The sequence below is a fragment of the Cavia porcellus genome, unplaced genomic scaffold (genome assembly GCF_034190915.1).
Source record: "Cavia porcellus strain 051 isolate PalLab524CR breed Dunkin Hartley unplaced genomic scaffold, mCavPor4.1 scaffold_25, whole genome shotgun sequence".
Taxonomy (NCBI): Eukaryota; Metazoa; Chordata; class Mammalia; order Rodentia; family Caviidae; genus Cavia; species Cavia porcellus.
Window position 1 is genome coordinate 17830615 of NW_026947508.1, and position 273519 is coordinate 18104133.

Sequence of the window (273519 nt, forward strand, 5' to 3'; positions counted from 1 at the left end):
CACCCCTCTGCACCCCCAAGTCTGATGGAGCCATTTGCACAGCAGGTCTTGGCCGCCAACCAGCAGCATGTGGCCAGGGTGGTGTGGTGCCAAAGGTTTTAGATATGAGTGATCTGTATTCAAATCCCAGTTGCACCCCTCACGGCAGTGTGACTTGCATGAATCACATCGGTTCTCTGAGCATCAGTTTCCTCATCTGAAGAATGGGAGCATATCAGCCATCCTGGGGTTGCACAGAGTTGACTGGGCTTGGTGGGTGGGCCCTTGTGCTGAGGCTCCCCTCCTACCCCACCCCATGTCCCTCATCCCGCTCACCACCTGAGCTCAACACCTGTGGCCTTCTTACCACTTCTACTGTGTCCTTGTCATCCTGACCCCCAGCAGACCGCCTTCAGCTGGAAGCAAGTCCTGGACACGGGGCTGCTGGTCCCTTCCATACCTTACATCTGTGGCCCTGATCATTGTCCTGGTCCCCAGCGACCCTGTCCTCCACAAGTACTATGGGGGTCACACAAGCAGGAACTCACCTCGCCAGCTGCCAGGATTGAATGGCTGAATCAGAGAATACAGATTTTAAAGCTACAGATTCATGGCTCCAAAATGGCCTGCAGAGTTTGTATGAAGTGCCTGTTAATAAAGTATGAGGCTGCCCATTTTCCCACATCTTCATCAGCAGTGGGTTTTATAGGTTTTCTATTCAGGAAGATTAGAAGGTAGAAAAGGACAGTATGTTATTTTAATTTGCATTTCTTCGATTCCTAGAAATGTTGGGTGGCCTCTGTTGTGTTGGCTATGTGTGTATTTGTAGGGCATCTTCTTAAAGATTTGAAAGAGACCTTTGGATACCATGATGAGAAACTGCAAAGCAAATATTTGATTCCAGAACCAATTATATGACACCTTCCCTCCTCCCTGCAGCTAGGAGGAGGATTTAAAATAAAAAACAAAAAAATAAGGTCTTGCTAACTTTCCAGGCTGGCCTCAAAACTTGCAATCTTCCTGCGTCAGCATTCCAAGTAGCTGGGATTACAGGTGTGTACACTGCAGAGAGATTTTTTTTTTTTTTGGTACCAGGAAAATCAAACTCATGACCTCATCCTTGCTAGGCAGACACTTACACTGCTGAGCTAAATCCCCAGCCCCAGAAACTCTTTTAATAGCAAAAATATTGGAAAGATGGAAACAGAGGAATAGTTAAGAGACCCCAAGTGCTTTTTAGTTTGAGGATTCACCTTCAGGCCAGGGCACGATCTTTCTTTCTGGCTTGCTGTACACTCTGCACCAAAAGGGTCCCCACCCATGAAATCTCCCATCACAAGCTGCGCTGATGGCAGCAAAGCCCATCTTTGTCACCACGCCAAGCACTGACGCACACTGTCTGTGCCACTCACTAGGTCTGTGTCCTTCAATCTCCCTGTGCCTTGGTTCCTTGTCTCTGAGATGGGGGACAGGAGAACAGGTGACGTGGCACCTGACACCCCGCAGGTGCTCAGGAAACACCTGTCCAGTTCACAAGTGAGCCCTTTCTGTAAGTTGGCTCTTTGCGCATGGGGTGTTTCTGTCCTTTTGAACTTTACTTTTTAAAAAAACATGAAAACACACTCAACTTCTTTTTTTTTTTTTTTTTTGTTTTGTTTTGTTTTGTTTTTATCGGTACCAGGGATCGAACTCACGACCGCACATTTGCAAGGAAGGTGCTTATGCCGCTGAGCTAAATCCCCAGCCCCACACTCAACTTCTTACTAAGGTGAACTTAAAATAGTCCATTAAAAAGCATTTAAAAGAACATTTCTGCTTCTACCCCAAGATCAGTTAACTGGGATCAGGTTTCCCTCCCAAGAGAAATAACGAAGAAGGCTGGAACGCGTGTGCTGGCCTTGGACTCGGGCTGCAGGCCTGTGGTCCCAAGGCAGGACACAAACACAGACAGCCCTGCGACTGCCCAATCCGGCTGCAGCAGGCCAGGAGGCTCAGGCGGAGCTGCAGGTCCTGGAGTGGAGGCCGTGGCTGGAGCTATGGGCTGGGGCATTCTTCCCCTGTGCTGGGAGCAGACCAGACCAGTGTCCAGCAGTGGGAGGGGTTACAGGTGTGCACCGCCATGCCTCGACCTTTCTTAGTTATGAATTATCACCCAGACGGAAAATTTACAAAGCCGGACTGCACAATATCCCAATTCCCGTGAGACTAAGGAAACCAAAGTCAAGAAAAACTTTCTATTAAAAGCGTGGAAAGTCACCTATGCAAACATGTAATTGTCCTCTCTGACTCCACTTATTCAGACTTTCTTCCCAGTGGGTGGGCAGCTTGGAAAGTCGAGGTGGCCCTCAGATTTCCCCCTCCTGCTCCTGGCCCGAATGCACAAAGGTCCCTTCAGACAGGTGCAGGGCTGGGCGGGCCGAAGGCAAAGGAGGACCTCAGCATCTCCAGAGGTCCCCTCCCATCCTTATTGCAGTCCTGGAAATTTACGTTTGTTTTTGTTTTTGTTTAGTACCAGGGATTGAACCCGAAACCTCATGCTTGCCAGGCAGACACTTACTCCGTTGAGCTAAATCCCCAACACCTTTATTTGTAACCCCATCAACAAGTTATTGGAATTCTAGTGAGTTAATTCCAATCTACCACTTTCGGTGCAACCCATGGCGAGAAGAAAGACACCGAGGCCCATTCATCAGGGGGCGGAGGGGCGAGGGGTCCTGAATGGAGATCCCTTACACCTGGGAGGCTGCACCCTTCAGCACAGCTTGTGCTGGCAGAGGGACAACAACCCAGCCACAAGGTGGGGCGGACTGAGCCAGAACCAATGAGGGAGACTTTCCCACTCAAACTTGGAGCTTCTCTTGGAGGAATCTACAGTGTGAATATGAGCTGGCCACTGAACAGCCTCCGTCTCCTGGCCATATGTGATTTGGCCCCATTTGACAGAAGAACAGAGATCACTCAGGACTATACAGTCAGTCAGCAGGGTGCACCACTGACCAATATGGTAGCCACCAGCCACCTGTGGCTATCTAAAGTTTTTTTTTGTGTGTTTTTGAGGTGGGGTCTAGCTATGCAGTCCAGGCTGGCCTCAAGCTCACTTTGTAGCCCAGGCTGGTCTCGAACTCACAACGATCCTCCCACCTCAGCCTCCCGAGTGCTGGGATTACAAGCGTGAGCCACCATGCCCGGCTACGCTCTTTAAACTTTTTAAACAAAATGAAGGCCAGGGGTGGTGGGTACATGTCTGTAATTCCAGCACTCAGGAGGCAGAGGCAGGAGGATCTCTCTGAGTTTGGGGACAGTCTGGGCTATATAGCCAATCCCTGTTTCAAAAAAATGGGGATACAGCTCAGTAGCATAGTGCTTGGCTGGCAAGCGTGAGGCCTAAAGTTCAATTTCTGGTACCTAAATCAATCAATCAAATCAAATGTAAATTAGCTAGCTTTTTAGCTGTGTTAGATACATTTCCAGGGCCCACCAACCATCTATGGTTACCCTACTGGGTAAAATATTCACATCACTGCGAAAAGTTCTAGTGGGCAGCAAGGGAAGGGTCTAGAATTCCAGCCCGTGCTTACGGCATCTAAGGTCCCCCTGCTGGGCTCGGTGGTGTAATACAATGTGTCCAAGACACAGTCACTGCGCCCAGGGACCCCACAGTTTGTGCAGTTTCCAAAATGCATAGCTCCATAGCAGAGGCATCTAATTCTGACATCAGCCCTGGGCTTGAGCCCCAGCTCCACACTTTGGCTGCAGTAAAGGGGTGACAGAGGCATGAACACTGCACCTCAGGCTTCAGCTTAAAGGTTGTGAGCATTACATGAGAGATTTCACCCTGTTATGCACTGAGAACTGGTGGTCAGCTTAATGCCAGCTGGATTACATCAGCATGGCATTGGGCGAAGATGCTCCACCTGAGGAAAGATGCCAGGGTAAATAGGCGGAGAAGAAGGGAGGTATTGAGGGTTGAGGCGTTAAGGAGGCATTGTGGGTTCTCCTACGAGTTGCTGTCTGAGCTGTGGGTTCTCCTGGAGAAGCTCTGGTCCTCACATCGAGCATTGCTTCCTGGCTCCGGAAAGGAAGACTTGTGCTGCTTGGTCTCCAGGATGAACTCGTCACGCTGCTTCCTGGCATGTACCCGACTGTGCTTGTCGTTGGAGGAGCTCGGGGCCTCCATGTCGCTGAGGATGGCTGTGGTGCCTTTCAGGACAGCCCCGCTCTTTGTTGTGAGTGTGACTTCTCGGCTCCAGTGTAGAACCTTCATCCCACTAGCACAGCTCCTTCATCCTGCTGGCATAGACTTTCTGGCTTCCACCGCTGAGCCTTGGGTCTTCCCGGCACGAATCCGTAAAAGAGACTGGCGTGAGTCCTTCTTGCGGGCTCTGGACCTCCAGTTGGACTCGTGGGAGGCATTGTTCTGAGCTCTGGGTTTTTATCTGGACTCCTGTGTGACATTGCTGTGGGGTTTAGACTCTTGACTAAATAATCTATGTCGTTGGTGTTGCAGATAGATTTCCTGCATTTTCCTGTGTTAACTTTCGGTGACCATTATAAAAATATTATAAACTCCATGTCTAATCCTAATTGTTCTTTGTGTACAACCCCTGACTACAACACACCCTGTCATGCACACAGCTGACGATCAGATTCTAACTCTCTCTTATTATTTGACCTAAAGACCATCTTCCTAGAACCGACTGAGCATGCTTAGACCTTTCCTCCACATGTACATACCTGTTTTTTTCTGATCATAAAATTAATGTCTCACATCTCTATAGAGAGTATTGTATGCAGGTATGAAGCATAGTTGAAACCCCAGAACTTATTTTTCTTTTGAGACAGGGTCTCATTGTGTAGTTCAGGGTGGCTTGAACTCACTACATAGCCCAGGATGGTCTTAAACTTGTGGCAATTCTCCTGCCTCAGCCTCCCAAGTGCTGGGACTGCAGGCATAAGCCACCATGCCCAGCCTCTGGGATTTATTGTAACCTAGTTTTTATGAAGTGCTATCTAGGTAATCACAGTTGGACTTGAATTGTACATAATGGAGTTTTGGGGAGGGATTTGGTACTGGGAATCAAACTCATGACCTTGCACTTGCCAGGCACGTGCTTCTGCTGCTGAACTAAATCCCCAGCCCTGTACATAATGGTTTATCACATACCAAAGAGCACTTTCCCTGCCATTTACTGTGTTGAATAGTTGGTGGTTTGTATTGCCGCTCAGACAGCTACAATATTTTGTTTGCCCATATCCATTAGTCAGTGGAAGTGGTGATTAATGATCTGAGGAATTTGATGAGCCAAGCATAAGTGGGAGCCCGTGAAGAAGGGTGTTCTCACACGGGCAGGAAACTGGGGTACTGTACAATTAAGCAATACCCTGAGCTCACAGCTTCTAAGTGTATTGTTTCTAATTTAATTAAGCATCTTGGAAAATAAGTCTTTGTATACTTGATGTCAGAATTAGATCATTTAGTTACATTGCTAATAAAACAAAGGGTGGGTTTTTTTTTTCCCAAAGCCTTGCTGAGAAGCCACAAGGGAATTTCAGGGGACATTTTTTAAGTATTATTATTATTATTTTGAGACAGGATCTTGCTATGTAGTGTAGGCTGGCCTTTATAAACTCTCTTATGTAGCCCATGCTGGCCTTGAACTCATGGCGACTCTCCTGCCTCAGCCTCCTGAGCGCTGGGGTTACACGTGTGCACCACCACACCTGCCATGATTTGGGGTCTTCACCTACCACACACTGCCCAGTTGCCCTGGAGAGAGTTAGCGACAGCCACCAGCAGTGTGTTCCTTGGTCGTGGCAGTGACTGAGACAGGCACCGGGGCACTGTCCTTGGTGCTGAGGGTTACAAGTGAATTGGCCCAGGGAATTTGCCGTCTTATGAGGAGGGATGCTATGACAGATGGTGACAAACACTGACAAGAAAATGATAAAGACGTGTCAAAAGGCAAAGTTACAGCAAGTTTAAAGGTCACAGCTGGCTTTTATCTGCAGTGGTAGCACACGGGGCAATACCTCGTTCTAGGAAATTAGGTGAGCATTTTGACGGGCTGGGCAGAGAAGGGTGACTTTCTAGACAGAATGGGATTGAAGAAAACAGAAACGGGACAGAGAGGATTGTTCATTTAAGTTGTTTATATGACCTTCCAAGCAATTAAGAGAGGGATGGGGAGAGAGAAATGGAAAGAGAGAGAGAGAGAGAGAGAGAGAGAGAGAGAGAGAGAGAGAAAGAGAGAGAGAGAATAGACAAATTCCAAAACAGCTTTGTTTTAGCTGCCACAGTAAAGAAATCCCTTCTGTTTTAATCATACACAAAAAGTAACATTGTGATAAAGAATCCACTTTGAAGTCATGGGATTTCAGTTTGTGCTTCACGCCTGCACGAAATGTTCATTGGTCTGTTTGGCCTGATACAGGAGCTCAGCCCAAGCCAATGGCTCTCGTAAATTTTATTTAACAAGAGGGTGAAGAAAGCCAGGTGTAGTGGTGCCCACCTGTAATCCCAAAACTGAAGAGGCTGAGACAGAAGGACCACAAGTTCAAGCCCAGCCTGGGCAACAGAGTGACTTAGAGAGACTCTGTCTCTCTAATAAAATAAACATTTTTTTTCTTTTTTAAAAAATCAGTACCAGGGATTGAACTCAGGAACATGCACTTGCAAGGCAGGCGCTTATGCCACTGAGCTAAATCCCCAGCTAAAAATTTTTTAATAAAATAAAATTTTACTAAAATTAAAATATTAATAGGGGCAGGAGATGTAGCTCAGTCCAAGGGTCCTGGCTTCAACCCCTGGTCCTGGCCAAAAAAAGAAAAAAATGGGGCAGGGATTGAAGAGACACAGTATAGGAGTGTCACTTGTAGCAGGTGCCCAAGGGAGGCTCATCTAACCTGACAGAGCACAAAACTGAAGCTCAGATGCCTATGAACCTTCACCTAAGCATTGGCATGAAAAATGGTTATGTGTCCAATCCTTATGAGCAGTTATTAGGCACCTACTATGTTCAATAAGCTGAAGAACACAGCCTGTTATGCCTGTAATCCAGCACTCAGGAGGCTGAGGCAGGAGGATCTCTGTGAGTTACATAGCGAGACCATGTCTTAAAACAAAAACAGCATATTAGGCTGCATCCAGCGGACTAGATATTAAACTGAGGGTTTAGCCTTGACTCTCAGAATATACTCTGTGCTGAAGACCTCAGTTTTCTCCATATGAAGATGGAGATGCTGCTGTTCTTGCAGGTTGATGTGGGTCTTTGAGGTTAGTGTCCATACTGGGGAGTTGCCAAGTTCACCAAGCCAATCCTCCCTCAGCCACATGGGGCACAGTGGAAAGAGTTCTCTGTCTCTCTCTCTATTTCTCTCCCTCCTTCCCTCTCCCTCCCTCCCTCTCTCTCTCTGTCTCTAAGTCACTAAGCCTGGCCTTGAACTCACTATGTAGCCCAAACTGGCCTCAAACTGGCAGTGATCCTCCTGCCTCAGCTTCCCAAGTCCTGGGATTACAGGCGTGCACCACCACACCCAGATGGCAAATCTGAATTATTTACACAAAACTTTACTAAATTTTTCAAAGCTTCCTACCACTGCTCCTCCCAACCTCCTGCCTCAGCAAGAGTTGAGTATTGTTAGAAACAGTAGCTGTCTTTTTTTTTTTTATCTGTACCAGGGATCGAACTCATGACTGCCTGCTTGCAACGCAGGCGCTTATGCCGCTGAGCTAAATCCCCAGCCCCAGTAGCTGTCTTTCTTGGACCACCAAGGTTTGAGTCCACGAAGCAAGATGTGCCTATAGCGTCTGCATTGCAAGGCTCTGGTCTCCTCCCCGGCAGGAGGTTTCCCATGCCTGAATCCTTGTCTCACACACTGGAGCCATCCCTCAACCCCTTCCCAACTCCTTCGCCCACAGCAATGACTGCATCTCCCCACGTCTGAGCACCCCACAGAGGCCTGAGGCTGGCGCTGGTGGGAGACTGAGCTTTTGAACCCTAAAATTTGCTCAAACATCTGTGACTGGAAAGAAGACAGTTTCTAAACCCATGTGCTAACCAACTATGATGCTGTGGTAGTTACTTTTTTTTTGTTGCTGAGACAAAATATCCAACACCCAAAGCTAAGCTCACAGTGTATTGAGATTTCAGTCCATAATCAGCTGGCTCCAAGGCAGGGTGGCATGCCAGAGGAGAAACAGTTCATGGCAGGCAGCAGGCAGCAAAGCAAGCAGGTGACAAACTACAACTGGCAGCAAGCCTCCTTCTATCCTCAGATTATACCCATGGTGTGCCCACTCACACCCTTAACCCTAGCCCTGCACCATGAATCAGCCACCCACTCCAGACCCAGCTACCTCTGAAAGAGCCCCTCCTAGGACCACTTGAGACTTTTGGGGGACATCTAGACTCGAGCCATAACAGATGATTTGGCTGCCCACTTAATTCTTACATTCAACCACGTCGGCTCTTCCTGTATCTGTCCTGTCCAGCTGACTGATGTGCCTGTGAGAACAAGAATGAGCTGTGGCCAGGGGAAACACACTTGCTTACAAGGCTCACAGATAACACAGGAGCCTACTGAACGCTGTCCACTGGGGGCCTCGCTGCTGTGGTGGATGAACGCATGGTCACCCTGTCCCACCCAGCTAAACTGAGTCAGCGTGGCGCTGGCTGTGGAGGGTCCACCTGAGGATTGGCGCCCACAGCATAGAAAGCAGAACTGGAGGGGAAGATGGTGTGGTGTTGATTCTCCTGGAGAAGCTTCTCAGGCTGGCTTTCCTGATCTGAACTCAGCTGCTCTCATCATTGGAGGAGCTCGGGTCCTCCCTGTCGCTGAGGATGGCTGCGGTTCTTTGGAGGGAGCTCTGAGCCTTACCTTGAGCATCAAAGCAAGGAAATGCACCAAAGGTGCTGGAGTCTGAGGCCACCTGGTGACAAAGTGGGCTTCAGTAGGAGGATCTTGGAAGAACCTGCAGGGAGACAGTGCGGCAGGGAACAGCAAGGGACACCTGCAGCAGAGGCGGCCAGTGCGTCTTCCAGGGGAGACCTTCTGACATCTACAGGCCTCCACCCCCGCCTGAGAGGCTGAGGCAGGACGACCGCGAGTTCAAACCTAGCCTGGACGATTTAGTAACTTCACAACACCTCATCTCTCGTAGCTAATGTGATGTCCGTGGGTTCAATCCCTGGTCCTGGGCTGGGGTGCTGGGATGGGAGCAACAGCCCGGGGTTACAGGATGAGGAGGCGTCCCAGGTATGTGTTCCTCACTAGTTATTTTTACTTGACAATTTCAAAATTATAAGAGAAGTTGCATAAAATCCCACATAGTCTTCACCCAGCTCTCAAATTTATATTTGTTTTATCCCTTACTTTTAACGAGCATTTAAATATTAATTTTTTTGTCTTTTTGGGACAGGCTCTCACTATGCAGTTCAGGCTGACTTTGAACTCACTTTGTAGCCCGAGTTGGCCTCCAATTTTGCAGTGATCTTCCTGCTTCAGCCTCTCAAGTGCTAGGATTACAGGTGTGTGCCACTAAACCCAGCTGGACAAGTTTGAGGTGAACCCAGACTACATAGGGATACCCTGTCTCAAAAAAAAGAAGAAAAGAAAAAGAAAAAACAGACAAATGCAACACTTTTTGAGCTATATTAAATATCTCCTTTTTTTTCTTCCTATTTTGGGGTTCTAATATACTTTATACAATTATCTCATTGAACTTTCTCTTTCCTCTTTTGGTTTTAGACAGGGTCTCACTGAGTTACATACCACTATGTAGTAGCTCAGGCTGGCCTTGAACTCACTTATGTAGCCCAGGTTGGCCTCAAACATGTACCAATCTTCCTGCCTCAGCCTCTAAGTTCTGGGATAACAGAATGTACCTCCATGTTTGGCTACCTCACTGAATTTTCACAACTTTTTTTTTTTTTTTTTGTCTTTTTGAGACAGGGTCTCTATGCAGTTCAGGCTGGCCTTGAGCTCACTTTGTAGCCCAGGCTGGTCTCAAACTTGCAATGATCCTCCTGCCTCATCTCCTGAGTGTTAGGATTATAAGTGTGCACCACCATACCTGGCTCCACAACAACTTTGTAAGATAAATGTGCACACTTTTCACATAAGGAAAACTGAGGCTGAGTTTTAAATAGTAACTTGTCTAGCCAGGTCCAGGAGTCTGAAGCAGGAGGATCAAGGCAAACTTGAACTACATAGTGAAGCCCTTTAAAAAAAAATTGAAAATAGTACCTTCTCCAACGTCTCAGGGTCACTAGCTGAGCGACACATAGAGCTGTCTTCACAGACTAGGACTCTGTTCTATGATTCTTTTACACAGAACATATTCGCTTCAACATTTGCACAATTGACTGAATGTAGTTTTGGCACTGTCGTCATGCAAGAAGCAACAGGTCCTGAGACTGTGGAAAGAGAAGACGCCTTGGGGTCCGTGAACTCAAGGACCTGCAGGTTCAGCGAGTTTTCCAAACTGTTCCTAGAAAATTAAAGTCCTGAAAAATTAAGAGGCGTATGCAGTTGCCAGAGCTTTCCACTAGGGGGAGCCAATACCGCGCCGCAACAGACGCGCCTCTCTTGCTGGCTCCAACTCTCTTCTTAGCCTGGGAAAAGGGCCCGCCTCCTGACCCATAAGGCCCTGGACCGGAAGTTCCCCTCTCTCTTCCTGTTCCCCACCATGGCGGTAAGTAGCTTGACACCTGGGTTTGTTTCCTTTCATCCATCTCCATCCTCTGCCGGTCGGGCCCACAGGGACTGTGTCCACCGCTGCCCGAGGAGCACCGTCCCCCTCAGTGCCGGCCGAGCAGAAAGAGGCTGGGCCCTGTCGGTGGAGGGCGCGGGGCGGGCCCTTGTCACTCCTGTGTTAGGACCCGGCTTCACGCAGCCGCCCGGGGGGCCCGGAGGCACGTTTTGTAGCTGCAGTGAGGGCAGGCGGAGCGAACGGAGGGTGGTTGGACTTGGGGTTCGGTTTCTTTCCTGACACTTGAGACTTACTTGGTGGGAGGCAACTTCACCGGTTCTTCCGCCTAGGGAAGGCGCCAGCCTGGAGCCCCAGCCCACAGGCAGCTTCGTAGTGGGGTGGGGGACGCCGCACAGCCACACGTTGGTTTCCTTAGCAGGTTATTTGTTTGTTTGTTTTTGTGGTCCTGAGGATTAAACCCAGGGCCTTGATCTTAATTGGCCGCCTCATTGCATCATTCTTCAGGGGCTGTGCTTGTCTGGGAGTCGCTTGACAGTGTTCTTGTGTGGTGGAAGAGGCGAAATAGTAGATGTCTTTTGGCAATCACACTGATAACCTAAGTTTTTGGAGCCTTCCTTAGGGCTTGGGATGAACAGAAATGAATTATTTTGCACAAGTGGGAACCAGTGAAAACACTGGGCTCTCGTGTGTGACGCGGTCGTGTTGACTGCTTTTTGTCATCGCGTTACAGCAGGATCAAGGTGAAAAGGAGAACCCTATGCGGGAACTGCGAATCCGCAAGCTCTGCCTTAACATTTGTGTCGGGGAGAGTGGAGACAGACTGACCAGGGCAGCCAAGGTACTGGAGCAGCTCACAGGCCAGACGCCAGTGTTTTCTAAAGGTGAGTAGCTGTGGGCATGGGGAGGGCTGGGCCTTTGGTTCACCTGGCACTTGTTTCTTCGTCTGCTGTTGGGCCTGTTTAAGTTACAGGTAGCATCTCCTAAAAGTGGTAAATAGGTGACCCATCCCAAGAAGTGTTTTCCTCTACGAGATTAGTCCTGGCACTGGTAATCACGTTTTCTACAGGTAGACTTTAACACTGGTCCAAGTATTGATATTTCAAGGAAATAGAATATAAGGTAGAATAGGAATGTAGTAGAGGACATTTGGCCTGGTTAACAGGTGGGCTGTATAGGCTACTTTAAGAGAGGGGCCATTTACCTGTACACTTTATCACTTGATGGTCTTGGGACTATGGGCTGTTTGGACCTCAGTTTCCTTGTATGCATAAAAGAGATTATATTGCTTTTTCTTGGTGGAGAATAAAATCAGTTGGTGTATTTGGGGGGAGTTTTTTGGTGCTGGGACTCGAACTCAGGACCTAGTGCTTGCCAAGCAGGCGCTTTGCTGCTGAGCTAAATCCCCAGCTCGAGTTGGTGTATTTTAACAACAGTGTTTTGTTTTCTCCAGAACACAGTTGTTGTCTTTCTTACTGTTTTATTTTCTCTTTGGACTGTTTCTGGACTGTGAACTTGTCCATCAGAGACTTTAACATTAGGATTTCAAGCTCTGCATTGCTGAAGTGTGGCTAGATGGCTTGGAAATTGGGAACTCTGGTTTTTTTGTGTTACAGTAAATAGGAACACCACCATTTAGATGGTGGGTCAGTCCTTAATGCCACTCTTAGAGCTAGGGAAATGGTGTCCTGGGGAAGAGGCAGGTGTGACGAGAGTGTGACAGCACGTGGTTCCTTGTTCTTTGCTTGCAGCTAGGTACACTGTCCGATCCTTCGGCATCAGAAGAAATGAAAAGATTGCTGTCCACTGCACAGTCCGTGGGGCCAAGGCCGAAGAAATCCTGGAGAAAGGCCTAAAGGTAAGGCTGGTCTGTCTGGTCAGGGTGGCATTGATACCCCATTTAAAGTACAGGTAATGTAGTGGCAGTGGTTAGATTTAATATAGTGTTCTTTGGTGGCCTAATAGTTACTTGTGTGCTTAAGGCTCGGAGTTAAATTGTTTTGTTATTGCCTGACAGTCATTCTGATACCTTGCTTTCTCTGCCCATTACAAGTTGAGAAAGTTCTATGAAATCCATAGCTGGGGTGTGACTTAGTGTAGCACGGAAATAGCTTGTGTTCCCCGCCAGGTCACGCTGCTGTGTTTGCTCTGGGGTGTTGAGTGTAGGCAGTCTGCTAGTTACCTGAGGGCGTGGAGCTGAAGGTGACGGTAACGTGACTGCTGTGTTTTCTCCTCAGGTGCGAGAGTATGAGTTAAGGAAAAACAACTTCTCCGATACTGGCAACTTTGGTTTTGGCATCCAGGAACACATCGATCTGGGCATCAAATATGACCCCAGCATTGGCATCTATGGCCTGGACTTCTATGTGGTATGAATATTTACCCTTTCCTATTCCTGGTTTGTAGGAGAGGGAAATCGGTTTCATTCGTGCTGTCTCGGAGTGATTCCTGAGAGGAGGGAGTCCTGGTGCAGCATGTGGCCCAAGGCTGCTTGCTGTTTTCCCTTAGACTCCAGGGATATGCGGTGTCCTCAGAGAACATAGAACCAATTTTGGGTGATGCAGTTGTATCCTCAGGAAGGGGATTTTGTTGTAGAAATGATTTTTACTATTTTGTTAACTGCATGGCTTTTGGTTCATCCGTAAAAGTAAATACCCAGAAGCTGGGATATAGTTCAGCTGCATACGTGCCTGCCTGGCAAGCTCAAGATCCTGAGTTTGATTCCCGGCACAAAAACAAAAGTGCCCAAAGAGGCAGAAGTCTTGGCTGATGTGGAACTCAAATGATGATGGTACCCTCATTAGATTCACATATCCAAAAGTAGCAGGACTTGATCCTGGAAGTTTGGAAGCAGTAGACCTTTGGAAAGCACTTTTTTTTGTCTTTTTCCTTTTTATTGGTACCAGGGATTGAACTCACGACTGCCTGCTTACAAGGCAGGCGTTTATGCTGCTGAGCTAAATCCCCAGCCCTGGAAAGCGCTTTTAAGCCAAAGGAGTAAGAAAAACTTTTTGTGCCTGTTAGAATTTACAATTTTCTACACTGCACGTGGCTTAATAACATGTTTTGCAATGAAATTCTTGATGCTATTTTTAAAAGGAAGTGCCGTGGAGATGGTGGTGGGAAATTCACAGAACCACTAGAAATTATTACATAGGGAAGGGGCTGGAATTTTTAGCCTTGGAAACCTGTGTGTGGTGATGTGCTGTCGGGCCCTGAACCCCGGGCCTCACTCCAGTGCTCTGAGTTGTAGGTGACTCTTGAAAACGAGTCTCCAGTGTGAGTCCTGTCTGTGCTCTTGAGCCTGAGCCGGTGGGTGACTTGGTTATTCCTGGGACAGGTGCTGGGTAGACCGGGTTTCAGCATCGCAGACAAGAAGCGCAGGACAGGCTGCATTGGGGCCAAGCACAGAATCAGCAAGGAGGAGGCCATGCGCTGGTTCCAGCAGAAGGTAAGGCTGCTCTCTCTCCAGCAAGGTGGTGCTGTGTGGTGGTGGTGGATGGAGTTGGGGGTTTGGGGTGCAAATGCACTCCTTGGCAGGTAGTGTCTCTTAGAGTAGTTGGGCAGCATGGCAAATGGTCCTTCAGAGTTGGTGGTTTAACTGATTGTGGGTAGCTGAAAGGGGAGGAAGGAGATTAAAAGGAGCCCCCCCTTTCTCAGGTGATACTGCAGTTAGGCACAGCATAGCAACTGCTAATGAAACTGGGCAGCTTTCATTCAGTCTGGAAACAAAGTGGGGCTCAGAGCTGATGTTCGTGTACCAGAGTTGAATTCTGGGAAGTTTGCCTTTGCTTCAGTGATTGTTGTTGCCTCTAATTCTGAAAAAATAAAATCTCTTCTTTTTCAGTATGATGGGATCATCCTTCCTGGCAAATAAATTCCTGTTTCTGTGCAAGAGGCCAATAAAATGTTTTCAGTAAAATGTGCATTGCTGTGTGTGTTTTGTGAAAGGAGCCTGTCCACATTCACGTCCTGGGACCTCCAGCCACTTAAAGCTTCCCTGGGAACAGCTGGTAACAACCCGTGGTCCTCTGGATATCAGTGCTTCCCTGCAGGTCCAGACTCGAGCACTGCCTGTGCAGCCCCAAACCCTTGCTAAAGTGCGATGGTACAGTTTTCTGTGTGAGCCGATTGTGTAGGGGGGGTATGGTCCAGGTGATTCAGTCTCTGTTAAAGGAAAAGGATACAGTATTTCTATGTTCCAGGAGCTCCATGACTCAGTCATCTGGTGCATAAGTGAAGGGTGCTTGAGACTGAATTTTAGATTAACTGTTCAGACTCCTTTGAGACTGTACCAGGTGTGGAGAGGCAGAATGATGAGACACAAGGACCATTTGAGGCAAATTGTCTGGACTTGATTCTCAATTCAACTGTAGCTTGCATTGGCTGTAATACCTTGAGCAAAGCTAGGAATCTACCTTGATTTCATTACCAACATCCTGGAGGCAATAATAATGCTCCTTAGAGGGTTAAATGGCTCAGGGAAGTATCAGGCACATAGTAACTAAAAGGATGCTTTTATGTGTTCTGGGATGTGATGAATTTTACTCTCAAAAATTGTTTTCCCTTTGGCATGAAAGTTGATTTTTATTTATAGTAGTTTCCCAGTGACCAGAAGCCACCATTTCTCTGATCATTAGACTATACTAAGCTATTCATTTATTTTCAATTTTGGGCTTAAATTTTGAACACTTGTTAATTCTATTCATTAAACTTACTCTTTTGTGACAGTTCAGTTTTACCCTTGGCCTATTTTCTCATTGAAGTATTTTGCTTTTTTTTTTTTTTTTTAAATCGGTACCGGGGATCGAATTCAAGACTGCCTGCTTGCAAGGCAGGTGCTTATGCCACTGAGCTAAATCCCCAGCCCCTTTGCTTGGTTTTTTTGAGACAAGGTCTCATGTAGTTCAGGCTAACCTCAAACTCAAAGTGATTCTTCTGCCTTAGTCTCCTAGGTGCTGGGATTACAGGTTTTATTTCACTTGAAATACGTTCACTTTTCACTGTGTCTTGTGTGTACCTGTGAGGATTGAACCCATAGTTTGTGAATGCTTGGCAGGTGCTTTACCACTGAACCATGTCTTCCTATAACCACACCTGAAATCGGCATCTTGGAGAGCAAACTCACTTTTTGCAGAGATGGAGTGCATATGCTAATTTCATCTGAATTAAGCACCCCAGAAATAAAACATAATTATAATTAACTATCACCTTCATGCACTGTCCTGTCGGCCCTGGCTCTATCTCTGGCTTATTTATGTTTGCATTGAAATTTTTATACCTGCCCAACCCTCATTTGATCCTGCTATGTTGTGTATTCTGTTGAGCTCCCATTTTAAGACAACTACCTGGGCTCCTGGCTCAGTAGAAAGAACACTGATGGAAATTCAGAGGTGAAACTGGATTTTAGTTTTAAAATTTTTTTGGTGTTTTAAAAACCAGGTTTGTATGCTGTATAGCTCAGACTGGCTTCAAAGTCACAGTGGTCCTGCTGCCTCCACCTCCCAAGTGTTAGGGTTATAGGTGGTTATGCCTGATGTGTAACTGAGTTTTAGGCCTAGCTCACTAGCAGTGTGGTTTCTGTCATAAACTGGGGAGGGTGGAGCTCAGCTGGCAGCAGCCCACATTCGGACCTGTTCTGTTAGAGGCTGGCTCCACACATCCCACTAGACTCCGAGGATGATGTTTGGGGTGGAACTGTAGCAGGTGCAAAGATTGGGTCACCTGGGAGTTTCCTGACCCTTGGGCTTCAGCTCAGAACCGCTGCATCTGCCTTTCACAAGGCCTGTGGATAATGTGTGTGCAGATGCTGATCAAGAAACGAGAGGGCAGGATGGCCAAGGAGATTTCATTTAATTAATGAAGTTCTTCCTGCATGGTTACTTTTTAGGCTGTTAACCATGTTGGCTGTGGATCAGTGGTAGGTGACTGTGTGCAATGTCAAATTGTCAGTTGTCTTTGGAATAAGGTAGTAGGTGTCTCCCAGTAGCAGGTCCAGAAGTGCTGTGCTGCTTTGCTGAGTGAGTATTCTAGTCTCACTGTAACCCTCTGCAGTGTTATTGAGCTGAGGCAGCATGGCCCAACTCATCCAGAGGTAATTTGAACATTTGTAGGGTTGTGGGTTTTGTTTATTGAATTACATCAACTCACTGCGTGCTTCAAGGGCAGGAATATGATACATTATGCTATTAAGGATAATCTCAAACTGTCCAGTGAGTAAAGTGCTGTGAGACTGAATAATTACATAGCAAAGCCATGAGAAGAGCCTTTCATGCTCACTAGTAGGTTCTAGTCTTAAGTGGAGAGCCAGGTGGACCTGGGGGTGGGCATCCACCCCTCTGGAGGGGCCAGGTCCCAGTGAGTGCAGGGGCCTACCTTAGGGAGCTCTGGCTGTTCCAGGAGCTAGGAAATGCGTTAGGCTATTGTATTTTGTGCCCTTGTATTTTCATCTGCAGGATGACCAGAGGACCAAAGGGAAGATGACGCTGATTTCAGTTGTGGTTACGGGAAGATGCGGTTCAGTGGTAGAGCGCTTGCCTAGCATCACAAGCTCTGGGTTCAGCCCCCAGCAACACCTTACACGTGTGCACCACACAAGAGAAAAGGGAAGAGTGGAAAGTGAGTGTGTACATCAAGTGAAGTGGAGTGTGCGTAGGATTGCATGTTAAGTGTTTTGAACTGTTAGAAATTACAAGGAGTGTTTTGTGCTAAATACTGTTTACTCACTGGAAATCAAATAGCATGTGGCTATGTTGTCTCCTAGGCTGTTTATTTTTTTAAGTACAATTAACACGTTCCTGACAAGGCTGAACAGACGGGACTCCATCAGGCAGCATGTGCCACTGGTGGTAGGTACATGCCTCGCTGTCCCGTGCTGCCCAGGAGCATGTTAAGTGGAAATGATAGTTACAGTTGTATGTTTTCATGTCATTACAGTGGCTACAGGATAGTCTTTCAGAAATGTGTAGGACAGTCTGTCCCTCAGGACCTAGTCCTGTTCCCCATTGTTTTTCTCCAATACATTTCCCTACTCTTAAAAAAGAAATATTTGGGACACAAGCCAGCCCTGGTGGCGCACACCTGTAATCCCAGAACTTGGAAGGCTGAGGCAGGTGGAACACCTCAAATTCAAGGCCAGCCTGGAGTACATAACAAGGCCGTATATTAAAAAGTTGGAAAAGTACAGGACAGATTCCCTTATCCATGCAGCCGGCACTGGATGCCTGAGTATCAGCTTCATAGAGCTGTCTCAGTGGAGGTTTGTTCTGTCATCTAGTAAGGACCTGTAAGGTCTTTGCCAGTACCTCTGCGCAGTTCCATTGTGTATTGTAGAAAAAACACCAAGTAGGGAAATGGTGGACACGTTCTGATTCTCACTCTTGCTTTTTGTGAGCAGGATGAACATGGGCAAGTTGTGTGGGAAGCTGCAGCCTCTCTGCCCCTCTAAAGTGAAGCCTGTGGCTTTCACCTTTTCCTGCACCTAATCCTACTTCCCACTGGCTGGCTACCCACTGGCTGGCTAGTCCTGGTCTGTAGAATTACCCAGCTTGCTTAAGTGTACCGGGCGTTTCCGTATCGTCGGATGCTGTCAGCAGGGCCTGAGCACTAAAGGATTAAGGCCAGGCCTTCTGGGGTCCCAGTGAGGTCAGGAGAAACCACCCACAGATAGTTCCAGCTGCAGCCACTGGGGACCAAGCTGAGGCCTGGGGGCACCGAGCCACTGGGAGAGAGCTTGTTATGGAAACCACCGCGCGGTTGTCAGAGGGGAGTCCAGTCAGGGCACCGAACAGGACTGCCAGGTGCAGGTGGCTTGTGTTTTTACAGATCAGCGAGCAAAAGTGAGCTGCAGTTGTACCAGTCCAGGACCTTCATGTAACTTTGTCTCAGGCTGTTACACATTTATCATTGCTGATGGAATTCCTGTGACAAGTATGACAGCAGATGCTGGGACCCAAAAGGAACTTGAAAGCCAAAGATACGCAGCTTCTGTGCAAATGGAGTTCTCCATCCCCTCAGTCATCCTGAAAGTGAACACCGTGGTGACGTCCTGAACATTGTGCTATTTTTTTGCTTTAAATCTTGGTGCTGCCCAAATCCTACATGCTGTGTCATAAAAATATAGAATTTGGGATTAAAGCAACTCAGATCCCTTACACAAATGTGAAAGAAATTACCCAGAATGGTCCCTGACAGATAGTAGAGGCTTGTTTTCTGAGCAGGACCTGGTAGCTGTCCTCGGCACCCCCTTCCAGCCTTGACTTTAAGAAATAGGGGCTGGGAATTTAGCTCAGCAGCATAAAGTGCCTGCCTCGAAAGCAGGCAATTGTGAGTTCGATCCCCAGTACCAATAAAAAGGAAAAAGACAAAAAATAAAAATAAAAAAAATAGAAATAACTGCAGTCAGTAGTGGTCAAGCTAAGTTTCCATCTGGGCAGACTCTAGAGGGGTACACTTCGGTGCTGGCTGGGGTTCTTGACATGCACATGTCACTCATAACTCTGGGGTAGATGTTAAATAATGAAGAGACTGATGTATAGAGAGGAAATGGGTTGCCCAGAATCTTACGTGGTATGCTGGAACCAGCTTTCAAATCCAGCCAGACTCCAGACCTGCTGATTTTATTTTATTTATTTACTTGTTTTTGTACCAGGGGTAGAACTCATGACCTCGCACTTGCCAGGTGGGCACTTACACCACCGAACTAAATTCCCTGCCCAGACCTGCTGAATTTTTTTGCAGGTTTATAGCCAAGCATCAGACTAAACCACATAGCTATCCTTGGAAATACACTTAGTAGCTTTTCCTAAAATTGAACCTAATCCCCAGAATACTGTTTATCTAAGCCTGTGTTTCCCAAGTCTCCAAGGAAGGCAGGAAATCAGAAATGGAGTCAGCCTTGTCAACAGTTGAGTCTAGAGGGACAAATAGGTAGTTCCTGAGTTACAATTAAAGGGAAAAAATTTCCTGAAAATAGGAAGTAAGCACACTTCCTACCAGAAATTCTATAACCTCAGGGCCAGGTTTTACCATATGTTCTTGGTGTCTGACCCTGGAGACCAGCCTGTTCAGATTGGGCCCTGCACTGCCCCAAGGCCTCTCTGGGCTCTGGGTCCAGCCTAAGAGACTCGGCATCTACTGTCAGGGTTGTTTTTAAGAATTAAAGGTGGAACAGATGCTCCTTAGTGTAACTGGGTTTTTTTGGCACTGTTTAAAATAGAGTCAATAGTGCGTATTAAATGGGTACTTTCTTTGTGTCCTGAGGTAGGCTTAAATGTGAGAGGTTTGGGGCTGGGGGTTTAGCTCAGCGGCATAAGCACCTGCCTTGCAAGCAGGTGGTCATGAGTTCTATCCCTGGTATCGATAAAAATGAAAAAGACAAAAAAAAAAAAAAATGTGAGCAGTTCCAGGGTGTGGCCTGTGTGCTGTTCTTCTCTGAGGGATAAAGGATGAATGTAGCGACTGTTTAAATGTGTAGAATAAACACAGATTTGGGAAGTGATTTGTTGCGCTGCTTTCCAGGAAGCCCTAAAGTTCATAAAGAGCTGGGCTTCTGGGTGACGCAGTGTGGAGCGGCACCAGGAGCAGCGAGCTCTACACCAGACGCCCTGCTGCTGAGTGGGCAAGGTACAGGTTCCTCCTCCACCTGCTCATCCGATGGGGCAAACAATCCGGTGTTCTGTGACGTCATTCCAGACGACAGGGCATTTACTCAGAGTAACAATACAGTGATGCCGGGCCAGTGGTTCAGCTTGGCGGCATAAGCACCTGCCTGGCGAGCCTGAGGTTGCAATTCCTGGTATAAAAGCTTGAACTAGCAATATAGTGATAGTGGTTGTACTTTTCCAGATCATCTTTCATCACTACCAAAAAGTGGTTCAGTCCCTAAGGCTGCTTCCCCCCTTATTCAGGAGCACACTGAGGGTACCGGGTCCTGGGGGAAGCTTGCATTCATATAGAGAGAGAGCACAGTGGTCTTCAGTGTGTTCTGAGGACCATGTCCCCTGTCACCTGTTACCACCGGTTAGCAAAATGGGTTCCCAAGCTCCTCTCAGAGCCGTGTGTGTGTGTGTGTGTGTGTGTGTGTGTGTGTGTGTGTATCTGTCTGTCTGTCTGGCTGTCTGCGTGTAGTACTAGAGGTTGAACCCAACAATCTATGTCCCTGAGCTACATCCCCCACTCTTTCCTTGGTTGTTTTGAGATTGGGCCTCGCTGTCTCTCTTAAGTTCACCTGGCTGGGCTTGAATTTGTGAGCTTCCTGCCTCACCCTCCCAGTGCTGAAATTTTATCATGCCTACCTACAGGCACATTCCTATGACACTGAAAACTGAGAATCACTACCAAGTGTGGTGGTGCACACATGTATTCTCAGCATTCGAGAGGCTGAGACGGGAAAAATTTCACAAAACTACAATGCATCATCTTTGTCTATTTTTTCTGATGCTTATTCTGACCCATTAAATGAAGATTTGTTTTATTTTGTTTTGTTGAGACAGGGTCTCACTGTGTAGTTCAGGTTGGGTTTGAGTTCACTATGTAGCCCAGACTGGCCTCAAACTCACAGTGAACCTCCTGTCTCAGCCTCCCAAGTACTAGGATAACAGGCATGTGCCACCAGCCGGGCTTGTTTTATTTTTGGAGACAGGGTCTATATAGTGTAGGCTGGTCGTGAACTTGGTTGCAGTTTGTAGCTGCAAACTCAAGGCCGGGCATTAAGTGGATTTTAATCCATAGGTTGTTTTGTTTTGTTTTGTTTTTTGTCTTTTTTTGAGACGGGGTCTCGCTATGCAGTTCAGGCTGGCCTTGAGCTCACTTTGTAGCCCAGGCTGGTCTCGAAGTTGCAACGATCCTCCCACCTCAGCCTCCCGAGTGCTGGGATTACAGGCGTGAGCCACCACGTCCAGTTTTTTAATCCATAGTTTTAAAAAACCCTGCTCTGTGGTGCAGTAGATAGGTTTCAGCGACAGACACAGACCTTGGACTAGAAGAACCCTCAGAGGTCCTTAGGTCCAGCATTCCCTGCATACCAATGCTTGCATAGAACTGGGCTGCTCACAGGGGAGTGGGTGAAGACCTTTGTTTAAAGCACTTATAGATTCCAGGCCACAACTCCAGAGAGTTCAGAGAGGAGCACAGGGATCTTGTTCCCCTTCCTAGGCGCACAGTGTACACAGCCAAGTGCAGAAAGTCTAGGATGCAGCCCAAAGCATCTAGTGACAAGGGCTTGTCAGCTCTGCCTGTTGCGTAGACAGCAGGGTTTCTCAATCAACCACTCTTAGATTACTTATGAAATACTATTTTTTTTTTTTTGATACCAGGGATTGAACTCATGATCCTGCACTTGCCAGGCAGGTGCTTGTGCTGCTGAGCTAAATTCCCTGAAATACTATTGTTTACCTATTTTTTTCTTTTGTTATAGTGGATTGAATCCAGGGCCTTCACACTGAGTTACATTCTTAGTCCTTTTCATATAGCTTTATTTTGAGACAGAGTCTCACTAAATTGCCCAAAGTGGGTTTGAGCTGGGATTACAGGCAGGTACCACTATGCCTGGCTTACCTGTTTTTTTTTAATCTAAAAGAACCTGTCGCCAGGGATTTAGCTCAGCGGTGTAAGCACCTGCATGGTGTGTGTGAGATCATGAGTTCAATCCCCGGTACCTAAAAAATAAAAGAACCTGTCCTACTGAATTTATAGGTTTGACATGTTTGTTATACAACTTGTAGCATACTTAATAAAGCCAGACCATGTGTGCTGGTGTATCCCACCACTCAGAATGCTGAGGTAGGAGGGTCCCAATGAGCTCAAGACCAGCCATGGCTACATAAGCAAGTTCAAGGCCAACCTGTATTACATAGCAAGACCCTGTCTCAAAAAAAAAAAAAATCAAAATAAAAACAAGCTAGGTGTGGTGGCACATACCTGTAGTCTTAGCTACTTGGGAGGCTGAGGCAGAAGGATTGCTAAAACTCAGGAGGTAGAAGCCAGATTGGGCAGCATAACAAGACCTCTCTCAGTGAAATGAGATGACATTAGATGAAATACTGTAACTGGCTGGTCCGATGGCAGTGGGTTATCAGAATTTATTAACATTAGTGTCACTAAAGTTGGTATACCACCCCCACCCCCACCCCCCCACCCCCCGCTGCTAAATTTGACTGGCTTAAAAAAAAAATACTGTAACTGCCTAAAACGAAGAAACGAAGCATCACAGACATCTAAAAAATAGCTCCTGCTAAAATCCAACAGCTTTTTAGCATCTGTTATAAATTAGGCACTGTATAGGGGCTGAGGGTACATCCGTGAACAAAGGCTAATGTGCTTTCACAAGCTTATACTCTGTTGGAAGGAGGTGGCTAGTAAGCAACATGGTACTGGGGATGGAATGCAGGACCACACACTTGCAAGGCAGGCGCTTATGCCGCTGAGCTAAATCCCCAGCCCTATTTTAGAAAGTCTTACAGTGTGTGTCATGGAGAAAAAAGAAGGCGGTGCAGGCCTCACTGAAATCTGCAGGAGAGAGCTGACCACGTGTATCTGTAAGGAAGAACTTTACAGCCCCAGGAACAGCAGAGACAGAGGCCTGCGGGCAGAGGAGCCCAGGGCCCCGTGCCACCAGGCAGGGTGAGCGGGACGAACAGAGGGGAGCCTTTACTGCCGGTGGAAGGAATCAGCTTGCAGAGTCTGAGCAGAGGTGCTGTGATCTGACTCCCACTTTAAAAGGGTAACTGACACTGGTGGTAAGGAGTAGGACATAAGGGGCAAGGGCCCATGGGAACAGGAGGACGTGCCACGAAGTGTTGGAGTAATCCGGGCTGCTTTGATGTCCGCCAGCTGTGGAGGTGGTGAGAGATGGTCAGACAGCAGATACATTTGAAAGATAAACCAGCAGGTTTTCCTTGGACAACTGGATGAGGGATTAAGAGGGAAAGAATGGTGAAGCATGCCCCAGCGGCTGAGGCAAAAAGAGGAGGAAAATTAATTTTAAAAAGGGCACGGTATCTAAGGCAGGGGGGTAGGGGATGGCACACGGTTGTAATCCCAGCTCTCAGGAAGCCGAGGCAGGAGGATGAACAACTTCAACACCAGGCTGGGCTACACAGTGAGTTAAAGGCCAGCCTGAGCTACATAGTGAGACCCAGTTTCAAAAATAAAGGAGGGTGGGGATGGGTGATACAGCTCGGCACAGGCCCTGGGTTCACCCATCAGTACACACACACACACACACACACACACACACACACACACACACACGGAGGGCGGGTTACAGAGAAATCGACAGAGACTCATCTGGCCTGAGCATGAAGTGTGGAGTTGCTGTTCATTTGGACCAGAAAGGCCTGTGGAGTGGTTTGGTAGGAAACTAGGAATTCTGTTTGGTATGTATCCATTTTTTTTCCAGTCCTCTTCTGGAGATTTAACTTAGGGCCTTTATACTGAGTTACATCCATAGCCCTTTTGAAATTTTACTTTTTATTTTGAGATACAGTTTTCCTAAAGCATTGATTGTATAGGCTGGCCTTGAACTGGTGATCCTTCTGCCTCAGCCTCCCAGAGCACTGGGATTACAGTTGCATAGCACCACGCCCATCTGCATGTGCTAGGTTTAAAGTACATGTTAGTTATCTGAGGGAAGATGTTAACTAGGTAGTGTGTAATCCAAGGATATGTGCCAGGAGAGCTTTCACGTAGAGATGTAGAGATGATCCTTTTTGTTGTTTTGTTTTGTTTTTTGGTACCAAGGATCAAACTCAAGATCGTGTACTTGCAAGGCAGGCGATTATGCTGCTGAGCTAAATCCCTGGCCCCATTTTTTTGTTGTTGTTTTTTGGTTTGTTTTTTGAGACAGTGTCTCACTGTGCAGTTCAGGCTGGCCTTGAACTCACTTTTAGCCCAGGTTGACCTCAAATTCATTGTGATTTTCCTGCCTCCGCCTCCCAAGTGCTGAGATTACAGGTGTGTACCGCCGTGCCCAGTGTCTTTTTTTTCCTTTTTAAGACAAGTCCTTCTTCACTGTGCAACTAACCAACATTAGTCTGGCTTTGAACACACTCTGTAGCCCTGGACTGACCTTGAACTCAAGATCCTATTACCTCAGCTTCCCGAATGCTGGAATGGTAGGTATATCCACTGTTTCCAGCTTGCAATTTGAGTATCTTACAAATTACCAAATAGTGCTAAGGTTACATCCAAAAATCATGCTGTAAGAAAGACTGAACTATGCTATGTATGGTGGTGCATATCTACAACCTAGCTACTTAGGAGGCAGATGCTAGCGAATCACAAGTTAACATCTGGATAACTTAGTAAAACCCTTTCTAAAAGTATGATTTTAAAAAGGACTGGATGGGGGTGGGGATTTAGGTCAGCAATGCAGCACCTGCCTGACAACTGGGCAAGCATGAAGTCCTGAGTTCAATTCCCAGTACCAAAAAAAAAGGACTGGGGCCCTGTGCGGTGACACATACCTGTTACATCTGTACTCAGGAGGCTGAGCCAGGAGGATCACCGTGAATTCAAGGCCAGCCTGAGGTACAAGGCAAGCCTGAGCTACATTGCAAGACCCTGTCTCAAAAATAAATAAATAAATGGACTGGGGGTGTAATTCAGTGGTGGAGCACTTGTCTAGCATGCAAAAGGAGCTGAGTTCAGGACTGGAAAAAAAAAAACAAAAAATGCACTGAACCAGACCGTATCGCGGATTCAGAGTCATTAATTCAGAAAGTGTCTATTCCCTATGATTGCTTGCAGTTGTCTCCCACTGTGTTTGAAGAACGTTTAGCAGAGTCATTCAGTAGACTTCCAGTTGTGTGTTTGGTGCTGTGGTGGGGTCTGAAGAAGCCGAGATGGAAGGCGTCCGTACCCTCGGGAAACGCAGTTTAGTGGGGGGTGGATGACTGAATCACCCCCACTTTACTTCCTCTGTGCTTCCCCCACTTTACTCACTCTGTGTCACTCTCATTATTTTTATTACCATATCCATGTACCTGTGTTACTTACGTGATGCTTACATGAGCTCATTCAGCTTATCTCTACATTCTCTGCATGGAGCATCAGCCTCCTTAGCTCGCTGTATTTCCTTACGTGCTGAAAGCTCTGGCCTGACACTTGCTCTGCTCAAGGGTAATTACTGGTGGTGAGAGAGCTGTCTGTTCCTGAGCACTTACCGTGTGCGAGGTGGTGGACTACACAGCCCCATTCATGCTGTTAACACTGCAGTGCAGGGACTGTGGATTTAGCTCAGCGGCATAAGCACCTTCCTCGAAAGTGCAAGGTCGTGAGTTCAATCCACGTACCACAAAAAACAAAACAACAACAACAAAAACAATGCAGTGCAGTGGGAGAAGCAGGTACAGGGAAGGTCGTCAGCCTTTAAGTGGCAGATCAGGGAGTAAACCCCGCAGTCTGGCTCCAGGGGCTGTGTTCTTAACCACACTTTAATAAACCAGTGCTACGCTGAACCTTTGCCCTCACAGACACAGAGATCAAAAAAAGAATTAAATCACTTGCTCATTTCATGAATCAGCTGAAACTGCCGAGTGCAGTGACCCAGGCCTGTCATCTCATCTCCTAGGGAGGCTGAGGCAGGAGAATCACAAGTTCAAGATCAGCCTGGGCAACTTAATAAGATTCACTCAAAATAAAATTTAAAAGGGCTGGGGTTACAGCTCAGCGCTAAAATACTTGTCTAGCATGGGCAAGGCCCTGGATTCATTCCCCAGCACCAGAAAAAATTTTCGATAATGTATTCACGTGCCTATCTAAAATAGTACGTGTCATCAGCAATGCCCACGCCGTGCTTTAGGATACAGCAGGTGAACAGGCGGTGTGGTATATGGCGTGCGGCCAGGGGTTTGCTTAGGTGGGTCTGTGATTATGTGGTGGGAGGGGTAGCCTCAAAAAACTCTCATTTGAAAACTCAAGTGTGTTGGGCCGGGCGTGGTGGCACACACCTTTTATCCCAGCACTCAGGAGGTTGACGCAGAAGGAGCACCGTGAGTGTTAGGCCAGCCCCTACACACACACACACACACACACACACACACACACACACACACACAAAGCAAGCAAACACTCACTGTGTTGAATGATCAGACAAGGAAGAAAATTTGAGGAAAATCATTTCAGGCAAGGTGATCATGATCACTGTTGGAAGCAATAGGACACAGAGGGGTTTGTTTTGTTTTGTTTTGTTTGTTTTGTTTTGTTTTGTTTTGTACCAGGGATACAACTCAGGCACTTGCCAGGCAGGGGCTGTGCCACTGAGCTACATCCCCAGGCCCTTATGTAGAAGCTCTGTAGAAGAGTCTTGCTATGCATTTCAAGATGAGCTTGCACTCACTTTGTAGCCCATGCTGGCCTTAAACTCACAGCGATCCTCCTACATCAGCTTCCCAGGTGCTGGGATTACAGGCGTGTACCATTATACCCAGGAGTTATTTTGCTAGTGCTCCTCTTTCTTTTTTTAAAAATTTTTTCTAATTTTTATTTTAAAGGGGGTAAAATTAAACACAACAAAACAGAACAAAACAGGACATAAGAAAGCAATGTAAGAGATATAAATTTCAAAGCTAAATGACTTGAGATCTTCACTGTCTATCATGTTGTCTCTGAATGAGGGTAGCATTTTAGGTCTTTAAAACTAGATAATAGGGAAGTCACTAATGGCTGTCATAGAGTCTCTTGTTCACTTCAAAATAGCTGTCCATACTTTCATGTAAATTGAAGTTCAACAAAACAAAACAAGCAGTGGGGGAGAGGTTGCTTGGTTTCCTGGCACTCCAGGTCCCAGCATGGCACAAGTCCCCCAAAACGCCGATGGCTCCTGTCCTGGGCCACCGGAGCCTGCCACCCTCACAGCTGCTCACCAGGAGGGAAGGGGTTCCTTCAAGTTGTTTCTTTCTGATAAATTGACCATTTCACTGCCCAAGTTCTGAAATGGCCGACAGACCATAGAAAGACATCTCTTTAGGCTCCTGCTTGAAACCAACAGAGTCAGGAAGCTGCCGGCCTTGATTCAGGGCCAATAGTGCTCCCTTTTGGTTCCAGGATCCCAAACAAAATCCCACATTGCATTTTGTTGGTATTTTTCCTTACTCTCATTCATTCTGTGACACATTCTCAATCTTCTCCTTTGTGGCACTGACATTTGAAGTTTACAGGTGAGGTATTTTGTAGAGTCCCCTCATGGGTTTGCTTGACATGTTCTCATGATCAGCTTGAGGTCATGCATTCTGCAGCAGCATTCCACAGGTGATGGGCCTTTGGTGGGTCATTACCCAGGGTCACTACACTAAGGAGGTGAAGAAAGGCTCTGATAACCTCTGGAAAGTAGTGTTTGATTGGATACTGTAAGTCAAAAGACAAAAAGAACAGGGGCTGGGGATTTAGCTCAGCGGCATAAGTGCCTGCCTTGTAAGCAGGCAGTTGTGAGTTCAATCCCTGGTATCGATAAAAACGAAAAAGACAAAAACAAAACAAAACAAAAAGACAAAAAGAACTGTACACAAACACACTCTAGTTGCTAAGTTTGTTTATCATAGTGGGAAAAGGTGGAGAAGTCTGAGGTTACAATTCTGAAACTGTATCTATTCTAGGATTCAACGATGAATGTGCTATAGAGGAGAACCAGGTTTCTCAGTTGGAAAAGAAATGACAGAGTTACAAGTATGTAAAGAGGAACTGGTGGAATGAATTAAGTGGCATAGAATTGGAGTTGGAAAGGTTGATTGGAACTCTAAAGAGATAAATGTGTGTGTGTGCTTGGGTTAATATAAATGCTTATGTTTCCTGGCTTTCTGAGCTACCTGAGGAGGCCTGGAAACACCCCAGTAACGTCACGGTATCAAGAAATCAGAATTAACTTCTTTCTTTCCTTCCTTGTGTGTGGTGCCAGGGATTTGAACTCAAAGTTTTGTTCAGGCTAGACAAGTGCTGGTGAGCTACATCACCAGCTTTAGCCATCTAGATGTCAGATAAACAGGTGGATAAATGAGGAATGCTGTAGGTATAAATGGGCACAAGCTGAGTCCTTTTTGGTTTTGTTTGTTTGTTTGAAGCAAGGTCTCACTATGTAGTTCAGGCTGGCCTTGAACTCGCTATGTAGCCCAGGCTGGCCTTGGACACTCAGGAATCCTCCTGCCTCAGCCTCCAAGTGCTGGGATTACAGGCTAGAAAAGATTTGTTTAGGGATTTCAGTTGAATGCTAGCTGGCTGAAGGCATAAGCATCATGGCAGAAGGATGAGACACAGAAAGCTGCTCATAGCAGCCAGGAGGCAGAACGAGGAGGGCAAGAGCCGGAGAAAGGCAGGAGCTAGACATCAGGTGAAGTCCACAGCTCAGGCCACCATGACCCATACTCCTTCCAACTAGAGCCCATTTTCCCTTTATATCACCTCCCAATAACGCCATCAAATTATGATCTTACCCTTGAATGACTCCCTGTGATCCAGCCACTCCCCCCACATCCCTTCAACAACACACCTTCAACACGGTGAGGCTTTGGGGTTAGGAGAGGGAGAGAAAGGAATTCCTCTTGTCCAGAATATGTCCCTTTAGCCCTGTTTTAGAAATTGCCCTCAGGGTGATCAAATAACAGATTATCATGCCTCTCAGCTAAGCACACAGGAGACTGGGGGGAGCAGGAAAGATCAGAGGAGGAAATAAGGGAGACCTGGTACTTATTGACATCCCTCCCGTGTCCCAGGCTCCTTACTTAACTTACTAGAGTTAACCTTTATGGTTGCCCTGTGCATTGCACAGTATTCCTAGTCTACAGATGAGCAAAGAAGCTCTGAATCACTCGCAGGAATCTTAGAGGCTCATTGCTAGACCCAGCGTGTGACAGACTTGGTTCCCACCCTCATGGTGCTAAAGACTGCAGTAGGAGAAGGAGAGAGAGCAGAAACAAAGCAATAGAGAGAGGACCTGCTGGGTGTGATAGCACACGCCCTGTAATGCCAGCACTCAGGAGGCTGAGGTAGGAGGGTTACTGTGAGTATGCGGCCAGCCTGGGCTATATAGTGAGTTCAAGGTCAGCCTGAACAAACAAAATTACTGTCATGGTTTATGCTATTTTGTCTCAGCAATGAGTAGAAAGTAACTAAGACAAAATTTGGTACCAGGAGTAGGATTGTTGCTGTGACTATACCTGACCATGTTTTTCGGCTTTGAAAATGGCTTGTGGGGCTGGGAATTTAGCTCAATGGCATAGGCACCTGCCTTGCAAGCTTACAGTCGTGAGTTCAATCCCTGGTACAGAAAAAAGGCTTGTGGACAGAGTTTAAGAAGGTTCAGACATGTTGCCTAAATGCATAGAGCTAGAGCAGTTTAGGCTGTTCTATAGAGAAGATTCTGGTCAGAGCTTAGGAGACCAAAAGGCTAATAAAAAGCCTGATTTTTTTTTTTTTTATTGGTACCACATGCTTGCAAGGCAGGCACTTATGCCACTAAGCTAAACTCCCAACTCCTAAAAAGCCTGATGTTAAAGATCAGGCTTGGGAGGTTTCTGCTGGGAAAAAAGGATTGCATTGGTTGTTAGACTCCCCACAATGTGTGTAAAGGCTTAGGAAAAAGTTTGCCTGCATTTTGCTCATGCCCAGAGACTATGCCTGACACTGAGATTAAGGGCAATGGACTGATTAATCTGGCAAAGGAAATTTCAAGGCAGTCAAATGTTGAGGCTGTGGCATGGCTATTGTTGGGGGATTTTAGCCAGCTTTATGTTGCAAATCAAGAGCAAAGAGCCCAGCAAGATAACTTAAAATGCTGTGAGTTTGACCAAAAAAGAAACTCCAGTAAAGCTGTGGATTACAAAGATAAAACTGAGGCTCTCATTGCTAAAAAAATCCCAGAGATAAAAAAGATGGCCATGGGGCATCCCAAAAAGCAGCGGGCCTCCACCCTTTGCAGCCTCAAAACTGCAAAAATAAAAAAATTTACTCAGAAGAAAAAGCCGCAGAATACCATGTTCCAGAATGGCAACAGGCCATATGAGGTTCCAAAATGACAGCAACATAAAAAAAGTTTTTCTTCACAATCAGGTTCACAGAGCCCAGTGATCCAGGCAATTGACCCCTACAACGGAAAAAAAAAATAAGTAAATAAAAAATAAAAGCAGCCTGGCTATTGCTCCAGCTAACGGCCAAACTTTGGTGGCATTTTTAGGTGCAAAAAAAATACACAAATTCTGAGGGTAAAACAGCTTCTACCTCAACTGCCAAGGGCCTGGGAGGCCAAGCAGTGTACCCTTGAGAGGACAATTTATAAAGATGTAAGGATAAAGCCAAAGGTGCAGTGAAGACCCCAGAAGTTTAAAAAAGCCAAAAACATAGATCATCCAAAGAAAGCTGCAAAAAGTAAACAGAGAGGGTTTTTTAAAAAGCTTCAAGGTGCTGGGGATTTAGCTCAGCGGCATAAGCGTCTGCCTTGCAAGCAGGCAGTCATGAGTTCGATCCCTGGTACTGATAAAGAAAAAGACCTCCCCCCCCAAAAAAAAGCTTCAAGAGCTAAAAGTGCCATGGGGGTGAAACACCCAAGCCTTTTAAAGCTTACAGTTTGCTTCAAATGCTGAGCATAAAACTCTTTTAAGACTTAGTCTGCATTCATTAGTTGGAGTGGTTTTATCCTAGATTGTTTGATTTTATTGTCTGTGATAGTATAAACAGCCACTTTAAAGAAGACATTAGAATAGCCAGAGCTGATTTAGTATCATCTTACTCTGAAGTCCTACTATGCCTTTGTTTTTCTGTTGCCTTTGGTTCTATCCTGTTATATCTTATTGGATATTATTATGTGTGACAGTATAAACAAATTTTCTGTGGAAAATGAGATAATATAGTAGCCATTGTTCGTCCTCTGCTTTTTGATTCTGAAAGCCCTGTAATGCTTTCATTCTCTTGAATGGTTTTATACTGTTTTGTTATGCTTGATACTATGTTATATGAAGCTATGCTCAACTATTTCAAAGAAAGAGACATTATGGTAGTTACTGTTAATTACGGGTTGTCTTGTGGTAAAATGCTATGTTACTTGCATTGTTCTGATATGATCTGCTTTGTTACGTGCTCTTTTGTCTTAATCTCTTTAAAATAAAAAAAAAATTTTAAAACTCTTTTAAGACTTAATGTTCGCCCTACTAGATGTTAGACTTGCTTTGTTTCCAAGGCCGTATATTCCCCTGTTTATAACTTTTTAAATGGTAATGTTTATTTTGTACCTTTGCATTTCAAAGATGTTTAACCTTGTTTCATTTGTACAGGGGTTACAGTTAAGAGTTTGCCATAGATCTTAAAAAAGACTTGAGACTTAGACTTTTCAACAATGCTAAAACTGTTAAGACTTTGACAACTCTTGGAGATGAACTAAATGTCTTTTATATAAAAGATGTACATGAGGGGGCTGGGGATTTAGCTCAGCGGCATAAACGCCTGCCTGGCAAGCAGGCAGTTGTGAGTTTGATCCCCGGTACCGATAAAAAGGAAAAAGACAAAAAAAAAAAAAAAAAAAAAGATGTACATGAGTCCTGGGGGCCAGGGGTGGACGGTGGCCCCCAGGCCTCATGCGTTTGCATTATGCATTTGTGATTGGTTCACTGTCTAGCGCTTGGATTGATGGTGTCAGTGCTCCACCCACATAGGGGTGGAGCCAACATACAAGGTAATGTATGTGATGTAATGGCAGGAAGAAGGCGTGTGTCTCTCTCTTGCTGGTTTCCACCTTGCTGTTTGCAGCCGCCATAAACTGTGGCCCTGCCATGCCACCCTGCCTTGGAACCGACTAAATATAGACGAAAACCTCCAAAAACTGTAAGAAATAAACCTTTCCTTTCCCAGTTTTTGGGTATCAAGTATTTTGTCTCAGCGATGAGTAAAAAATAAGTAAGACAATTACCGTTTGATCCAACAATTAATTCTGCTTCTGCGTATATGCACGAAAGAATTGGAAGCAGAGCAGATACTGACACCAGCGCTCAGAGCAGCGTTATTCACAACAGCCAGGGTGGAAACAACCGACGTGTCCATTGAAATGTGAATGTGTAAACAAAATTTGGAATATGCCCAAGGTGGAATAGTACCCTTCTTTATTTTTATTTTTTTATTTTTTGGGTACCGGGTATCAAACCTACGATCATGCGCTTGCAAAGCGGGCACTTATGCCACTAAGCTAAATCCCCAGCCCCATTAGTACCCTTCTTTAAAAGAGGCAGAATTGTTGCTGGGGATTTAGCTCAGTGGCATAAGTGCCTGCCTTGCAAGTGTGTGGTCGTGAGTTCGATCCCCGGTACCGATAAAAAAGAAAAGGACAAAAAAAAAAAAAAAAAAAAAAAAAAGAGGCAGAATTAAAGGATATACACCTCCTCACGGATGCCCCTTCCTGTGACACTAAGTGAAAGAGCCAGTGACAACAGGAGGAGTATGTGTGATTTCACTTGCGTGAAGTCCCAATAGTAGTCAGAGCCGTAGGACAGGAAATAGGGCTGGTGCTGGCAGGGTGCAGGGAAGGAAGGAGCGGGCAGTCACTGTGCAGAGGGGGAGCACAGGCTGGTGCAGTGCTGGAGATGGGCAGTGGTGAGGGTCACACAATAGTGGGAATATCAACATCGACAAACCGTACACCTAAACATGGAAAATGATGTATGAAGGTATGTAAAATGATGTTACATACATTGTATCACAGTGTAGGCAAGGGAAGCGGGTGTGGTGCTGACACCTGTAATCCAGAAATGGGGAGGCTGAGGCAGGAAGATCATCATGAGTTTGAGGCCAGAATGAACTACATAGTGAGACCTTATCTCAAAAAAAAAAAAAAAATTACAAGATTGAGTTGCTAAAGGACAAGGAGCTGGCATCTTTAAGTCTGTGTCACTGTTGAGGTAGGGGTTGTACACAGAACAATTACAATCAGGACATGGAGTTTATAATATTGTTTTTGATGGTCACCCAGAGTTAACACAAGAAACTGCAGGAAATCTATTCACAACACCAAAGACATAGAATATTTAGTCAAGAGCCTAAATCCCATAGCAATGTCCCACATGAGTCCAGATGAAGATGCAGAGCTCGTGACAATGCCTCCCACGAGTCCAACTGGAGGTCGAGAGCCCACAAGAAGGACTCACGCCAGTCTCTTTTATGGATCCGTGCTGGGAAGGCCCAAAGGTCAGTGGTGGAAGCCAGAAAGTCCATGCCAGCGGGCTGAAGGAGCTGTGCTGGTGGGATGAGGGTTCTATGTTGGAGCTGAGAAGTCACACTCAAAACAGAGACCAGGGCTGTCCTGAAAGGCACCGCAGCCACCCTCAGTGACACAGAATCCCTGAGTTCCTCTGACAACCAGCACAGTCGGGTACATGCCAGGAAGCAGCGTGACGAGTTCATCCTGGAGACCAAGCAGCACACGTCTTCCCCTCCGGAGCCAGGAAGCAATGCTCGATGTGAGGACCAGAGCTTCTCCAGGAGAACCAATGGCTCAAACAGCCACACATAGGAGAACCCACAGTGCCTCAATGCCTCGCTTCTCCTTCTCCTCGTCTCTATTTATGATGACAACTTTCCTCAGGTGGAGCACCTATGCTCAGCACCATGCTAATGTAATCCAGCTGGCATTAAGTTGACCACCAGTTCTTAATCCCTAACAGTCACTAAAGGTAGTATTTGGCACACAACAGCTCAACAACAATCCAGTGGTCAATTTTAGATGAGGCTCAGGGAGGTGAGGCCAGTGGATCCCAGTGAGCAGGTGAGGAGGCCAGGAGCTGTGCCCACCCTGACCCTGTGCCTGCTTCTGGACTATGTACCAAGCTCTCAGATTTCCCTACTCTTTCCAGAGCCTCTTTTGTGGGTCCCACCTTATAACCCAAAACGATCCCCAGCCCCCACCTTGAGTTTCAAAAATAGGGCAAAACTTGTTTTTAAAAAAGCAGCGCTGATTTATTTTATCCTGGGCCCAGCAACACTGTGCAGTTGCAGTTTTTGCAAAAGCCCTGTGTGACACCCCGCCCCCCATATTTGCAGCCTTTATATACATATCACTGTTTATAGAGTAAAGGGTTTAGGCCTGGATCAGGAGATAGGCTAATGGGGAAGACCCTGTTTTTCTCAGCAGAAAACAGAGGAGTCTAGCAGCCATTAACAATCTTTGCTACCTTATTTTAGCACCACGTCTGTTATTTGTACTTGGATTAAAGTGAGTCCACCACAATAATCCAGTCAATCTCTCCTTCTCGAGGTCAGATGATTAGCAATTTTATTCCCCCTGTATTCCCAGGTTCTCAGGGTGAGGTGTGGGCACAGGAGGGACGGGACGTTGTTCTGGGCGGATCAGGGGCCAGTTTTGGTGCCGCCACTTTCCGGAACTCAGAATTGAAAACTAGCCACCAGGCCATTGGTAAAGTATATTTACTGAAAATAATAGGGCAGGATAGAATACAAATCGTGTTTAATGGTTTGTTAGTTTAATTTTATCTTTTTAAGTATTTGCACGTAGGGTACATGGGCCTCCATCTGTAGTCTTGCCACTGACCCTGCAAACACTAGGGGTGGGCCTGCCCTAAAGACACACGCGTGGATGTTAGACACAGAGCACAGGTCTCCCATGGAGGAGCTGACCTCCTAAGCCTTCCGATGCTGCTGTCCTCCTGTATCCCATCCATTGCCCTGTGCGGATGGATGCCTTGAGATTATTCAAGTTTGTTCATTCATGGCTTCACCCAAGAGTTGTTTAGCGCCTCCAGTGGAGCAGGGAGATGGTTTAGTCACCATCCCTGTCTTCCAGAAGCGTCCCAGGCAGTGAGGCGCATGTACAGAAACAGTTGCACTGGAGACTGGGGCTCTGTGAGGAGTGCAGCGGTTGTTGGGTGTGCGGATATTGGGCTGGGGTGGGTGGAGATTTCCTCAGGAAGTGATTTTTTTTTTTTTTTGTCTTTTTCGTCCCCCCCCCCCCCCCCCCGTACCAGGGATTGAACTCACGACTGCCTGCTTGCAAGGCAGGCGCTTATGCCGCTGAGCTAAATCCCCAGCCCCTAGGAAGTGATTCTTTTTTTTTTTTTTTTTTTTTTTTTTTTGGTCTTTTTCCTTTTTATCGGTACCAGGGATTGAACTCACAACTGCCTGCTTTCAAGGCAGGCGCTTATGCCGCTGAGCTAAACCCCCAGCCCCTAGGAAGTGATTCTTAAGCTGATCCTCACTAGGCTAGGAGGCTGAGGTTGGCGTTTCGGGTTGAGAGATGGACTCCAAGGCTACAGCGGGGCAAGTTTGGGGAATCCCAAGTCTGTCGTGGTGTCTGGGACACAGTAGGAGGCAGGAGGAGGCGGAAGTGAGGCTTCAGACACTAAGGACCCCATTGACCCTGGGGGCCACAGGCTTTCAGAAGAGCCACCCTGGGATTCTTGGCTGGGGCCTTGGTGCCAGTGACAAGTCTGGTACCTGGCAGGTGTGTATTAAGTGCTGAACGGGTGAGCAACGTGCAGTCCCTGGCCACCCTGTATCTGGGAGGCCCTGGCTGTGCCTTGGAATCACCTGAGTAGCTTTACAAACTAAGAGTCATGAACTGGAGTTACAGAGTATAGGGACCTAGTGTTGGGACAGATCTAAAAACTCCCCAGGTACTTTTTTTTTTTTTTAAAGTGCTTTAAATTTAATTCTGTGTACAAAGTTAGCATGGTCTCTTTCCTTGGGTGGTGGTCTTGGATAATCCAACTTTACAAAGCCTGTATCTTTCCAGTATTGACGGAAACACCACCAGCCCAGGTTGAGGCTGTATTTGGGACCCGGGCTTTGTGGGTTTGGGCAGATGCGGCAGGAGCAGGAACCCAGCTAAACATTCTCAGGCAGCTCCCACAGGGCTGCTGGCAACCCATCTGCCCTCCAAGGGTGCAGTGAGACTAAGGGCTCCCCAGGTGGCAGGACTGAGAACCAGGGCTGCAGGCCCCAGGGGCCTCTTGCAGGGGCTCACTCTGGTGGGCCAGCCGGAATCATCCGAATTGACAGCTCTGTGGGAGGTGCTTGGGGCAGGGACAGAGGTGGCCACGCCCAGATAGGTGGTTACAGCAATTTATTCAAGAAAATAGGACTCCTACTGGAAACGTGGGGGGAACGGTGGCCTTTAAGCAGAGTTGAGGAAGATACAATCAAGCTCTGGTGACAGGAAGCGTGTGAGATACCAGTCCAGCTCGGCCTGACCGCCCACTGGAGCAGCCTGGTGAACAATGGTGCCCTTTCCGGAATGGGAAGGGAAGGCCGCAGGTTTAGGGAGGGTTCCTCATGCAGAAACCTCTGACGGCTCTGTAAGCAGCTGTCTGATCTCTACCAGGTTTAGGCACTTCTGGTTCCTAAGCCCCAGGGGTTCCTAATCCTTTCCTTGCCGCAGGCCCTGAGTAACCCTTCTGCTTTCTTCCAACACCTGCACCATCTATTCTACCTCCTCCTGTGTGCTGGGGGCTGTGCCAACAGGGACGGTCTCTTCCGCCCCTCCCTCCACACCACACCGTCCCAGACTGAGGCCTCAGACGCCCTCCTCCTGCCTCCTCTTCCTCCTGCCTCCTCCCACCTCCTCTTTCCCCCCTCCTCTCTTCTCTTTTCTTTCAAGATGAAATCATAGCTAGATGAGTTGGCACACATCTGTAATCCCTGCACTTGGGAGGCTGGGGCAGAAGGATTGTTGCGAGTTCGAGACCAGCCTGGGCTACATAGGACAAAAAGACAAAAAAAAAAGAACATGTGAAAAATACTGAAAATTTTTAATCACTCCCATATAAACTGACTCACTGCCATTATCTTGGTGGGTTTCCTAGGCATGGATGGTTCTGTTTTGTTCCTCTTATAGTTATAATCATACTGATGAAACTGAACTGATTATAAAAATAACAGGGCATCTGAACAGTGGTTCCGAGGAATCAACTGGAAAATATACCTAGTGTGGAAAATATGCCACGGGTGTGGAAACCCAGCACTATCGTGTGGTGGTGGAAGAGGTCACAGGTGGAGGTCTCTGGACAATGTCTGCTGAAGTGTTCTAGATGTGCCGGGGACATGGCTTAGCGGCACAAGTGCCTGCCTGGCAAGTGCAAGGTCGTGAGTTCAATACACACACACACACACACACACACACACACACACACACACACGAGACATTGTCTATGGCCTCATTTCAGAGCTGGTGATACCAGTGCTTGGGTTTTACCCCCAGAGTGGGTCCCATTAGACCCCTGGTCCAGGGGGGTACACGATTCTCCGTGCTGCCAGGGCGAGATATCAAGGCAAAGGATTGGTGGGGTGTGGTGAGAGGCGAACCCCAGTTTCTGCTCAGCTGCATGTGCCACCCCACAGAGACTGGGCTGGGAGGTGCCAGAGGAGACCATTTTACCATAGAAGTTGGGAACTCGCCTAATTTAGAACTCTTGGTGTTTAGTTCAATTTTGTCCACACGAAAGGGCAAACAAAAATGTCAGCAGATCACAGCTGGCCCATAAGCTGCCGGCTCACTATCGCTACTCTAACCTTTCTGTGTTGGAGTTAGCAAAATATTTACTAAAGCACCTTCTGTCCGGTAGTCCCCTCGGTCGGTACCTGGTCATGTTTACTGTTCTGCAACCCCAGGCCTGCTGGGTCCATTCAGTGAGTTTGAAATGATGTTTTTTTTTTTTTTTGTTTTTTGTTTTTTTTTTTTTTTTTTTGTCTTTTTCATTTTTATCGGTACCGGGGATCGAACTCACGATGCCTGCTTGCAAGGCAGGTGCTTATGCCGCTGAGCTATATCCTCAGCCCCTGGAATGATGTTTCATTGTGGTTTTAATTTGCACTGCCCCGATGAATACTGAGATGGAACATCTTTTTATATACCTACAGAAGTTTCATTTTCTTTTCTTTTCTTTCTTTCTTTCTTTTTTTTTTTTTTTTTTTTTTTTTTTGGTCTTTTTCATTTTTATTGGTACCAGGGATCGAACTCACGACCGCCTGCTTGCAAGGCAGGCGCTTATGCCGCTGAGCTAAATCCCCAGCCCCAGAAGTTTCATTTTCTTCAATAGGAATTTTGTTTCAAGTATTCAGATTCTTCTCTGGGCACTGATAAATGTAAGGACTTCCATAGCAAAATATTCTCTTTTCAAAGCCTTCACATCCAGTAGCCTGGACTCCTCGTTTAGTTTTGGGGTTGTCAGTACATCTCAGAAGGCCCAGTATCAAACCTAGTAAACTTCCACCAAGTAGGATCTCCATGAACATTTGAGAGGGGCTGGGAGTGTAGCTCAGTGGTGGAGTACTTACCTAATACGCATGGGGCCCTGGGTTCAATGCCCTGCACCGGAAACAAATGTTTTAATGAGTCAAGTCCTGTTTCAAGATCATGATATTTCTTCTTTATTCTGCGGGTCTTGGCACAAGCATTATTGATTTAACTATCAACTTATTCAACAATCACAACTCCCCCACTGTGATGAAAAACAAACTGGGAGAGGTTTTTCTATGTCCTGCACCAGGAAACCAGGAAACAGAGAGGGAAACCCTGTAGCCTTAAGGGAACAATGACTCTTTGAGGTGATCAGGAAGTGTCTCCTGAAGGGACCAGTGGAGCTTGAGAGAGGGCCACAGTGGAACGCTGTGGCACTTTTTTTTATTGGGTTCTGGGAATTGAACTCAGGACCTTGCACCTACCAGACAGGTGCTGTACTACTGAGCTATATCCCCAGCCCCAACCCTGGGACTCCATTAACCAGCTCCCTAGAAATTATCCCAACAGGAGGCTGAGATGCGCATGCCCCCAGGGCACAGGGGCTCCCTCTTCCATGTCACTGTAAACCTTATTTGTGGTGAGGTGGGAAGATGCTCTGTTCATAGGCGGAGGCCTGGACTCCAGTTCCAGTGCTTCCAATTACCTGACCAAGCCTCGCTTTCTTTTTCTGTAAAAGAGCCAGTGAGACCCACTCCATAACCCGGAGTCCCCATAGCTGGCCTCCCGTTAGGTCATTAGGTCGTCGCGGGTTGTTAGCCTCTGGGCTCTCGTGTGGTGGGGAGGGATCTTGTCCCTGTGTCAGGTCCTGTCTCGGGCCAGGTCTGTCTGTAGTGGAAGCCTCTGCTTCTTGGCTCTGGGGGACATTGCTAGAGTGAGTTCCTCAGGGGCTACAGGAGGTCACACTGGGTTGAACATAATTGTTCTGTACGGCTGGTTTTGCATCTGTTTTCAGATGACCTGCTTTTTGTCTTTAAGGTAGAACTTTCCAGCCTCCAACTCCTTTAATCAGTACCTGTGGGGAGGTCATCGGTGGTGGGACACTGTGGCCATGGCTGAGGTGCACAAGGCGAGCGAGCACTGCTTTCCCCTTTGTGCCCACCACCGAGAGGGATGTGACGCCTCCAGCCTGCTGACCCTTCTGAGTCAGACCTTCCCAGCTGCTGTTGCCTCCCTGGATTCCCTGGCTCTCCCTTCTCACCTAGCAAATGCCCCTCTCTCCCTCAAGATCTAGGTCAAATGGTTCATCTCTGATCATTTTATTTTACTTAATTAATTTTTTGAGATGGGTTCTCACTATGAGTTCGGGGCAGCCTGGGATTCACCATGTAGCCCAGTCTGGCCTTGCATTCCCAGCGATCCTCCTGCCTCCATTAAACTCCTGAGCACGCAGCACCACAGCCTGGGCCAAACACTTCCTCTGGGAAACCTCCCGTTGCGCTGCAGGCAGGGTTAGGCCTTCCTCAACTGCAGCCTCAGCCACTCACTCACCTCTTCCCGGTGCTGGGGACAGGCAAGCACTGGACCACTGAGCTACACCCCCGGTCCTCAACAGCGCCAGATCACCAGGAGAGAGGATTAAGAAGATGACAAATTCCATCTTGAGTCTGCTGGATCATTGGGACATGACGACCTCCGTCCACATACATTTTTTTTTTTTTTTTTCCGGTACTGGGGATTGAACTCACGACCGCCTGCTTGCAGGGCAGGTGCTTATGCCGCTGAGCTAAATCCCCAGCCCCACATTTTTTAACTCTCCAGGGCAGTGATGGCGAACCTTCTACAGCCTGAGTGCCCAAACTGCAACCCAAAAGCAACCTCTTTATCTCAGATTGCCAACACTGCAGTTAAACCCAAATACTGAGTTTTTAGTTTTAAAAAAAACAACTGTCAGCTAATGCTTGGCTGCTGGGGTGACTCAGCTCGCGTGCCCACTGCATACACGTGTGCCATAGGTTCACACCAGTGGTGCAGGCAGTCTAGAAACTCACGATGAGACCTGTGGATGTGGGTTTCACCAGTCTACACGTGGTGGCAGAAACCTGGAGAGGAGGGCTGGGGATTTAGCTCAGCAGCATAAGCGCCTGTCTTGCAAGCAGGCAGTCGTGAGTTCGATCCCCGGTACCGATAAAAAGGAAAAAGCCAAAAAAAAAAAAAAAAAAAAGAAAGAAAGAAAGAAAGAAATCTGGCGAGGAGAGTGCCCAAAGAATGCCTAGTTACCCTAAAGGGGAAGCTTTGAATAAGTGGAGCCAGGAATCCTGGGGGCCCACAGAGGGACTTTCAGGGGACATAGCAGAGCTCTGCCATGGAGCGAACACCTTCGGCATTGTCACTGGGATTTCACTGGTAATCAAACTGAAATGTTTTCAGCAGAGTGGTGAGAATAGCAATTGCAGTTGAGGTTGGATTGAAGGATGGCCAGGTGTGAATTTGGACAGCAAGTGTGGTGCTCCTTGGGGAGGTGTAACCTGCCTTTGCTACCCTTCATCCAGTACGTGGTCATCGTCCTCATCGATGGCTGCCATGTGCCCGGCAGTGGTCTAAGTGGTGATAAAAACAGCACTGAACAGGGAGCTGCTGCTTTCATAGGGCTTACAGTCTAGGCGTGAGGAGCAAGGAGGAGGGAGAGGAGGAGGGAGAGAGGTCACCTAGAACATGATGGGTAGTGGGAAGTGCTTTCAGGAAAAGTAGCATCAGTGATGTGTGTGCTGCTTTATAGCCCATGAGTAGGTCTTTGTGGTCAGGTGACTATAGGAAGGGATTATTGAGATTATTTATGGTTTTTTTTGGTTGAGATTGTTATAAAGTACAGTATCAGAGTAATTATAGTTTTGTGCATGAGGGTGGGTATTTTTAAAAAATTTTTTGTCTTTTTTGAGACAGTTTCACAATGCAGTTCAGGGTCCCCATAAACTCACTTTGTAGACCAGGATGGCCTCGAACTTGCAGCAGTCCTCCTGCCTCAGCCTCCTGAGTGCTGGAATTACAGATGTGTGCCGCCACACCTGGCCTCATTTTTTTTTGAAACAGGGTCTTGCTCTGTTGCCCACACTGGCCTTGAATTCCTGTGCCCAAATGATCCTAGTGCTTCAGTCTGCCAAAGTGCTAGGACAACAGATGTGCATGGCCACAACGGGCCCTTTGTTTTTTGAGACAAAGTCTCCCTGTGTAGCCCAGACTGGCCTTGAACTCACAACCATCCTCTTGCGTTGGCCTCCCGAGAGCTGGGATTACAGGTGTGCTCCACCATGCCTGGCTCACATGTGACTCCTTGATTCCTGATGATCTGTCTGTAGTATTAAAATGACTAATGTGTAGGTTCCATAAAACTAGAACCCATAAAACTTCACAAGAAATTGCAAGTTCTGGAGCCAGGGATTGCTCAGTGGATCAAGTGGCTGCCTCATAAGCACAAGTTCATGAGGTTGGTCCCTGGTATAAAAAAAAAAAGTATAGATCGCAAGTTCTTTCCCATGGTTTCCAAACCCCTGCATAACCTGCCCCTGCCTTTCTCACCCGATCCATCCTGCGCTGCGCTCCAGCCACATGCAGCAGAGCTGGAGGCGATGATTGAGGGAAAGGCTGGATGGCCTCTTTGGAGGTGGTTGTCAGGCAACAGAGAGCGAGGCAGCTTAAGGTCAAGCGCTGGCGTCTGGGTGCCAGATGACTGACTTCGAGTCCTGGCTGAGCTGCCTATGACTTTGAATCAGTCACAGATCCTCTGTGAGCCTCAGTTTCCTCATCTGTGGAGTGTTTTTCTTTCCCACCCCGACCTCACGATGAAATGGCGATTATATATCTATATTGCAGGATTGTTTTAATGGTAAAGTTGAGAATTAAGCCAGGCATGGTGGCGCACTGAAGTCAGAGTGTGGAAACCCCGCCCCGCACATCCAGGAGGTGCCACCCTTCAGGAAATAAGCAACTGAACATATTTGAGGGATTTGAAGCCAGGGTGGATGTGACCAGTTCAGTAACCCGAGCCCCTCAGGAGAACAGTGACACAGCTGTGCTGAACAAAACCGCCTGGCCCGGGGACTCTTTAATCCTGCTTCATAGCTGAACATCACACGGTAATGCGTTTTCCTAACCATTGCTGCTTTTTCAAAAATAAAACTCTGTGGCAGCCACTCAGCATATTGGTGGTCCCACAAGAAGTCTAGAAAGTAGGAGGAAATCATTTTGGGGAGCTCAGGTAACTTGGTCAGGAGCCATGGTTAGCACGGTAGAGTTGAGGATTGGAACTCAGGTTGTCACCAAGCCCACCACTAGGGCAACCTTAGAGGCCGCCTGTGTGCTGCGTGGGGCAGAGGCGTGGCAGGACATCTAAGGGGGAGCCCTTCACACCAGCACCCCCACTTAGCATGTCTGTCCTGCCCAGGGAATATCACTGGGACACTCCAGAAGGCCTTCTTTCTGCTGTTGAGGAGGGGAAGGTTGGCTTATATCGTTATTATTTAACTTGCCTTCCAGTGTTTTAAATTGCTGTCAGACTAGCCAGCGTAGGATGGGTCCTTTGCAAAATTAGGATACCTGTAAGTCATTTTCATTATGAAAATGGACCATACGTGTTACAAACCCTCAGGTAGGAAACGAGGCCTCCTGCACATCTTTGTCTCCAAGCATAGCCCTCTGAATGCGTTCAAAACAGAGTCAGATGGTGTTATGGATTAAAAACTGGTAGTCAATTTAACACCAGCTGAATTAACTCAGCATGGTGCTGAGTGTAGATGGCCCACCTGAGGAAAGTTGCCAGCATCAAAGGAGATTTGTGGAGAAGAAGAGCACGGCATTGTTGTGGGTTCTCCTAAATGTTGTTGCTTGGCATGCTGGCTTCCCTGATATGAATTCAGTCATTATCATCAGAGGAGCTTGGAACCTTGTTGCTGAGAGTGGCTGTAGTTCACTTTGGGGGAGATCTGCTCCTTACATTAAGTATTGCGTCCTGGCTCCAGAGGGACGCAATCTCCAGGACAAGTTGTCATGCTGACTTCCTGTTATGTACTCGACTGTTATTATCGTTGGAGGAGCTGGGGACCTCATTGTTGCTGAGGACGGCTGTGATACTTTTCAGGGGAGCCCTGGTCCTTATTTTGAGCTTCATTTCTTGGCTCCAGTGTAGACTTTCTAGCTTCTACCACTCACCTTTGGGCCTTCCCAGCAGATCCATAAGACAGACTTGCATGAGTCCTTGTTTGTGGGCTCTTAGACCTCCAGCTGGACTTGTGGGAGGCACTGTCATGGGCTCTAGGTCTTCAGCTGGATTCATGTGGGACATTATGGTGGGACTCAGGCCTTCGGCTGTATTTTCTAGGTCTTTAGGGGTGGGTAGATTTCCTGTACTTAACTCTGGGTGACCATTATAAAATAGCATTATAAATTCTGTGTCCTGTATGTAATTTTTCTCCTTGTAACCCCTGACTACAGCAGATGGTCTTTTAATTATTCTTACCAAGGGCTCTCGCATGTGTTACTAAAATGGCTAGCAAGCCTTTCTCAGGTTTCTGAATGAAAATCTGGGTTAACCTTTTTAGTTTTGTTTTTGTTTTTTGTACTGGGGATTGAACTCAGGACCACAAGCTTACCAGGCAGGCACTTAAGCCACTGAGCTAAATCCCCAGCTGGGTTAACCTTAAATTAAGTAATTACTTGAGTTTTCAACAAGCTTTCATTGAATATCATCTGTGTGCTGAGGCTGCTCATCCAGGATGGGCAGAGCTGCTTCTGGCCCTGGGAACGCACTCCTGTACTGCACACTCCTCTGGGAGCCAGTGGTGCAGTGGTGATCCCCACCATGAACAATACGGGGTGGGGGGTGGGGAGATCAGCACCGTTAGCACTGTTTAAAAACTATTCAAGTGGGCATGGTGGTGTAAGCCGGTCATCCCAGCACTCAGGAGGCCAAGGCAGGATTGCCACAAGTTCAAGGCCAGCCTGAACTGTGTGGCAGGACTGTCTTGAAAACACCAAAAAACAAAAACAGACAAAAAAAATCCCTTTTAAAATGTCACACAGATGGCACATATATAATTACTCATCAAAGAAGTCATGTATTGTAAAGTAAGAGCACTTCACAGGAGACTGGACTCAGGCTGACAGAGTTGGGAGCAGCACAGCCCCTCCAGCAGCTGCCTGCAGAGCACACTGTTTGTTTCATTTTGATGCTAAGAGCTCCCTGGGTGGTATTTGCAAAAAAGTTCCGTGTGGCTAGGGTATGTGCCAGGTCAGTTAGTCAGCAATTCTGCTGCTTCAAAAATTGGCTTGTATTCTATTACACCAGTACATTTTCAAAATGGAAGGAATTTACAGTGTAAAAGCATTTGCTATACAGAGGAGACTCTAGGGTGGGACTAGAACACAGGCCTCCTCACACCACCTGTGCTTTTGTCCATTGCACCCCTGAATTGCGTTTCAGGACACCAAGTGCATAGTCATTAATCTTGTATGAACTCTTCCCACACCCACCTTCATTTCTTTATATTTTCATCTTTTGAGACAAGGCCTCACTATGCTGTTCAGGCTGGCCTTTAGCTTACTTTGTAGCCCAGGCTGTTCTTGAGTTTGCAATGATCTTCCTGCCTCAGCCTCCCCAGTGCTGGGATTACAGGAGTGTGCCACCACGCCCAGTCAAACCAAGATTTTATTCATGCTAAGTAAACACTCCATCACTGAGCCACAGCACCGCCTTTGAAAGAGTCTTTCATCCAGGATTGATTTATTATTATTTGTCCTTTTGAGACAGGGTCTACCTATGTAGTTCAGGCTGGCCTCAAGCTTACTGTGTAGTCCAAATTGGCCTTGAACTTGTGATCCTCCTGCCTCAGCCTCTCAAGTGTTGGGATTATGGGCATGCACCACTCTTTTAGTAATAATAGTAAGATTATCGTTAGAATTACAATTCAGGGGCCTGGGATATAGCTCAGCAGCTCAGTGCCTGACTGGCAAGAACCAGGTTCTGAATTGGATTCCCATCCCCACCCAAAATCTCCTATAATTAGGATTCAGTGGGCCTAGGATGAGGGTAAGTGGTTTTGAGGTCGGTGTGGACAATTTTTATTCAAGCCCTCCTGCTAATGCGCAGGTCACCAGATGAAAAAGCCATTTATTCAAATATTTGCTGCCTTTGCACTAGGCACTGTTGTGTGAAGGCCATGTTTGCCTCAGAGAGGCATTTGACTTCTGACAAACGCCTCTCTCTCTGAGCCTCAGTTCCTCGACCTATTCAGAAGTGTTCACCTACAAGCCAACCTAGACTTCTTATATTCAAATTCCGTTTTCAGTTCTCTTTTAAGCCGGACCACTTGCAAGTTTATTTACTCTCCGCAACCTCAGTTTGCTCGTCTGCAAAATAGAGACAATCGGACGCGTTTCCCTGCGTTCCTTGCACTGAGGCCGAAATTCAGGCAATCGGAACACCGGCCGGTAGGGCAGGCAACCTCTGCGGGGACTGCCGGTCCCACGGCTGCCCGCTGACCCCGAGAGCCAGGCACAAGCCGGGCCGGCGCCAGCTGTGGACGGGCGCGGACCCGGGGGCGGGGGCGGCGGGCTTTATAAGGCGGGTCGAGCTCCGGGCACCGAGGGGCGGGGCGGCGCCGCCGTGCGGCCGCCTGCAGGCCGGGCTCGGGCGCGCGCCGGGGTGGGGACCCGGCGCCTGGGGGCGGAGCCTGCGCCCGCCCGCCCCGCACTCCGCGCCCCGCGCCCGCCGAGCCCGGAAGGCGGCACTCGCGCTTCCGTCTCCGCCGGGCCGCACGGAGGGCGGAGCTGCGGCCCGAGGACGCGACGCGAGCCCAGTTCCGGCGAGGAGGCCGCGCCAGTGACAGCGATGGCGGCGGAGTCGGCGCTCCAGGTGGTGGAGAAGCTGCAGGCGCGCCTGGCCGCCAACCCGGACCCCAAGAAGGTGAGCGGCCGGCGGGCGGCGGGCGTTGGGCGCGGCGGGCCCTAACGGCCGCGGGCGGGGACCCGGGCGGGCCCGGCGGAGCGCGGCGGCCGCCAAGTGCGGCCCGGGCCGGCTCGCACGGGCGCCCGCGGCCCCGCCAGCTGCCTTCGGGGGCGGCGCCGGCAGGCCGGGCGGGCGCGGGGCCTGGAGCCCGAGGGCGGCTCCGCGCTCCCGCCGGGCGCTCCCGGGACCCTCTCCGCGCAGCTGCGCTCGGGTGGCGGCCGGAGCTGCGTCCGGGGACCTTCCGGCCCGGCCCGGCCCGGCCGCGGCGCCCCCTCCGGGAGCCCTGCAAACTCCGGGGCGCCCCTTCCTCCCCGCCCCCCGGCAGTCTCGGGAGTCCGGCGGGGGTTAGAACTGTTCCACCGCCGTGCGGGGAGGAACCGTCCCTCCGGGGCGCGCACTCCGCAGAGGCGAGTTGAGCTCGGGTCCTGCAAGACGAGGCAGCCGCGGGGCCCGAAGCTGGAGGGAAAGTGATGAAATTTGGGTTCCGATCCAGTTACCAGCTGTGGACACTGGGCGGGGCAGGGGGGGGATCTCTGCTGACCCTGGCGGCTCTTCCGCTTCTTCCTGGGACTGACTTAAAAGACTGAAGTTCCAGCGGGACAGCAGTGCTCTGCAAGCTTAACAGTTTTTCCAGAATTTTTCTTGGAGGGCCCCCTTTGCTTTACTTGTTTCTAGCCTGACAGAGGGCGGTTTCGCTGTTTCCAAAAGTTGCACGCAGCCTCTCACTGTCAGGCTGCTTCTTAACTCTACTCATTCATATCTGGCTCTGAGATCCACTTCTTCAGGAAGCCACGTTATCAATCTGTGAACATTTACACGTTTCCGAGTTGTGACCTCTTCTTTCTGCTTGTCTGCCTGCCTGCCTATTTTCTGTCTAGGCTCTGGTACCTAGTGGTCAGACATATTTGCAAGTTTCTTTTTACAATAACTCTTTGTAGACAACTGATAAATGGTCATTATTTCTGAGTACTAGTTTGTTTTCCTGAACACTGTAGGATTTGTAATTGACTTTTAAAACCTTAAAAGGAGTTTTATGTAGTCACCCTCATTTGGTCTTTATTCCTACTAGATTTTTTAAATGCTCTGTATCTATGGTTATTTGTTCACAAGGATTTAAATGCTGAAGTAGCTTTTCTAGTAGTTGTTATGTGTGAAATACCAAGTCAGGAAAAGGTTTAAGTAGACTTGCCTGAATTATTAGTGATTTTTTAAAAAGCATCGTTGCTTTCTCTTTCCAGGTAGGAAATTATCCTAGGGCTGGGAAGTATAGTTCAATGGAGCAGTGCTGTCCTACCGTGCTTGAAACCCTAGGTTCGGTCCCTAGCACCATGAAAAAGAAAATTACCATGAATTTCTGGCTTTGTGTTGTGAAATGACCATTATGAAGAGGAGAAAATGTTGGTAGATCATTTTTTGCAAAGGGCGTGCTAGTTGACATTCAGAGTGAGCTAACTGCAGAGAGAAAATTGCAAGCTGGCACACTGGCCGCCTCCCTTTCAACCTTCTGTTAACCCAACAAGCTCTCACAGGTTGTTTCTGAAATTGCAAGATGATTACAGAGCAGTATTGAATTTGCAGTGAAATCTTGTTTTCAAACCATTATTACCCCGAAGTTGGCTTCCACACCTGTGTTCATGAACCTTCTGCTATGAAGCATTAGAGTTGACACTTCTCACTTTAAGTTCATCAGTCTTGGGGGAGGACGGTATCAGGCAGACCAGGGCCACTTGGTTTCTTCATGAACTGGAAATGATTCTCAGACAGAGTTAGCTGCTTTGTTTTTGTTTTTGTTTTGTCTTTGTTTTTTTTTTGTTTTTTGTTTTTTTGTCTTTTCGAGACAGGGTCTCACTATGCAGTTCAGGCTGGCCTTCAGTTCACTTTGTAGCCCTGCCTGGTCTCAAACCTGCAACAGTACTCCTGCCTCAGACTCCCCAGTGCTGAGATTACTGGCATGAGCCACCACCGACCTTTCTGTGTTGCATTTTGAATGGGAAAACTACCAAGAACACAGATTGACAGATAGAAAACTAGAGATCAGCATTGAGAACTTCTTTTTGGATTCAAATAGTGTGCAGGAGACTACCAAGGTTTCTAAGCATGTACGATATTACTTAGTGGTCTGTCCATTCCACTACCTAGGTTTGCCTTGTTACTGCTTCAGACTTTCTTAGAATTTACTGAAAATAGTGCTGGAGTACAGTCTTTCTCTTCTGTTAGGCTAAGTCAGGTTGAAAGTCTTGAAGGTAAGCCATTTGTGAACCTGAAGCGGAGAGGCAGCATTTACTTTTCCCGTTATGCTAGGCTTTAATATAAACACACCCCGGGTGACTTCTGGCCCCAGCCTTCCGTGTTGGCCGTGTAGAGGTCCTGGGACTTTTTGTCCCCTTGGTCATCTCCTTTACCATATGAACTTTAAACTGACAACAAAGTCAGAGGAAGAGAAGCTCCTCTGCCTCGTCCCAAGGATGCTGTGAAGTGGGTATTTGAGTTGTTGCTTTATTTTCTTTCCCTAAGTTAGGAGAGTGTTAGTTATGCTGGCTGCATCTCAGCTTGCTAGATGAGCTATGCAGCCTCACTGGGGGTCAGTTTTAGTATCTAAAACAGGGAGAGTAAGACCCACTTTAGATTAAGGGTCAAATGAGGTAACACATGGAAGGACTCTGCGTAGTGACCGGCACGCAGGAGGGTATGTGAATGTCCCCCACCAGTACCCTCCAGGAACTCACATTAGGGGGAAACCACCTATTTTATATCTTTTCAGTAATTCTGAGTTTTCCTTTAAGGAAGGGAATTGGCATGAATCTTTACAGCCCCTAGCATAGGTGACAAATGCATGTAAACCTTTTGTCTGAGTTGGATGATGGTGGGGATGACATTTGAAGTGGAAGATGGTTTTCAGTCAACATGAAGTTTCACCCTCTCTGGATATAGCGATTGGCCTCTTGTTCCCAAGCAAGATTTTTATCTGTGATCCAATTGCTCTGCCTGGCAACCATGTTGAGTAATTATGGAAGTAAAATGCGCAGAAACCCATCTTGTTACTCCACTTATTAGCAGTGTGGCGTGTCAATGAGAGCATAGGTTATAGTTGGAGACATAAAGGTCTTGTCTAATATTTAAATGGAGAGATAGCACAATTATCTTTTTTTGTGTGTGTGTGTGTCTTTTTTGGGTCTCGCTATGCAGTTCAGGCCGGCCTTGAGCTCACTTTGTAGCCCAGGCTGGTCTCAAACTCGCAATGATCCTCCCACCTCAGCTGCCCCGAGTGCTGGGATTACAGGCGGGAGCCACCAGGCCTGGCTACAGTTATCTTTTTTGAACTGCTTATACATTGTAGCACTCTTTGTAGGGTTTGTATTATATGCATAGGAACATTTCCTAGACAAAGACTTAGCCAGTCAGGGCGTAGGGTAGAAATAGAGTTAAGAGGGAAATGACTGGACAATACTGGGTTGAGAATCAAGGGTAGAACGTTTAAAGAGGTGTCAGCTGGTGAGTAAAAGGGTTAACAGTAAGCGTGTGTTGCAGACACTGTGCTGCACCTGGTTGTCTCAGTGAATCCTCAGGCTGGGGAAGCAGAGACAGGATCCAGGTCCCTGTTTTGCAGACGAAGTGATTAAGGGTCACAGAGGTTACTGACGTCATGACACTGGATGACCCGGCAAGCAGGTAGCGGCCTCGCTGAAGCCTGTCTCTGACTCCGGAACTCTTATCTTAAAGCTGCTGTACCAATTTTGACCTAGTTTTAGGGACTATAGAAAGGAAATGTGGGCAAACCCAGATCTCTTTTCTAATCTGCCCAGGCCTATTGTGCTCACTAAGAGTCAAGTGCTGGTTCTGGCAGTCATGTTATTCTCACTTGTGTTTAAAAGCACTGTGTTAAACATTGTATCCCTTCTGGAAGCATGGTACTGTCTCCAGCACAGGGCTCTTCCTTCTATTTTCCTGTGTCATTTCGGTGGGTTATTTCCCTAAAGTTAGCAGCTTTTCTCATGAATACTCCGTCAAAACTGGGACTGAGCTGGGGATGGTGGCACACGCCTGTAATCCCAGCATTTCGGAGGCTGAGACAGCAGGACTGCCATGAGGTCAAGGCCAGCCTGAACTGCATAGCAAGGCTCTGTCTCAAAAGAGAGCAAAACACCAGAAAACTAAAACAAAACAAAACAACCCCCCCAAAAAAACTGGGGGCTGCTAGCTGTTGATGACTTATCAACATTAGTAGGCTTTGATTTGCTTCTCTGTGGCTTGCTTCCCTTTGTTATAGAACAGCAGTCAAAAGCATGGATCTAAACCACAGACTCAAATGAGGCCGGCCCTGCCTTATTCCTGGGGCAGGTAGCATGACTTTTCTGAGCCTGTTCTCACACTTGTGAAATAGATAATAATCGGATTCGTTACTGTGAAATGTGAAGCGCTGAGTAAGCATTTAACCATCAGATACCCCGCCTGTTCCAGAGACTGTGACTTCACAGAAATTAATGTCCATTTTATTCTTTCTGCAGCTTTTGAAATATTTGAAGAAACTCTCCACCTTACCTATTACAGTAGACATTCTTGCGGTAAGAGTTTTCTTTTTTTCTTTTTGTGGTTTCTTGAAACAGGGTCTCGCTATATAGTTCAGGCTGGCCTTGACTCATTTTGTAGCCCAGGCTGGTCTTGAACTTTTAGTGATCCTGCGGCCTTACCCTCCCAAGTGCTGGGATTACAAGCCTGTGCCACCACGCCTGGCTAAGAATTGTATATTTTTATCATTTCTCTTTCTCACTGGAATGTATATAAGAAGCTTTAGAAGATGGGCTTTGGAAAGGAAAGAAATGAGATCCAAACACTACATGTCATACGACTTTTTTATATGAAATCTCCAGAACAAGCAAATCTAGAAACAGAGAGTAGATGAGTGGTTGCCAGGGACTGGGGGAATCGGGAGAAACAGGGCGAGTTTAGGATGGTGGAGATAATCTGGAATTAGATTATGGTCATGGTTGTGCAATATTAGTGTTGTGGAAACCACAGAATTACATACTTTAAATGGCTAAAATGGCAAATTTAACTGGGTGTGGTGATGCATGCCTCTAATTCCTGCATTGGGAGGCTGAGGCAGGAAGATCACAGTGAGTTCCAGACCAGCTTGGGCTACAGCATTCAAGGCTGTCCTGAACTACAATAGTGAGTCTCTGTCTCAAAAAACGAACAAACATAAGTATGGCAAATTCAATGTTACAAGATTTTTTTTTTCTTTTTGGGAGGCGGGTTTGCTAGGGAATAAAACCACAGCATTGCACATGCAAGGTGAGTGGTCTCCTTCTGAGCTGTATCCTAACTCCTATTATATGATTTTCAAAATGAAGATGAATGTTGGCTTCAGTGTCTGCTCACCCGGAGTTCAAATCTAAGTTGTGGTTTTCTTCTGTGTCTCTCTAAACTGAGGCTGATTCCTGCCTCAAGGGTGTAAAGACTGGAATACTGTATGCAAAGCCTTTAGCTCAATGCCTGTGGTCCTCCAGAATCACTCTTGTGTACTATTATGAAAGTTCTGACAGTGTCTGGATACAGTGTTCTCTAACCTTTTCTCGGGTGTTATTGTGTGTCAGGTAGTCATTTAGGAACAGGCTACAAAGTAACATAGTAATGAGTATTGTGTGTATGTTTTAGCAAGTGTTCCTGTTTTGAATTTCTTAAATCCAGGGGCTTGTTTCCCAAACCTGAGCCTTGTTCAGTAATCCCCTATTGCTTGCTCTGTCACATTCGTAGGAGACCGGGGTCGGGAAAACGGTGAACAGCTTCCGAAAGCACGAGCAAGTTGGGAGCTTCGCCAGGGACCTTGTGGCCCAGTGGAAGAAGCTGGTGCCTGTGGAACGGTAAGAATGTTTAAGTATTTTTGGCTTCTTCACCTTCTTATCTAAAATACCTATTTTACATCATTATAAAATAACTTGTTGTCACTATAGAATATTATAAACTATTTAAAAATAGAGAAAATAAAAATTTCTATCATTTAAGGATAAGCACTATTAATAGGCATATGTCTTTTTTTTTTTTTTTTGTGGGTTTTTGAGACAGGGTCTTGCTATGTAGTTCAGGCTTACCTTGAACTCACTATGTCACCGAGGCTGGCCTCAAACTTGTGGCAGTTCTCCAGCCTCAGCCTCCTGAGTATTGGGATTACGGGTGTGCACGACCACACCTAGCAGTTTGGGATGTTTCTAACTGCTTTTTGTTTTGGTTCTGGTTTTGGAGATCAAACATAGGGTCTCATTAATAAGTATATGCTTTATCACTGATCTATATCCTTAGTCTTTCAAGCTTCTTAAAAGGCATTTTTTTAGACCCCTTTTAGAGTACAAAAGTACACATCCCTGTGTTGAAAAAAGAATCTGTGAACATTTTCATGTTTCATGTCCACAAGATTTGTGTGTGTGTGTGTGTGTGTGTGTGTGTGTGTGTGTGTGTGTGAGTGATAACTAGGGAATGAACCCAGGACCGTTATGCTTTAATGTTGGTGCAGAGTCTTACTAAGTGACCCAGGTTGTACTTGAACTTGCTGTTTTTCTATGCTTCCCAAATGCTGAGATTACAGGTGGACATTACCGTGCCTGGCTGAACTCCCCAGTTCTTTTTTCTTTTTATTAGTACATGGTTGTGGTATGTAATGATTGCAGTCATCCTGAGGAGGCAGCACATGGCATTTCCCCAAGGTTTAAACTTAATTGGAAAAAAAAATTAACTTAGCCGAGTACTTTAAGCATAACCTGCTGACTTTCTTACTGTGCTGTTGTTGTTTGTGACCCTGGATCTTCATCTTTCTTTGTGAGTTCAAGAAATCACAAAGTCACATCCTTGTGACTCTGAGCAAGGATTACGCTGTTACGCTGAGATTTATACCTGCTTTTTCAGAAACAATGAGGCTGAGGAACAGGACTTTGAGAGGAGCAATTCAAGAAAGCGTCCCCGGGAAGCTCTTCAGAGGGAGGAGGAGGTGGAAGGGGACTACCAGGAACACTGGAAGGCTTCCGGCAGCCGATCCTATAGCCCCGAGCACAGACAGAAAAAACACAAAAAGCTCTCAGAGCTGGAAAGACCTCACAAAGTGTCTCACAGTCATGAGAGGAGAGAAGAGAGAAAGAGGTGTCTCAGAGCATCACCAGCATACTCTTCGGACCCCGAGTCTTCTGACTATGGCCATGTCCAGTCCCCTCCCCCCTCCAGCAGTCCTCATCAGATGTACACAGACCATTACAGGTCCCCAGAGGAGGACCCCGAGCCCACCATCCCTCACCACAAGCCTGGGAAAGGCCACAGTAATGCCTTTCAGGACAGACTGGGGGTCAGCCAAGAGCGGCACCTGGGTGAAGCCCAGGGGAAGGGGACTGTGAACCCCAACAAGGAGCACAAATCTTCCCACAAGGAGAAACGCTCCGGGGAAGCCAGGAGTGAGGAGAAGTCCTCTTCGGGCAGAGAAAAACCGCACAAGTCCCTTTCCAGAGAGGAAAGCAGAAGGCCGCCGTCCGGGGACAGCGCCAAGGAGAAAGTGCCCTCGGCTGCCACCAAGAAAGAGAAGGACAGAGAAGGCAGCAGCCTCAAGAAGAAGTGTTTACCCTCCGTGGAGGCTGCCTCGGACAACCACCGTAAAAAGTCAAAGCACAAGGACTCTGAGAAAAGCCAGCCAGACAGAAGCAAACCAAGTGTGGATGGCTCAGCCGCGGGCAAAGGGGCGGGAGACGCGGCCAGAGCCAGGGAGAAGGTTCCTAACCACCTCAGGGCTCAAGAAGGGAGAGTAAAAACCGGCCACCCAGAGCGGAAGTCCCTGGGCTCGCTCCCGAAAGTGGAGGAGACGGACCTGGATGACGAATTTGAGCAGCCCACCATGTCGTTCGAATCGTACCTCAGCTATGACCAGCCCCGCAAGAAAAAGAAGAAGGTTGTGAAAACTTCCACCCCAGCACCTGGGGAAAAAGGACTTAAAAAAAGCGACTCCAAAAGCACTAGTAAAAACTTGGACTCAGTTCAGAAACTGCCCAAGGTGAATGAAAACAAACCCGAGAAGCCGCAGCCAACCGGAGCCGATTCAGCCAGGCTGAGAAAGGTAACCCTTTAGGCTCTGCCGGCTCCCCACTCCGCGCCAGGGCCCGCCTGCCGCCCCGCTCGGCTCGTTTGTTTGTGGCTGTTGAATTTCAGCTTGTAGTAATTTCCTCCTGGTCTGACAGAACTTTTCCGAGGAGTCCCATTGTGTCGGGCCCAGCTGTAGGTATTTCCTGACTCTGGTGGTGTCTTTGGTGACCCTGATCTGCCTGGCAAGTGTGCCGTGTTGGTGCCCGAGGAACTGACTGTCGGGAGCGCTGTGCCGCAGCTGGGCCCTCCGTCACTGTCTCTCCTCTGCAGGTCCCCGCGGAAGCATTGCCAGTGTTGCCAGACCTCCCGCTATCCACAATCCAGGCCAATTACCGCCCTCTTCCTTCCCTGGAATTCATGTCCTCTTCCCAGCCGAAGCGAAAAGGTACCGTTCGGTGTTTTTTTTTTTCTTAACAGGAAAAAGATTTTAAAATGTCACTCAGGATCCGTTACCATGACACCATTACTGGGTGCAGCTCCTAAGAGTGTGGGCTCTGGAGTTTGATGGCCCTGCATAATTTTTTTTTCTTTTTGTGCTGGGATTGAATGCAGGGCTTTGCAGATGCCAGCAAGTGCTCTACCACTGAGCTACATCCCCAGCCCCAACTTTGGATGGTATTTTAATCTTTGTAGTATTGTTCCACGTTCTGTAAATGGGAGTAATGATGCTGTTTACTTCATAGGGTTGTGAAGCAGTTTCAAAAGTGATAATGCCAAAAAAAAAAAAAAGTGATAATGCCAGGAATGCTTTTAGCACCAGGTTTTTTCACGTGGTAAGTGTTCAGTAAATTTTAGCTGCTGCTGTTATTAGTAACTTTTTATTGTGAATTCTGTATGTGATTTTTATCTTTTAAGAAAAGTCTAGAGCTGGGGATTTGGCTAGCAGCACAAGTGCCTACCTGGCAAGCACAAGGTCATGTGTTTGATCCCCAGAACCAAAAAAAAGGAGGAAAGAAAAGTCTAGTTTCGTGTTTTTGTGGTGAGGTAGAGTCTCACTGTATGCAAGTTCAGGATTGCCTTGAACTCAACGATGCTTAGGCTTCAGCCTCTTGAGAAGTGGGATTAGGTGTGCACCACCGCAATTGGCAAAAATGTCTCAAAACTAGGGAGACTAACAGGTAAAGTGTGGCTTATCCACACAGTAGTGTCTTCTACCACTGTGAACATACGCACAGTACTCAAGAACAGGCGTGGCACATTTTCTGAAATGTGCAGAATGGCCAGGGATGGCGGTGCACACCTGTAATCCCAGCACTCTGTGCAACTGAGGCAGAAGGTCCCAGGTTTGAGCCCAGCGAGTCTCTGTGTCAAAAAACAGTGGGGATGTAATTCAGTGTGAAGTCTTTGGATTCAACGCTCAATACTGACCTCCCTGCCAGAAAAATGAATGAACAAATGATGCATGTGGTATGTCATAACTGGTTACAAATGGAGTAAGATACACATTGGCTTATGCTGCAGTCCCCAAAAGCAGCCAGGGGACACGGGCAGCATTGTCTGTCTTGGAGAAGGAGAGCGGTGGAGGCTGAGGACAGGGGTGGAAGGAGATTTTCACTCTCTGGCCTCGGGCCTTTTGTGATATCCTTTTGGGTCTTTCTTGCCCTGTAGCATTCTCTTCGCTCCAGGAAGAAGAAGAAGCTGGATTCACCGGGCGCAGAATGAACTCCAAGATGCAGGTGTACTCTGGTTCCAAGTGTGCCTATCTCCCCAAAATGATGACTCTGCATCAGCAGTGCATCCGTGTGCTCAAAAACAACATCGATTGTAAGTCGCCATGTCACGCTGGGCCCTTACTGCTCCGGGGTTTGGCTGCTATCAGTGCTCTCACCTTTGATTTCTCTGCAGCCATCTTTGAAGTGGGAGGAGTCCCTTATTCTCTTCTTGAACCCGTTCTGGAGAGGTGTACACCAGAGCAGCTGTATCGCATAGAGGAATACAATCATGTGAGTGTCCTGTGTAGATTTGGCTTGTGTCTGAAGAAGGAGCCTTGTCTCTGTGGCTCTGCTGTGACTGAAGGGTAGATCCGTGGTCAGGTCACTGTTCGGTGCATGTTGGGTCTGCTTCTGCCTCTGGGCCTTTAAACAAGCATGTTTTTAGCGCCTGCTTCTGGTATCTGGGTGGGATTCAAATAAAGTGGAAACTACTTCAGCACCTCCTTTGAGCTTGTCTGGTCATGAAGAGAGGATTCTGGCAATGGACACCTGGGACCCAGGGGGAGTTGTGCTCGGTGTTGGTACTGGGGCATGTGGTGAACATAGAAGACCACAGATTGGCCATGTGTGTGGATGAATGCCTATAATCCTAACACGCTGGGAGGCTGAGGCAGGACAATTTGAGCCCAGCTTGGGCAACTTAGCAACTTAGTGAGACCCTGTCTCAGAATAAAGCAGGAGAGAGCCTGGGGGTGTAGCCTAGTGCAGAGGCCCGGGTTCCATCCCCAGAATGAGCAGTGGCAGTAGAGGCTGTCTCCTAGAGTCATCTGCGCCTTCCAGGATTCAGCCTCTCTGTGATGCAGTTACACTCATCTGGTTGCATTAGCTGTCTCTCTTGGGTTTTGAGACTTTTGCAACATACAATCCTTCCGTGGCCCCCTTGCCATGACTGTTCATTGGAGTGGCAGGGAAACACTTGATTTGAAGTCTCAGCTCTGCCCTGTGCTGATTTCCTATAGGAAGACCTAGTTTTTGTGTTATCCTCAGCGCCACCCAAAAACTACTAGCAGAGTGTTTCACATGTAAGATTATTTTAAAATTTATTGACTTTTTTTTCCTTAGAACTGAGATTTTAATATAATACTACTGCATGGACCAAAAAAAAAAAAAAAAAAAAGTTAAGAAAGTGGTAACTCCTAGATGCAAAAGAGATATAAGAGTGTTTATATGTAAGCAATGCCCTGGTCCTGGTTTCAGGTTTTAATTGAAGACACCGATCAGTTATGGAAAGTTCATTGTCACCGAGACTTTAAGGAAGAAAGACCAGAAGAGTACGAGTCATGGCGGGAAATGTACCTGCGGCTCCAGGATGCCAGAGAGCAGCGGCTGCGAGTCCTAACAAAGAACATCCGATCTGCACATGCCAATAAGCCCAAAGGTAATGGGCAGGGGCAGCCGGGGACGGCAGTGGGTACTGTGGTTGGCAGTAGGATCTTGGTAGGCCAGGCTGATGTGGGGCCACTAGGCCCCTAAATGTTTCTCACCTTCATGGGCAGGTCTTTCTTCTGCCATGGCCGGTGCTGCCTACAGTGGGATGGTCAGCGTTGGTAATTTTCTAGTATGGGGGTTCTTAAGGAACCTATAGAGTGTTTTGGTTTTGACTTCATTGTTGTTTTGGTGCCAGAGATCAAACACAGCCTTGTGCACACCATGTAGGTTCTTGTACAGCTGAGCTAAATCCCTGGTTTTTGTTTTCGTTTTTTGCTTTTGGTACTAGGGATCAAACTCATGACCTCGCACTTGCCAGGCAGGCGCTTATGTCACTGAGCTAAGTCCCTGGCGTAGTCTCACTATGTAGTGCAGGCTGGTCTTGAACTCGCTTAGCCCAAGATGGCCTGAACCATGGTGATCTTCCTGCCTCAGCTCCGAGGGCTGGGATTATAGGGATGGACCACCATGCCCAGCCCACAGATAGGTTATTAAGCATCTTGGCTCAAGAAGGCAGACTTCCAGAATTGTCATTTTCACTCATACTTGTTTGTAGCACATGGTTACATTTGCCACAGGAAGCTGAAACATACACGTATCACACCAATTCCTTGCACAGCTCCTTCTGCTCACTCCCTGTCCTGTTATCTCCTGGTAAGAAGACAGATACTGATCTCCATATCTGTCCACAGGCCGACAAGCAAAGATGGCCTTTGTCAACTCGGTGGCCAAGCCACCTCGTGATGTTCGGCGGAGACAGGAGAAGTTTGGGACAGGAGGAATAGCTGTCCATGACAAAGTCAAGTAAGACGCCTGCTCCTGCCTGACGTGTGCCTGCTCAGGGAGAGAGCTCCAGAAGCTGGGAGGGAGCCGGAGGGGCAGGAAGTGACCCTTTGGGAGGGTGACCACAGGCAGTGGGGAGCATGAGTTCTGGAGCCCACCCTTGCCCAGTGCAGCTCACACCACCTTGAGCCTTCGCTCAGGACTGCCGTTTGCAGTGCACCTGTGGGCACAGTGGCCAGTGAGTGATATGAGTGATGGTCCCTGCCTCTGCGGTTGGTATCAGAGCCAGTTCCATAGCGAACAGGTCTGGCTTGTGGAAATGTTTCCTTATGCCTTCCCTTCTCCCATTTAAACAAAAACCATTTCTCTGGGATGACTAGATTCTTCTAAACCACCTGAGTTTTCAGGTTTTTGTTTTTGTGGTTGAACCCAGGGCTTAGTGTGTGCTAGGTAGGCACCCTACCACTGAGCCCCACCCACAGCCCTCTCTACCTGAATGCTTTCGAAGTACAGACCTACCACTGTATCGTAAAGGTGAGCTCAGACCAGCATGCACCCAAAAAGGCGACATGGTTGAGCCACCACTAGCACCCAGGGGCTAAGTCCACTGCGGACAGAGCCACAGTGTGCCATCCTGCAGTGGGCAGCAAGCAGCTTTAGGCTGTTGGTGAAGAGGGCAGACTCCTCCCACTCACAGCTAAGCAGCTTTGCTCTGTTGTAGGATTAAGCCAGCCCCGTACACCACAGGGAGCAGCCACGGTCCTGCCAGCAGCAACAGCTTTAACTCCAGCCTGGAGGAGCCAGCCTACGATGGCCCCAGTACCAGCAGTGCCCACTTGACCCCAGTGGTCAGCAGTACTGTTTGCTATGATCCTAGGAAACCGGCTGTGAAGAGTGAGTAACCTAGCTTCCCGCTCGGATATTTGGAGCAAGTTTTTGAACTCCCTTTGCATGTCATTACCACTGTATTGCATTTTGTGTATTGGCAGTGGCGTCTGTAGGATGCCTGGCACCAGCTCCTCTACAGACCAGCCTCTCCCAGTGTGTCCATGCCACACGTGGGCATCTGTGAAGTGATGATCATAGTGAACCTTCATTTTGGCACTTTGTTTTTTCACTTAAATGTTTCTCTGGGCAGTAAGAGAAGCCTTATAGCTAAACGATACAGTCAGTCTTCCTGAGGCCTTGTGAGCTCATCATCTTAGCTTCTAGATAGTTTTGCTCTCTGTTTGGTATTTCGTATTTTATTAACTTTATTTGCATAGACTTGCCTCGGTGTCCTAAGGGGCGTCTAGCTTGAGAAACATCATTGCTGTACATCCCATGCAGTGGGGGTACCTAGATTGTCAGCTGCACTCCTGGGATCTGGGTGAGAGGCAGGCTGGCCCTCCTCTGCAGGGTTACAGAGCTCATCGCGGACCTGTGCTGCCCTTGGCAGAGGGGGGAGGCTGCCAGGTCTGGTGTGGTATTTGTGAGGCAGAGTTAAGCTGTGGCGACCTTAGCCTTCAGAGTCAGCTCCAGGCCTGCCGTTCGCAGTGCACCTGTGGGCACGGTGGCCAGTCTGCCTGAGCTGTGGCACAGGTGGCTGGAACTGGGCATCGTGATGGTTGGCGTCTGACTGGACCCCTCCCCAAGTATCCACTGAGTGCTGTTGCTGTTCTGCAGCGTGTCCATTGGCCTCACGTACAGCCAAGTGCAGATTCTGGCTGTTACCCACTGTGGGTGTGTCTGAGCATCTCCCACCTGACATGACTGCTGTGTTTCTCTCTACAGAAATTGCCCCGATGATGGCCAAGACGATTAAAGCCTTCAAGAATAGATTCTCCAGGCGATAAACGGAGGCCTTGCCTGGAGATGGAATTTGGGAGACAGGAAAACAGGGACAGTGGGGGCTGGGGAGTGAGCCCTCCAAAGGAGACCGGAGTCTTTGCTTTGTGCAGCCCTTTGGCTCTGAGTCCTGCACATGTGCAGGCGTTGGCCCCGTGTGCCACAGCCCCGCGCCCTGACCGGAGCACACTTCAGAATTCTGAAGACGATGTGAAGCCTCAGTCTCACTGAGGATTTTAAGGTCAATGATACTTTTGTTGCTAATTAGAATCTTTGTAAACTATAAGACATAGTTTTAATTAATAAATATTGCCCCCAGATTGTATTTATATCCCCCCCAGGGTTTTGCAGGGGGGTTTGTTGTTGCGTCCTTTACCACACGTTTAGCCTTTTCTTTTCGAGATCCTTTATCGAAGTTAGATGAAAGCCATTGCCCACCCCAGGTTGCTCTCTGGAGTGGATTCGGTCCAGAGGGAGGACTGGGCAGCCCTGCGCCCCACGTGGTACTCGCCACACACAGGGCCAGGAGGGAGTGCCAGCCCGTCTTCGAGGGGAGCCTGGCACGGAGACAGCAGTGTTTGGGGGCTCCTAGTCCTGAGCCCCTACTCAAGTGTCGCTCCAAGTTCTATAGAGGTGCCTCTTTCTACCCACTCAGTTGTATTTATAAGGGAGGTTCTCTGTAAAGTCTACAGCCCTTCCTCCTCTTCTTTGTAAGTCTCTGTTTTCTTTATTTTAAATAAGGCTCACTAGAGGACACAGCCTGGAGAGATTAATTTGCACAGAATCAGCAATTTTATAATTTCCAGTTTCCGATTCAAATTTTAGATGAGCTTCCCCCAACTCCCTGTGCCTCAGCACAGGAAAACAAAACAAAAACTCCACAGACATGGCAGGGTTTTCCTGAAGCCTGGAACGTGGCTTTGGAGTTAAAAACCCAGCACTTTAATCTTGTTCCCTGTGAACTGCCATCAGAAGTGAATGGCTTTCAAGGTTGCAGTGCTCTGTTGGAAATTGCTTTTGTTTTTGCCTGTTGTTTGAAAAGTCGGGTCACGTGACTAGAAGAGCATAGCAGTGGTCTGTGTCTGGCAGAGACCTGTGCAGCTCTAGCCAGCACTGGGGAAGGAGCCGCCTAGGAAACTGTCTGAGCTTGGCAGGGGGCACCGCAGGTGTACCCGTCCATCAAGTCTGGGAGAGGAGGCTCTTGATTTCCGCTTGACACAGAAGTCGCAGGGCAATGTCCACTCCTTCCTGGCTGTCGAAAAACATGGACCTAATAGGAACCGCTTGGTGGTGGCCAAGTTGCTAGCAAGGTGGATGTAGTTGTTAAGACTTTGAAGTGTGCAGCCGTAGAAGCCTGTAGCACGCAGACTGAGGCTATAGATGGCTAGTGTGACAGCGGCCTGCTGAACCTGGCCAGGCGTCCCCTCCATGAGCTCTCCTGAGGCCTAGGATCTGGAGCCCACCGTATTCACAGTCATGGAGTGCTGGGCCTGGCTACCCGTGAAGATTCCATGGCCCCGCAGGCTGTGCTTCCTCAGAGACCGTTGCTGTGCAGGTGCCTGTTGCAGTGGGACAGAGGATTGCTGTGTTTGAATTTGTCGTATCTATGAATTGGGTAAAGCATCCTTTCTCTTGATGAGGCTTGTTTTACCCCATCCCGTAGCCCAGCCCCCGACATCTAACATTAGAAAGCCTCTTACCTGAAACTAAATGAACTTTTGGGTCAGGCCCCAGGCACCTGCTGCCTGGAATGGCTTCCTCTAGGTGTCTGTCACCTTGATTTGTCTCCGATGCTTTGCCATTGAACCAGTTTTTCCTACTTCAGGTTCAGTTGTGTACGATTTAAATCCCCTTACTAGGAGTCTTTTAAGTGGAAAAGGAAGAAAGGACACAAATTTTTGTCCGTCCCAAGGTCAGTATCCACTTCTGGCACACACAGATTTCCGAAGAACCCTGCTGGCCTAGAGCCGGCTCTCCCGTCTCCTGTGTCCGCGCCGCGGCTGGCTTGGTGAGAAGAGCGGGGCTGAGCACTGAGCACTGAGCACTGAGCCCTGGGGCTGGCGGCGCCACCAGCGCAGCGCAGGCCACGCGGACGGAGCCTTGGTCTCGGTCGTGAAGCCTCGTGTAACCTTTTTTCTGTGCTACACTACACCTGGATCACCAAATGACAGATCAGCCCTTGTGACCCTCGGTGTGGCGGGCGGGCTCTTTGGGGCTTTCTCCCTTCCTCAGGGCGGGAGGGGAAGGGGCAAGGTGTTTTCCTGCTCTTCATTTGTATTTTGGTCCCAAAATGTAAATACAATTTTCTATGTTACTTTTTTGTGGTAACTACCGAGATGAATATTTTAATTAGATAAGTTATACAAAAACAAAAATTCCATGTCTAAATAAAAAACCAAAAAAACCTCCATCTGTATTTTGCTTTTTGTGTCAGGGAACAGAGTTGGTCACAAGATACCTGTTTCCTGGGCTGAGGCAGGGACCCTAGTCCGGGGCTGGGCCTTGACGGGTATTTGGTTTCTGTTGGTAGCGCAGCAGGACTTGGAAGGGGTGTTTCAGGGGTAGGGAACACCAGAGCAGGACTAAGCTGTAAGAGCACTTGTTGCAGACAGGCTGTGTCCCTTGGGACATTCTGAAGCCTGCGGTGAGCTGGCGCCCGCACAGAACAGGAACCGCGGCTCCAGGTGGAACCACACGGCCAGAGCCACGCACCCGCTCCATGGCTGGTGTTGTCAGAGTTTCTGCCTCCCTGATTCCAGTCTTGCCAGGGTGCAGGGCCCCGTACGGCTGTAAAGAATGTAAAGTGTGCGGCTGGGGATTTAGCTCAGCGGCATAAGCAGGCAGTTGTGAGTTCGATCCCCGGTACCGATAAAAAGGAAAAAGACAAAAAAAAAAAAAAAAAAAAGAATGTAAAGTGTGTCAAGCTGGGGATTTAGCTCAGTGGCCCAAGTGCCTGCCTGGCAAGTGTGAGGCGGTGAGTTTGATCCCCGGTGCCAAAAAAGTAATCAGATGATTACCAGCCGAGGACTGGACTTGAGACCCTGCATACATGAAGTGGGTTGGCTCTTAGTTGGGTCTCACAACCACAGACAGCTACCTGATGGACGTCTCCCTCATCTCCTAAAGGATATCTTTATACATGGTGTGGACTTAGTTTCCTCTGTGTGTGTGTGTGTGGTACTGACAATTGACTTGAGGGCCCTTATACTGACCTGTGTCCTTCCAAACTCCCCCCACCTTTTTTTAAAAGACAGGGTCTCAGTAAATTGCCCAAGCTGGCTGCAAAAATGGGATCCTCCTGTTTTAGTTGGCAGAGCTGCTGGGATTATGGGCATGTTCCACCATGCTGGCAGTTTTCACAATTCCTTACTAAAGAATTTAGTTCTCACTTAGAAAAATGGCTACGCATCAAAGTTAACTGTAGAACACTGGCTGATGGATAACTGTACCTGGGTTTTGTTTTTTTGTTTGTAGACAAGGTCTCTCTCTGTAGTTTAGGCTGGCCTTGAACTTGGCTATGTAGCCTAGCCTAGGCTGACTTCAAACTCACGGCCATCCTCCTGCCTCAGCCTCCAAGGGCTAGGATTAGACATACGTGTCAGCATGCCTGGTGGTGTATCTGGAGTTGTTAAATTAGTTCTTGGTTCTTTATTCATTAATTCAACATCTGCTGAGCCAGAACCTGTATTGGACCCTGGGAAACTCAGGCCCTGGCACTGGAATCTGGGAGGGGTAACTAGCAGGGGCTAGTTACCCACCTAGTAGTTGCCAGTCAGCATCCTGCCTTGGTCACACCGTCTTAGTTACAACAAAGATCCTGTGAGGCAGGCGGTGAGAGCCCCATTGAAAACGTGAGGAAACTGAGGCAGAGGAGATGAGGGGATTGAGATTCAGCGAGCTGGAGTGCTGTGTGTTGGCCCGACTCCAAAGCAATGCCCTCAGCCATTTACCATCTTAAACACACAGAAGGTGGTACCGCAGCGCTTGGCAGTTGGTCCCAGGAGATGTGACCAGTACCAAAAAGGACAAACCCCACACAAATCTGTAGGGTGCAAAGGGCTGCAAAGCCAGGTGTGGCAGTGCATGCCTGTAATCCCAGCATTCAGGAGGCTGAGGCAGGGGAATCACTGGCTTCAGGGTAGCTTGAGCTACGGAGTGAGACCCTGTCTCAAAAAAACAAAACAAAACAGTGATTCCCAAGGCAGTCAACAAGCTCTGGCTTGCTCTCTGAGGACCAGATGATGAGTCCTGGGAGTACCAAGTCTGATGAGTTTCAAAGCAGTTAGTACCAGGGGGCGACTATACCAGTTAGGCTTCAGAAGCAGAGCCAACCTCCAGTGCAAAGGTGCCTTGGCCAAGGCCACCTTCACCGATGAAAACAGTTTCCTCTGTCCGCCAGGTGTAACTGATGCTTGGCAGAAGCGTGACCCCGATGAGGGATTTGTCACTGACAGGTGCCCTCATCACAGCGTTCCTCATCACCTGGAGTCTCCCTGGTTATTTGACTGAATGGAGACAAACACACTGTCACAGTCTGTTTTCAGAGGCCCTGGATCTGTGTGTGTGCACACACGCATATGTGTGTATCTGTGTGCACTACTAGAGACAAGCCAGGGCTTCACCCTGGGCTATATCACCTGTCCACTCCCCCCTTTTAGTAAGACCTTGTTTCAAAAAACTGTTTTTGTTTGTTTTGTTTGACACAGGTCTTTTTGTAGTACAGGCTGGCCTGGAACTCATCTATATAGCCAGGGTGGCAGGGAACTGGTGGCAATCCTCCTACCTCAGCCTCCCAAATGTCAAAAGTTTTTTTAAAAGGGCTACAGATGTAGCTCACTGCAAATACTCTGGGTTCAATGGCTGGTACTGCTAAAATTTTTTTAAATCTTAAAGGAGAAAAATTTCAAAAAAGAGGGTAACTGGTTAATATATTGCATATTGTTATATTTAAATTAGTTACTCAGAGAACATGATAACAGCATTTAATTGTCCAGAAAATATTAACACAAACCTTTTTTTACAAACCAAGAGAAATTAGTAGTGTGACTCTTAATACACACACACACACACAATTTCTTTCAACTTCTCATCCTAGGGAGATAATACAATGTTTACACATGTGAGTCTGATTCATTTCACTTACCGAGTTCCATCCATCTACCTACAGAAGCCTCAAGTTTGTTTGGTTTTTTTTTTTGGGTACGGGGATTGAACTCATGACCCCGTGCTTGCAAGGCAGGTACTTATGCTGCTGAGCTAAATCCCCAGCCCCAGAGTTTAGGGCTGAGTAGTACTCCCATGTATTAAAATATCACATCTTTCCAAAAAAATTTGAATAGTTAATCTGTATTTCTCAAGCATGCTTTTTGGGCCTGGGGTGCCGGAAAATACATTAAATAAAACCGAAGGATTATGGACTGAATGTTTTACCCATTCCACATTTCTTTTCAGGACTGGGGATTGAACTCATGTGTTTCAACTAAGCCAATCTTTTCATTTTATTTTGAGACAAGGTCTTGCTAAATTGCCCAGGCTGGGCTCACACTTGTGATCTTCCATGCCTGGCTCTCTTTCCCTCAATGCTTATGCTGCAATTCGGGGGCCAGTGTGAGGGTCTTAGGAGGGAATTCCGTCCTGGTAGGAAGGCAAGCTCCAGGTTGCCCACAGCGCAAGGGAGTGATGAGCCGACGGCCACCCCCAGAGGCAGAAGTGCCCTGGACTTGCAGCTCTGGAACCCTAGGAAACAAGTGTTTGTTGCTTGAGTCACTGCTCTGTGCTAATCTGTTGTAGCCATCTGAATGAAGACACCAAGTGATTCTCATGACAATGGCTGGGGGCAACAGTATGCTCCTGTACTTCCGGCTACTCGGGAAACTGAGGCAGGAGGATCACTGGAGCCCTAGCATTCAAGGGCAGCCTGGACAACACGGTAAAACTCTCAAAAACAAAACATTGTTCTTAGAAGTCCAAGGCATAAAAAAAAATGAATACTGGCTCTCGCCAGCTGGACCATGGGTCAGCGCTATGAAGCCTGCATGTGTTTTCGCACGCTTCTGTGTTCCGCATTCTGTGTCACTGGCTACGACAGACATGAGCTCTACCTTCATGCAGCTATCATCTAAAGAACTGCATAAATAATTGTTTAAAATAATTTTCAAATTGGGCAAGGTGGCTCACATCTGTAATTCCAGCACTCAGGAGACCGAGGCCAGAAGATCACTGTGAGTTGAGGCCAGCCTGGGCTGCATAGTGAGTTCCTGTCTCAAAAATCCAACAAACAAAAACAAAAAAGCTAAATCAACAAAACCCAAAGGAAGCTCACAAGCTAAGAACTGCTCTGAGGTCAGTGAGTCCTTCCTAATAACTGGGACCTCAGCCCAAACAGTTAGTGCAGCATTGCTGGTTTTGGAGCAGATCTCACTGTTTTTGGCCTCCACCGTAGGCCCCAACAACCACCAAAATGCAGACTTTATCTAGTTTCTTCTTACCTCAGGGCTTTGGCAGGACTCAGGGTCAATGCTGGGAACAGAAGGAAAACGACAGACATAGCCTGATTGCCCCTGGGTACAGGGCAGGGCCCAGTACTGCCACATTTTCCCATATTTTACAGAAAAGGCAGGCGTCTAGCCTTCTGCCAGTTTTCCCAGTTTTTAAAATCCTGTGCCACAACTATATGAAAAATATCAGAAAACCTATGTGCAGCTGACAATTGTCTAGCAAATGCAACCTCCCAGAAGTGATCCCTGCAGGACTGGCAAATGTAAAGGGCCTAAGTAGAGTCTCACACTAAGAAAACTCTGGGTCCGAGGAGGGCTTGGGGTGGGGGGGATTTCTTTCAACTTTCACAGATCAGGCAATCCCAACGCCACCTACCATCCCAAAGCGTAGAAAGGAAGACACTGTGAAAGCCCCTGTGATGGTGACACTGAATCAGCATAAACTATAGACCAATCTGACTTAGAAATATTGATGTGATTATTTTCCATATTAGAACCTCTCAGCATATTAAAACAAACCAAAAAATTTGAGTGGGTGGGGTTGGGGATTTAGCTCAGCGGCATAAGTGTCTGCCTTGCAAGTAGGCAGTTGTGAGTTCGATTCCTGGTACTGATAAAAATGGAAAAAAAAAATTTGAGTGGATGGTGGTACACATCTATAATCTCAGCCCTCTGGGAGACTGAGGCAGGAGGATTATAAATTTGAGTCCAGGTTGGGAAATTTAGTGAGAGCCTTGTTTCAAAGTTTAGAGGGGCAGGGATTTAGCTCAGCAGCAGCCCTGGTACCAAAAACAAAACCAAAAATAAAACCAAAAGGAAAGAAGTCTTAGCTGGGTGTGGTGTCACACTCCTGTAATCCCAGCACTCAGGGAGGCTGAGGCAGGTGGATTGTTGGCCAGGGCCAGCCTGAACCTCATAGCAAGACTCTGTCTCAAAAAGACAAAAAAAAAAAGTTTAAAAACAGAAAACATTAAACAAACAAACAAACAAGAAACACATTATGGCCATGTGGTGGGTTGTAACCCCCAGCTGAACTGCATCAGCGTGGTGCTGGGTATGGAAGGCCCACCTGAGGATTGTCGCCAGCAACATGAAAAAGAAAACTGGAGAGGAAAAGTAGCATTGTTGGGTCTCCCATTGCTGTTGGTTCTCCTCGAGGAGCTTGTCAAGTTTCTTTCCTGATTTGAGTTTGGCTGTTATCGTCAGAGGAGCTCAGGACCTCATGGTCGCTGAGAATGGCTGTGGTATTTTTCAGGGAAGCCCTGGTCCTTGTTTTGAGTTTGCTTCTTGGCTCCAGTGCAGATCCCTCAGCCTGCTGGCACAGATCCTTCATCCTGCTGGCGCTGAGTTTCTGGCTCCCACCACTGACCTTCGGGCCTTCCCAGCACAGATCTGTGAAACAGACTTGCATGAGTCACTGCTGTGGGCTCCAGGCCTCCAGTTGGATTTGTGGGGAGCATTGTCATGGGCTCTAGGTCTTTAACTGGACTCATGCAGGACATTGCCAAGGGATCCAGGTCCCCAGTTAGATTCTTTGGGTCTCTAGTGTGTGGACAGATTTCCTACACTTTTTTTGTATTTGACTCTTTGGGTGACTGTCATAAAATAATATTATAAATTATGTGTCCTGTATTAAATTGTTCCCCTTGTAAGCCCTGACAACAACAGGCCAGCACCTCTGGTGTCCACAGTGTGGAGATGCTGTTATGTGAAACATACCTCCCACTAACCTTGTTAAGATAATGGCACATTTACCCTACCAGACGTGAACTGAGGGGAAAAAATAGATCTTAACCAAATGGGGTTTATTTAGAACTGGCAGGAGGACAATCCGACTGCTAGCACAGGTGAGAGCAGGTGTGCTCAATAAGACATGACTGTGTCCCCAACTGGGCACCGGGAAAGGTCTGCAGGCATTTTTGATTGTTACTGGCATGGGGTGCTGGAGTATTTAGTGGGCAGAGGCCAGGACTGTTCACAAACATTCACAGACAATCCACCAAACAGAATTACTGGGCCTGGAGTGTGAACAGTCATGGGTTGAGAACCCCTGGCTTGGCCACACTATAGTACCAAGGCCCAAGAACCGAGGGGCGTGGAACGACGGTTTCCTACCTGTGCACTGTTGGCCTACATACATCTCATCTGTGTCATCCTCCAGCAGAGGTACAGACTAAAGGAAGCATCATCTCTATGCTGTAGCTCTCCAGGCAGAGTTAGGGTGCAGCTCAGTAGTGTAACACTCACCTCGCACGTGCAAAGCCCTGGGTTGCATCCCCAGCACCTCAAAATACAAAATCCAGGCAAGCTGAGAAGACTGCCCCCGCCCAGAAGGGCCTCCTAGCCCACTGTAGGCCACACCTAAATTCAAGGGGCAAGGGAAGATGATCCAACCACGTGCCTGGACACAGAAAACTGGAAATATACACGCGTGGCACCAAACTCCAAAGGCAAAACCGCAACCTGGGTCTAGGTAGCTCACAAAGCCAGCAAAGGGCACAGACTCTACAGAGTCAGATTCTCTCTCATTTTTAAATTTTGTAGTGATGGAAATTAAACCCAAGGCCTCGCACATGCCAGGCAAGTACTCTACCACTGAGCTACAGCCTCAGCCCAGCCAACCTCACTCTGTTTCTTCCTCTAAAAGTGAGACATCTCCAACCTTGCATCATGACCCCATGGCAGTTTGATGTGTTAAAATACACAGAGTGCTTACAGCAGTACCTAGCATGTAAAAAGAGCTGCAGGCATTCTCAGGGACACCTGTAATCTCAGCACTCGGGAGGCTGAGGCAAGAAGATCACTGTGAGTTTTAGGCCAGCTTGGGATACATAGTGTGTTCAAAGCCAGCCTGCACTAAATAGTGAGACCCTGTTTCAAAAAACAAACAAACAAACAAACAAACAAATCTGAGACTCTGAGGACAACAGCACGCCCAAGGTAATACAGCTGTTAAGTGCACCACGACGGTTCAGGTATCAGCCTGGCACAGAGTAAGTAATAAATGGTACTGAAGGAGCTGGGGATTTAGCTCAGCGGTATAAGCACCTGCCTTGCCAGCAGGCGGTCGTGAGTTTGATCCCTGGTACCGATTAAGAAAAAAAAATGGTACTGATATTTGCAAGAGGTTCAGGATGGTTAAAAACATGGCCTGGGGGAGCTGAACGGTCAGGATTTAAGTCAGGTTTCCTGCTAACTGCTTGTGTGCTTCTGGGCAGGTTCCTCGGCTTCTCTGCACCCCAGTTTTATGATCTATAAAATGGGGATAATGCCTTCTGTGTTTATCTGTTTTTATTACTTATACCCTTATTTTGCATTCAAGGAAGCATAAAACTGGTTCCAGTTCCTCTCTCCCAGGAAAGCTGAGACAGAAGAGAGGGAAAGAAGAAGACAAATTAAGCAGTATGGGAGCCATGACATTGTTCAGAGAAGGAAGCAGGAATGGCCAAAAGAAAACAACTTAGAAAGTTTCCCTACCTGCCCCCAGATCGTATAGTGCTAATTTCGGTGAGAATTCCCATCTGTCCTCTTGCAAGACAGGAGCCCAATACCAAGAACAGTAGAGTGGCTCCGGGACACAGCTGAGCCACCCGCACCCCTGCCAGTTCTTCCCAAACTGAGCCCCGTTAGCAACTGCAGTTTCCTATTCAACCAGACAGGGGCGCTGCTCTGACAGTCCTGCCCGGGCAATAGTGAAAGTAGCAGCCTTTACCTAAGCTCCAGGTTGTGGCAAACACATTTCAAGGCTTGTCTCATTCTTCCATCACAATAAAGCTGTAAGTTAAGCACTTTTATTATTCCCATTTTAAAGATGACGAATCTGAGGCCTAGAGGAGGTAAGCAACTGGCCTAGTAGCCACAGGTACTATCGGGGCAGGCTAGGGCTCAGGTAGAAGCAGACTTCACAAAGTAAAGTGAATCAATGGTTAAAAAATACAGTCTGTTTTTTGTGACTGTGATAAATAACCCTTCACAAGGACCTGGAAGAGGGCATTTCCATTTCTGGGCCTCAGAGCTCTGCATGAGGTGGTAGAGAGGGCAGGTAGGACCCCCAGTCCCTTTCTCTTCAGATCGCTAAATCTGGGTGCCTCATTGGGGGTCTCGTACACATGTTTGTTCCCTCCCTGTGCGCTCACATTCTGTGCTAGGGGCTCCACACTGAAAGGGTCCAGCAGGCATCCCACCCAATAATTGACAAAGAAGCCACATTTCACATTCTCATGCTTCAGAATGCCAGGCACCGAGAGAGCTTGGTATGGTGCTGGGACTCCTATAATCGGGAATCATCTGGGCATGGGGGTGCACACCTGAAACTCCAGCACTGGGCAGGCTGAGGCAGAAGGATTGCTGAGTTTGAGGCCAGCCTGGGCTACATAATGAGCTCCAGGCCAGCCTAAACTACACAGTGACACTCTGTCTCAAAAGACAACAGGCCAGTTGTGGTGGCATACACCTATAATCCCAGCACTTTGGAGGCTGACGCAGGAGGATCACTGGGAGTTTTAGGCCAGCCTGGGAAACCTAGTGAGTTTAAGATCAGCCTGGACTACAGTGTGAGACCCTGTCTCAAAAAACCAAAATTGAAGCAAAAAGAACTTTTTTTCAGTGGTAGAGATGGAACCCAGGGCCTCATGCATGCTAGGCAAGTACTCTACCACTAAGCCCTATACTTATGGACTTATATTTCTCCCCTCCCCCCTTTTTTTGTGGTACTAGGGATTAAATCCAAGGCTTTCAAACTGACCTATATCTTCAGCCCCTCTTTTTTTGTTGTTGTTGGGTTTTTTTTTTTTTTGTCTTTTTCTTTTTTTATCCATACCAGGGATCGAACTCACGACTGCCTGCTTGTAAAGCAGGCGCTTATGCCGTTGAGCTAAATCCCCAGCCCGGTTGTTGGTTTTTTGAGACAAGGTCTCATTATGTAGCCCAGGCTGGCCTTGAACTCATGGTGTGATCCTCCTGCCTCAGCCTTCTGAGTGCTGGGATTACAGGTGTGTGCCACCATGCCCAGTTTCTCAAAGAATTTTATAGTAAAGATCACAGGGCAAGGAAGCAAGGCCTCCTGTCAACAACCTGCATAAACTTATCCCCTTGTGAGTGTGCTCTTTGGAGGCTACTCAAGCCTTTAGATGACTTCAGGCTCTTGAGTGACCCCTAGCTAGAACCACCCAGCTAAGCTACTTCCAAATTAATGACTTGCAGAAATTGAGATAATAACCGTTCATTGTTGTTTTATGCCATTAAATTGAGAAATAATTTGTTATGCAACAAAAGAAAACTAACATAGGTGTATGTAAGCAGGAAGGGGGAAGAAGCCATGGTATTTTGTAATTTCTCTAATCATGAGTGAAGTCTGTCTCTCCATCTTTCAATTTAGATTCAGCCATGAAATTTGTTCTGGCTCATGCAACATTACAGAACAATCATAAGATGAGATTTGCCTTAGCACCCTGGAGATCTCAGTGGAGTCAAAGGGAAAGCAAAGTAAGTTTGCAGGCTTGCTGACCCCATTGTGGAAAAAGAATTTTCAGGATTTTCCTCACTGGAGGCAAGAGAAGGGTTTACTAGAATAGAGATTTAGGATGCACCCAGCAGTGGGGTGCAGGTGCTCGGAGACATAAGGCACATTACAGGTTGGAACTGAAACCAATTGTGCCTTTCTTCTTGACAAAATGTCGTGCCCCCCATCATTAGCCCACACTACAGATAAACCTTAGGAATGATGTGTTCCCCCTCAGTTCTTCAAGCTGCCACATGGGACGTTTAGGGGGAGCCAGGATTAACCCAGTCTGAAGTGGTCCTGCTCCCGGAGCAACAATACTTGAGTGAAAAAGGACAGGGAGGTTCCTGGATGTATATCATCTTTTCTTGGGACAGCTCTGACTAAAGACTCAGATTTCTAAATAAAAATCTAAGGCAGAATCAGAAGGCACTAAAGACAGAGCATCTCAGTTATTGCACGTTCCTGAAGCAGAGGAACATGACAAAGGTCCAGGAGTCACTGACACTGAAGAATGTGGCTGTGAGATCCACCTGGGGGGAGTGGCAGCTCCTTGATCCTTCTCAGAAGGGCCTGTGCCAGGATGTGATGCTGGGAAACCACAGCAGCCTGGCGTCAGAGGTGTTCCAAACCAGCAGGCCAGATGCCCTCTGCACGTTGGAATGAGGAAAGCCACTGTGGACATTAAAAGATGAAATCCACAGTCAAATCCATCTGGAAATTGAGAAAGCTGACAACTGTCTGCAGCAGCAACTGCAAAACCAAAAAAGGCCAAAGAGGATGGAACAATGCTATAAACAGAATGCACTTCAGAGGTGCAAATGTCATTTTCCTTTAAGGCCAAATCATGATATGCTTGATCTATAAGGAAAGATTTTGAAACCATATTTAGATTTGTCCAACCAGAGCAGAAAACATACCATAAAAGAGCTTACTGAGTTAAATGTAGATAGGAGATCCTTTCTCTAAGATACTCATGAGCAAGCTCATACTAAAATTAAACCCCATAAAAGTAGAAAACCTACCAGCACTGAGTCACAATTCCTTAAAGACCAGCAAATATACAAAACAGAGAAAGCCCATAAATGTGCTAAGTGTGGGAAAGCTTTCCTCAAGAAGTCTCAGCTTACTAAACACAAGAAAATTCAGTTAAGAAAGAAACCTCATGAATGTAGTATCTGTGGAAAAAACTTCTACAAGAAGTTCAACTTCACTAAACATCTGAGTGTTCACAAGAGAGAGAAACCTCGGAAACATAGTAAATGTGGGAAAAACCGTCCTCAGGAAATCTCAGCTTACTCAGAAAACACATACAGGAAATAATCCCTGTCTTGGCTACTTTTCTCTCATTGCTGGGACAAAACACCAGACACCCAAAGTTAAGGAAGGGAAGGTTTAATTTAGTTCACAGTTTGTGGAGGTTTCAGTCAGTAACCAGCCAGTTCCAAGTCAGAGTGGCACGGCACAGGAGCAATAGTCCATGGTGGGGGGAAATAGCAAAAGAAAAAAAAAAAGGAGGGGGAGGAGTGAGAGAGAAAACTCTTTCTGTCCCTTGTATTATAAGCATGTTACCCACCCTAAGGCAGGTGTAGCACTCACATCCATAATCCCACCATTGGGGGGGGGTACTGGGGATTGAGCTCAGATCCCAGCATTTGATCATGAGTCAATCACAAACTCTAGAAGCCTGCCCCCATAACTGCATGAGGCTTTGGGGGGACATCTAGACACACACCATAACATTCTGTCCCTGGCCCCACAAAGACACGCACTTCTGTTATGCAAAAGGAATTTAGTCCATCAACAAGAGTTGCCAAAATCCTAACAGTGTCAGGACTGCTAAAAAAGTCCAAGTCCCAAGTCTCCTCCGAGATATAAGGCAAACTCTTAGCTGCAAGCCCCTGTAGAAGTGAAAGAAAAGTTAAACACTTCCAAAATTCAATGGCACAAGATAAACATTACCATTACAAAAGGAACAAACAGGGGAATACAAAGGAATGGACCAAAGTAAGTCCAAAATCCACCATTAAATCCTGTAGTTCCATGTGGAATATCCAAAGCAATCTGTGGCAAGTTGTGAGCTCCAAAGAGTTCACACTGCTCTGCCACTAAGGCAGTGCTGGTAGCTGTAGCTCCCACAGCTTCTCTCTTGCGCCTGCTTTGTTCCCTCCCTGCAGATTCCCTCAGATCATCCGTATTCCTGGCTTCTCCAAACTTCTGGGATCTCCACTGCACCGTTGGTTTCACACTCACACCCTCTCAGCAGCTTACTACTTGGGCTGCTAGGCCTTCTTCTGAAATCTGGATGGAAGCCTTCTTAACCTTAGAACTCTCACACACTGCATGTACCTAAAACCAGCGCCACATGAATGATGCCAAGGTCTGCTGCCAACTGGAGCAGTAGCCAGGCTTTCCTCTCTCTTGGCTGTAAGAGTCCAGTGCCTGAATCACTAGGCACTCTGAACCTGATTCTGAGGAACAAATTCTCTATGCTACTGCCATTTGGGAACATGGTGCTCTGCAGTTTTTTCTTCATATCAAAGTCTTTTGTTTTTGCAGTTTTGAGGCTGCAAAGGGTGGAGACACGCAGCATCTTGTGGTGCTCTCCAGCCATCTTTCTATTCTCCCATTTCTCCTCAGCAGTTGAGATCTCCTGAGCTTTATCTTTGTAGTGCACAGCTCTACTGGAGCTTCCTTTCTCCCCAAACTCACAACATTTTAAATCATCCTGCTGGGCTCTTTGCTCTTGATTCTCCACATACATCTGGCTAAAAGTCCCCAATAATAGCCATGTCACAGCCTCAACATTCAATTGCCTTAAAATTTCTCCTGCCAGATTAATTAGTTTGCTGCCCTTAAATTCAGTCTCAGGCAAAATCTCTGGACAAGAGCAAAATGCAGATGAACTTTCTACCAATCCATAACATATGTCATCTAGAGCCCAACACCCAATGCAGTCCTTCTTCCCAGCAGAAATCTCCTGAGCCTGATCTTTACTGGCAGGATTTCTATCACCTTTCTGAGTTCTAACCAGAATCTCCCATACCGAACAGCCCAAGACATTCCAGCTCTATTCTTTAAGGCAGCATCTCAGAATTTTTCCAAACTCTTCCCATAAGTCATTCTTTCCCAAAGGTTCTTGAACTGCACAGACAGGTATAGTCACAGCAATGACCCCACTTATTTTTGGTATCAGGTTTGTTATAGTCAGGGTTTGTAAGAGAAACAATTTAATACAGGACACATAACTTATAGGATTATTATAATATAATCCTATAATAGTCACTCAAAGTAGTCACATACAAAAGAGTGCAGGAAGTCTGTCCACATACTAGAGACCTAAAGAACCTAGCTGAGGGCTTGGGTCACATGCGAAAGTCCTTCACAAGTCCAGCTGGAGGCCAGGAGTCCATGACAATATCTCATACAAGTCCATATCAATGATCTCCACTGGGAAGACCCAAAAGCTAGCAGTAGAAGCTAAAAAGTCTACGCCAGCAGGAGGAAGGATCTGTGCCAACAATCTGAGGGATCGGCACTGGAGCCATGAAGCGATGCTCAAAGGAAGGGCCAGAGCTCCCCCAAAAGTACCATGGCTATCCTAATGACAATGAGGTCCCAAGCTCTTCAGATGACTGAACAACCGTGTTCATATCAGGAAGCCAGCATGACCAGTTCCTCCAGGAGAATCAACTGTGCCACCTCTTCCTCTTCAGTTTTCCCTTTTATGTTGTCAGCAATAGTGCTCAGGGGTGCCTTCCACAGCCAGCACCTCACTGATTTAGTTAATCTGGGTGTTACAGTTGTCAATTCACCGGAAGACGCATGTGTGCCCTGAATGTGGGAAACATTTTGCCAGGAAATCACTGCTCACTGTGCATATGTGAATTCATACATGTAATGAAGCAGAAAAGGGTTCATTCAGAATAGTCTTGTGATGCATCAAGGAACTCACACAGGAGAGAAACCCAATGAATGTACCGACTATGCCAAAGCCTTCATCCAGGTCTGTCTCAGAGCTCATGAGAGATACTCTCAGCAAAGATGCCTTTTCCATGTACTGTGTGTGGACAATCCTATTCACAGGTCAGAGAGATGACTCTGAAGAAAACCCTATAAATGGGGCTGGGGATTTAGCTCAGTGGCATAAGCACCTGCCTTGCAAGCAGGCAGTCGTGAGTTTGATCCCCGGTACCGATAAAAATGAAAAAGACAAAAAAAAAAAAAAAAAAAAAAGAAAACCCTATAAATGCAGTGACTGTAGGAAAGCCTTCATTACAAAGCCAAAGCTCATTACCCACCATAGAACTCATACAGAAGAGCTCCTTCTCCGTGTTTTGCCTTGTGAAACGTAAGAGAACACAGTAGGGGGACATGCAGAGATGCACGAAGGTAGAAAATTCTACAGTCACACTTTATTAGGCAGTAATAAACTTGCAAGGAAGAAACCCGCCAATATAGCTGTGTAAATACCTTCTGTGATCCTGAAGACGTCAAGTATCAGTGGGCTGCTAGCAAATAGGAATGTGGTCCCTGTGGGACAGCCAGGGACCAGATGTCCACCCTCAGGAGCAGATAGAAACCTCAGGAATGTAGTGAACGTGGGTATGCCTCCAGTCATTAATTACGTCATAGGTCACAAACACGTGTGTGTGGGGGGGCTTTTTATTCAATGTGGAAAGGCCTGAATATGTGCTTAAATGTTACCTTTGCAATCCTATAAATACAGAAACTAGCAAAGCCTTTCTGGAAGATGGTCCTTATTGTGACTAGTGACTATGTATTATCACGGAGCATGTCCTTGAGAAGGAAGTTAGTGACTGGCAAGACCTACGGTGGCATCTTCTGCCTTTCCCATGAGCAGATGAAAACATTAGAACAAACACTGAACACATTATCCATGGGATACCTTTAACAAAAATATTGAAGTGATTTTAAAGCAAACAAGCCCTATGAAAAGGAGAAATGTCTAAGCTTTCTGTGCCTCTTCCAACCTCATTACAGTGGCCAGGACAACTTGAAACATATTCCTATTTACGATGGTAGTGATTCCACAGTCTAAAAGCGAGAGCCTCAGGAATGGTGCACGGCTCTGACATAGCACTTGTCTTTGCCCACCACGTCCGAGGCTCTGTATTTGAGTCCCAGAACTGCAAAAAAGATAACTAAGAAAGCTTCTGCTTCACATAAAAAAGAAAGAAAGAAAAATTATAGAATCAGAGGATGAGAAAGTGTTTATGCAATTGGGTCTTGTCCTCTCTTGCTCCTGGGAACTCAGGGACTTTCATCTTGGAATTAAGCTTTGCTAGTCTGCTGGAGATGCGTGGCCCCAACACCCTGCATGATGACCAATATCACAGAGACATGCGAGGGTACTCCAAACTTCCAACTTATGCCAAACTGGTCCACAAGAGAACTGCTAATTTATAGAATCATGAAAAATAGTAAATAAGGGCTGAAGGTTTAGCTTAGTGGTACAAGCACCTGCCTGGCAAGCATGGGTTGTGAGTTCAATCTCCAGTATCAAAAAAAAAAAAGTAAATAAATATTGTTGTTTAAATCAATTGTTTTACAATGGTTATTATGTGGCATTAGCTAATTGCTACAATATAATTACTTTGAAATGTTCCCATTTTCTCCTGAAAACTGAGAAGATATGTTTCAGGAATACTACGAGTTGAGTTCAAAGCCAGGTTATTTCTAGCTTTAGCCTTTGCAGGTTAATTCACCTTTTCTAAGCCTCACTTTTCATCGTCTTTTAACTGGAGATAACACTGTTACAGTACCTATCTCAAGTCAAGGGACAAGTAACTTAGATGAACTACATAACCTACTTAGCACAATGCTGGGTGCTATGTATGGCACACAGAGCTCCACACATCATTAAAGATGACAGTGAGCAGCTGGGCGTGGTGGCTCACGCCTGTAATCCCAGCACTCGGGAGGCTGAGGCAGGAGGATTGTTGTGAGTTCGAGACCAGCTTGGGCTACAAAGTGAGCTCAATGCCAGCCTGAACTGCATAGCGAGACCCTGTCTCAAAAAGACAGAAAAAAAAATGACAGTGAGCAAGGTGTGGTGTTGCATTCACATAATCCCAGCACTTGGGAAGCAGAGGCAGGAGGACTGCTGCAAATTAGAGGCCAGCCTGAACTATAGTGAGATCCTGTCTCAAGAAAAAAAAAAAAGAAAGAAAGAAAGAAAGAAAGAAAGAAAGAAAGAAAAACAATGACAGTGAGGGAGGTAACAGGAAACATGTCATAGTGAGTAGATGTCCTGGCTAAGGCCTGTATTGGCCCTTCAGTAGGACTTACTATTTCCAAGGAAAGCTACTGAGAGTAAGATTCAGTTACACAAACATTTACTGTGTATTCCATGCCAAGCCCTGTGCCTGAGTCTGCAATGTGAAAGGAGGACTAATTGATGACACTGAACTGTTTTGAACTAAAACTTGCTTATTTCACAGATAATTGAAGTAGGACATCAAAATATTTATGAATGAACTTGAACAGATAATAGTTTGATTTGTATTTCACCAGTCTTGCCTGGGCCCTCTGTGAAGTCCTGGGGACCTTTCCTCCCTATCAAAGGGGTAAATAAATATCCCACTCTGAAAACAAAATTATTTCAGCTCTAAAGACTGGCTTTCAATTCTTTTGACCTTAACCCACAAAATGAAACATTTTTTGTTGAGTCTGAGTACACAAACCCCAAAAGGAAACAAAATTACTTTCCTTGCAACTTTATGTGTGATACATTTTGATTTTTTATTGCACTCTATTTTATTCTTTTAAATGTGGCCACAATCTACTAAAATGGATTTTAAAATGGATTTTAAGACCTTCTACTGGGTCACAACTAGCCATTTAAAAGAACTGTTCCAAAATATCCATACAGGAGAAGCAGTTTAAAGATCACCTAGTTCAAATCCTTCACTTTACAGGGGGTAAATTAAACTTCAAGGAGGTTAAATCACTTGCTCAACACCGGTAGAGCTGACACTGCTTGGATTTGACAATAATAATTCGACAGCCATTGAACGCCTACCTCTTGTCGACCTTTGTGTTTGTTTGTTGTCTTTCTGGAGCAGGTTTTTGCTGTGCAGTTCTGACTAGTGTAAACTCACTTTGTAGCCCAGGCTAGCCTTGAACTCCTGCCTCCCCCCCCCCTCCCCCGTTCTGGGATTATAGGCATGCGCCACCACGTTGGGTTCCTGAATCACATTCATTTAACACAGTACTCACTGCGATCCTATGCAACTGAAAATATTCTTCCCAGTTACAGGCGAGGAGAACCAGGGAAATGACTTATTCACAGCCTCAAACCGTCAGCAGCTGACCCTGCATCTGTTTCCAGATCTAGCGGCTCATCGGACCGGACCGGTCAAGAAAGTTGCTAGCAAAGTGAGTCATGCTGTGATAACACGATGTTTTTTAGTCTGCAGGGCCTTATCACTCCGCAGCTTCAAAGAACCGTGGTGGCTAAAGAAGGGAGCGCAGACTTTAGCTTAGGACAGAAGGAGTCTAACCCCGGCCCTACCATCTGCTCTGAACATCCGCTGCATCATTCTATCCTTCAATTTCTCCGTCCGTGAAGATAAGCGAGTGAGCGCATTCACTTCCAGCACCGAAAGAGTCAACCCCGGAAGGCGTCTGTCAAACGTCGATCCAGGGCCCCGCCCCCTTCTCCCTTGGCGCATGCGTCACGCGCGGGCGCCTTTTACGACGCGGCGGACGCGGCGCTTGGCGGCCGGAGCGGGTGGACGCGTCGCGGCTGTCCTGTGCCAGAGCCACATACTCGTGTGGCGGCGTCGCCATGTCGCACGGGCACAGCCACGGCGGGGGCGGTTGTCGCTGTGCAGCCGAACGAGAGGAGCCGCCAGAGCAGCGCGGCCTGGCTTATGGCCTGTACCTGCGCATCGACCTGGAGCGGCTGCAGTGCCTCAACGAGAGCCGCGAGGGCAGCGGCCGCGGCGTCTTCAAACCGTGGGAGGAGCGGACCGACCGCTCCAAGGTGGGCCGCCGGGGTCAGCCGCGCTCCTGAGGTGGAAAAGGACTATAGCACGGTCGCCAGGCGCTTTCTTGTAGTCTCCTGTCAGCCTTTGAGGAGCCAGCAGGGTCCAGTCTCCTCATTTTGCACCTAGGGAAACGGACCCGAAGAGGAAAAGTGGGCGCTTTGGCTTCACACAGCTTAAGGCTCCGTCACAGAGTGTGTGGGCTGTGAGAGAGCTTGGTTTTAAGGGTGTTTTCCCTGACTTTTCATTGTGGGTCTCGGTGCCTGCCTGATCAAATCACCTGGTAAAGCTCTCCCTAGGAAGATGATGGGTGTTTCCCGTTTAGAGCACAGTGCCCTCTTGAGAGCCATCTGAAAGCTTGGGGCCCTCTCCCCAGAAAAATACACATCATCTCCCCCCCATAGGAACTCACAGGATGCACTATGGATATTAGAATAAGATCAATTAGCTTCACTTGAACCTAGCCGAAAGGCCGAGAAGTTATGAGCAGTTAGCTTCAAGTTACTAAATCCTGCAAAACTCGAGGAAGGTTACCTCATTTGTGTTGCACCCCTGCTTATAGAACAGGGTGGGGGATGCCTGAAATTGTAGGCTCTCAGCAAATATTTGTTGCTTTCTCCTCCCTCCTCCCCATCCCCTCCAGTTTGTTGAAAGTGATGCAGATGAAGAGCTTCTGTTTAATATTCCGTAAGTATCTCTTTGGTGTCTGCCTCAGACTAAACAGGCTGTAACTGGTTGCTTCCTCTGGATTCATTCATTTGTTGTGTCAAGAACACACATCTCTTTCTAGAAATGGGGTAAATTACTTTGGTGGGTTTGAGGAGAAAAGCATCATTGGTTTTTCTGGAGCAGGCTGGAAACAGATATATTTGTTGAACAATGAGAAGGTGAGGTAAATTTCTTAGAATTACAGAATGCCAGAACTAGCAGGGTCTTAGAAGTTGTCTAGTAGAAGTCTGACAAGTGAATAAAGCGAAGCTCAGAAAGGGGAATGGTTTTGCTGAAGGTCACACCAGTTTAGCGATTTAACCTCAAGTTCACAATCTTCTCTTTGGTTCTGGCAGATTTACAGGCAATGTCAAGCTCAAAGGCATCATTATAATGGGAGAGGACGATGACTCACACCCCTCTGAGATGAGACTGTAAGTGGCAAGGGTTTAGGCCCTCATCAAGCTAACTTTCTTTATTTTTTTCTGGTAACACTTTATTCTAGAATAATATCATTTTCCTTTTACCAGTGTCAGTGTTCTTCCTTTAAGACTGTGTTGGTCTTATGCTCATTTATATCATAATATGCTTTTCTCATTTTTTATTTTACTCTTTGCCATGCTGGGGATCAAACCTAGGGTCTTCACAAGTGCCCTATCATTGAGCCAAATCCCTAGTCCAATGCTCAATGATTTTTTTAGATTAAGTTGCTGCCAAGGCCAGCAACTTGTCCCCTTTTTGCAGAGTGCCATACTATCGCACCATTCATTCAGAGACCATTCTATAAATGCCAGTGTGAATGACTTTTTTTTTTGTCTTTTTGAAACAGGGTCTCGCTGTACAGTTCAGGCTGGCCTTGAGCTCACTTTGTAGCCCAGGATGGTCTTGAACTTGAAACTATCTTCCTGCCTCAGCCTCTCCATTACATGTGCAGCACCACACCCACCTTTTGGGATCGAACTCACGACCACCTGCTTGCAAGGCAGGTGCTTATGCCATTGAGCTAAATCCCCAGCCCCGTCTTTGCAGTTTTCTTAATAACCTAGTTGTAAGCACCTGCCTGGCAAATGCAAAGTCCTGAGTACAATTTTCAGTACCGAAGCAAACAAACAAAATAATCAATGTGATCTCAGAAGATCTTTATGGACTCTACTTTAGAGTTGGACTTGACTTTAGAATTTCCTCTTGCCATTTCATGCAGGTTTGCCCTTATGTTATGTTGATATGGTTTGTGTTAACCTTTATTTAGCAAAGTTCTGTACACCTCTTGCAACACTGTATCTGTTGCCGCCAGAGAATGTTATTCCTTTCTTGATAGCTTATCTTACTCCAGTGTAGCCTTGTAAAAGAAAAAGAAAACTGATGAGTGTTGAAGAAATTTATATGTGAACTTTACATAAATGAAACTTCATCTGGGGCTAGAGATATATCTCAGTGGTAGACCCCTTGCTTAGCATGTACAAACCCCTTGGTTTGCTCCTCCCCCATTTGACCTATAGCACTGAAAAAATCATGAAAATTGAACAATTTAAATGGACTTTAAAGAGATTCAAGAACTTGGTATAATTTTAAATGTTAAAAACATGAGTTTAAAAGTAAATTATGCTAGGCATGATGGCTCATTCCTGTAGTCCCAGTACTCTGGAGGCTGAGGCAGGATGGTAAATTTAAGGCCAGCCTGCGCTACATAATTAACTGGCCTGGACTATATATAGAGAGACCCTGTCTCAAAAACCAAAAAGAGCAAATCCATAGCTGGGTGCAGTGGTGCATCCCTTTAATCCCAGTGTGTGGGATGCTGAGGCAGGGGAATTACAGGATTGAAGTCAGACTGAAGTTATATGGCGAGTTCAAGACCAGACTGAGCCACATAGTGAGACCTTGTCTCAAAGCCAAAAATAGCTGAGTAAGGGGCTGTGTGCTAGTAATTCAGCACATGAGAAACAGAATCACCACAATTTGGAGGCCAGCCTCAGCTACATAGAGTTCAGGACCAGTTTGAACTCCTAGCAAAACCTTTTCTTAAAAACTAAAAAGTAAAAAAAACAAAAACAAAACCCTCCAAAACACAAGACAGTTAAGATACAGCTGGTTTCTTTTGGTTCATTGAGGGGAAAGTTTTATGCTAGTAATTTTCTAGACAATGTTTCATGTCTATATCTTGTATTCTGAACAACTGCTGTGAATTAACAATTTGCAATGTGTTGATTATTGTTACTGTCCAACTATCCTGTTTTGAAACTGTTTTACTGTTATTTTTTCTTTTAAAAGAATTGGGGAGATTAAGTGCTTTGAGAAAGAAAAAAAAAATTGGGGAGAAGCTGGGGCACAGTGACTCACGCCTGTAATCCAGCCCTCGGGAGGCTGAGGTGGGAGGATTGTTGGCGAGTTTGAGAGCAGCCTGGGCTACAAAGTGAGCTCAAGGCCAACCAGGACTGCATAGCGAGACCCCGTCTCAAAAAAAAAAAAACAAAAAACTTGGGGAGATAGGTTTGCTTCCGAGGACTAGACATCCCTGTTGTTGGATTCCAGTGTAGGCTCCAGAGTCAGGGAGTTCAGATTCTGGGTATAGCTGTGTGAGCATGGTGGCAGAAACTTGTATCTTAGGTATTCTAAGGTTGAGACAAGAGCATCACAGGTTTGAGGCCCACCTGGGTAACTTAGACCCTATTTCAAAGTTTTATAAAAAGGCTGAGGTTTGTGGCTCTGTACTCCATGGATTTCATGTCAAATACTGAAACAAAATTCAGATTACAGGCAACTTATTAGTGGCCACATGACTTGCATATCTTCACCTTGCCTTAATTTCTCATACGTGAGTTGGGCATATTAATAGTACACCTCACGAGATTGTGGAAAGACTTAACTTGTTCGTGTTAGGGCTGTAATTCTGTTTGTCATTGCCAGGCAGCTCTGAACTACCATGTCCATCAAGATTATACATGTACCTCTGGTGGTTCAAGCTGGCAGAAAGATGTTAAATAACCTTTACCATCTGAAGAGCTTGGAATTGGTATGGAGTATGATGTGTGTCTTGTGGGTGAGCAGGTACAAATACCTAACAGTTATATTGTACATTACAGTTTACCAAATCTAAGGGTTAGCTGATTGTTGATACACCATTATTTTATATAAAGTTAATTTTTTAAAGTGCTACCTATTTGACTATGACATGCCATTGTGACACATCCAGAAAAGTTAAATTGAGACTTCTTTCTGGTACCGGGGGGTTGAACTCACAACCTTGTGCTTACCAAACAAGTGCTTGAACTGCTGAGCTAAATCCCTGGCCCTAAACTGAGAATTTTATTTTATTTTATTATTATTTTTTTTAAATCGGTACCGGGGATCGAACTCACGACCATGTGCTTGCAAGGCATGTGCTTATGCCGCTGAGCTAAATCCCCAGCCCCTAAACTGAGAATTTTAAATCAGGGAAATTTGAATACAGACCAGGTGCTAGATCAGTGGTGGCAAACCTGTGGTATGGGTGTTATTTTTCTTTTAAGACAAAAGATGTCAATGTATGAGTTACTGTTTTTTCTAAACTAAAACCCTACTATACAGGTTTAATTACAGTATTGGACTTTGTGATAAAGAAGTGGGTTTTGTGTTGCAGTTTGGGCACTCAGTCTCTAAAAAGTTTTCCATCACTGTGCTAGATGACATTAAAGGATTATTGATGCTAGAGGTAATAGTTTAGTAATAGGGTGCCTGTCTAGCCTATTGAGGCCTTAGATTTGATTTCTAGAAGTACAAGGGAAAAAAAGGGATTAAAACTTGTTTAATTGTTAACATTGCTGATTATTATAAAATGGTATCATAGGTATGTATTAAAAATTTAATTACTACTGGGGGTATAGCTCAGAGGCATAGCACCTGCCTGGCAAGCATGAGGTTATGAGTTTGATTCTCTGTACCAAAAATAAAAATAAATAAAAATTTAATTATCTAATTAGTTTGAGCCAGGGTCTCACTATGTAGCTCAGCCTGGCCTCAAACTCATACTGATCTTAACTCATACTGGTCTTCCAAGTGCTGGAATTACAGGCATGCCCCACCATGCCTGACTGACATGTTTTTAAAAGTCATTTTTAGCCAGCATGGTAGAACATAACCTGGGATTACAATCCCAGCACTCGGGGGGCTAAGTCTGGAGGATCAAAAGTTCTAGGACAGGCTGGGCTACATGGTGAGATTCTGTCTCTAAAACAAAACAAAATAAAACAATGATAATAACAGTACCCTCCCTTCAATAGATGTCCTTATCTTTTGAAGTATTAATGGGTAAAATGCGTTAAGTACTTATCAGGTAAAATAGTACATTTGTGATTGCTTTAAAGTACGTAGTGTTAAAGTGGGATGATAGGCAACACTGGCATGACATTGGTCTTTGAAGATGAGCACTAAGTATATGGAGACCTATTATACTTTGTCTCCTTTGTGTGTGTTTGCGATTTTTTTGTCTTTTTTGACTTTTTATTTAATTTTACTTTAGTTGACACACAGTAAGTGCATGTTTGTAAGGAGCAGTGTGTTAGTGCAGCATAGGTATACAATGTTCAGATCGGGATGATTGGTGTATCACTGCAGTGTTTGTCATTTCCTTCTGTTGGGAACCTTCAGAGTCCTGTCAAGTGTGGTGGTGTATACCTATAATCCAGCATTAAGAAGCCCCAGGCAAGATGATCACTGAATTCAAGGTCAGACTGGACTACATAGTGAATTTAGCTTGGGACACATAGTGAAACCTTGTTCAAAAAAAAATTTCCGTGTAGGACTGTAGATGGTGTTCAGGGTTAGAATGTTGGCCTGGGTTTAGCTTCTCTGCTAGCTGGTTTGAAATGTACAATTGTTGTTAACCAAAGTGTATTACCGTACTATTTAGAACATTAGAGGTTATTCCTCCTCTCCATCTGTGTCTGTACCCATTAAATATCATCTGTCCGTCCTTTCATCCCTTAGCTTTCTCCCGGCCTCTGGGAACCACAGTTAGAACAGTGTTTTTAGATTCTCCAGATAAGTGAGAACATGTATTTGTCTTTCTGTGCCTGGTTCATTTCATTTCACATATTATCCTTTAGGTTCTCCGTTGCCACACATGACAGGATTTCATCCTTTTTATGGCTGAATAATGTGTAGTATATATGTTCATCCATTATGAACACCTGGGTTGATTACATATCTTGGTGCTTGTGAATAGTGCTACACTAAATAAAAACATATGAGTGCAGATGTCTCTAGATACTGATTTCCTTTTCTTTGGCTGTATGCTCAGTAGTGAAATTCTTGAATCATATGGTAGTTTTGTATCTAATGTTTTGAGAGTCCTCCATAGCAGTCTAAAATTATTTTTCCATAATTGGTGTATGGTGTATGAGAGCTTCTCTTTCTTTATATCATAGCATTTTTTTCATCTTTTTGATAATAACTACCCCAAAATGGGTGAAGTGATTTTGATATGCATTTCCATGATAGTGATAGTGAGCATTTTTCATATACTTGTTGCCCATTTGCATATTTTGAGATGTGTCTGGACTTTTGCCTGCCTGCCTGCTTATTTATTTCAAGATGTAGTTCAATGTGGCCTTGAACTCGTTATGTAAACCAGGCTGGCCTCAAATTTGTGGCAATCCTACCTCAACCTCCTGAGCGTTGGGTTTATAGGTATGTGACACTATACCCTCTTTACTGAAGTTGTTTTGATCTCTGTATATGAGGTATTATATAATCAAAAGTAGTTTTGTGTTTAAACTGGCCATGGTAATGCATGCCAGTAATCTTAGCATTTAGGAGACTGAATCAGAAAGATCACCGTGGGTATGAGCCTAGCCTGGGCTACATAGTAAGTTCAAGGCCAGCCTGTAGTGAGACCCTGTCTCAAAAAAAAAAAGTATTACGGTAAAAGACACACAGTACTCCCCCTCACCTGAAACAGACTTACCCTATAGTTCTTCCCATTTTCTGAAGCAATTCTGGAAGTCCTTTCTTCTGGCTTTAATTGTGCTCCTGTGGCTGCCTTCATGTTCTGCACTGATTCAAAGTATTTACCCTTCCTAGTCAGTTTGACTTCTGGGGAAGAATCATGGGATACCAGATCTAGTGAGTAAGGTGGACGAATGAGCACACACTGTAATACTTTTACAAACTGCCTTTCGGTTAGATGGCACTCAGCAGCATCACCGTATTTTTTTCACACCTCCTAAAGGAACTCACAGAAGAGGACTTCCAGAATTGCTTCAGAAAGTGGCAAGAATAATGGGATAAGTGTGTCGGAAGTGAAGCGGGAGGTTATGAGGGGTATTAACAGCAGTGTGTCTTTTGCTGTAATAAAGTTTTTAAACTTTCATTGTGTGTGTTGATCGCTGCTTACGTATCCTGGATAGTAATGCCTTGTCACATGAACACTAAGCAGATATTTTCTGCCATTCTGTAGTTCGAGACACTGCTTTTAACTACAGGGCTACATTGCCTCTCGTAATGCTGCTCATAAATGTGCACTCTTATTATCCTGCTGTGCATCATTCTTAAAAACACTTTGAAGGGAACATCCCCCTTCTTAAATTACATGCATTTTGCTGCAGTTAAAAGCTAGGCCTTTATCACGTGTGTTGGTAAAACACCTGGGTGGTGGTGGAGCTATGTAGGTTAGTCCTCCAGAATTGGAGCATTATGGAGATCGCTGTGCCTTAGACTTTTCTTTTCTTTTGTACTGGGGATCAAATTCACAAACTTGTGCTTGCCAGGCAGGAGCTCCAGGCCTTTTTTTTTTTTTTTTTTTTAAAGTTTATTGGTACACATATTGCTCACTTCATCATAGGGAACTTATACCTGTGCAGTAAGTCTTAGTTCCTTTATATGTCCTTGTTTCTCTCCCCTCCATAGACTTTTTACTTTTCTTTCTTTTTCTCTTTTTCCTTTTGAGATAGCATCTTGCTGTGCAGTCCAGGCTGGCCTTGAGCTCACTTTGTAGCCCAGGCTGGTCTCAAATTTGCAACGATCCTCCTGCCTCAGCTTCCTGAATGATGGGGTTACAGGCGTGCACCATCATGCCTGGCTCTTAGTCTTTCTTTAGCAAATATTTTCTTCACTAGCAATTCTGCTTTTACAGCCTTTTGCAGGTTTGTAGATTTTGTCCTCTTTCAAAACAGAAATCCCAGATCATATAATCTAGAGCCATAAGGTGACTGACCATATCGGGTAATTTTTTTACCACAAAAAAATGCTTGGGCGTAGGGTTACCTGATCTTATTTTTTCACTGTGTTTAATGTGTTGCTGCCAAAGTATGTATTTTCCTTTTCCATGAGTAAGCTGTTTTATTTCACATCCTCAGCTTGTTGTGAATGTGCTGAGTTGCTTATTTCTCCTTGCATTTGCTCCATGTGACCTCCTTTGAGCCATCTCTTCATATTGCTTCTCATGCTTTTAACTCAAGAGGTAGCACTGAGTTATGTGACAGTTCTTGACTCTTACGTATTTATATACTTTTCTTTTTTAAGTGATGAGGTCTTGCTATGTTGCCAGGGCTAGCTCTGAACTCCTAGAGTCAAGCATTCCTCCTGCCACAGCCTCTCAAGTAGCTGGGACTACCCGTGTGTCCCACCACACCCAGCTCTTTGCTTTTTTCTTGTTAGCCTAAAGATATTATATATAAATGGCATTTTTTTTTAAATCGGTACCAGGGATTGAACTCATAACTGCCTGCTTGCAAGGCAGGCACTTATGCCACTGAGCTAAATCCCCAGCCCCCTAAAATGGCATTTCTAAAACTTTTTTTTTGTCTCTAAAACTTGACCTCAGAATTTGATCTCCTTTTGCTGCAATTGAAGACAGTTGAGCAGTCAGTAAGAAGTTTTGAAGAACTGATAGATGTGAGGATGCACGTTTCTTGATTTTTTTTTTCTCCCTTTCCTTTCCCAGGTACAAGAACATTCCACAGATGTCGTTTGATGATACAGAAAGAGAGCCAGATCAGACCTTTAGTCTGAATCGGGATGTCACAGGAGAATTAGAGTATGCTACAAAGTAAGCACAGGACCTGACTTCTGCTCTCTGTGACTCTCGGTTTATTGTTGGTCAGTTTCTAGCTGTCTTACATTAGAAATGAGTCAAAACTCAGAGGAGGCTTGGTCCTTGATTTGGTCAATTTTTGGCAGACAGTTGGTGTAAGCCACAGATAAGTTAACTTTTAAGTGCTTTGCAGATCTGGGAGAGTCCTAGGTTGGTGTTAGGAAACATGTTTTCAGAATTCCTTTTTGCTTAATGGGCTTCAGAGACTTGACTTATAAGGTACATGTTACCTATCTTTTCGAGTTTTATCTTTCCTAAGGGAGAGATCAGTGCTACACTTTTTAGCATCCCTGCTTGGTTACAAAGCATTTCTCATTCCTGTTCCTTGCAGTGTTTATTCTGTTGCCTTGGATAGGATCTGGCAGACACTCAGCAAATGTCCATAAAATTAATTGCTTGTCCAGAGAGGAGCCCGAGTGTTTTCTGACATTTGCTTGGGTTTTGCCACAAGTTGGAGCTGAAAGTTGTTTTCGCTGGTGGGGAGATGCTTGTTGATCAGTAATCTGTGTTTTCTCTCGCTTCTTTTCATGCTCAAGAATTTCCCGCTTTTCAAATGTCTATCATCTCTCAATTCATATTTCAAAAAACTTTGGAGCAGATACCACAAAGGTCTTCTATATCGGCCTGAGAGGAGAATGGACTGAGGTAAGGCGGGCTGGGAGATGCGATCTGCACCCGCATCGCAGGTGCTCCGGGGAAGGGGAAGAAGAGCCCCCCGCTGTCTGCAGTTTCTGTTGGTTTCATCACTATTAACTATTCTCCCTTCACAGAGTAGGTTTTTATGTAGTTCATTCTTACTAGGTTATTATGTAATTCAAATCAGTGCAGTTTCTCATTTACAGATTCTTTGTCTTATAGATGATCAGGGACCAAGGGTGTGGCTCAGTGGTAGTGCATGTGTGTAGCATACATGAGGCCCTGGGTTAATCCCCAGCACCAAAAAACAAAACAAAACATTGTGATCTTTCTTGTTGTGGCACCATAGATAAGATGATAAATAACATAGACCGCTTTCTATTCTCATGGTGCCCTCATTAGAGAGAAGGAGGAAAAGGGGTGGGGAAGTGGATGTCTTAGTTTCAGTGAATCTTTGCTAATCTTTACAGGCTTGTCAGGTTGACAGTTAGAGATGACTTTAGTAAAGAACCTGTCTGAGGTCACTCTGTGTGTACTCTGGGAAAGACAGTTTTTTTTCTGGCTGGCTGACCCAGCCTCTGTTTTCTTGTAGCTTCGGCGACATGAGGTGACCATCTGCAACTACGAAGCGTCGGCCAACCCGGCTGACCACCGGGTCCATCAGGTTACCCCACAGACACACTTCATTTCCTAAGGCTGGCCCGGCTCCCACAGATGTGCTGTGTCAGTGAAGATGTACGACTGCCTGTTGGGAAGGAGGAGATGAGGCTCCAGCAAGAGTTGGCTGCCACAGCCTCTGCCAAGCCTTGTCCTTGGGTCTTGCTGCAGAAACCTGGCCTGTGGAAGACACTGCCCCACTGAGAGAGTGGGGTGTGTGCTGTGGGACAATCGTCATTCTCTAGGGCACTACAGGAATTGGGTCTCAGGCTGGGTGGCATCTGTCAGTCATGGATAATGCTTGCTTTTCCAGCCAGAGTGGCCATGGAATCCCGTGTCTTGCTTTGTGGCAGGATTTTTGCGTGACTTGTTTCTTATAAAATGGAAACACCTGGTGTGTAGGAAACCTGACGCCTCAGAACTGTGTGTTTGAGCCATTAGGAGGGTCTCCAGCTAGAAACACTTGTCCCTGCTTGCTCATCCCTGTCATTGCTCAGCATTCTGTCAAGTTGCCCGCTTGGAGTTGTCTGTCATGCACAAGTGTTCCATGGTTAGAGCCCGAAAGGCAGAAGTCTTCTGATGACCCGTGATAGCTTGGGGGGAAAGGTCTTCTTTCCTGCTGCCTAGCTAAGCAGTCTGGGGAGAGCATGGGAATCATTTCTGTGTTTGCAGGTATCCTGGTTGGTATAAGATTGAGAGTTAGTTAAGATCCTGTGGGAACCTCCTTAATGTTTATTAGCTTCTAACTTGTGTTGTAAGCCCAGTGCCAGAATTTGGAGGTCTCTTGAGTTCTTTTGTTCATGGCATTTATTCACTGTGATTAAAAAGCTTCCTAATAAATCCTTGCCAGACTTAACGTTTGTGTTTTTTGAGCTCTGGATAGTATTGATGAAACTCTCATTTTACTGCAAATTGTATTATATTAAACTTTGAAATTTTTTGCTCTAAGTAGATTTTATGAAGTGCTCCTGTTAAATTAAGACTAGATCAGTTGCTCTAGGAAAGTTCAGACTTACTTCTGGGCCTGGCAAGGTGGCGTACACCTGTAATCCCAACACTTGGGAGCATGAAGCAGGAGAATCACTGTGAGTTTGAAGCCAGCTTGGCTACATTTTGAGTTCAAGGCCAGCCTGAACTGCATAGCAAGAACCTATCTCAAAAATAACAAAAACTTATTTCTGTGCAATATGGTAAAATCTCCCTACCACTCCCACATTTTGTAGAGGATGTAAGTTAATGAAGAAAAGTTAGGTGTGGAGTGACATTTAAATCAGTGCTGGGAATCAAACTCACAACCACACGCTTGTAAGGCTTATGCCGCTGAGCTAAATCCCCAGCCTTGGAGTGACAGATTCTGAGCACGTCAGACCTGCAGATGAGGAAGGCGAATGAGTAGCACATTCCATCCAAAGGTGGACCAAATGCTTTGGATTTCAAGTTTGAAAGTCAGTAGAGCAGTTTGATTTTATTTTTTGGTCTTTTCACAGGGTTTCACTTTGCAGTTCAGGCTGGCCTTGAGCTCAACTTGTAGCCCAGGCTGGTCTTGAACTTGCAACAATTCTGCTCAGCTTCCCTAGTGTGCATCACCATGTCTAGTGCTAGCAGTTTGAATTTAAGTACAGAATTTGAAAAGGGAGATTTGAGACGGTCAGTATTCTAGCACTTCTTAAAGGAGAAACAGTTGATATGAGGCATTATTGAACTTGATTATCTTGAGGGAATTCCTCAGATAGATGCCCTCACTCTGTTAGCTGAAGAATACAGCCGCTTTTCCTAGCTTGTCAAGTTGCTACCCCAAATGTTGGGCCTCAAAACTCTTAAAATGTAGCCTGGCTGGGTGTGGTAGTGCACACTGGTAACCCCAGCCCTTGAGACATATCACTCCGTGTTCAGAGCTAGTCTGAACTATATAGCACGACTTTGTCTCAAAAAACAACTCCCGCCTGAAACCAACTAGACTGCAAGTGCAGTTTGTGATGTAGTAAGCACTACACCCACTCCTCAGTCACAGCCAAGCCCAGCTGGAGCTTTGTTTTTTGTGATACTGGGGATAGAATCCTGGGCCTTGCACATGCTCAGCAAGCATTGTATCATTGAGCTGCATTTCTAGCCCTTCAGCTGGATATTATTGAGGATTAAAAGAACAACTACATTTTAATTTGGACAAGGGCAAATAGGTTAGGAATCTCACAGCAGGACCAAGGGTTTAGCTCAGTGGCTCAAGTGCTTGCCTGTAAGTTTGAGGTCATGAATTCGATCCTTGGTACAAAAAAGAGAAAAGAAAGCTCTCACGGCAGACTAGCTCTTGATAAGTATGAGTCACAGTCCCTGGGCCTGGGGCTCTGGATTGCAAGATACGCTCTGAAGAATTTCCTGGATGTGCCATGGTGTCCCAGGCAATGTGGTGTTTTCAAAGGAACATGGTTTCTTCCATAAGCAGACAGCAGGAGTTCTGTGGGTAATGGATGCAGCTGTGTTGTTTCCTAATACTTTCATCCTTTGGCTTTTGACATCCTATCCTGGATCCTTGGCTTGCTCTGATCCCATGTGCCATTTTTTCTGTCTAGAATCCTAGTGTTTTAGGTTCCATCTCTGTGACCTGTTCAGTACTCTAGACCAAACTACTTGTAGCCCTGGGGAAAAGTGCTTTGTTGAGCTTCCAGATTTGTACTGTTTCCTTCTGGTTGAAAGGAAAAACTAGGTAGGTTAAGCTGGGAGAATGAGTTTTCAGCTGCTGAGGGACAAGTGTGACTCATTTCCTGTTTGCAGATCCTCACATGTTCTTTCAGGGACTTGATCTTTCCACTCAGTTTGCTCCTTAGGCTTTGCTGTAGACCTGGGCCCTATTTCTGCTTTACCAATGGTAGAGATGACTCAGTGGTAACCAAAGAAAACACTTTTGTTCTTGGCTCATTCGAGGCTGGCATTTTGTGCACCCTGCATGGCATTGCTTGCAACAGGCAGTGCTAAGACAACACTGCCCATGCCAGAGTGTTTTCCCAGGGTCCTTTTTAGAGTGATTAAGGCTTCACACTGTGATTTAAGTGTGTAAAGCATGTTCACACCATTTGAACCTAACAGCAAAGCTATGAAGTAGGATGGTTATTATCACCACTTTATAGCACGGGAAGCAGGTCAAGAAAAGATTACAGTGTAATTTTGAGGTGGTTTATTTACCTTCTTTCCCTGAGCCTCAGTTTCCTCATGTGTAAAATAAAAATGGAGGAGTAGGTGATTTAAGGTCTTCTAAGATTAAAGTATATGATTCAATCCATGATTCCAGAATAAGGCATGAAAACCAGCAGCCAGTATGAAGAAGTCGAAAGATCCAGTGCACAATATGAGGACCACAGTTAAAATAGTCTATTGAGTTTTGCTAAATGAGAAGCTGACAGCTGCTGAGATGATGGAAATGTTACTGTGTTCTATAGTAATTATTTTACTGCTATATAAATATAAACAATAACATGTGCAGTATTTTTTAAGAAGCCAAACCAAAACATTGGTAGGTTCCTAAAGTCACAATGATGTATGCTTCATTGGGATGCTAAGGTGAAACACTTCGCGCTAGTAGTGTAAGGCCATTCCCTTCCTGACAGGTTTCCTCCGGGAGGCGCCTGGCTGGTGGCAGAAGCGTCATGTCCGGTCCAGATGGTGCAGGTGGTGGTGATGCCCTGAGCAGATGCTGCAGGTGGGCGGCGAGTGACAGGGAGTGGTCCCGTCGCCGGCAACATGGCAGCTCCTAGCGGGGAAGCCCGGCCCGCTTCCGGGTTCCGTACCGCCGGCCAGGCTACTTCCGGCAGCGCGATGGCTGGGTTCCCGGGACTCGAACGGAAGTTCCGGCGGGGGCGGCCGAGGGGGAAGAGTGTGTGTCTGTGGGAGAAAGAGAATTGCCCAAGCGGTCGCGGAAGCCCCAGGGAGCGAGGTACGGGGCGGGCCAGAGCAGGACCAAGTGGGGTGTCGTGGCAACCGCGGGGTCCAGCCGCGGGGGTTGGCGCGGCCGGGAGAATGGGGGCGGGGAGCGAGGTGCGAAGGCGCTGTCCAGTCCTGGGGACTTGGGGAGTGGAGCGGGGCCGGGCGAGGGGCCGCCTGGGCTTAGAGAGGGACCTGGCGATCGGAAGTGGGGATGCCCTTGGGGGCGGGGGCTTCCCCAGGGTCAAAACGTAGAGAGCCCCCTTGTGTGCAGGTGCGCGTCCCGGCTCGGCGAGGCGAACGCGACCTGTGCGGAGGGCTGGCCCTGGGGCCGGGCAGAAGTTCCCCGTGGGGAGTGGGAGACCCGGCGCCTCACTGCGGGGAGGGGACACCAGGTCGGGGGTACGACGCCCCGCCAAGAGCGAGCTCCAGGGTGGGAAGCAGCAGTCCCCAGAGCGGAGAAGGAAGGGAATCCTGGCCTGGGGCGGGAGGTGCCTTCCCCTTAGGGAGGGACGCGCCAGGGTCAGTGACGAGGTGCCCTATGAGTGTCCTGCTGGGGAGGGCGTCGGGGGGGGGGCGCTGCAAGGTGGGACCCGGCTGGAGGGGCTGGGCGCCCCGCAAAGGCTAGGCACTTAGTGGCAGGTAGAGGAAGCTTCCGGAGTTTGGAGGATGCTAAGGACGGGGAGGGGCCAGCCTGCCTGACATTCTTTTGTGTGTTTGGGAGTCCCAGAAACCTGTTCAGCTGGGGACCCATTTGGAGTCAGTGGCGGCAGCAGCTGCAGGTAGCCTCATTCCGGGGGGGCGTGGAGCTCCAGTTGAGGGGGTGGCAGATGGAAGTCCTTATGTTTTCAGGGGACATAGACAGCCCCCAGGGGCTCTGGGGATTTTAGAGCCAGAAAATGCTGTGCAGGCTGAGTGGGAGGAAGGGAGGATGGAGATAGGGTGGCGGGGCTGGAAGCTTATTTCCCTGGCATCTCTTTCCTCTTTGTTTCCCAGTAGGACCCAGAGTTGGGGCTGAGGGGACACAGGGGCTCCACAGCAGAGGTGACTGGAGACTAGGGAGGAAGGAGGCAGTTACCACTGAGGAACATCCATGGGGGGAGCAATAAGGACCACCCTGCCTTCTCTCACCTCAGCCCCTAAGCCCTGCCCTGCCCACCTCCTGCAAGCTCAGGCTGGGGATGAGCTGGACCCAGACACAGGAGTGCTGGACCCTAACCCTAACCTGTGCTTCTCAGCCCTGGCATGGAGGCAGGCAGACTTACACTCCTCTGTCCCTGGACTTCTTGCTTGCCTTTTCTCTGAGTCCCCAGAACCCACTACTGGCTGGTGGTGGCCAAGGTGGGTGCCTGGAGCCAGGAGGCTTTCCCCTGCTGGCCTCACTCCTGACTGCAGCCCCTCCTTTGTGCAGGCCCAGCCTGCAGGGAGCCCTGCAGTGTATGTGTGGTAATACCATGTCTGTGCCCCTGCTCACCGACGCTGCCACCGTGTCTGGAGCTGAGCGGGAAACGGCTGCGGTAAGGGACCTCTTTCACCTTGGCAGCCCTTGGGTATGGGTTTGCATATAGGTACAGCCAGAACTGCAGGGGAAGGCTGGGGAACTGGCTGGAGGAGGCATGGGAAACATGAAGGTGGTGTGGTGAGAAGGGTGTAGCCCGAAGCCAGAGGCTTGGGGTTAATAACCTGTTGGCTGTCACCTCGGCTCACCCCAGGTCCTTGGGAGTTGGGAAGGGCAGGCAGAAATTGAAGATCTAAAGGGGGAACTTACTCCTCTTTCCCTTTTCTGACCTTCTCCAGGTTATTTTTTTACATGGACTTGGAGACACGGGGTGAGTTGGGGTTCCTTGGGGAGATGGGGCAGGGCCCAGCCACCAAGGCTGCCTCCCCCTTCCCCTTCCCCTTCCTGCTCCGAAGCCTTCTCTCCCTTCCCTCCCACAGGCACAGCTGGGCTGACGCCCTCTCCACCATCCGGCTCCCTCACGTCAAGTACATCTGTCCGCATGCGTGAGTGTCACCCCAGCGAGGGAGAGGCTGAGGGGTGTCCTGTTGGGGGGTCAGCAATGGTGGGAGTGCTTCTGTGGTCCCAGACCTGTTCTGTCTGTCAGCTGCATCCCAGAGCTGGCTGAAGTGCCAAGTTCAGCCTCAGTTCTTAGGGAGTCCCCAGGAGTGGGGTCCAGCACAGTCCCCAGCCCTAGGGTCTCCTAGACCACAGGCTCCCGTGCCCCTTCCCCAGGTACTCACCCACCGAGCTGGAACCAGTCACCCCAAGCGCCTGGGCTTTGCTTCTGCATTGATAGCTGATCTCCCAACCAGTCTGTTGTCCCACGTGGCAGGTTGCCTGGCAACACCTTAAACATAGGCCCTGCCTGCTGGGAGGGGCTCCTAAGGGCCTCTGTGCTGTGGTTTCCTGCTCTCTCCTGAGCCTGATGGGCCCTTCTGACTGTCCCTCCCCAGGCCGAGGATCCCTGTGACACTCAACATGAAGATGGTGATGCCCTCCTGGTGAGTGTGGGCTGGGGGAGCTGGGTGCTGAGGGCCTGGGGAGGGCTGGCCTAGGCCTTCCAACAGCTGCCGCTGTCTGTGCTATCCAGGTTTGACCTGATGGGACTGAGTCCAGATGCCCCAGAGGATGAGGCTGGCATCAAGAAGGCCGCAGAAAACAGTAAGGTCCTAGCTCCTCCTCTGCACCCGCTTCCATCCCGTAGGGAGCACTGGGCATGCTGCCTGGCTCCCTTGTGGTCCCAGACGCTTCCCCTACCCTGTCACGTCCTTCCCCACAGTCAAGGCTCTGATTGAGCACGAGATGAAGAATGGGATCCCTGCCAATCGAATCGTCCTGGGTGGATTTTCACAGGTGAGGGGCCCACGAGGGGGATGGGCCAGGTGTGGGTGAGCTGGACCCTCTTGACCTATGGTCTCCTCCCTCCAGGGTGGAGCCCTGTCTCTGTATACAGCCCTCACCTGCCCGCACCCTCTGGCTGGCATCGTGGCATTGAGCTGTTGGCTGCCTCTGCACCGGAACTTCCCCCAGGTCAGTGCCCCTCAGATACCCTCCTGCCTGTGAATGTCCTTGAGGCTTGGCATTGCTTTATCCTCTGAGTCCTGTTGGCCCACAGGCAGCTAACGGCAGTGCCAAGGACCTAGCCATCCTTCAGTGCCATGGGGAGCTGGATCCCATGGTGCCAGTACGGTTTGGAGCCCTAACAGCTGAAAAGCTGCGGTCTGTGGTCACACCTGCCAAGGTCCAGTTCAAGACATACCCGGGTGTCATGCATAGCTCCTGTCCCCAGGTCAGTGGGAAACTTCTGCGCCTTCCCTTCTCCCTCCTTCCTCCAACCAGCAGCCTCACAATCTCCTCTCACTCCCAGGAGATGGCAGCTGTGAAAGAATTTCTTGAGAAGCTGCTGCCTCCGGTCTAAGCAGAGTTGCTGGCCCCAGTACGATTCCCCAACTCACAGGGGACCCAGCAAGCAAGTGTGGCACCATCTTGGATCTGAGCCGGTTGAGCCCTCAGTCCCCCTCTCCGCTCCATCCTCTTCCCCCAGGCCTCTGGGGCAGGCGGCGCAGACCTGGCCAGGCCTGCCTTCCTGGCCTTGGCCACCTGGCAGTCTGCAGCAGGGTGGGCTGCTTCCTTACCCGCTTTCCCGGAGGCGGCCCGGCAGCAGTACTGGAGGGCTGTTGGCAGCGGGAGAAGGGCCAGCCGCTGACCCACTCACTCAGGACCTCATTCACTAGCCTCACTTTGGGCCCCCTCTGCGACCTCAGGGTTTGGCCCTCGGGGCCCTTCCAGGCCCCCACCCCGTGATTCTGCCCCGATAATCACGTGTCTCTCCAGCCTCGCTGCAGCTGCTTCTCAATCATGAATGTGTCCATGGCCTGGGGCCCCTTGCTGCTGTGGCCTGCCTGCCTTTGAGCAGGATGTGGGTGAGGAGGTGGAGTCCTCCAAGGGCCTTCTTTAGCGTCCCTTGCTTGGGGCTGGGCCCTGCTGCCCCTTACCCTCTCTCGAAGGCCTGGAGCCTGCAAGGCTGGATTGAGGCTCAAGATCTCCCCTGGCTCTCTCACCCCTACTGTGTCCCCACTCTAGGGCCAGGGAGGCAGCGGGGCGGGGTTGTGTCTTGTTTTCTGTCTCCATGTGGTTTTGAGCGTTTTTCTTGTTGTGTCCTAGGTTCCGATAAAATTAAAGAAGTTACTCCCTCAACTCTCAGGTCTGCCTGATTGTATGTGTGGGGTGCAGAATGACTATCTGCGAGAATCTGCCCTGGTAAAAGAAGACTTTTTATTTTAAATACTTTGAAAAGTTCCCTGTTAGCAGTGTCGTTCAGTGCCTGGCAGGGAGGTGTGGTCCCAGGGCCCAGCTGCCCGCCCACTCTTAGTGGCCCTGCTGCCTTCCTGTGCCCTGTGGGAAATACGTGGAAGACACTTGGCTCCTGGTCAGTGAGCCCTTAGCCTCCTGCCTGGTGGGCGGTGTGGCCGGCTGGGGTTTGAGGTAGGGCGGCGGAGGCTTGGCCCCAGAGCCTGGGGTGCTGCCAAGACCTGGAGAGCTGACAGTTGCTTCCCTTTCTCTCTCTGGGCTGTGGCCAGGGAGGGTCCTCAGGCCTGTGCGCTGAAGCCTGATGGGTTCTGCTCCTGCCAGCGCCATAGGTCCTCACCTGTGACACATTGGTGGGTGTCAGGCCCTGGCGTGAGAACAGCCACCTCCCCAGGTCAGGCCAGCACTCACACATCCTCTCCAGCCCCAAGGCTGCTGTCCAGCCAAGCTCCTTGTGGGCCAGGCTGGGGTTGGCATAACAGGCAGCCACGTCGCCTTCCCGCCGAGCCACCACCTTGTACGGAATCTGCAAGAAGCGATGTGGCTAAGTCCTAGCTGAGCTGGCCCTGGGCCTCACCTACCCACTGCTGGCCAGATCCTCAGGAAACACAAAGACAGAGCGGTGTCACCTGCAGACACCAGGGCAGAGGGGCAAGGCAGGCTGAAGTGGTGGGCCCTCCACTGGGTAGGTGAGCAGGAAGGGCTTACCTTCTTCCCCGAGGCCTTCTCCATGGCCTGGACCATCTGCAGCACCGAGTAGCCTGTGCCTGTGCCCAGGTTGTAGATCTGCCGGGAGAACAGGGTTAGTGGGAACGGCTGGAGCAGACCCCTCTGCTGGGCCCCATTTACCGAGGACTTGCCTCCCCGCATCCCCCCTGCCCCCACTCCTACCCGGCAGCCACACTGCTCCTTCAGCTTCCTCAAGGCTGCAATGTGGCCCTTGGCCAGATCTACGACATGGATGTAATCCCGGACGCCTGCAGAGGCAGAGGTTGGGCGGGGAGTTGGTTTTGCCTCTCTGCAGGGCCCTCACTCCAGGGTCCTCCTGGCCCTAGGCTCACCTGTGCCGTCCTCTGTGTTATAGTCATTGCCAAAGACATTCAGGGCCTCCCGTCGCCCAATTGCCACCTAGGGGCAGAGGTCAGGTCAGTTTTCCTAGTCCCTGGCACCAGCTGTCCCCTAAGGTCACCCCTCTGACCCACCTGGGAGACATAGGGCATGAGGTTGTTGGGGACGCCCTGAGGGTCCTCGCCGATGCAGCCCGAGGCATGAGCGCCCGTGGGGTTGAAGTACCGCAGCAGCACTGCGTTCCAGGCCTGTGGGGCTCAGGCAGGTCATGGGGTGGGGCAGGGTATGGGCACAGTGTGTCTTGCTGAGTCCAGGCCCCCTACCTCCCCTGCTATGCTGTCCTCTGTTTCTCCAGAAACGAGCTCCCAGGCAGTGCGGTGGGGGCATGTCACTGTGACTTACGAGCCCCAGCTTCCTTCTTGGGGTAGGCAGGACGGGGTGCATGGGGTCCTCTTAGCCTCAAAGTGGCCTCACCTTGTCTGCGCGGCACAGGTCCTGAATCATCTCCTCAATGAAGAACTTGGACTTGCCATAGGGGTTGGTACAGCCCCCCGTGGGGTGGGCCTCATCCAGGGGCAGGTACTGGGGGTTCCCGTACACGGTGGCAGAGCTGCTGAACACCAGGTTCTTCACCCCATGGGCCCGCATGATCTGGCCGGGGAGGGGAAGCACAGGTGGCCTGGGCTTTGCAGCAGGCCTGACCCTTGCTGTGCCAGGGGAGCGGTGTTGCGGTCACGGGCACCTCATATATAGAAGAAGAACTGAGGCGGGAGCTGAAGAAAGCCATGTGTCCCGAGTGACACTGCATGGCCCTCCCGACTCCAGTGGAGCACTTTGCTGCCGTGTGGCTGGCCTGTGTGCCCCTGCCAGGCCCAGGCCTCTCACCTCCAGGAGCTGGATGGTCCCTGTCAGGTTAACTCTGTAATAATCCAGAGGCTTCTGCACTGACTCGCCCACGGCCTTGAGCCCCGCGAAGTGGATGACAGCCTTAAAGTTGTGCTGCAGGGCAAAGTGGGAGAAGTGGCTTCGCCAGCCTTGCCCTTGGCAAAGGCCCACCCGCCGGCACTGACCTTCTTGAAGAGACACTGTAGGGCCACCTGGTCCAATATGTCCATCTCCTCAAACTCCACAGAGCAGCCGGTCAGCTCCTGTACCCGCCGCAAGCTCTCGGGCATAGAGCCCCTACCTGATGGGGCACCGAGACAGCCAGCGGGGTCCTGGAAGCCCAGGTTTCCCTCCACCCCTCCAGGAACTGCAGCCCTGCCTCCCACACTCACCACGGATGGCATTGTGGAAGTTGTCGATGACCACAGGTGAGTAGCCGGCCTCCAGCAGCTCTAGCACCGTGTGGCTGCCGATGTAGCCGGCCCCGCCAGTCACCAGCACCTTCTCTGCCATGGCACCTGGGCCCAGACAGAGTTGCCGAGGTGGCTATGGGGGTGGGCTTGGGGCCCCTCTCCACCCCGAGTCCACCTCCACCTCCCCAGCTCACCCTGGAAGCAGGGAGCAGGGAGTCCCTATTAAGAGCAGCTCTGGTTAGCTCTGGTATGAGCCTGAGTACTGGCACTTTCTGGCCTTAGGCTTCGAGGATCAGCTACTCTTGGGGTGCAGTTTCCAGCCCTGTAGATGGAGCTAATAATGGTGCACACACCATTTATATGGCAAGGAGGGCCACGAGGTGATTCTAAAGGCCTGCTGCAGTAAGACACAGGCGCTACATTTTCTGATTCTAAGGACCCACATTTCCCTTCCTAGTGTCTGGGGACTGGACAGTCCTGGGCATAAGGGGACATGGCACAGGATTGGGATTCCAGGATCCCAGGGAGGGTTCTGTTCAGAAGCAGAGCTCCCTGGTAACTCTACCACTAGGCGTCAACTGAGTCCTGGGCTACGTCTAAGGTCAGCTGGGAGGAACCAGGAAGCAAGGGTGGGTCCTCTGCTGGCAGGAGCCCAGCTCCAAGGCTCAGGGGCATCCTGGAGTGGGCCAGGCCCCAACCCACGTCACCCCAGGGCAAGCAGGCTGGTTCTGGCTAAACCCATGCCAGCTTACTTTGGGCTTCATGACAGGGAATCTGCCTAACTAGGCAGCAGTGGATGGGCCAGTGTAGACGTGGGCTTGGCCCGGTCCCCACTGCTAGGTGTGCATCTCCTCCTTGAACAAACTAGGTGGAGTGGGCAGAGCGGGGAGGAAGCTCCAGACACTGAAGCCTTTCATTCCGCGACCTGGCCGGCTGCCGTCTTCCTCCAGGCTGCCTGAATCCCTTCTGGGCACATCCAGCTCCAACCCACTTGACTAAGTGCCCGCTGCGTGCCAGGCTCTGTACCCAGCACTTGTGCGTTATTTTCCTGAGGTCGCCCCACAACTTGAATAGGCAGGTGTTATTAATGGCACATTACCGTAGCAGAGCTAGGGTCAGAGGTTAATTTGCCTGTGCCCGCACAGCCAGAATGGTCAGGGTGGAATTTGCATCTCCAGGTTGGCAGCTCAGCCCTTTGCCGAGGCTTCCAATGGACTCTGGCCCACAATGCCCAAGCCGCCCGCCCCCTCTCTCCCAGCCGAACGGCAGGCACTCTGCGGACCTGGGAAAGAGGTCATCAAGGGGTCCCGCAAGGTAGGAAGGGTGGCTGTCGCCAGTCAGTATAAAGAAGGGAGGGCGCTACGGGCCGCCTCGGTAGGCGGTGCTGGACTTTGGGCCCCGGCTCGGTAGGCGCAGAGCTAGGAGTTCTGGGCCCGCAATGAATGAACCCGGGCCGCCTCCGCCGCGGGAAGCGGGAGCAGAAGGGGCGGGCCCGCCCTGGCGCGGCTCCGCCTGGAACGCGGACCCTCCTGGGTGTCTCTCTCTCCGCGCCGACCACCCGCCCCTCCCGAGCTCACCCAACCCTTCATTCCTCGCGAACCTGCTGGGGATCGCGCACCCTGCGCTGGTTCCAGTGGCGCCGCCTCCCGCGCCCCGCGCGGCGGCCCCTTTAAAAGCTGACATCCCACCCACATCCCTCCCCTTCCACGCCCCCAATGAGACGTGTCGCTTGGGTGGTGGTAACTACGGAGACTCCGGGAGGACAAAAGCCCTGTGTAGTTTTACGCGGACTGCAAACGCATTTTAGGGGAGGGCGGAAGTATGCAGCACCTTGCTGGAAAGAGGACTGGTAGCCCGGAAAGGTTCCTGTCCGCCTTCCTGAGACCACGTCCCCGCTGCGAGCCGCAGGTCTTCCAGTCGCCAGGATCTGCCAGAGCCTTCCAGGTCTCGCGGGAAGTGTGACTCTATGACAAGGAGGCAACAGGGGCAGCACAGAGTGAAGGGAACGGCGGAGGCCGCCCTGCCGAGGTTCTGGACTTTCAGTTTGGAAGCAAACCAAGGAACCTTTAAAGCTGCCTGTCAGACTGCAGCAACCACAGGCGAGGAAGGGTTGTCTGCACCCTGCCTACTGCCAACAGCAGCTCAGTACTACGTGGTTTTCTTAAAAGCAGATAAATGGCAGGGAAGTGATGTCCATGAAATCGTGGCATGCTGAGAAAACCCGTGCAGCGAGACAGTAAATGCACAGTTGCACTAATGCACAAGTGCACGGGTGTGTCCACCTTCCAGACGCCCTGGGCCGGCCCAAGCGGGGGCAGGGGCAGGGGCGCTGCTGCCCTTGGGAGCTTGTGCAATAGCCAGGGCACAGAGGCACAGCCAACTTGCAGTGGGGCTCAGGTGGGGAAACAGGAAAGAAATCCATAGATAATAAACAAGTTCAAAGTTTACTCTTTCTCCTCAAGAGTGCAATGCTGTAGATTTTATTCCTCTTGCCCTCATAAACACACACATTTGCACAACCATGTATTGGAAAATTAAATTTTAATTACATCAACTATTTTCACAAATCATGTTGAGTAGTTTTTCCATTGACACTAGTCTTGGCACATGGCCACCACAGAACCCCAGCCCTCACCATCAGATGGCAGATGCTCAGTGCCAGCTTTGAGCAATCTGCTCCACACCTTTGCCTTAAGAAAGCAGTAATGGCCCAGCACTAGCAGTGTGGGGCAGTACAGAGGTTGGCCAGAGTGAGACTTAAGGATCATCCCAAGCAGGGGTCACCAGACCCATAGCGGAGGGAGCCTGGCACTCCCACTCAGGGCTGGCCGGGGAGGGGCCCTGCTCTCTCCTCTTTGCCAGCACAGCCTGGCAGAGTGCGCTGAGAGGTGCCTCTCCTTGCAGTTTCATCTGTTTCCATTGCCCTGTGGAGGAATCACCCCGTGCACCCCTATCCCCAGGCGATCGGTAGGCTCCTGGCAGGCAAGGGGCTCAGAGTTTACAGCTAGCTTGTGCCACTTTGGAACTGGTTTTTCTGTTTAGGACTTGACAGATGAAGTCCCCAGCTTCCAGGAGCTTCTGGAGATTCACACCCTTGGAGAAACAAATTAGAGATGCAGTCAGGACACACCCTCAACACCCAGGAAAGGGGACAACAAGCAGGCTCTGGTTTGCTCCTGACCATGGGACACCAGCTGCCTGTGAGGCCATGTCTGTCTGCCATCTGACTTATCCCTCTGATTCCCCTTCAGGTTTATGATGCCACCACCACGAGTGGCATCACAGGAATGGACACCTCTGTGCCAGGGCCACAAAGCCTTGGCCTTTCAAAAACTGCACACAGAAGTAAGCACTGGGAGGCACAAGGGTAGAATAAAAATACCAACTTGGAAGATAAGCTGCGAAGATAAGCTTTGCTCACAGTAGCTTGCACTTGCCGTTGTGTAATATGCTCACAAAAGCCTGTGACATTGGTGCTATCATTAGTTTCATTTTTTGACTCCTCCAGGCATGGTGGTGCACACCCATAACCCAGAATTTGGGAGGCTGAGGCAGGAAGATCCCCTTGAGTTTGAGGTCAGCCTGGGCTTTATAGTGAGTTCTAGGCCAGCCTGAATGACATAATGACACCTTGTCTCAAAAAACCAAATAATCTGATGTCAGCCTGTGAAGGGCAGGATTGGGTTCTAAACTGTTTCACAGCATCTCAGAGCACAGATGCTATTTGGCTTCTATGCCACCACTAACGGTCCTTACAGACTGGCTGAGCCATCACCTGGGGGTGATGGTGGCTAATTCTACTACCTTCATCCTATAGAGAACAAAACAAACATGATCTTGGTCAGGGCTCTTTCCGTAATCTCTGGGCCTCACAAAACTGCATTCTGGCCATTGTTTTATGTTCCCAGCCTTCTTGTGGCTTGGTGACTTTGTACGATTACATTCTTCTCCCTCAGGAACACAAGATAAAAAATGCCCATAGTCCCCTGGCACCTCCGCCTTTAACCCCCATCACCCAACCGCCCCAAACTGCTCATCAGCTTCTGTCCTGGACATCAGGCGGAGCCCTGGTCAGTTCAGGCTGCCACCAGCAGGGGGCAGGCAGGCTTACCGTGTGAATCCCCAAACCGGTCAGCATGTAGACCAGGTCCTCAGTGGCCAAGTTGCCCGATGCACCCTGCGCATAGGGACAGCCTCCAAGTCCAGCCACAGAGGAGTCCACGACACTCACTCCCATCTGGAAACATAAGGACGGTGAGACCCTGTGCTGCAGGGCCCGGAGCCTGCGGGGCCGTGCTTGCAAAGCTCCCTCCTCAGTGCCCAAGTGGAGCGCTATGCCAGGCGGTTTTCCTGCGGCTCAGCAGTCATGTTGGGAAAGTTCCACTGGAAGCCAGGGCTTCCCTGGGCCCCCGGAACAGTGTCTCGCTTCCCTTCATGATTTCCTCCGCCAGGAGTACCTTTCCTCCATTCCTGTCTTGGGGACCCCTCCTCACCCCGAAGGTCTCAGCCTAAATTAAGCCACCTCCTCTGAGAGGCCCCTCCAGATCACCAACGCAATCCCACGGGGGGCATTTCAGACCCATTTATGGAGTTGCAGGCAGGCACCCCAGGCTGCTTTGTGGGGAGAAAACTCCGTTCAGAACGGGCTCAGGTTAGAACGGCAGAGACAGTGAGTAGGGGCTGTCCCTCAGAGGCATTTCAGTTTGACTGGGGCCAAAGACATGGGAGACTGGAGGGGTCTCCATAAGGGGCCGTGAAAGATGGTTCAATCCCAGCCTGCTTGTGCAAGAATGTCCAGCAGAGGGCGCGACAAGCCCCGGAGCCAAGAGAACAGACAGTGGTGCACGGAGTGGCCCTGGGTGCGTGCAGGAGATGGCTATGGCCAGGAGCATGCGGTGCCGGCCAGCGTGGAAAGGACAGGCGGTCTGTGGCATAGGCTGACTGACAGTGGGGTGTAACGGTGATGTCTTTTCTGATGGCATCTGCTTTCCCTGTGACGAAGCAGCTAAGCGTGAGGATGGGGCAGGGGTGGCGGAAGCAGGAGGAAAGCAGGTGAACGTCATCTAGGAGGGCAGGGGTGGCCGGCTGGGGGCCGGGACACGGGCTGCTGAGGTGAGAGTGGGGGTGCGCACCGTAATCCCAGCACTCAGGAGGCTGAGGCAGGAGGGCCACTATGAGTTTGATGTCAGTCTAGGCTACACAGTGAGTTCAAGGACAGGCTGAACTCATAGCAAAATGGGGAAGAAAAAACTCCAACAATTAAAAGTAAAAGCTGGTCTCTGTCCATTCCGAAGCATTGACCCCCAGGCCCCTTCACGTATTCCTAAATTTGTCTCTGTTTCTTATTTCATCCTTGTGCCGTACCCCTCATACAAATAAACAGTTGGGGATCTTGGCCAGACCCCTGACAGCCAGGTTTTTGTTTGTTTGGTTTTAATCAAAGACAAGGTGGGCATGGCGGTGAATGCCTGCCATCCCAGCTACTCAGGAGGCTGAGACAGAAGGGCCACCTGAGCCCAGCAGGACAACGTATCAAGACCCAGCTCCAAGATAAACAATCTTCAGACGGATTCTTGATCTACACTCACTCCCAGGTGGCCTCGTGGTCTTTAAATACCCACCTTGGGCCCAGACTCCGCCGTGTTCACACAGCCCAGAGGCACACAGCCACTGGCCTTGCCTGAGGGCTCCCCAGGAAGCCTGAGAGAGGCGGCCCTGACCCGCCCCAGGCCTGCATCTTCTGGGTCTCCTCAAACTACCCTTCACCTGGATCCCTGCAGCCTCCAACCTGCTACGACCCTCTCTCCGCTCTGTCCTGCTCGGCAGTCAGAGGGACCCTTCAGGGCGTGTCCTTGCTGCCTCTGCTCAGTGCTCTCCCTTGGCCGCTCAGCCTCCTGGGAGAGCACCAAAGTCCACGGGGCCCCAGCAGACCTGGCCTGCTCTACCTCCAGCCTCTCCCACCGCCCTGTCAGTCACACTGCTGCCGCCCTGGCCTGCCCGTGTCCCTAGAACACAGCAAACACCTCTCGGAGGCCCTGTGACACCCCTTCCTCTCCCCACTGCTGTCGGCACGGCCCCCATCCCGAGTTCCTCAGGTCTGCCCTGTCACCTTGACAGTCTCATGGGTGTGACAGGGTCACCAGGTCTTTATCCACTACTGCTGGCCTCGCCCTGGCACACTGACATCAGCAATTGGGTGAATGGACGTGTGGGACGCAACCATCCCACGCCCTTTGGGAGAGAGGGCGAGTGCCTTTAGTTACCTGCAGAGCCACCAGCGTGTTGGCCAGGGCTTGGCCGTAGGTGTCATGGCAGTGGACAGCCAGGGCGGCCACGGGTACGTCACGCATGACAGCCGACAGCATGTCCTTCATGAGCCCCGGGGTGCCCACACCGATTGTGTCCCCCAGGGAGATCTCGTAGCAGCCCATCGAGTACAACTTCTTGGCGACCTAGGGAAGCAACAGGTACATGGAGAAGCCCAGAGGCTTGGAGTAGGGATCCCCTGCCCTGCTGGTCACCCCATCTGAGGCACTGGACTCCTGCCGGGCTCAGGCTCTCAACAGCTCTAGTGGGAATGAAGCCTCATGCCCCCGGGAAGCAGAGCTGGCCATGAGCAGACCCTTGGCCCAAGCCCTGCATTTCCAAGTACTTCACCCCTGAGCCACACTCCTGAGGCCCCTCCCATCTTTTATTTATAATCCCATCTTCTGTTTTGTTTTTGTTCTTGGTTGAACCCAGGGCATTTATACCGAGCTACATCCCCAGACCTTTTCTTATTTGGAGACAGAATCTTGCCAAGTCACTAAGCTGCCAATGCTGGCCTCAATCTTGTGGTGATCCTCCTGCCTCAGCCTCCAGAGTGCCGGGATTACAGGTGTGCACCACACCCAGTAGGCCCTGTGATCACTTCTTTTATCTGGATACCACATGATACTGGGCAACAAGTGAGCTTTATAGAGAGGCAAGTGGGGTCTGAGGCTTTATCATTTACAACCTGTTGTTCAGTTTCCTCAACTGTAAAATGGGAGAATAACACATTTGCGGAAGTTCTGAGGGCAAAATGATAGAAGCTCCTGATTTCAAACTCAATTCTGGCCCTGGGTTCTCGTTGGCATTCACTGTTCAGAGAAAAGAGTGCTGTCCCCGCTACTACCGGGAACCTTGGGCCGTTGGGCGAGGCCCCTCAGGATGTCGCCTGCCAGGTGGGGACAGCCACACTGTGCCCTGCTGCACCCACCTCTGCTACTTTAGCTGGGGAGATCTTCCCTTCGTAGGGGCATCCGAGCACACAGGAGACATACCTGTGGGAGCACAGGACGAACAACATTGGTGCCTCGGGCTTCTCAGCCAGCCAGCCCTGGTGCTGGGTGGGGAGTAGTGGGGATACCCATAGGGGCCCGAGAGGAGCGAGGAGGAGGAGAGGAAGAGCCAGAGACAGGGCACGAGTGTGCGCCTGCACAGGAAAAATAGGCGCAGGGGCCAGAGAGGCTGGGCCAGTGCTCAGATGACCGTCACTGTCCTGAGCCCCTGCTCCACGCTCCGCAGTGCCAGAGAGCAGAAGCAGGGGCCTGCGCTTGTGCCGAGTACAGCTGGGGGCAGGAAAGACTTAACCGGCAGCTAAATGCTACGTTCCCGACACAGGAGACTCTGAGCCCCCAGAAGAAGTGCACCAACTGTGCTCAGGGCCAGGGAACACTTCTCAGAGGAACCCATACCCACAGAGGTCCTGGGCGGGCCTGAGGTAGGCTGAGCAGGTCCTGGGTCTATAAAAAGCAAGCACAGAGGCCCAGGGCGAGAGACAGCAGGCACGTGACAAATGGAAAGGAATTCCAGCCGGACTCAAGAGTGACACACGGACGTGAAGGTCGGAATGCAGCTGTAAACAGAGCTGCGGCAACTGGCAGGGACTGAATCATGCAGGGTCCTGTAAACCACGTTAAAACGACTGAAGTCAGCTGAGGATATAGCTCAGTGGCAGCGTGCAACGCTTCACTTATCATTCACAAAGCACTGAATCTGATCGCCAGCACGGGGAAGGAAGAATGTCTGAGCTGGGCATGGTGGTACATGCCTGTAATTCCAGCATTCTGGGAGGCCGAGGCAGGATGATCACAGGTTTGAGCCCAGCAAGGCCAATTTAGCGAAGCCCTGTCTCAAATAAAAAGTGAGCCAGGTGTGGTGACACATGCCTGTCATCCCAGCCCTCAGGAGGCTGAAGCAGGAGGCCTGCTGAATGCTCAAGGGTAGCCTCTGAGACACTAACTCAAAAAATCAAAAACACCCTTCCACCACCACCACCGCTGTTAATAACAACAACAAACTAATAAAAGAGGCTCGGGTGTAGTTCAGGGAGGAGGCCAGCGAGGAGGGTTTAACCAGCCGCTGCAGGGTTTCTATCAGGAATGATCGGACGTGACTTGTAAAGACCTCAGCTGGCCGGGTGGATGCTGTGTGCCCTGCCAGCTGGGGTGTGTGCTTGTGAGCCCCCTGCCCAGCCCCACTCCTGGTGGTGAGGCCGAGAGCACCCCTCCTTTCTGGGCTAAATGGAGGTTTCAATCAGGCACTGTATGTGTAATACCTGGAGCCTTTGCAGCTGGTGACTCAGCCTGAGGAGCTCCTCAGGGACATGTGACAAGCGGGGGAGAGAAGCTGGGACTAAGCTCACCTCCACCTCCTGTCCTGTCCTGCCAGATGCCACTGGTGTGCGAGACAAAGCTCTGCTGCTAGGTGTTCTGACCATGTTTACCTGCCCCCAGCCAGGACAAGGAGCTTGTGGTGGGGAGGACAGCTGGGGTCAGAGCTGAGCCCCCTCCAGGAGGGCACCGAAGGGCTGCCGCTCGGGCCTGACTCACCCCCGCACGGGAATCCCGGCCGCCCGTGCGGCCTCCAGGACGCCGCCCATGCGCCGGAAGCTCTCCTCTATGGAGCAGTTGATGTTCTTCTGGGTGAACAGCTCTGAGGCAGCTCCGAAGACGCTCACTTCCTTGGCGCCAGCAGCCACCTGCCAACGCCCAGGGGAACGCCTTCAGCACTTCTTGGGGCACTGAGACTGTGACAAAGTATCCTCTTATGGTAAATGTTATTGTACAGGAACGTTGTAGGCTGGCTTGTGGCCCCTTGGAAGATACATAAGTCCCAGGTGCCAGGCCTTTGCAATGTAGCCTTGTCTAGAAACAAGGTCATCACAATGTGTAATTAGGTAAGAGGTGGCCACACTGGAAGAGGGTGGACTCCTCATCCAGCAGAACTGGTGACCTCAGAAGATGGCCGTGTGATGACACACAGAGAGAAGAGAAGGCCATGTGAAGACAGGGACATCCCAGGAGTGATGTGCTGCCAACCCCAGGGTGCCAGGACCCGGGAGTGGCAGGCCGGCTGCTCTCCCACCCTCAGAAGGAACCAATCGCATAGAAACCCTGATTCTGGGCTTGTGGCCCCCAGAATGTGAGAGAATCGATTCTTACTGTTTTGAGTGACCCAGTCTGTAGCCCTCTCTCACAGCAGATCTAGAAGTATACAGTGAGCTATATCTAAGAGTAAACCAAGGCTGGGGCTGTAGCTCGGCGGTTGAGCACTTGCCCAGCAAGGTGAAGCCCTGGGATCCATCCCCAGAGCCCCAAGACAGGGAAGGAATGTCAAAAATACAACTGTGACATCTCCCAGTGAAATCACCAATGCCACCACTGTCACCAGCCTGAAAGCCACTTTTTTTTACTCAGCACTTATGTCAGGCTCTTGCTATGCAAACTATGTGTAAACTATTTTCTGAAACCTCAACATCAGGTACTATCATTAGTCCTGGTTTACAGGAAGAATGGGGGCTCAGAGAAGTTAGGGAACCTGTCAAGCTCACAAAGCAGTGAATGACGGGGACTACCCAGGGTCTGACGATAAAGATGTCTGATGGACATCCCGGGACAGGGAACCACAGAGATGGGGACTAACACCATCAATCTCATCCCAGGGGGACCCACCAACAAGCTGTCCTCTTACCGCTGCCTCGAAGCCTTTCAGATTTGGGGTCAGGACTGGGTAGTTGATGCCAGGAAACTTTTGAATCCCCTTTAAGACTTCAGTGTGGTCAGCCATCTAGAAGCCAAAGGACACAAGGCCAAAGCAGGCAGAGCGCTCAAAGTGAGAGAAAACCCTTTCATCCACCGCTTCTCTCTGCTCCCAGGCCTGTGGAGTCAGCCTTCTGCAGGGCTGAGATGCCTGCCCTTTGTGTTTACTGTCTGTGACACTGTGTGGCCTGCAGGCCGTTCGGTTTGAGTGACATCCCCATCTCTCCCTATGGCTTAATTTTCTTAGTTTTGCGGACGTGCCACCAGTGGGAACACCTCCATTTGCCATTTACCGAAAGCGTTGTCAGCCAGGCACTGCCCCACCCTCTTCGATACCCAAAGCCCATTTTCCCCTAGGATCTTTCTTCTCCAGGTGCCCAGCCCTGTGCAGCAGGATGTCTTTTACTCAACAGGCATGGAGATTTGAGTCTTGGAATCGGAAGAGACCTGCCAGGCCGTCTGCAAATTGGAGAGACCTTCCCAAGGGCACAGCTGAGACTGACCCCGAGTCCCCTGACCAAGTCACGTCCTTTCGGTGCAACAGTGTTGGGAATCACCTGAGACCTCTCAAAGCCAAAGCCATGGGGATCTATGCTCCCAACTTCCGCGGGCTCCAGGAGCAAACGCAAGACTTCTCACCCTCGAATCTGGGACAGGACTCTCTCTGAATATGGGGCTCACCTGGGGCACCCACTTGGGAGACACAAAGCTGGTGGCTTCTATAACAGGAAGTCCTGCTTCCGAAAGCATGTCTATCAGCTTGATTTTCACTGGCGTAGGTACAACATTCTACAGTAGAGAGAAACACCGGAAAAGGTGGGTCAAAGCTCAGCGCCTGCTGGCTCCCAGCCTACGCTGCAGCCAGCGCCTCTGTCTTGACTTTCAAACCTAACATAAACTCCCACATGAGCTCTGCCAGTGGGCTGGGGTACAGGGCTTGTCTTCAGGTTCTACAGACAGCGCCTCTGAGGGGAGACAGCCTCTCATCCCAGAAGTTCCTATTTACATGGAGACGGTACTTTCCACCATCCAGACTTCTCCTTAACTAAACCTGTGCTGCTATGGCCCTGTCATAAACAAATTGAGCACAGATGACTCACACCCTCTGGTCCTCCCTTTTCTGGTTCCCGACTGCACAAGACTTTGTCCACAAGCGCTCAGCCTAAAGCTTCCTTCTCCCCCATCCCACTCCTGGTCGCCCACCCAATTCTGTGATTCCTCTTTCCAAATCTACAAGCACTATGTCATGGATGTACGGCACGGTCTCACCCAATAAATCACCCTACATGGGAATCTTCCAAGACCACAGCCTCCACTGTGTCATTTTCCTGTTTAAAAGCTTTCTGGGCCAAGTGTATTGGCACATGCCTATACTCCCGGCACTCAAGGCTGAGGCAGGAGGACTGCTATGAATTCAAGGCCAGAATAAACTACATAGTGAGAAATCCCCTCCTCAAAAACCAAAATAAAGTAAAAGCCTCTTGATCCTCAGGTTATAAGCGGGATGATTGGGTGTTCATGCTCCATGCATGACATGTGCCTCCTTTGAACCTTGTTACGACCTCGGCACATTACCCATCTGACGTGGAAAAAAAAAAAAAAAAAAAGTAAAAGCCTCCTATATTTCCTCAGAGCCAAGGGTTAGCACTTTTTCAAGGATTGGTCAAAATCCTTGAAAAATAGATTTTTCTTACCAGGCTCTCTCACTTGACCCTTCTAATTTCTCTCTTGCTGATTTAATTTAATCCACTCACAAATAATGGTTTTTGGTTTTGAGACAGGGTACGTTGCCCAGGCTGATTTTAAACTTACAGACTCAAATTATCCTTTCAAGGATAATTGAATGTTTTCTGTTTATTTAACACTTTTTCTTTTCTTTTCTTTTTGATGATACTGGGGATTGAACCCAGGGCCTTTGCTTTGAGCTGTGCCCTTAGGCCCTCCTTTAAAAAAATTTTTTTTTTTTGAGACAGGGTCTCACAAATCACTAAATTGTCTAGGCTGGGCTCAGACTTATAACCCCCTTGCCTCAGCCTCCCACGGTACTGGGATTACAGGAATGCGCCACCATGCTCAGCTACAGATAGCTTCTGAAAGCCTTCCATGTTTGGGCATAATGTTAGGTGTGGGGGACAAAGCAATAATCGTAAACTTGACTCTGCCCTATGGAGCCTTCAGACTACTGTTTCCGAAAAGCACTCACTATAAAGCCAAGGAGGTCATGCTTTAAAGAAAAAAAAAGAGAAAAAGGTTTTAAATTAATTAATGAATGGGGGTGGGTGGGTCTTGCTATGTAGTTCAGACTGGCCTTAAACCCCTGACAATCCTGTCTCACTCCCAAGTGCTGGATTACAGATGTGTGCCACCACCACCATCACCCCGCACCTAAAGAAATTGTTCTTACTAAAACAACAACAACAAAAACATGATTATTTCAGAAAAATATACCAAAAGAAAACTACTCTTAGAACTTCCCAGAAATAACACCATTAACATCTCAGTAACATGCTACATAAAATTTGTTGCTGGCCACGTGTGGTTATTTACATTTCAACTGGTTAAACTTATACATGAATAAAAGTTTGGTTCCTTGGTCACAGGAGAAATCAGAAGTTTCACAGAAAGTCCCATAGAACTCTGTAGTTTTACTGTTTTCCAGGTAAATGCTTCCACACCTATAAACCTTTTGGTTTCTTAAAGTATAAAACAGCTGCTATTTTACAGGCTTGAGTTACTTTATGTATTCTTCCCTTAACAGCTTCATAATATTCTGTTTTATGAGAAGTCCCCAACGTATTCGATCCAATTTCCCCACCGAAATACCGACGCAGATGTGTGAGACACCCCTTTTTGGTTGGCTGATTTCCATCTTTACCTTTTCATTTTGCAGACCATCTCGGGGACCAACTTCCACAATTTTCACTTGCTTTGGGAAAGCGCCCATAGATGAAGTGCTGACCTTTGATTTAAAAGAGGAAACAAAAAGGGAAAGGGGTTGTCACGATTTACCAGTCTGACAGGATACGTCCCTACTAACACTGAGACAAGAAGCAATAATTCTTACTGTTTAATTCTCAAGTGGTCTCTCCTTAGGATCAAAAAGCAGACTGCACTGGGAACAGGAATGAGCAAGACACTCTCAGAACAGGATCTGAGATCCAGACCCACGTCCGGCTGCCATCTGACGCTGCGCACCTCTCCAATAAGCCCAGAAAAGAACCCTCATTTCTCCTAACGCCTGACTGCATCCTTTCCGTCTCTATAAGAGGTGCCCCACGCACCCATCCTGCTAAGTCGTAGCCTGAGTCAGCCTCTTCCTGTCTGCTGGGGTCTAAAGGCTCTGCCTGACTCCAGCTCATCAGGGAAACTCAAGCTCACTCTACTGTCCCGTTAGCGCCTCAGCATCCACGGGGTCCGTCCCAGGCCTTCTGTCCTGCAGCAGGGCTGCTCGCCGGTCTGCTCACGTCCTCCTCTCGTCCTTGTCACAGAGGCCTCCTCTGGCCAGTCTGCTATCCCCTCACCTCCATTATTTTCTGCTTCAGGACAACAGTTAACTTCCTCCAGAGCTCTGTAAATACTTGAGGCTGCCTCCAGCAGCATAGAAGCTCTGTTAGAAACCTTGACAGTCTCCACAAACACTTCCTCCCGACTGCTCAGCACTGTGCCTGGCACAAAGGAGGCGGTCTTTAAAGTGACTGAAACCACAAACAATGCGAAGGCCTGGCTGTCCCAGAGGAGGACAGTCACTGAGAGTGGGAGGACTTGACAGTGTGGTTACGGATATACAGGAAAGCTCTGATCTAATCCTAGCCTGAGGCCAAGACAGAGAACGAGTCTGAGAGGAGATGGTACCCCCAGCTGCTGAAGGACAATTACAAAAAAATTTTCAAAAGCTTCGATTCTCCTTTATATAGTTTGCCCCATATCTACCCCTCCTCACCACCAAGCAACATGGGTAAAAACCACAGGGCTTCTTTCCTCTCCTTAACATAATTTCACAATTGCATCTGGATAAACATACTGAAATAGGGCAAGGAAATATGCTGTATAATCTGCCAAAGAACCCAAACCTCCTGGACATTTAAGAAAGGAAATATACTCTATGAGCCAGCTGCCTACAGACTAAGGTGACAAGCTACTGAACTGCATGAGACCAACAGGCTGAGCAGGAAGGTCCCTACATCTCCCACAGACAGAGATGTTCGCCTCTTCTGGACAATTATTCTAGAGCATTCCAGCGACACTTCAGTGTCATGACACAGGCCCTCTTTCATGAACTGCTCTGTTTCCAAGGTTCTACTACATAATAGGTTTCAACAAATAATTTAATTTTGTTGAAAGAATGCAAAACCTGCTACTAAATTTCTGCTGGAGAACAAGATAAACTCAATTCCACTCCTTTGCCTATATCTGGTTTTTTGTTTTTAAGACAGGTCTCGCTTTGCCTTGAGCTCACTGTGTAGCTCAGGCTGGCCTCGAACTCTTGCCTCAGCCTCCCAAGAGCTAGGATTATAAGTGCTACCACCATGCTCCGATGAGAAATCTTTACATACAATAAATCATTTATCTGGCAGAGTTATATGGGATCTTTTCATGTTAACCCATCTCACCCCTCAGCCATTTAGATAGGACTATCATCTCCATGTAGTTTTGAGAAATCTGAGGCATAGAGATAAACTTTCCCAAGGTCATATGGCAGTGTGGCTCAAGAGCACGTGCCTAACTCCTGAGCCACCCATCCTGGTTGCCTGTTTACCACAGTTCCTGCCAGTCTTCTGCTTAAAAGCCCAGTTTCTTCTTTCTGTGAAATTCCACCCAGAGAGGAGCTCCTCCAAGTACACCTCCTGTCTGCCAGTGTTCTGCCTGTGCTCTGGTGTTATCTACATCAACAGGGAAGAATGGCTAACATCAGTGCCAGGCCACAGCTGCTGATGCCTCCTGGTAGGGCCTTCCACTGTATAACAGCAGGAAGGATGAAAGATTACCCAAAAATCACACAGCTAGAAAGTGACACTGCTGGAGTCACTATTTTCATTTTACCCACAAGCAGCTGGTGGAGGTGCGGAGCCTAAAAACATTAAAACGTACTTCGGTGAGGAACCCACTGCCAGGACAGTAATTTTTCCCACTGATACAACACCTTTCAAACTCTTATCACGGAATGATGGGTTTATTAAGAGCCAGGGTAATGCCAAGTGCTTGACCTACGTTTTCTCTTGTAAGTTAATACCCGCTTTACAGGTGAAAAAAACCGAGGCTTCACAGAGTGAAAACCTGTGCCACTGAGCCTAGAAAGCGGCCCACATTGCCACACGATTTAACCAACTCGATTTATTTAACCCTTTCCTTACACCTGGCTCTGCTACACCTTCGCTGCATTCACTGAGCATGAGAGGACAAAACATCAGGATCGAACAGACTCAAAGTGCAATGTGAAGGGCATCACAGCCTGGACCCGCGCCATCTAACTCGCCCTGAGTCCCTAAAACATAGGAAGCTGGACGTGGAGGCAGGAGGGGGGGTGACCTTGCTTTTTCCCTGGGGCACTGGGAGTTTTTGTTTTTCACTAACGAAGCGCTGGAGTGCTCCGAGGCTCAATGAGAGGAAGAAAGGAGCTAGGGTGACTGGTTAAGAGCCTTGGACAGAAAATCAGAATATCCAGGATGTCGTCCCAGTTCTCAGGATCCGAACAGATCGCTTCAGCTCAGCGGGCCTCAGTTTCCCCTCCTTAGGCAAGGGATTTGAGAGAGACAGGGAGGGTCCGAAACTTCAATACTCCCCCAGTTATGGACAGAGAAAGCGTTCGGCTTCGCCTCTCGGGAAGCGCCCGCCACGGGCGAAGCCCCCGAACCCGGCCTCACGGTGCCTGCGGGGCCGCCGCGGCGGGGCACTTACAGCCCGCAGGGACGCCAGGCCCACCAGCCGCCGCGGCAGGGTACACCTCACACTCGCCATCTTGGACCAGCTTCCTCCGCGGCCGCCCGGCCGGGCTGCGTCACTGTCGGGTGGGCGTGGCCTGGTGTGGGCGGAGCCTGGGTAGTGACGTGAGATGCCTGCGCGGTGACGTAAAGAAGCCTGCGCGGTCTGTTACAGCTCACGTTGCTTTTATTTATTTTTCTATGTCAGTGTTTATTTTTTCTTAGTACATGTTTACAGTACATAACCAGGATAAGGTGACTGTATACATCCACCGGAATGACTGGAATTAAAAAGGAAGAGCTGGAGGTTTAGCTCAGCGGCGTAAGCGCCTGCCTGGCAAGCGCAAGGGCGTGAGTTTGATCCCCAGTACCAAAAAAAAAAAAGGAAATTAAAAAGCAAGAGAAGCCAAGGGTAGAAGTGCAAAACTGTAATCCCAGTACTCGGTAGGCTGAAGCAAGAGGATCACAGTGAGTTCGAGGCCAGTTTGGGTTACATAGTGAGTTCAAGACCAACCTAAACTACAAAGCGAGACCCTATCTCAAGCCAAAGCACGAGAGAAAGAGAAAAAGGGAAGGAAGGGAAAAAGACAAAAGGAAAGAAGAAAGGAAGGAAGGATGGAGGAAGGAAAAACAAGAATAGCCAATGTTCAAGGCCAAGTAGAACACGCATACACTGCTGGTAGGAGTTAAAACCTTACAACCACTTTAGAAATCTATTTGGTGATTTTTTTATAGCATTATTCAAACATCTGTCCCATTACCCAGAAATTTCTTGGGTAATAAGAGTTTAGAAAATACGAGATCTTTACTTGGTGATTGGGGTAGAAAAAAAAAAAAAAGAAAATATGAGATCACAAAAATATTTGCACAAGAATACAACTGTTATTTATAATAAGCCCGAATTACAAGCAGCCCAATTGTCCATCTATAAGAGAATACATTAACATGTAATATATTCATGCAATTAGATACTACTCATCTATAAGTAGGAACAACAGTTGAAACATGCAACAGTGGTGATGGATCTCAAATTCATTATGCAAAAGTAAAAAATTAAGGGAAAAACGAGGATGAAAATCACTGTTCAACCTGTCTTCCATGGGAAGCAGAAGAGTACAAGTTCCTGGCATTTTGGATCAATCTCACCATGCTAGGTCAATTTCACCCTTGTACCAACACAAGACACTCCCAGGGGCCTCTCCCAGCCAGCGCACAGCATGCTGGATACTAATGCTGGTCCTCCTCAGTGAGGGGATGGGGTTCCTCTCATGAGCTACTTTGCCTAGAGCCACACCATTTGTGTTACAGAAATTTTCTTGGAAATTCTGAACTGTACTATCGCACGAACTCTTTATTTCGTGCGATACCCAATATTTCTTCTTTCCCTTCCTTTCAGAGCCTGTATCATGCATTAGGATCATCCTCTATCATGCATGTAGTTTCTGAACATCATTCTCAATAAATAATTTGTCACCTATTAGAATGACTATGTTCAGGCTGGGAGAGGTGGCAAATCCCTGTAATCCTAGCATTTGGGAGGCCGAGGCAGGAGGATTGTCATGAGTTTGAGGCCTGCCTGGGCTACATAAGGAGACCTTGTCTCAAAAGCAAACAAACCTAAAACCAAAACCCAAACAAAACAAGCTCAAAAAAGAATGGTAATGTTAATGCAAATTAGTACATTGCTTATAGAAAATAACCAGAGAGTTTTTAAGAAAGTCAAAAATAGAACTACCATGACCAAACAATTTTACTATTTTATCTGTGTCTGTCTGTCTATTATCTTAAGTGGGCTCATAAATAATATAGGAATCCAAGCAGCCAAATTGATAAATTTAGAATTTAATTAGCTGAGCTCAATGACCACTTGAATGGACCCATTTCAGAGTCTCACTGAGTGGCCACAACCTAGAAAATTACAAAGCTTTTAAACAGAGAACCACAAAAAGACATCCTGTTGGAAACAGTTTAGCCAGAATCTTACATTAATTTTTGGTTGACACCTGTATCCTGCTTTTGTTGAGCAGGTAAATTTTTTTCTTGTGGGGGCTGGGGATTTAGCTCAGCGGCATAAGTGCCTGTCTTGCAAGTGTGTGGTCCTGAGTTCGATTCCCGGTACCAATTAAAAAAAAAAAAAAGACAAATACCATTATGACCTCACTCATGTGAAGAAAGCTAAGGAAATGGAGGGTAGAATGGATGTTGCTGGCACAAGGTAAGGGTGGGGGTGTGTATGCTCAACCTTTCTTCCAGGTTGCTTCACACTGAACCTGACTTAACAAAAGCACATGTTAAAAAATTCATGTACATGAAGTTTTTTTTTTATTTAAGAGGAAAAAGAGAAAAACACAAAACAAAACAAAGCAGTGTAAGGTTACACATAATACAGAACTACAAAAAAAACATAACAGTAAGAAATCACCTGTTAATAGATTACATATTATCATCTTGGAAATAGCTGCTCAAATCACAGTATCAAAGAATACAAAGTAGACATTCAAACAGAGAGACTGCAAACAGCTGTGTTCAATGATCCAAAAACATTAATACAGTCAGCTATTTAACACCCCTAAACACACTTGCTGTTATATCCGTTAGAGCTCTTTTTTTTTCCCCTCCCTCTCTTTTTTACAACAAAATTTACACATTTTGGATTTTATTACTCCTTAGTTCTTATATGAAGTTTTAAAGTTGTCAAAATTACAGTAGCAAAAAGCTGCAGTAATCACTACTGTATGATATTGCGATAAACACACAAACACACTCACACACATACACAGAGGTGAAATAGAATAGAGAGCCTGGAAGTAAAGCCACATGTCTATAGCTGACTGACTTTTGATAATAGTGATGCAGACATACATGGAGAGGTAACATTTTTAATACAACGTGATGGGAAAATCGGAAACCCGTATCAGCATTCACCAGAGTAATAGAATGTCTGTGCTTTCAATGGCCTCATGCAGTCAGGTGCAGAAGAGTGCAAATGGACCATTTGCCGGACAGTCAAAGGATTCGGTCCTAACTCAAAGGCCTGGAGCCCACTGTAAAGTCCCGTGGAAGTGCTTAGCAGGAAGCTAAAGTGAGCTGCAGAGCTGAACGGCCTGCACCGGGAGTCAAGAGCCGGACGTACAAGGCCAAGCCAAGACTAGAGCTCCTCCAGAGACACAGAAGGCTCTTGCTGCTTTCAGGGACCCCTGGAGAGAACTTCGATGGCTTGGGGTCAGGCTAGGATCCCCTTGATATTGCACTTTTTTTTCCTTTTTGTCTTTTTGAGACAGGGTTTTGCTATGCCCTTCAGACTGGCCAAAGTCACTCTGTAGCCCAGGCTGGCCTCATACTCACAGTGACCCTCCTGCCTCAGCCTCCTGAGTGCTGGGATTACAGGTGTGTGCCACCATCTCTGGCTGGGATTGCATGTTGAGCCTGGGAGATGCTAATGGTTTGCTGTCCCTCCCATTCTCAGTGAGTGGGGAAGGTGTAGCAGCGCCAGCTGTGGGAATGAATAAGTAAATTTTTTCTGTTAAAGCCCAAATTATTGTGTGCCAGTGGTCTTGCCACTTTCTAGGCTCAGTGACACAGATGTTTACTCTCTGGAAGCTTCAAGTTTTCTTCCTTCTGGCCAATTCTTTTATGACCCATTAAGTAGTTCTCTGAGTTACTCGTGTGTCAGAGAATAACCTGGAAGTGTTTCAGAAAGTTAAAGAATACAACTACCACATGACCAAGCAATTCTACCCCTTTCTCTGTCTGTCTGTCTGTCTTTCATCTGTTATCTGTCTCCAAAGAAAGCGCGATTGGCGTGTTGAAGGGACACCCGGCTTCCATATTCATAGACACAGTAATCACAATAAATGTGCCTGTTGGGGTCATGCTAAGTGAGGGGCTAGAACATAAAGACAATCAGAAACTAACCGAAATCTGTGGCTTCATGGATGTAATAGGAAGTGTGGCGAGACAGCACAATCGCATAAATAGTTGTATAATATCTAGCTTTGGGGATCAGAAGAAGTATTGCTATTTGCCTCTCACTGTTTTGAGTCTGCTCATGTATTAATTTACTTGTTAGGCTCTCCAGGATTCAAATTCAGGCAGGCAGCTCAGGGAGGGAAGCTCGCTTTGATGGATGCTTAAGGAATGAGTAAGATCCATTCAGGTGAAGGATTTTTACACAGAGGACCAAGCCAGTCTCAGTATTTGTCAGTTCTTTCTTTTTCTTTCTTTTTTCTTTCTTTCTTTCTTTCTTTCTTTCTTTCTTTCTTTCTTTCTTTCTGTCTGTCTTTGTTTTTGTTCTTGTTTTTGTTTGAGACAGAGTCTGGCTATGTAGCCCAGGCTGGCCTTGAACTTGTTTATGTAGTCCATGCTGGCTTTGAATTTATAGCAATCTTCCTGCCTGAGCCTCTCAAGTGTTGTGTTTACATGTGTGCACAACCTAATAATAATAATAATAATATTATTATTAGTCTTTTTGAGACAGGGTCTCACTATGCAGTTCAAGCTGAACTTGAGCTCACTTTGTAGCCCAGGCTGGTGTCAAACTCATAACGATCCTGCCTCAGCCTTCGCAGTGCTGGGATTACAGGAGTAATGCACCACCACGCCCAGCTATTATTATTATTTTTAAAGAAATAAAGTTAACTGGGCTGGTGGTGCATGCCTGTAATCTCAGCATCCTGGGAGGCTCAGGCAGGAGGGTTGCAAGATTGAGCCTGGTCTGGGCAATTTAGTAAGACCCTCGTCTCAAAAACAAAACAAAAACCAAACAAACAAGGTGGGAAGGCTCCAGGGTTCATTACCAGTACCACCCAACCCATGCTCATGCATGTGCAAGTCAACCAAGTTGCAGTGTAAAATAGTAAGTTTTGTCGGAGGGTGTAGACAAAAAGAAAACACCTTACAGTGGGCTGCAAAGAGAAATGTTTGAAAATGTTCTCTTTTTTTGCAGGACTCGGGGTGGAACCGAGAGCTTTAGAGCGTGGTAGTCAAGTGCTCTACAGCTGAGCTGCGTCCTCTGCAGTTCTAAGAGATCAGAACGCAGGAGAGCAAGGAGGGAACCGAAAGGGGATGAGGCTTCTGCAGTCACATCCCAGGGCTTTGAAGAGCAGCTCTCCTAGTGGGAGTTCTTTTGAGGAGTATAAAGAAGGAAGAATTGGTTAAATCTGCGTTTTAGAAACAGCCACTATGGCTGCCACCCGGGGTACTGCTGTGCCCATTATTGTTGGCATTATGGGGGTTTAGGGAAGAGGAGGCACTGTGCGGCTTTCCGATTTTTTTTCAGTGAGAGGATGGAGCCCAGGCCCTCACACACACTTGGCAAGGTCTTTCCCGCTGACTTATGTACACGGCCCAAGGGGCTCTGATTCTACCCAGGGAGAGAACAAGACATCCATGTCTCGAGCAGTACTGGAAATTGTCTCCATCATAACCCTGAGAGCGCTACTCACAGAAAACCTGCAGCTAGCAAGTTAACTTTAGCCTAAAGTTACAAGGGTGATAGTTAAAACAAGTCGACTTTCAATACTTGTACACTAAAGCCAGGCAGGCACATGACGTAACCCCAGCACTTGGGAGGCTGAGGCAGGAGGATCAAATGTTTGAGCCCACCCAAGACAACTCAGTGAATAGTGTGGGGATATAGCTAAGAGCAAAGGCCCTGGGTTCAAGTCTCAGTACTGAAAAAAAGTTGAACAAGAATTATTGTACAATTCAGGGATTTGAAGTATATACACCCAAAGAATTATCAACATTCATATCAACGTTATTCATGATAACCAAAAGGTGGCAAAAGCCCACATGTTCACTGTCACATAAATGGGCATATACATAAAATAGAATATACATAAGCAAAATGTGGTATATACATAAAATGTAGTATTAAAAAGTAGAATTCTGACCCATGTTATAACACGGATAAGCCTTAAAAATATCATGCTAGCTGGGCATGGTGGCACACACCTGTAATGTTAGCACTTGGGAGGTTGAGGTGGGATCATTGAGAGTTCTAGGCTAGCCTAAACTACATAGTGAGATCCTGTCTCAAAACAAACAAACAAACAAACAAACAAACAAACAAAAAAAAACACGTCATCCTAAGCCAAACACAAAAGCACAAGTCACCAAAGGACAAAATGTCATGATTGACCTTATATGGGCGCAATGGTTAATTTTGTGTCAAGTTAACCACATTACAGGGGGCCCAAATATTTGGCCAAACATTGCTTCTGAGTGTGTCTGTGGGAAGTCTCTGGCCAATGCTAGCACTTGTGTCAACAGACTGAGTAAAGTAACTTCCCCCCTTTCAATGTTGGTGGGCATCATGCCATTCTTTGAGCTCTGAATAAATCACAAAGGTAGGGAAAAGGGAAACCCCCAGATTTTTTTTTTTTTTGTCTTTTTCGTTTTCGGGGATCGAACTCACGACTGCCTGCTTGCAAGGCAGGTGCTTATGCCGCTGAGCTAAATCCCCAGCCCCTGAGAAATTCCCAGATTTAAAGGCCCAATCCAAAAATGGGCATCTGAGATGAATACACACTTCTCAGAAAAAAAATACAAACAGCAAACAAATCGGTGAAAAAATATTCAACCTTACTGGTCACTTGAGAGATGCAAATTAAAACAACACTGAGATTCCACCTCACCCTGAAAGAATGGCTATTTTTTTTATTCTCATCTTTTTTTTTTTTTTTTTTTTTCTGGTACTGGGGATTGAACTCGTGACTGCCTGCTTGTAAGGCAGGTGCTTATGCCACTGAGCTAAATCCTCAGCCCCAAGAATGGCTATTTTAAAGAAATCAACCAATAACAAATGCTGGAGGGGCTGTGGAGAAAAAGGAACCCTTTCTCCACTCCGGGTGGGAGTACAGACTGGTGCAACCACTGTGGAAATCAGTGTGGAGATTCCTCAAAAACCTAGGATTACAGGTCCCATTCTGCCCAGCTATTCCCCTTCTGGGTATCTTTCCCAAAAATTAAGACATCATACCACAGTAGTGTGTGTGCACCCATGTTTATAGCAGCACAGTTTGTAACAGCCAGCTCTTGGGAACAACCTAAATGCCCATCAGCTGAAGGACAGATTAAAAAAATGTGGTAGTTTTATACATTAGAGTACTATTCAGCCATGAAGAATGATAAACTGGACACTTTCAAAGGTAAACAGATGCACCTTGAGGATATACTCATTAGAGAAATAAGACACATGTGTAAACAGTGTATTGTTTCATTAGTGTGACAAACTGAAAGAAAAAACATATGTACATGTGTATGTATATAAAAAGTTCAGAGTTATTCTACTTATTTCTCTAAGGTCGCTGAAGAGAAAGATGTGTGTGCTGGTATTGTTCAGACAACTGAATGCAGAGATCTCATGCTCTGAGTGAATGATTTGGGGACGACCATGTGCAATGTGTAACCATTGTTACCCCGATGGATATACTGTGACATTTTTCTTCTTTTTTCTATTTTTTGAAGAAAATGGGTTTAAATAAAAAGAATGGAATTCCCTTAGTTTGTTTTATCTGGCTGCCCAGGCCATCCAGCTTGGACTGGAAGTGTACCCCTGGCTTTCCTAAGTCTCCAGCTTGTTGACAGCAAGTCCTGGAATTTCTCACTCTTCAAGAAATGGGTGCCCAGTTCTGTTGGTGGATCTCCTATTGGTTCTGTTTTTCTGGAGAATCCTAAACAAGGAAGCACCAAGAGTAATCAAATTCACAGAGCTGGGTGTGGTGGCGCACACTTGTAATCCTATCTAGGAGGCTGAGGTGGGAGGATTACAAATTCAAGCCTGAACAACAGAGACCCTGTCTCAAAATAACAATGGTTGGGAATGTAGCTCTGTGGTAGAGCCCTTGCCTGGCTCGCTTAAAGCCCTGGGTTTAATCCCCAGTGTGTGTGGTGGGGGTGGGGTTAAATAGTAGCATCCAGGGGGCTGTGAAGGGGAAATGGGGAGCTACTGATTAATGGGTTTAGTGTTTTAGTTTGGGATGATGAGTTCCAAAGATAGATAGTGGAGATGGTTGCATAGCAACCTGGGTGTACGTAATGCTAGTTGTACAAGAGATTAAAAAGGTGAATTTTATATGTATTCTACAATTTAAAAAAAGTATGCATGCGTACACACACACACACAGAAATGATGCAGGCAAAGCATACCCTTGTCCACTTGCCAATTCCTATCACCCATCCTGTCTGCTCCCTACATTCATTTGTTGGTAAATTCTACAAAAGTGGGTGACATACACACCCAGCCCTGCATGAGTCCCTCAGGAAAGGCCAGAGATCTTAACTGACTGCTCATGAAACTGAGTGAAAGCCCAAATAAACCCTCTGGTTCACTTGCTTTTAGTTGACTTCAAGGCTAACTTTGGGGTCATTCCCTGAGCAGCGTATGATTGGCCTCCCACTAGCTCTGCGGTAGAGGGTGCCCCTGTCAATGATGCTTGTGACCCTGATTGTTTTTCGGGGACTTGAAGGCTGCTTTTGCTGAAGGCACTGACTGTCACTTAGACCTGCTGAAGGGTCCCGTGGGCGATGTTTTGTCAGGAGCCCCAAACTTCACCTCAGCTCATGCTAACACTGCCCTTTTCTGAACATGTGTCCCAGAAGCGGCCTGAGTTTTGACTGGGCAGACAGACCACTGGTCACTTCACTGCCAGTCACTCAGGCCCAAGCCTTAAACCACCCCATTACCAATTCCAAGTCTGTTTATCTGTCACCTGAACAAGTCCAGCGACTCCATGACAAGTTCTTGGACCAAGGGAAAAAAGATGCCTTGGAAAGTCAGTGAAACAAGATGCCCAGGCTACCATCACAAAGACCCCCTTCGACAGTCTCAGGCATGTTTTACTCTTGGGTAAAGGAAAGATGGGTGTTAGGTGGGAAAGGATGACTGGAGACTTCTGGGTACCACTTGGGTGGTCTGGGATGTGACATTGTGAAACCAAGTGGCTTGTACACACGCAATCAACAAGGTCTGGGTGCCCTGTAAATCCCAAAAATATCTCATTTATACTTATTGTGGTGTCTTCATTCTTGAAGAAAAACAGATTAGTCAGCTGTAGGGCAAACTGGTCTTGTAACACTAGTGCTGAAGAAATAGTTCTTAAATGACTAACATATTTACATGCACAGCTGAGCAGAAATCTGACCCAAAGGCCAAGGAAGAGAGGACACAGATACAACAAGAAACTGAGTTTGGTCTGCTGGCCCATGTCTGTAATCCCAGCACTCTGCCAGGGGGGAGGATTCAAAGTTCAAGCCCAGCTTTGGACACGCAATGATTCAGCAAGACCCTGTCTCAAAAGAAAAGGGAGGAAAGGGCTGGGTGTGGTGATACGTGCCTGCAACCCAGCACTCCAGAAAGCGGAAAGCAGGGGAAGACAATTGTGCGTCAAGACCCTAGTAGGGCAGTTCTGCTGGATCCTGTTGCAAAATGAATAAATAAGAAGGAGAGGTGTAGGTCAGGGGTAGCGCTCCTCTTCCCTCACCTTGCTATCATTCTCAGTACACCAAACCAAAAAAATTTTTAAAAAAACAAAAACAAAGGGTTGCAGATTTAGCTCAGTGCAAAGGCCCTGAGTTCTATCTCTACTACCATTAAAAAAGTAGCATTTCACCAAAATTTCATCCTTTAGTCATCTTTAAAAACATCTGTGAAGGGGCTGGGGATTTAGCTCAGCGGCATAAGCTCCTGCCTTATAAGCAGGCAGTCGTGAGTTTGGTCCCTGGTACCGATAAAAAGGAAAAAGACAAAAAAAAAAAAAAAAATCTGTGAAAAAAAAGAACAGTAAGCAACAACATGCTTTTTGTTACAAATGATTAGACTTACAGATTTGATCTTTTTTTTTTTGAGACAGGGTCTTGCTATGTAGACCAAGCTGGACTTACACTCATGCTCGTCCTTGAACTCACAAGGATCCTCCTGCCTCAGCCTCCCAAGGGCCAGGACTAGTGACTATTTGGTCCTATTTAAAAAGGCAGGGTAGAATGGCAGTCTTGGGTCCCCTGTACACATGGTCAGTTGCACAGCTCTGAGCTGCTTTGGAAGCTTCTGAAGACTTGACCATTAGTGCCCAGCAAGGCCTTTCCTTCCCTTTCAGGCTTCCTTTACCTTCGGGGGGCAGCTGGTGACCCTGATATTAAACAGAGCCTGGGGTTGAGCTCTCCAGACTCCTTCTGCCCCCAGGCAAGGGGGACCTGACTCAGTCTTCCTCCGAAGTCACTGAGGAGGCAAGCAGGTTACAGAACCGAGGACAGAGGCATCGCTACTGCACAGCGCCCCCACCGCCAGGAGTGTGAACTGCATTTAACTGTGCCCTATTTGCTGAGCGGAGGAAGGAGACACACTAGCAGGGCTCCATGAATCCTCACTGTGACGCACTTGGCTTGCTGATTAATGCGCAGGAGAGGCCATCTCTGGGTGGGGAACAGAAGAGGCTTTATTGTGGTGCTGCTTCTGTGGCAGCACCCTCTCCTCCTGAGCTCCCGCGGGGGTCACTTCACTCCTGTTAGCTTTACAGTCCATGCAAACTCCACTGGGAGTTCAGAGAGAGGCAACGGAGGCAGAGCGATGTACATGCCTTCTTCCAGATCTCTGGACCACTTCAGATAACCCTTGATTCCCAGCATGGTTACCTGCAGCAGGCCAAAGGAACAGGAAACCCAAGTCACAGATTAGTATACAGAAATGGCGGTCTGAACACCCCTGCTGGCCCCAGACAGGAAAGACAGCCTCCTGGGAGCATGCCCACGATTAGAAGGAAAGGAGGAAAGAAGGCCTGCTGGTTCCTTTAGAACAAGCTACATTTAGGCTGGGGTGGGGGTGCATGGCTGTAATCCCACCACTGTGGGAGGCCGAGGCAGAAGGGTCACAAGTTTGGAAGCAGCCTGGGCAACTTAGCAAAAACCTGTCTCAAAAAAAAAAAAAAATTAAAAAAAGGGCTATGGCTGGGTGTGGTGGTATACTGCTATAATCCCTGCACTCAAGAGGCTGAGGCAGGAGGATCCCTGTGAGTTTGAGGCTAGCCTGGGCTACATAGTGAGCTCAAGACCAGCCTGAACTGCATAGTGAGACCCCATCTCAAAAAAAGGGGGGAGCTAGAAATAGAGTTCAGTATAAAGGTTCAGTGCCACACACACAGCAAAAAAACAAAACAAAACAAAACAAAACCCAAAAAGCAAAATGACAGGAGTAAGTACATCTTGGAACTGATGGGACTCCTTACCTTTGTAGTGGAGGTAGTTATGGGGGACTTAAGATATAAACTATCATTTTCTGGCCACTGCAGAAAAATGGCATAAACAACTGAGCCTTTCGAAGTGTACCTGGGAGAAAGGAAATGTCACTGTTAAGCACACGGGCACCCTGCTCATCTTGTCCACTCCTTTTCCCCTGACTCCCAGCCCCAGCCCTTGTGCCTGTCACTGGGACCGCGAGGCGCGGGTCACCCCTCGTGCAGTGTGGCGGGAGGAAGCGGCCCACAGAGCCCTTTCCCTCTTCTGTGTCCCTCTCTCCGGCTGTCACACTGCTTCTGTCTAGTTCACTCTTACATTAGCTACTTCCCACCAAAGTCACTCTGTATGTAAATCTTTCCAACTTCAAATTCATGAGAAAAGAGAGGATAAAGCAAGGGTCAAATACAATGAAGACAAGTTTGATGCCTTGAGATTTCATATTTCACCATCTTCTTAGGGAAGATGATGAAAATCACTAGATACTGGGGTGGGGGATTTAGCTCAGTGACACAAGCACCTGCTGGCAAGTGTGAAGTCATGAGTTTGATCCCTGGTACCAAAAAAACAAACAACCAAAATCACTAGATACTCATTCAAACAGAAGGATTAGTGTGTTTGGCTTCATCCCAAGACTGAAGCTCTTCAGTACAATACCAGCAGTACCTTTTACTGGACACTTGATTTGTTATGGAAATCTGGTATCAAACCAAATGGAACACCTTTTGCACCAGGGTGTTTGGAAGGTAACAATTTATTACACTAGTCAGCTGGTGGGAATCTGTTCCACATCGCTAGCCCCAAGTCAGCTTTGCTTTATGTGAGATTTGCAAGCAGGAAATACAAAGCTGATAACAGGTTATTGTATAACTGGTTACAAGAATCCAGTTGCATGTTGTCAGGCAGGTTTGCTCCAAGCAGGTTAGTGAGGGGGTTGTTTACCACAATGTGGGAGAAAATAGGGAGGGAAGGAGGGTGGAGGGGGTGGTTGAACTAAGCATGTGCTTGATTACTTTATCTCAGTTGGATGGTCCTTGAAAATAGAATATGTTTATATGTCAGACAGTATGGGCAGTCCAGATGCATGTGGTCAGACTGAGTCAGGCCGGATTATCTCTAAGTTGTAGCAGACATGGTCAGTCAAGGCTAACAGAGTCTAATGGTCTAACTCTGTGGTGGCCTGGGTGAGGACACCCTGTCTTAACAAAGCACCAGGTTGTTGACTTTTAACTTTTCTATCACAAGTTTATGCCTGACCTTGCTGGGTGCTTCACATATATTACCTCATTTAGTCTTCAGAACAACTCTGAAGTTATGTATCATCAGCCCATTTTGCAGTTGAAAAAATTGAGGCCCAAGATCCAACAACCAGATCCAGAAGTCCAAGAATAAACGGAAAGAACAGAATAGGGACCCTGTGCATTGTGGGTGCTACAAAAGCGAAACTACCATCATTTGGGGGAAGCAGGGTAACAGTCACAACCAAATTAAACCACGCTTTTCTGCGTCTTCCCTTTTCTCCAAACCTACTGCTGACCTCTGTAGTCTAAGACACTCTGGTGGCCCAGACTATAGCCCAGTGGAGCCACACATTTTATAGCAGAAGAATAGCTTTTGGGTTCCCTCAGGACAACCTGCAGCCGCCGTATCACACCCGGTGTGCAGGGGCCTTGGACGGGGCTGCTGGCCCCGGAAGAGACTCACCACACAGAGGTCTCGTTCTTTTCTATTTGCACCCTCCAGGGCTTGCTGGCATAGATAGCCTCCCCGCTGACCTGCAGCCACCTGCCAACAGCAAGGAGCCTCTCTTGGAAGATGGGCACGATCAGTCCATCTTTAGTAGGACCCACGTTGAGAAGATAGTTGCCTCCCAGACTTACAGTCTGAACCAGTTCCTAGAGAGAGCAGAGACGATGACTGACAAAAGGCAGCTGTGAATGAGAGGAGCAGAACCGCCTAGGCACGCTCTTCCTCATCTGTGAATATTCTTTGCCATTTAAAAACTGTATTTGTCTGTCATTATAAAAGCAGGTCAGGCTCATCTGAGATGGGTATTCATCTGGACGTCGGGGAGTGCACATGGCACTTCCTGTGTGGCTGTCAGCCTGGAGGCATTGCATGCCTGTGAAGGGTTGGGTCAGAAGCACGGGGTGTGGACAGGGAGGCTGGAAGAAAAGGCCTGGGCCACTAGGGGTGGCTTAGAGCCACAGAATGACGCTGGATTGGTTGGCAGGGAACACAGGGATCTGGGACAGCAGTTTGAGTTGTTGCTGTGGAGACCTTGGGAAGCTAGGAGACTTACGGGGGAGGGGAGACAGAGAGAGGGACATTGAGATCATAAAAACAAGTGACTGCAGGGCAAGGGCAACTCAGAAAGACTAAGATGACATACAGAAAATTTTAAAAAGGAGACTCCATTACACCAATAGACACCACACCATTAACTTTTGGTGTCTGTGTTCAATCTTGTTCCTATGCAGTTGATCTTAGATGTAATAATGTGTCACATTTTTTCACTCAAAGAATTAACCATTCACCTATATTATATTATCAGCTTCTTTTTAAAATCAGTGCTGGGCTGCAGGTGTAGCTCAGCAGCAGGGTGCTTGCCTGGCAAGTGCGAGGTCCTGAGTTCGATTCCCAGGTCCAAAAATAAATAAATAAGTAAATAAAATCAGTGCTGGAAATTACACCAACACTGAGATTCCATCTTACCCCAGAAAGAAAGGCTATTATTAAGAAATCAACCAATGGGGGCTGGGGATTTAGCTCAGCGGCATAAGCGCCTGCCTTGCAAGCAGGCAGTCGTGAGTACCGATAAAAAGGAAAAAGACAAAAAAAAAAAAAAGTCAACCAATAACAAGGCTGGCAGGGCTGTGGGAGGAAAAGGAACCCTTCTCTGCTTTTGGTGGGAGTGCAGCCTAGTACAACCGCTGTGGAAATCGGTGTGGAGATTCCTCTGAAAACTAGATGAGAGGTTCCACTTGACCCAGCCATTCCCATCCTATCTTCCCAAGAATTAAAAGCAGCGGACCACAGTGACGTATGTGCTCCCACGTTTATAGCTGCACAGTGTGCGACAGCCCGAATACTCATCCCGGGTGACGTGGCTTCTTTATCAATGCAGGACTACTCTGCCACAAACAGGGACACCCTCGAGACATTTCTGGGCAAACAGATGCACCTTGAGACCACACTCTCAAGGGAAATAAATGGGACACACATGTGTAAACACTGCATTGTCTGTCTGGTGTGAGAAACCAAAAGGACCAAAATGTGTGACAGATAACGTGAAACAGGAAGAAAAAGTTCAAATGGGGGGAGGGATGGGGGGAAAGGAAAACAGGGAAAAATGTTTAAAAAACAAGAAAAGAAGGAAAAAGGAAGTCCAATCAGTGCTGAGGACGGAACCGAGAGCCCGCACACGGGGCAGAGTTGTCCGAGGCAGGGTCTGCTGCAGCCAGCAGCCTTCAGGGCTCTGCGACCCACACTTTCGCCGGTCTGCGTTAGGGGTCTGTGGCGGGAAGCAGTTAGGGAGCCAGGCTCCCAGGCATGCTTACCGAAATGATTTCAGACTCGCCCAAGACGTCAGTCACCTTCAGGTCCCGCCGGTAGCCCCAGGACCACTTGTCCAGGCTGGTGCACATCTCCCACTTGTGGTCGGGCAAGCTCTCGGGCACGAACTTATCTTGGCAGTTGTAGTACCCTCCATGGTGACAGGAACAGTTCCTCCCCCAGCGGTCATTTACGACCACTTCATCCTAAATTGAGAGGAGGCCTGGTGACAGGGTAACACCACCCGGCTCTTCCCTGGCACAGTACTCTGGAGCCACCGCGTTATTTGGAAGGCGCAGTTAGTGTGACATGGTGGTTCTTGACCAGGGCAGGGGCAGTTTTGCCTTGAAGGGGACACACAGTCAGCAGTCTAGAGACATTTCGGGTTGTTACAACTGGGGTGGAGCTACTGACATCTCGGGGAAGAGCCAGTGGAACTGTTCCCAAACACCCTGCAGTGCGCGGGCACCCCGATAACCAAGTATTTGGCTCCATATATCACGTGTGCTAAGGCCGAGGACCCACAGAAGAGATCCCCAGCACCACAGCTGGGAATACCTAGAAAACCCCACTAGGGCAGAGGCAGAGCAGGTGCCTTGGGCCCAGGCCTGGGCAATTCCCAGGCCTCCAGCCCAGCCCGGACACTTTCTTCCCAGAATCCTGACTCCCTCCGCCAGGTGGAAAGGAAAGTCACCAGGTCTTCAGTTTCGTCCTTCCCGTCTTAGCTGAACTATAGGAAACCACCATGTGGACTATCTTAACGTAAATATGGAAGTGCAGCAGGTGGTCAGCACAGGGCAGTCACTGAAAGCCCTGTGAGCGGAGGCACAATAAACACTTCAAACTTCCCTTCTGGCTCGTTTTAGGGTCACCCATCACCATGTAAGCTCTTCCTGTGGCAGCTAGTTGAGTGCCAAAGCGAACCACCACAGAATTCACCATTTCCAGCTGGTCTGACCTAGTCTTCTGGCCTCCGTTATCAGTGACCCAGCTCATGAGGTCTCAGAACAGAAAGGGACATCTCAAGTTCAGCCCAAGATCAGCCGGGGCTTTCAGAGCCACCGACTAGTCAGGGTAGGGGGTCTCAGGGAGGTGACTACCTTTTAAATCTAGGGATCTGGAAAAGGACCAAACCCAAATCAAAACAAAACTCCAGCAACCAAGCAAACCAAAAGAAAAAGATCACTGAGCTCTCTGGAGTTTTGCGGACTGAAGCGACAGTGCCCTGACTGTGGCACGGGAGATCAGTTAACACCTCCCCTGTCTCCTTCATCTCCCTCTGGTTCTCTGAGCACTCTAGGAGGATCTCAGTACCCTGCCCTGTGCATGCAGCCCTTTCAGGATGGCCAGTCTCTAACCTAGTACCTTATGCTTTTGGCAGGCTGACAAGACCTCGAGACCTAGTTCTGTTTTCCTACTAATCATTCCACAGTGTGGTCTGCCTCTTTCTCTGCAGACATGGTTCCTTCAGGGCTAAAACCAATTCTGTAGCTTCAGGGTTTGGCATACACCATGTCACAGAGCTGGCTTGCTGTAAATCCTTGTTTTCTACAATCCTGTGTCTGCAAAACCAGTGTGTAAACAGCAAGAGACAGGGCCACACCAAAGGGTCTCGCTCTGTAGCCCAGCCTGTCCCTGAATTTGCAGAGATTTTCCTGCCTCAGCCTTGTGTACCACCACATTAGGCACTGAAAATCTTTGAGCATAGTATTATGTTTTATTTATCTAGGCAGTACAGGAGATTGCTACCATTGAGTTATAGTCAAACTCTTCCTAAAATTCTTAGTTTGGGACAGGGTCTCACTAAATTGCCTGGGCTGGCCTTGAATATGTGATTTTTCTGGCTCAGTCTCTTAAGCAGCAGGGGATACCACCATTCCCCATTAGCTGTGCTTTATAAATGGCACTGGGATTGATATTTTCTTTTCTTTTTTTAAATTTTTACTTTTTTCATACTGAGGATCAAACTCACCACCTCCTGCTTAGCAGGCAAGTGCTTGAGCTGCTGAGCTAAATACACCAGCCCAATATTTTCTTTATTTTTTTTCTTTTTGTTCTTTTTGAGACATAGTCTCACTATGTAGTTCAGGCTGGCCTTGAGCTCACTTTGTAGCCCAGGTTGGTTTAAAACTCACAATGCTCCTCCTGCCTCAGCCCCCCGATTCTTTTCTTTTTCAATCATGCATTTTTGCCATTTTTTCTTTTTTGTGATGTTCCTTCACTTTGTACTGTGACCCACCCAGCCCTCTACCCCTAGTTCCATGCGTTTACACACTGAACAGGTATATGAAGGCCACTTCAGAGAAAAATGGGTTTTAATCATCCTGTCTCTGGGCATCAGGCACCCATTCAATTCAATGACTGTTTACTCAGTAAAGACCATGAGGCCCATGTGATGGCAGGTCCTGGTGCCAAGGTAAATAAATCCACCCTTAAAGATCCAGCAGAGACTGCTAAGCAGACAAATACATGGATGATGATGACCTTATACCAGACGTGATGACCTAGGGGCCAGCTGCACATCTGAGAGCTCCTACACGCTTAGCAAGTTTCTGAGAACTACTTTTAATCCGTCTCAGTTTATTACATAGAGTGTCTTTCTATTTTAAATTTCTTTCCACTTTCCAAGCTTAGTAACAGCTACCCAGGAAAATCTTTGGAGGTTTGTGAAACTATCAAGGTGCCTCAATTCAAATTGGTTTTTTTTTTTGGTTTTTGGTGCTAAACCTGTACTCCACCTCTGAGCTAAAACCCCTAACCTCCGAAGTGGTTTTGTTTAGACTTTTCTTTAAAATTTACAACAAATAGCCAGGTGTGGTGGCTCATGTGTATAATCCCAGCACTTGGGAGGCTGAGGAAGGAGGATCATTTCAAGTTCTAAGACCAGCCTAGGCTACAAAGTGAGCTCAAGACCAGCCTGAACTGCATAGACAGACCCTGTCTCAAAAAGACAAAAAAAAAAAAAAAAAAAAATCCAAAAAAAACAACTTACAATATATTTAAAATATGTAGAGCTGGGCGTGGTGTCATATGCCTGTAATCCCAGCATTCAGGAGGCTGAGGCAGGAGGATTGCCATGAGTTTGAGGCCAGCCTGAGCTACATAGTGAGTTCAAAGACAGCCTGGACTATAGAGCAAGACTCTGTCTCAAAAAAACAGAACTAAACAATAAATAAATAAATAAATATATGGAAATAATTTTCACATTTTCTACAGTAAACATTACCTCTGCCGCTTTGTAAAATTACTCCAATAAAAAGCATAAATGTGGAGCCAGTACACACTGGCTAACAATGCTGATTAGGGGAGCGGTTTGGGCTGGTAAGGTTCTTCCACAAGAATTTGGATATAAGGGAAATGGGCTGGTTTCTTTACAGTTAAGCTTAATAACTGCTATAATAGATGTCCCATTTTACTCCTGTCACTTAATTTTATATTTTGCACATAATTTGTTTTCTCATAATATTATGTTTTCTCATAATATCTGTTTGCATAGTGGAGTTTATCTCCTCTGCCATGGTCTAAGAATTCAATATCCTGTTTCTCCTCTGTCATGTGAACTTAACAGTGCTTAGACCTATGTTGCCAAAACCAAGAACTAAAAAAGAAAAAGAAGGCCTACACTTCTGTTATACTGTAGCTCCGCCATACTGTTCTGTACGTGCTGTCACCCTGGTAATATGTTTGCTCTGTTAACCTTTGTTCCCTTTGTGAAGAACAACTGTTCCTGGAATCAGTCGACCTTGATTCCTCTTGCCCTTTGTTCCCCTTTTGTAAAAGACAGTTGATCTTGAAATTAGTATACAAATTAGTACATCCTTGTAAAGAAGAAAATGGCTGACCACCAACTGTGAAACTTCTCTGTCCTCAAGCAAAGGGAAACAAAGGTCTTCTTCACTCTTCCCCCACCCAACATGTACTTTGTGATTGTTCTTTCTATAAAAGTCTGTCAAAATTTTAAGCCAGTTGCACAGTTTTGCAAACTCCAACTGCACTGTGTTGCTGGTGCCAGCCTAAATAAAAGCACTCCTTTTTCTTTAAAGACGTCTTGCCCGTTGTTTGGACAACATTTTGGGGTCTCGTTTTTAGGGTACAACAATCTCAAGGGGTATAATTAAGGGAGAAACCTTTAACATCTGCTCTAGTCCCCATGGCCACCCAGTGGTATCTTTTGCTGATTCTGTCTTTGTTTTCCACATCTTGGTTCCTTGTACTTCCTTTTAGCATAACAAATAAGAAATAAATCAGGTAAGTACTTACCTTGACGGGGCTATCATTGTATAGCCAAGAAAGAAAATAGGTAGAATTCCAGTAAGTGTCAGGACATTCCCACTCGCCATCAGACCAGATGAGGTCAGGCTGGTAGCTGGAAGGCACATGAGAAGAACGGTTTGCTATCTGAATGTGTTCTCAGGACAGTTATGTAAACTCATTTTTACAACAAATATTAGCGCTGTGGGTATGGCTCAGGGGCAGAACATTTGCCTCACATGATTGAGGCCCTGGGTATAATCCCTGTATTGAAAAACAAACAAAAAACATTTTTTTGTCTTCCTGAGACAGGGTGCCTTGAGCTCACTTTGTAGCTCGGGCAGTCTTGAACTTGCAAAGATCCTCCTGCCTCAGCCTCTGCCTCCTGAGTGCTGGGATTATATGCATATGCCACCATGTCCAGTATGCTCCCCTTCTGAAAGTACCATAAAATTACTACAGTGCCGAGGATACGGAAAACTAGAGATGATAGCAACAACAATAAAAAGTGTTTAAAACAAATGTAGCTCTTTGGTACATAACCTCATCTTTTTTTTTTTTTGTCTTTTTCATTTTTATCGGTACCGGGGATCGAACTCACGACTGCCTGCTTGCAAGGCAGGTGCTTATACCGTAGAGCTAAATCCCCAGCCCCATGTGTCTGTTTTCTCACTGTGTAGTCCAGGCTAAGCCTTGAGCTCATTATGTAGAACAGGCTGGCTTGGAACTTGTGCCAATCCTCCTGTCTCAGTCTCCTAAGTGCTGCGGTTACAGGTGTGCACCACCAAGCCTGGTAAGAGGCAGCCTTCTGTGTCTATATATCTTTTTTTTTTTTTGGAGGGGGGACTCCACCCTAAGATGACTTCTCTAAGGAAGATCTAGAGTTGTAAGAGACCTGCAGAGGCTCGGACAGATACAGCTATTTATAGACCAGAACTGAGTTATCTTCCTTACCTTGAACAAACCACTTATTCTTTCTCTTTTCCTCTTTTCTTTCTTGGGGGTGCGGGTGCGGTGGGGTGGGGGACATGGGCACATGAGAGCCTCGCGCATGCTAGATAAGTGCCTACCACTGCTCTGCATGCAAACTTCTTTTTTAAAAAAAGTTTTGTTTTGACACAGGGTCTTCCTAAGTTGCCCAGGTTTGACTGGAACTCTTGAGGGTCTGCATGCCTGTAAGAGAGATCCTCTGGTATGAAAGGCAAGTCAAGGGCAAACCACGGTGGACTGCAGTAGTGACAAAGCCCAAGGTGACAGTGCTCATTCTAAGATAATGTTAGTACTAACGGCGTCAACACCGCTACACTGTGACAGTCAGGCTCTTTACAGAGTGGGCTTCTGGGGCTCACAGGTCATCCAAGCCTACAGGGGGCACTGCACGCTCTCCGAGGTCCTCACGGAGGGGAAAACTGCAGGCAAACAGGGACCTGAAGCTGACTTCACTGTCGTCCTGGATTTTGTGTGACCGTTTCACTTATAAAGACAATAAAACTACTTGCTGAAAATTTGTAAAGTAGGAGAAAACAATGAATTTTGCCTTAATACAATTACCAATTTTACTATTTTGGTGTCTTCTAGATTACTGTCACATGTACCTGTCCTCCCTCCCCACTCCTTTGTGTTTTGAGACAGGGTCTCACTATGTATTCCAGGCTGGCCTCAAACTCACAGCAAGCCTCCTGCTCCGGCCTCCCAAGCGCTGGGATTATAAGAGTGCACCACCTTGCCTAGCTCACCCCCTTCCCTCCTTAAAAGCGCCTAACAGGAAGCTCTTATTTCATTGACAAAACATGAGGTCAAACATATTTGTTTCTTACCTGTTAACAAGATCAAGCAGTTCTGGCATTGTTTTGGAACTGACAAAATGCTGAGTTCTGAAGCCATTTTTCTTATCTAACAGGTACAGAGGATGGAACCACTCTAAGAGTGAGTGGTAGAGACCATAGCGTATGTTCCTTAAAGAGAAAGACAGGGCAGCGACTCTCATTAAACAAAGAACAGTTTAAGTAAAATCAGTTACAGCATTTTTTACAGATTAGTGAAATTCACCCTTAGGGAATGCAGAAGGGTGGGACCCAAAACCATTTTTATAAGTTACTTATCATTCACTTAAGCAAGAAGATTTGGCATAGTGGTTTATATATATGCAACTACTTTTTTATTGCATGGTACCAGGGACTGAATGCAGGGCCTGTGTGTTAAGGCAAACTGTCAAACGCTGAGCTTCACCACTCTAAAATTTGGGTTTTTTTTGACACAGGGTCTATGTATTCCAGGCTGGCCTGGAACTCATGGTGACCCTCCTGCCTCAGCATGTCAAGTGCTAGGATTATAGGCGTGCACCACCATGCCTGGCTAAAACCTTTATTTTGAGACAGACTCTCATTAATTTGCCCAGGCTGGCCTTGAACTCGTGATTCTCTTTCCTCAGACTCCTAAAGAGCTAGGATTACAGCTACAAATCATCATAGATGACTATGACAACTAATATATTTTCTATTTTTGCACTGCTGGGGGTAAGTCCTAGGATTTTTTTTTTTTTTTGTACTTGGAATCAAACTTACAATCTCACGCTTGTTGGGCAGGTGCTATGCCACTGAGCTATATCCTTGGTTCTCTCTCTCCATTTTTGTCTTTTCGAAACAAGATCTCACTGTATAATCCAGACTGGCCTTGAACGCGTATGTAGCCCAGGCTGGCCTTGAACTCACAGCAAGCCTCCTGCCTCAGCCTCTCGAGTGCTGGGATTATAGCTATGTGCCACTGTGCTTGGCTGTGATACTTTTTCAAAGAACAAGAAGAAAAGAGTTGGGTTGAGGATGTGGCTCAGTGGTAGAGTAGTACTTACCCAGCATGCACCAGGCCATGGGCTCAATCGACAGTACCACAAAGGGGAGGTGGTGGGGTGAAGGCTCCCAACACAAAGAAATGATAAATGCTTAAGGAGATGGAAAAGCTAATTACCCTGATTTGGGCATTACATGTTGCATACATGTAGTGAATTATCACACTGGACCTAATAAATATGTACAATTATTGTGGGAAATTTAAAAAAGAATGGTGTTATCAAAATATTATAATGCAAGTAAGAAGTTAGGGACAAGGCTGCGATGCACAGAATAAGAGGGAACTGAAGGTGGGCATTTCATCATGTGACTAAACAGATACACAAAAGATGGTCAGCTTCTAACCCAGATCTAACCAACATTTGCAAAGCCTAGCACTGGGCGTGAGTGGGTCTCAGGAGACCACCTGCTAACAGTGTCATTTTTGGTCACATGAGAACTGCTAAGTCTCCAATACTGGAAACTGAAAGACCACAGCCTTTGAAACTATTTACTAAGTGCAAACTTAGGAAACGCAACACATAAAAGCAGGAAGGTGAGAACCCAGGAGGATGGAACAGAAGACAGGACAAGCGGCTGTCTGCAGACACACACCTCTTCCGGAGAGCCTCTCCCAGCTCGCCCACCAGGTCTCGATGCGGGCCCATGTCCTTTGAGTTCCAGTTCCAAGACACCGGACTGGGCCAGTTTGTGAAGCCTTCATGATGTTTTGCGGTGAAGACCACATACCTGTGGACGCCAAAAACAAATGAACGAAGGAAATGGGCAGCAGGCTGCAAACATGAGCTTGCTCAGCCTGTCTTCCTTCAATTATAAAACGTAGGTACTATAATCCAAGTATGCTGGGAGGCTGAGGTCGGAGGACTGTTAATGTGCAGTCCAGCCCGGGCAACTTCACAAGCCCCATCTCAAAATTAAAAAGTAAACATGGGCTGGGGATGTAGTTCAGTGCAAAAGCCCTGGGTTTGTTCAATCCCTAACTGCTATACCATCACTGAAACTGATGGGGTGAACGTAACAACAGGAGATATGCTTTGATGAGTCACTGTATTAATGTCTCCAGCTGCTCACTGCAGACACAATGCCTGAGCCAAGGAGCCCAGAGGGAAAGAGGAAGGGGTAGGCGACAGAAAATTAGCTCTCTGATTCTGTTTTTGTGGCCCTGATTCTTCATGCTTTCTGGGCATAAATAATTAACTTTTATTACCCTTTGCCCTGAAGGAGAAGGATGTGGACTGGCAACAGAAATGTAGCAGAGCAAACTGGTTTACCAAATCTAACACAATCCCCTCTCACTTACAGCAATGACAAGCCAAGTATGGTGATGCAAGTATACCTGTGACCCTAGCATTTGGGAGGCCGAGGCAGGAGGATCACCATGAGTTCCAGCCCAGTGTGGGATACACAGTGAGTCCAAGACCACCATGAATTATAAACCCTGTCTCAAAAAACAAAAAAGACGTGACAGAAGACCTAAAGGGCTGGGAGAAAGGCAGGTGCTGAAATAACCTAGTCACTTGGTATTCCATTGACTTTTATGGCAGAAAAGTAGGTAACGCCTAGACATGTCTAGCGTGGGGGACTCCTGAACCTTTGGGAACCCAGAGTCCTTTAGAAGCCACAATCTTTTTCGGTAGAGGTAGCATGTTCTTCTCTCCTTCTTTTCTTTCAATACTTTAGAAATCTAAAATCCATTCTCACTTCACAGGCTTTACAAAAACTGACACAGAACAAATTCCTGTGGCCAGTTTGGAGACCTCAAGCTCACCAGACAGAGCTCTCATGCTGGAGTCCTAAGATCTGCAGTCCAGGTTAATAGGTTCCTTCTGCTTTCTGGACCGGTGATCTCATCTATAAAATAAGGGGTCTTGGGAAAATGCTATTTGCCAGATTATAATCTTGCTTTTTTCTTTTTCCTTTTTTAATCAGTACCAGGGATCAAACTCACGACCACCTGCTTGCAAGGCAAGTGCTTATGCCGCTGAGCTAAATCCCCAGCCCCTATCTTGCTTTTTTCTTGAGATAATGTCTCACCGTGTAGTTCAGGATGGCCTCAAACTCACAGCGATCCTCCTGCCTCAGCCTTCTTACAGTTTTGTGTTTCCACATCTGTTTTTCCTTTGTGTGGTACAACTAAATGAGGTCCAGACTCCAGGCTCTTGGTTTAGACTGGAAGGGACAGCAGATGCTGCCTGGACCCGGTATGGACAGCAGGGCGTGGGGGGAGGGGTGTTTGGTTTTCTCCCTGAAACCTGCGGTTTTTTTTTTTTTCTTCTTTGTCCTGGGGATTTGAATACAAGGTCTTTGCACTGAGCTAAGTCTCCAGCCTGAAACTTGATTTACGAATCTCCAACCAGATAAAATGCATCTTACTCTCGATCAGGTGCGCCACTCAGGATGTCCTCGGGGCCCAGGCGGCGTCGCCCCCACCTCCTAGGCCCCGGATCCCGGCCCGGACCACACTCACTTGGCCCCCGCGGCCAGGAAGAGCTGGGCCCACTCGTCTGGGTGGAAGAAGTGCGCTGTGAATTTCGGCCCGAAGTCAGCGTAGGTAAAGCCGGGCGGATAGTTGTCGCGCATGAAGAGCTGGTATCTGAGCCGTCCCTCGCCCTGCCAGTGCCACCAAAACCACTCGCTGCCCCAGGCCGGCACCGAGTACACGCCCCAGTGCACGAACACGCCGAATTTGGCCTCGTCGAACCAGGCTGGTAGCGGCCGGGAGTCCAGGCTCTCCCAATCCGGGGTGTACAGGCGCGAAGCCCGCGACCCCAACAGCGCCGCTCCTAGGAGGGCGAGCAGCAACCAGCCCACCGGCCGCGACCGCCTCACCCGCTCGCGCATCACTACTTCCGCACCCACCCCGCCACCTCTCAATGCGCAAGAGCGGCGCGGCTCCGCCCCTCAGACCAACGATTGGCTCGGAAGGAAAAAGGGGCGGGCCAACCTCCAGTTTGCTTGACTCCTGAGCCGCCTCCTGTCCGTCGCGAGAGTCTCTGCAGCGCCCTCTGGAGTTCCAAGCGGGCAAATCTCAAGGAAGCCTGGGCCGCGCTCCTAATGGACTAAGGAGAGTTTTACAAAAGCAAGGACTTGACTTGGGGGGGGGGTAAGTCTTGAAGGTGAGGGGGCTCAGAGTGTGCTGAGAATTTGTGAGTTCACTTGTGCAACCATACTCCAGCGGTAGGCTGAGGCCAGATCACGAGTTTTACTTGGTGGGGAATTAAGGAGCCAGAAGGCGCTTTTGGTTTGGTCTAGTTTTTTTTTGGGGGGGGGGCGAGGGCACGGGATCTTTCAGCAATCCTCCCACCTCAGCCTCTCAAATGTTGGCATCATAGGTGTGTGCCATCAGGCCCCACCATCGGAAGCTTTTCAGCTGGGTATTGATGAGAAAAGCCCAGAGATGGGCCAACGAGATTAGAGGGGTGTTGTAACAGCCCCGGAAGATATAATGAGGTAGATCGATGATGGGGAACGCATCATGAGAGGGGAGCAGAGGGAAAGTGGGCACTGAAAGAGCGGGTATGATCGTTTTGCTAGTGTTTATTGAGGTCGCTTTGGGAATTGAGGCACTTCAGAGTGTAGCATTTGTGGGGTGTAGTGGACACATCTGTAACCTCAGCCCTTGGGAGGCTGAGGCAGGTAGATCACTGAGAGTTTGAAAACACCTGGACTATCTGGCCAGACCTGTCTCAAACCAGCAAAGAAACAAGAGTGTAACCTCTAACTGGAGGAGCTGGGATGCAGATCAGTGGTAGAGGCTCATGGGAAATCCTCCAGGGCTCCCACAGGCTGTGTGTGCATCATGTGGAGTCCACCAGTGCAGGAAACACAAATCAGAAGCCACATGACCACATGTGGTGCAATCGGTGGTAAGGGCAATTTGTCAGAGCTGGAGGGAAGCTTGCAGAGCTCTGGCACTTTTCTCTTCCCTGCCCCTCCCATTTTACAGAGTGGGAAACTGAGGCCCAGAGTAGGGAAGGGAGCTGTCTAAGATATGCAGCTGGTTTGCACCAAAATGGAACCAGAATCCAATCTCAGCAGATGTGGTATCAATGCCTTTCTCTGCTCTTGTGTTGCTCCTGGGAGAAGGCAGCCTAGCATGACAGAGCTACACACTTCCTCCTCCTGGGAGTGAACAGGAAGGAAGGACTTTGCACGCATGATTGATGAAATTTCAGCACGATTAGCGTGAGCCTAAGTCCAAAAGCTGGCATGCACTGAAGAAAGGCATTTTCTGGCTTTACAAATCACCCAGTCAGAGGAAATTTGCTACAAGAAAATACAAAACCATAAACTGAACATCAGACCAGCCCGGACAATGAGACAACTTAGAGAGACCCTGTCTTTTTTTGTTTTTGGCTTTTTTTTCGTTTTTATCGGTACCAGGGACCGAACTCACCACTGCCTGCTTTCAAGGCAGGTGCTTATGCCACTGAGCTAAATCCCCAGCCCCAAGAGCCTGCCTTAAAATGAAAACATAAAAAGGGCTGGGGACGTAGCTCAGTGTGAAGACCTGAGTTCAGTCCCCAGTACGGCCGGGGGGAGGGTGCACTGCCTCCCTTTGTACTAAACACATATACTGACTTTTATTTTCTTATCATTATTCCTAGGCAATACAGTATAACAACTATTTGTTTACCATTTCCATTGTGTTGGGTATCGCAAGTCATCCAAAGGTGATTTAAAGTATATGGCATCCCAAGGGCGGTGGTGCACACAGGTGATCAGCCTTTGGGAAGCTGAGGCAGGAGGATTGCTGTGAGTTCAAGGCCAGCCTGGAATATATAGCAAGGCTAAGTCTTCAAAACAAGTTGCAAAAAACAAACAAATACCTACCCCCCAAAAAGCCCATCTCACTAAAAGCCACAGCAGTAAGACCAGAGTTAACAGCAGGTCTGTGCTCCCTGGAGTTATTTCAATTAATCTCTACCACATGAGCCTGCGGATGCCCTTCATAGTGCCAACTGTAATTATCTTTATTTGCTTATTGAGGGTCATCTTATTGGAATGTAGAATGCATGTTCTCCTCAACCTCCAGTTGGGCAATCTCCTTTCTGGCTTGGGTATCCAGGACCTATCACACAGTCTGCACATATTTATGAGCCAGATAGAAGAGTGGATGGGCGGGAGGTACCTTGTCACATATGTATTTACTGAAGACAGTTTTTTGTGTTTTTGAAACAGGGTCTCACAAGTAGTTCACCCTGGCCTCAAATTCTGTGTGTCCTAGGCCAGCCTCAAACTCAATGATCTGCCTGCCTCAGCCTCCCAGGTGCTGGGATTGCAGATATGTGCCACCATACCCAGTCTGAAAACAGCTTTAATAAGTATCTTTCTTTTTATTGTGGTTGTGTCAGAATTAGTCTGCAATCTTTCCATCACCAACAGTGTATCTCACCCATCTTAAGCCCTTCTGGAGGGAAGCCAGCCCCTTCTGTATGTAGAGTTCTGTAATCTTCAGATGAATGGGCTGTGTTCCTGCCAGGCAAATGGATTGTGGCAGCCCAGCCTGGCATTCAGTAGGCAATGCCCCTACCTCCTGCTTGCTTCTGCTTGCCCTGCATCACAGGAATAAGTGGGGATGGGTGGGAAGGCTCTGGGGGTACAGAGAATGTTTGTGAGTAGCTTTCTTTTCCTCAGAGAACTACTTATTTCTGGTAACCCCACTAAGCAGTATGTCACAGCATCACTACAATATGGAGAAGAAGTCTGTATCTCCGTGACCCCAGCCTCCTCTGGGTTCCCCAGGGACCTCAGAGGTCACAGCGCTGGGAACAGGGATTTTCAGGTCAGAAGGACCCTTACCCAAACGAGATGCCCGAGCAGCAGGCTTGCATTTATCTCTGAAAAAGGCTGTCACAGCCTTCACCCACATCCCATCCCAGTTCTTGATCCTTAGGGGGATGGGATGGCCTGAGGGTGGGGCCTTTCATGGCTTCAGAAGCAAGGAGGCCCTGATGATTAAAGAGGAGCAGGCACAGCCTGGACAGCCCACTCCGTACCCTGAGTTCCCAGGAGAGCAGTCCATCCCTCTTGAGCTTGGAGCTCTGCTGAGTCCCTCGTGCCAGCCCTGAGGGCTCCCTGTGGGCTCCCTGTGGAGGATGCAGGCCCTGAGCCAGCATGGGGAAGGTTCCTGACCTGATGTGAACTGTCCTGGTCCCTGGGCCCCCAACGGCCATGTATGGGAAGCATGGCTGGGTGACGGCCGGAGGCCTGGCCTTGCTCCTCAGCACAAAGCATCAGTGTGCCCCTGGGGCTGGTTTAAGAAAGGTGGCAGGGCCAGACCTTTCTGTGACTTCTCCAGAGAGATAACCTGTCTGGCCTGAGTTGTTTGAGATTTCAGGGATCCGAGTGGAACATATCTGTGGAAGCCTGACCCAGTGTGACTTTCATGTCGGCCTCTGTCTCCGTGATGGAGGACTTCATGGAGGACCTGGGGGCTTCTTCTTTTCCCTCTGGCTTGAATCCCCTTAGGCACTTCTTCCAGTTGGCCAGGCGGTGCCGGGCAGAGGAGCAGACCTCCCTGCTGCGCCAGGCGTAGATGATAGGGTTCGCCAAGGAGTTGCCGAGGCACAGGATGGAGCAGAAAGCAAAGACTTCCTTGACCTTATTGTCCAGCGTGGTGGCCAGGCTGTAGGCCATGAGGACCAAGGCGGGGAACCAGCACACAAACAACACAGCCAACAAGAGCCCCAGCGTTTTGGCCAACCTCACATCCAGCCTCATCCGGGTCATTCCTGACACCGGCTTGTCCTGGTGCTTGGCAAGGCTGGCTACATGCTGATGGGCCTTCCAGAGGACGTGGCCATAGGTGTAGATGATGCCACAGAAGAGGATGGCAATGAACAGGAGCCAGCTCAGCAGGTAGTTATTTGGGATCAACGGGAAAAGCTCAGAGCAGAGTCTGGGACAGCATGTCCATCCCATGAGTGGCGGGTAGGATACGAGCGCCGAGATGACCCACATAATGCCCAGGGCCGCCAGCGCCCTCTTCCGGGTGAGCAGAGCTCTGTATGTCTGTGGGTGGCGTAGACAGAGGTAGCGGTCGATGGCGGTCAGCAGCAGGCTGCCCACAGAGGCTGTGAAGGTCATGGTCACGCTGCAGATCTTCAGCAGGAAGACGGTGTCGGAGTCCATGCCATTAAAGACGTGAAAGTTAACAAAGCTACAGACAAAAACCATACTGGCCAGGAGGTCAGCTCCGGCCAAGCTGCCAATGAACAGGTATGAGGGCTTCCTGCGGAGCCGGTGGGAGGACAGTGTCAGATAGACCACAGTCGCGTTCTCCAGGGCGCTGAGCAGCCCCAGCAGCGTGCACAGCACCGCAACCGCTATCCTCTGGGGACCACTCAAGACCATGTAGCTCTTCGTGGGGTCGAAGTCCGAGTTGGGCATGGAGCCATTGGCCACCTCCGTCTCCTGGCAGCCCTCCATGGGGCCCGCCTCTCCCCAGGCTTCCCCGGCTCTGCACAAGGCAAGAGGGAGAGAGTTTTCCAGTTAGTGCAGAAATGACCTCATCCATCCACCGACCCGCTTCTAACTTTTGCCTGAGAGGGTGGATTCATATGCTGAAAATGTTTGGTCGCCCTTTCTCCATTTAAGTGGGGGAGCCAGGTCTGCAGGAATACATCAAGCAGAAGTGCCTGGAAGCTTTTTGGCCTTTTGTTTTCCAAAGACTAATCTTAAGACTTCCTTTTAAAAGTAAGGGAAATCCCCAAGAGGAAAGTGAAACCGAGAAGTGAAATCTGGAGATTATGAGGTTTTTTGCTTCTTTTTGTTTTGGTTTGTCTTAATTTTTTTTGTCAGTTCTGGCAAGGTGCTGACTATTTATGTTTTGTTTTGTTTCATTCTGTTTAAAAAAAATTTTTTTTGCAGTACTGGCAATTTAACTTAAAATCTTGTCATTGAGCCACATTCCCAGCCCTTTTTTAATTTCTTAAAATTCTGAGGCAAGATTCCTCTAAGTTGCTAACTTGCCCAAGTTGGGTTTGAACTTGAGATCCTCCTGCCTCAGCCTTCTCACATGCTTGGATTGTAGGCATGTACCACCATGCCCAGAAAGTGCTGAAGTTTTAACAATTATTTGAGAATAGGAGATGGTCTTTTGACTTTATTCCAAATGATAGGAAGATAAACTATAGAAGGTAAAATATTTTGTACTACATAAAACATTAAATTTTAAGGTCAAACAATTATTCATTTTTAGTATATGTGTCACCTTTAAGAGAACACAAAGATTTGCATGACCAAATAAATGTATTTATTTATTTATTTTGACATGAGGGTCCTGCTATATTGCTTAGTTTGGCTCTGATTCCTAGGCATAAATGACCCTCCTGCATTAGCCTTCAGAAGACTTGGACTACATGTATATGACCCTATACTTGGCTATGGATAGATCTGAAAAAGAATCAAACCCTAGTACTTGGGAAGCAGGAGGATCGCTATGAATTTGGGGCCAGTCTGGACTATAGAGCAAAACCCTGTCTCAAAGAAAGAAAAAAACATTGGTAATTAAGCAGACAAAATATTCATTAATAATGTACAAGATTTAAATATGCAATTGTGATCAATAGGCTTAACTATCAACTTGATTGGCCTGGAATCACTTAAAGGAACAGTCAATCACACTGTGGGTATTTCTGGATGGGTCATGGAGGTGTGGTCTTGGAGGTCAATATTGGTCCCTCACCTCTTCCTCTCTGGTGCTGCCTCCCTGGCCACCATGAACTGAGCAGCTCTGCTCCACCAGGCCACTTCCACATGAGCGTAAAACCTTAAAACCAGCTGGCTGTGGACTGAAGCCTCAGAAACCATAAGCCCATAAACCATTTCTTTCCTTAAATCGTGCATGTCAGGTATTGGGTCCTAGCCATGGCAAAGCAGATTAATATAGCAATTAACAAATTTGATCTAATACATATTGAGCTCAGCATCAAATAATTGGAAATATACACTGTTTTGAAGCAGATGTGAACACTTACCAAAACTAAGTCCTAAGTGAAATATACACTTCAAAAATATTTAAAATGGTCTGCAGTATAAAAACTATGTTCCGGGGCTGGGCATTTAGCTCAGCGGCATAAGCATCTGCCTTGCAAGCAGGCAGCCATGAGTTTGATCCCCGGTACCGATAAAAACAAAAAAGACAAAAAAAAAAACCAAAAACCCCAAAAATTATGTTCCGACTATATGCAATGCACTTAGAAGTTAAGAACTTTAAAAATATAACTAATAGGGCCAGGGATACGGCTCAGTGGCACAGCAGCTGCCTGGCAAGCATGAGGTCATAAGTTTAGTTCCTGGTACCAAAAAGCACAAAACAAAACTATATATATAACTTCGCAGATGTGAAAACAAAATCATGCTTCTGGGTAAAAAATCAAAAAGGAATGTTATAAAATATATTGAAGTGAATGATATCAAACTGCAACACATTAAAACTTATGGGATATGTTTGAGTACTAAGGAAAAGAAAATTCATAGCCCTTAATGTTTATGTTTGAAAGAAAAAGTCCGATAAATTCATGGAACTAGAAAAATAACAGCAAAGAAAGAAAGAAAGAAATAGAAAATGAAAGAAAGAAGCCAGGCATGGTGGCTGTAATCCCAGCACTCAGGAGGCTGAGGCAGGAGGATCGTTGTGAGTTCAAGACCAGCCTGGGCTACAAAGTGAGCTCAAGGCCAGCCTGAACTGCATAAAGAGACCCTGTCTCAGAAAGACAAATAAATAAATAAATAAATAAAGTAACAGCAGCATAAATCCAGAGAAAACAGAAGATAGAAATAAGAGCAGAAGGCACACATTGTGGCGCACGCCTATAATCCCAGCACTTGTGAGACTGAGACAGGAGCACCCCATGACTTTGAGGCCAGCCTGGAATACACAGTGAGTTCAAGGGCAGCCTGAACTACATAGTGAGACCTTGTCTCAAAAAACCAAAAGCCAAAAAACACAAAAAGAAACAACAGCAGATATTAATGACTTGGAAAAACAATAGAAAGAGTTGACAAAGACCAAGCTAGTTTTTTTAAAAAGATAATAAAACACGTGATTTCAGGCAAGATCACTTAAGAAACTGCTCACTTTGGCAGCACATATACTAAAAGTGGAGCGCTACAGAGAAGGTTAGCGTGGCTCCTGTGCAAGGTGACACTCCAGTTCGTGAGGTGTTCCATATTTTTAGGGACGGTGGTAATCATGGTTAATTCCTTACTATCTGGTTTTAAAGTCCTGTATCATTTTCGTGATTTTGTTTTGATTGGTCTTACTCAGTTTGGTTTGGTTTGATTATACTGTATCTGATGACATGGGCAGCTATTGTGAAGCTAACAAGATGTATTATGGCAGCCATTGTTGATTTCCTGTTATCTTGTTTTAAAATCTGTGTCACTTTCACTCTTGTGTTATGATTGGCTTTATTCTGTTTTGTTTGGTTTTATTCTTTAAAAAAAAACAAAACAAAAAAGGTTTAAGAAAAGATTACTTAAGAAAAAAGGAGAAAAAACCCACAACTAAGAAAAACATTGAGTATGAAAGAACAATGGTCCAGAATCCTTTGTAAAGGTTCTCAACCTCAGCAGGAGACACAGAAATGCAAATTTTGCTCCGATGACAGTATCAGTGTGGGACCTGTGTGAAGCCACCAGCACTCAGTCACACAGGTGTGGGCTGGCTCAGTCACGCTGGGGAGAAGCTGTGACAGATTTAATGAACTTGAAGGTGTCTCCGCCCTCTTCCTGGGCAGGTGTTCCCAGCAATGTCCTGCCAAGGGCCTGGGGGACATGGACGAGAGTGTACATGTTGGCATTTTTGAAATTAAAAAAAAAAATTAAATAATTGAAATGTTCGTCAACTGGGAGAGGGATAAATACATTGTATGGCCCGTAGGAGAATACCATGAACAGTGCAAAAGAGCTGGAATGGGAAGAGTTAACAGGATAAAAAGAATTTTTTTTCCTGTCCTGGGGAGTGAACACAGAGCCTCTGCCCTGAGCTACATTCCCAGCCCTTACTTTTTAGTTTGAGTCAAGGTCTTGCTAAGTAGCCCAGGTTGAGATTGAATTTATGATCTTCCTGTCTCAGCCTCCCAGAGTGCTGGGAATACAGACCTGTGCCACCGTGCCTGGTTAGAATAATCCTGCTGTCCCCTAGAACCGAGGGTCAAATCCAGAGCCTCACACATGCTACTGAAGTGATCTGCTGCTGAGCTGCACCTCTGGCCCAATGTAAATCTCGGGAAACTCAACACTGAGCCCAAAGCCAGATCTCCTGGGAGCACTAGGACTTATGAGGTAGACGGGGGAGCAGAGATCTTGCAGTCAGTGGGTAGGGTATCTTAAGGAGGTAGGAAACTCTCCACAGGAGACAGAAAGCAGAGTCCTGCTTGAGGTGAAAGGAAGGATGTGACTCTCTTCAGATGGCTGTGTTGTATTTTATTTTTTTGCCATGCAGGAGCCAGGAGAGCTCTACCACTGAGCCCTTTATATTGCTGGTCTGATACTAAATTGCCCAGTCTGGGCTCAAACTAGTGACCCCCCTGCCTCAGCCTCCCAAGTGCTTGAGGAGATTACATCTGAGCCTCACCATGTCTGGCTCCTTTTTCTTTTTAAAATGCAGTTACAAGTAACATTTCAGTGTTGCACGGGGTTCCGGTTGTATTGTTTTGGGCAGCGCCACCGGTCCACAGCCTGCTGCTCTGCCTGTAGACGGGGCAGAGTGGTGCCTCAGCCCCAGGCGGCCAGCCCTGGCCTGTTCAGCTGGACACCTCCACTGGACACCCCCAGCTGCCCTACCATTTTCCTTTTTGCCTCCCCTGGGCTCTTTTTCTGGCTCCCCTTCCCTCCTAGACTTCCTTTTGAGCACCTCTGGAGCTCAGTCATGCGTGAGACTCCCAGCCTGCCTGCACACACACTGCCAGGTTCCATACTATCTTTCTCCCACACGAATGTTTGTGTGGATCTTAAATTCGCCAAAATATTTTTCCCAGCCATAATCTGATTTCATCCATACACCTCTATAAGAAAACAGTTGCGCCAGGTGCGGTGGTGCGTGCCCGTAATCCTAGCACTTGGGAGGCAGAGGCAGGAGGATTGCCACAAGTTGGAGGTCAGCCGGGCTACACAGCTGAAACTGCATAGCAAGACCCTGCCTAATTCCCAGCAGGTGGAGCAGAGGATTATGGTTGCTGTTGCTTCACAGATAATGGAGGCTCAGAGGTGTTAAAACATTTGGCGGAGGCCACACAGGTTAGCAGGCTTAGGGACTGGGCTCTACTATTTCTAGATCTTCTGTGCTTGCTACATAGTAAACAGTCAAAAACTAACTAATAAAACTCGCTGGGGTGGAAAGGGGCTGTCTCAACTGAATATAACCTGAGTGTTATAATCAGTTTCTTGTTGCTGGGAGATAAAACCCAACACCCCTTACTTAAAGTGGGTGAGACTAATTTTGGCTCACGTTTTAGAAGTTTTGGTCCTTGCATGGTCAGTGGCATGATGGAAGGGCCTGGGCGGAGGGCAGTTGCTGCTTGTGACAACCGGGAAGCAGAGAAAATAAAGGGAGGCACCTGAGGGAGATCAGCCTTCAGGCCACGCCCCAGGTGATCCATCACTTCCGCCCAGATCCCACCTCCTAACAAGAAGTTAGCTACTGCACCTCCATGTGCATCACCACCCAAAAGCCCTGCCTTTTGGAGGCTCTTTGGGGACCGCTAGATATAAACCATAACATTCTGCCCCTGGCTTCTAAGACTCATGCACATCTTTTCATGCCAAACGTATGTAGTCCACCTCAGGGGCACACTAGCCGGGCTCCCAGGCCTCCTTCTGAAATCTGGGTGAAGTTTTCTGGACCCCACGGCTCTTGCATTCTTCATGCCTGTAAAATCAGCCCCCTATGGACAACTCTAAGGTCCACTACCAGCCTGAGCAGTGGCTGGGCCTCCTTGGATCATAGTTGATGCAACCTCTGAGGCTGAACACTGTGAAAGGAATCTCAGAGAAGATGAGATCTTGCGCCCTGTGCTCTCCAAGCAAAATCTGAAGATAAAAGTTTCCTGAGATGCCCTGGGGGCATCTTCCCTGTGGTCCTGACTCAAAATACTTAGCTTTTTTATAATGCAAACATTTTCAACAATGAAGCTCTCTTTTGCTTCCATTTACAGATCCCAGGTTTACAGGAGCTTTCTTTCTGGTGAAATTCAGCCTATGAAAGCACCCATTTGCTCTTGATTATCAATGTAGAGCTGGCTAAAAGCCATATCCATTCCATATCCTGAAAGTTGCGGTGCCTTGAAATTTCCTCTACCAGATTGTTCCGCCATCCTCAATGTTGGTCTTCCACAAGGTCTCAGGATATGACCAAAGTGCATGAGCAAAATGCAGACAAAACACAACACCCATGCTCTCTAGCCTGACTACCAAATGAGATCCTTGTTCCCAGATGAAATCTCCTGAGCCTGGTCTTTGTTTTTTTTTTTTAGCATTTTTGTTGTTGTTCTTTGGGTACCGGGGATCCAACTCATGACCTCATGCTTGCCAAGCAAGCATTTACGCCGCGGAGCTAAACCCCTGGCCAAGCTTGCTCTTTGCTGTCTGCTTCTTTTATCAACATTCTGAGTTCTGACCAGAATCTCTCATTCTTAAGCTTGGTTTACAACATCCTAGGCACCCCTCTACCCAGCAGCTCTAAACCTTTCTAAACTCTTCCTGCACTCCAGCTCCAAAAGCTTCTGCAACCACATGGTCAGGTATAGTCCTGGCAAGGACCCCACTTTTCCAGTACCCAAATCTGTCTTAGTAACTCTCTCATTTCTAGTATCATAATATTTGGTACCTGCAGTTTGAAGGAGGAAAGATTTATTTTTGGCTCACATTTTAGAAGTTTCAGTCCTTGATCGCAGAAGAGCCTGGGCACAGGAAAGCTGCTCGCTTCATGACAGTCGGGAAGCAGAATGAAAGAAAGAAGCAGGAAGGGAGATGGAGACCCCTCCAGGTCACGCTTGGTTCCCGCCCCTTCTGACCAGACCCCACCTCCCAGCAACAGCTCAGCTATAGCACACCCATAATTCAGTCACCTTCCAGGAGGCTGGAGTCCCACCTATGAGTGCATGAGGCTCGTGGAGGACATCTAGTTTTAAACCATAAAACCAAATCAGGATGCAAGGCTTACGGCAGCGGAGTGTGGGGTTCGAGTCCCAGCGATGGGCCTCGTTTGATCCTGAGCTCCTTTCTCCTTTCTCATCTGTTAAGAGGTAAGGTCCCTTGTGAGGATTTAAAGAAATTAATAAGTGAATCTGTTTGTTGCTGCTCTTATTATTAGGAGCATCTTCAAACAGGGAGAATCTGCTCACTCCAGGAAATTGTGAAAAAATACCTTGCCTGAGGCTGGGAGTGTAGTTAGTGCTAGAGTAATTGCTTAGTGTGTGCAAGGCCCCAGGGTCAATCCCCTGTGGCACACACACACATACACATACACACACACTGTACACAGTCTGCTGTGATAGTTCATATCTGTAAGCTCAGCACTTGGGAGGCTGAGGCAGGAGGATCACCATCAGTTTGAGGCCAACTTGAACTACATATAGAGATTCTGTCCCCCCCCAAAATTAAATTAAATTAAAAAGTGCCTGGCATATCATAAAAACTCAGTAAATGGCAATTGTAATTCAGTGTCCTTAGAATTTTTTATTTTTCCTGGACTGGGCAACCTGTGGGTGCTCTACCATTGAACTAAATCCTTAGCTTTTTTCTAGTTTTATCGTCTTTAATTAATTAATTTGCTTGTTTATTTGTAGTACTGGGGATGAACTAGAGCCTTTACACTGAGCTACATCCCGGCCCTTTTTTATTTTGGGACAGGGTTTTGCTAAGTCAGTAAGTAAGTAACCCACGGTGGGTTAACACTTGGGATCCTGCTGCCTCAGCCTCGCAGGGTGCCAGAATTACAGACCTTCACCAGCATACCTGGCTCTTTTAAAACAGGTTCTCACTCAGTTGCCCAAGCTGGCCTCAAATGCCCTACCCTCCTGCCTCAGCCTCCTGGGTGGCATGCACCACTCTACTGGCAGTGCTCTTGAGATTTTTAAGCAGCTCCTTCCATTATTTCCAGAACCCTTTTTCATGAAACAGGCCACTTGCAAGCAGCACAGGCAGCAAGATAATTCATATAAGGTCACCCAACAAGTTAGCAGCAGAACTGGACCTTAGTCACACCTCCCATGTCACCAGGGTAACTCTTGCACTGGGAAGCGGGGAAGAGGCATTCTCAGAGGCGGTGCCCTCTTTTGGGTGTTGTCAAGGTCACACCTGAGCTGAGACAGAAATCAGTGCCTGCTGGTTCTCAACCCTCGTCACAGGGAAGTGAAAGATGGTGCACAGACAATGCCAGTCCTTCTCAGGGCCCAGTCCCCAGTTGCCACCTGGAAGCTTCCAGCGCAGGTGGCTGAGGCAAGGTGTCACCTTCCCTGGCTGCTTCCCCCCGCAGCAGGAACCCTCTCCCCTTGCTCCCTTGGAAAGCTGCCCCTGCCGTCAGGGAATGGCTTACCCTATGTGCAATCCGGCCTAGAAGGGGGTCCCTGGCATGGCGGTGACTGGCATCTGTGGCTCATTCATGCAGCTGCCGAGATCTGCTCATCGTCCAGAATGGGGCAATGTGGGGGATGCAGGAAATGCAGGCGTGAGGACAGAGGTCCTAGCAAGACAACATCCGAAAACAACAGGATGCAGCGAGGGGCAGGAAACGCAGCTCCCATCCCCTGCCCCCGTGGGTGGAACATCTGGCTTCTCCAAGGACCTGTGTCTGGGGCGAGGCTGATCTGAGTAGGTCTGCTCCCTCCCCGATGGCTCTTCTCCCACCTCTGTCACACTTGTCAGGTGACTTCTGGTGAGGCCCCTTCAACTTTCTGAGCCACTTTTCTCATCCGTGAAGTGACAGTAACAACACCTGTCCCCTTCTTACAAAGCCCGAGGCAGATGACTTCTGTCATTATTTTGTGAAAGGGCCACATGTGGACTTTATAAGGGGACTGATTCTTTCAAAGTATGTATGATGTGTATCTGAGCTAGGCACGGGGTGCACACCTGTAATTCAGGTGTTGGGACGCTGAGACAGGAGGATCACAAGTTCCAGCACAGCCTGGGAAACAATTTAACCTGCTTCAAAATATAAATAGAAAGCGCTGGGGATATAGTTTAGCATGGAGGCTCTTGGCTCAATCCCCAGTACTGCAAAATGAATAAATTAAAATAAAAGCACAAGATGTGGTGGCGCACAGCTATAATCTCAGTACTTGGGAAGCTGAGGCAGGAGGACCACTATGAGTCGCAGGCCAGTGTGGACTACATAGTGAGTTCAAAACCATCCTGGACTATGTAGGGAGATCTGTGTCAAAATCAGTCAGTCAGTCAATCAACCAAAACATGCTAGCTCAGTGGCAGCATCGTGCCTGCTGTGTGAGGCCTGGCTTCAAATTCTCAGCACCACAAAGGGAAAGAGAGACTTGTATTGGTGCCTTGTTTCGGGGAAAGGTGAGCCGGAAGTGTGAAGTGAAAGAGGTCACTGTCGCAGCTGCCACGGGGCTGCAGGTGAGGAGGAGGGTGACCCTTCGCCTGTGACGACTGGATGCCACCAGCTGCCTCGTTTGATTTTATTTTGGTGCTGAGGGAGGCACCCGGGGCTCTCACATGCCACGTATGTACTGTCTCCCTGAGCTGCTCCCAGCCACCTTGCTTACACCCTGACTGGGGGAAGGCTTGGGTTCTAGTCCCTGTCTCACCCTTGAGTGGCTTTGGCCAGGTCCTGTCTCCCTTCTGGGGCTTCCTTTTCTCATCATCAAAGCAGTGGATTGATGGGTGGTTCTTAAAGTCTCCTTCGGGAGACTCAGCATGTTTGATCCCAGTGTCATAGGTTTTGAATCCAGACCTCCCTGGATCCACATTCGGCTCTGTAGTGTATGGCCTGATGGCCTTGGGCAGGTTACTACACTTCTCTGAGTCTCTATTTTACTCATCTGTAAAATGGGAGAAATTCTACCCATATCCTGTGGTTGTGCAGATTGATGCTAAGCCCATGATGCCTGACTTACAATAGATGACTAATGAAAGGCAAGAAACGCTCAATCAGATTAGTTTATGGCTTTTTTGTTTTTTGTTTTTTTGAGACAGAGTCTCACTACGTGGTGCAGGCTGGCCTTGAACTTGTGGCAATCCTCCTGCTGAGGCAATCTGCCTCCCAAGTGCTGGAATCACAGGTGTATGGCACCATGTCTGGCCTCTGTGTAAGAGGTTAGCTTAATCTAGGTAGAAAGATCCCCTCTCACTCTCACCTGATGCTTTTTCACCACTGAGGCCAAACCGAACCATTTCTAATAAACTACTGGACCTGCAAAAATGACGCACTCCCTTTTTTGTGGTGGTGGTGGTACCAGTATTGAACCCAGGTTCTCTGCACTGAGCTACACCCCAGCCCACTTCGCATTTTTTAAGACCAAGTTTCCCTTAAGTGAGTACCTTGCACAGGCTGGGCTCAAACTTGTGATCCTCCCAGACCATTGGGATTTCAGGCTAGTGGCCACGAGGGCATTAGAATGTGAAGGTCCTCAGGACGAGTCACCTGCAAGATTTTTGAAGTGGACCCAAGCGACTTTTGAGAAGCAGAAGAGAGTCTGAGTACACGGTAACAGCAGGAGGGCCTGCCTCACCTTTCATGAGGCTCTGCAAAGGGCCCTTAGCAAGCAGTGGGGACAGCCTGGTAACCCGCCTGGGCCTGCACAGACAGGAGTGAGTGTGTGTGTGTGTGTGTGTGTGTTGGATGGGCTTCATTACACTCAGCATTTCTGTTTTGCAGCTCAAGGCAGGAGCTAAAAGGTGAAATGATTTGTCTTCGGTCATGCAAAAGAGCCAAGCCAGTCCTGGTGGTGCATACCTGTAATCCCATGCACTCTGGGAGGCTGAGGCAGGAGGACTTAGAGTTTGAGTCCAGCCTGGGCAATTTAGTAAGATCTTGCCTCAACATAAAGAACAAAAAACAGAGTTGGGGAGCTGGGTGTGGTGGCAAACGCCTGGAATCCCACACTTGGGAGGCTGAGGCAGGAGGATCATTGTGAGTTCAAGACCAGCCTGGCCTACAAACTGAGCTCAAGGCCAGCCTGAACTGCATAGCAAGACCCTGAATCTAAAAGACAAACACCAAACCAAACCAAAACAAACCAAACCAAACCAAAACAAAAAACAGTTGGGAACACAGCCTCATGGGAAGGCCTGGGTTTGAGCCCTAGTCCTCCCCTCCTTCACCAACCAGAGGGTAGAGCCCAGGCTGTCCTGGCACTGTGCTGCCTTCCAGCTGTGGAGCTGGCTCCCAATGCTTTCTCCTGGGCACCTGTCATCTCACTGAAGGCCTCTGAAATATCAGACACAGTATCAGGCTCTCCCTTTCCTGCTTCAGCAGAGCCAAGGCCAGGGGCTGTTACATCCTCTGCCCTTTGGTCTTTGTTTTTCAGTGCTAAAAATCGAACCCAGGGTCAGGGCCTAACCAGGGCCTCACTAGGGCCTTGTGCATGCTAGGAAAGTGCTCTGTCACTAAGCTATGCGCTGGTCTCTTCTCTTCACCTTTAAACTAGGAATTGGAATTCTTCCCCTCCCCCCAGGACTGAGGATTGAACCAGGGATGCTCTACCACTGAGCTATATCCTCAGTCCCTTTTATATTGAGATAGGATCTCACTAAGTTACACAGACTGGACTTAAATTGTAACCCTCCTGTGTCAGCCTCCAGAGTAACTGGAATGATAGCCCTGTGCCATGAGCTGGCCCCTATCCCTTTTTCTTTTTTCTTTTCTTTTCTTTTCTTTCTTTCTTTCTTTCTTTCTTTCTTTTTTTGTTCTTTTTGAGACAGGGTCTTGCTATGCAGTTCAGGCTGGCCTTGAGCTCACTTTGTAGTGCAGGCTGGTTTTGGACTCTCAGTGATCCTCCTGCCTCAGCCTCCCGAGTGCTGGGATTACAGGCCTGCACCACTATGTCCAGCTCCTATATCCCTTTCTCAAGGACAATCTGATACAGAAAATCACTGGAAACTGGGTGAGATTACAGTGTCAGTGCCTGATAATGGAGAGTGGGTCTGGGGGACCTTGGAGGCAGCTTGCTACAGGTGAGATCTTAATCAGCTAATGAGAGAGGGGGCAGGTTGGGAGGCCTCCTAACAATCACAACCTCAGCACTTGGCCCCTGGGTCCACGCAGGAAGCCTTTGTACGGAGCAAGTGTTACAGCGTAGCGTGGGGACAGAGGAGCCTGAAGGATGGAGTGCCAGGGCTCGCTGTCACCATGCTTCCTGATGAAAGGTGCGGGTGGGGACTGACTTCATGTCCTGTGGCCCCCTCCCCTCCCCCATCGCAGCTGCTCAGTCTCTTCCTGGCTTGGCCAGGTCCCAAAGGGTCTGGCTCCTGCCCCAGCCGGGGTTCTGCTTCCTTTGTAGGGCAGCAGCAGCGGGGTGGGGTTGCGGTTCCAGCTGGTTCCCCTCACAAAAGGGGGAGCAGGGAAGCGATGGGCAGAGATGGGGAGGTTCAGCCCAGCAACACCGCTGTGATTACGCCATGCAGCCAACATCGAGCGAGCGCTGACCACACACCACGTGCAAGGCACCAGCCTACACAGCGCACATTACGGAAACTGGCACCAGCAGAGGGGCTGATTTACCGGGCTCTGGGCTGCTGAGATCTGGGGATGGTGACAGGAGGATGACAGAGGGCAGTGATGCAGGACTCGGGGTGCAGCTTGGTGGCACAGCATGTCGCCAGCACCAGAAAACAAGATGCAGAGATAGCTGCTTGTTTTATGCTAGCTACTCACCTGAACTGTTTCTTGGCTTTCATTTTAATTTTTTGTGGCACTTGCCTGCAATCCCAGCCCTCTGGAAGGCTAAGGAAGGAGAATCACAAGTCCAAATCCTGCTGGGCAATTTAGCAAGAGGCTGTTGCAACATAAAAAATAAGCCGGATGTGGTTGTGCATGCCCGTAATCCCTGCACTAGGGAGGCTGAGGCTGGAGGATCGCTGTGAGTTTGAGGCCTGCCTAAACTGCACAATGAGACCCTGCCTCAAAACACATAAGCAAACAACAACAAAAAGAAGTCTCTAGCACCTCCAGAGGCTGAGCCTACACGGGGTCATCCTTGATGGTCTTTGCCTCCCTGTCTCATCCCACGGGGAGGTCCTCAGGGACACGGCAGACGTGATGCCATCATCTGGGGTCTCCTGGTCTCTTGGTCTCTGGCCCTACCTTTGGCCACATGTCCCTGTCCCACGCAACTCCTCAAAGACCAGGTCCTCTGGCACCACCTCCTCAGTGCTGTCCCCGTCCCCACCTGGGGGAAAGCTGCTGACCACTGCAGCCACAGCCTTGTCCCCCCACCCCGTGTCCCCCTGCTTCCTCAGCAGCCGGGGACATTGCCGTTCCGTGCTCCTGGGTGCCCCTTTAGGTTACAGGAGGAGCAGGGTCTGGAACCCCTGAGCCACCCAGAGCTGGCACCGAGTTCTGATTTGCAGTCATGCCCAGCCTTGTTCTTTCTCACCGCCGCAAACATTTTGCTCTGGCTGTGGCTGTGATGGTGCTGAAGGGGCGCTTGCTTGGGCATCTATCTGGTCTTCCACTGGTGGACCGTGACCGTCACCACTCTTCCTCCTTTGCAGTCCTTAATCAATTTTAATTTCATTCCCAGGTTAATGACCCACAGGCCAATCACCCACTGAATCCTTTTTATTTGGTACCAGGGATCAAACTCACAACCTCGCAGTTGCCAGGCAGCCTCTAATACTGCTAAGCTAAATCCCTGACCCCCCAGGGGGACCGCTTACTGGGACACTTAGCGGTGGCTTTTGTGCTGGAGGAGCCAGGCTGAACTCCAGAACACCAGGGTGAAGCAAGCAGAGGGGGTGCTCCAGCGGTCTGAGTCTCCATCGCTTGAGGTTCAGTGTGACACTCACCATGGTGGGACTGTCTTGTCCTGGGGGAGTTTTTCTCCTCTCCCAAGTAAAGGGCCTGAGTCGTTTCTATCCTGTCCCTTTGATATTGGCATCCACCAGTTAGTTGGCTCATGGCCACTGTGTCTCCGATGCAAACCTCGGTCGGGATGTCCTGGTAGCTGACTGTGAAGGTGAGGATGTCCCAAAAGTCTCAGCCCAGGTCCAACGCCCCCTGCTCCTCTGTGCATCTGAATCGCGAGCGGCCGGGAGGTACTAGACACTGCAGGAGCCACGGCAGCCCTGAGGACCGGGAGTTGCTCACAGACAGTTCTGAAGCTCAGAGCCATGAAAAGATAAGGGTGAGCTGAGGATGCATCACCCAGTAGTGTTTCCCTCGAGGCCTCTCAACCCAAAATCATTCCAATAAGGTGTACTTTGTGCAATCCTCAATCTTTTTGCCTCTCTGTGGTCTCATAGCCGATAGAGGTCACAAATTAGGACCAGGTTTTTCTGAAACCCCTGGATTTCTATTTTCTGTTTGTATTCCTGTTCGCTAAGAACTGAGAACAAGAAATAAATACATAGACAGAGGTATATGAGGCAGCTGGGGCCCCGCTTAGGAATTCTAACTGTTTCTTATTGAAGTGGGAAAATGACTTGCTTCTTTGAGCCTCAGTGTCCTCATCTATAAAATGGGAATAACGAAGGAGCCTTCATTCAGAGCTATGGTGAGGACTGATTAGGTAGGGGATGCAGTAAATACATACTAAGTTGTCTGGGTGGCCCTGGGTAGTTAGGAAACACTGCTGCTATGTTTGGTGACTATGTGTGCATTTTTCTGTACAGTTGCTTAGTGGTTGTATCCCAAATTTAAACAGTAGAATAAAATAGCAGAGTTGGACATTCATTGGAAGAATGATAGCCTCCTTACTAAATGATGCTGGAAAAACTGTAAGATTAAAACTCTTTCACCATGTACTAAGCTAAAATCAGAATGGATCAAAGATCTTCGTATTAAAACAGACACATTAAATCTGCTGGAAAATACAGGAGGTAAAACTCTTGAAGGCACCAGTGCAGGCAAAGACCATATGAACAAAACTCATTTGCACAGGAACGATTACAAAGAATCAACAGCTGGGATCTTACCCTTTTGAAAAGCTTTTGCACAGCAAAAGAAACCAACAGCAGAGTGAAGAGACAAGCCACAATGTGGGCGAAAATATCTGCCAGCTGTTCCTCAGACAACGGATTACTATTGAGAACATATAAAGACCTCAAAAACAATCAGGCCTCTCAGATTTAAAGACTCAATCCAAAAATGGGCACCTGAGATGAATACACACTTCTCAAATGAAGAAATACAAACAGCAAGTAAATACGTGAAAAAATGTTCAACATCACTGGTCATTTGAGAGATGCAAATTAAAACAACACTGAGATTCCACCTCACCCAGAAAGAATGGCTATTTTTAAGAAATCAACCAATAACAAATGCTGAAGGGGCTGTGGGAAAAAGGAGCCCTTCTCCACTGTTGGTGGGAATGTAGACTGATGCAACCACCATGGAAAGCGGTGTGGAGATTCCTCAAAAAACCAGGACTAGAGGCCTCATTTGATCCAAATATTCCCCTTCTGGGTATCTTCCCCAAAGAATTAAAAAACATCATAGTCATACCACAGCCACACCCATGTTTATAGCAGCACAATTTGTAATAGCCAGATCTTGGAAACAACCTAAATGTCCATTAACTGAGGAATGGATAAAAAAGATGTGATATTTTTATACAATGGAGTACTACTCAGCCTTAAAGAAGGATAAACTGGAGACTTTTATAGGTAAATGGATGCAACTTGAGACTACACTCATTAGTGAAATAAATAAGACACATCTAGACATCACATTTTCTCATTAGTGTGAGAAGCTGAAAGTAACAATATATGTATATGTATAAACAATAGTTAAGATAGCTGTACTACTGATTTCTCTGCGCTCACTGAAGAGAAAGATTGGCTAGTATTTTCTGATGACTGGATGCAGGAGTCTTGTGCTCTAGGTGAATGATCTGGGGATGACAGTGTGCAATGTGTAAACCATTGTTGCTCCCTGATTAATGTGTTTTAAAATTTAGTTTTAGTTTTTTTCTTCTTCCTTTTTTTTCTTTTTCTCCTTGAAATAAAATGGAGTTGGAAAAAAAATAAAGTATCTTTGTGATTAAAAAAAACCTCAATACCAGCGTTGGACTTGACCATCTTTAATCGCTTGACTCATAGCCAAATGTGGTACTGAATACCTATAATCCCAGCACTCTGGGAGGCTGAGGCAGGAGGACAGCAAGTTTGAGCCAAGCCTGTGAAATTTAGCAAGGGTTTGCTTCAATAAAACCTTATTTTTAAAAAGGGTCTGGGTGGAGGGGGAGATGCAAAAAAAAAAAAAAAAGGGGTCTGGGATGTTGCTCAGTACAAGGCTCTGGGGAGTTTAATCCCTAGTACTAAAAAAACCTCTTGACTCAGAATTTGTTTCATAGTAGTATAAAATTTTACAAATCCCAGTGGAAATTACAGAAGCTATTTCATCATTTTCTATGGTCCGTGAAAAAGGGAATTATTTTAAGTCAAATGTCCTATTTAAAGTAAGTATATCACTTAAAAAGTTTTAATTAATATTTGTTTTAAATCTTTAAATTATATGCATGATGTAAGAAAACAAATTTTGGCTACTCTCTACTTTGCAAGTAGTTTATATGTTAGATTTAAATTCCTGACAAGAAAACACAAGGCTGCTTGACAAAAACAATTTTTTTTTTAAATTTCAGGGGAGGGCTGAGCTCCATTCTCTGGGGGTCTCACCTCATGGCCCAGGCTGGCCTCAAATTTACCATTGTCCCAAGCAGTGGGGATTACAGGCATATGCTGCTACATCTGGTACTTGGAAAATTTTAAGGTAATATTTTAGTGAGGGCCAAATGTATATTAAAGTGGACCGAAATATAGCACAAGGATATCAAACCTTCATGATATTGGGGTTGAATTTTTTTCATTTAATAGTCAAAGAGTCCATTTATACCTTTAAAAAAGAAGGTTATGCTTGTTATATGGTGAGATAAAATAGGTCTCAGGTCCCTGATTGCAAGACCCTCACTGCAAACACCTGCAGGTAAAGATCATCTGTCCAGTTAACAGAGGAGAACAGGTGCATATTTTCTCATTTTAACAATCCTTGGTAAAACAGCCCTTGCACTTTTGCTAAGCACTAGAATTTCCCTCGTATGTTGGGTAAAACATTTGATCAGTGGGATCAGAGATTTAGCTTAGTGGTTCAAGCACTTGCCTGGTAAGTGTGAGGTTGTGAGTTCGACCCCCAGTACCAAAAAACAAAAACAAACAAAAATTGATCAAATAAATCCAATTTATGAAACTTGAGGAAAATTTGAGGAGTTAATCATTTTTCTTCTTATTTCTCTGATTTTTTTTTGAGAGTTGAATTTTGGCACTGAGCTACAGTCTTTTAATATTTTAACATCTTTCTTGTTTGTTTTTTGAGGCAGAGTCTCTATGAAGTCCAGACTGTCCTTGAACTCACTATGTACCTCTGGCTAGTTTTAGACTTGCAGGGATCCTCCTGCCTCAGCCTGCCAAGTGCTGGGATTACAGGGATGTGCATTTTCTTTTTGGAGATAAGGTCTCACTAAGTCACCAAGTTGTCCAGGTTGGGCTCTAACTTGTGACCCTCCTGCTTTAGCCTCTCTGTATGCAGAGATTATAGCTGTGCACTTCACATTTGGCTATTTCCTTGAATTGTTGACATTACAATTCCCTGTGCTCCCTTTCTTTAATCACCAGCTCATCCGTGTCATAAAACAAACAACATAAAACTAAAAATAAAAGCAACATAAAGCCATCTATCAACTAAAGTCATTCCAGTGGATGAATGATTAATAGTCTGGTTGCAAATCATGAGACAACTGTTTGATACCCTCTACCTGTTGTTTTTTGATTCTTACATTTATTCTATAAAGTTCTCACATTGAAAAAGTATCTTTTATGGCTGGGGATAGAGCTCAGTGGTACTTTGCAAGTACAAGGTCCTGAGTTCGATTCTCAGTACCACCTTCCCCCAAATCTTTTAAATATTACAGTAACTACTTAACAATTTTCTACATAACAGAGACATCCCGCAAACTTCCAGTGATGTAAACCTTTTGAGACACCTTCCGTTGGTGGAAAAAATAGGTAAAAGCAGTGGAAAGATACGTGCACCTGACTCCTCCCTGTCTGCACCGTCCACCTGCTGAGAAGTGCCTTCCTGCTCCTCCCTTGATATGATCCTGCTTGACATGACCACAGCCATCTTGGGAACAACTGCGAATTGCCAGCCAGGTGACACTCGGGCCCATCCCAAGCGCTGTGGGATAAGCAAAGTCCTGAAGACAGTCAGCGGATTGTGCGCTGCTGGCTGCTGGCACCCGGGCTGTTTCTTAACCCACATCTGACCTGTGACGTATCAGTGTCTGAGAAAAGCCAGGTACTTTCCAGTTGGCTGCAGCCCCCCTTTGTGGAGCTCAGCTACAAACTCCTTTTTCCTGTTTTGGGGCACAGGGATCCTCCTGCCTGCTGCCATCCAAGGTACACTTCTTTTTAAATTCTGGTACTGGAAAGTGAACCCAGAGCCTTTAGTGAGCAGCATTTTCAGCCCTTTAGTTTTTTGTTTTGAGTCAAGATTTTGTTAAATAACTAAGTTGTCCAAGCTGGATTTCAATCTGCGATCCACCTGCCTCAGCCTCCCGTTGGAGGCGTGGGCATCACGCCTGGCTCGCAGGCTCTCTTCTGTCTGTAAATCCCCAGTGAGGTGTCCTCTGCGAGTCCTGGCTTTCTCTGCCTGTCTTCTGTCTCTTAGCGCCTTTCCCTGTGAGCGACCAGCTCTCTCTCTCTCTCACTGTCTTTTCCAGACCCTCGCAGTGCTCAGCAGGTTCCTGGGCCCCGCCTGCGGCACTGTCAGATCATGTGTGACCCGACAGAGCCACAGGGAGATGCAGAGGATCGGCTCAGTGAATTCCAACAGAGGCAAGGCCTTGGCCGCAGCTGTGGTTCTCAGAGAGCAACCGTGGGCGGCCTCAACCCCCAGGGAGACGAGGAAGCCACCAAGAGGAGGGCGGCAGATTTGCCGAGAGAAGATCCCAGGACCTCACCCCTCAGGCAGCAGCAGCAAGGAGGGACGACGTGGAGGGGAAGCCAAGACACACAGGCCCCGACCTGCTCAGGCACCAGTGGGTGAGCCCCCACTCACAGCCCCCTGTTGGCACGGGGTCCCAGCAGCCTCCTCACACCTGGCTCTGCCGCTGTGGGGCTCCTCCACTCGGATGCACCCCACTGGTTTGCCCTAACCTGCATTTTCTTTTTGGCCTTTCAGGTCTTTTGCATGTGGGGTGGGGACAGGGTACATCCCATGCTCTGTGGACCCCGGCCCTCCCCAGGAGGAAGAGGCGTCAGTTACATTTTTATCCTTTTGTGGGTGCTGCTGGGCGAGGGTTTTGTAGTTACTCCTTGGGTTATCCTTGAACCCAGCAGAGCTGAGTGCCCTGGTCTCGGCGGGGTTCTTGTTCTGCCCTCTAGCCTTTGGCTTTCATGAAACAGGGACTATCTTGTGACCTCAGCGTCCCTCTTTGTCTCCTGGGACAGAAAAGATGCGATAATGTAGTGACAGTCTGCACACAGGCAGGGAGGGGCTCTAACTGATCTTGGGAGATCACTACGGAAATGCCAGGTCCTCCCAGCCAGTTTGGAGCCTCAGGGCCTGGCACGGCGGAAGCGAGGCCCAGTGAGTGCTGGGCTGGATGGCACATTTGGGGAGGGGCTGCAGCCAGCCACATCCAGGTGACATGCGCCCCTCATCCCAGGAACGGCTCTCAGGTTGTCTGCGCCATGATGCCTGAAACACGCTCTGGAAAGGACACAGTAAGGACAGCAGTGGCGAGCGCCATGGCACAAGCCTCTGATCCCAGCCACTTGGCGTGGGGCTGGGGAGCACTGAGGTGGGAGGGCTCAAGTTCAAGGCCAGCCTGGCAACATAGCGAGACCCTGACTCAAAAGCAAGCAAACAGCCCTCAACCGGGGTGCCTGAGCCTCGAGGCCACACTGCCCCTGGCACCTGTGAAGCACCCTCCACACCTGTTCATTAGTTTGGTTCTCCCCACAACAGGTGGGTGCTGGATCCCAATGAATCTGGCTGGAGGCTTGCACTGCTGTGTACCACCAGCTCCCCATGACCCTGTGTGAGGTTTAAACCCGTGTGAGGTTCAGATTCTTACCTCACGAGCATGGGTGGTGACAGACTGAATGAGTGAAGTCACAGAGAGATGGCACGGAGTGATTGCTCAATGCATCGTAATTTTTGTTTCTTCCCCAGCAGCATGGGGGATTATGAGCCCAGGGCTTTGCACCGAGCTACATCTTCAGCCTTTTTAAAAGAATCTTTAGGTGGTGCCCATCGATACAGCACAGACAGAGCAAGCATTCCATCAGCTGTATTTGAGAGTCTTTATAACAAAGTGTGGGAGATTTTAAAAATTCAATTGATAAAAGTGTACTTTTTGGAAGTTAGGGGAAATACTTTAAAAGTAATAAAAACAGACCAAAGAAAACAAAAATCTTTTTTTTTTTTTTTTTGAGGCAGGGTCTCGCTGTGCAGTTCCGGCTGGCCTTGAGCTCACTTTGTAGCCCAGGCTAGTCTCAAACTCACAACGATCCTCCTACCTCAGCCTCCCAAGTGCTAGAATTAGAGGCATGCACCACCATGCCTGGCTCCAACAATCATTTTTGTTGTACATAGAAAAAAGACAAAAAAACCCACTTAATGCAACCTATTTAAAAAAAAAAACAACTTTAATTTTGACACAAGTTCTTGTTAAATTGCTAAATTCCTCAGACAGGGTTCAAACATCAAATCCCCCTGCCTCAGCCTCCTGGAGTGCTGCAGTGATGAGTGTGCACACGAAATCTGGCTCATGGATGATAATTTAAGGAAGAAGGAGAAGGAGAAGGAGGAGGAGAAGAAGCGGCCATCTGAGGCAGGCTGGGAGAGCTGTCCTAGCGCCAGTTTTAAAGTTGAAGTGGACTGGCCAAGGTCCCCTGACCGATGGGACAGGGAGATTAGGGTCCCTGGGTGTTTCAGTGGCTGAGGGACAAGCCTTGGGGCCACAGGGCTGCCCTCCGCCCAGGCTGCTCCACTCGTCCTCGGCCATGTGACACTGTGTCCCCCTCGGCCTTGTGACGTTGAGCAAGTCCCTGAGCCTTAGGTTTTCCTTATCTGTAAGATAGGGCTGGCTGTCTATTCCTTATCTGACGACTTTGTTAGGGTTTAGGTAAAAGCAGAAAGCTCTTTGCAAACAACCTTTCTTCCTGTGCAGTGAGAAGCGAGCTTCCACAGGCTAAGCCGTGCCCCAGGTGAGGAGGGCAGCTCCCACCTGAGGCTGGGACAGATGGGCCCGAGACTCCCAAGGGACATTGGCCTGGGGCCCCTTGAGTGCTGGGGCCCTGGGCTCTGCTCCCTGGGGAGGTGAGGGACCTCAGGACGACCCTGGCGGCAGGCCCTAAAGGTCAAAGCTCAGTGGTTTCAGGTCTCGGTAGAGAACCTGGGCCTCCAGCACGGCGGGGGCAGTGGAGAAGCTGGAGGTGAGTGGACCTGCGCTCAGGACACTGTGGTCCCTTGTGGCAGGAGCCAGGGTGTCGGAGTGGTTAGGAGGCTCCTCCCGTAGGCTCCATAGGTGACCCCAAGTATCAGCACTTGAGCAGGAGAGGGAGGCGGGGAAGCTGCATCTGCTGAGACTCAGTTTCCCGCTAGCCCAGCAGGAGGCTGAGTCCTGCTGACGGATTCTGTCCTTGTGTGCAGGGGTAAGTGGTGGAGTTGTAGGTTCAGGCGGAGGAGAAGGGACGAGGCCCAGGACCTCTGCTCTGTCCCCATAGCTGGCCAGACGGTGAAGGGATTTCACTGGACAGACAGAGGCTGTGCTCAGGGCAGGTCGGGGCCACCCAGTGAGCCACGAAGTGCTTACAGAGCTGGGGACAAGGTTACCTCCCTGAGCCCCTCACCAGCCCATTCTCCACCTCGTTCCTGGCCTCCAGGCCCTCAAGGTACCTCCATGCTGCCCATTTCAGGGAGGAACAGCCAGTGCCTCAGTTTACCACTGTCTCTAACCCATCGCTGGGCCAGAGGGGGTGGAGGTCAGAATCCACACCACGGCCATTCGCTGAGCAGGCACAGCGTGCTGACTTCACCTAACCGGGTCCTCACAGATGTTTGAGGCCCGAGTTGCTCAGAAGGGGAAACTGAGCAGAGGAAAGGAGAGTGGATCATTGGAGGCCAGAGCTACCTGTGATAGAGTCAGGATTCACCCTGGCCCCTGACCCCAAGGGCTGCCGTGTCCACACCTCTCATCCACAACTATGGAGCCAGGGGCTGCTCTTGGGTCTATGTGCCTCTCATTCTACTTGGCTGCCGCATGCAGGCAAACTGTATCTCCCTGTGCCTCAGTTTCCCCATCTATAATACAAAGCACTGAGCCAGGCATGGTGGCACACAGCAGTAATCCTAGCACTCGGGAGGCTGAGGCAGGAGGGTTGCCACAAGTTTGAGGCTAAATAGTGAGTTCATGGCCAACCTGGACTACATAGTGAGACCTTGTCTCAAAAAGCAGAAATAGAAAACCAAAACTAAAACCTAACAAAGCAAAGTGCCAGACTCAGGGGATCCCCAGGACCTGGACAAGCTTCAGCCTTTTGGGGTTCTTCCCCAGCCCACACTCTGCTATTGAAGCTTGCAGCTGAGGTGAAGGAGGACCTAGATGTTAAAGATGGGGCAGTGAAGCCAGAGTGCCTGGGCTCAAGCGATACCTGTGTGACTTCAGGTAAGTCTGTAAAGACAGTTGTGAAGATTAGATTAAAATTAAACCACAGGATCCCCTCAGAGCACACAGTAAAACTGTATTGCATGTGTGATTTTTATCCATGTGATGAGATGAAATCCCACTCCTGGCTCTTGGTCCTGTCTAAGCAGGGCTCCCATTAGCCCTGGATAGCCTGTGACCCTTGCTTCCCAACCTCAGATGTCTTGTGGACATCTGTCTTCTGCCCCATCAGCTGGCATTGATCTTAAAATCCTCCTGCTTCAGCCTCCCGAGTGCTGGGAATACAGGTGTGTGCCAGTGTGCCTGGCCCCACCCAAAATTTTAAACCCCTGGAGAGAAGGGAAAGATAAGAACACATGTTTTCTAGAATGAGGAAGAATCCTAAAAGAAAACAACAGTTAAAAAAAAAAACAAAACCTACTCACGGTTGCCAGTGGCTGCGCGGTGAGGTCTCGTCTGGGCTGCCTTGAGTCCACCTTGAGTCCACCTTGAGGGCTGGCCCAGGTCCCCCACAGAGCACCGCTAAGCCGCTGCCCTCCACCAGATTTCTCTTGCTTTTGTGCTTTCCCACAGATGAGTGAGTGTGGAGACCTGGCCTTCCGTCCCGTTACCACTTCCCCTCTGGGCCTCGGTGCCACACGGTTCTTGCCCTGCATGTAAGTTCTTCCCCATCGAGAGCTCTAGCCCGGGTGGTGCATGGGCCTGGGCCCTGAGTCAGGGGACTTGGTTCTAATCCAACCTAGATGTTAAGATGCTGAGCGACTCGTTAACGTCCCCAACGCTCTGCCTGCTCATCTGCAGTACAGTGACAGTGACGAGGAGCTCCTTCCGCTCTGGGGTCTCTGTCTGCCAGAGCCTGGAAGTCCCACTGCCCAGGGTGCTCAGCAGACAGCAGACATGAGTTATGGGTACTGGTGGGGTAACAGGGAAGGGGCACTTGGGGAACACAGCTGCCAGCCCCAGGGGGCTGCAGCCAAGCCCTTCACTCGAAAGCTCGGGCTGGCAGGTGTTCTGAAGTTCTAGCGGGCGAACTCTGTTTCCCAAGAGATACTAAAACGCCTGACTGTGATGTGGCAGCTTAGCCCACCCACAGTACCAGACACTAAAAACAAAAGCTTCAGTGTCTGCCACGCAAAGCAGCATTTCCGCTGACGTCTGTTAGCGCTGTGTGCCTCAGTACCCGCTCTGGCTAGGCAGGCATTACACCCCACAGGGACCTAAGTAGTTTCGCACCTATTATCTGGTAAAATGTTTCCGGAGACCCTTCTGTGTCCTAAGGACACAAAACTGAGGGTGATATGGTTTTGCCCTCCTGGCCCCTGGCCTGTGATCACCACAGCAGACTTCCTCACTAACTGCTCACTGTACCGGGGACCCTGGGGATGGTTGGGGGCAGTGCTTCTCCAGGAGGGAGAGCTGCCACATTCAGCGATTTAAATATCAGACAGGCGCATTTGACAAGAACCTGTACAAAAAGTTCTTTGGGTTGGGGGTTTAGTGGGGGTGTAGCTCAGTGGCACAGACTCTTGCCTGGCAAGCGTGAGGTTGTGAGTTCGATTCCCAGTATCACACACACACACACACACACACACAGACACACACACACAAATTGTCATTTGGGTCTGGGTATAGTGGCACATACTTGTAATACCAGCACTTGGGGGGCTGAGGCAGGAGGATCTCCATGAGTTTAAGGCCAACCTGGGCTACATAGTGAGTTCAAGGCCAGCCTGAATTAACACAGTGAAATCCTGTCTCAAAAAACCAAAAATAGAATAAAATTTAAGCGCTCACTTTGGCAGCACATATACTAATAAAATAAAAGTTATTTGGGACTGGAGTGTAGCTCAGTGTAGAGTGCTTGTCAGGCTCCAGGGTCTATCTCCATACCACCGAAAAAAAGTTATTGGTTACTTACATGAAACTGAAAGTTAACCAATTATTGTTTGTTTTATTGACCACCTTACTCAAACAGGAGATTTGGTATACCAGGATTCTTGTTTTTTTGGTTGTTAGTCCCCGGCAGGGAATTCTACTGACATCTAGTGGGTAGAGGCTGGGAATGCTGGTCAGTGTACACTGCGAGGGCCTCTGGGCAGCAAGGAATGACCCAGGTCAAGCCATCAGTCAGCTGGTGTTGGCTGAGCTGCTCTGGGCAGAGCCTGGCCGGCTCCCTTTGGTGTAAACCCAGTCTGCTGAGGCTGGGACGGTGTGGGTAATGAGACCCTTTGGGAGGTGACAGTGATGGTCTCAGCTAACAACAAGGACCGGGCAGTGAGGAGTGGGACAGAGAGTGCTGCATGTCAGGAGGGGACAGAGAAGACCGGGGAGCAGGGGAGGGGGCCCGCGGCCTGGCCACTCCCTTCTGTAGAAGTTCTGGGAGCACAGAATTGAAGATACCAGACTGAGCCCAATGAGGTGCAGCTGCTTGTCCTAATCCCAGAGCTCTGGCCTCAAGGAAGCCCCGCCTCGGGGCGCGAGGGGGAGGCTGTCACCTCCCCAGGTCCTGGCTCTCCTCTGAGGCTCCGCTGTGTGCCAAGTCACTTCTGTTGTCAGGTCTCAATTTCCCCATTCCTAGAATAAGGAAGTTGGCAAGAAGAGGCGTTTCCCTCTGCTACGGAGTCACCCTGAGAGCCTGTTGAAAAACAGATTGCTGGGCCCCATCAGAGATTCTGAGTCCACATTCTGGGCCCCGGCCCAAGAATCTGCATTTCTGAGGCTCCCGGGGCGTAGGCAGCCAAAACTGTGAGGCCTGGGATGCAGCTTGACAGCCCTAAGAGGGCTGATAAGGGCGCTCCAGGGTGTCCAAGGTCCCTGAAGAACCTGGGTGGGGGTTCTCCCGCCCCTGGCACCTTGACAGTGAGGATCTTGGGGGCCCTCAAGCGGCCTCACCAGCCCTAGCACTGAGAGACGCTGCCATCTGCTGGACGCTGTCTACGTGGTGCACCTGAATCTTTCTAGGACTCTGTTTCCGGTATGGATGATGGCTCGTGTCTGCAAGCTTGGGGAATGACAACCTTTCACTGAACTGTTGCTATATTTTACCTTCAAAAAGCCCGGTATTGAAGCCAGAGGTAGTGGCACACACCTGTGATCCCAGCTACTCAGGAAGCTGAGGCAGGAGGATTGTGACTTCACACCTGGCCTGGGCAATTTAGCAAGACCCTGTCTTAAAAATAAAAAGGGGGAGGGGCTGGGGATTTAGCTCAGCGGCATAAGCGCCTGCCTTGCAAACAGGCAGTTGTGAGTTCAATCCCCAGTACCGATAAAAAAGGAAAAAGATTAAAAAAGGGGGGGGTATTTTAAAAATTATTTAAATTTTTATAATACAAATTTATAATGTATGCATATATTTACCATGTGTGACAGAGGTCTTGAACTATGTAAATTATAGAAGAACTAAAGAACCTATTCGTTGCCTCATGTGCTTATCATATGGTTTCTGTGGTGAGACCTGTTTTTTCCGGTACTGAGCCCACACCTCTCTGTTGAGCTATATCCCCAGCCCAAAGAATAGGTTCAGTCCTCAATATTGAAAAAACAAGAAGTCATTATGTTCAAGAAGACATTAGTTGTCATTGGGCATGGTGGCACTTGTTGCTAATCCTAGTGCTCGGGAGGTTAAGGCTGAGTATCTAGTAAGAATCTGTCTCAAAAAGCTGTTTTAAAAAAAAGGGTAATTTACTTGTTAACTGGGGCTGCGGATATAGCTCAGTGGCATAAGAGCCTGCCTGCCAAGCGCAGGGCCCAGAGTTCAAGGCCTGGTTAAAAAAAAAAAAAGCCAACCCCCAAAAAACAAAATAAAACAGAAACTTAGTTGCTTATAATGATGTACAACAGCTCTTTTGCTCTTTCTGTCGAATTCAAATTGAATCCTTCAATCAGCATCTTCCCACCCTCCAGTTATTTGAACTCGTTAAGCATAGATGTGGTGATCATATTTATATGGAAAAGGATTTGTCATCATTAGAAATATTTTACTGCAGCCCTCTTAGATGGCTCCATAAGGCATTCTTTTTGGGTAGCGGAGGAGACAGGGTCTCACTACATATTCCAGGCTGGCCTCGGGATCACAGCAGTCCTCCTGCCTGTGTCCCGAGAGCTGTGATTACAGGTGTGGGCCACCATGCACAGTGTTGTGGGTGTTTTGTTTTGTTTTCCTGAGACAGGGTTTTTCTCTGCTGTCCAGGCTGGTCTCAAATTCATAGGCTCATGTGATCTTTCCACCTGAGTCTCTCAGGTAGCTGGGACAGCAGGTGGCTGAGGAGAGCAGGTACACGTATCATAGGGGCGTGGCCACGGACAGCCTCTGGACCTAGACTGGACCTGTCACCAGACAGGGGCCGAGGAGATCCATCAGAGAGGAGCCGAGGACTTCGACTCAGCCTGCCAAGTAGTTTCCTGACTTGTCACAGAAAAGAAATTCAGGACACGGCAGTGAGAGGCATAGAAAAGTTTTATTAGGTACAGTTAAAGTGCACATTCAGAAAATAGGCTGCAGGTCAGGAAGAGAGACAGACAGACATATGGTTTTTAGGTGGGAATTTGTGAAATCTGTAAATTTACAGAAAGCACAGGCTTAATGTACAGGTAAAATGAGAGGACAATTTACCTTGGCAATTAAATTAATTTATAAACATAGTATCATTAAAGGATTGGGATGTGATGGGCCCGGAAGAAGAAAAGACACAAACAGACCTAGGGACTGCCAGGCATGGTGCAGCATGCCTATAAACCCAGCACTCAGGAGGCTGAGGCAGGAGGAAAGCCAGGAATTCAAGGCAGCCTTAAGTATAGAGGTGAGTTCAAGGCCAGCCTAGACTGCATAGCGAGACCCTATCTCAAAAAAGACCAAAAAAAAAAAAAAAAAAAATTAAAATAAAATAAAATAAAAAATTTTAAAAAAGAAAGAAAGAAAAGAAAAGAAAAAAAGGGACTGTAACCACCCAGGGAAAAACCTAGGAGCTATAGATCTGGATGGCTTTGGAGAACTTAGTGTCCTAAAGTTGCAGATTTTTCATTATGATTTTTTTTTTTTTTTTTGGTTGGTACCAGGGATCGAACTCATGACCTTGTGTTTGCCAAGCAGGCACTTATGCCGCTGAGGTACACCCCTGTCCCCCTAGTTGCAGGTTTCTTGAACATATAATTTACATACTGCGATTTTCCTGGTCTCCTTCCCGCCTGTGTTCCTCTCCTGCCCCAGAGCTCCGCTGGAATCCTGGAGGGGAGAATCTGCACACCTCCTCCCAGGAGCTGTCCTCTTTCTTTCCCTCTCAGGTCCCTGGAGGGGAGGGCCGTGGGCACTCTCATGGTGCGCAAACTGGAATTTCATCCGAATCTTGGGGAGAGCTGACTGTGGTTTGAGGGGGCCTGACAGTCGCATTTCCAGCCAGCTCCATGTCCCTCCATGTCTGTTTCAGTCATTTCTACATCCTGGTTGTCCAGCAGTAGTTGGTACATGTCAGGTGCTCAACTAATACCTGTCCGGCGGAAGAATGAATGAAGCAGATGGCCTGGGAGCGGTTACATAATGCAGCTTACCCCTCTTATGCAGCCAGCAAGTGGCAGGACTGAAATTCAAACCCAGGACTGGCACTCTGCAGCTAGTGTAACTTCTGGGCTGTAACTGTCTCCTTCATTCAACAAATATTTACTGAGAGCCTAAACTTGCTGGGCATTGTGTTAAGTTCCAAAGTGAGAACAGTAAATAAAATGCACAAAGCTCTGGTCCTTGTGGTGCTGCATCCCAGTATCTTTCCACATGAAAAGAGATGTAACCTTTTTCTTTTATTTTTTTTTCTGCAGTACTGGATGTTGAATCCAGGGCCTTCAGACAATGCCAGGTACTCAGCCCTTTTCTATTCTTTATTTTGAGACAGGGTCTTGTTAAGTCACTAAGTTGCCCAGGCTGGGCTTTGAACTCATGAATCTTCTGCGTCAGCTGGGATCACAAGTGTGTGTCACCACATCTGGCTGAGATGCAGCCTTCTAAGATGAGGCCTGTGTGCTGACCCTGCTACTTACCTACTTACCTGTCCATGGCAGGCATAACTAGTCAATCAAGACTCAGATTGGCCTACATGCTGCTCATGATCCTCCCCAGTGCTGTCACAAGGATGATGCTGTCAACTTCCTGAAGTTGGCACCAAATACATCTTACTCATCTTGTGTGAATTGTGTCAACAAAGTCATGGTGTACTGTGCAACCAGCACCTCTGGGATCACAAACGGGAGTGCCATGGCTAGCATAGGACTTGGGGCTCCTCCTTGCTGTTCCACACAGGGTCTTCCTCATGCTTCTCCCCGACCACTGTGCTGTCCTGGGGAATGAAGGGCACGATGGCAAGACAAAGGGCAGAACCAACAGTCCTTGAGACCACCAGGTTTCGCTGGTCCTGGAAATGTAGCCTGGTAAAGGACGGGGCATGGGTTCCAGAATGGGTGTCCTTGGGTTCAGATCCTGGCTTCTGTACTCATCGGTCTGACTTTGGGGAAATCACTGCACCATTCTCAGTTGGGGTTTCCTTATCCATGTCAAGGGTTTAACATGAGGACCTGGTGAAATGAACCATGCAGAGGATCTAACTTAAAGTTTGGTGCATCACAGGCTCTGGTCTGGTGTCGGACACTTGCAAGTGAGTGCAGGAGTTGTTGGATGAATGTTTCAGCAGGAAATAGACATAAAAGCAAATCTGGTGGGTTGTATTTTCCAGACAAATGCAATACTGTGCCAGTCCGTGACCTTTCCCACGATCCCATGAGAGGTCTATGATCCCTCCCTTTGAAAATGGAAAGATGTATGTTTCTGTGTGTGTGCGCATATTGTGCTGCAGACTGAACTCAGAGCCCCTGCTAGGCAAGTGCTCCACTAATGAGTTACTACAGCCCCAACGTTTTTGTTTGTTTCTTTTGAGTCAGGGTCTTCCTGTGTAGTTGAAGCTGGTGTTTAATGCACTATGTACCCAAGGCTAGTCTCGAACTCACAGTGATCCTCCTGCCTCAGCCTCCCTAGTGCTGGGATTACAGACATGCATCACCACACCCTGCTGAACACAGAAAGATTTTTATGTTCATTTCAACAAAAAGAGTGTGACAGAGGTGACACTGAGTGGCTTTCTAGGTGGGAATACTTGCTTTTGAAGTCTTCATCTACCTTACTAGCAGCTGACTGTCCTGAGGTTGCCGTGCTGTAAGGAAGCCCAGTTTTCCCACAAGGGAGGCCGCAAAGAGGCTCTGGAGTAGGTGAGGGCAGAGAGTGTCCACCCACCTCCCAGCTGGTCCAGCTCCCTCCACCACCTGCCACCAGCAAGCTCACAGGGCGCCCCACTTTAGACCCTCCAGTGGATCTCTTCTTAATTCCCGGCCATCTGAAACTTTGAACACTTGAAACCACTGACTTTTGAGGACATTTATCATGCAAATACCCTGCAGGAGGGGCATCGCAGGAGTGTGCAGAGTGTGTTGGGAACACAGAAGAGGGAGCAACTAGAGAGAGCGGGATGACCCCGATGCTCCCAAGAGGGATGCACTCGAAGTGCATAGATCTTGGAAGTCACCCTTAGATAAAGACGATGAGATTCGGGGGACCAAGGCGAGCCCCTGCTTTTGCTGCCCCCACTCCATTCCCCTTTTCCTTAACCCCTGGTGAGCAGCTTTTAGCCTAAGGAACAACAGGAAGGGCACTGGACTTGGAGTGAGAGATCTGTGGCTCAGTGATGCTGAGCAAGTCGACTCGATGAGTGGATCCGCAGCTTCCTGGTTTACCAAGTGGAGAAACCGTGACTGCCAACATTCGTGGAATGCTCTGGGTGACCTGGGCACCAGACCCTTTAATTGAACCATTGCATGTAAACCTATGCACACCCTCTGTAAACCGCTACAGAGATGTTAATTCCCTCTCCCAGAGCTGCGCATCTTCTGCACAGCAGAACTAAGGTGGAAAACTCACCCATCCCAGGCTGGGATCCTTAACACCACTGCCTCAGCCGGGGTGGACAAAACTCAGGCGATGGACTGCACAAGTACAGGAGAGGGTCTGTGTAGGGCAGCGCAGACATTTGTATTTTCCTGACAGCATTGCTCTTGGTCTTCCTGTAGTAAGCACAGTTGCTCCTCTTTCTCTGGATCCTTCTGTCAAAGCTCGGTAAACAAGAAGACCCAATGGCTTAATTCACCTCTGCATCCCATGCATCATCTAATCCCCAGGAAGGTGATGAAGTAGGGCTCAGGCAATGCTTTAGAATGGAGTGCATTCCTTTTGTTAGCTGAAGCACTAAGGCAATTAAAATAGTAAACAACAACAAAAAAGAGGCTGGGCGTGGTGGCACCCTCCTGTAATCTCAGCACTCAGGAGGCTGAGACAGGAGGATCGTTGCAAGTTTGAGACCAGCCTGGGCTACAAAGTGAGCCCAAGGTCAGCCTGAACTGCATAATGAGACCCTGTCTCAAAAAGACAAAACAAAAAATTCACAAAAAACCATAGTAGAAAAAATACCTCCCAAAACATTAAAAATTAATTCTCAGCATTCTTGAAACACATACATTTATTTATTTATGTATGTATTTATTTATTTTTGAGACAGGGACTCGCTTTGTAGTTCAGGCTGGCCTTGAATTTGTAGCAGTCTTTCTGCCTAAGCCTCCTGAGCAGAAGTGCTTCTTTTAAAAATTTTATTGTATTGGGCTGGGGATTTGGCTCAGCAGCATAAGTGCCTGCCTGGCAAGTGTGAGGTCATGAGTTTGATTCCGGTACAAAAAAAAATTTTTTTATTGTATTAGTAGGTATGAAGCACATGCTTATACTCTTTGTGGGAAGCTGGTCCGTGTACCTAACTCATCTCTGTTCCTTCTTTCATCCTCTTCCCTGTATCCCCATCTCTTGATCCTGTTCCTTTTTGAGAAAGATCTATTACCATATTTCTTATTTTCTTTTTTTGTCTTTTCTTTTTTATTGGTACCAGGGATCGAACTCACGACTGCCTGCTTGCAAGGCAGGTGCTTATGCCGCTGAGCTAAATCCCCAGCCCCAATATTTCTTATTTTCCTCCTTATTTTTATTTTGGGTTTCTCTTGAAATAAACCATGTGATACTTAAGATTGTGTGTCTGATTTGTTACTTGAAACATATATATGTAATGCAAATTTTCTATTCTGGACTTAAACCTGATCCAACATGTTCTTTCTTGAGAACGTGGTTACAAAAAAAGAGAAAATCCAAGAAGCCAGGAGTTTATTTTTTTCTTTTCTGATACTGAGGATTGAACTCACGAGCTTGTGCTTACCAGGTGAGCACTTAACGCCACTGAGCTAAATCCCTAGTCCAAGCCAGGAGGTTTTATAGCTCCACTGCATGCTCCCTGGCACATGCACAGTGTCAGAATCTAACTGGGAGGATGTGGGGTGGAGCTATTTGAAGGCAAAAACTCTCTCAGTACCAGAGAGGCTCTGCAGAAATTTGTGTTTGCGAAGTTCTCTTGTGTGTGACCTGGCCCAGGAACTCTGGGGAATCCTGAGGGAGATTTTGATATTAGGAGGTAGAGACCGTGAAATTGGGCCCAGCAGCTTCCTTCAGACCGAGGGCCTTCGTAGAGAGTCCAGAGGACCTAAATCACCTCCCACATAGCAAGAAGGAAAATGCTATACACCAGGGTGGTGGACGGGTGGGTTTGCCTTTCCTTTTCCCACATGGCAGGGCAGCAAACTTCCAGAAGATGACGCTGCACCAAAATCCACAGCTTTCTTGAACCCACGATGGCTACACACAGCTCGTTCTTCCCCTCATGAGCAGCCAGCCAACCAAGGTTTCTGTAAATCATAACATTTCACACTCATGGGAGACACTGAATCAGCCGTGTGTGTGCGGACAGCACAGTGGTGGAAAGCAAGGCCGCCCTGAGCTCCTGGCGACCCTCCGCTAGGTGGCCCCTGTGCCACTGTGCCTGGCCCCACTGATATTTGTGAAGACCCAATTTTGGTTCTGTAGTTTTGTTATTTTTTGTATTCTGTATTTCAGTGATCTCTGTTCTAATCTTTATTTCCTTCCTTTTACTAGCTTTGGGTTTAGTTTACTCTTTTGGTAGTTTTTTAAATTACAAAGTTTAGTTCTTGATTGAGATCACGGTTTTAAATATAAGAATTTATAAAACAGCACACACCTGTAATCCCAGCACTTGGAAGGCTGAGGCAGGAGGATCCTGAGTTTGAGGCCAGCATGAGCTATATAGAATTCAAGACCAGCCAGGACTGCATCATGAGACCCAATCTCAAAAACTAAAATTCACTGGTGTCGTGAATGTTCTTTTTTTCTTACAGTACAGAATATGGGGCCTTTGCACTGAGTTCTTCTCCAGAACTTCTCTGTAATTTTTTATTTTGAGACCCCATCTTACTAAACTGCAGTTTTCCAGATCAAATTTGCAGTCTTCTTGCCTCAGCCTCCCACTGCAAACTGTATGTCTTTTAGATCTAACTGCTTTATTTTGGTTTTCAAATTCTCTCATCTCCTTGCTTATTTTGCGTCTGGCTTTCTCAGTCCATTACTGACTGTAGGATAGTGAAGTTGTGGTAAGTTGTGTAGGATAGTGAAGTTGTGTGTCCTCCTGATGGCTTAATGCTCTTCCCTCGGCCGGATAGATACCGAAAGCTCCCTCCCTCTCCTCCTGCACCTGTTTGGGAGCTACCGGGCTGCGGTGCCTTCCCAGCGGCGGCTCCTCCTCACTGGCTGCTGGGAAGCTGGCTTAGCCGGGCTCTGCTCCCTGATGCCTCACCGGAGGCCTCAGTGTTTGTGGACAGCTTTCACCTTGAAAACATCTTTCCAGAAGGGGCGGCCTGGTGGGGGCGCTCTGGGCGTCATTCTTGCTTCCTTTGCCTCCTTTCTGATCACGGTAGACAGAGTGATGCAAGTTTACTGCCTGAGGATCCCCCGGACCCGCAAGGGCGGCTGCCTCACTCTGGACCAAGCTGAATTCTTCGCACTTTCCATGGACTCTGCAGATGCCGCTGGGGAATAGGGTGTTTAGGGGCAAAAGTGTGTTCAGAGCCATGTGCAGTGCTGTGTGCCTGAGGCTTCGATGGCTACTCCAAGGCTGTGGAGTTGCCTGGGCAACAGAAGAACCTGGACCCCCCCCCAAAAAACAAACAAACAAACAAACAAAAAAAAAACCCTTGTATCAGATTGACCCAGGCTTACATTCTACCTGTGTGACCTTGGGGCAAATCACTTACTTTTCTGAACCTCAGTTTTGTTATCTGTTAAATGGGGCTAATACTACTAATATTAGTATAGACAGTAAGTTAGATAGAAAGAGTCTGGCCAGTCAGATAGGGCTGGGCCCTCGAGCGAGCAAGTCAGTGCAGCAGATAAAAACTCATTACAACTGTGGCCGGAGGTCATCTGTTGCAGATTGGGCCTCAAGATAAAGATAGAATGACCAGGCCTGATATAAGTGGTAACACCTGGTCTAATGACCTCTAGCTAGGTATCGGTCATCTTGAAGGGTGACCAAAACCCTCGGACTCATCCTTTCCTGAAAAACTTCGCTATGTGAGTTACTTCCCCACCGCATCAGTGTAACCTAAGCAGCTATACTTACGCTCTTATTGGTTGATCATGGCTGTGACCTACACTGTACCTGCGTGGCTGCGCTCTGTAAAACTTCCCCTGAGAAGCAGGGTCCTCAGCAACGCACTTGGGGGCCCTCCTGCTGCTCAGGAGCCGCACTTCTCCCCCTCAGTAAATATTTCCTCCTCTTAACCTCTGTTGTTCCTTAGAATTCATTCTTTGATTTTAGGGAACACAAGCTGGGGTATGGGACATCTAGCAGGGTTGAGAATAATACCTCCCTTGTGTCATATTCAGAAGTCCTGATATCATTTCCTATGTCAATATTAGCAGGGTTGGGAAGAGAAATAAAATAATACAAATTTCCTTTCCTTTCTTTCTTTTTTTTATTGGTACTGAGGATTGAACTCACGACCACGCTCTTGCAAGATAGGTGCTTATGCCACTGAGCTAAATCAAACAATAAAACAAATTTCTTTTTTTTTTTTTTTTTTTTTTGTCTTTTTCATTTTTATCGGTACCGGGGATCGAACTCACGACCGCCTGCTTGCAAGGCAGGTGCTTATGCCGCTGAGCTAAATCTCCAGCCCCCAATAAAACAAATTTCTTACCAGAGTGCCTTGTTCACTGTGAAGTACTCAGTGTTTACTATTATCTTCTAACAAGCATCACATTTGTAATACGCAGAAGATTGTGCTTTTCAATTGAATAAATAGCAGTTGTATTGAAATAAAGATGTTTAAAGGAAGGCAGTGCTGAGCAGGGCTTGGTGCTGAGCAGTAATCAAGAGACCAGAGTCGGAGCCAAGTCACTTTACCTCATCATGACGCAAGCTGTGGGCAGGGAGACTTCCTTGTTGCCTGTTGTTCCCAGGGTGGACGTCATACCCTGGTGTCAGCCAGGCCAAGCGCTTATAATTGTCCATTGAGATGATGCCAATCTTTTTTTTTTCCTTTCTGTGGCAAGACACAAGTTTTCCTGGGCTTTGGAAGCTTGACTCATGGTCTCTTTTCAAGTCCAAGCAATAGGCCGGAGGACAAACATTGTTCTGCCTGAGTCTGGAGAATTCCAGATGTTTGTGGCTTATTAACTGCCCAATTGATAGCTATGGAAGCTGTCAACAGTGATGATTTAGGATATTTTATTAGCTCCAGGATCCCCTGAGAAAATAGCTATCTTGCAGGCATGTTTTGTAAAAGGGCCATATTTAACATATACTTTTATAATTTCTTTATATTTTTTGAGACAGGATCTCACTATGCCGTCGAGTGTGGCCTTGAATGTAGTTCAGCTTGGCCTTGAACTGGTAGCAATTCTCCTGCCTCAGCCTCCCGAGTGTTAGGATTACAGGAATGTGCCACCACAACCAGCCCAGAACATGTCATCTTTGAAAAACATTTATGGTTCTTTTGACTATTTATAACAATTGACAGCTCCCTACCTCTCACAGATCCAATGTCAGAAAAGCAGCCACAAATAACAAGAGAGAACATCACCCACAAAGCTGGAGCTGGGACTTGGCTTGTATCCAGATGGTGGGGGCCAAATGGATACATAATTTCTACAAAATGTCTGGTACTGTGTATCAAAAGCTTTTCCTCTGTATTTACCTTATTACCTTATAATTTTACCTCCCAGGAATTTGTTGAAGGAAATTTATTGAAGACAATGAAGATTTGTTTATCAGGATATTCATCTTGGCAGGTAATAGCCAAAAAAAAAAAAAAAAAAAAAAAAAAAAAAGGAAATAGTGGAGAATGGTGAAAGCAATGACAAATGTCATGACCTACAATACTGTCCACAGTCATCTGTGTATATATATGTTGTAGTCAGGGTTTGCAACGAAAACAAAATACAGGACACATAGTTTATAGTATTATTTTATGATAGTCACCCAAAGAGTCAAATACAAAAGAGGGTAGGAAATCTAGCCACACACTAAGACCCAAAGAATCCAGCCGAGGGCCTGGATCCCATGACAACGTCCTGCGTGAGTCCAGCTGAAGACTTAGAGCCCATGACAGCACCTCTCATGAGGCCAGCTGAAGGCCGACAGCCCACGACAATATCTTATGCAAGTCTGTTTCATGGATCTGTGCTGGGAAGGCCCAAAGGTCAGCACGGAAGCCAGAAAGTCTGCGCCAGCAGACCGAGGGGCTGCACTGGAGTCAGGAAGCGATGCTCAAAGTAAGGGCCGGGGCTCCCCCAGAGTGAACGGCTGCCATTCTCAACAACAACGAAGTCCTGAGCTCCTCTGACAAGGAGAACAGCCAAGTTCATATCAGGAAAGAAGCCTGGCAAGCTCCGCCAGGAGAACCCAGGGCAACAGGAGAACCAACAGCACCCAAGAGAACCAACGATGCTACTTCTTCCTCTCCAGTTCTCCCTTTTATGTTGGCAACAATCCTCAGGAGGGCCACCCACACACAGCTCCACGCTGATTGGGTTCAGCGGGGGTTACAAGTTGACCACTAGTTGTCAATTCATCATGGCACATATATATGGAAATGTGTTCACATGGTGTTCAGGCCATCTTTGAACTCACTATACCCCCAGATTGGCCCTGAACTTGTGGCGATCCTCCTGCCTCAGCCTTCCAAGGGCTGGGATTGCAGGTGTGCACTATCACACCTGGCAATTTTTTACTACTGTTTTTACAGAGAAGAAGAAAAAAAAGGCTGAGTAATTGAGGGCTTACTATGTGCCAAGTGTTGTTCCAAATACTTCAAAGATGCTGACTAACTGAAGCCTTACAATAATGTCACTAGTTGTTATCCCCATTTTACAGATGAGAAAACTGAAGCACAGATAGGTCAGACAGCCTGCTAGTCAGTCTCATGGGAGGAAGACACAGCTAAGATTTGATCTGGGCAGGCTTTGGGGTCTGTTGTCAGCATGAGGACTACTGCCTCTCAGTACAGGAGAGAGACCAGAAGAGCAAACCTTCACACATTAGCGCTGCGGCTGCACTGGGCCAGGGGCAGAGTTGTGTTTAGCATGAGCAGGGCCCTTGGATTCGATTCCCAGCACCAAAAACGCCCCCAAATGATGATGACAACAATAACAACAACTAAAGGAGGGGAGGAGAAAAAGCTAGTTACAGTTATGCTTGGGAGATGAAATATTAGTGAGATTTATTTGATATCTGCCTTTCCACAGTTAATGTATTATTTATGTAACAAGGCCAAATTTCAAGGAAAATATTTAAAACACAAGATCTTTTCGGCAGACCTGAAGACATCTCTTTGAGCCATCGTCTCTTTGCCTGCAGAATGGAAATTGTTAGGCAGTTAGTGAGGGCATTGGCATGAGTTGCCAGTTAAGAAAAGAAACAAAGATGTCAGTGTCGTGAAGCTGCAGGGAGAACACAAACATGAAAGGACTTTGACGGCGTAGGGTCAGACGATATAAAACAGTCTAAGAGCGAGCCAGGGATGCGGCACACACCTGCAGTGTCAGCACCCTAGCAGGCTGAGGCAGAGAGATCTTAAATTCGAGCCCAACTAGGGCGACTTAGCAACTTAGACCTCGTCTCAAAATAAAAAAGGGCTGGAGATGTTGCTCAGTGTAAAAGGACCTGGTTCAGTTCCCTTTACTGAAAAAAAAAATTCAGAAGCTATTATACAAAGTAAAAAGTGAGGGGGAACAGAAAGAAGGGAAAAGTGAGAGAGAGAGAGAGAGAGAGAGAGAGAGAGAAGGAAAATATGAAAACAAAGCTTTTGTAAATGGGAAAGGGAGGAGGTGTGGAAGGGAAGGGAGGGGAAATGGGAAAAAATAAAGTTATATCATGTACAGTTACAAATTCTCTATTACGAATGTGATCCGTATGCATATATAAATACTACAAACATAAAGAGAACTCCAGTAAAGCCGTGAGCTGTAAAGATAGAGATGAGATCGATTGCTGAGAGGAAACAGAAATAAAGGTGGCCTGCGGGCATCACAGGAAGAAGCAGCAGGTCTTCATGGTGGGCAGCCCCAAAACTACAAAAGGGAAAGCTTTCGCTTGGAGGAGAAAGCTGCAGAGTGCCATGCCCTGGAATGCTGGTGGACACCACACGAGGTTCCAAAACGGCGGCAACACATTCAATGACACAAGATAGACACTGCATCGTACAGTCAGATTCACAGCGCTCAGGAGTCCAAGCGCTCAACCCCTATAGCCAAGAGAGAGGAAAGCCTGGCTACTGCTCCAGCTGGCAGCAGGCCGTGGCGGCATCTACATGGAGCTGGTTTTAGGTGCATGGAGAATGCACGCCTTCTGAGGCTGAAAGGCTTCCACCCCAACTTAAGAAGGCCCGGAGGCCAGGCAGTGTGCCCCTGAGAGGGAAGTGCATGAAGCTGTGAGTGTGAAGGGTGCAACAGAAAATCAAGACGTTTGGAAAAGTCAGGAGTGTGGATCAGCTAAGGAAAGCTGCAAAGACAGAATGGGTTTAAGAGAGAAGCCAAGGAAGTGCAACCCCTGCAAGTGCTCCAAAACCTTTGGAGCTCACAACCAGACTATTTTTTTTTTTTTAATTTTTTTTTTTTGTCTTTTTCTTTTTTATCGGTACCAGGAATCGAACTCGCGACTGCCTGGTTGCAAGGCAGGCACTTATGCCGCTGAGCTAAATCCCCAGCCCCACAACCAGACTATTTCAGATGCTGAGCTGGGACTCCAGGACTTAATGTGTGCCCTGCTGGATTTCGGACTTCCTTTGGTACCATTCCTTTGTATTCCTGTTTGTACCCTTTGGAACGGTAATGTTTATCTTGTGCCATTGAATGTGAAAAGTGTTCAACTTTGTTTTCATTTGTGCAGTAGGTTACAGCTAAGAGTTTGCTTTAGAATTTGGCAGACTTGGGCCTTGGACTTTGCAGCAGTGCTGAAACTGTTAGCGCTTTGGCAGATCTTGGAGATGGACTAAATGTCTTCTGCATAGAGGATGTCGGTGAGTCTTTGCGGGGCCAGGGGTGGAATGTTGTAGTTTGAATGTTCCCCCAAAGCCTCATGCAGCCTCATGGAGGTGACTGAGTCTAGCATTTGTCATTGGTTCATTGCCTAGCGCTGGGATTGTTGGTGTGAGTGCTGCACCTGCCCAGGGGTGGGCAGCTGGCATACAATCTAAAGGAAGAGAGAAGGTGTGCTTTCCCTTTTCTGCCTGTTTCCCCCTTGTCACTTTGTTCACCATGAATGGTTGCTCCTCACCTCTGCCATGCTGCCTTGGAGCCAACTGAGTGTGGACTGAAACCTCCAAAAACTGTAAGATAAATACACCTTTCTTTCCTTCATTTTCAGTGTCAAGTATTTTGTCTCCATGACAAAAAAAAGTAGCTAAGACAATATCAATATCCATATTTATTTATTCCTAATTCAATTCAATTTCAACTTCCCTATTCTGCCTTTATGGTAGCTTCATTGTGGTTCTTTTGCTAGGGAAATGGTAAGGTTCAAAGTATTATCTGAAGTATTTGATGAGATATTGTTTCCTGGTACTGCAGAGCATGCTGTTACCTCGTGGGAACCACTGTCTGTCTCAATGCTGCCATCTAACCTGATTAATGAAAAGTTTGGGTTTTCCAGCCAATCTTCTATGAAGATCCCCTCTGAAGAACTTTGTTGTTTCTTCGGGTCAACAAGTCTATTTGTTCCAAAAGTATCCCTTCTTCACCATGGCTTAGAATCACACAAATAAAGTCACTCCTTTTGCTATGATCTTTAGAAACATTGTACAGGCGTGGGCCACCATACTTGCCTACTGCAATGGATTTTTTTTTTTTTTTGTACTGGGAATCCAATGCGTGACTTTGCACTTGCCAGGCAGGCTTTGTGCCGCTGAGCTGTATCCTCAGTGCACTGGTTTTAAAAGAAAACACAACTGAATCAATGGGTAGGAGAAAGGAGGACAAGGTGGGAGTGAAGAGAAGAGGGTACATTGGAGAGAGATTTGGACTAGGATAGTAAAAAGAATTAGAAAAATAAATGGCTTAAACTGAAACTGAAACTGACTTATAAGTCATTATTTTGAAAAATATTGCAAGGACCCTTTTTGAGGTCAAAGTCTTAAACCATCAAATATAGCCTGGTATTATCTGGCTGGCTGTCCCAGGAAGCTTGTGAAATATGGGGAAACAGATCACATGTTACTAAGATAGCAGTTGGCTCACCAAGTACATCCTATTTGAGTATGCTTTAGCACCAGAAAGTCCCCAAGCTTAAAAATAGCTCTTCGTTTTACCAAATTACAATAACAAATGACATTTTTAAGACTCAGTAACTCCTTAAAATCTGTAGCCAGGACAGAAGGTTGGACTGGGAGGTGAAACAAATTTGTCCTGTTCCCCTTCTCTGCACTTTGCTGGCATAATTAAAGGAACACCCCCCCCCCTTTTGATACCAAGGATTGAACTCACAACCTTGCGCTTCTCAGGCAGGCGCTTATGCCACTGAGCTATATCCCCGGCTCTCTGCCTCTTTTCACTTACAAATGACACACAAAAAAGTCATCTGGGAGCAGCCCTAACCCTGACACTGTTTCCCAGGTACTCAATGTTACAGGCGCTGTGATCAGAAAAATACAGCCTCGGCGGGTTCGAGGGTGTGTGGCGGGCGCGCAACCGTGACACGGGCAGATACAGGGCTCTAACTGAAGCTGGACCGGACGGGAGGAAGCGGCCACTTTGGTCGCGTGTCGGAGCCCCCGCAGACGGCGGCGGACGGACCGGGGAGCAGGAGCCCGGCCCCGGGAGCGACTATACGGGAACCCTTCGCCCAGACCTATCGGTTGTTGCGGGACGCGAGAACCGAACGCCCCCTCGCCCCCGGAAATTCTCCGAGGAGTTGCGAGGGATCACTCCCAACATGCTCCTCCCCGAGGATTTCAAACCCTTCGCATCAACTATCTCCCCGCCCAGGCCCCCTGCCTGCCCCAGCAACAGGCGGTGACCCGCTCCTCATTGGCTGGACCCTACAGCCGTGCTGATTGGCCGTGCAGCCTCCCGGTCCCGCCCCTGTGCTCGCCACCGCCTCCATTTTGTCGGTAAAGACAGAAGGAGATCGGGTCGGAAGAAGAGAGGGTGGTCTGCAGTTGGCTTGTTGGTGGTGCTCGTGGGCTTTGTCTGAGCCGTGACTGTCGCTCCCTGGAAAGGAAGGGGAGCTTCGAAGTCGAGAGGGAGCCGCCGCTGCGGTCCGAGCTGAAGTCGGTAAGTGGCCGCAGCACGGCCATGTTGGCGGCCGCTCTCTTTTGTTGGGAAGGCGGTGGGCGAGGCGCTGGGAGCTGGGACCCGGGCGGGGGTGGCTGCCGACGCGAGTTGTGATGAGTCAGAAGCCAGAACTCGGTGTTCGCTTAGGTTACTAAAACTCCAAAAGGCCGCCTAACTATCCTCGAGGAAGGAAGGGGCTTACTCCTGCTCGTTTGCTCTCGGAACATGAAGCGGAAACGAAGCCGGACCTTGGCCGTAGGGAGGTGCGCGCGCACGGTGACTGTGTCTGGTGAAACTTGAGTTAGGGGCACTTAGCCGAGAAGAGCATTCGCCACGCTCGCAGACGGCGGCTTCGTGGGGAATCGGTTTTGTAGTGTCAAAAAAATCGAAAATTGTCATACAACCTTAAAAGCATGGTTTCTTAGTTTTAGCTGGGAAGGCTATAAATTAGTATCCTGATCACAAAGGCTTTTCTTGGAGACGGTCTCGCTGCGTAGTACAGGCTGGCCGTGAATTCACTACGTAGTTCAGGTTGACCTCGCAACGAAACCTCCTGTCTGAGCTACCTACTGCTGGAATTACAGGCGTGGACTACCATGCTCAGCACGAAGATCTTTTCTAGGAAAAAAATAAAATTGGTAGGACCTGCAGTTACTCTAAAAAAAGTCCCTTAGGAGCTCGAATTCTTAGATGGTAATTATGAGGTCAAAGCTCCCATCCTGACACCGAAGGCACTAGAAACTTTTGTTCCGGAAGTAGTCATTCTTTCGCAGTCAGCTCCTATTGTAGTATGTAAATAATCACTCTCTCCTGTTTTTGAATTGATCAAGTAATCCTTACTTTTCTAGCAAGGACTTCTCTCAAACTTGTGTGCTGAGGAGACTCAGATGTTGACCTCAGCGTCTAGACTGAACTTAGCAGATCAGCCCATGAAAACTTCTGCATTGAGACAAAGGAAAGGATCCGCAAGAAAGCAGCACCTATTATCTTGGGCTTGGCAGCAAGGAAGAAGACAAGTAGTGGAAATACTGCAATCTGAAAAGCAGACTGAAAGGTATAAACTCACATCAAAGTGGGACATTTCATGATGGACCCATTCTAAACCACTTATTTTTATAAGAAGCTTAGTTCATTTTTCTTAGGAAAAATAATACAGGCAGTGCATAAAAGCACAGTCTTAATACTGAGTTAAAGCATCTATGGAATGTCCACTTTTGGGGGTCTTACCAGGATTTCTGGAGTTAGAAACTGGAGCTGTAAGAGCTTAAAAGAACTGTTGAGCTTTCCTTATGGGAACTTAAATCATTTCCATCTCCTTACAGGTGACAAAGAAGTTGAAGATGGGCGGTGGAGAGAGGTATAACATGCCAGCTCCTCAATCCAGAAATGTTACTAAGAATCAACAACAGCTTAATAGACAGAAAACCAAGGATCAGAATTCCCAGATGAAGATTGTTCATAAGAAAAAAGAGAGAGGACATGCTTATAGCTCCTCAGCAGCTGCGTGGCAGGCCATGCAGAATGGTGGGAAGAACAAGAATTTCCCAAATAATCCGAATTGGAACTCCAGTTTGTCAAGTCCCAGCTTGCTTTTTAAGTCTCAAGCTAATCAGAACTATGCTGGGGCCAAATTTAGTGAGCCACCATCACCAAGTGTTCTTCCCAAACCACCGAGCCACTGGGTTTCTGTTTCCTTTAACCCTTCAGATAAGGAAATAATGACATTTCAGCTTAAAACCTTACTTAAAGTGCAGGTATAAAGATGTCTAAGTTTAATTATATTTACAGATAGTGGTTAATTGGTCTGAAAAAAATTTACTAGAGAATCTAAGATTGATGATGTAAAGCTACAATCAGACTTCATCTCATTTGTGTTGTGTGCACTGTGATATAGTATCAGTGCAACTTTAAAACTAATTGTACTTGATAATGGTCTCAATTAGGTAACTTAAGTGAAATGACTCAAAGTTTAGATTTGAGGAATCAACTTTTTATTATTTAGCAAGGGAAAACAGTAATTTAAGACTCATGGGCCATATTTACTTAACAGTGATTCAGGCAGACACCTGAGAGTTTAATGTCTTAGGAATACTCAAACCAGTAACATACCAACAACCTAATAATGCACTGTCAAAAGAAAATGTGAATTTTTCTTAAATAGTTGTATTTTCCTAAATTGTACAGTGATGAATGTGTAATTAGAAGAAAGCACAGTAAATAAATACCCTGGTTGCCCTTAGCAGGGGAAAAAAGTGCCAACAGGCATCTGACAACAGATGCATTAAAAACTTTTTCTGCATCAAACTTTCAAAATACATCTTTGTGTTACAACTTTGCACAAGCTATTCTGATAGTATCTGGCCTCATTCTTGGGAGAGTTTAAAGCGGGGAGTGATACAATGTGACAATTTTAAGTACTTAGGGAAGAAGAGCCATGTAAATACATGTAATAAGCTTGTAGCATATGTACAGTTTTCTTGGCTTTTATCCTGCAAGAAATATTTTGGTATGAATTTTCTGAATGTAAGACCATGGACTGTTAACACTATGGCCTAGTTTTAGAGGTCCACAATGCTTTTTAAAGTTTGCTCTTGTGCTAAAGTGCCAGTATATGTATATTATAACTGATTCGGTTGTAACTGTATTTCAAAGTAAATCTTAATGTTTTATATTGCAACTAAAGTTTAAGCTGCTAAAACATTCCTATTTTTAAGAGATGAAAAGTGCAGTACAAGATTCTGCTACTATTCAGTATTTAAATCCAAAGATTAATTCTGGCTTTTGTTAGAGGGAAGTGACTTTTGGTTTTTTGTCATTAAATCAACCCAAGGGACCATCATGCAAAAGATGATATGTCTTGTGTGACATTCAACAACCCCCAATCCAAAATACAGTGTTAATCCAACCCAGTAGTGAGTTAGAAAAAACTTGCTTATGCAGTTTTCTAATGGCATCACTTTTGATGTTTATAAACAGAAAAGTTATATTGCCCAAGTTAAATACTGAATATTCTAAAGTTTATGTAGGTCTTGATGTATTATACAGTATGAATCTGAAACATGAAATTAAAAAATAAATTTTTTTTCTCCCTAGTAGCTTGTTTTTAATGACTTACACTTCACCAGTCCTCTCCTCCCATGGCTTGTCTTTTTCCTTCTCCTAGTACTAGGAATTGGACGTTAGGACCGTGCACTTACCAGGCAAGCCCTTGAGCCACTGAGCTAAATTCCTGGCCCTTGTTTTTAAAAACTGACTTATCTGTCTTTCTCTTGCTCTTTTTTGGGGCAGCGTCTGTGTAGTTTAGGCTGGTTTGAACTCATGACTGGTTTGCTGTCCAGTTATTTTGATTTGATCTACAGCTTTGTAGTTAACTTGGGACTCTTTCTTGGCAATGCTAACAGTAATAAACCAAAGAATATTAGCAAAACTTCAAACCTCTTGAAGGTCAAATTGAGTAAAATGAGTCTAAGTTTGTATTCCAAAGTGATTTCAATATAAAAAATTAGCACAGGGACTCAAATTGTGCTAAGTGTGATAGCACATGCCCAGAGAATGGTTGCAACTTTGAGACCAGTCAGGGCCACAAAGTGAGCTCAGGTCAGCCTCAACTGCTTAGTGAGACCCTGTATCAAGAAAACAAACCAAAAACCAAAGGAACTTGGCTTGGGGATTTAGCTCAGTGGCACAGCATTTGCCTGGCAAGCAAGTCCTGGATTCAACTTCCAGTCCCCTTCACCAAAAAAATCTCAAAATAGAAACGAGTTCTTCCTGTGAAGAACTTGTTTACATGAATTTTTCACAAGGGGATCTCTGTAAGGCAAGCTTATTACACAGTTGCCTTCTAGCAAGTAGTTTCCAAATGTTATGGGTAAGTCAAAGCAAGGTTATACCTTCTCATCCAACAGCAAATTCAAAGGTAAAGGAGAAAAACCATTACTTTGGCCTCTTTTTCCTTCTCTTTTCTGTGTTCCCAGGATAGCCCCCAAAATAGTAATTCTAGGGATTGCTAAATTTTTCTTGCTGCACTGCAATTTCACTTTTTGAGTAATTCTTAGCCTATGCATGTTTTAAATCTATACACTGAAATACGTAAGTATACTACTTTGGATAGATTCAAGCCAAACTGCTGAAACTACTCTAAAGAATGAAGGCCAGGAATAGAAGTTCCTAATTAACCATAAAATTTTTCATAGCTTAATGATAGACAAGTCATACAATCATCTATTATTGAGAGAGACTGATAAAAGTTGTGGTCAACTTTCTAAAATACAGTAACATAAATGTCTCAAATTAGTGCACTTATGAGACATAAAAATACTATATATGTAGGCTGAATCTTGTGTAGGGCTGCTGAAAAACAGCTTTCAGTAAATACTTAAACCCCCCCCCCCCAGTGCCGGAAATTGAATCCAGGCCTTCCACAAGGTACACAAGCATTGTTCACTAAGCTACATCCCCTGTCCTCATCTTTTTTGATGGTACTGCATTGTAAATGAAGTCCAAGTTCATTATCCACCCTCAAACAAGAACAAGGTAGAAAAAACCCTGAAGGGTTTTGGACAAGTCTGAAAGATTTACCTAGTGTTTTAGTTGCATTACTGTAGATCATTACCTTTAATCAGACGGGCAGACAGTATCTGTAAAACTTATTACGCGAAGTCTACCAGGATAGTATATTTATAAGATAGAGCAAAACTTTTAAAAAAACAAAACAAAAAACCCCAAGATTTTCTTGGCTCCTAGACCAGTTTATTATTTCACTCTCCAGCAATCAGAGAAATGGGATCTGCAAAAAAACTAAATACAAAGGCCTTTTGTCTTTACAAACTGTCAATTATCAATGAAATGAATTTACATGCCTCATTTTTTATTCCAAAAAAATCCCCATCTTTAACACAATGATGAAAGGATTTTACAGGTACACAAATATAAAGATAACACTGATAAAAGGATGAGGCAAAGACCCAAGAGAAGGAGCCCTTTCCATAATGACTAGCACAATGCCTTGTAAGAAGCAATAGCTAAAGACAAACAGGCTACTTATTTCAACTATTTATCAAGCCATCAACCATCGCATGAGAATATTACACTCCTGGCCTGATGACCCTATTAACAGAATGTCATTAGATTATTCTCAACTACTGCTCAAATGAAAGCCTTAATAATTTCAGGGATAGTCCAACAGGCACATGGTCAAAAGTCTCTAAAAAGAGATAAAACTTGAGGAATGAAATAGTATATGCAAAAGCCTACTATTCAGTAGGTACTCCATAAATGAAAACTTTCTCATTAATGAAACAATAGTATCCATTTCCCAGATGTGTTTTTAGGATTAAATAGGAGTCCCTGGAAAGCACATGGCTTAGCACATTAAGTGCTTAGTAACACTGACAGCCTTTTCAATATATAAAGTAACAACCACAGAAGGTAACACTGAAACAACACACATTTTGACAGGTGCCAAAACCACAAGGGCCTTTTTCTGATTTATCACGTTTAAAACTTTAAAGATCAAGTACTGTTAATTGTATTTATAAATGAACAAAATACTTTCCATCAAGAAAAATCAAAGGCTAAGGACAATACTATATGTATTCACCAGTTTTCAAAAAAAAATTTCTACTAGTATTAACTTAATTCTCCCCCCTGAAATGTTTTAACCTCAAGTCAACAGGAAATGGACAAGGGAGGTAGAGAATCAAACATCTGTGACTTGCAAAGGTACTGTTTAAAAAAAAAAAAAAAACACACAACCTTTACCAGAAAAAGCTACCAGTTCAATGCTAATGATCACCTAATATCAAATACATTTTGTAACGGAATCCATAATCTTCTCTAACTCTAGATTCCTTATCAGTTTTATTATCTCTATGAAAATAAAGCTATTAAAACATTTACTAACTTGATTAAAAATAAGCAAAGCTGAATCAGAATTTACCAACCCTAACCTAGTATTTATCGCTTTTGGGACCCTTGGCAGTTAGGAAAAAAAAAATTTTTTTTTACATGAGGATATAAATACCTACATTTAATACCTCCCTTCAGTTATGTGCATTCTATTATACTTTTGAAACTCTTGTAAAATAAAGGCTCAAACTCTTACTTCCATATTTTAGGTAAGTTTTAAAATATGTGGCAGAAATGTGACAAAAATCAAATGAGATGGAATCATATGATAAATCTCATATATTCTAATAAGGAACTAAGGAACCCAGAACATTTTGTAACACTATAAAAGTTATTTATTCACTATACACAGAACAAGTCCCCTACAAAATGCACATGTAAATCACTGAAAAGTATAATCTGGCAAACATTTTCTCAATTACAGAACATACTAAATCAGATGGGATAACAGTTGTCTTCCCCAAAATAATCTAATCATAGCACCCAGGGCCTCCTGAACATGTATTGCAAAATTAAATACTTATTTTTGGGGATCTCTTTTCCTATTATGTGTGTGAATGAGGCAGAGTTAACAATTAATATAACTCTAGTATATTACAGTCACAGCAAAGTAAATGAATTTATTACAGATTAAAACATTTTTCATTATTCATATTAATGGGATGCAAACAAAATACTGGATATTTTTTAAATGGCAGGTAACCATAAAATTAGTTATCTCTGATAGTATATTGGGTTTATAATTACATTATATGAGTGGTGCAAAACACTGGATAATAATACCTCACAACAATAAGGCCATATTGCAATGATTAGATTGTGCTCAGTAGACATTATGGAATAAAAGAACTATCTATTATTCTCCCCAGTTATCCAGTACAATGTTTTGCCCGTAGCAAGGGCTCCATTAAGTATGCACTGACATACTGACTAGGGAAGAGGGTGAGAAGAGATGGGCCCTCTCAGCTAGGTGTCAAGTATAATGGGACTATACCTGGGAAAGTGAGTGGTTTAAGGTAATGTAAACTGTATGTGATATACAAGTAAATAAACTCAGATGCCAACAACGCAAACAATTAAGCAGAAAACACTGGCACCAGAATAAGCAAAGGCAAGATTTGCCAAAAATGGCATAAATGGAAATGACTTAAGAAATAATCAAGAGAAAGTTTACATTGGACCATACCTTTCCCGCCCAATTCAGTTTGAGACAGACCAATAGAGGCACTGTAAGAGACTATGGCTGTCTTCCTTGATACTCAGACATCCTAGTTTTCAATAAATTATGGACCTGTTACCCATAAATCAATATAAACCTGTTCATATTTAGGGATTAGTTTCCACAAGTACAAAGTTGAATTTCCTTTTATTTGTCCTAAAATGCTTACTTTCAAACTTGAAGGGACTTCAATTATTCCATGTAGTTTTCGATAATTCTTTTATCTTTTCATACCAGTCAAAATATTCGTACAGTATTCATACTGCAGCACCTTCCACCCACCCTTTGGTCGCTTGAACTGCCCTTCTTTGGTTCTTTTTCCGCTTTCAGATCTTTCTTGAAGTGTAGTAAGCAGAACTGTACTGGGTATTCCAGCTGCAGTTTGGTCTTAAATAAAAGAAGGATGTTTGTCAGTTTGGTTTTCTTTATTCTTCTCTGTGGTATACAGGATTTTGTTAGTTGAACTGGATGTAGCAGCTTACTGGGCCACTTTTTCAAGAGAATAGTACAGTGGTTCCTAGGCCTTTCCCTAGGTTGTTACTCATCAGCCCATACCCTACGTAGCACCTTCCCTTTCTCACTGATGCATTATGTCCCACTTTTCTTCTTGCTTACTTGGCTTAAAAAAAATGAAGAGAAATCTTAAGTACAAAGAGAGGTGAAGTGTCAGCCCTCAGTTGAGTGTTGATGACAAAACTACAGTATTGAGCTCAGTGCCAGACATACAACAGGCACTCAGTAGTTGTGGAACTCAACATGAACCAAAATTAGTTTAAAACACTGTGTAATGTTCCTAAGTATCAATAGGATCTTATCATAAACTCAGTCCTTGTGAAGCTCTGGGAAATACCATTTTAGAAACCATGTTTTCTCAAGAAAAACCGTCTGAGCTTTTAAAACTAACCTGACAAAGATATAATGAAAAGTATCAGTCAGTTCTAGTTGCATACAGAGAGACTGAAAATAATTTCACTGGGCTTTCTCCTCAAACCTACTTTTCTCAAATTATAGTCTGCTAAGTAAAACAAAATAAAAAAATTTTTTTTGGTCTTTTTCCTTTTTATCGGTGCCTGCTTGCAAGGCAGGCGCTTATGCCGCTGAGCTAAACCTCCAGCCCCAAAACAAAATAAAATTTAAGAACCAGACCTTGGATCAAATCCTCATAGCCTTTTCTTTGTGCCCCAGTTTCTTTGTGATACAAGCAAAATAAAAGTATCTTTTCTCACAGGGTTTTTAAAGAGCGAATGAGTTAATATACAGCCTCGTAAACAGTGTCTGGCACATCATACTTAATAATCACCTGCTATAACTGTCATTATAAAGTAGCTAGAATCCAATCCACAAAACACCCAAACCATTTTCCCCAAAGTGGTTATCACTTAATAAATGCTCACCAACATTTAAAGAAAAAGAATTTTAAATCATGTTGTAAACATAAAGCCTAATATATTTTGTTTAGGAAGGGAGAGAGCAGAATTATTGATCCATCCAATAACGATAGTATAAATTTATAATTAGCCGACCCAAATATAATTGAGATTTGCGTCGTTTTGTTAATTCCAAAGTAAATTATGCCTAGAGCAATAATGATTTAAAAATGTCCCTAAATCTACAAAAAACTGTTTTTCATTGTTACTTTAGAATCATATTCAATACTATAATAATTCCAGTTAATCATTATTTCCTTCATTTTGTTTTTATTATAGCATGTTTGCTTAATTTACAGCAAGCAGAAAATAAGCTGGGTCTTATTTTGATCCAAACATTGATGTCTTAAAGGTTGTACACAATATTTGTTAAAAAGAACATATAAAAATACCTTTTTAGAAGCTTCTATAAGAAAGAAAATACAAAGTTTAACCCCACAACTTTCCTCTTTGCTAGAACTGCAAACTACTGCTACAGATTTAAATAGACTTTTTGTTTAAACTATACATCCAGGAAAATCTAAAAAAATTAAAGAAACGTGCATATAAATGATTGCATAGCAGAACATGAACATTAACTGCAAACAGTAAAGAAATGAAAGTTAGAAATACTATCAAATATACAAAGGTTCTACAATCAATCCTTTAAACACATTCCACAAACAGTATTTAAAAACCATCTTTTAGTTCTTTACAGGCAAGGCCTAGATTTCTAAAACCAAAATTGAGAAAGAAATTCTCTAAAAGGAATCATTTCCTTACAACATTTCTTTCTTGTATCCATAAGCAAGCATTCTGAGATTTTAAAAGATGCCAGCTTTTATTTTGAAATGAGATTGGACATTTCAAGTCATTTTTTATTGCCTCCAAAACAATCTTTCAGAAATAATAGAAATTATAATAGTTGAAGGTATTAATTCCTCATTTTTAGTCAGGTACTACAATGATAATCAAGAACTCAGAGATGTGGTTCTTCCTTAAACTAATCCTGTTTTCCAAAATTATTTCAAATTTCATGGCACCACAGAATCACTTAGAATGGGAGAGCTGTATTTCAACTTGCCTCACAGTAAATAAACTGATACGTGAACAGCAAGCCTCCCTCAAAAACAAGTAGGCAAATTTTGATACAAATGCACATACCCAGTGCTGTAAGCATCAAAATTCAGTTCCTTTACCGTATACACACAAACAAAACCTACACTGAAACAGTTTATGTACTTCTAACAGCAGTAAGAAAACTAAGCAACAATGGTCAACACTGCTCCTTACATTTCCAAGTAACTACTAGGAACATTTTTTTCTGTTTAAATTATTTCTGCCATCACTGACCTGCTCAAATTTTCAGGGGAGCTTTTCTGATGTGTTTGTGTTCCAAACAGTTATAGAAATCAGAAAAAAACCATCATTGCCCAGGACAGTGGGGTTAACAAAAGCACTACTCCACACTGCATCATAAATAAGCTATTATCTGGGCCTACCCACCTTGAAGAACATAAAGGTCCACCCTGAACCTAAACATTTCTGAGCAGTCAGTGTTATACTGTGGCTGCAATTTCACTTTTGTATCATTCTATCTTATTAGCAAGCTACATTTCTAGGTTAACAGTTCTACCAAATATGGATATGAAAGTTTATTTTTAATAAGACAATGTTGCAAATTATGGTCAACCAACATCTTTTCACCAAATACTTCAAGCATAAAAAATGAGAATCTTTACAAAAATATACAGAGACACCACATATTGGTAGCTGCCCATAACATTAAACAAACTGGACTCTTAAGAGTGTCTTCTCAACAGCATATCATTTTAATTATAACCATTGCCTGGTACAGGGAAAACTAACAAGTGTTTTTTATGCATCATTGCAACATTGTAATCCTGATAATTTAAGTATACCAAACTATGAGTAAATGAATGATACATGCCTAAAAATTATCATGGTTTGTACTATCAGTGGCCACTGGACTTAGGACTAGTCCAAGACCTTGATCTAGATTTTGACCTAGACCTAGACTGTGATCTTGACTGAGATTTGGATCTAGGTGGTTCTTTTTTCCTTGATTCCTTTTCATATCTTGAGCCAGACTTATAATGTGTTTTGGAATCTGTTTTAGAGGTGCCTCTAGTTTTGGTGTGAGATGCAGACCTAGAACGTGATTTAGCCTTCATTTCTTTCTTGGGCTGGGACTTGGACCGTGATCTTGAATTGGATTTAGATCTTGAAAAAGATCGATTTCGGTGTTTGAATCTTTTAAAACAGAGGAGAGATACAATTAGAGTAAAAATTAGATTCTATATTAATCAAATTTGTTATTTTAGAGCAAAAGTTCACTCTGAAATTGAAAAACACGAGTCTTTTTCAAAGCAAAAGTTATTTACCTATCATTGTCGGAATGGCTTCTGCTACGTCGTGGTCTTCCAGTTGGTCTACTGCTAAAAAGTATATCAGAAAAAGCAAACAGTGACAAATGTCTATAATGTCTTAAATTTTTAAAAAAATGAAACAAATTATTTTTAGTCTAAAAAAGGCCATCTCTCACACACACACACACACGTTTTTTACTTAAGATCATACAAAAGGTCAAAGGGGGGAGGAAAGCTAATAAATACACCCTTTTTGTTGTTCATATGGGGTGTCACTGTGTTGCCGAGGCTAACCTTGCACTCCTAGACTCAAGCAATCTGCCTCCTAAATACCTGGACTACAGCATACACCATCATACCTGGCTACAAATACCTCTCTCTCTCTCTTTTTTAACAGATCATTGTACATCACACTTACTTTCTAGGACTATAAGATCTTCTATAGTTGTAATCAAACGACCGACTTCTTGACCTCCTCCTTTCATAACTCCGGCTCCTAGACCGTCTGTATCTGTCATAATCATCATAACGTGAAGAACTGTACACGTTTCTTCCTTCCTTGGCTTTCATTTGATTTGGTGCTAAGAAATTCACAAAACAGAAATAGTTAGAAATAAGAGAAAAAATACCATTACCACCTTTTTTTTTTTAAACACAAAGAAAAATCTGTTTTAGAGATGCCTCTAGTTTCAATGAGACACAGCCCTACACAGTAATTTCACCCTCATTTTTGTTTTTTATTTTTTTTTATTGGTACTGGGGATCGAACTCACGACCACGTGCTTGCAAGGCAGGCGCTTATGCCGCTGAGCTAAATCCCCAGCCCATCACTCTCATTTCTAAATTGGGTCAAGGCTTTGAATATTAATCTAGGAAAACATTTATTTCCAAAGACATGACCCAGAAGACTGATTCATGTTAAAAATGATACTATTCTCTGTCCCCCAAGTATTGTTTTCTTTTCCTTCCTTGCTTTCTTCAGTCTAAGCCCCAAAGTATTGGCATTACAGTATGTATCACCACAACTACCTTGTTTTTCTAATGTCTTCTTGCAGTCTAGCTTGTTCATCAACATGTGCCAATTACTTTTAACTAGAGTAATCCGTATACAGAATTATTTTTTAAAATCCTAATTAGTCTTATGAAAAACACGTAGCATCAAAATGTAGTGATTATGCAGTCTTGAGAGACAATGACAGAAAAGCAGAGGGGGTTGCTAGGGATTTATTATTTAGTTTAGTATATAAACAACATACTAAATTCCCAGGAACCCCTTACTTAATTCATGAAGTTGGAAATTATTGTTATGGTTTGTGTCTGAAGTCCACCTAAAGACTCATGTGGTTGGGGCTGGGGATTTAGCTCAGTGGCATAAGCACCTGCCTTGTAAGCATGAGGTTGTGAATTTGATCCCCAGTATCGATTTAAAAAAAAAGGGATAATCTAGATTTTTGGGCTGGGGGTTTAGCTCAGCAGTCTAAGGGCCTGCTTGGCAAACTCAAGATCATGAGTTCTATCCCTTTTTTCCGGAGGCAGATGAATCTAGAGTTTGTGACTGGTTCATTGTTTAGTGCTGGGATTGTCAGTGTGAGTGCTACACCAGCCCTAGAGTGGGTGATCTGCATACAATATAAGGGAGAAAAGGAAGTTTGCTCCCCTCTTGCTCTTGTTGCTTTTCCTATCTTCTGCAGCCTTGAACTATTGCCCCTCACCAGGCCATCCTGCCTTGGAGCCAGCTGATTTCAGATTAAAACCTCCACAAACTGTTAGCTAAATAAAATCTTCCTTCCTTAATTTTGGGTGTTAAGGAGAAAAGTAATTAGGATAACTATCAATAGTTTAGCTGGGCTGGTGGCCTACTCCTGTAATCCCAGCACTTGGGAGGCAGAGGCAGCAAGCTCACTACAAGTGGGCCCAAGGCCAGCCTGAACTACATAGTGAGACACTGTCTCACAAAGACAAAAAAAGAAAAAAATCAATAGTTTTTACTCTTCTTAGCAACTACTTTAATCTTTTAGTTTCTGCCCAATGTAAAATAATAGTTGAACAAGAATTCAAACCCAGGTCTACCCCAAAACATATATACATATATATATGACATTGATGGGACAGCTGCACCATAAAAATGAAGTACCATTTTAACTTTAATTTAGACAGCCTTTCCTAGTCTACTTCTATTGGCTCATTTCAATAGTCCTGTGACCACACAATCACCCAATTATACTTTGAAAAAAAAAAAAAATATATATATATATATTTTTTGAGATAGAGTATTGTTATGTAGTACAGGCTGGCTTTGAACTCACTGTGTAGTCTAGACTGGCCTCAAAAAACAGGCATGCACCACCATGCCCAGCTGAAGATCTTTTTGAAGAGAAATGGCTCCAGAGACCCAAAACTTTGCAATTTCTTTCAACTTTATTACTAGTGTATTAAACACGCTATTAATATTACTGACCAACTTTTTGTAGAGTCTGAACACTTTTCAGGTATTTCGATTTCTACATACCCTTTACAACCTACATATCTGCAAACCTTGTGATCAAGATAGTATTTCTTTAGTTTTTTGGTACCAGGGATTGTTGGTACTATGTAGGTGCTATGTCACTGAGCTATATCCCCAGGCTCCAAGACAATCTTTCTTTAAAAACAATCTGAACAAATGTACAAATTGCACAAATACTTCAGAGAAATATTGATAGTATTTGAAATATCATTCTAAAATGATAGTTTACACATTAGTAGGCATAAGGGTACTCACTCTTCCGATCCCCTTGTGCAAATTGTATTTCGATCTGACGTCCACAAATCCATTTTCTGTCCAAATTATGTAAAGCATCTTCAGCGTCACGAACATCCTCAAATGTGCTAAATGTTAAGGGGCTTGAGAATTTTTGCAAACTTTGATAATAAATGAAAGTTCTGTTGGTAAATCTGGGAACAATTCACAATCTCCCAAAATTATTCTAGAAAAATCAACCAGACTGTACTTATTACTACTTGGTTGATTCAGCCATTAACACTTCATAGCATACAAGTACTTGTGATTCCCCAAGGTGTATGTTTTAGAAAACATGTGACTATGTTGTACTAAGATGTTAGAACTGAATCAAGTTATCCTATTAAAAAATATTCTTGAGTTTTAAGAACTTTATAAAGACAGAAAAGACAAAAGTTGGTCAATTTCATGTTGGGTGCTACAATAAAAATTTCTTAAACCCAAAATACTATTTTCACATATTTGTTTCAAACAGAAAGAAAAAGAAAAAAGAAAAACACCACCAATAGTTCTTGTGTAAGCAAGCTGCATATGCCTTACCTTACAAAGATGAAAGCATCAACTTCAAGTTTATTTTGCTGCACCCCCCCTTCTAATACTATTATTTAGGTAGCTATCTTCCTTGCACTGCACAGGGAAAACAAGCATGCTAGCCACTTAAGGGAATCAAGACAGAATCAAGCAATGCGCAAACATTATGCCAAATGTGTATTCCATTCATGTGCAGACTATAACAGCATGCTATCAACAAGTAACAGACCACTGTAAGGACTCCTTGACTGGAAAGCTGTGGATACACCACGATATTAAAAAAAAAGCTTCCTGCCTGCCAACAAGTGAGTTCTGGAGTGGTTTCTACAAAACAGTATTTACCAGTCTGAAGCATAAACTGCTGGCATGCATGAATTTTTGATCTGAGAAGCTAAGCTAACCTGTCCTCCCCCTCATGCTAGTAATATTACTATTAGAAGCATTAGGTTTATTTACAGTAGCTATTCTGTACAAACATAGCTTCCCTTTTAAAACCATCATTCCAACACATTCAACGCAGTGTTTGATAAAAAAATGTTTAGAAAAGGAGCTAAAATAGGTTTTCAGTATGAACTTTATAACTCTTTCCTAAAAATTGCTTGCTCTATTTCTTAAATTTGAGAACATAAGTACAGATTTAGACAACTGATTCAGGAAATACCCTTAAGGCAACACTTTCAAAATTGGTACTAGTGTTTTTTTTATTACAGAGACAAAATAGTCTGTGTTGGCCCAACTAGACCTCCCACTTTTTGTGCCAGAAAGAATTAAGGACTACCACAGGTTTCTAGGTCTCTTTTCTAGAGGTCATTATGTGTAGATGAAATGGAAGAGGCTTTTCCAAGTCTTAACCAGGCAGTCAACATGAAAAGGCTGATGAAGAATGTAAGACAGAATATGTAACTGAAAGTTCAAGATTAATGCAGTTGGACTCTAAATTTAAGAAAGAATTTACATTGAGCTGTAAAAATTATTAAGAATGAAGCATCCCAAATCTACCCTCAAAAATGAGCTTCGTGTGAATGGCAAGGCTCTATACTTTACCTGTTAAATCAGAGAAACAGAAGACCAACTGCAAACAGACTCAAGTAGAAGACACAGCAGCAGTAGGGGCAGTCAAGTACTTTGATGCCAGTCATGGAGTAACTATATTTTAGGGTTCTTATTAAATTCCTTTGTACAATCATTGTTTGTTGACCCAACAAACCAAACTACTGACCTTTGTTTCTAGGCCACCCCAAACCAGGTAACAATTTGGCAACTAATTTCCACAGCTGTCCTTCATCACTGGGCCTGTAGGAGTCATTTTCTGGCCACTTGAAAAGTTGCAAGAGGTTCACAGAACTTAAATGGCAGTATTTTTCCTGGCCTTCTGTTAACAACTCAAATCTTTGTTTTTGTAAGATGATCTCAAAACAGGGAAGAAGTAATGTCATCTGAAACTAGGTCAAGAATCAATTTCCCATAGATTCTGATCAGATACTATACAACCCATTCAAGGTCAACTGATCATATGTGCTAAAGTAAAGTAGTCCAGGGCCAGCAGGTTTACACACAGCTAAGTGCCAGAGGTTAGGAATTTGTGTATGTTCTTAGCAGCCATCTAAAAATCTATATGGTATTTCTAGTGGCTCTGGCCCTGCAAGACCACCAGAGCTGTTTCTAAATAGATTCCAGTCCATGCACCTGTTTCCCCTTTAAGCAGGATTGTGCGGCCTGACCCTACAACCTCATGCTACTTCAAGAGTCTCTGATCACCTGCACCAAATCAAAATATGCCGAATTTAAGCTTAACAGTGTTACATCCTGTTATAGTTTAACTTGACAGGCTAAGGAAAAGTGCATTTACACAAGACCACAATCACAACATCAAAGCCCACACAAATCAAGTCACAGGTTTTGTCACTAGACCAAACCAGAATAATTTTGAAAATTAACTGCTTACAAAACATTAAAAAAAAAAAAAAAAAGAAGAAGAAGAAGAAAAGTTATTCTGTAGGATACATCAGGTATGACTCCTTTAATCTTGGCCATCATTCAACTTCATCTTGACCTTTAACTCTTTAAGTGCTTGTCAGAAGGACTTGTCATGAGATGCTTGGCCAAATATGACAGATGGCTTTATCTTTAACTTTGAAAAACAACCTTTTCCCCCTCTGTAGATAAAGCGAGGCTTTGTCTCCCATTAGGCTTGTCCTTCTTCCAGCTTTTCTTTATTTTTTCTTTTCCCAAACTCTCCCTTCTCTTCAAGCCTGATCCTTAAGAGGTCTTTGGCTTGTCTACTTGCCTTAAGTGTTGAACTCTACTCTAAAGGTTCTTTCATGCTTTCTCTTTGGGGTCGCCATAACTGTACAGCTTTACATTCTGAGGTAACAACAGAGGACAGCAAATTAGGGGACAATATTAAAGAAGTTTACCTCATTGTTATACAATTTGTTTTGATCAAGTGATTCAAATTAACAAACAAGACTACTAAACTTTAATTGCTAAGCACAAGAACATACTTTTAATTTGACTTACATTAAAGGTGGTAGCAACCAGAATGAATTCAATTTAAATCACATTATAATCATTGATTTGCGTTTCAGCATTTTAGCAAAATGAATGGGAATTTAAATATTTAACTATTTTGGATTAATAAAATAGTAAGAGCAATGTGAGTCAGAATTAATTTTCAAAAATTTGAAGACAGACATTAATTAGAGGACAAAAATAAACTACTTTTTAGATGTTACCACTTACATAAACTTGAATTTGAAACTTCACCCCTCACTAATCAGTCATCTGAAGAAAGGATATTGAACATAAGCAAATCCTCTTGGACGTCGAGTGTAGAAATCAAGTGGAACATAGACATCAACTATAGGACCATAGCGGCCAAATTCACGCCGTAAATCTTCAGACCTAAAAATATCATAAAAGGAACTCAAATCTTTATGTTCATGCCCTTGAAAATTATTTCTGACCTGCCTGATCTGAAACAGGACAAGTCTTTAACATTAAGAGCCAAATTTAACATACAAAAATGTAAAGGCCTGGAGTGATGGTGCAAGTCTGTAATGCCAGCTCTCTGTAAATTTCAGGCAGGATGACCAGATCACAATTTTAAGCCCAGCCTGGGAAACTTGGCTAGACCCTGTCTCAAAAAAACAAAACAAACAAAAAACCAAAAAAAACCCAGAAACTAAAAATAAGGGTGTGGGTGAACGTGCAGCCGACTGCAAAGGTCCTGGGTTCAATCCCCAACACTACCAACAAAACAAAATAATAAAAACTAACAAAAAACACAACTAGAAAAGCAATGGACATGGTGATGCACCGCTGCAATCCCATCTGCTTCTAAGACTGAGACAGGAAGACGACAAGCAAATTCCAGGACAATCTGGGCAATTTAGCACTTGTTTCCAAATTAAAAAAAATAAAAAAGGCCAGAGAAGTAGCTCGCATCCCCTGGACATAATTCTTAAGTACCCAACCCCATCCCCTAAAAGTAGAGACTATGTATCTTTTTGATAAAGGAAAGCTAGAAGAACATGAAAAATTAAAATGTAGCCCGCAAGTCTAATCCTCTTTTTACAAGAGTAGACTCAAAACGAAACGATTGCAATTTTCGTAATTTACAGCCTTCGTTTTTCATAAAAGGTAAGGCACCGCTAGATTACATTTTTTTCTTTACCAAATCAACTCTAGTACTCAAAAACATCAAGCACTTGTTTTTACAGTGAAATCGTGGCAACAGAGCTATACAACAGTAAATAGATACGGTCTGAAAAAGCCACAAATATATCTTAACTCCTTAAAGTGTCAAAATGATAAAGGTGAAAATTTCCTACACTCTGCAAGAACTAGTTTTTCCCGTACTTAAAACAGAACACTAAATCACACAAAACTAATTTAAAAACGCTCCCCATTTTTGTTTGCTGATTTTCTGTGAAATAAGAAAAGCCCCATCACGTGATAGCGCTCCCCCTCCAATTCTGAAGGTAATTCGAAGCTATTATGGGAATTGCTGGAAACAAAGCCTAAAGTAGTCCCAATCTAATTTAGCTACCCACAGCCTAACAGGAAACTTTCTCAACTTTCCCCCTTCCCAAAGGGTAACCAAAATCTCTAGACAACGAGAAGTACTCCAAATAGCGGGCAACATTGCATTTCTCAAATCCTTGTCTCTCAAAATCTCTTAAAGATTAAACACCATAAATGTTAGCAATGGTTAAAAAAAAAAAAAGGAAAAAGGCAGTAGATGCTTTCTCACACTTTTCTCTCTTCATCCTGTTACTTTGCTGCGAATTTTTTTATTTTTAAGCAAAATTTTTTTCTGGTCAAGGGGGCGTGCACCCCACCGAACATCGCTCGGTGGAGCCGACCGCGCGGAGGAAGGGGAGGGCCGCGGGGCTCCAGCCACGCGGGCTGCGCGCGCCGGCGCCGCCCTCGCTCCCACGCGGCTGAAGCGGACGGTGCGGCCTAGCTTCAGAGCCAGAGCGGGCGCAGGCCCCGCCATCTTCGCCCCGCCCCTCCCCCCGGCCCAGAGCCGCCGCTACGACCTCTCCGCGCGCCCGCGGCCTCCCAGAGCAGGCCCGGAGTCTCTGCCCTGTCTCCTACCGCGTGTCGTCGGCCACATTCCTGACGAACAGAGACGTGTTAGGGGGGCGCAGGTAACGGGACATGACGGTGGCGTCAGTCTCGATCTGGACCACTAACGGGTTCAGCAAACCGTCCGCGACTACAGCGGCGGCACCCCAGACACAGAAGCAGACGGCTCAGCTACGGCAACCACCTCTTCTCGCGAGACTTCGCTCCCGCCTGCACTCCGCCCTACACCTTTGCGGGGCTCGCACCAGCGACGGTTGATTCTCGCGAGACTACTAGGCTTGCGCCTGCGCATGAAGAGGGCTGGCGCATGCTCCGTAGGCTCGGTATCGTTCATTGGCTTTTGACACTGTTTCTTCCCCGCCCCCTCAGTTTCTCTTTCTTTCTTTGGGCTTCATTTTCCCGCCCTTTCCTGCATTGCATCTCCCCTTCCCCCACCCAAACTGATGTTTTAGACTTTATGAGTTTTTTTTTTAACCTGTGGAAATTTTAATCTGATGTTACGATTTACTACATTTAGACAAACATAATCCTACATAGTAAGACATATCTTCAACTCCAGACCCATATTTAAATAGAAGCCTTTAAAAAAAAAAAAGTATGTTTTGTGAGCCACACACACACAAAATCAGAGTATAGAGATTTTGTTCATATCCTATACTTTATATTAACTTGGGTCTCAACAAAACTTAATAGTTAACATTTTAATCTATATTAAGTTATCATAATCTTTCATTTCTGATAGAATTTCCAGCGAGGCTAAAAAGACACAAACCTGAGATAAAAGTGGCCTTATTTTAAGAATGTGGAGAGACACCCCATGATCTTCGGGGTCTGGCATTCTCTCTGTCAGACTCGTGGCGTGGGGGTATACAGGTAGTTTAGGTTTGGGGTGGAGCCTAAGGGGCATTATTTCGCACCACAGGTAAATTGCCTAAAGGCGGGGAAGGTGACTTTCCGCCTCCCTGGCGCCTACCACCGCTGCAACATCCCCTTAGGGCAAAATCCTTTCAATTTCTACTTTGTGTTTTGAAGTACAATCTCGCTAATATAGCTCAGGAGTCATTTCTCTTGCCTCAGCCTCTGGAGTCCCAGAATCACAGGCTTGTACCACTGCACCTCGCAGTAATATTCCTTCTTATATGCATCAAAACTCATATCAAACAATGAATTTTGGATTGTATGAGAGGGTTTATTGTTCCTGTCCGTTAAGTTTTAATCCACAAATTAAGACAAAAACACACAAGCAAGAGGTTTTTAAGGCATTGTAATCCGGAGGATTGCCCTAAAATTCCCTGTTTGGTTCAAGTTATGTCCAGGTTTTTCTTAGATTCCTGACCAGAATGAGAAAAATTTACAGCTCCTGTTGTGTGTGCAAAGAAATTTGTGTGACCCTGAAGAGGGCTGAGCCTGACTGTCCAGTGCTTTCTGCAAGTTCCAGCATGCACACTCTGCACCTTTGCAGATGTGTCTCTTGTCTTGCCCTGTCCCTGCAGTTTCCTCCTCAGGAAAGGGTGATCCTCACTTTCAGCCTCTATTGTGTGTACTGTATTTGTTGCCAATGGCTTCCAGAGTGCAAAGTTCCCATATTGCAGGAGTTTCATTTTTGTTGTTGTTTTTTTGTTGCTAGGGATCTAATCTGAGTCCATGCTCATGCTAGATAAGCACTCTACCACTGAACTACACCCTCAGCAGCATCCCCTCTCCCATTTTAATGTGGGTTATAATATTTACTGAGTTAAAATTTACAGTGGAGAAAATTTAAAACAATAATACATTTCACCACTCTTCAAACATCAGTAGCCTTTGGGAAACTGTACCGTACATTTATGGAGAGGATGACCATGAAAAATATTGCTCATGGAATACTGTTTAGTGTAGTTTTTGAGTGGGAGACCCCCTTGAGAACCACTCCCTGCTCTGTCAAATATGAGGGACCTCCTGTTAGAGACCTGTGGTATGTGACTTACGAGTAGATAGAAACTCAGGTTCTATTTAATTAAATGAGCTTTTCTTTTTATGAAAAGGCCATGAAACCATTATTTTTTAATCATTCAGCCTCTAAGGCACCTGTGATGACACAGATGGTGATAGTCTAACTAGCAGAGCTATTGTTTGTACATTCCTGATTCCTGAGAAGCCTTGGGCACTTAGTTTACTGAAACTATAATAGATAGCTAAGTTAGGTAGAAATACTACAAGCAGTCAGAAGGGGTAGACCCTCAAGGAAGTCAGTGCAAAAGATAACACATTAGGACTCTGGCTGGAGGCACATCTATTGAAGGCCAGGCCTCAAGATAAACATGGAATGACTAGGCTTACATGCCTCCCCAAGGGATAAGCAATAAGTTGAAGATTATACTATAATTGGTATCTGTTGGCTGCTTGGGGGGCCCAAGGGAGATTTTCATGGGTGAGGTCTCAAGGTTAAAGAATGCGCCTGTGCGAGACATCAGCAACAACGGCAGACTGCATGGAGCAGAGCACAAGAGCACAACAGTCAGAGCCACCAGGGGCTGGGGATTTAGCTCAGTGGCATAAGCGCCTGCCTTGCAAGCAGGCAGTCGTGAGTTCAATCCCTGGTACCGATAAAAAGGTAAAAGACCAAAAAAAAAAAAAAAAAAAAAACCAAAAAAAAAACAGAGCCACCCGCATCTTTACTGTATAATTCTGATACAGGTTGTTGTGTCATATTTACCTTCTTACACAGTGCCATAACCAGCACATGTGTTTACCTGTACTAAGTCATAGTTACATAACTTGCTTCAGGTGTCCTTAGATGCTGCTGAGCTTTGAAGCACTCTGAGTGGTTCCCTACACTGTCACCTGATCCAATAAAGTCTAGATAGATATCAGTCACCCAGGTAGGTGACCAAGACCTCCTGATCCATCCCTTACTATAAAAGGCCCTTGCTTTTTTTTAAAATCGGTACAGGGGATTGAACTCATGACTGCGTACTTGCAAGGCAGGTGCTTATGCCACTGAGCTAAATCCCCAGGCTGAGGTCCTTGCTTTTTCCATGTACACTTGCTACATGACCTGCTTCCCCACTGGCTCGACATTACCTGTGGTGGGCAACTTGTAACACCCAGCTGAACTGAATCAGTGTAGTGCTGGGCACGGAAGGCCCACCTGAGGATTGTTGCCAACAGCATAAAAAAGAACTGGAGAGGGAGATGGTGTGCTGTTGATTCTTTAGAAGAAGCTCGTCACACTGATTTTCCTGGTGTGAACTCAGCTGTTCTCATTGTCCGAGAAGCTTGGGACCTTGCTGTTGCTGAGGATGGTTGCAGTTTTCTTCCTGGGAGCTCTGGTCCTTACCTGAGTGTTGTTTCCTGGCACCAGTGCAGACCCCTCAGCCTGCTGGCAGAGATCCTTAATCCCCTGACACAGACTTTTAGCTTCTACCACTGGTTTTTGGATCTTCCCAGTGCGGATCCTTGATACAAACTTGCATGAGACATTGTTATGGGCTCTAGGCCTCTAGCTGGACTCATGGAGGACCTTGTCTTGGGCTCTAGGTCATCAGCTGGACTTGTGAAGCACATTGCCATGCAGACCCTCAGCGGGATTCTTTGGGTCTCTAGTGTGTTGACAGATCTCTTGCACTCTTCTGCATTTGATTTTTCTGGTGAATATAATAAAATAATCCTATAAATTAAGTGTCCTGTATTAAATCTTACAAACCCTGACTACAACATTACCCAAAAGGCTATACTTATAATCTTACTGGTTGATCATAGTCCTGACCCACATTGTACCCACCTTGTGATTTTGCTCTTTGAAACTTTCTCTGTGAAGTGGCATCTGTGGCAATGCGCTTTTGGGTCCCCTCCTTTCTTTCTTTCTTTTTTTTTTTTTTTTTTTTCTTTTTTATCGGTACCGGGGATCGAACTCACGACTGCCTGCTTGCAAGGCAGGTGCTTATGCCGCTGAGCTAAATCCCCAGCCCCAGGGTCCCCTCCTTTCAGCAGCTCTCTCTCTCTCTCAATAAATGCTTCCTACCTTTTTTTTTTTTTTTTTGGTAAATATTTCCTACTTTTAATCTCTGTTGTTTTTTAGAATTCATTTCTAAATTTTGAGGAACATGACATTGGTATATCCAACATCTAACAGATTGAGAGTTATATTATTTCCCCTATATCAAAATGTTTATTGATTATGTGCTGTATGTCCAATATGTTATTGCTTAAATTCAGCGATTAACAAACTTGTCATGGTGGCATATACTTGTCATCCCAGCAGGTGAGAGGCTTGGTGAGTTGGAGGTCAGCCTGGGCTACACAGCAAGACCCTGTCTCAAAGGTGAAAAATAAAAACAAAAATCCAATGATTATACTGGTATGGTGGTGCATGCCTGTAATCCCAGGACTCAGGAGGCTGAGGCAGGAAGATTGTTCCAATTTCAAGACTAGCCTGAACTACAAAGTGAACCCAAGGCCAGCCTAAACTGCATAGTGAGACCCTGTCTCAAAAAGATTTTTAAAAATTTCTATGATTAACAACAGGGCACATATTTTTCTACAGGGAAGGGTAACATGTAGGCCAGGCTGGCCTTGAGCTTGTGGCCATCCTCCTGTCTCACCCTCCATGTGCTGGGATTACAGGTGTGTACCACCATACCTGGCTTCCTGTGTTAACCATTTTATCTTCATTATCTCATTTAATTGTCGCTGCTATGAAGAGTAACTGTAACTGCCTTACTCAGAAAAATGTGCTAGACTTTAGAGCTGTGATGGCAAACCTATGGTCTGTGTGCAAAATTAGTCAATCACAGTGAGCACACAGACCACTCTCTGTGATGGCGTCATGAGCTGTTTTTTCTAAACTAAAACCTCAGTGCTCAGATTTAGCTGCAGTGTTGGCACTTTGCTATAGATAATTGGGTTTGGGGTTGCAGTTTGGGTAGTCTCTAAAATTTCGCTATATTGCTTTAGACCGTATAAAGCTTTCTGGTGACATATAATGAAGTTTAGGGTAGAAAAGAAAAGACAGTTCCCTTGTCTTCAAGGCATTCTGAATTTTAGTTCCTTTTTATAGTTTTTTTTTTTTTTTAATCTATGCAGTTCAGGCTGTCCTTGAGCTTACTTTGTAGCCCAGGCTGGCCTCACACTCACCATGATTCTCCTGCCTCAACCTCGAGTTCTGGGATTACAGGCATGGGCCACCACACCGGGCTTCTCAGTGCAGGCATGTTTACAGTGCATAATGTTTACATAATGGGGGAACTGGTCCACGTACATTGTAAACTGAGTTTTAAATTGGCTTTCCACAGTTCATAATTCCCTGTCAATTGTAACCAGATTAGCTTTACAGCAGGCCAACTGCCTATCATTTCCCATCAAATTCCACAGTGTTAACAACGAGCTGAATACAAGGACTGTTAGTTTGTGTAAAGGTGTCTGCTTGTTTTATGAGTGTTGCTGGGCTGGTGGTCAGAGACTGAAACAGGAAAATAAACGCAAAACCTCAGGCTTCATCCATCTCCATCCGCTTCACATGCAATTTTACCAAGTATCAAAAGTCAAAGTCAAGTGGCAATTTCTGTCTTTAGCCACATCCGACTCAAAATCCATCATAGCTTCTGAGCCAGCATCCAGCCCTCCCTCGTTCCCTCCCTGGGCCACACCCAGTGGTGAAACCTCAGTCCCCGCTACGCCAGTGCCTTCCTGCTCCCCCACCCCAAGCTACAGCGTGAACTGGAGAACACCTGGCACCATTCGAGCTGGCTTTTTCTCCACACTTAGGACTGGAAATCCTCTCACAGCTGGCAGTTCTACTGCATTTTCTTAGTCAATTCATTCTCCTATTTTCCTAGGATTTCTGGTTTATTTTTTATTCTTTTTATTTTTTGAGACAAGATCTTGCTATGTAGTTCAGGCTGAACTTTAATCCACTAAGTAGGTCAGCCTGGGCTCTGGCATGCCTCGGTGATCCTCCTGCCTCAGCCTCTGGAGCACTGGAATTACAGTTATGTGCCACCACATCCAGCTCCAGGGCTTGTTTTTATTATTATTATTTCTTTCTATTTTCAGACTTCCAACTTGCTCTTCACTCTCATTTCTGGCTCATTCCATCAATAAGATTAAAAACAAGAAAGAAAAATAAAAAGAGATTTGCTCATCCTGGCACCAACTTTCCCACCACGATGGGAGCCCCATTTCCTGCAGTGAGGAACTGTCCTGCCTCCCTAAAGCCAACTCCTCCCCTGGGCATTGTGTTCCTTGAATTACTTTTTCTCCTACATCATCAATTTCCCTTCTCTTGTAGATCATTTCCGTGAGCATAAAAATCATGCAGCAATAATTCTGATCTTTAACGATGCTAGCTCTAACACATTGGAACCAAATTGAGCCATAGTGTCTGATTTCAGAGTGTGACTCTTAAATGCCATGGAACATTTGCCTGCTTTTCTTAGAAAGTGGATTAAAAGAGGGTAAAGAACTTTTGCCTGAAAAGAATTACAGAATTGCCAAAGCTCCTGTCCTTCCTAGTCTGGTAATAAGGTGAAAATGTGATAGTTTGTATCATGTCACAGAACAGCAAAGGCAAAAACTGGAGTCAGTAGAAAAGGCAGCTTTGCAGCTCACCTCGCCTATGGATTTCAGGTATTTTTTACTTCTTATTTATATAGGTTTTAATCAGCAACCAAACTTAGAAAGCCGTACTTGGAGGGCTACTATTGTACACTTCGCAGTGCAGTGACTACATCCCTCGTGGGGAGTTGGTACATGTACTTTACACACCTTAATCTGTCTCCCCCTTTCTTCCTCTGTTTCTTAGGTAATTTCATATGTACCTAGGGTAACCCCTGCCACCCCTGTGTAGACCCTGCATTCTGTTTAAGACTCATGGTGACCAGATATGAGGTATAGTATGGACATTCAGCATTTATTTTTGTATCTTAATGATTGGCAGCAACTAGAGTAGTCTTTTTGGTACCAGGAATTGAACCCAGCGATATGAAATAGCTCAGCAGCACAGTGCCTGCCTGCAAGTGTGAGGTCCTGAGCTCGATTCCTGGTACCAAAAATAACCAACGAAACAACAAGAAAAAAAAAAAAAAAGGCAAACAAAACCCAAGAAAGAATATTTAGGGGGCTGGGGATTTAGCTCAGCGGCATAAGCACCTGCCTTGCAAGCAGGCGGTCGTGAGTTTGATCCTTGGTACCGATAAAAATGAAAAAGACAAAAAAAAAAAAAAAAAAAAAAAGAATATTTAAACTTTTAAAATGAAGTGTCACTTAATTTCCCAGTCTGAGCTTGAGTTTGTGGTCCTCCTGCCTCAGCCTCCCAGAGTGCTGGCATTAGAGGAATGCACCATCATACATGGCTTGAAGCTTGAAAATATTGTTCTAAGTGGGAAAAAAGCCAGGCACAAAGAACTATATATTACATAAGTCCATTTGTGTGAAATAACCAGAATAGGAGAAGCCATGGAGATATAAACCATACTGCTGGTTTCTGGGGGATGGAGGGAGAGGAAAACTAGTGACTGTTCAGTGGGCATAAAGTTTCATTCAGGATGACGGAGAAAGTTCTGAAACCAGGTGGTGGAAGGGGCTGCAGCACACTGTGAAGACACGCCGCTGTACTGTACCCTTCAGGATGGCTAAGATGGTAAATCCCACAACTTAAAAAACTAAGTTAGAAAAAGAGAAAGCTACTTAATTCCTGAATATTATATGCTTGCATTTTCCAGTTTTTTATTATTAAAACTAATCTTAATTTTTTGTACATCTTGGATATATAAAAACTTTGTTCTTTTTTTTATTTTTTTTTTGTCTTTTTCCTTTTTATCGGTACCAGGGATCGAACTCACGACTGCCTGCTTGCAAGGCAGGCGCTTATGCTGCTGAGCTAAATCCCCAGCCCCCCCCAAAAAACTTTGTTTTTAAGTGCTGAATAACTGAATCAAATAATATGAACAAAAATTATATACATATATAAGTTTCTTTGGAGACAGCATCTCAGTTATATAGTTCAGGTTGGCCTTGAATTTATGGCAATCTTTCTTTCTTTCTTTCTTTCTTTCTTTCTTTCTTTCTTTCTTTCTTCTTTCCTTTCTTCCTCCCTTCCTCCCTTCCTCCCTCCCTCCCTTCTTTCCTTCCTTCCTTCCTTCCTTCCTTCCTTCTTTCCTCATGACGTTGCACTTGCCAGGCAGGCCCTTGAGCCACTGAGCTAAACCCCCGGCCACTTTATGGCCATTTTTTTACCCCAGCCTCTCAAGTGCTGGGACTACAGGTGTGTGCCACCATGCCTGACCAATAAGAAAATAAGAAAAAGTACCGGGAATACAGCTCAGTGCAAAAGTCCTAGGTTCAACCCCTGCTCCTGGGGGAAAAAAAGAGCATGATCAGGTCCACTGTGTACAGATGTTGAGGTTGCGCACCACCCAACGCAGGGGTACAGTCTACAAAGACCACAGTGTGAATGGTACCCTTGGATTTGCTCAGCGTGTAACTCTAACAGTTGTGTGTTGGGGCCGCTCACATGAGCGTCGAAGAGAAAAGAAAGCAACTGAAGATGTTTTGGGGTTTTATGATTAGAAGCACCCTTGAGGATCATCTAATCCTGTCACTTTATTTTCAGATGAGGAAAATAAGATTTAGAGAAGACTCATTCAGAGCAGAAGGATTTCTATTAGTTGCAGTTTTCACTTTTGGTTTATGAACAATTTTTTTGTCGGTAGGAGTTACTGCTCCACAGATTAGAGGGGGGAGGGGAAGGAAGAGGGAGAAGGGGGGAGGAAAAGGGAGGGGGAGAAGGGGTGAGGGGAGGAGAGGAGAAGAGGGGAGGGGAAGGAAGGAGAAGAGGGGAGGGGAGGGGAGGAGAAGAGGCGAGGGGAGGGGAGGAGAAGAGGGGAGGGGAGGGGAGGAGGGCAGACATACAGACAGACAGTGCTGAGGATCAAACCCAGGGTCCCACACATGTTAGGCAAGCTCTCCACCACTGACGGATAGCCAGCCCTGCAGACCTTACCTTAAAATCCCCACAGACAGGAAGCACTGACAACTACTTTGTTTCTTCTAACCTTTGTCAGTCTCAGGATGCCTACGCAGAAGTTTGTTTTGTTCTGGATCTTTCAGCTGAGTCTTTTACAAGATGTCTGGTGTGTGTGTGTGTGTGTGTGTGTGTGTGTGTTAACAATTGATGTCAAACAACAGCCCTGGAAAGCATTCTGTTTGCTTCTGTCTTGTTATTGGCTGGCAGGTTGCATGGTTTGCTAAAAATTTTGGCCAGGCTGCTAGTTTAGCAGTGATCTGAGAACAGTGTCCTGAAGTTTGCAGTAGTGAACTGATGGCTTCAAATTGTAATTCAAGATCAAACAGAGCTGAGTAGGTTCTGTGAAAGACTGTAGGAAGCCGATGTTGGGCCTTCAGTGTCTTGGACTTCAAATTAATAGCCGGCCATGCAGTGCCAGTTCATTTCCCTTCCTCCCAGCCAGGTCGCTGTCAGGAAATGGGTACTTGGGAGATATTGTGCCACAGAACGCTGTGGAAAAGCTGAGAGATGCACACTTGGGCAGCGGTGGCTCACCAAGGATCGGTGGTGCCTTTGGGAAAGAGCTGCGTGGAGGACATGGACCCGAGCCGTCCCTTGATCAATAGGTAGCTTTGCAGCAGAGGAAGTAGTGAGAGAAGAAATAAAGCTAGGTTGAAAGGAAACAAGGAAAATGTGTAATTTAAAGTTGTATTTGAAACTTCAGGCCATACTCAGTTATCCAAGGCTAACAGTACCTTTTATCTCTCCTGAAAATTCACTCCAGAGCTATTCCTAAGGGTCTCAAAGGCACTGCACAATGAACCTATAAATTGGGCCAATGTTTTTCACCTATAAATTCAACCTGTGTTTTTCTTCTGATTCTACAGACTCATTTATTTATTTATTTATTTATTTACGTGCCGGGAATTGAACTCAGGACCTTGTGCTTTCCAGGCAGGTGCTGTGCTGCTGAGCTATATCCCTGGCCCTGAAACTACAGATTCATAAACCCCATAGACTTCCACCTAGTAGAGTGGATAGCATCATTCTAAACTTTCAATACTTCTGTTCTAACCTAATCCACTAAATGGGTAACCGGAGCCAGACATGGTAGAACATGCCTATAATCCCGGCACTGAGGCGGGAGGATCACAAGTCAGAGCTCACCGGGGGTGATGTAGTGACTGACACACTGTCTCAAAATAAATAAAGAAGGGCTGGGGATTAGCTCAGTGTGGTGGGCCTGAGTTCACATGCCTTACCACACATACACATATAAGAAGGGTAAGCTCACAGAAACTAGAATACACACTCTGGATGCTGTTTTGGTTGGTTTGTTTGGAGGCAGGGTCTCGCCGTGTAGCCCAGGCTGTCTTTGAATTCATGGTGATCTTCCCACCTTGGCCTCCCTAGTGCTGGCTGGGATCAGGAGTGTGTACCACCATGCCCAGCCATCCTAGATCTCTTGAGGATGCCTCAAGGACACAGAAATACTCCCTGCCCAGGCCACAGTGGGCTCCTTCTGAGTGCTGACTTCCTATGTTGCTCACTGACACATCCCGCAGTTCTTTTCTGTGATGTAAATCAGCAAATCCTCAACTTAATCCATGAACTGGGTGACTTGAAGTGCCCCCCTCTTCTTTGGGGGAAGCCCTTTAGACCCAGTCTAGTGACAATTAAACAGAAAAAGAGATGACAAATGAATTTTGGGTGGAGAAAATAATAAACTCAAAAGCTTCAAGGGAGAAATGTACATGGCAAGTGAAATAGAGATCAGAGTAATTTCAGCATTGAGAAGTTGGCCCTTGGGGCTGGGGACTTAGCTCAGCAGCGTAAGCGCCTGGCTTGCAAGCAGGCAGTCATGAGTTTGATCCCCGGTACCAATAAAACAGGAAAAAGACAAAAAAAAAAAAAAAAAAAAAAAAAAAGAGAGAAGTTGGCCCTTAAATTCCAAGCTCTAGGGTTGTGTTAGCTTTCAGTCGCTGTGACAAAATAATCAATTTATAAGGAAGAAAAGTTTATTTCGACTCACAGTTTCAGAGATTTCAGTCCATGGCTGTTTGGCTTCATTGCCTTTGGGCCTGTGGTGACGTGGTAGATCATGGCAGGAGCACAGGACAGAGAGGACACTCATGTCATGGTGACTGGGAAGCAACAGTTAGAGAAAGGAAGGATCTAGGATCCCAAAGTTGTGTCCAAGGCTGTGCCCCCTAATTAACTTCTAATGAGGTCTGCTTCTTAAGGGACCAACTACCTCCTGATAGTCCTACCTACTGAGGACAAAGCCTTTAGCTATGGCCTGTGTGGGACACTTATCCAAACGGTATGGGAGCTTAGCCTTTAGTCTGAGGACAACCAGGAGTTATGAAATGTTTAGGAGCAAGACAGCTATCAAATGAAGGCAGAGTTGGCACTTGAGGGCAAGTCTTTGAGTTATGGAATATTGAGGTAGATCGTGATACACCTAAAAAAGGATTTAACATCACCTAGTGATAAACACAGAGGTGGATCGTATATCTCACTGTTTGAGGCGGTAGGATGGGTCTGGGAGGGGTTATTGCCTAATCTTCAGGAGGAGAAAAGAATGAAATTGCTATGATAACCGAAGGGGTAGATTGTGTCAGTCACTTATCTGTTGCTCTCTGTCCCAACCTGCTTTTCTGTACTCTGCTGCACATGGAGGAAAACAAATTATATTTTCTAGGTTCTTTTGCTAGCTGGGTTCTATTTAGGTTCTGCTCATGAAAGGTGTGGGAGACAACTCCAGTGACTCCCCTTGAGTGCAAAATAATTACCGTGACTTTGATACTTGGAGACTTATTTTTTAATACTCATATGTAGAGAGCTGGCTATGATATTTCCTTCTCTTTTCAATTGGCTCTAAGCATTGCAAATAAGGCTAGCTGGGGTGCTGCTATATAATCTCTAAAGCCAACAGACAGTCCTCTTTCCTCACATAGTGTTTTCCATACCCCAGATCCCCAGATTTGAGCCCAGCGAGATGTTAGAGCCAACAGCTCTGGGAATGTCAACTGGGTAAGAGCCTCAAGATAAAGAGACTATAACTCCCGAGGGCACAAGAGTTTACGTATCAGGGCTGGGGATTTAGCTCAGCGGCATAAGCACCTGCCTTGCAAGCAGGCGGTCGTGAGTTCAATCCCTGGTACCGATAAAAATGAAAAAAAAAAAAAAATGAAAAAGACCAAAAAAAAAAGAGTTTACATATCAAAAACTAAAGCAACAGCCTCCCAAAACAATCCTGTAGCTATGTTAATTAGATTATGTAATTTGATCTTTCTGCATATCTCTTTCTCACACCTGGCCAGCCAGCTCAAGTTACTCACCATCTAATGATGGATGGTAGTAATTCCCGAAATTCTCACTATCACTCATCCCTGAGTCACCCCCCTTCTTCACAAGATAACAAATTCTGGGATAGGCCTGGTATCAGGGCCTTTGTCCCATGTCTTCATGGGGATTAGACTTAGGACCCTTTGGCTGCCCTTCACTTGGAATGTCTTGGTGTCTTTACTCTCTCTGTGGATTGCACTGGAGGTGGTAGATTAAAATTAATTTGCTGGGATTCCAATATCGTCTCAATGGGATTACAGATATAGCTTTTTAGATTGTGAAAAAAACTAAAAAAAGGATTACAATACTTAGATGACTAAACTCAATAGTTGGGATTACAATATTTGGCACCCAATATGGGGCTAAAACATACAACCTTAACAGCACAAAAACCAACCGTCAGCCAAAAAACAACCCACTAGACCTTACATAACAAATTTAAGATAAACAAAACATTTTCCTAATTATATTGCTCAAACACAAATAATAATTTATACTCTAATCCCCAAGGGTAACTATGGGCCAAAATATTCATTATCTACAAAAGAAAAAGACTTTAGTTTATTAATTATAAAATTATTGAAAGATGCAAACTTTACTGTACCACATAAAAAAGTTTTTAGACTGCTCCAACAAATAGCTATATTCTACCCTTCCTTCCCCAAAGCTGGTACACTTGATATGAGAGTTTGGGATAATGTAAAAAAACCCTTCAAGAAGCCTCATAAACAAAAAAATAAGCAACTCTACCCTAAAACTACAGCTAACTTTAATTTGGTAAAGGTAGCTCTCAGGTCCTTACAAATCAACTTCAAAAAAGACACAGACCACCATCATTAGTTTGTCCATTACAAAAGACAAACTAATGGCTAAGGCAATTAAAATTGAAAAGAGCCCTAAAGTAACAATGGCAAATAATTCAGATCACCACAATAATATGCCTCCAAATGAGTTGAGAGAGATAAACAAATCCCATTTTAAAAATGGAGAAAAGCAAGTGAGTTCATTGTTACAAGATGTTCACAAAGATATTCGTCAAAAAATACAAAATCTCTCCAATGTATATACATACGGAGGCTTCACTCACCACACCCAACTCGCAGGCTGCTACTGTGATTCCTATAGCTTCACCCCCTCCCATATCCCCCTGATTCCCACTCACAAAACAACTCGGGGTATTGAGACATGATCTGTGCTCAGGCTGTGTTTCCCAATAACTAAGGATAATGATCTGGATAATCCCACATGAAAATTTGGAACACACACTGTTTTTAATTTCCTACTCCTCCAAAATCTCAGACAGTGTCCTCGATAGTGAGGTTCAGGCTCCTTACACCTTGGGCTGTTCAGACAACATAATTCAAGGTTTTCAAATGATGCCAAGTGATGTGACCCACCTAGCTCACACTTGTCTTTCACCCACACAATTTCTACATTTTGAATTACAATCAAGGACACTGATTTCAAAACAAACAAAAGGTAACTGAAATAATGAATATGAAAATATTCAGGCTATAACACTAGAAATGCTATCTGGTATGGCAAATATGCTGATGTAAAAACTCATATGCATGCCCCGCCTCTTCTTTTCATGCATTGTAAAGAACTATTATGTCACTCATGGCTTTCCATACCAGAGGATGCTATACCTAATAAATCATTTATCCAAATTTTACAAGGCCCTACAGAGACTTACACACAGTTTATAGCTAGACTTCAAGAAGCAATTCATAGACTAGTCTCTCATGAAGAGGCTGCTAAAATTATTCTTCATCAATTAGCATATGACAATGCAAATGAAGACTGTAAAAGAGTCTTGACATCAGTCCTACACACTAAAGACTTGTCCATTTATAGTCAAACATGCCAAAATGTTGCATCTTCCATTCATACTTTGGTACTTATAGCGCAGGCTGTATCCCAACACCTTATTGATAAATTAAATATAATTAAATGTTTCAATCGTGACAAAGGAAAACATATTAGACAAAACTATATAGCACCTCTAAAGGCACCAGTCTTTTTACTCAGGCTGTGCCTAATCTGTATAAAAGGGTTTCACTAAAAAACAAATTATAAATTTAGCTTTCATAAAAATGGCACACTTTTACAAAAAAAATCATGTGCCCAAATAAAATACCTCAATAAGAGTAAAATCCTCTGAGCCTATATTCCAGTAATTCAAAATCAATTAAGATAATTTTCCAGTCCTAGTCAGGCTAACAACAATCTCTGTGCCCCTAGTTTCCCTGTTCATCAAACCAATCAGCATACAAAATTAGATTTACCTGGGGATCCTTACCTTTGTTCCTTAGGAGTAGAAAGGCCAATTGAGTTCTGTAGAAATTGCCACTCCTGCCCATAATTGTATAAATAAATCTGTTAAAAACAAGCCTTTAAGCAATAAACCTTGTTTTTCTCAGGGTATTTCACTTCATTCAAGTACTCATAAATTAATTGACAAAACTCTTACTGCCTTGCTGGATATAAAAAATAATATCACTCTAGTAAACAGCCAATCATAGATGCACACTTGGTTGCTTAGACTCGCCTCCCTAACCTTGCTAGGCTCAGGCTCTCCTCAGTTCCTGCCTGTACCTTAGGTCAGCCATGATAGACAGACAGGCATAGTAACATCACTTATTGTGCTCTCAGTTAACCAACATAAAGCTAAAGTTAGATTTATGATAAAAATTTTCTTACTTCTATACGAAAAAGTTTAGAGATCTTATTAACATCATTAAATAAACAATACCAGTGTGGTCAATTCAAGCCCACACTATTACAAGTAATTTTAAAAATGCTATGGAATATATTCATTAAAACTGCTCCATTCCTTAGTGGTCCTATTACAATCTATTTTAATCCCCCAAGTTCATTGTCTTTTGGTGATTATAATACAGATGCTCTAATAAATCTGGCTTCCATTTTTAATAATTCAAGACAAACCTATAAATTTTTTCTTTATATTTCTAAACCTTTATTAAAGACATTTAAAATTACCATAGCAGGGGCTAGACAAATTGTGTTATCACATTTTGCCTATAAACTTATTTCTGGGCCTGTTCCTCAACACAGTGATAATCAGAGAGATTTTACAGCTAGCCTGTTATACTTCATAAATAATAAGAAGCTTAAATGTATTCGTGCCTCTATAGATAACTTCCATGCTACCTGTCATTTAGGTAAGCAGAATAAACATATCATACATCATTGTGTGTCATGGTTTATGTTCGTGGCCCCCAGGCCTCATGTGTTTGCATTGTGCATTTGTGATTGGTTCATTGTCTAGTTTGGATTGATGGTGTCAGTGCTCCACCCATCCAGAGGTGGAGCCAGCATGTAATGTCAGGAAGAAGGTGTGTCTTGATCTCTCTTGCCCTTTCTGCCTTGCTGTTTGCAGCCACCCTGCACTGCAGCCCAGCCATGCCACCCTGCCTGGGAGCCAACTGAGTATGGACTGAAACCTCCAAAAACCTTAAGAAATAAACCTTTTCTTTCCCAACTTTGGGCTTCAAGTATTTTGTCTCATCAACCAGTAAAAGTAACTAAGACATTGCAGATCAGCTTTTGCTAACTTAAGGGTATCACTTACAATAAAATCTAATGTTGGCCCTACTTATATTAGCAAACTTTTTCAGTGTTTTCCTGATGACTGGAATCTGAAGCATTTCACAAGAATACCCTATAATCCCAGAGGTCAAGCAATAATTGAGTGTACTCATTTTAAATTAAAAGGTCAATTAATCAAACAATAACAAGGAGGAATAGAGGGTCAAAACTCTCCTCAAATTTATTTAGATTTTGCTACTTATGTTTTAAATTTTCTAAACCCTACCTTTGATTCAGATTTGCTGCCAGCTGTGATATGTTGGGGACAAAAATCTGATCATTCTCTGAAGTCCTTACTCCCTGTAGCTTGAAATCATCTCCAAACAGGTATTTAGAATGGTCCGATATCACCTTTAAATTGGGGCCAAAAATATTCTTATATTTCCACAAATTATTGACAGACATTATGACCATCAGAGCTGTTGTGTGGCCAAAATCGTACCCACTTGCTGGACATGTCAAGACCTCGAGCAACGAACCTGACAGTGCATTGGCCACTGTCCTGTAGCAGACTGTTTGTGGGGCTTGCCATCTAATTAACAGCCAGGGTTTGGTTCACTCACCTGACAGTTTTTTCTTTACAATGTTTGTTATCCTAACAGCTACAACATGTATTCCTTTGGTACAGGGAGAGGAGTATTGGGCTTACATACCTAATCCACCTTTGCTCAGATCCTTAACTTGGATGGACAGGTCACCAGAAATTTTCCATTCTATAAAAAACAATAATCCTATATTTACTGTTCTGCCAGGCCCTCATATTTTCATGCATCTACAACATTACCTCTGATTTTGCATATCCTCCTTTACGTGTAACTCAGCTATGGCAAGACTCTAACCCATGTATGTCTGCTGTAAATCAGGTTTGGAAGATACGACTGTCAAAGGAACGCTTTGCCTTACTGACCTTGACTTCTATTCCCTCAGCTGGTAACCTTGTTAGAGAATTCAAACCTAACATTCCTGTCTGTATTCCAGTAGCTCGTGCCCCTCATTTCGAAGGTGATTTGGACCCTTGGCAGTCTTGCAGAGACCCATACCATGGGTGGATTATATACAAATTCAATTATTCGTTATAGACTGGTGTCCCAGAGGTGTACTTATAGAAAAAGGTTAAGCTTGACATGAGATTTCCTTTTCAGGCTCTCCTGACAATACAATAACCTCAGAAGCCTAATCTACTATTACATTCTCCTATTCCTAGACTTATTATCAGTGACAGGGCTGGCCCCATACAAGCATGCTTTATGGAAGCTAGCCTTGCCTTTTCATGCAGGACAGCTGCAGACTGGGCATCTACAGTCAGTTAATGGAGGAAAAATAAAACTAGTGTCACAGAGTGATAGATATATAAGAATAAACATATATGTTTATGATCCTTATGTACTGTTAATAAAAAGATAGAGTGGCAACAAAATATGTTCTCATGTACTAATTTTTATGTAACCCATTGTATCATACCTGAGTTTCTTTCTAAGGACTCCACAATAATAATCATGGTTAGGATGCCTCAAGTTTGGCTTTTAGTCAATCTAACAGAGCCTTGGTATCACTCGCCTACTGCCCTCTTGGTAAACACCTTGATCAAAAGATTTAATAATCAAACCAGGAGGATGCTTGGGTGGATTATTGCAGCGAGTACTTCCCTAGTTCTTTTGATAGCCAGTGCAGCTATGGGCTCCACAGCATTAGCAAATTCAATGCAAACTGCTCACTTGGAAGATAATTAGACAAAAACTGCTGATGAGAACTAAAAAATTCAGAGAGAAATTGATATAAAGTTACAAACCCAGGGGCTGGGGATTTAGCTCAGCGGCATAAGCGCCTGCCTTGCAAGCAGGCAGTCATGACTTCGATCCCTGGTACCGGTAAAAAAGGAAAAAGCCAAAAAAAAAAAAAAAAAAAAAAAAAGTTACAAACCCAAATGAGCATTTTAGAGACTTCAGTCCTATGGATGGGAGATCAGATTAAAAGCTTACAGTTGCAACAAGGCTTAAAGTGTATCTATACTATGACATGTTTTTGTATCACTCCATTGCCATATAACAAAAGCCTATATCCTTGGGAAATGATCAAAAGACATATAGAAGGAAATTCATCAGAATATTACTATGGATATAGATGCTCTTCAGAGACTAGTGCTGTCCATGTCAAAACAGACAGCTACCTTTGATACACAAATTAAGGACTGAGATAAATTTGCTGATGCCATAAAACAAATCCATTTGTATACCTCAGAGCTCACTTTTGGTTTTGGAATTGGTTTGGAATTGGTGTGTTCATTCTATTCTTTATAATTTTTCTCATTAAAGCCTGTCATAGACGATTCACTACCCAAAGACTAGCCCTGCTAGAGCTACAAAACAAGAAGGGGAGAGATGTGGGAGACAAGTCCAGTGACTGCCCTTGAGTGTGACTTTGATTATTTGGAGACTTATTTCCTTATACTGATATGTAGATAGCTTGCTATGACATTTCCTTCTCTCTTCAATTGGCTCTAAGCATTGCAAATAAGGCTAGCTGAAGTGCTGCTATGTAATCTCTAAAGCCAACACAGTCCCATTTCCTTGCATAGTGTTTTCCATACCCCAGATCCCCAGATTTGAGCACTGCAAGATGTTAGAGCCAACAGCTCTGGGAATGTCAACGGGTAAGAGCCTCAAAATGAAGAGAGTATAACTCCCCAGGGCACAAGAGTTTACATATCAAAAACTAAAGCAACAGCCTCCCAAAACAATTCTGTTGCTACCTTAATTAGATTGTGTAACTTGATCCTTCTGCATATCTCTTTCTCCACCTGGCCAGCCAGCTCAGGTTACTCATGTAATTCCCACCATCCTCTCTGTCATCATCCCTGAGCCACCCCGCTTCTTCACAAGATAATAAATTCTGGGAGAGGCCTCGGATCACGGTCTTTGTCCACATGTCCTCATGGGGATTAGATTTAGGACCCTTTAGTTGCCCTTCACTTGGAATATGTTTTGGTGTCTTTACTCTTGCCATGGATTGCATTGGAGGTAGTAGATTGGAATTAACTTGCTGGGATTCCAATAACGTCTCAATGGGATTACAAATATAACTTATTAGATTGTGAAAAAAACTAAAAAGAGGATTACAATACTTAGATGACTAAACTCAATATTTGGGATTACAATAAAAGGAATTGATGTGCTACTAGAAAATGGAAAGAGGGGAGAACGGACTCCCAGCTGGGCATGGTGGTGCAGGCCTGTAAACCCAGCACTTGGGAGCCTGAGGCAGGGTGATTGTTGCAAGTTTGAGAACAGTTTGGGCTACAAAGTGAGCTCAAGTCTAGCCTGAACTGCATAGCGAGACCCCATCTCAAAAGGGAGGGAGAGACAGAGAGAGAGAGAGAGACAAAGAAACAGAGAGACAGAGAGAGAGAAAGAAAATTGACTCCCTGCTCTGGACTCTGGATTCTGCTGGTATCTTTGGCAGTGAATGGCAGTGCTGACACTGGCAGTGGAAGTGATGGATCTGGGTGGTGGCTGCAGGGAGAGGAGCAACGACTTAGAAACTTTTAGGTTCCTGCTCAGCCGACTGTGCTCCGGCAGCCAGTGGGACCCTGAGGGACATGTCCATCTAACTCTGGGTAGCATTTTTGCTCCTCTGTCCTGGGATTGTTGTGATTTCCCAAAATACAATCTTTGTGTAATCTTACCTTTCCTCTCTTCTGCTCTCATAGCCAAGACTGACTTTGGTTTGAAATACCTGGAGTGCTTTTCTTGATTGGATCCTGACTAGTGTGGTGGCTACTAAGGTTTCTTTGCTCAGTTTCTGTACCACACAGATTTTCCTCTTACCCTAGTGGACATCCTTTTGCAGCAGTCTGCTGCGCTGCTGAGCCCTCTCTTAAACTTCATGTTGGGAATGAGTACTGTTAGTAATTTCCATGTGAACAGTGAACTTTTCAGTGATCTAAAGGTCCAACCCTCTCTGCAATGCATCGCTGTCATCCAGGAGCAAAGGAACTAATCTCTTTTAAGAAAAGAGAAAATTGAAGATTTCTTGCCCTAGAGATTATTTCATTTATGCTATATTCATATTTCTCTCTCTCTCTCTCTCTCTCTCTCTCTCTCTCTCACTCTCACTCTCTTATTTGAGATAGGTTTTTGGTACGTAGTCCATGCTGGCCTTGAACTCATTATGTAGCCCCTTTGGGCCTCGAATTCTCCACAGTCCTCCTGATTCAGACTCCCAAGTGCGGGGATTATAAATGTGTTCCGCCATGCCTGGCCACATTTATGCTATCTTGAGATATCACTGCTTTTACCCCTGTGCGTGAAGGTTCATCTCAGACCACTATAGCTAAAAGGAGTCCAAAAGTTTCGGTCACTGCTGGGATATTTTCTCATTAAAAATCCTACAGTAGAGCTCTGGTCATCTCATTTGCAGATTCAACAGACTGACCAGTAAAATGCTTATACTTTTCAGATGTTAGTAACCTAAAATATAAACCATCATTTTCAACAAAGAATTATGGATCATAGGCATTTGTGATTTTAAGGTAACTAAATAATCTTAGTGATTTTAGTATTTCAGTGCATGAATATGATGCACCTTTCCATTTATTTAAATATTCTGTAACATCTCTTAGCAATGCTCTGTCAGTTTTCAGGAATGAGGTCTTGCAAATGTCAGTCAAAGTTAAGAACATACAGCTTTGGCTTTGAGACAGGGTCTTGCTGTGTAGCCCAGGCTGTCCTTGAGCTTGCTGTGTGGTCTAGGCTGGCCTCAGCGTCCCAAGTGCTGGGATTATAGCTATGTGCTGCCATGCTAGGTTAAGAACACATTTTTAAATATAATTTTGTATCCAGTTTTTCCCTGTCTGTTAGTATTACTTCTAAGCATTTTTACTATGCCTTTAAAAAGGGTTTTATTACCATGGGTACTGCCTGCATAATGCAGGTGGCAGCTTTAAAGCCTCTAATACTCCTGATTTAGCTTAATGCTTTAATGATGATGTTCTACTATGTTTTATAGCATTTGCTTCATTGTGTTAAACAGAAGGTCTAGTACCGCACTGAACCCCTTGGGGAATGTGATGTAGCATAATTGCTGGCTTAGTTCCGAACCTAATACTCCAGGTAAAGAGGGGTTTAAATGAAAAGTCAGTTTTCCTGGAATATTTTCCCAATCATGTAAGCAAGCTTCATTTTCTCTCCAATAATAACCATATTCATTTGTGATCTCTAAGCTACTTTCACTATGGTAAGAAAGAGCTGTGGTTCAAAGATTGCTTGGGGCGGATGACGACTATCAACTCTGTCTCAGATCTAACCTTGAATTCGTTTGCCTATAATAATCTATATTGCTATATGCCAGGCTAAATGCTATCACTGTATCATTTATTATTCATTTACAGCAGACATTTAGCAAGGGGTCTTCTAGGATGTTTAGTGAGAATCCTGCGTTCCTGAGCTCCAGAGCTCAGTGAGCTTGGCTTCTCTTGTCCAGGGACGTGCAGGCTTGCCCCTGCTGTGCCACATGGTCTCCTTAGGATCAAACCTTTGCAGCCACTGTGGATGTGCTCCTGGAGGGTTGAGCCATGCCCACAGCCCTTCTTGCCTCCCTCTGCTCTGTTCAGTGGCTGATAGAGCCCAGAGGACCAAATGGAGCCATCCCAGGTCAGTTTACCTTGACGAGAGCATTGCAACAGCACAGCCCACCTAGGATAAGACTAATTTCTTTGAGAATATTGTGAATTTCCCTCACTCATCGGCACACCGTCAGAATAGATTCTTTTGGAGCTTTGTGTCTAGTTGAACTTGTTACCAGGAACCAGCCCTCACCTGTTGGTCCTTTGTACATTTGATGAAAGAGTTCAGTCAATACACATAGATGGCCAAGCAGAAGTACAAGTAAAGTTTATTATTATTATTATTAGGTAGAGTTTATTATAAAGCAGACATAGAGAGATTTCTGTCTTCAAGTGAGAAGGTAGGCAGTGCCATGAGGGAACCAACCTGGAATGGTGATCTGGAAATCTTTCAATGCATGTACCTGTTACTCTTGGGGACCAGGGATCTAAGGTAATTATGATACTTATTGATATTTTTCTTAGACATTATGTAAGAATTGCAAAATAGCTTCCTTTCCTTTTCAGGTGGTCAGTGTTCTCTCATGGACCTTAATCGTGTAAGAAACTTATGAAATTTATGAAAGAAAAGTTCTAATCAAAATTAGATGTTGTGGGGCTGGGAATTTAGCTTAGTGGTGTAAGCACCTGCCTGGCAAGCACAAGGTTGTGAGTTCAATCCCCAGGACCACCAAAAACAAACAACAACAACAAACAAACAAGAAAACAAAATTAGATGTCAGCCCAAGGTGGGAGAATCTTTAAGGAATGTCTCCTTTTCTGATATCATTGGCTGCAGGCTATGACAACCCAGAACGCTATATGCTTTCTTCTAGAAACAGAGGCCCTGTGTTTTTGGGTATGGAATTAATAAAGGAATATAAATATTCTATGCATTGAATTCATCATTCTTTTATTTAATTATAACTGGCAAAACATGCTATTTTGAACCCACTGCGTCCTTCAGGCCTGCTAGTGTCTGACCACCTACTTAAAATACTCAGATCCTAGGTTTAATGTTATGAATGTAGGGCTCCCATTATCCATCTTCCTTTCACCCACCTGCATTTTCTGGTCTGTGTTGCCCTTTTGGCTTGCTCTGAGCCTCTGAAGCTTCCTACTTACCTGCTAAAGCCACACTATGCCAGGCAGACCCTTACGAGTACACATCCTTCACAGAGACGCCCTCAACTTTTGTTTTGTTTTTGAGAGTCTTGCTATGTAGCTCAGGCTGGCCTTGAACTCACCGTGTAACCCAGGCCGTCTTTGAATGCTCAGCCACCAGAGTGCCAGGATTACAGGTGCACGCACCACGAGTGGCTCCCTCTACCTTCTTGTGGGACAGACCTCCGAGTTTTCTCTGTAGCTGTCTGGAGAGGATGCTGTGTTCTTCTCATATGCCTGTGGAGGCCTAAGAGCTGAGTCAGGAATCCTCCTCCCTAAAGCCATTTCTAATCATTTCTCATATAAATTCATTGGTTCTTCATCTCTGCTAGGACCCACATAGGTCCCTTTCTAACCTGTCCTGGCCCTACTGCCTGATCCCTCCTCAGTCACTGGAGTGTTTTGGAGATGGTATCATTAAAGGTAAGAGAATATCTAGATTCTAGTCTTGGTTGTGCCACTTACTAGCTGTGAGATCTTGGACAAATTACTTAACTCTCCGGGGTTAGACTTCCTTCAGTGTAAAACGGGATAATGTAGTGACCATCTTGGAGAATGATTACGCCACTCAATATTCATTCAACTGGAAATACAGACTGGTCATCTTCACCTTCTCTTTTCTCAGTGCTCTTTTGCTCCACATCCTGTGTCATTTATTCTTTTTTTTTTTTTTTTTTTTTTTTAATCTTTTTATCGGTACCAGGGATTGAACTCACAACTGCCTGCTTGCAAGGCAGGTGCTTATGCCACTGAGCTAAATCCCCAGCCCCTTGCTCCGCATCCTTATATCCGGAGGTTGCTGGTACCATTAGAAGGTCATGGGTCTTCTGGGTCACTTGGGGAATCTTTGTGTTTGCACCAAATACAAATACTATAGAAAGAGATTTCTCTTCAAATAGTATGAAAGGGGATATGGAACTTTCCCTGTGTAAACCTAATATCCTGGCTACTTTCTCTGTATGTGTAGTAGAGGCCATCAGAGCTCTGCCTGTGGTTCTTGGGATCCTTCATTGTTTGGGGCATCCCAGCTTCCCTGCCCTTTCCTTCCCTACAGCCAGCACTTCTGTCCCTGGCTGTGGACTGCCCTCAGGCTGCCTAAATCACTGCCTGAACAGAGATCCAGAGAGCTAGCACTTTATAGCTCTTTTCCTCCAGCTTGGAACCTTTTACTGATGGATTTGGAAGCGTGAATACTGAGGAAATCTTGCCCTGTACTTGGGACAATCTGAGGCAGGAGACCTTCCCTGCAGGAGGAGCCCAAATCTAGTTACTCTCAGGGCCTTTAGGATCACCACATTGCTTGGCTTTCCTTTCTAGTCTTTCTTCCCACTTTCCTAAAGGTTTTTCTTGGGGATACTCACTGCACAGGAATCCTCATCTCAGAGGTGAGGTCTGAGAACCCCGACCTTTGACAATCTGAGATCACATTTTCCTGTGAAAGACACAATACCACCCCTCTCCCTCCCTCCCCTCCTCTCTGCATCAACATGGTCTTTCTAGGCAACCTTCCTGGTTTCATGCTCCAGCTTGTGTTAGTATCCTAGGGCTGCGGTAACAAAATATCACAGACTGAGTCATTCAAACAGAAATTTATTGCCTGACATTTCTGGAAGGCAGAAGTCCAAAATCAGTGTGTTAGAGGGTTGGTTCTTTCTGAGGGTTGAGAGAGAAAATCTGCTCCATTGCTCTCTCTTAGCTGCTGGTGTTTTGTATTCTTGGACTTTCAGCTTTCTGCCTTCCTGTTTCTGTAACAATATCCCCATGTGCGTGTCATGTCTAAATTTTCTGCTTGTATAAGGACCGCAGGGCTCGGGATGAGGCTCAGTGGAAAGGACTTGCCTAGCATGCACGAAGCTCTGAGTTGGACGCCCACTCCTAAATAATTTTTTTTACCTATAAGGTCACCAGTAATATTGTAAAAGCATCACTATATGATGAGTAAAGGCACAGTCAAAGGCACTCTTTAACTCTGTTTGCTCTTCTTGAAACCCTTCCGCCTCATCTCCAGGATGTTTCCATGTTACGATAAACAGTTCCTTTTAAGCAAGTATATTTACAATTGGTTTTCCTAACAACATATGACTTAATTCAACCCATGTAACCAATCATATAGTATCTTGTAGTTCCTGTTTATAAACTGTATTTAAACTGAACCCAAATCTGCCTCAGTGCTAGTGATTTGGGCTTGGTCCCACTAGTCTGCTCATGTTACAGTCAATAAATAGTTGTCTTCTAGCTGCTCAGTGCAAAGAGTCTTCCATTTGGTTTGATACTGGTTTTTCTGTAACAATATTAGTTCACTCTGATGATTTCATTTCAAATTAATTACTTCAATGAATACCTGTCTCCACATGAATTCACATGCTGAGGTACTGGAGACAACAATACATTTTAAGTGGACACCATCCAACCTATAACATAATGTATATGATCTCTAGATGGAAAGTAAATAATTTGTTTCTGTCCTGTGGACCAAATTCCTGGAAAGGGAAATACGGGCTTTTGGTATTATAGATACTACTCATCAGTCAGCTCTTGGTTATTTGGAAATTGTTGGTTAATCATTTTGCCCAAACTTTGTCTATTTTGCAATATGTAGTTTGGTCAGATTCTGTCATTCACTTTGAATTGGGAGTTGGGTATAATAAAATTCAGAAAATGTACAATAGATATTGTGAAGGTACAAGGTGTGGAAATGTCTAAAAAGGGAAGGTGGTGGCCATTGTTAATTTCTTATTATCTTGTTTTGAAGTCCTGTATCATTTTCATTGTTTGGTTTGGTTTGGTTTTATTGTTTTGCTTTGTTAGATTCTATTACTTCTGATGGTACGGGGAGCTATTGTGAAGATAACAAGATATATTATGGTAGCCAATGTTGATTTCCTATGATCTTGCTTTGAAGTCCTGTACTGCTCTCATTGGTTTTTTTTAATTAGTTATTTTAATGGATTTCCTTTTGGCAGATTTATGCACGTAAATAACATATTTTGATAACTGACACCACCCCATTGGACTCTGGTCTTTTAAAAACAACCTCAGAGCGTATGCATTGCTATTAGAGCTCTAAGAGGTTCCCAGCCAGGAGATATCACTGAGCACATCCCTCAAGGGGAACCCCAACATCAAACATTTACAGCACACTGACTTTTAAAAAGGTTCATTCAAGTAAACATTTTGCCATTTTCCTAAGACTGCTTATAGCTGTTTGATGTCTCTATATCAAATTGGCTGTTTCTGACATTGCAGAACAGACATATGAAAACTTCTTTCCTTTCCAAAAGGACTACCAGAAAATTAATCCTTTTTTTTTGCTCCAGCTTGTTATTCTTATTTTAATTTTTAAAAAATTTTATTTTGAAAGTAGTAAAAATACAACAGAACAAAGCCAATCGAGACAATGCAGTGAAATTGGTACTGAAAATCACAGTAGGATACTGGGATGGTAGTAATAGGTACCATGGTATATCCCCTTATCTTCACAATAATTGTCCAGTCAATTAGGTATAGTGAAATCAAACAAAAAACAGAACATTATAAAACCAATTGAGAGTATTGAATAGAGCAAAGAAAACAAAACAGTGAAAACAACCTTTGCCTTCAAACAGAAGATAGAAGGAAATCCCCCATATTTGCTATATTGCATATAATCATCCTCCTAAGAGATGCTGAGACATCTATCCCAGTAGCTATGGGGTGGGGAGAGTGTTTGATTCTCAGTATGCCGGTAGGCTCACGGGAGCAGCTGGTTTTCTTCCTGGCCCATGCCAGGGCTGCTTACCAAGAGGGCCCAGAAAATTAATCCTTAAGCAAGTTATTTGTTACTTCTGTATCAATTTTATCACTAAAAATGCCTGATTTTACTTCCTAAAGAGATCTTAAATACCACTTGTGGATAGACATATATATTCACAGGCAAATTCACACATGTGTCTTAGTTTGTTTTCTGTTGATATTTGATGCTGGGTATCTTACCAAAGTGGAGGGAGGGACAAGAGAGAAATATTTAGCTCAAGATGCTGGTTCCTAGAAACTCTAAACAGCATTGCACTGTGTTTGGCTGCATCACAAAATAGTGGATAGCATCGCATAGCACAGGAAGAGTCAGGAGCCATTGTTTTGTTTTGATTGGCTTTATTCTGTTTCATTTGTTTTATTTTGCTCTCCTTAAAATAAGATTTTAACGTATAAAGTTGAGATAAGTCAGTTTCTTGTTCAGATGCCCAGGTTAACTCTAATGATCCCAATTTCCGTTTCAGGTCACCTCTTGTCGTGTGTACCCTGAACACTGAAGCCTGTTGGAACAAATGTACAGGACCAACGTGTTGAGGTATGAAACTGACAAAAGACAGACCAACAGGAGAAAAGTGTGCCAATTTTTACATGCACACGGGAACCCCTTATGAAAATGGAGACCCAAAGAAGTGCAAAACTGAAATACTATTATAGGGGCTGGGAATTTAGCTCAGCGGCATTTGGGCAGAAGAGGGAGGTCAGAACACTTCTTTGGCCTTCGCTGTTTACTCAGGGCTCATCACCACCCCCCTGAGCTCTTGCTTCTCTTCCTGCATTGCTTGCTCAGTGTTTGACTACCAGCTACTGAGAAATTGGAGTGCACCTCAGAGGCCGAAAGCAGTGGCTTCCTCAGCCTCCTTTGCAGCCAGAGAAACCCATGTGTTACAGCAGCTTAATATGTCTATGTTGACTTCTACCTCGAACTTAGCACCCCAATACATAACCAATCTCTGAGTCTTCTCAACTTTGTTTCTTAAATTTCTCTCTGTTAAGAGGTAACCTGTGGCTCCAGAATTTCATGTTGCAGTCCTAATCTCCAGTACCTCACAATGTTTTCTAATTTGGAAATAGGATTGTTGCAGGTGTAATTAGTTAAGATGAGGTCCTTGCTGGCATCTGAATATATCTCCTCCTTGACTTGATATGTTGAAATCCTACACCCTGAGGTGATGGCATTGGTAGGAGAGGGGCCTCCGGAGGTGACTGGGTCATTAGAATGGGGCATCATGAAGGGGACTGGTGCCCTTATAAACCAATCCCTTCTGCTCTGTGGGGACACGGTGAGAAGGTGCTTTCTGTGAGAAACTGGACACTGACCAGACACCAAATCTGTTGGCTTGCCAGCTTCCAGAAGTGTGAGAAAATCCCTGTTGTTTATCAGCCAGTCTGCAATGTTTTGTTACAGCAGCCCAGGTGGACTGGGCAGCAGTACAGGGGTAGGGCGGGTCAGTCATCCAGTAAGACTGGTGTCCTCATCGGGTGACAGTGTGACGACCCAGGAGGAAAGTGCCCACACAGGGAGAAGGTGATGACAGAGGCAGTAACTGGAGATGTGGCCGGAGGTCAAGGACTCAGAGATGACGGCCATCATTAGTAGTGAAGAAGCGGGACGGAAGAGCTCTGAGATCTTGGGGCACAGCCTGCTGGCCCCTTGACTTTGGACTTCTAGTCCCTGGAACTGTGAGAAAACACATTTCTGTGAGGTTAAACTCCTTAGCCTGTGGCACTTGGCTACCGAGGCTCTAGAAAACCCATGCACCCTCCAATCCACTCACTCTGTACTCTGAGTCGCCAGGCTCTTGTTTTGCTGTAGGGGGCACCATGCTGGTCTCCAGCTTCTGTGTCATTTCCTTTCCACTCATTCTCCGTATAACAGCCCAAACGAGCTTCTGAAAGCTCCTGTTACTCCCCTGTTTACGAGCTTTCCAGTGGCCTCTCAGAGCTCCAAAATTAAACTCTGCACTCTCTTACCTGTCACACAGGCCCTGTGCGCCTGTCCAGCCTCCACTGCTTGCAGACTTTCTGATATTGTCAGTCACTGCAATTCCCCAACGTCCTTATGGGCTGGACTTTAGTCTTAATTCCCAGTGGCTGTCCCTTCTCTTAAGAAGCTGTCCCCAACTCCCCTTACACTGGTAGCAGGCTGCTGAACACTATAGCGAAGCCTGGTTTTTACTCTGTCCAGGCACAGGCCCCGTGTACCACGAGGTGTGCTTGCATGGCTGTCTGCCTCCCTCGCCTGTGGGCTGCTCAAGGCCAGGGCTGTGACCTCTGCAGCTCTGTGACTCCAGCCTCCACCTCACTCCCTGGTCTTTCTTCACCCTCTTCTCATCTGCTCACTCACTTTCTGGCCTTTCAGCCATGGATGGCCAAGGCTGGCTGCAGCCACTCTTCCTGGCCCACGAGAATGGTACCACGAGAATGGTGCCACGAGAGTGGTGCCACGAAAATGGTTCAGCAGCAACTGCCCACTTCAGCCGCTCCATATATTGCTTTCTCTCTTCCGTGATGCAGTTTCTCATCATTATAGCAAACAGTGAGACAATCAGTTTATAAAGAGAGAAGGCTTCTTTTTGGTTCACAGTTCTGGAAGTTCCAGTCTGAGATCGTTGGTCTTACTGTTTGGACCTGTGGAGAGGCAGGACATGTCAGGGTAGGAGCACTTGGCAGGGCAAAGCCCCCCACCCCATGGCTAGGAGGCAAAATAGAAAAAGAGGAAGAGGCTGAGGTCCCACAATCTCAGAATAGGCCATTTTCCCGTGACCTAAAGATCACCCTCCCCCACCTCCCATTAAACCCCACTTAAATGTTTTATCACCAGTAGTATCATTGAGGACCCGATGTCTTTGACACATGGGCCTTTGGAGAACATTCAGCACCCTCCATGGATTTCATATTTTCAAAGATTGTAACAATCAAACAGTTTACTTGTTAAGTTAACCTTTATGGTCTTCTTGGGGGAATTAACTAATGGTTTTCATTTGAGACAATTGAAAATAGCTCGAAGCCTGGCAACACTTGTTTCCTTTTGGGGGGAAGACATTAGCACTTAGCAATGCTGGTGTTTTACTGTAGTCCATTACCTTACATTTAACTAGATAAGGAAACTGTGGCCCAGAGAAGTGAAGTCAAAGGTTAGTAGCGAATTAGCTAAAAACCACACTTTCTGGTTTCTCATCTAGGAGGGAAGACTGGTATAGCCAGTTGTGTGCCGGTGAATGTTTAACAACGAGGCTCTGTAGCAGTGAGCAAAAAGCCTTGCTCTTGTAGCTTATGTAGTTTCTGTGGTGTCAATAACTTTACCTTGGCTGATTTCAAGCTACCCACGGGAAGAATTTGATGACAGAAGCAGTAATTGGAGAGATGTGGCTGAAGGTCAAGGGCTGCCAGTGATGACAGCCACCACCAGAAGCAAAGCGGAGGGAGGGGAGAATCCTGAGAGTCCTGGTGGGGGGCAACGCCAGCTAGTTCACCATGAGGCGTGGCCTTCAGATCTGGCCCTGCGGGTCCTGTTCTGGGGGAAACTTCTGTGTTCTTTTTCTAGAAGGTCTGAAGTGCTGGAGATGCCTAGTGATAGAACTGTGGCGGGGAGGAAGGAGGAGGAGGACAGGCGGTGGCTGAAAAGATAAGAAGCATAAAATATAAATAACCTCTATTTTGGGAATGCGGGGAGAGACACCCCTGACCCCCTGGGGCGTGGCATCTCCACCCCTGGGCCAGCGATCTCTCTGTGGAACACGTGGAGTGAGGCACATAAGTAGTCTCAGCTTGGGGTGGAACCCAAGGGGGCATTAGGGATGCACAGGTAGCCCATTGGTCTTAGTTTGGTGCCAGAGGCAATTCCTAAGGGTGGGGCAGATAGGAGCTCCTTGGCTTTATGGGCTACAGTATCCGGCCTGGGCCAGCAACCCTTTCACCTAGTCCTTAGACTCCCTGCTGACTGAAGGTGCCAAATTCTGCTGATGTGATGATGCTAAGACTATAAATAAAATAAAAGGATCCCAAAGGAATGATGTGTTGAAAATGTGACAAGGTGGGAAACTCATACGAATATAAAGTGCTGTTTATTATCGTGCATTGGAAAAACAATCACGGTGATAGCCTTTGAATTAATGGTGCAGAAGAATAGGTCCCCAAAGAATTCACTGGCCTAGCTGAAGGCTCTCTTCCTCTCTAGCTTTGCGGACTTATCTCAGGCAGACTCCTCCACCCCCTGTATATTCTTATCTTCAGTTGCTTTTTAATTTTTCATAGTGTTTATAGAATACACCCAATCTCCCTAGTTTGGCAGACAGGCTTTTCACCAAATGGGGTTTTGAACAAGGTGGGTGGGAACAGGAAGAACAGAGGCTTTGGGGCTCAGTCAATTCTGGGTCTGACTTTTTTTTTGTCTTTTTGAGACAAGGTCTTGCTATGCAGTTCAGGATGGCCTTGAGCTGATTTTGTAGCCTAGGCTGGTCTCGAATTTACAATGATCCTTCTGCCTTGGCCTCCTTGGGTTTGGCTCTTGCCTGTGAGACCTGAGGCTGGTTTCCAAACCTCCTGCTTCATGGCATGGTTTGTGTCTAGATGCCCCCCCCCCCCCCCCCGCCCAAGCCTCAAGCAGTCCAAGAGCTGGATCTAGAGTGTGTGATGCTGGGATTAAGACTGTGCAATTAGTAAATGAGTCCAGTGATTGGTTTGGCTAGTCTAGTGGGTTAGTCCTGGCTAGGATTAAGGGTTCAAGTGCTACCCTTGGGCAGGTAGCCTGCATCCAGTGTAAGAGTCTTGTCTCCCTTCTCTCTAGTTGCTTTTGCTATCATGTGGATGCAGTGAACTGGTTCTCCTCTGAGATGGCCCTCTGTCAAGTCACCCTACCTTGGAGCTAGCAGACTATAGACTGAAACCCCTACAAACTATGAGTCAAAAAACCCTTTTCCTATTTAACTTTGAGTGTCAGGCATTTTGTCTCAGCAACGAGAAAAATAACTAAGACACTTCAGATACCTTCCTTACAGGCCAAATGTGGTGGCGCAAGCTTGTAATTCCAGCACTCGGGAGACTAAGGCAGGAGGATTGTTGTGAGGTCAAGGCCAGTTTGAGAAGACAAAGACAAAGACAAAACAAAACAAAACAAAACAAAACAAAACAAAACAAAACCACTTCCTGACAAAGTTGACCCAGAGTGAAGTGACATAAGACAATATAAAGAAGTCAAATGCAGATTGTGTCAGGTAGTGCTGAGTTTCTGAAGAAAAAAGGATCAGAGCAGGAGCTTGGGTTAAAGGGACCTCGAGGTTTGGTTCCAGGTGATCTGGGATGGTCTCATGGAGAAGGCCACCATGGAGTAAGGAGGAGGAGCTGGGGAGAGGGCCTTGTGAATAAATCTTTCAGAAACTTGCTTGGAGTTCATTACCAGGATCTAACGGGGTGAGCACTAGAGTCAGTTTGACTCTAACATCTGTGGTCTTTTAGCAACCTCTTTATTTTTTCTTTTTCTGTCTTTTTGAGACAGGGTTTCACGATGCAGTTCTGGCTGCCCTGGAACTCACTTTGTAGCCCAGTCTGGCCTTGAACTTGCAACAATCTTCCTGCCTCAGCCTCCTGAGTGATGGGATTACAGGGATGCAACACCATGCCCAGCTCCTTAGCAACCTCTTTTTCTGCCCCTCCCTCCCACTCTTCTTCTCTGCTTCCCATCCTTCCCTTCATGTGCTGAGAATCAAATCCCAGGCTTCATGCATGCTAGGCAATCACTCTACCACTGAGCTATACTTCCAGCCCAAGCCTCTTGGGCAAGAAACCATGCCACTGTCCCCCAAGCAAGGTGTGTGTGTGTGTGTGTGTGTGTGTGTACTCTGTGCACATGTGTATGTGTGTGAGTCTGTGCATGCATGTGCATGCAAATGTGTTGTCTAGAGATTCCCTGGACTGATTCTGCAAAGAGTCAAGCGTTCCCTACTGATGCCTTCTAAGGGGAGAAAGGCTTCATGTTGTTGGTTCTCATGGAAACTTGGCAACTTGTCTTGTCACCCCACTCCAGCCCGCACCACATTCCAATGGCTTATTTGTGTGCTTTGGAGCCCTGCCACGGCTGGGCCAGGGACAGGTTGCCATGGTGATCTCTCTACTCTTTCCAGATAACTTTGCAAGGATGCTGCCCTTGGGCCTGAAATAGTTCTGGGCTGCTTGCAGCCAGCAGGAGACCACTCTGGCATGATAAATGGAGTTAAGGAACCCGCTGCTGCTCTGGGTCTTTAAAGTTGCATGAACTATGTCTTAGGCCAGCATGACTTCTGGGGAGTTTGCTCCAGGGTCCCCCAGCTTTATGGTTGAGGATGTCTTTGCTTAGATACTGAGAGAGCTTCTTTCAATTTCTACATTCCAGTTGTTACGTTTAGAGAATGTCTTGGAAAGCCTGCTAGAACAGAACATATTTTTAAAAGCTCAACTTTATTGTTATGCACATCATAAAACACATGTGTTTTAAATGTGTGGTTTTCACAGTGTAATAGGTAATCACCACCACCACAGAGATCGCTAACTCTTTCAGACTGCTTTCCTCAAATTATCTGCACTAACTTGTGGTAATTTCCCTCACCCCAGGCTACTGTTTGTCAAGAGGTTGATGCTCCCACAAAGATATGAGACATTTATTCCCAGATCCCTGGAGAAACTGCCCATTGGGCACATGTGAAGTCCAGGAATGCTGCCGGGGATGATGTAGGGGAAGGCATAAACCAGAGGAGCGCAAAGGCAGCAGGTGCCCCTACAAGGTATTCTGGCCTTTCCCATGTCCATGTGCATGAGCAAGTGCACAGGTCACATGCCCAGTTTGGGACTGGCGGGTGGATGACACTGGCCTCCCACCTGTGGGTGAGGGCTTGAATATGTGGACACTGCCATGGCCTCTTGCCTGTGTTACCCTGTCAGCAAGCCCCTGGGAGAGATCTCTTTGAAGGTGTTACTCAGCTCAGTGTCACATACAGGTGCCCGTAAAGAGTTGATGGTGACGTGGGCACTCATTTCACCCACACGGTTCTACAAATTTGGACTCGAGAGCTACCTACATTCCTTGGGGGAAGAATGATGAGAGGATGAAGAAAACAAAGATAGAGACGGAGAGCTGGGGTCAGCTGGGCCCTTCCTCCAGATGGAGGAAGGGGCTGCTCCATCACCGCCGTGCATTCACGTGTGCATGTGCCCCGTGTGCCGTTTTCTCACCTAGCTCGCTTCTTACTGTGTCCTCCGGGCTGGAACACCTGCTCACCGCCAGCACTCCTCCCTCAGCGTGTTCCTGCGGGGCTCCGTGTCCTCAGGGAGAGTCCTCTGTGCTTTCAGCTCGGCACCTGTGAATGATCACTAGCTCAGTGACTCCCAACACTCTTGCAGTGGGCAGTGACCATGGCAACGACCTGCAGCACGTGCAGCGCTGGGTACATGACGAACTTTTCCTCTGCAGTCAAGCAGCTGTACCCCGGGACAAGACGGGGCCTTCCTTTAAGTAATTAAGTGAGGGACTGTGGAAAATGAGTCCTACCCACACACACTTAACGAGGGACATGTATTCTATTCTATTCTATTCTATTCATTCATTCATTCATTCATTCATTCATGTATGTTCTAGAGATTAAACTCAGGGCCTTACACATGCCAGGCAAGTGCTCTACCACTGAACTACAGTCTTAGCCCATTCAGTCCATGTACCAACTCCCCTTGAGGAATGTGATCTTTCTTTTCTTTCTTTTCCTCCTTTCTCTCTTCTTTTTTTTGGGGGGGGCGGGTAACTGGGAATTGAACTCAGGATCTTTCACTTGCCAGGCAGGAACTGTGCCACTGTGCTACATCCCTGACCCTCCTCAGCCCATTAGGGACATTTTAAAAATAAGGAGTGAAGGGGCTGGGGATTTAGCTCAGCGGCATAAGCGCCTTCCTTGCAAGCAGACAGTTTGTGAGTTCGACCCCTGGTACCGGTAAAAACGAAAAAGACAAAAAAAAAAAAAAAAAAAAAAAAAAAGGAATGAAACTTGATGTAGTGATATATGTTTGACAGGTATTTATACTTTCTGCAATTCTGTAAAAAATTTATTAGGTATGACTATAGCATCTCATCAGCTTGTTTTTCATCTGAAAACCATTCTGATACTTTTTTGTTTGTTTGATGAGGTTTTGCTATGTAACCCAGGTTGGCCTCAAACTCCTGGAAATTCTCCTGCCCCAGCCTCCCTAGTCCTGGGAATACAAGTGTGTGCAGCCACGCCTGGCTTAACGTTCTGATGCTGTTAAAGGCAGCTGTGTCCTAGAACAAATATAGTTTAACTCCAACTTTTAAATATGTTTGTATAAGAATTTTCAAATAAGTCTCCAAATTTCTCAACATTAAAATACAGATTTTAAGGAAAACTTTTTTTCATACCGGAAATTGAACTCAGGACCTCATGCTTGCCAGCCAGGTGCTGTGTCACTGAGCTGTAACCCTCGCCCTTTTAAGAAAACTTTATAAACAGCTTTTCTACCTTCTTTTATGGCTCCACCTTGGGAACTGTGAACATTTGCTGCTATGACCGTGGGAGTAGAAGACCATGCTTTCAGTTCTTTTAGGGTATGTAACTAGAAGTGGAATTGCTGCATAATACAGAAAACTGATTTCTAATTTTTTTTTTTTGCCTTTTTGAGACAGGGTCTCACTATGCAGTTCAGGCTGGCCTTGAGTTCACTTTGTAGCCCAGGCTGGTCTCGAACTCGCAGCGATCCTCCTGCCTCAGCCTCCCGAGTGCTGAAATTACAGCCATGAGCCACCACGCCCAGCTTCTAATTTTTTTTTTTTTTTTTTTTTTTTTTTTTTGATACCAGGGATTGAACTCATGACCTTGCACTTGCCAGGCAGGCACTTATGCCACTGAACTAAATTCCCGGCCCTGTGATTTCTAATTTTTAAAGGAACAGCTATATTGTTTTTCTGTGGCAGCTGCACCTTTTTAGTCTCAATGTACAGGGCTGCAGTTTCCTTATATCCTTGACATATTTGATGTTTTGTTTAAAAAAAAAAAGACATATAATGGGTGTGAGGTGAGATCTCATTATGATTTCAACTTAAAGTTTTGAAATTTGACAAAGCCCAAACTATCAGCTTTTTTCTTTTATGGATAACACTTCGCGTGTCATATCTAAGAACTCTTTACCTAGCAACAGGTAATACTTTGTCCTGTTATGTCTTCTAAAAGTGTAATAGAGGCAGAGCTGTAACTCAGTGCAGAACACTTGCCCAGCACGTACAAGGCTGCAGGTTCAATCCCCAACACTACAAAAAAAAAAAAAAAAAAAAAAAAAACAATCACAAATTACTTTGTAACTCACAGAGACACAATATCTGACATTTAACAATTTAAAGAAGTTTATTTTTACTCATTTGATAGAAGTTTCAGCCCTTGTATGGTCTGACAGCTCCAAGGCAGGTTGGTACGGCAGCAGAACATGGCAGAACTGCTCATAGAATGGTAACTAGTGGACAACTAGTCATTGGTAACCAGTAGCGGTTAACTATCCATTGGTAATTGCAATGGTTAACTATTTGTGGGTAACCAGCCCTTGGTAACCAATTTGGGTAACTAGTTCTTGGTAACTAGCAAATAACAACTAGTTGTGGACAACTATTCATTGGTAACTAACAATGAGTTACTGGTTATGGGTAACTAGTATCAACTGACAATGACTAGTCATGAGTAACTGAGCAACTAGTTCTGTATAACTAATAACTGGTAACTTGTAGATAAACTGAAAGAAATCATAATCACTAAGTAGTGTGGACAAGTAGTTCTTTTTCTTAATTTAAATTTTTTTTTTATTGGTACTGGGGATCAAACTCGGGACTGCATGCTTGCAAGGCAGGTGCTTATGCCAGAGCTAAATCCCCAGCCCAGATAACTAGTTCTTAATAATTAGCAGTGGTTAACTAGATGTGAGTATAATTACTATTTGGTAATTAGCTGTGGGTAGCTTATACATGACTAGTCATTGGTAACTAATGAGTAACTAGTCATTGGTAACTAATAACTGGTAAGTAGCAGTGGCTAACAAGTTGTTGGCAACTACAGATGTATAATTGCAGGTAAGCAGTTGGTAACTAGTTTTAAGTAATTAGTTGTTGGTAACTAATAATGGTCAACTGGTTATAGGCAACTAGTGGTGAATAACTAGCTGTGGGTAACTAGAAGTAAAATAGTAACCTGTGATTAACCAGGCCTGAGTAACTAGCAGGCAACTAGTAACAGATAACTAGTAGTGGGTAACTAGTTGCATCTAACTAGTCATTGGAAATGAACTGTGGGTAACAAGTCTTAAGTAACTAATTGTGGACAGCTAGTTGGAACTAACTAGTCATTGGTGACTAGTAACTAATGATGGTTAACTGTAGGTGATTAGTAACAGGTAAATTAGCAATAGGTAACAAGTTGTAGGTAACTTAAATGGTATCTAGTGATGGATAAAAGTTTACCAGCTACTCCAGAGGACTAATATCTAAATTATATAAAAAGAACTATAAAAAATTATACCATTTAAAAAGACCCAATTAAGAAATAATCAAGTGAAATGAACAGACACTTCTCAAATGGCCAATAACAATATGGAAAAATGTTCCAGATTTCTGACATTTATAGAGATGCACATTAAGGCAAACTTAGCTGTGAGCCCTTGTAAAAAAATAAAAAAGGAAGTTAAACACTGCTGATTTAGCAATAGCACAGCATAAAGATTCTTATTCAAAAGGGGGATGGAAAACAATGGGACCAAAGTAAGACCAAAATCCAGCAAGGAAAACATTGAATCTTGAAGCTCCGTGACCTGGTGCAGGCTGTGGCAGGGTGTGACCTCCACAGAGTTTGGAAGGCTCCACCTCCACAGCACTGCTGGTGGTTACAGCTCTCATGGCTTCTGTCTTGGACTGATGCTCACTTCTTGTGGCTTGCCTTAGACATCCCTGCTCCTGGCTTCTCCAATTTTCTGGCGTTTCCACTCACTTTTGTCTTCATTCTCATAATTTCACACACTGCCATCTGAGGGGCACACTGCCTGGCCTTTAAGGCTTTCTTCCAAATCAGGATGGAAGCCTCTGTGCATTCTGCGTGTCTATAACACCAGCACCACATCGATGACACCAAAGTGTGTCACCAGCTTGAGCAGTAGCTGGGCCCCCGAGTTCTCTGAATGCCTGGATGGTTGAAAAATATGAATAGAATCCCAGAGCCCTGTGTGGTCCTTCTCTAGCATGGTGCCTCAGGCTCTCTTCTCAAATGAAAAATTTACAGCTTTGTACCCTTGATCCCGTGACGGAAGGCAGGGGTCTTACTTATTCCTGACAAGCCTTGGAGTCATTTTTCCCATTCTCCTGAGGCAAAGTATATGATTTCTTTTTAATGTTACTCTTCAGCAACCAAATTCTCCTCCATCCATATTTGTAGGCTGTTATGGTTTGTATCTGGATGTCCCTGCAAAGCCTCATGTGGACATGGGGGTGGGCTTTTTGGAGATGGCTGAATCTAAAGTTTGTGATTGGTTCATTGTCTGGAGCTTGGATTGGCTGTGTGAGTGCCTCATCCTCCCTGCAGTGAGTAGCCTGCATACAATATAAGTGAGGGAAAGAAGCTCGTTCCTCCATTTTTGCTCTTGTTGCTTTTACTGTCTTCCCTTACAATGAACTGTTGACCCTCTGTCATGCTGACCTGCCTTGGAGCCTGCTGATCATGGACCGTAACTTCCACATACTGTGAGTTAAATAAGTATTTCTTCATTTAACCTTAGGTATCAGGTATTTCATCTCAGCAATGAGAAAAAAGTAAATGACACACACAAGCGCTTTCTGGAAAAACCAAAAACTTTAAAAACAAGACTTTTGCTCTGGATTCTCACTATATATCTGGCTAAAAATCCCTCAAAGCATTTTTCCTATAGCCCCAATATTGAACTATAGCAAAGAATGTCCCCCAGCTAGTCTGTTAATTGCCCAGGTAATAGTTCCTGTTACTACTGTCTCTTAGAAATGGCCAGTCCCTGTGATGCATAGCTGGTCATTATGACGCATATTGTAGGAACCAATCAAAGACAGACAGGTACTTTACTTCTTGCTTGCAATCCCCATAAAAACTCCCTCCCTGAAACTTTGAGGCCTATTTTGAAGGATAATTGATTGGCTATCAGTGTCTGTAGATGTAAATAAATCTGTCTCCAAATCCTAGGTGTCATTTTGGTGTTTCTGTTTGCTGTTGCATTTGACACACACAGTTGGAAGACCAACTGTCAGGGACCTGGCCAAGAACCCCAATCTCCCAAACAAGTGTATGGTGAAGGCTTAAATAAATGAGACAAAAGGTTTGATTTTAGGGCTCTAGGAGGATCAAAACCCTCTACCAGAGTTTAAGACTCTGAAGTCTGAGAGAAAGAGCTTCTCTGAGTGGCCCATATTTATTAGGTCTTTAAAAAAGGAGATGGGATACTGAGGAAAGGGTGAGATCTGAGCAGGACCTGGAGAGTCACCTTAATGACTTTTTAAAGTGACATTTTATGTTGATTTAAAGGAACTGTTCTATCTCCATGATAACAATCGTGGTAGGAAATAGGAGTGAGATGCCTGCTGGTGCAGTCTCTATCTTATTAATTGGGGTTGGAGCTAGTTGTCTTTAGCTGTGGCTTTATCATGCCCTTTTGAGGCATCTCTTTGTTCTCAGGTTGGTCATGCCCTGGCCATGCTGCAGCCCTGCACATGTGTTCAATTTCCAGCTTCAACAGCTCCCAACAGCCGGCCTCTTTTGGTCACTGGTCATGACTCTTGAAGATAGAGCAGGGACCTCTCCAGGTCCCAAATGGAAGGGACACTCTAGAGATTTCTCAAGTCCCCTCTGAGATCTGGAGGAGGATTCTCAGTTCCCTGCTGAGTGGCTCATATCAGATCCATAAAGGAGGAGGACTCTGTCTGGTCTGATTTTCAGATGAGGTAAGACCACCAGGGGTGACCCAGTTAGTGTGTTTGTTAGTCCTGCTCAGTTTGAGCAGAAGAAGAGCTTGATCAACTCTCATTAGTTAGGACTACCCTTAAGGGTTGGAATGTTTTACCCTCTGAATGCATGTAAAATGAATGTGTGAGTGAGTGGCATGGACACCATAAGCAATAGGCTGCTCCGTTTGTGCACCAAGACTGGGGAGTACTGGTCATGGTGACTGGGCTCTCACCTGTGGTTCCATGGAGATTGACATAGTATAACAAGGGCCTCACACCTTAGCTAAGTTGCATGTAAGTCCCCACTAGGGGCATGGCCAGGTGGGCATCTGAATGATTTGTCTCTGAGAAGCACCCACCCATTGTCTGTTGCACCATCACTCAAGGGTACACTATACCACATGTAGAAAGTCAGAGATACGAACAAATTAGTCAAAACCCAGTCTCAGACTGCAGGAAAAAGGGCTTTTCTAGGTTTATGGAATTAAAGATGAAACCAGCCGAAGGTTTAGCTTAGCAGTGAAAGTGCCTGCCTGGTGAATGCGAGGTCATGAGTTCGATTTCCGGCACACACACACACACACACACACACACACACACACACAAGATGAAACCAAACTACTCAAAGAAAAAAAAGGAAAAAAGAGGCCCATTCTTCCAGAGAATTCCACCTCGGCATCCTTTTAGGTTGCTACAGTTGCTGCCAACACCTGTAGCTTCCCTCCTTGCTACTAACTCATTTGCTTCCAGCCAAGTGAACTGGTTCCAGTTAGCCATTGCAGCATCCAGCCACAAAGGCCCCCTCCAGAGCCTTCTGCATTCTATCCTGGTCAGATGGCATCATTTAATGCTCACCTGAAATGACTATCAGCAATTCCTTCTGATTCTGTTCAACAGAGAAGCATTGCCATGTTTTGACTGAGGAAAAATTGGACTGTCAGCCCTGATGAATGAGTTGCCATGGCTTTTCTCAAAGGTTGCATCACCTAGAAGCATAAAATCAGTCAAGTGTTTTACTTTCGTTACTTTTCTCTCATTGCTGAGACAAAACACCCAACACCCAACACTGCAAGGCAGCAGAAGACAGAAAAAGCATCAAGAGCAAAGGTGAGAAGAGCAAGCCTCTTTTCCTCCCCTGTATTGTACGCAGGCTACTCCCATGGTCGTGGCTGTAGCACTCACATCACTCCCTGCCCTCCTCTTGCATGAGATGAGGATGTTCACAAAATGAGGACCCTGGCTCCCTGCTAAGATTCTTAGTTAAACTTCTAAACTTCTCAAGTTGACACAATATACCAACCATTGCATACTTCTCAAAGACTCAAGGTGGCGGAGAGAGACAAAAAGTTCATTAATATGTCAAAGGTTCCCACTGTTACCTAGAAGCCTAATAAAGCCCTTACCAATATGCAAGATATAAGGGCTATGGACATTAAAAATACTCTCTGCCTTTAAAAGTCTTCTGCTAAAAAAAGGTTATCATCACTGGGGCAACGGGGGCTCTTGCCTCTTACCCTTTATACCAGGCACAAGTCTGGGAGGGCATCTCACCAAACATGAATTTCTGTCACCAACTCAGTCAGCTTCTTGGTCATTTAACTCTGCACTTTCCCCAAGAGGAATACGATGCCTACATCAGCCTGAGACAGATAACCACAATCTTGAAATTTCAAGAACTCTCCTCCCAGAGGTATAAGCCAAAGACTTGCCTCTGGGCCTGATCCTGAGACCCCGACAGTATCATATGTCAACAAGAAGCACACCTTAGGCACCTAAAACAGTTTGGGATCCTGACGGACTGTAAAACTCCCTCCTCTTGATGAAAATGCCCGATGGGGACTACCAGCCAGTGCGAGGTGTCTGTGCAGCCAACAATGCAGCCTTGCACCCTGTGGTTCCTGATCCATGCACTTTTTCTGGATTGCTACTTGTCTAGATTTTAAAAATGCCTTCCTCTGATTGTAGTTGGTCCCATAAGCCCCTTCAACTGGAAAATCCTGACACAAGATGCAACTCGCTTGTACTGAATTGCCACACGGGTTTAAAAACTCTCCCACTATTTTTAGGGAGGTTCTGACAACAGATTTGGCTACTCTGAGAAGTCTTTCTCTGTCCTCTCCTGCTTGCTGCCATGGAAAGAGTGGCAATGATACATCCAGAGGCTTCAAAAACACAAAATGTTTCTGGCTGTTGAACTCACAGACTCCTCCTCTTCTGCCTGTAAAGCCAGCTCAAGATCTCTGAGTTTCCATTGCTACTGCAAATGCCTTCATATATGTTGTCTCAGTCTTCTGCCACCCGCAGCCTGCTGTACCCGTGCCTGGACCAGGTGGGGGCGGGGAGAGAAAAGAAAACCCACCTTCTTCTGTCTTTGACTGGCTCCTGTCACCCAGCCTCTCTTTGCATTTAAATGGAAAGACCCTAGTTCTGAACTGAAAGGTTAACTGACCTGGACTCACCTCCCGGAGGTTGAAAAACTTGGTTACCCTCTTTTGAAGAATCCCTCACAGCTGATGTCACTAGTTTCCCAGCACAAAATATCACTGTGTTTCTGATTAATGACACCCAACCTGCCGGCTAGAAAGACAGGAAAACTCTGCTGCAATGTCTGGCAGAAACTGACTACAAGGTATCTTGAGAAAAAGGCACAAATCTACGAAGGACATGTGGTTTCAAGATGCTTACCCAGACTGTCAGCCCCTGCAAGTGCCCAGTGACCCACCTGCGCAAATATTTGGATCCTGTCACTAAGGGCTGCTTCCCGCCTTTGCCTCCACCCTCTAACAGCCACCGTCTTCCTGGTCAAAAGTCTGACAAGCTCACCTCAGGCAGAGACCTAACTGTACAGGGCCACATGCTGTACTGGACCTACTCTTATGCAGAAGTCCTCATCTGATTCTTATGGCACAGTCCTGCCATGTACCTGCCCACCGAGTTGGGCCCACCACACCATGACTGTCTGGAACTGACTGATAAACTGTCCTCAAGCTGACCATTCTTAAAAACGAACCCCCAACAGATACTGAGTGTACCCTCTTTACGGATAGAAGTATCTCTGTTAGGAATGGAGTCCAGCGGGTTACAAATGCTGGACAAAGTTATTTTGGACGAAGTTATTTTGCTTGAGGAGTTTTCTACCTGAGCTGAGAGGGTAATAAAAAGTTGTTAGGGTCCTGCTGTGGAAAAATCATCCCTAGATAGTCCTAATTAGCCAAAAGACCAGCTATGCTTGCAGACCCTCCTACACACACATATAACTCAGGTGCATATTAACTACTACCAGAGCGCTTAAAGTTTTGAAAATCCAGCCTTAGATCCACCATTCCAGAGTTAAAAGAGCCCATCCAGATGATTGCTGGAGAGTTTACCTGGACATAACAGTTCCTGTAAAGCTCATTCTGAAGAGAGGACACACTCAGGTCACTGTAGGTGCTGATCAATCCACACACAGCTGAAGGCTGAGGACCATTCACGGGATTGCTCACACCTCAATGGATTACTTCCCTCAGCTTTTGTGCCTTTCCAGGCTGCTTACCCTAGTCCTGGCTTCCACTTCAGTTTGTGTACACTGTATTGTTCAACTTGGTTTTTGCTCCCCGCCCTCTTGCTAGCTGTTAGCTTCAAGATTTGACAAGCATCCGCGATCACTCCCTTGCCAGAGTCAACTTAGGGAGAGATTCTATAATACGAGAAATCACAAACTCCTAGTAGGAAAATTTCCAATCATGTGGACCTTGACTAGGGCCCATTCAAGGACCACTGACAGCCCTAAAGTTACTGCTTCTAGATCGCAAAAGATCACATGTAATATGTCCATCAAACATTTTTCCAGGGAAACTAAATAAAGGGGGAGGGATGTAGTAGAAAATGCCCCCACCCAATCTGTTATTTGCCTGGAAATAGTTTCTGTTATAGTTCCTGTTACCACTGTCTCTTGGAAATGGTTGGTCACTGTGATACGTATCGTAAGGACCAAAGACAGCCATGTACTCTGCTGCTTGCTTGAAAACTCCATAAAAACCTCCCTCCCTGAGCCTTTAAGACCTGCATTTTGAAGGATAATTGATTCTTTATCAGTGCCTATCACCATCAATAAATCTGCCTCCAAATCCTGGTGTTATTTCAGTGTTTCTGTTTGTTGTTGAAAAGCTGTCTTGAAATTTCCTCCACCAGATTAATTAGTCTGTTGCCCTGGTCTCGGTCTCTTCCAAAATCCCAGGACATGAGCAAAATGTAGACAGTTTTCTGCCAGAAAATAACACATGTGCTGGAGTCTACCTGCTGGTGGTGTCCTTCCTAGCTGAAACCTCCTGAGCCTGGTCTTTACCATATGCATTTCAGCAATCTGCTCATCTGAGATGTCCCATCAAGCTTGACTTACTCAGGCATGTCCAAAGCCTTTTAAACTCCTCCTAAGACCAGTTCCAAAAGCTTGTGAACCACACAGTCAGGTAGTCACAGCAATAACTGTGCTATTCCAGGACCAAAATCTATCTTAGTCAGTTTTCTGGTTACTGGGATATAATATCTGACATCAACAACTTAACAGAGGAGAGGCTTATTTCGTCTCCCATTTTTGTATGCCCAGGTGTGATGGCACATGTCTGTAATCCCAGGTCTTGGGAGGCTGAAGCAAGAAGATCACTGTCAGTTCAAGGTCAGCCTGAACTACATGGTGAGAACCTGTCTCAAAAAACAAAAACAAAAAACCACAAGACAAAATGTAAAATAAACATTTCAATCTGTAGTTGACTGGCTGTAAAACAGGTGCACGGCAGGGAAGAGCTGACCATGGCGTGGCTAAGAGGAAGCAAGGAGAAAGCGGAGACACGCACTGTTGATTGTGTGTGTGTCGGAGTGTGTCTGCTGTCGCTGCAGTCTGGATTGTGGCTGTGGCTCAGCAGACCCATGCTCGGCGCTCAGAGGACTAACACTCTCTCCAAGGCTCAAGGATACACCTGAAAAGGGCAGAAAGATTGAGAGCCCAGAGAAGGGGTGGGGTGTGGTGACAGACATCCTCAAGCCCTCGTCAAAATGACTCCACCTTGTGGGCTCCTGGTTAGGTGTCCAGTGCACCCCATAGGAGCTGAGACTGCGCCACACCAGGGCACAACAAGTTGTCCATCACTGGGACTGAGATGAGTGGAGCTCCCAAAAAGGATAAGGACAGGACAGGAGAGAGAATGCACAACTTTCCCAGGGTCCCTCTTGCTCTCCTCCTGGCTCTTGGTGTTTGAATTATAGCGCCATAAAGCCAGAAACTCTGCAGAGAGGAACTGGTGACTTTGGTAGTGGTGCAGCTTGCAAATCATCTTTCTCTCTGTAAATAGCACCTAATAAACTTATTGACTCCCAATGGACTTGTTTGAGTCATTCTTTGGCCTCCTGGAGCCCTCCCAGTTCCAAAGCAGACTCCTCCCCATCTCAATATCTCTCTGGGAAATTCATGCAGCAGCTTGGAATGTTTTGAGATTTATCTGTGTGGCTGCTTATGTACATAGCTCATTCCTTTTTATGGCTGGGATCCATGTATGGACGAACTGTAGTTGTTTACCCCCTACTCTCTTGTTGATAGATATTTGGGTTGTTTCCAGTTTCTGGTTATTACAAGTGCTAACTTACAGGAGGCTGCTGTTTGGGACTAAGTTCCTGTCCCAGGCCCCAGCTGAACAGGCTAAAATCAAAATGGAGTTGCTTATGTCTTAGTTTTCCCCTGCTGAGTTGCTTGTCTGACTTTACGAGAAATCAAAATTAGAGAGATGACAGCTAAATATCCCAAATAGGCCAGTTTCAACTGGTACCGTAATGAAGTTCCCTCTGCCTTAATCCTTACACAAAAAGGTAACCTGAAGTTTAAAAATGATTTTTCTACCAGGACTAGAATGGCTGGGTCATATGTTTGATTTTGTAAGAAATTTCCAGATAGCATGTTTGGAGACTGTGTTTAGTGTAACTGCTTTTTTGTTTGTTTTTGTTGAGACAGGGTCTTGCTATGCAGTTCAGGCTTCTCTTGAATTCACTGTGTAACCCAGGCTGGTCTCAAACTCACAGCAATCTTCCTGCCTCAGCCTCCCGAGTTCTGGGGTCACCACGCCTGGCCATGTACCCCCTCTTGCTAAGGAGAGAGGAAGGCAGAGGAGGGGCAAGCCTCACCATGTATCTATTGTGCTGGGTACTTGTGCAGGGGAGGAAGAAACCCACACATTAGACTAACAAAAGACAGGTTAACAAGAGAAAACCCATGCGACATATTGGCACAAGCACTGCCCATACACAGACTAGACAGCATCTTAACATCAGAGAAATACATTTTTAGAGAAGCAATGAGACAAAAGAAAAGGGGGTGACAGAATGTTGGAAGGTTCCTAGATGGGGAACTAAAGCAAGGTAAGTTTATCACCAAGGTTTGTTACATCTCGGGGCTGATGAGGGTCTGAGTCATCACTGAGCAACTTCTGTCCTGGGGGGGGGGGAGAAGGGAGAACTTTGTAAGTTTATGTCTGCTTTTAGGCACAGGGCGAGGACAGAGCTTTCTTGCATTTGCACCTCTCAGTGGCTGTCAGCTCGAAATGACCCTATGTCAAAGTGGTATATTCAGGGTGAGGTGTTCTGCTGCCTGCGAAGACACACTCAGAGTCCTCATGAGGACAGAGCTCATCCTCCTACTTCCTTCTCTTCCTCCTCCTCTTCTTCATCTTTCTCTTCCTCCCTCTTCTTCTTTTTCCTCCTCCTCCTCTTCCTCTTCCTGCTCCTTCTCTTCCTCCGTCTTCCTTTTCCTCCCCTTCATTTTCTTCTTCCTCTTCTTTCTCTTTTTGTGGCACAGGGGCTTGCTATATACTCCAGGCAGGCCTTGAACTCACTTCGAAGCCCAGGCTAGCTTTAAACTCATGGTGATCATCCTGCCTCAGCCTTCTGTGTGCTGGGATTATAGGTGTGTGCTGCCATACCCACTTTGTCCTTCTGTGTTTGCAACCAAAAGTATTTTAATGATAAAGTCATAGGAGGTGCTAAGTGAAATTAGGCAGGTGAGTTACCCCTTCATTTTACAGGGTCGACAAACATGCCAGGAAATTAGAAATTAAAAAAGTTCATTAATCTGTGGAGATTCCTCAAAAAACTTAAAGTAGAGGTTCTATTTGACCCAATTATTCTTAATACCTTCCCAAAAGCATTCCAGCAATATACGCACACTCATTTTTATAGTGACACAGTTTGTAGTACCTAAGCCTTGGAAACAGCTCAAATGCCCATCAACCCATGAATGGATAAAGATGTGGGTTTTTTTTTTAAACACAGAGGACTACTCTGTCATAAAGAAGGATAAGCTTGAGCTATCTCTAGCTAAATGGATGCACCTTGAGACTACACTCCTCAGTGAAATAAATCAGACACATATGTGTAAATATCACCTTGTTTTTCTGGTTTGGTGAGAAACCAAACATGTAAATAAAGACCAAAATGTATGAGAGATATTGGAAAATAGGAAGAAAATTTTCAAATGAGAAGGGGAACAAGGGAGAGGGGAGGGGAAATGAAAAAGAACAACACGAAAAAAAAATAGAAGGGAATAAATGGAAACCAAGCTTTTGCAAATAAGGAGGGGAAGAGGGGTTGAAGGGAGAGGAAGGGAAGAAAAGTAGCAGCAAGATATGTATGTCATGTACAGGTATGAACTCCATATGATGGATGTTATCAGTATGTATATCTAAAATGTACCAATCGAATCAATTTTTAAAAAGTGGGCCATGGGGCTGGGGATTTAGCTCAGCGGTATAAGCTCCTGCCTTAAAAGCAGGCAGTCGTGAGTTCGATCCCCGGTACCGATAAAAAGGAAAAAGACAAAAAAAAAAAAAAAAAAAATGGGCCAGCCTTCCAAGCTATGAAATTAAGGGAGGCAATCAGTTTGTGGGTGTGGTGGCACACACCTGTAATCTCAGCACTCAGGAGGCTGAGGCAGGAGGATCACTATAAATTTAGGGCCAACCTGGGCTACAAAGTGAGTTCAAGCCAGCCTGAACTGCATAGTGAAACCTTGTCTCAAAAAGAAGAAGGAAAAAGAAAGAAAGAAAGAATTCAAAGACCGTGTGATCAGCAGTCAACAAAAAGCCACATCCATGCAAAAAAAGATCACTAAGATCAAATCTGTAAGGAAAGTAGTTTTTCTATCAAAGGGATATTTAGGATAAATCCATTTTATACAGAGCTCTATTTTTTATTTTTAATTTTTTTGTAAATCCTGTTTTTGTAGAACATATGCATGCTTGTTTCATCATTCCTTAGAAACACAATTTAGGACAAAGGACCAGTCCACTTCCCATAAATTTTGTGTGTAACAAAGAAATTCCTGAGTCATAGAATGTGCTCTGCCCAGCAACTACGGCACTTTAAAAACTAACCAATCAGGTTAGAGTGTACGGCCACGCCTCCCACGAAGCAGGCAAGGCCCAGTTAAGTGCGCTTGTGTGTCAGGGAATAAAAATCCAACAGGTCATTCGTTGTTGGGGGTGGTGGTTGGCTTTGTTGAGCTCGCCCACGCGCCCATCTGCAAAAGTAAAGGCTTGCTGAGGAGCTCTCACAGTTTGTTCCTGTGTTCTGCTTGTGATCCTGACAATTTTGTGCCCGACAAACCCACAGAGGCAGGAGAGTGACCTGCCCTTCTCCAAAATCCAGTTAGGACTTTCCTAGACGATAAGTGGGAAACTCCAGGTGGCAAGGGACAAAGGCATGTGTGAAAGAAACTAAACTAACCTATGATACCTTTAATTGATTAGTACAGTAGAATGCATCCAAGGTAGAGACTTAGACTAACAATCTCAGCACTCAGGGAGGCGGAGGCAGGAGGATTGCAAATTTGAGCACTGTCTGGACAATTTAGAGAGACCCTGTCTCAAAATAAGTGAAGTAAAATAAATAAATCAGTGAATGAATGTAGAGGATGTAGCTCAGGGGTAGAGTCCCTGGGTTTAATCCCCCCCAGTACTGAAAAAAAAGGAAAGGAAAGGAAAGCAAGCAAGCTGTGTGAGGAAGAGATGGGATAGAGAAAGGTGCAGGAGCCAGGTGTGGTGGGGCACATCTGTCATCCTAGCACTCTGGGAGGCTGAGACAGGATGATTATGAATTGGAGCCCGGGCCAGACAAATTAGCACCTCAGTGAGATCCTGTCTCAAAATAAAAAATAAAGGCTGTACGTCAGGGTAAAGGCTGTGTGTTCAATCCTTGGTGCACAAAACAAACAAACAGGGGCCAGGGATATGGCTCATTGGCACAGTGCATACCTGGCAATCACAAGGGCCTGAGTTCGAGTCCCAGTACCAAAACAAACAAATAAACAAACAAAAACCCCAAAACAAAATCAAAACCAAATTTGCAGGTGCAGCCAAAGCTCCACCACTGCATTCCAGGTCCCTGCCTACCCTGTGGGTGCCATGGCCTTTGGGTCTGCCTGGGGTTCCTGTCCTCACAGGCTCCCAATGGTGCTTGTTCCTGGGCCTCTTTCTTCTCACAGACAGCATGAGGACCCAGAGTTGTAACAATGTCACTGCCGTTCATGACAGAGGGACAGCTGGGGGGTGAGCCTCGGTATGGGGCAGCACTGTACACACAGGGGCACACATACACACGCGTGCACACACACACAAGAAAGGCACAACTGCTTTGTGCAAGATCACACAGCCAGATCTGGATTTGAACTCAGTGTCCTCTCTGGTCTCGCTGCCTGGGTTCTAGGTATTTGCTTTGGGTGCTGGGGTGAGACACGGACCATGTCTGCTTTGAGGCTATCCAAGAAAAAGACTGAGATGACTCTCCAATAAAGGAACTTTTATTTGGGAATCAAATGGGAGATAGAATTGCAGGTTAGGACAGCTGCATGGATGGGACCCCGCCGTATGTCTGGAGATGTGAGGAAACATGGGAAAGGGAAAAACCAGAAACACAGGAAGTCAGTAGATAAAACCTGCAACTTTAAAGACTCAGCAGGCAGTTGTGCTGGTTTGGACTTCTGAGACAGTGTTAGGCAAGCATCTCTTCAAAGGCCCAGCAGACCTTGTGGTAACTCCTATTGTCAGGCAAATGGTGTCAGGCAAAGGGAGGAAATTCCTCCCTTCCGGGGTCTCCCATGGCACCATTTTGTCAAAGTTTGACGCTGGTGACTCTGGATCTGATGACTTTCACAGCCTGCCGAAGTACGCTTAAGAAATTCACATTTTAACCAGGCCTATCATCTCAGCACTGAGGATGCCGAGGCAGGAGGATCAGGAGTTGGAGAGCAGCCTGGGCGACATAAGCTACATAGAAAGATCCTGGGAAATAAATCAGCCAAGCATGGTGGCCCACCCCTGCAATCCCAACAGTTGGCAGGCTGAGGAAGAAATATCGCCATGAGTTCCAGGACAGCCTGGGCTACATAGGAAGATCTTGTCTTAAAAAAATTTAAAAAGTTGGGCCAAGGATTTAGCTCACTGGCATAGGCACCTGCCTGGCAAGCGTGAGGTTTTGAGTTTGATAAATAATAAATAAATATTTTAAAAAAGCAAAGAAAGAAAATAACATCAGAACCATCCAGTCTGATTTATAATTTTCCTGTATGTTGAGTTCCCCTGGACAGTTTCTAGTTTGTATGACAAATATGCCACTCAAATGGGGAGACAGAAGGTAAATAAGGAAGAATAGTGACTTTAGAACTGCAAGTGAGCCCTGAGATAGGTTAACCCGATTCCTTCACCTTAGAGCAGGAGACACAGGCCGTGGAGGGGCAGAGCCTCTACCCTCCGTGCACGTGGTTCATCTGGCATCGGCTAATTCTCCAAGTTTCCTCCGCAGACTTGTTCCCTGCATCCTCAGCAAGTTCATTCCCTGCTCTGCCTCTGGAATTTTCTGGCTGCTTCTTCTCCTTTTCCTGCCCAAATGGCTGTCACAACACATGCGTCATAGGGATAGTCCGTCTGCTATGCCAGGAGCTTTCTGAGAGCAGGGACAATATCTAGCTTTTTTTTTTTTTCCCTTTCAGTAGTGGACATTGAACCCAGGAAGTGCTAAGCTACATCCCCAGCCCTATGTGTGTATGTATTTATTTTGTTTTCAGGCAGAGACTTGATACGTTTCCCAGGCCGGCTTTGAATTTATGATCATCTTATCTTTCTGTAGCTGAGATTACAGGTTTGGGCCACTGTACCTGGCTGGATCATTTTTTTTTTAACTTAAAGAAAAAAAAAGCAAACTGGAAAAAAGGGTCGAGATAATATAGAATTTCAAAAAAAATTAACACTAAGAAATCACTAGTTGAGGGGCCAGGGATTTAGCTCAGCAATGTAAGTATCTGCTTAGCAAGCACAAGGTTGTGAGTTCGATTCCCAGTACCCCCCCCCAAAAAAAAAAGAAAAAAAAAAGAAATCACTAGTTGATAAATTATATATTGTCATCCTAGAAATAGTTGTTTAAGTCACAAATTAAAGCATAGAAAGTGGACAATCAAACAAAAGTGAAAACTGTTCTGTTTAATGATCCAACAAAAACTTAGTAATATGGTTATCAATCCTACACACGTAAAATATACATGTAGTTATATCCTTTAGAGCACTTTCCTTCCTTTTCTTTTTTACAATAGCTATTACATATTTCAGAACTTATTACTCCTACAGTTTTTGTTATTTTTTATACTAGAGACAATGTGATATTTATAAATATGGTTCTTATTTCCCTTATGAGGATAATCTCCAGTTGCCTCCATTTACCTATAAAGGCCTCAAGATCTCTTTTCATGACTTCCGGGAGAACATGGCGGACAGATAACAGCAACTACCGGAGGCTCTCTGAAAACGAGGCTCAGAAGCCAGGTATGGTGAGGACTAAAGAGACATAAGCAGGTGGAGTTATGCTCTGCTGACTCAGGAACGAACTCGGCTGAGAGAAACCAACTTGGAATGCAGTCCTGGTGCTAAAACAGGAACAGAAAGGCCTCGCTGCTGAGGCTGGACCCCACGCCATTGGAAGCTGCGATTTGGGTTTCCCGCCGCGCGGTGGCTGGCTGCCTCTACATCGGCTCGGCAAGGAGAGAGACGCGCGGAAACTCTGAGAACGTGAGTCTGCGAACGGAGTCGAAAACAGGACGGGCAGGGAGGCATGTTCTGACTTGTGGCGAGGTGAGTGAGAGAAACTGACACTCCACCACAGTTTGACTCCAGTGGACTTTCTGGGCCCGGGCAGTCCTGCGGGAGCAGGGCGCGGTGGCGACTCCAGCCACACATTCCCCTCTCGGGCGGGATTGGTGAAAAGTGCCTGGCCTGCGTGACGCTGCCAGCAGACCCCGTAGGCTGGCCCAACCCAGATCCCAGAGCCCAACGGAGGCCGGGAGGGGTGGGCCCCACGTAGGCTGCCTGGTGTGCAGCGGTGAGTGGGAATACCTAACCGGCGCAATTCGATCAGGGTGTGGCTGACAGGGAGAGAAGCTGGGCCTCTCATATAAGCTTGCATATATAAGGAACAGAGAATATGGGAAGAGGCAGCAACAAGAAAGGCTCCTCGGCCCCCAATTCTGAGAAACAGGCAATAGCAGACACCGCACCATTACACATAAGGCGCCACATAGAGAGCCTCATAGACCAATTCAGGAATGAAGTTATCAACGACCTGAAGCTAGAAGTATGCAAAATAGTTAGAGAAATGCTAAGCACCACCCAAGAAAAAACAGATGGTGGAATGGAAGAACAGAAAAAGAGGGGAGAATTGTTTGATGGAGAAAACAGGGAAAGCATAGAATACGTGAAGCAGGTTCAAAGGGACTACCAAGAAACTAAGAAGTCTATCGAAGACTGGCATAACAGCTTGAAAGAAACTAAGGACAGACTATCTGAACTGGAGGGCAGAATTGTAATATGGGAGAATGAAATGAAAAACTTCTTAAAAATAACAAAGAAACAAACAGCAATAATACAAAGACAAGAAGATCATAAGAGGATCCATAACTTAAGAATTAAGAACATAAAAGAAGAAGTAGGGACACAAACAAATGAACTACAAAAGCTACTCACAGAAATAATCCAGGAGAATTTTCCTAATTTAGCAAAAGGTAAAGATACTCAGATGTATGAGGCATACAGGACCCCAGCTACCTACAACCCAAACAGAGCAACACCCAGGCATATAATAATAAAAATTCCAGAAATTCAATACAAGAACAGAATATTAAAAGCTGTCAGAGACAAGAAACAGACCACTTACAAGGGAGCACCCATCAGAATTACAGCAGATTTCTCTGCACACACCATCAAATCACGAAGAGCGTGGGGGGAAATAATTCAAGCTTTGGAAGATAATAATCTCCAGCCAAGATTGAGATATCCTGCACAACTGTCCCTGGAAATTGATGGAAAAACAAGGTGCTTCCAGGATAAAGAGGAACTGGGGGAATTTGCAACCACCAATTCAACTCTACAGAGAATATTGCAGGATATTCTAAAAAAAGAAAAATACAAAGAATCCAGAAATAATGGAGGCCACAACGAATGGAGCAGAGAACAAAGTGAAGAAGACAAACTGACAGCTACTGACAGAATAAGAGCTCAACAGAAATGAGGCAGAGAAGATTGGATGATAGGAACAGCTATTTTGGAGAAAATGACATCTTAATAGGTAATACTGATTTAGTATCATCTTGTTTTGAAGTCTCATCTAGCTTTTGTCCTTCTGTCTCCAATGGTCCAAATAGGTTGTATCTTACTGGATTTTATTATGTACGATAGTATAAGCAAAAACCTTTTAAAGACAAGGAAGATTATACAGAAACCATTGTTCATTTTCTGTTAGTCGATTCTAAATACTCTGTAATGCTGTCATTCTCTTAAATGGTTTTACATTGTTTTGATATACTTAATGCTACAGTATACGAAGTTGTACTCAAGGATTTCAAGGAAAGAGTCAATATGGTAACTACTTTTAGGTCAGGATTATCTGGTGGTGAAACACTATTCTGCTTATTTTTATCCTTTTAATTAAAGGAAAAAAATAGCAGGATATATTATAGTAACCCACTTTGACTTTCCATTACCTCGATTTAAAGCCCTGTATTGCTCTCACCATCTGGTTTTTAACTGATGTTCCCCTATTCTGTTTTGCTGGATAGTATCCGGTTCGAAAATTTAGGCATCAGCTGTGAAGATAATGAGATTCATTATAACGCCCATTCTCATTGACTTTTATCTATTTTTGAAGACCTACAATGTCTCCAATGTTTTGGTTTTGTCGGTTTTATTCTTTACTGTTTTGTTCAATTGTATTGTAACTAACGATATAGGCAATTCTATTAGAGATAGCGGGAGGCATTATGGTAACCATTGTTGATCACCTTGTATTATGTTTTCACATTATCTATTATGTCCACCCTTTTGACTTGACTGATTCTGTTCTGTTATGTCACATTTGGTTTTACTCTCTTCCAAAAAAGTAATAAGAACCATGGGAGCAATGAAACCCAAAATGTGTAATAGTCATTGTACAAAAGAGAGGAAAAGAAAGTGCTCTATACTATATAACTGCATGTATATTTAAGTGTATAAGATAGAAAATTATATCACAGAGTTTTATTGGATCATTGAACAGAACTGTTTGCAGTATCATTGATGGAATGTCCACTTTACAAGCTTTAATTGTGTGACTTGAACAATTATTTCTAAGATGACAATATGTAATCCAATAACTAGTGATTTCCTACTGTTCATTTTTTTTCTGCAAATCTGTATAACTTGTACCCTTTCTCTGCTTTTTTTTCTTTTCTCCTTAAATAAAATTAAAAAAAAGATCTCTTTTCATAGCTGAGTAATACTCCATTGTATTCAAATACCACATCTTTTTTTATCTACTCTGTGGTTGATGGGCATTTTGGTTGTTTCCAAGTTTTAGCTATTACAAATTGTGCTGCTATAAACATGGGTGCACATACATCACTATAACATGATCTTTTCAATTTTTCTGGCAAAATATGTAGGACGGAAATAGCTGGATTGAATGGAACTTCCAATCCTAGTCTTCCGAGGAATCTCCATACTGATTTCCACAGTGGCTTCAGCAGTCTACATTCCCACCAACAGTGGAGCACTGTTCCTTTTTCCCCTGCAGCCTCACCAACATTTGTTATCAGTTGATTTCTTGATGGCAGCTGTTCTTTCTGGAGTGAGATGAAATCTTAATGCTGTCTTAATTTGCATTTCTCGAATGACCAGTGATGGTGAACATTTCTTCCTGTATTTACTTGCCATTTGTATGTCTTCATCTGAGAAATGTGTGTTTATCTCAGATGCCCATTTTTGGAGACAGTCTTTGAATTTGGGGGGCCTGATTTTTTTTTTTTTTTTTTGTATCGGGGATCGAACTCACGACCATGCGTTTGCAAGGCAGGCTCTTATGCCACTAAGCTAAATCTTCAGCCCCTGGCCTGATAATTTTTTAACCCTTTATGTTGGGAGCCGCAGCCCCGAGCCCGGTCGCCTCACTTGGCGGACGTGAGGCCTGTAGTAAAGAGTAAAGCCTGAGGTAGATTACCCCTCCCATCGAGCACGTTAGTTTCCTGCTTACCGCGTAAGCAACCCGCTCAACAATATAGTCTGCCTGGCAACTGATGATGTTAGCCAATCAGCTTGCCTTGCTTACTTTAACATGATTGGACACTGTATCCGTATATATACTGGTGCCACCCCTGGGGGGGAAGAAGAAGCCCGGAAGTAGAAGCCCAGAAGGAGCCGCGGGCAGCGGACCAAAGGAGGCTTCGGCTGGGAGCGATCCCAGGGCAGGCTGTACGGAGAAGGAAAATAAAAGAAAAGGTTGTCCACTGCCAGACTTTGTCGTGTGTCCTTCCTGCCGGCCAGGAGCGACATCGACACCTTTATATGTTTTGGATATGTCCTTTGTCTGAGGAGTTGCTGTTTAAAATTTTTTCCCAGTCTGTGGGTTTTCTTTTCACTCTGTTGGTGATTTCTTTTGAAGTGCAAAAACATTTTAATAATATGAAGTCCCAGTTGTTGATTCTGTGAAGTATTTCCCATGTGATTTGCATTTTGTTCATGAATTCTCTACCTACCCCTATGTCTCCAAGACTTTTACCTACCTTGTCTTCCAGTAGATTTAGTGTTTCTGTTTTAATATTTAGGTCTTTGATGCATTTAGACTTTAGTTTTGTGCATGGTGATAGGTGTGAGTCTAGTTTCAGTCTTTGGCATGTGGAGAGCCAATTTCTCCAACACCATTTAGTAAAAAGGATATCCTTCTTCCAGTGAACATGTTTAGCCCCTTTGTCAAATATCAGGTGGCTGTGTGACTTTGTAGTTGTCTTTGCGTCTTCTAATCTGTTCCATTTATCCTCAGGTCTATTTCCTTGCCAGTACCATGCTGATTTTATCACAGTAGCTTTATAGTATAGCTTCAAGTCAGGAATTGAGATGCCTCCTATCTTGCCTTTGTTGCCCAGAATTGCCTTTGCTATTCTAGGTTTCTTCTGTTTCCAAATGAATTTTAAGAATGTTTTCTCTAGTATTAATGGTATTTTGATTGGGATTGCATTAAATCTGTATAACAGTTTTGGGAGTATGGCCATTTTTACAATGTTGGTTCTTCCTAGCCAAGAACAAGGAATATCCTTCCATTTTCTAATATCCTCTTCAATCTCCTTTTTAGCATAGCATAACTTTCAGCATATAGGTCTTTTACATTCTTGGTTAGGTTGATTCCTAAGTATCTCATTTTTAAAGATATTATTGTAAAGGATGATATTTCCATAATTTCTCTCTTGGTAATCTTTTTGTTTGTGTACAGGAATGCTATTGATTTTTGAGCGTTGACTTTATATCCTGGCTGGATCATTTTTGATCCTGCTGTCAAGCACAGTGCCTGATACATAGCTAAGTGATCATCAAATTGTTTTATAAATGTAATACAGACATTTAAACAAATGAAACCCTGCATTCAGGAGGAGGCTGAGGCAAGAGGCTTGCCATGAGTTCAAGGCCAGCCTGAACTACAGAGTGAGACCTTGTCTCAAACAAATGAATGGGAGATCTCTCACTGTCTCTGTCTCTGTCTGTCTCTCTCTCTCTCTGTCTGGTTCCCTTTCCACCTGCTCTTCAGTCTCTGTGTGGTCTTCTAGATTTTTCTCTGTGTATACAAAGCACACACAACTGTATCTGTCTTTTTTTTTTTAAATTTATTTTTTTTTATTGGTACCGGGGATCGAACTCACAACCGTCTGCTTGCAAGGCAGGTGCTTATGCCGCTGAGCTAAATCCCCAGCCCCCAACTGTATCTGTCTTTGCAAAAATAAGATTTATGCCATGGAAATGATTCTATTTGCTTCCATAAGGGAGGCAAAAACATTACCACTACTCTCTCTTTCCTCTTTGTTTTTGTTTTTTTTTTGGTACCAGGGATGGAACTCATGACCTTGTGCTCACCAGGTAGGTGCTCACGCTGCTGTGCCTGCCCTGATCACTACCCTCTTATGCTTCTGACCAGGTTTGAGAATCAATTCAGTGAAAGAAAAACATTCAGATTTTCATTTGGATGTAGGAGCCCCCTATGATACAAAAAGCATTTAGAACCAGATGCTTACATGTTAAGATGGACAAGGTGTAATAAATCGTGAAATAGGTGACTGGAGAAGAGGGCTCGGGCTTCACTGTTAACCATGGAGAAGCAATTTAAAAGATTTGGGCTACTTTTGGAAGGTCTGTTTGTCCAGATTTCTCCCAGCCTTGATTCTGTCTCTGAGAGGAAGAATGTTTTTCCTCCTGGAATGAGGTGGGAGGAACTTTCACTCTGGAGTTTCATCTGCTTCAGGAAGAGAGGGCGGCAGTGTGGGTGTACTGTGTTTAAATGTCCTTACTGCAAAATAATCCTAATAGCATTTTGGGGTGGCATATTCTGCCATCTTCGTTTATTTTCCCTATAAATATTATTTTGAGTGAATGATCAGTCCAAATTCCTCATGTCGTTGTCTGTTTCTATATAACAACACACTCTCGCTGGCTGCAGGCTCTGGGTTGGGCTCTCAGGCAGAGCCGTGGCTGGGAAAGGCTTCTGTGCCCTGCAGGCTTCTCATCCAGCATGAGAGCAGGTAACCTGGGCTTCCTGAGGAGCGAGATGCTGGGCTTCCTCAGACCTGATCCTGAAGTGGATGCAGTTCTGAGGTTTCTGTAAAGAAAATTAAAACTGCGGTATGAAGTTAGAAACAGGGCCCAAAGCTTGAGCTCCAGGACCCCCTGGCCCCACGCCTCTGGTTCCCTCTTGGGTCCTCAGTGAGCCTGGTGGGTTCTGCTTGCAGCTCTTACTCTCAGGAATGGGCCAGGGACTGGCAGGGTGCAGGGCCACTCTCCCTCAGGCTAAGTCCCTGTCCTTTCTCCTCTCAGCCCTGGTTGCTGCAAACACTGCTCTTACTTCAAAATGCATTCTTCTGACTTCACGGAGACATTAATTTTATGCTTGGCTCTTTCAGGCTTTAGACTTGAAAACTCAGCCCCGCCCCATATGGCCTCTGTCATAAATTTCAAAGGCGTGTGTGAAACGCAGAAGCTGAGTACAGACTCTGTTCTGCTGCATCCTCCACTGCTTCCTGGGGGAGTGGAAGAGAGCACCACTGCTTTTCCACAGGGCGGAGCGAGGGTTCAGGAACAAAGCAGCCCACAGTGGACAATGCTGCTAAGGAGCATCGGGCCATTTACTTCTGTAGGGGAAAGGGTGGGAACGCATCCTGGCAGGTGGACAATGCTCCAGGGAGAGTGGCAAGTGTTGGGACGCTGCGGCAGCCCACGGGCAGTGGCAGTGGGCAGGCAGGAAGCATGGGCAGGGTCGGTAACCCGAGGCAAGCTTCCAGAACTCTTGGCGCTAAGATTACAGCCACAGCTCTGCACTCAGTGTTGACCAACCTTCCCATGGCTTTTAGTAGCCCAAAGTGCATTCCTGGGATGATCAAGCCCACTTTCTAGTTTCTGTCTGGGAAAGATCGAGGCTGTCAAAGAAGTTGACTGTTCTAGCCAACACTGGAGAGGCTCCCGAATGCCCTTTGAGAGTGTAACACAAAGGACTTCTGACAAAGAATCCTCCTTGTGTCCCTCTGAAATGGTGGCTACCTCCCATAATGCGTTCTTCTCCAGGACCTGGAAGCCACTGCCTTGAAAAGTGGTCATGGGAAAGGAGAGGGCTGCTCTCCCAGGCTCCAGGGGTCGGTGGAGTCTGACTTTGACCATGGCTACCTCCATAGCAGGCAGAGCACCTGGTTGTGGTTATGCTTTGTCATTTCCTGCTTCAGTCCCTGGTGGCCCGGCATACCTTTCTCCCTTTAAAATGCTGTCACCTTGAGAAACAAGGATGGCGCTCAGCTCTGCTGGTTATTTGTCAGTTGTTGCTGGAAAGGATCTGTTTTCAGGGCTGTAGTTAGTATCTGGCTGTTTATCCTCGAAGGTTGTTCAGAAGTTGGTGAAGGCTGTGGGCCAGGGGCGAATCGGAGGACAGCAGCCAACCAATCAGGTCAGAGGGACAGTTCCAAGGGGTGACCTTGAGGACTAGGCCCTCTGGGCAGGAGCATTTGAAGATATATTATGCACTGCAACAGGATACACAGAATGTCTACCAAACAGGCTGCTAGGGGTGCAACCAGGAATAGACTGAATGTGGACAGAGAGCAGCGTGCCCCTCCAGATACAAGAGGGGGCCCAGGAACTCCAGAAGAGGCGCTGCATCATGCTGCCGTATGTCATTTGCATCCACAATCTTCCCATTGATCGGGACTTACTTATGCATGCAAACAGCAGAAACACCCCCTGGAGTATGATTGTGAGTTCTTGGGGTTCTTGTTCATCGATGAATCTTTTTTTTTTTGTCTTTTTTGTTTTTATCGGTACCAGGGATCGAACTCATGACTGCCTGCTTGCAAGGCAGGCGCTTATGCCGCTGAGCTAAATCCCCAGCCCCCATGAATCTTTTTATTGGGGTCTATTTATTATAGCCTTGGTCCCTGACCTTTTGATTGAAAAGAATATTTTGTTTTCTTTTTTTTCCAGCAGGAGGTGAAAAAAATGAAAAGAAAATTCTGGTAAATGGAAACATGATCTGGAAGGCTCCTGCTTTGCACTTGATAAATAGTTAACTAAGTAAGGAGCTCTCTGGATGCTTGCAGGTTTTGCGGACACTGAGGAATCGTATCCCGCAGCAGTGATCCTGTTTGGGGAGGGAGAGGCACAGAGGTGGGTGGATAAGGAGGCTTCCTGCCCAGCCTGTTGGTAACCGTGGCTGTCTGCTTTCTTTAGAGTAAAAACTGACCTGAGGTGTCAGTTTACAAAGAGACCAGTTTGTTTTGGCTCATGGTTTCAGAGGCTTCAGTCCATGGTCAGTGTTGGGTTGGGCCAGTGAGGAGGCAAGAAATTATAAAGAAAACACAGAAAAAGACACTCGCCTCATAGCAAGTATGTGATAAAAGAAACACAGGAAGAGACTGGGATCACATAATTACGTCTAAGGGATGTCCGAAAACATGCCAAAGTCCCTACCTCTTAGAGGTTCCCATCACCTCCCCGTAGTGTCAGGTTGGGGACTAAACCTTTAACTCGTGGGCCTTTGGAGGACATTGAAAAATCAACCACAGAGTGACCAGGAGTGATAATTTCAAACCTGGATTTCAGGGGCCGTCAGTTTTTATCCTTAGGCTTACTGTTCGCTGCAGTATTTATAGTCTGAGATGTTTCCTTCTGTAACTTTATGATAAGGTGAAGTTTTATTGTTCCAGATTTATTTCCTAGCTACACAGAGTGGGTCCCTCCTAAGTGAAATGAGGCACCCAAAAGGAAGGGGTGCTAAACAGACACGGGCTTTCAGCTAGATGTGTTTGGCCTCTTTTCGAAAGTAAACTTTAAAAAATAATTTGTTAAGGATTGAATAAAAAAAGCAAGATTAAGAAGATAAAGAAGTATAATTTCCTGATGTAAAGTGTGATTGCTTTGATATGAAGTTCAAGAACAGGAAGACCTGAATATGGTGGATACAATCCAAGTTCCTCATACACAAATTGCATACAACCTGAACACTGTGTACTTTAAATCACTCCTAGATTACTTTGAATAGCCAATACAACCTAAGTGATACTTAACTAGTGGTTACATTATATTGTCAAGGGAATAATGATAAGGGAAAAAGTCTGTATATACTCAGTACAGAGTAATTTTGTTTTTTGAATATTTTCCATCCATATTGGTTGAATCTGCTGATGGAGAACTCGCAGACATGGAATGTGGCTTATACAATTCTTGAAAAATCAGAACAGGGTCATTGCTAAAGGAAATGACTTTGGAAAGTGGCAAGAAAAAATATATCTGCTTTGTTTAAAATGTCCTAGATCTTGTTTGGTATATTGGTTTTGCTGTGGTATGTATTTGTCAAAGCTCATGACCAGTATGTTTCCTGCATGTAAATGATACTTCAACAGTAATTGTAAAGGAAGCAGAGAGCCCCTCGATTTTATGTAAGGTGTAAGCTGGAATCGCTAGCTCTTTTCTTGAAAATTAATCCTGGAGACATTTAGAGAGCTAAAGGGAAATACAGATTCTTGAACCAACAAAAGGGGAAAGGAAGGCTGTCTTTCTCTTCTCCAGTTCAACCCCTCCCCACTGAGATGCTTGAACTGTATCTGGGAGGCAGGTGGCTGGAGGTTGGGGTTGGTGGATAGGCAGACCCAATATTGTCAAAATGAGCACACTACCAAAACTGACATGCAGAATTAATGCAATCCCAATCAAGATATGAATGATGTGTTTCACGGCACTAGGAAAAAAAATTGTAAAATTTATGTGGAACCAAAGGAGACCCAAAGAAATCCTGAGCAATGATAGTAAACTAGGAATCATTACAATTCTGGAGGTTAAATTATATCAGAAAGTTACAGTGATCAAAACAGCATGGTAGGGGCCAGGGATATAGCTCAGTCGCACAGTGCCTGCCTGGTAAGCATGAGGTGGTGAATTAGATCTCCCATACCTACAAAGACAACAACAGAAAACTATTTCAAAAATAACATGGGATTGGCAGAAGAATAGACACATAATTCAGTAGAATAGAAGTTGTAGAAATAACCCCAGGCACACTCAGTCAACTGATTTTTGACCAAAGGGTCAAAACCATACACTGGAGAAAATATAGCTTCATTAACAAATAACGCTGGGAAACTGATTACATACATGCATAGGATAAAATCTAGACACATATTTATTACCATGTACCAAAATAAAATGAAAGTGGGTCAAAGACCTAAATATTAAAGCAAAAACTCAGTCTGGAGATATAGCTCAGCAGCATAAGTGCCTGGCACTTGCAAGGTCTTGAGTTCAATTCCAGGTACCAAAATCAATCAGTCAACCAATCAGAAACTCTGTCTGGCTTTCTCGTCCTCTTTTCTTTCTTTCTTTCTTTTTTTCCCCTCCAGTACTGGGGATCAAACTCACAACCTCGCCCTTGCCAGGCAGGTGCTTATGCCACTGAGCTAAACCCTCAACACCTGTTTTCTTTGTTTCTTTCTTTTTCTTTCTTTCTTTCTCTTTCCTCACCTCTTTATTTTTTCCTCTTCCTCCTTTCTTTTTGGCTCTGATTTTGGATCTCTGTCTGTCTCTTCTAGTGCTGCAGATTGAATAATGAAATCCAGGGTCCTGAGCATGCTAGGTAAGTGCTGTCTGCCAGTGAGCTACTTCCCCAGCCTTTTTAGTTTGGTTTGATTTTACTTTTGAAACCCTCGAGATCTCACTATGTAGTTCTGGCTGACTTCCAACTCTCTACATATCCCAGGGGGTGGCCTTGACCTGGAGGCAATCCTCCTGCCCTCACCTCCCAGATCCTGGGATTATAGGTGAGCATTATCACATCTGGCTCACTTTTAGGTTTAAATCTACATTTCTTGGGTTTTCAGTGGAGCTAAGATTCTTTTTATGTTTATAGGTCATGTCAATAAATAGATATTTCTACCTCATGAATTTTTTTTTAGTGACAAACGGTATTATAAGATATGACTGTTATCACAACCCTTAATATTGGACATTTTGCTTCTGTGGGGTCAAAATCAAGTACCTTTTCTTTTCAGTGATGGAAGTCAAACCCAGGGCCTTGCATATGCTAGACAGGTACTAGAACATTGAACCACACCCCCAGCCCTCGAATGATTTATTTATTTATTGAGACAAGGTCTCACTATGGCATTTAGGCTGGCCTGAACTTATTGTGAAGCCCAGTCTGGCCTTGAACTTCAGGAGATCTTCCTGCTTCAGCCTCCTGAGTGCTGGGATTCCAGGTGTGAACCACCACATGCAGTTTTCTTTCCTCCTCCTCCTCCTCCTCCTCCTCCTCCTCCTCCTCCTCCTCCTCCTTCTTCGACAGGATCTCCATATGTAGTCCAGGCTGGCCTGGCACTCATGGTGATCTTTCTCCTGAGATTACAGGTGTGTGCCACTATGCCTGGCTCAAATGCTTTTTGTGTTTCCTGAAGCCCTTGGAAATGTGGGCTGTGTTGCAGCAAGGTTTCAGGATTGAGTCTGGCACCAGAATAAGCTGGAGGTAGTGACCTCTGTCTTCAGTCTGGGCCCTGCATAGTTTCATGTAATTGTCAGCCACTTTTGATTTTATCACGAGTGATCACCCTGGGTTTCAAGGATGTGATGTAAAGTCTTTCTCTCTGGTTCCACCTAGACAGGTGGAAAATGTGGCTAGAAAACTGTTTGAAAAATATCTTACGGTTGATGAGCTAGCTTTTATAATCTATTTGATTAGTGGCTTTAGATATTTGCTTTTCACTGTTGACACAGAGAATAATTTTCAAAACGTTTTCCCAGATACTGAGTGGTAGCCCAACTTCCACACTCTCCTTCGTTATTCTAAAGAATAATTATCAGATTCTAAAGAATAATTATTGTTGGATAAACATTACATTAGCACTGTTTGTTTCCTATTTTAGTTTATTTTTTAAGAGTAGGAAGAATTTATTGAGAGAAAGAAAGCTTCTGTCTAAGAGGGACAGAGAGGGGCCTGGAAAGTGGGATCCTCAGAAAATGGGGGTGCCCACTTGTTTCCTGTTTCAGAGGGGAGGCTCATCAGGAATCAAACTCAGGGCCTCAGGCTTGCCAGGCAGGTGCTGTGCCACGGAGCTAAATTCCTGGCCTCTGTTCCCTTAAAAAAAAAAACAAAAAAACTGTGTACTGTAGTTAGGTAACTGCCTTTGATCAGAATTTATTGGTTATATATTTATTTATTTTATCAGAATTTATATTATTTGTCTTCAGAAAGACTTAAAATTAGGTAATTAGTTTTTATCAGAAAGAATTTAAATTCAAAATAATTTAAAGCCAATAGGACAAACTTTTTGGTACTTTAAGATTTTTTTTCTTAGTGTCTGTCAAATATGTTTATGATCAAAAAGAGTTGTCTGAAAGAAATAGTTGTCTGGTCTGTTAAACTGAACAGCACAGATTTCCCGAATTTTATAGTAGCTCGAATTTTGTTTACATTTGGCTCCAAAGCGCTTATCTTGATTTATGAAGATGCATCCCAGTTGAGCCTGCCTCTGAGCGGCCAGCAGGTCGCGGAGACAATCTGGTTTCCTACCCTGCTCCTAAGGCAGGATGGGTTGCTTCCCTCGGTGACTCTCTCCTGCTTCTCTGTTCCTTGCTTTTCCTTCCCTTTGTCCCACTGAGGGGTAGTACATGTATTAAAAGGTTCATTACCTCGGGGCTGGGGATTTAGCTCAGCGGCGTGAATGCCTGCCTGGCAAGCATGCAATTGTGAGTTTGCTCCCTGGTACCAATAAAAAAAAAAAAAAAAGTTTATCACCTCCTGTACCAACCTTCACTCTTTTTGGGGGGTTGCTGGCGATTGAACTCAGGGCCTCAGACATGCTACAAGCCTGCTGAGCTGCACCCTCAGCCCACCCGCCCTGATCCCAAATGCTTGCTGGCTTTTCTGTACACATGCATGTGACCGCCAGGCAAACGGAGACAGCATTCTCAGCAAGCCAGCGAGCTGCTCTGTGCACCGCTCCCCAGCCGGAGGGCACTGCAGCTTGGGCTTCTGTGTCATCATCACTCTGTTCCCGTGCATGCATACAGTTTATGCTCTTGTGAATGGTTCCTTTTGTTCTGCTTTCTGTGTTTTTGAGATTCATCCCTGTTGTTGACTGTACAAATAAGCGTTTGTTATAGTTTGTAGTTTTCCATTGTACACCACAGTTTACCCATTCATTAGTTTATGGATTCAATTATTTTTAGTCATTGGCATAATAATAATAATAAAGTTGCTAGGAACATTTTTGTACATTTTTAAAATGCAGTCATTTCTCTTGGGTATATACTTAGGATTGGAACTGCTAGGTGAGAAGGTAGATATGTATTTGGCTTTAAAAATCTGCAAAATGGGCTGGAGATTAGCTCAGTGGCACAGCATCTGCCTGGCAAGCATGAGGTCCTGAGTTCAATTCCTGATACAAAAACAAAAATTGCTAAACAGATTTCCAAAGAGATTGCACAATTTGGACACCTTCCAGAAAGCTCTGAGTATCACAGTTGTTCTGGTACAGGACCTTATAAACTCTTGTGAGTCTTTTCAATTTAGTCATTCAGAAGGGTGTATTGTATTTCCTTGAGTTTCAATTTACATTCCAAGGCTATTTGATTTGGTGGGTCACTGTACTCCAGCGTTTATTCTCAGTCTAAAAATGCCCTGTATTTGTTGTAGTGCAATATGCCAGTATTTAAAATGGTTCTAAGATCACTGGACAGTTTTTACTAACTTGTGTATACCCAGCCTTGGCATCAGTGCCAATGCCTGGTAAGATCTGTGTTCCAAAGATCTGGTAAGTCTGTGTTCCAAAGAAGGTTTTTCTAGAAGATTCCCAGCCTGCTGGATGTGAGACACAAGAAGTTTCTGTTTCCCAAAATCAAAGAATGAATTCTGTTGTAGTCAGGGATTGTACAGAGAACAATTAGAATCAGGACATGGAGTTTATAATATTATTTTTATAATGGCCACCAGGAGTTAACACAAGAAAATGCAGGAAATCTATCCGCAACACCAAAGACATAGAATATTTAGTCAAGGGCCTAAATCATGAGTCCAGATGAAAACCCAGAACTCATGACAGTGCCTCCTACGAGTCCAACTGGAGGTCTAGAGCCTACAAGAAGGACTCACGATCCCTGGTACTGATAAAAAGGAAAAAGACCAATAAAGAAGGACTCAGTGTCTTTTACAGATCTGTGCCGGGAAGGCCCAAAATTCAGCAGTAGAAGCCAGAAAGGCCATGCCAGCAGGGTGAAGGAGCTGTGCTGGTGGGATGAGGATTCTATGCTGGAGCCAAGAAGCAACACTTATAACAAAGACCAGGGATGTCCTGAAAGCCCTACAGCCATCATCAGCGACACGGAGGCCCTGAGCTCCTCTGATGATAAACACAGTCGAATACATGCCAGGAAGTCCGTGTGACAAGTTCATCCTGGAGACCAAGCAGCACACGTCCTCTCCTCCGGAGCCAGGAAGCAATGCTCGATGTGAGGACCAGAGCTTCTCCAGGAGAACCAACAGCTCAAACAGTCACACATAGAAGAACCCACAGTGCCTCAACACAGCAATGCGTTAGCTCCTTCCTTCTCCTTCTCCACCTCTCTATGCTGGCAACTATCCTGAGGGGGGACATCTACGCTCATTGCCATGCTGATGTAATCCAACTGGCATTAAATTGACCACCAGTTCTTAGGAGCAACAGGAGTCAGAAAATTTATTGAGACACAGAGAGAGAGAGGGAGAGAGGCAGGGAGAGGGAGAGAGAGAGAGAGAAACTCCTGAGAGATAGGAGGGGACCAGAAAATGGGTTGCTGTGGACCCCACTTTACAGAGTAACTTTTATAGAGTGAAATTATGAGGTAGGCACAGCTCAAAGCTATGATCAACCAATAAGATTACAAGTATAGTCCCTTAGGTAATATTGAGCCAATGGGGAAGCAGAAAGCAAGTGTACATGGTCACTCATTTGGGTGACTGATGGCTAGTGGACTTCACCGGGCCAGGTGATACCAATTATAGTTAATCGTCAATTTATTGCTTTTCCCTTGGGGAGCAATGTAGGCCTGGTCATTCTGTCTTTATCTTTAGGCCCAGCCTTAAACAGATGCACCCCCGGCCACAGTAGTGATGTGTTCTCACCCTCTGAACTGACTGCCTTGAGGGCCTAGCCCTGTCTGACTGCCTATAATATTTCTACCTAACTTAGCTGTCTATAATGTTCCCCCCTCTAATGAGGTACACTTCACTGCTGTGAGACGGGAAGGGGCAATGATTGTTTTGGCCACCTGCAGCTGAAGGAGGTCATAGTTGTAATTGGCAG

At 45.9% G+C, this 273519-nt stretch overlaps 10 protein-coding genes, 2 long non-coding RNA genes, 3 other non-coding genes and 1 pseudogene across 38 annotated transcripts; 8 read left to right on the plus strand and 8 right to left on the minus strand.

Moving 5' to 3' along the window:
• Nucleotides 1–10549: 10549 nt before the first annotated feature.
• On the plus strand, nucleotides 10550–14609 carry Rpl11 (ribosomal protein L11). Its single transcript, XM_003471331.4, has 6 exons — nucleotides 10550–10672; nucleotides 11421–11571; nucleotides 12439–12545; nucleotides 12925–13056; nucleotides 14028–14138; nucleotides 14535–14609. Exons 1-6 carry the CDS (start codon nucleotides 10667–10669, stop codon nucleotides 14562–14564), a joined length of 537 nt encoding a protein of 178 aa, XP_003471379.1. The 5' UTR covers nucleotides 10550–10666; the 3' UTR covers nucleotides 14565–14609.
• Nucleotides 14610–27574: 12965 nt separating this feature from the next.
• LOC111757269 (small nucleolar RNA SNORA2/SNORA34 family) lies at nucleotides 27575–27711 on the minus strand. Its single transcript, XR_002791641.1, has one exon. It is a non-coding gene; the product is annotated as a small nucleolar RNA SNORA2/SNORA34 family (small nucleolar RNA).
• Nucleotides 27712–46622: 18911 nt separating this feature from the next.
• Eloa (elongin A) lies at nucleotides 46623–63115 on the plus strand. Its single transcript, XM_063235750.1, has 11 exons — nucleotides 46623–46803; nucleotides 51351–51407; nucleotides 52600–52706; nucleotides 53743–54931; nucleotides 55228–55342; nucleotides 56566–56721; nucleotides 56803–56900; nucleotides 57867–58047; nucleotides 58790–58901; nucleotides 59602–59774; nucleotides 60654–63115. The coding sequence occupies exons 1-11, from the start codon at nucleotides 46729–46731 to the stop codon at nucleotides 60713–60715; spliced, it is 2325 nt and encodes a 774-aa protein (XP_063091820.1). The 5' UTR covers nucleotides 46623–46728; the 3' UTR covers nucleotides 60716–63115.
• A 2515-nt stretch (nucleotides 63116–65630) lies between these two features.
• Nucleotides 65631–80172, minus strand: LOC134472955 (uncharacterized). Of its 2 annotated transcripts, none has more exons than XR_010043006.1 (2): nucleotides 79947–80172; nucleotides 65631–68596 (listed from the first exon to the last, which is right to left on the minus strand). It is a non-coding gene; the product is annotated as an uncharacterized LOC134472955 (long non-coding RNA). The 2 variants fall into 2 exon arrangements; XR_010043007.1 differs by having other exon boundaries at nucleotides 79750–80172.
• Nucleotides 80173–80365: 193 nt separating this feature from the next.
• Nucleotides 80366–91644, plus strand: Pithd1 (PITH domain containing 1). Its single transcript, XM_003471330.5, has 6 exons — nucleotides 80366–80715; nucleotides 81360–81403; nucleotides 81781–81858; nucleotides 89346–89450; nucleotides 90032–90140; nucleotides 90724–91644. The coding sequence occupies exons 1-6, from the start codon at nucleotides 80518–80520 to the stop codon at nucleotides 90823–90825; spliced, it is 636 nt and encodes a 211-aa protein (XP_003471378.1). The 5' UTR covers nucleotides 80366–80517; the 3' UTR covers nucleotides 90826–91644.
• A 2937-nt stretch (nucleotides 91645–94581) lies between these two features.
• Lypla2 (lysophospholipase 2) lies at nucleotides 94582–98898 on the plus strand. Of its 4 annotated transcripts, XM_063235751.1 has the most exons (11): nucleotides 94592–94713; nucleotides 94975–95095; nucleotides 96112–96217; nucleotides 96498–96529; nucleotides 96639–96704; nucleotides 97155–97202; nucleotides 97292–97362; nucleotides 97481–97554; nucleotides 97630–97731; nucleotides 97817–97990; nucleotides 98069–98898. In XM_063235751.1, the coding sequence occupies exons 1-11, from the start codon at nucleotides 94596–94598 to the stop codon at nucleotides 98117–98119; spliced, it is 963 nt and encodes a 320-aa protein (XP_063091821.1). In that variant the 5' UTR covers nucleotides 94592–94595; the 3' UTR covers nucleotides 98120–98898. The 4 variants fall into 4 exon arrangements, with proteins under 4 accessions (XP_003471377.1, XP_063091821.1, XP_063091823.1 ...); XM_003471329.5 differs by lacking the exon at nucleotides 94975–95095 and having other exon boundaries at nucleotides 94582–94713; XM_063235753.1 differs by lacking the exon at nucleotides 94592–94713 and having other exon boundaries at nucleotides 95081–95102.
• Nucleotides 98899–98954: 56 nt separating this feature from the next.
• Gale (UDP-galactose-4-epimerase) lies at nucleotides 98955–103096 on the minus strand. Of its 2 annotated transcripts, none has more exons than XM_003471132.5 (11): nucleotides 102976–103096; nucleotides 101355–101480; nucleotides 101148–101263; nucleotides 100963–101076; nucleotides 100552–100728; nucleotides 100212–100325; nucleotides 100071–100137; nucleotides 99901–99986; nucleotides 99718–99795; nucleotides 99421–99535; nucleotides 98955–99349 (listed from the first exon to the last, which is right to left on the minus strand). In XM_003471132.5, exons 1-11 carry the CDS (start codon nucleotides 103067–103069, stop codon nucleotides 99291–99293), a joined length of 1146 nt encoding a protein of 381 aa, XP_003471180.2. In that variant the 5' UTR covers nucleotides 103070–103096; the 3' UTR covers nucleotides 98955–99290. The 2 variants fall into 2 exon arrangements, with proteins under 2 accessions (XP_003471180.2, XP_013009417.1); XM_013153963.3 differs by lacking the exon at nucleotides 102976–103096 and adding an exon at nucleotides 102475–102626.
• An 803-nt stretch (nucleotides 103097–103899) lies between these two features.
• On the minus strand, nucleotides 103900–117462 carry Hmgcl (3-hydroxy-3-methylglutaryl-CoA lyase). 4 transcript variants are annotated; one of them, XM_013153964.2, is made up of 10 exons: nucleotides 117335–117423; nucleotides 114504–114551; nucleotides 114315–114398; nucleotides 112121–112228; nucleotides 111372–111467; nucleotides 110231–110379; nucleotides 108616–108679; nucleotides 107639–107827; nucleotides 105487–105612; nucleotides 103900–104468 (listed from the first exon to the last, which is right to left on the minus strand). In XM_013153964.2, the coding sequence occupies exons 3-10, from the start codon at nucleotides 114381–114383 to the stop codon at nucleotides 104367–104369; spliced, it is 903 nt and encodes a 300-aa protein (XP_013009418.1). In that variant the 5' UTR covers nucleotides 114384–114398; nucleotides 114504–114551; nucleotides 117335–117423; the 3' UTR covers nucleotides 103900–104366. The 4 variants fall into 4 exon arrangements, with proteins under 4 accessions (XP_013009418.1, XP_003471376.1, XP_063091825.1 ...); XM_003471328.5 differs by lacking the exon at nucleotides 114504–114551 and having other exon boundaries at nucleotides 117335–117462; XM_063235755.1 differs by lacking the exon at nucleotides 112121–112228 and having other exon boundaries at nucleotides 117335–117430.
• LOC111757232 (small nucleolar RNA U13) lies at nucleotides 112924–113024 on the plus strand. Its single transcript, XR_002791609.1, has one exon. It is a non-coding gene; the product is annotated as a small nucleolar RNA U13 (small nucleolar RNA).
• Nucleotides 117463–127771: 10309 nt separating the features above from the next.
• Nucleotides 127772–142105, minus strand: Fuca1 (alpha-L-fucosidase 1). The gene is made up of 8 exons (XM_003471131.5): nucleotides 141706–142105; nucleotides 139833–139967; nucleotides 138210–138347; nucleotides 136402–136507; nucleotides 132147–132347; nucleotides 130291–130481; nucleotides 128580–128679; nucleotides 127772–127989 (listed from the first exon to the last, which is right to left on the minus strand). Exons 1-8 carry the CDS (start codon nucleotides 142077–142079, stop codon nucleotides 127849–127851), a joined length of 1386 nt encoding a protein of 461 aa, XP_003471179.1. The 5' UTR covers nucleotides 142080–142105; the 3' UTR covers nucleotides 127772–127848.
• A 52-nt stretch (nucleotides 142106–142157) lies between these two features.
• Nucleotides 142158–170134, minus strand: Cnr2 (cannabinoid receptor 2). Of its 12 annotated transcripts, none has more exons than XR_010043008.1 (7): nucleotides 169522–170134; nucleotides 154783–154929; nucleotides 153314–153480; nucleotides 153111–153167; nucleotides 145613–146700; nucleotides 143875–144010; nucleotides 142158–142289 (listed from the first exon to the last, which is right to left on the minus strand). XR_010043008.1 is itself a non-coding variant. In XM_063235761.1 (6 exons), the coding sequence occupies exons 5-6, from the start codon at nucleotides 146667–146669 to the stop codon at nucleotides 144000–144002; spliced, it is 1068 nt and encodes a 355-aa protein (XP_063091831.1). In that variant the 5' UTR covers nucleotides 146670–146700; nucleotides 153111–153167; nucleotides 153314–153480; nucleotides 154783–154929; nucleotides 169522–170134; the 3' UTR covers nucleotides 142255–143999. The 12 variants fall into 12 exon arrangements, 10 of the variants coding, with proteins under 10 accessions (XP_063091831.1, XP_013009552.1, XP_063091827.1 ...); XR_010043009.1 differs by having other exon boundaries at nucleotides 142164–142297; XM_063235761.1 differs by having other exon boundaries at nucleotides 142255–144010.
• Nucleotides 149315–149420, plus strand: LOC111757243 (U6 spliceosomal RNA). Its single transcript, XR_002791618.2, has one exon. It is a non-coding gene; the product is annotated as a U6 spliceosomal RNA (small nuclear RNA).
• Nucleotides 168879–186371, plus strand: LOC134472956 (uncharacterized). Of its 2 annotated transcripts, XR_010043011.1 has the most exons (6): nucleotides 168879–169096; nucleotides 169670–169752; nucleotides 182298–182363; nucleotides 185216–185359; nucleotides 185461–185590; nucleotides 186141–186371. It is a non-coding gene; the product is annotated as an uncharacterized LOC134472956 (long non-coding RNA). The 2 variants fall into 2 exon arrangements; XR_010043010.1 differs by having other exon boundaries at nucleotides 185461–186371.
• A 1261-nt stretch (nucleotides 186372–187632) lies between these two features.
• Pnrc2 (proline rich nuclear receptor coactivator 2) lies at nucleotides 187633–190933 on the plus strand. The gene is made up of 3 exons (XM_003471327.5): nucleotides 187633–187841; nucleotides 188690–188895; nucleotides 189164–190933. Exon 3 carries the CDS (start codon nucleotides 189182–189184, stop codon nucleotides 189599–189601), a length of 420 nt encoding a protein of 139 aa, XP_003471375.1. The 5' UTR covers nucleotides 187633–187841; nucleotides 188690–188895; nucleotides 189164–189181; the 3' UTR covers nucleotides 189602–190933.
• Nucleotides 190934–192568: 1635 nt separating this feature from the next.
• Nucleotides 192569–206890, minus strand: Srsf10 (serine and arginine rich splicing factor 10). 4 transcript variants are annotated; one of them, XM_063235765.1, is made up of 6 exons: nucleotides 206676–206890; nucleotides 204871–204977; nucleotides 201525–201626; nucleotides 199182–199344; nucleotides 198779–198829; nucleotides 192569–195354 (listed from the first exon to the last, which is right to left on the minus strand). In XM_063235765.1, exons 1-6 carry the CDS (start codon nucleotides 206738–206740, stop codon nucleotides 195294–195296), a joined length of 549 nt encoding a protein of 182 aa, XP_063091835.1. In that variant the 5' UTR covers nucleotides 206741–206890; the 3' UTR covers nucleotides 192569–195293. The 4 variants fall into 4 exon arrangements, with proteins under 4 accessions (XP_063091835.1, XP_063091834.1, XP_063091833.1 ...); XM_063235764.1 differs by having other exon boundaries at nucleotides 198779–198832; nucleotides 206676–206887; XM_063235763.1 differs by lacking the exon at nucleotides 192569–195354 and adding an exon at nucleotides 196645–198647.
• Nucleotides 206891–207790: 900 nt separating this feature from the next.
• On the minus strand, nucleotides 207791–207914 carry LOC111757229 (small nucleolar RNA SNORA40; annotated as a pseudogene).
• Between the last annotated feature and the right edge of the window lie 65605 nt (nucleotides 207915–273519).

Coding starts and splice junctions, on each gene's coding strand:
- Rpl11 (XM_003471331.4), top strand. Junction 11,572..12,438: donor GACGCCAGTGTTTTCTAAAG/GTGAGTAGCTGT, acceptor CTTTGCTTGCAG/CTAGGTACACTGTCCGATCC. Junction 13,057..14,027: donor ATGGCCTGGACTTCTATGTG/GTATGAATATTT, acceptor TTCCTGGGACAG/GTGCTGGGTAGACCGGGTTT.
- Eloa (XM_063235750.1), top strand. CDS start 46,729: ATGGCGGCGGAGTCGGCGCTCCAGGTGGTGGAGAAGCTGCAGGCGCGC. Junction 55,343..56,565: donor TTCCCAGCCGAAGCGAAAAG/GTACCGTTCGGT, acceptor CTTGCCCTGTAG/CATTCTCTTCGCTCCAGGAA. Junction 58,048..58,789: donor ACATGCCAATAAGCCCAAAG/GTAATGGGCAGG, acceptor ATCTGTCCACAG/GCCGACAAGCAAAGATGGCC.
- Pithd1 (XM_003471330.5), top strand. CDS start 80,518: ATGTCGCACGGGCACAGCCACGGCGGGGGCGGTTGTCGCTGTGCAGCC. Junction 80,716..81,359: donor AGCGGACCGACCGCTCCAAG/GTGGGCCGCCGG, acceptor CATCCCCTCCAG/TTTGTTGAAAGTGATGCAGA. Junction 81,859..89,345: donor CACCCCTCTGAGATGAGACT/GTAAGTGGCAAG, acceptor TTCCTTTCCCAG/GTACAAGAACATTCCACAGA.
- Lypla2 (XM_063235751.1), top strand. CDS start 94,596: ATGGCTGGGTTCCCGGGACTCGAACGGAAGTTCCGGCGGGGGCGGCCG. Junction 95,096..96,111: donor CTGCGGGGAGGGGACACCAG/GTCGGGGGTACG, acceptor TCCTTTGTGCAG/GCCCAGCCTGCAGGGAGCCC. Junction 96,218..96,497: donor CTGAGCGGGAAACGGCTGCG/GTAAGGGACCTC, acceptor GACCTTCTCCAG/GTTATTTTTTTACATGGACT.
- Gale (XM_003471132.5), bottom strand. CDS start 103,069: ATGTGGGTGGGATGTCAGCTTTTAAAGGGGCCGCCGCGCGGGGCGCGG. Junction 101,481..102,975: donor GGGTGCGCGATCCCCAGCAG/GTTCGCGAGGAA, acceptor GTCTGGGCCCAG/GTGCCATGGCAGAGAAGGTG. Junction 99,987..100,070: donor TAACACAGAGGACGGCACAG/GTGAGCCTAGGG, acceptor CTGCCTCTGCAG/GCGTCCGGGATTACATCCAT.
- Hmgcl (XM_003471328.5), bottom strand. CDS start 117,394: ATGGCGAGTGTGAGGTGTACCCTGCCGCGGCGGCTGGTGGGCCTGGCG. Junction 114,399..117,334: donor GCCTGGCGTCCCTGCGGGCT/GTAAGTGCCCCG, acceptor TTTAAATCAAAG/GTCAGCACTTCATCTATGGG. Junction 105,613..107,638: donor ACACGCTGGTGGCTCTGCAG/GTAACTAAAGGC, acceptor TTATGTTTCCAG/ATGGGAGTGAGTGTCGTGGA.
- Fuca1 (XM_003471131.5), bottom strand. CDS start 142,079: ATGCGCGAGCGGGTGAGGCGGTCGCGGCCGGTGGGCTGGTTGCTGCTC. Junction 136,508..138,209: donor CTGCTTGATCTTGTTAACAG/GTAAGAAACAAA, acceptor TGTGCCTTCCAG/CTACCAGCCTGACCTCATCT. Junction 128,680..130,290: donor AAGAACGAGACCTCTGTGTG/GTGAGTCTCTTC, acceptor CCTTTCTCCCAG/GTACACTTCGAAAGGCTCAG.
- Cnr2 (XM_063235757.1), bottom strand. CDS start 146,669: ATGGAGGGCTGCCAGGAGACGGAGGTGGCCAATGGCTCCATGCCCAAC.
- Pnrc2 (XM_003471327.5), top strand. CDS start 189,182: ATGGGCGGTGGAGAGAGGTATAACATGCCAGCTCCTCAATCCAGAAAT.
- Srsf10 (XM_063235762.1), bottom strand. CDS start 206,740: ATGTCCCGTTACCTGCGCCCCCCTAACACGTCTCTGTTCGTCAGGAAT. Junction 199,345..201,524: donor TGCACAAGGGGATCGGAAGA/GTGAGTACCCTT, acceptor TGAATTTCTTAG/CACCAAATCAAATGAAAGCC. Junction 198,833..199,181: donor AGATCTTATAGTCCTAGAAA/GTAAGTGTGATG, acceptor TATACTTTTTAG/CAGTAGACCAACTGGAAGAC.